This window comes from Lepidochelys kempii, chromosome 8 (genome assembly GCF_965140285.1).
Source record: "Lepidochelys kempii isolate rLepKem1 chromosome 8, rLepKem1.hap1, whole genome shotgun sequence".
Taxonomy (NCBI): Eukaryota; Metazoa; Chordata; order Testudines; family Cheloniidae; genus Lepidochelys; species Lepidochelys kempii.
This window is the reverse complement of record NC_136387.1, coordinates 1,501,153-1,772,994: the sequence shown is the minus strand read 5'-3', so window position 1 is coordinate 1,772,994 and position 271,842 is coordinate 1,501,153. Positions and strand designations below refer to the sequence as shown.

Genomic DNA, 271,842 nt, shown 5'->3' with positions numbered 1-271,842 from the left:
CCCGTGCCCTGGGGGTATCGCAGCTCACTCTCACCAGCCCCTGCCTTCCCCTGAGGGCACCAGGACAAGACACCAGAGACCTGGGGCTTGGCGTGTTTGCCAGGAGGTGGGGGAGGGGTGAGTCTGTTCTCTCTTTTCCAATCTGGGGCCAGCAAAGCAAACCAGGCTCTTGCTCCAAATTGGGAGCTCTCTGCGGAGGCCTGGCAAGCTGCGCTTTCTGCCTGGCTGTCACACTGGACGGGCCTCTCCTGGCTCGTGCACACACAGGGACGTGTCTTCATACCAGGGCCCCGCTCCGCTCGCTGGAGGCAGGTTGAGGGCGAAGTTCCTGAGAGTCGTGCTGCTCTGCGGAGGATCTACAGGGTCTGTGCAAGGCCCTGGCCTTTAAACAGGCTCCCAGGAGTAACCCCTTCAGTGTGCCAGACCCCAAAGGACCCCACTTTTTCACAAAGGTGACTCCCCCTCCTGCCCACTCCAAGACTGGACCTTCAGGCTGCCTTCTCGCAGCAGCTCTCTGGAGCGAGTCCAGGGGCTGGGGGTGGGGCTCTCGGCACGGGCCCGGGGCACAGGACCAGCAGCAGGGGTGTGGGGCCAGCGGCCAGGTCCCGAGCCCCACATGCAGGGTTGGGGAGCGGAGTGCGGGGCGCAGGACCAGTGGCCACGGAGCCCCAGGCAGAGGGCCAGGAGCAAAGATCCAGGTGCAGAGCCAGCAGCTGGGGTGCAGGGCCAGCCCCTGAGACCCAAGCCAGGGACTGGAGCCCAGGGCGCGGGGCCGGCAGCCCCATATAAAACCTGGTGTGGGCTGCAGCACCCCTGCACCCCTATGTCCCGCGCCTCTGCAGAGCGGCTGAGATGCAGCCCTCGTGTTCCTAGAGAAGCTGTGGCATTGAAAAGAGGGGAAACGGGGGAGGTAGTACGTTGCAGGTGACTTTCCAGGCGTGCTTGGCCTAGGTGATTTGGGTGCTTACAGGCTCCAGCGCCCCTGAGCACCTGTGCATGGGAGGGTCAGCAGCCCAGCCAAGTAAGTGCCCGACACTGCTGACCAAGCCCTCAGCCCCGGAGCATATAGACGCCTTCGTGCCCGTTAGCTCTTTCTCTGGGAAAGCTCCTGAATGGCCAGCGGAGCAGCGCTGATGAGTCAGTGACGGGGCCGTGCATGAGGCCGTGCATGAGGCCGTGCAGGCTGGAGACGAGGCAGAGGCTGCTGGTGCAGCCAGGGTGTAGGTTATCAGGGGCATGGTGCATCTGGGCATGCTACAGGACACAGTCCCTGGGCCGTCTGGCGAGGGAAGGCAGCTGCTGTGCAGGGTGAGGGGCAGAGGCTGTGCATGTTGGCATCTGACTTCATCTGCTTCTTCGTGCATGGAGGAGAAGGCGCCGTTCGTCTGGCCTGGGAAGTAGGAAGGGAGCTGTGAAGAGGGCTGGTGCCAGCCGCCCCCAGCCCGCCCCGGCTGCTGGCAGAGACAGGGTGTCACAGCACCAATCCTGCTCCCTCCACACTGTGACTTGCCTTGGAGGGGATGGAAAGGGCCCTTGGCATGCTCTGCCATCAAGTCTCCAGGGGCTCAGCAAGGGGACTTGTTTCAGAGTCCATTGCAGACGCCCCTGGAGCCAGCTCAGCCCCGCGCCCCGTGGCATCAGGGAAGGCTCCCCGGGGAGGTGTGTTCTGGGTTGGGTGCCAGGAGGAGCAAGCTGTGCTGTGCAGAGGACGTGGGATTGGCTCGTGCTCCGGGTCCTGCCCTGGCCTTGGAGCAGAACGGTCCAGAGGATCCCAAGAGATCCAGTGATCACACCGGCCTGTGCTGTGCTGCTGGCAATCCCAGCCATTGCCTTCCTGGGTAGGTTCTGCCCGATGCTGGGCAGCGGTTGTGGGTAGCTGGGACCAGGAGTCGTCCCCATTGTCCCCTCATGCTGATCTCCTGGTCAGGGCATTGCCCCTAGGCAGCAGGGTGCCCTGCGGGGGAGGTCCCCCAAATGCGTTGGGTATCGGGGCTCAGCCTGGGCCTGCAGATTCATGCTCCAGAGCATGATGCTCGGGTGGCAGGGGGGAGAGGCCAGGGCAAGGGAGCTGGCAGACAGGTGTATTCCAGGCAGGGGCTCAGGAAGGGGCTGGCAGGCAGGTGTATGCCAGGCGGGGGAAGGGGAGCTGGCAGAGAGGTGTATTGCAGGCAGGGGGTCAGGAAGGGGATGGCAGGCAGGTGTATGCCAGGCGGGGGAAGGGAAGTGGCAGACAGGTGTACTCCAGGCAGGGGCTCAGGAAGGGGCTGCCATTCACATATATGCCAGGCAAAGGGGGGCAGCGGACAGGTGTATGCCAGGTGAGGGGGGAATGAAGAAACCAAAATGCTTGACTCTTCCTTCATCCAGCCACCCAACCTGCCTTGTCGCTCTCCTTGCCCAGTGCCGGGATGTGGGGCTCCCATCCATCCTCAGCCAACGAGTCCTTAGTGCTGAGCCCAGGGCGATGAATGGCAAAGCCTCATCGCTCCCCTCCTGGCTCCTTTTCCAGCTGAGGCCCCTGCAACACCCTGCACCCCCACTTACCCCGCCACTCCTGGAGTGCTGGCTGCTGGAGCCCTCCTCTGCCCCCCGAGCACTCACACCTCGGTTCCCTGCCTCTGCCTTTGGAGCCCCATAAGTGCTGGGACCGGATCAGCACTGACTTAACCAGCTGTCTGCGCCCCGTGTCCCAGGAAGCGATGTGCTGGTCACGCGGGGGCCAAGCTCGCAGCAGGAGCGGGAGCCGCTGGGGAGCAGCAGAGTGCAGTGCAAGGGGCTGGGGTGTGCCCAGGGGGTAGGAGACTCTGCGAGCAGGGGGCTGGGAGCACACCTGTGTGTGCACTCGTAGGTGGGAGTGCCCGGGTCACGGGCGAGTGTCCGAGCGTCTGCTGGGAATAACCCAGCTGCTCTTGGGGGCAGCTGAAGGCCGGGCCGTGACTTCCCTGCTCTGGCTGGCCCCGGAGGGACCCATCCGTGGGCTCTGCCCTGCTCCTGTGCAGAGCTGAGCCTGGGGCTCTCTGGGGGCACGGCCGGTCCCTCCTGGGGGGCCCTTAGCTCTGCAGCCTGCGCCCCGCCCTGCCGCCCTGGGCACCGCATGGAGGAAGCACAGGCAGGCAAGCCAACGCCTCGTTCAGTTGCTAAGTGTCAGCACGGCGAATGGTGAGCAGCACGTGAGCGAGAAGCCAGCAGGCAGCGGGGGGGCAGGCAGCGCGGGGGAGGAGCCCCCAGGACCAGGGAGGGGTCCGGAGATGGATCCGTTTGAGGTGAAAGGGTGGGCGGGGCAGCTTTGTGCTGAAAGGATCTGGCAGCAGGAGCCAGCCCCAGGGGCACAGGAAGAGCCGGGCTGCCTCAGGCTGCCGAGCCCTATAGGTTGCCTGGGGCTGGGCCCTGGGGGTGGCTCCCACTGGGCAGCCGGGCGGGGTGGGGGGAGCCACGGAGCACGGGGTCTATGGGCTGGGTGCCCCTGCCACCCTCTGCTCCAGCCCCCTTGGCCCTTATCCCGTCTCGCAGGCTGAGCTGCTGCTCTCTCCCCCCACCCCATTACGGAGCCGGGGCTGAATTCCAGCTTCCTCCAACCACCCCAGGTTAGTCGGCTGTAGCCTTGTCAGACACGCGCATGCGGGAGAGGTGTGAGCACACTCGCTCACACATGCAAGGAGAGGCGTAGGCACACACACACCCAGGGAGAGGCGTGCACACGTGTGGGAGAGGTGTGCGCACACACACGTACAGGAGAGGCGTGCACACGCGTGGGAGAGGTGTGTGCACACGTGTGGGAGAGGCGTGTGCACACGTGTGGGAGAGGTGTGCGCACACACACGTACAGGAGAGGCGTGCACACGTGTGGGAGAGGCGTGTGCACACGTGTGGGAGAGGCGTGTGCACACGCAGGGAGAGGCGTGCACACGTGTGGGAGAGGCGTGTGCACACGCAGGGAGAGGCGTGCACACGTGTGGGAGAGGCGTGCGCACACGTGTGGGAGAGGCGTGCACACGTGGGAGAGGCGTGCGCACACACAAAGCCCTCACCACACAGCAGCACAAAGGCGGCCCCATGCACATCTGCCCAGCAAAGGCAGGTGGCTTTCAGGAGCTACCTGCCGATGTTGCGGAGGCCCCTCTCCAGCTGGCGTGCACACAGCTGCTACATGCCGATTAAATGGCCCCTTCTTTTAAATCCATTTCTCCTGCTGATTAGAATTAAAACAGGAACAGAACACTGGCTGCAGCAGGGAGCGGGGATGGCAATCAGTGGCGGCTGCTAATTGGAGCCATTGTCGAGGTAACTTCTAGCCAGGTACCCTTCAGCCCCAGGCAGGCTCTGTGCCCAGACCAAACTGGACAGTTTTCTCCTTTCAGCCCTGAAGAATCAGGAGGGGGTTGAAGCAAACCCCACCTAGACTCTAAACAGAGCCTGGCCTAATGCTGACCATGCTGGGAGGAAGTGTGGGGGGGTCACCTGGAGACAGTGGCGCTCCTCCAGCCATGTGCTTCCGAAGGGACTTAGCCATACCCCTGTCCGACTTGGGCCATGGAGGGCCACCTAATGCACTAGACCAGCCCCCGGCTATTACCTGTGGGAGCACTGGCTCCCAGATCCGCTCTGATCCAGTGTGGGTACACAGGGGCAGGGGGTTCCTTGACCCCCTTTCCTCCCGTTCTCCCACTCACAACAGACCTGAATTTCCCCCCTCAGCCAGAAGGGCTGCCATTGCTGAGAACAATACATTTGTGCGGGACCTACACAAAAACAGTGCATGGCACTCATGAGCTCCCTCTGCTGGCAGTGCCGTGTAAAGGAAGCAAACAAGCTGGTTCCGGAAAGGTGTTGGGGGTGGCTATCAGCGTCTGGCAACCAGAAACACAGGGAATCTAAGGGAACGCCAAGCTGCCAGGAGAGTAGAGTGAGCGGTGGGGAGGGGACACTCGAGCCATCTGTCTTGGGGCTTTATGTTGCTCCCACCCCCATGGTATCTGCGGGCCTTCCATGTACAATCAGTAACCTAGTGGACTTCCTGGAGTCTCTGGCACATCTCCCTTGTCAGCTTGGGCTAGGGTTGTTGGGTTTTTTCAGTTGGCTGGTTGGTGTTTTGTTTTGGGGGGGTGAGCGGGGTGTAGGATTCAAAGGGGGGTTCCTAGCGCCACTGTTATCCATGGTAGAAAGGCATTTCCAAAGGGGAAGGTTTTTGCAACATTTCCTGAAGCTGGCCAGCTTCTGGGTTCCCCTGGCCGCAGCTGGAAGATCGTCCCCCAGCCGGCTCCCCGGGGAGAGGCAGCTTTGTCCCCCGCTCTCGCGCTCCATCCTCCATTTGGGCTCTGCCCACTCTTAGAGGAGTGCAGGGATCCCTGTGGCCACATGCTCACCCAGGAGGAAGGGATGACCCTCCCTGGCGAGCTAGAGGCGAAAGACATTTTTGGAAACTGATGCAGCCTGGTCATCCAAGCTTAGCGAGGAGTCCAGCGGGCCCCCGCGGCTTCGTGCCACCTGATGACCGGGGCCGTGAGCCCTGATGGAAGGCAGAAACGCGCATGCCCCCTCTCCGACCAGCACGGCTTTGTCTTGGCTGGGTTCAGTGGGCGCCAGCTGCTCTCCCTCCAGGAGCTGCTCTCCTGCCGGCCGCCTGGCATTTGGTCAGGCCAGTGGTTGGGTTGGTTGAGACTGAGATGGGTGCGTGCCCTGGCAGCCAAGCCTGTGGTGTCTCCCTCTCCCCGCAGTGGTCTCGGGTAGCTATTGAGGGGAAGTAAGGAGAGTCTGGATCTCCGCGGGACCCCACTGGCAAGGGCCTTCAGGGAGGGGGAGCCGTTACTCATCACCAGAGAACGGGGGACCAGGACTCTCCGGCTCTACGCCTGGCCCTGGAAGGAGGCTCGACCTACTGCTCAGGGCAGTGGACTGGGGGTCAGGACTCCTGGGTCTTGTTACCTGCCCTACCACTGACTCCTCACTGCATGACCTTGAGAAAAAATCCCTCCTCCCTCGTGCCTCCGTTTCTTCATTTGTAAAATGGGGATGGTGATATCTCTCCACGTCTGGGGGGAGGGGACAGGGAGGTGCCCATGCCTGTCTGCCCATCGCTGAGATCCCTGCATGGCGGGGGGGGGGGGAAGCGGGGTGAGCAAAGTGCATTTTTCAGCAGAAAGGCAGGTAGCTGGGAATGGTGCCAGCAGCGGCAGCCTGGGGGGGTGGAGGGGACTGTGCTGCATGGGGCTGGCCCTGCCTTTGAAGCTCTGCACCACCTCACAGCCGGTAAGTTAGGGGGTGTCTGTCCCCTCCCCGCTCGTTGGCCCCCCGGGGAGAAGGGGAAGGAAGCGGTTGGTGCGGGAAGGGAGCCTCGCAGCGTCTCTGCTGCACCAGATGAGAAGAGGCCTGTAATTTCCCACCCAACAAGCAGCCGAGTGGAGAGAACAACAATAATCATCATAGCCAGGAAGCCTGGCCCCCGGCGCAGCCCTTGGCAGCGTGGCTGTGACACGGGGTGGGGGGCTGCCTGGCCGTGCCGGGGCGCCCCCTGCTGGGGAGACGGGCTGCCTGCCCCGGGGGGGGGGAGCTGCCTGGCCGTGCCGGGGCGCCCCCTGCTGGGGAGACGGGCTGCCTGCCCCAGGGGGTGGGGAAAGCACCAGGTGGGGGTGGCGCTGCTGCCCTGGGGGAAGCCACAGGCCGCTCTGCACAGAGGAAGGCGCCAGAATCCCCTGGGGGCCGTTTGGAATCCCTGGGCAAAGGGGCGGGCCGGGCCCCCTAACCCGGGGCAGGGCGGCTCAGGCCCCGAAACCAGAGAGCACAGGTGCCACCTGGTGTGACGGTGGCTGCTCCCGTGCAGGCCAGGCTGGCAGCTTCCCCCTGGCCAGCAGTGCCGCGGGGAGGGCTCCCTTCCCCCGCCGGAGGCCTGTGTCGCTCACGCTAGTGCGCAGAAGGGTGCCTGGGCACAGAGTGAGGCACGGCCCAGTTTTTAGCACCTTTAGAACACGTGACGGTGCTCTGTAGCTCCCATGCTCCAAGGGGGAGAGGGAAACCCCCGCCTGACTGCAGGGCACGGCCCCGGGGGCATGAGGGGGCAGGGCAGAGCTGGGGGGCAGGGCAGGGTAGAGCCAAGAGCAGGGCAGAGCTGGGGGGTAGGATGTAGAGCCAGGGGGCAGGGCACAGAGGCATGAGGGGGCAGGGCAGAGCTGGGGGGCAGGGCACAGAGGCATAGGGGATCTGCTGTTACGCTGGGTGCATGCGGGAAGGAGGCTGCAGCCCTGGCCCTGGACACCGGAAGCCCTGGGGCATCTCTCCTGGGCTTTCCCGCGGAGCTTGTCCATTCTGCCGGCCGCTGCATTGGAGTGAAACGTCCCAGGGCTTCTCCTCGGACTCCTCCAGGTGGAAGCAGCCGAACTCCACCCCTTGGGGCTGCCCCCTCCTCTGCCCCCCAGACTCAGGCTGTGTCCTTCCAGCCACAGTCACTGTGGAGCACGGCCATCCGCGGGGCACTCTCTGGGCGCCCTTCCCACCGGCACATCCCTGCCTTTCCTGCGCAGTCCGAGACAAATGCCCTACGCCCGTTGCTTGTTTCTGCCAGGCAGTGGGACAGCGTGGAGCCAGCAGAGCTGGAGGAGAAGATAGATGCGTAGCTGCCTTGGTGCACTGGGGTCCCTGGCACCTTGCAATCTCTCTGGGCATGTAACAGTGAGAAGCTGCTACTGGCTCAGCGGCATGGGGCTGTAACTGGCATACGGCTGAGTGGGCTCAGCACCCTCCCAGGCTGACTGGCACCTTGGTGCGGCTCAGGGCTTGGAGCCAGTGGATGTTGGTATTTCGATTATTCAGTGTGTGGACCACAGTCTTGCCTTGGAACCAGCGGGAGAGCACAGAGCCATGGGGCTGGGTGCGGTGAGACGTGGGCTGGGTAAACGGCAGTAGCCCTGCAGAGCCAGGCCCTGACATCTGCCTAGGCAGGACAGCTCCAGGGCTGGGCGGGCAGGCGGGGTCACCCGAGCACCGTGATTGGAGGGATGGGTTACAAGCATGGGGTGCCACCGTTGGAGTGGGTCGCTGTTGAGGGGTCCCCCCATGTGCTAGGAAAAGAAGGTTTTTAACCTTAAACTCCGTGCTCCTTCCGAAACCCCCGCCGGGGGAGCGCTTGTGGGGGGAGGAGGGGCATCGCCCCTCATTCCACGTCACGCTTCGCTCCCTGGCTTTGCTCTGCCTGTGGGAGACACCGTGCTACGGCACCCGGGCAGTAATAAAGCGATTGCATTCTCTCTTGGCAGCCCCGTGGCGCCTCACTAAAGCATGCAGCTGGCACCTGCAGCGCGCTCATGGCCCGTTAAATAATGGGGCTAGCCCCAGGGGCACCGCCCAGCTGGGCCTGAGCGCTGCACCACTGCCTGGCGAGCACCACGCATGGCACGGGGCAGAACGGAGCTGGGGAGGGGGCGTCCTCCGCCAGAGTCAATTAGCCGTTATGCTCCTCAGGAGGCCTGGCAGCTGGAATTAGTTCAGCATCTGAATTTACTTAATGGTATTTATTCTGTGTGTTTCTAATGAAACTGCTTCATGGGGCAGACGCTGCTGGCCCCCGAGGGGCCGTCACCCCGGCACAGGGCACTGAACCCAGAAAACCAGACAGGCAGTCTCTGCTGGCAGGCAGCTCTCTGCTCTGCAGCCGTCCGGGGCCCGGCACCGGATCCCTCCCTGGCCTCGTTCTGTGGACCGCAGGGATGAATGCGGCCCACTAGCGTCGAGTTTAGGGACTCCCCTGACAGGACAGCAGGCCGGGCTGTCTGCCGGACAGGTCAGCAATCGGCCAGGAAGCTCATCCTTAAAAGCTGTCCAAGCCTGATGCTCCAGCCCGGAGACCTTCAGACTTTGGGCCCCTAAAGGTCTGGAGCTGGGTGTGAAGGACTCTTGTACACCTGAATGAAAAACACACTCGGAACCAACTCAGGCCGTTTGCTGAAAAGAGAGCCCCAGAGGTCAGCTCCTGGAAGGTGCAGGCCAGAGGCCAGGTCGTGGCCTAGGCCTGCCAAGCCTCCCATGCACATGTACTGGGGGAGGGGTGTTTGCCACTGCACACAGCTGTATGTACACAGGGACACACCTTGCACACGTGTGTCGAGTCACTCAAGCCCCCACAATCCCAAGCCCTGGGAAAAAGCACTGGGGTCTGTGCCTGCTGCCGAGCACCGGGGGGAAAAATGCTCCTGCAGCTCTCGCTCGATTGCAGAAGTTTCTCGTGCGCCCATCACCCTCGTGTCCCGTCACTAAGATCGCCCTTCATGCACCAACAAGCCCAAAGGTGGGAACTTTGCTCCTTTTAGAAGCATTTGGGCTGAAACAAAAACTTGAGGCAGTGACTCGTCCGCCGGGCAGGAACAGGCCAACGGATGGTTGCCAAACGACTCCTGAAATGGTCACTCTTCAGCCCCTGCGCTGGTGAACAGTCTGTTCTGGAATCCCAGAGCGCCCCAGGATCTTCCACGGGGCCTCTCTGCAGACACTAGTGCACGCGTTCGTAGAGTCAAGGAAGTTAAAAACTATCTCCTGCTTGTGTTCTGAGCCTGTCTCAATAAGCCTCCTCCAGGCAAAATTCCGGTCTGAACACGACCTACCAAATCAAAATCCAGCCTGTTCTTCCCTAGGAACTTTATCAAAAGCACTTTTCATCCGATTCAAATGCTAATGTAGAACCCTTTTCCAAGTAGACAGGAGTGTCCCGCCTCTGCAATTGTCACAAATAACCTGGTCCCACTTTGCGGGGATTTTGCAGATAACTCCTCTTCTCTGCTCCTCAGGACAGATCTCCCTTTCCTAGACCATTCTGTACAATGTGCCATGTCATTCACAGCCCTTCCTCGGCATTTCAGCACCTCTCCTACCAGGGCCTGGTGGTCTACTACTCTTCAGTCGGTTTTGATGCCTCGAAGGTCATTGCTTCTCGTGATATGCGTAAATCCACTGTTTCGTCGCAACTCTCCCTGTGCGTTCGTGGTTCTGGCTGGCTGAGCACGGCTTAGAAATGTTCCCTCCAGCGGGCGCCCTGTCCGTCCTCTGGGGTTAAAATTGTACCAGCTCGAGCCGTCTCAATGGCGCAAGTAGATCAGAGGCAAACTGGGCTTTGGCCAGCCAAGGGCTCTGTTGGCAGCTTGCTATGCTTCTGCGGGCCACAGCTAGCTGGCAGAAACTGCAGGTCCCAGCATGCCATGCTCTGTCTTCACTTGAGCCACCTGGCCAAGTGGCCTCATGGGGCCTGAAAGTCCCCACAGGCAGTGGCTTTCTGTACCAGAGGATGGTGGGTCGGGGCCCCGTTGGCCTGGGTCCTGGGCACAGCCCCTGCCCTGGAGAGCACTGCAGCAACAGGCAAGGTAACACTCCCTGCTCCCTCCTGCCCTGGGCGACTGGCCTCCAGCTCGCCCCGGCATCTTCCCCGGGCAAAGCAATCGGCAGGAGGAGCCCGTGGCTGGGACAGAGGAGGGAGAGGAAGCAGCAAAGCTGGGATCCCTCCCCGCATTCACTCGTTCACAGGACCTGAGCCTTCATTACGCTGACGCTTTCCGACTGGTCAGCCGGGCTGTGCTGGGAGCCCAGGTACTTAGCCCCGGCTCAGTGAGGCTCGGAGGTGGCACCTCATGAAGTCCCTCCCCCACTTTTCCAATAGCTCCGGCTATTTCCAATAGCTCCGGCGGGTACAGCTCCAGCCCTCGCCTGGGGTTTCCTGGGTGCCCCTTGGGGGAGACGCTTGCACTGAGCTGTTGCTCGTGTGACTGCTGTGGGCATCGGGAGCTGAGCAAAAGGCCTGGCAGACTTACCCTCCTCCAGCCATCCTGCGGCCCGCACGGGGTACCGAGTAACTGCGTCAGCCCTTCCTCCCTCACCCTCATCCCCTGCCACTGGTCCTGGGCTGGGCACCTCTGGTCCTCACGCTAGCCATGGGCACGTGCATGCTGCCACGCCTGGCTGGCAGGGTGAGGAGGCAGTGGGTTGTGAGCAGTGTGTCTAGCCAAGCGTGGCAGCATGTCTGTGGTGTTGCAGTGAGGGAGGGGGGTTGGCCTGGCTTGCTGGGAGCGAGGGGGCCGCTGCACGGGAGCAGGTGCAGTTTAGATCCCTACAGTGACCTGGGACCCGCTGCTGGGACACAGACGTAGAGCTGCTGCACCAAGCCAGACCCCGTGGTGGGGGAGGGGGTCCACACCTCTGTTCGCCTCCTCTAAGAGGTGAAATGATGAGTAGCAGGCGCGCTGCAAGGGCCAAATGCAGCCTGGAAAAAGGGGGAGCAGGTCCCCGCAGAGTCTCCAGTGACCTAACAAGGGGAGGAAACCAGGTGTACGTGGTAGTGTGGTGTAACTGGCCTCGATCGGGGTGTGCTCTGGGTGTGTCAGAGCGTGTGACAGGCCACCAGTGTCTTCAGGGTTGACCCCACTGAAGGAAACTCCGCTGGGAGGGAATTCTCTCCCCATGGCGCGTTTGTGAGGCACCTAGCACGACAAGGCCCTGGTCTGATCATAATTGATCATAAGGGCTCTGTGGGGTCAGTGAGGCAGGTGGCTCAGAAAGAGGATGTTGGGTGTGGGCTGAGCAGTGCTGAGCGAGGAGCCCCAGGGACAGCCAAGCCAGGGGAAGAGTTCCTAGGTGAACTCTGCTCTGTCCTTCACGACTGTGTTGTTAACGCTGAACAAAGACAGTTCCGACTCTACGTTGTGTGTGGATTCCAGAGCAAGCGTGGGTAGGTCACTTCCACCCGGGGAGGCAGGGAGGGGAAGGGAAGTGTCACAGAAGAAGCACTTCCCAAGAGGGTATCAAAGAGGAGACACCACAGAGTGTCCATACAGCCCTTCGCTACCCCACCCTGGGAACTCCGGGAAAGGTGACTGCCGGGCTCTGGTCACCCACTTGCTGAGTCCGGACGTTTTTTCACGGGGGAGTGAAATATCTGTTTCCCCCCATTACCCTCAGTCATGACAAAGGGCGGGTGAGCAGATGCGGTGCTTGAGCGGATAAACGTTCATGCCCGTTTTGCAAGTCTGGGTCCCTGGGGTTTGAAAAAAGCATGTGAAGTTATTATCGTAGCAGGGAACAAACACACACGCACACGGCTGGGCCTGCACGCACATACAGATGCCTGCCAATATGCACAGATGCACACGGGGAGCCATGCGTTCTAACCCTGGGCACGCGGACTGTCACGGGGTCCCCGGGCGATGCTCGGGAGCTGCTCCCCAGGAAGCCAGGCAGGACTCTGGGGCAGTCTCCTCTCTGGGAGCAGCCTGTCTGCAGGACACACAGCTCACCCGGCTTCCACCTTCCTGGGCCTGACCTCGGAGCATTCAGCCTCCTCTGCCCCTCCGTGCGCTTCCCCCAGCGAGCCCGCCCAGGCGGGGCTCCTGGGAGAGCCAGGGGGTCCTGCCCCCCAACTCTGCAGTCAGACGTGACTCTCAGCCAGCCAGTAACACGGAAGGTCTATTAGATGACAGGAATATGGTCTAACACAGAGCTTGTAGGTGCAGAGAACAGGACCCCTCAGCCGGGTGCATTTTGCAGGGCAGTGAGCCAGATAACCCCGTCTGCCCTTCACTCCATGTCCCAGCCAGCCCCAACTGAAACTCCCTCCAGCCCCTCCTCCTCTGGGCTTTGTTCCTTTCCCGGGCCAGGAGGTCACCGGATTCCTTTGTTCTCCAACCCTTCAGTCTTCACCTTGCAGGGGGGGGGAAGGGCCCAGGCCATCAGTTGCCAGGAAACAGGGTGTTGGCCATTCTCTGTGTCCAGACCCCTGCACACACCTGCCCTCTAGGGCTCTGCAATGATCATGCACCCTTACCCCACCCCCTAGAGACTTAAGAACTGCCTAGGGGAAACTGAGGCACCCCCACACTATTCGGAGGGAATATTAAGAACAGTCCCGCTTCGTCACACGGACACACAGAGACATGCCCACACCCCCCAGGATACAGGCCCGTGCACAGAGACGTGCCCCCAAGGGACAGGCACAGGTGTGGAGGCGCCCACATGCCTGGCTATGGAAATGGAAACACAGCTACGCCCACGGCCAGGCCTTGCGCCACCGGGCCCCTGGCTTGCAGGGCCCACTTGCTTGCTCTTTGATACCAGGGCACAGGTCCCCCCCTCACCTTGGCTGCGTCCGGAAGCGTTTGATCTCTTTGGAGGATAGCACCTTAATTGGCAGATGGAGACACAGCCGGGAGTGTAAAGGAAATCCCCACTTGTCAACAAATTTGCATCCTTTGACATTTTAATTCTTTCCACGTTGTTTTTTCTCAGACCGGCGCACAAACCGCTGTCATTAGCTTCCCCGATGAGCTCTCAGGCCCAGCCAGGGCTCATTACAGGGGCAGAGGTAGGGGCCTCCCAGCCAGCCCTTACTTAGTTCCGCTAGCAAACACGCAGCAAAGGCGGGGATATTGACTATAAATCATTTCTAAGTACAGACCGTGGATCTGCCCTTGTCCGGACTCTCTGCGGGGTCGGGTGTGAGGCCGGCTTGCCGTGTAAACTCCAGCTGTGTGTTCTCAGTGGGATCAGCAGAGCTGGAAATGGAAAAGAAAAGGGGAAAGGCCAAGTGAAAGGAGGGGGGGACGGTTAATTCATGGGCTGGGGGGCGGGGAGGGGGTTGTCTGCTTCGGTTTGGAGCGGAAGAGAAGGGAGCCAGACCCGCTCTCCAAACCGGCAGCCCAGAATAATTACCCGGCTGCTATGTGTGTCTCTCCCTCGTGTTTACAGGGCGCTGCGCCGGGGTCAGCGCTAAAACGGGGAAACCGGCTGGTCCCGATCCTGCTGTCACCCCAGCGGTGACTTCCGTGGAGTTACTCCGGATTCACCAAGTCTGAGCTGGAGCAGTCAGACCCCTCCCCGCCCCTTCCATCCTGCAGCCCCGCCGGCCGGAGGCCGCGCAAGATCCAGCCCCGGCCCCCACCGCGGTGGTCAGGGCTCTGGCTGGCCGCTGGAGAAGGGCGCGGGGCCCCCCTGGCTACCAGCAGGCGCCGGATGACCCGGCTGGCGGGCAGGCAGGGCGCTAACCAGGGTGCTGAGGACGGAGCAGCCCCCTAGGGCTCCAGCCCCCTGCCCCCGGGCGGCCCCGTGGCCGCGCTGGGGCCGCTGGCAGGCGGGGCGCAGCGGAGCGAGCCGGCCCCGGGGCTGGGCAGAGGCGCCCCGAGATGGCGGGGGGAGCCGGCAGCTGCCCACTCGCTCGGGGAGGAGAGAGGCAGGCGCGTCAGGGGCTGGGGGGAGGCACCGGCAGGCTGCGGAGAGGAGGGAGGCGGGCTCTGCGCGCAGGGCTGGGGAGCGCTCACTCCCCGCCGGCCACGGGCTGCTGGAGCGTCCCGGGTGAGTGGGTCCCGCGGGCAGCCCCGGAGCGGGAGCGGGAGGGGACGGGGCTTGGCACCGCGGCCCGGGCGCATGGGTCTGGGCGCGCAGCGCACCCGCCCCGGGCCTGCTGGAAGATGGGGGCGCATGGGGACGGCCCCATCCAGGGCTCCGGGTCCGCGGGGCGAGACGCCAGGCGCGTCCCGCAGCCCCCCGCACCCGCCCGCCGGTCGCTGCTGGCAGGAGAAGGAACTTTTGCGCAGAGGAAGCGCAGGTTCGCGTCCCGGCGCGGGGGGAGCCAACCGGGGCGCTCCGATCCTCCCCCTTCCCTCCTCCCCGCAAAGCCAGAGGCTGCCCCGGGGGCCTCGTCTGTCCGGGCTCGGGCTCAGGCAGGAGCCGAGCGGCCGGTGCGGGGCTCCTCGGCCCGGCAGGTGCCCCCGGTGGTGGGGGTGGGGGTGCCGGGGTCCCTGCGTGCCCTGCTGGGTTGTGCACGGCGCTGGGCGCTGCCTCCGGGCACATGGACCCGCCGGCAGCGCCCCGGGCTAATGGTAAAGTGAGTCCGGGATCCCACTGATCCCCCTAGCCGCTCGCCCGCCTGGCGCACCCGGGTTACTCCGGGCCAGGCTGCGCCCGTGCAACTCCCGCTGTGTGTCCCCGCGGCGCTGCTCCGGCCCCTGCCCACTACAGCAGGGAAGCGACGCCGGCCCCTCACCGTCCCCTCGCGGCTGCGGCCAGCGGCCGGGACACACGCGAGGCACTGGGGGCCGAGCCGGGGAACGTGCCTCCCTGCGGGTGCGGGGCTGGGACAGGGCACGCGGGGCTCAGCCAGAACTAGGGAGCTGCAGAGCCCCTCGGGGAGCCCCCATCCTGGGCTGGCGACCCGCCCCCTCTCCCTGCAGCCAGCCGGGCTCAGCTCCCAGTGCCCGGAGCCCCGCACAGCCCAGCCCGCCTGCCCGGGCTGGAGACAGATCCGGGACACGTTCCCCAGTAGCTGCCCGCGGCCGAGCCCCGGCAGAAGGACGCCCCAGCTCCGCGGCGCGGGGGGCAGCTGGGCACAGCCTGTCCTGGGCTGGGCTGCGTCCCCGCTAGCTCCGCCTCACACACACCTGTGTTTGCACCCCGGAGCGGCGAGGGGAGCTGGGGCTCCGGGCTGCAGACCCGCTGCGCCAGGCGGCATTTGCCTTGGGGGTCTCCTGTCCTCTGCATGTGCCAGAATCACAAGAAAACCGCTGGGGGAGGGGGGCGGGCTGCCTGCTGGACCCTCTGCCCCGCTAATGCGTCCCTCCCTGGGCGGCTCAGGGCTCCCCCCGCCTGCCGCTTGCCTGCCCCTGGCCATGGCCGGGCGCTCCGGGCACATCCCCCGACACGGCACGTACACCCCAGGGCACATTGTAGACCCCGGGCACCTCGCCCACCCCCGACACAGCACGTACACCCCACGGCACATTGTACACCCCGGGCACCTCGCCCACCCCCAACACGGCACGTACACCCCAGGGCACATTGTAGACCCCGGGCACCTCGCCCACCCCCTGACACGGCACGTACACCCCGCGGCACATTGTACACCCCGGGCACCTCGCCCACCCCCGACACGGCACGTACACCCCACGGCACATTGTAGACCCCGAGCACCTCGCCCACCCCACGACACGACACGTACACCCCACGGCACATTGTACACCCCGGGCACCTCGTCCACCCCGCGACACGGCACGTACACCCCAGGGCACATTGTACACCCTGGGCACCTCGCCCACCCCCGACACGGCACGTACACCCCACGGCACATTGTAGACCCCGGGCACCTCGCCCACCCCCGACACGGCACGTACACCCCAGGACACATTGTAGACCCCGGGCACCTCGCCCACCCCTGACACGGCACGTACACCCCACGGCACATTGTACACCCCGGGCACCTCGCCCACCCGCCGACACGGCACGTACACCCCACGGCACATTGTACACCCCGGGCACCTCGCCCACCCCCGACACGGCACATACACCCCACGGCACATTGTAGACCCCGGGCACCTCGCCCACCCCCGACACGGCACGTACACCCCAGGGCACATTGTAGACCCCGGGCACCTCGCCCACCCACCGACACGGCATGTACACCCCGCGGTACATTGTACACCCCGGGCACCTCGCCTGTGCCTCCCTTCACACACACAGACGCCAGCCAGAATCGGCGTGAGACCTGTTCCTGGGGCAGTGCTGGGAAGGGGCCCTGGTGGGGCTGGACAGCGTGTCCATCTCTCCAGATCTGTCCAGCCTTGTGGGCTCACAACTCCTCACCCTCAGTAGCTGCGAACAAGGGAGACAATCAGGTGGAGCAGGTGCCCTGTCGTGCGGGGGGGAGAGGGGAGGGGCTCTATGAGACCATCATGATCCTGTTACACTGGGGGCTGTCTGTGTCTCAGAGCTCAGTGCCCACCCTGCACTCCAGGCCCCAGGCTCTCCTGCCACACTGCTCCATGGGAAGTCCCTGTGGCCAACTCCAGCTGGGCACTGGCCATAGGGAGAACATGGCCATGCCCATCCCCACCACCTCGGGCCTGGAGCAGTGATGCAGGCCCTGACTGGGCTGAGCAGAGTCTTCCTTGGTGACTTTTTTCTGCAGGAGCAATGGGGGGGGTCAGGGGCTCCCCAAGGGGCCCAGAGCTAGAAGGGACAGCCTGGAGGCTGTGGGTCGCCCCTGCAATCCAGCTCCTGCCCCGCACCCTGCTCCCCTTGTGATACACTGAGGCTCCAGAGCCAGGTTCCCTCCAAGCCCCAAGGTCCTGCAACAGCCGGTCCAGGCGCAAGGTGACTCTGTGAGCCCAGGGAGTGGGCAGAGCCCTCAGGGTTCGGGAAAGGTCGGGGACACAGTCCAGGCTGAGTGGATGGGTGTGCTTGCTGGGATTGTTCTGGGCTGGCTCTGATCCCAGACTAGGGGCTGCATGCACCAGACTGGAAATAAGGTGTAACTTTTTAATTGTGAGGGTGATGAATCAGTGGAAGAACTTCCCCAGGGTCCTGGTGGATCCTCCATCACTTAACATCGTTAAATCCAGAGGGGAGGTTTTTCTAACTGCTCTGCTCTAGGAATTAGCCTGCGGCAGGTCTTTGTCCTGTGTTATGCAGGAGGTCAGACTAGACAATCACAGGGATCCCTTCTGGCCTTGCAATCAGCGAGGAGCTGCAGCTTGTGTGGAAAAATCCGTGTTTGTCTGAAACCTCTTCCCTGCCCGGCCCCCCACATGGCACAGTGCTGACAGGGGGGCAGGGGCAGGGCTGGCTGAGTTCACAGCACTATATAAATACGCCACCGTCCCATTCTCCGCAGGCGGGTGCTGCTGGCACGGTGACTGGCAGCGCTGGGTTAGGCAACAGAATCGTTTCCTGGGGGCCGTGGCAGGTGTCCGATTGCCTGGGGGTTTTACACCTAGATTGGACCCTATTCCAGGAAATGGCGAGCCCAAATCAATCCTGCATTGGCAGGGAGACTGCCTGGGTGATGTCATAGGTCTTTCCCCTCTCTAGCAGCTGTGATTCTGTTATTTATGATTATTGCTAAGATTTCTCTTCCTTGTGACTCTGTGGCGACTTGCCAACAGCCTCACTTATCCAAACCTCGTTCGTTCAGAACCTCCTGCTTCCCCCAGGGAGCTGGCGTCCTGTCCCTGTCCCCCCATGTGTGGGCTTTACGGAGAACAGCCCTCCCAGGTGCCCCATCCCACCCCCAAATTATGCTAGTTAATTTTCTGATCCCCGATTCCACACCCAGAAGGCCGGGTTCGCCTGGGGGGGGTGGCATGAGACGTGAGGGGGGAGAGCCACTCTCCCAGATATTAGCCGCAGTGCTCGCAAAAGGAATCGTCTTCCTGATGATGATGCTGTATCAAAGCATTAAATCAAAGGGGAGGGGAGGATGCAAATTGACTACAAATGCTCCGTCAGCAGCCGGGCCCAGCCCGGCCTGGTGGGGAGGGACAGGCTGGTGCTAAGTGCTGAGTTGAGAGCCTGCCTGAATCCTGCTAACGAGCCATTAACTGCCACGACCTCGCCCGAGAAGCGTTCTCTGCCTTGCAAAAATGAACTTAATTATCAAGAACTTACAGTGGCTAATTCATATGAGGCAGGGCTAAAATCAATTGAGTGGGGAGGCTGCCTGCTTTCCCGGGAGCAGCAGGACCCTCATCCCCTCGACACGGGGCTTGCTGCGGTTTGTAGTGGCTGACCTGTGTTTGTGTTTGAAGCAATGTGGTTGACGGGGGTCTCCCCCTGCCCTCCAGCAGCGACAGGCCAGGACTGACGCTAGTGAATGATGATACAGGTGCAGGGGATCTAAGGCAGCCGTGCTCTGCTGGCAGGTGCCTGGCTTGGGAAGCAAGCTCTAATATAAACCCAGGCTGCGTCTCCACTAGAGATGTGAGCCGTTTGTAACTGACCGGTTTAAGCCATGCTGAGGTGGCTCACCGTCTGAATCCATTTCATTCGCACGGCCCTCTGGGTGCCAATCCCCACCTGCTCCACTCACTCCCAGAAGCAGGGCCGGCTGGGAGATCCTGCTGTCGGAGGGTGGGGACGGATCGAACTGTTTCTGCTTTAATCAATTACTAAATCGGCTGCCAGGCCAGCAGGACTAAGCAGGGAATCGGTGTGTGTAGACCCCAGGCGTTCCCCAAACCTTCCAGCGGCCAGGCCCCAGGGCCCAGGCCAGGCCATGGTAAGAGTGCAAATGTGTGACTGCAACCGTAACACCCGTTCCCTGGGCTGCTGGAAGCACCGCTTGAGACAAACCTCCATGGACACTCCCCAAAGCGGCAGGCTTCATTCCAGCTTCAGATGTTCCCGTGTAGAATAGAAATTGGGTGGAACTGCAAGAACCCCTACCCCAGAGCAGCAGGGCTAATGGGGCCGTGCTGCCCTCTAGTGTTTACCGCAGAGCTGGCCCTCCAGTTCAACAAGCAAGTGTAGGCATGGGGCTTGGTACCGAAGGGAGTCCCTCTGTTCTCCACGTGTGCTGGCCAGGACTGTACTCGGAGCACTCTGCCGGGTTAGCTATCCAGGCACATTACACCAGCAAAGCACTCCAGCCTGGATGCAGCTGATTCCATGGTTTGTGCGAGCAGGGCTTGTATCAGCCCCTCAAGCAAAATACTCTGTAGTGGCAAAAATGCCATTTTGCAGCTATAGCTGTGTCTACACAAGGAGCTTTTGCCAGCAGGGATCACACCTCATCACACACCCCTGGCTGACACGGCTAAGCTGGCAAAGGCTATCGGGGAGACTTGGCCTCTGTATCCAGGGGCTCACAGGGGGCACGAGGAAATGGAAAATGCTGAGCTGGCTTCCACATTACGATGGAAACAGCCTCCTGAGAACCCAGCTGAGGGCAGTCTCCTCTGCCGGCTGTCTCCTGCTGCAGAGCGGGAGGGATGAGGGGGCATCAATTCATACACTGGGGCAAATAAGGAGCTGGGCATAAGCAGGGGCACTCGCCACGGACTCTGATAGGAGTGGTCTCCATTTACGTGAGGGCTGAATTTGGCCCATTGTCTGGCCAGGGCATGCCGGGCTCCATCCCGTCCAGGCAGCCAGCAGAGTTCCCTGGCAGCTGTTCAGCCCTGGGAGGGAGCATGCGCAGTTGCTCCATGGGGACAGAGCGCGGGCAGTCCTGTTGGCATGTAGACGCTGCGAGGGGATGCAGCATGCTCAGTGCAGACGGACTCTGCAGAGAAGTTGGCTGCTGAACCCTAAAAAGGTTTTACCGAGCTCGTGTGAACAGCCGTTTCCAGCAGTTCCAAACTTGGGCAGATTTCCCTGGGGAAGACAAAAGGCACGTTCCTGACACCAGGGTGCTACCCCCAATCGCCTTGTGAGAAGTGGCTGAATCATTTTTGCTGAAACATTCAGAAAAGTCCCAAATGGTTAAACTTTGTCAAATTTACAAGCAGCTGAATACTGGGTCTTATGATGGGACACGTCAGGCAACCTTAAGTCTAGGAGCTGCCCATCATCACTGGATGGAATGGGCTGGAGCTCTTCCAGGGGTCTCCTGCATGGTTCTGGAGATATGCAAAGAGGAGTTAGGAACACGGAACCCTTCTGAAAGGGAAAGGAAGGCGCTGATCTGCATGTTAGATCGGTCGTGCGTGAGTCATTGGCATCACGGCCGTGCTGCCTGCCCTCACGTCAAATGGTTCTGGGCACATTCCGCTGGCCCGCGAAGGATCAAATCCCTGCTTGTTTCCAGTCACTTAACCCCACAGCCGAGAACGAGGTGCTCCCAGAGGGCGTCGCTCCAGAAAGTAGGCAGGGTGCAATGAGCAATCTCTGGATGGGCCTCCAGTCAAGCTTGTGCCTTTCACTGTTGTAAAGCCCCATCTGGAAATGCAGCCACTCGAATAGGCTGCAACCTGGTGTGCAGAAGCAGAGCCTCAAGAACTGTCTCCCAGGGACAGTGCAGCTGGTGCTTCAGTCAGCCTAGGGTTAAATGTCCCAAGCGATGGGACTTGCACCTATGCCCTGGGGAGACAGTGCAGCAGCCTAAAGCAGTGCTCAGAGTTCCCATTCTCACTCTGGGCCTGTGACTCCTAGCCACACCCTCCGTGGGGTTTGCACCCATCCAGTAGTTGCAGACTGTCGGGAATATTCTGCACGACTTCTGCAGTAGGGAGGCGTCGGAGGTTTATCAATGTCCTTGGGCCTTTGTTTGCACAGGTGGAGTTTTGGTTCAGATAGAGCAGGGACTCTGTGCTTGTACAGCACCTAGCACGATGGGGTCCTAGGCCATGACTAGGCTCCTAGGCGCTACAGCAAGGTACCCCAGGTAGTCCTGATGCAAAGAGCAATGTCAGGTTACTACAAGAAGAGGACAGGGGATTGACAGGAAGTGAGGATGCTCCAATGGAAACAGCGTAAGGAGAGGGGAAGCCACCTTTCAGCTGTTTGAGGGGAATCTGTCCCCAGCTGGGGTTTGAGGGGCAGGATGGCCTAGTGGTCAGGGCACTGGCCTAGGACCCAGGAGACCTGGGCTCAATAACCTGCCCTGCCACAGACTCCCCAACTGATTTGGGGCAAGGCACTTAGTGCCTCAGCTCCTCACCCATAAAAGGACCCTGACAGCACTGCCTTACCTCGCAGGGGCACCAGCGGCTCACTGTGATAATGGGGCCATGTAAATAACGAGGCAGACAGGTGTGAAGCAGGAAACCTCTGGGCTGAAAGCTGCAGCTTTGCTAAGTGGTAGCTGGGCTTGTCGCTTCTTTCCTGGCATCTAGCAAATCTCTTTAGCAGCACCAGAGCAGATCTGCTCCCCCGCCAGTTAGCAGAGGTGCCCACACAGTCCGGCCAGCTCATTGTACCATGAACCCACAGCAGCCAAACACAGGGTCACTCCAGTATCCATCCCGGACCCCACGTGGGTCCCTGAGGCAGAAAAACAGCCATACGTCTCTGTACAGCTGCCAACTGAAAAGAGCTTAGTTCCATCCAGGGCTCCATTGTATGCGGGGGGCTGGGTGGTGGCCACGGTGTGTCATGCGGCTATTCCAGCCAGGCTGGGGCGAGCTGCCAGCTGGCTTTGTCCCCTCTGGCTGTCTGGCCAGCAGTTGGCAGACAGGAGCCCTGGATCCTTCCAGCAAGTGGGAAGCAGGGTGGTTGTAAGTCTGTCTGAAGCTGCTGTGGTGTAAAGTGTGTGTGTGTGTGGACAATCGCACACTGAGCGTGGGGTGAGCGTGTGAGAGGTAGACTAGGTGTGCGGGAGGTGCATGAGAGAGAAAGAGCCGGCTTGTATTTATCAGTCTAATTATTTCCCTGAGTGGATCCATGACTAATCCTGCGAAGGCAGCTGGTGAGCGGGGGCCAGGAACACAGCCCTGGGCACCCACTTTCGGTTCTGGATGCCAGGGATTCTGCATGTGTTGGCCTGTATCCATCTGGGTCAAACTGGAGTGTCCCGCGCAGTCCCACGTGGCCTGCTGCACTTCATCCCTACAGTCACCTCCCTTTGGCCCCGGAGACAAGCTCACCCCGTCATCGTATGCGCCATAGGCTTCCGTGGGGATTGTGCAGGAAGATTGGGGCCTGAAAGTGATGTCAGTGGAGTTAATCCTGATTTACACCATTGCAAGTGAGAGCAGAATCTGGCCCACGATTTGCATCTCAATAGCAATTCCTTTCCCCCGCCCTATCACCGCCTCTGGTGAGTGTGACATGGTTCCCTTTGGGCCTGACTGCGCCAGCAAAGACTAGGGCTAATCACAAGAGCAAGGTTACCCCACCGCTCCTTGCCCCAGGCTCTGGAGTACTGGCTGTCAGGGGGTCCCCGGGCGATGCTCTGGAACTGCTCCCCATGAAGCCAGGCAGGACTCTGGGGAAGTCTCCTCTCTGGGAGCAGCCTGTCTTCCACCTTCCCGGGCCTGACCTCGGAGCATTCAGCATCCTCTGCCCCTCCGTGTACAGCGAGTCCGCCCAGGTGGGGATCCTGGGGAAGCCAGAGGGTCCTGCACCCCAACTCCGCAGTCAGTCGTGACTCTCAGCCAGCCAGTAAAACAGAAGGTTTATTAGACGACAGGAACATGGTCTAACACAGAGCTTGTAGGTACAGAGAACAGGACCCCTCAGCCGGGTCCATTTTGGGGGGCAGTGAGCCAGACAACCACGTCTGCCCTTCACTCCATGTCCCAGCCAGTCCCAAACTGAAACTCCCTCCAGCCCCTCCTCCTCTGGGCTTTGTCCCTTTCCCGGGCCAGGAGGTCACCGGATTCCTTTGTTCTCCAACCCTTTAGCTCTCACCTTGCAGGGGGGAAGGGCCCAGGCCGTCAGTTGCCAGGAAACAGGGTGTCGGCCATTCTCTGTGTCCAGCCCCCTGCACACACCTGCCCTCTAGGGCTCTGCAATGATCATACACCCTTACCCCACCACCTAGATATTTAAGAACTGCATAGGGTAAACTGAGGCACCCCCACACTATTCAGAGGAAACATTAAGAACAGTCCCACTTCGTCACAAAGGCCTCTGCACTGGCTCTCAGCCCATCTCACTGTGTCTCTCCTTCCCGGCCAGGTGGCACCTGATCCTAGGAGTCCGGCCCACAGCACTGGATGAGAATTCTGCTGTGGTCTAGAGCGCACTGATCCGGCCCAGCAGCATGGACTTTGTAATGAAACAAGCATTAGGGGGTAAGTCTGTTCTTCATATTTGGATCGTGCCCGCCTGCCTGCCCCACGCCCTCCTGGCTGGGTGTCTGAGAAAGGGTCCCACACTGAGGAGAGCTTGGCCTAGGACTGTCTCAAAGGCTGCTGCTAAAGGGGGAGACCCATGTGGATTGTTTCTCTCTGTCTACGTGCCACCTGGGTGCCAGGAGCCAGGTGTAGGGAGTTCTCCCAGGGGAGCCGAGTCCAGCTGTGGTCCCATGCACCAGCTCCCCGGTCTCTCTCTAACGGCCATGCTGCTATTCCCTCGCGTCCCATCCCGTGAAAGAGCCAGAAGCAGCAGGGATCCTGTACCCCTGGCATCAGGCTGGCGGGCCAGGAAGTGCCTGGAATACCTGGAGAGCTGACAAACCCTCCACCCCAGCCCGTCCCCGCTTCAGCAATAGCCCCCGCTCACTCACCCTGGGGGTCCGGCAGCTCGACTCTGCTGGGAATGGAGCCCGCAGCTTTGAGACCCTGGGAAGTCCCCGGTATAACTCACCGGCGAGCCCCAGGCAGGCAGACGGGGGTGGGTGCTAGCCACACGGAAGGGCTAGATAACGACAGGCTGAGAACAGCTGTAGCAGGACAGAGGTGGCAGCTGTTTTAATCCCTGAACTGTTTCATACTCAGAGCTCTGGCATCACACACTGAGGGGAACTTCCAGTGGGGTTTTGATTTTCCTGCTGCCAGGTGAGGCCGTTAGCCACAAGGGTTCCCAGGGCCACCAGCCTCGCTGACTGGCTGGCGTTTTCCCTTGTCACCCTGGCTAGTGGAGTTGGTTTGTGTTGGGGTCCTAGCGAAGGGACTTGCCTGGCCCCCGTGACTCTTGTATCTGAGCCCCTCCCAGTCTGTAATGGATTTACCCTCCCACCCCCCTGGGAAGACGGGCCAGGGCTTTGATTCCCATTGAACAGACTTGCCCACGGCAGCTCAGGGTGCTTGTGGGAGAGCTGAGACTTGACCTCAGTCCCACTGGGCTGCCCTCCCCTGAGCAGCCCCTGGCTGATCGGGAATCCCTGTCTGGTTGAGGTCATTGTAGCTTGACAGTGATGTGAAGGGCCCTGGGGAGGCAGCTCCCTTCCCCGTGGAGTCACAAGAGACACTAAACTGAGTGGTTTGCAGAGCCCAGGGGCCTGGCATGGTCAGCGACACGGGGACAGCCCAGCAGCTATGTAAGAATAAACCAACCCCCCTGGATTCTCCGGGGGAACAGCAGGGCACCTGGCACCGAAGGAGAGTGCAGTGACAGGGGAGGCCGGGGAGGGGCAGGACACAGCAGAGAGAGCAGCCAGTGGGGCTGGGGCTGCAAGCACGGCCCAGAGCGTCGGCCGAGGGGCAGAGCGGAGCCACAGGACATGACGGTGGGCCGCGGGTGTCTGAGAGGAGACGGTCACGCTGCTGCCCTGCCCCACGGGGAAAGCCCCCTGCCGGCAGTCCAGAGACCCAGCTCCCTAGGACAGGCAGAACTGGAACACCCGGAACCCAGCACCTTCCTCCATGGCATCTCTGCCGTTCTCCCCACAGCGAGCTCAGCCCCAGCCCAGCCCCCAGACCGCTGCCACGCGCTGCCCTCCTGGCTCTAGGCTGCAGCACTGGCCTCACTGGCCTGGGCGAGGGGCCAGCCTGGAGCAGCTCCAGCTGGGAGAGCTGGTCCCTGCATGGGGAGGCTGCTTGGCAGGGACCAGCACACTGCACCAGGGATCACTGGGCACCAGGCTGGGTGCTCAGGGTGCTCTGAGGGCTTGCCCTCTCTGCGGGGGGCGCCCCAGCTCCGCAATGTCTGCTCCCCAGCCCCAGGCCTGATGCTGGATGCGTGTGGGGCGGGGGCGGGGGGGCAGGGCAGCTCTGTATCAGCAGTGGGTGGCATGTTGCCAGGGCTGCCTAGCCTGATGGGGCCTCGCGAGACATGGTCACACCCCAGCCTTCTGCTGCTGCTTCCAGCCTGGTGCCCCCGGGCACTCCCCGGCACGGGCACCGGCTGCCCCACCTCCCGCTGGGCCCTGGGCCTGCCCTCTCCAAGGTACGCCTCATGCCACACTGTGGGTCTGCAGCACAGCCTCGCCCCCTTGCCCAGCACTGCGGGCAGTAGCCCCCCAGCAGTCTCTGTGCTGGTCCTCACTGGCTGGGTGCCAGGGGAGCCTGGCATCTGCAGCGGCTGGGCAGCTCCACTGTGGAAGGGGGAGCCCCTCAGCCTGGCCCTGGCACAGAAGGTGGCAGGAAAGGCCCCAGGGGGCCTGCTCTCTCTGAGGCCGTGCTGGGCCCAGGACAGGGATCTGGCTGCGCGTCCAGGGACCCTTCTCCTCGGCATCTCGCTAGCTCACGACTGGTCTGCTCAGGTTCTTGCCTTTGCATTCGTGGGGGACAAAACTTCACCACCAGCTCCGTGGGCTTTGCCGGGAGGGTCTGGCAGTGCACCTGGGCGCCCACCCAGAAGCGCCCGGGGGGGTCCAGGTTCCCACCCAGAGAGGTGTGGAGGGTCTCTCCCCATCTGGGGGGTCTCCACTCGTGACCTGCGGCTCCGGGGTTCCATGCTGAGTGACTTGCACAGCTCTGTGGCTCACGTCTCTGCCCAGCACCGGGCCAGACCTGCCGCGGCCCCTCCCGGGAGAAGGCACTTGAGCTGAGCCGTGGGTCGCCTGTTTGCTCGCTGCTCCCATTGCTAACCTGTAAACTCGCCGTCTCTGCTGTCAAAACACATCAATCTGCCTCCCATCGGAGCAGGGAGGGGCGAGGGGAGCCGCTCCTTGGGCCACAGCCTGGCTGCCCCCTCCCCTCTGGCTGTCCCCTGGCCCGGCTCCCTGCATCCCCGCTCCTTTGGCATTAGCTGCCACTGATGCTTGGCCACGTTGTCCCTTTGCCATCACCCACCTCTGGCTGCCTCCTTGCTGGCCCTGCCCAGCTCCGAGGCTGTGGGACGCACCCCAAGGGAGCCCCTCTAGCCCTGCCCAGGGTAAGACTGTTCCCTCCTGGACATTTCCTTACCGTTTGTCCAGGCTGGACTGCCTTTGCCAGGCCCTGAGGCTCCCCGCCCCCTGCCAAATGGGCTGTGTCTGCACATGGGGGCTGCTTTGCAATCGTGTCCCCCGTTCAGCTCCTCAAAGGGGAGCCCAACTAGGAAGGGGTGGTCCCAGCCGAGGCCTGCACACAGCCCCCCCTGCCCATGCAGCCCCCAAACTGCACCGGCTGGGTGCCCTGCCAGGGCTCATTGCAACCCGGGAGTCAGCGAACGTCCTGTCCACAATCGCCCCCAAGTCTTCTCTCCTGGCTACTGCTTCCCGGGGGAGGGGGTGTCTGTGTGGCAGGCTGCGGCCTTTGGGATGTCTCAGGGGCAGGTGCCTGTGCAGAATCTCCCACGGATCTTCCCGGCTTTTCCAGGCGCCATGTCACGCTTGCCTGCCCTCCTGCTCTTGGCGGAGCCTCCCTCCCTCCATTGAGGCGCCTGTAATTCCTCGGCTGAAGGGCACGGGCCAGACCCAGCCTGGCACAGAGCCCCGGCCGTCCCGCAGCCTGGCTCTGCTGCGGAGCAGGGCTCTTTGTTCAGAGCCATGCTGCAGCCAGTTTGAAAACGAATCAGCAGGCGCCGGGTGTGGACACTGCCCCCTGCGTAGCAGAGGGGGATTCCCCGAGACGCTGTCTTGGGAGCCTCGCTGGCACCCTGCCGCCCTGCAGCTGCGCCTCAATGACAGGAGAGAGCTGGGTTCCCAGCCCACCAGCCTGCGCTGCTGAATGCCTGGCTCCGGTGCTGGCAGCTGGCACTTCCCAGACTCACTCCAGGGTTACTCTGTGCCCCAAGCCCCTCGGCTGCCAGTTTACGGGGTCCCGGCAGTCCAGCTATGAGTCAGGGCTCCTGCTGGTCTCCAGGCCAGGCCCCGTGAGTGCTGGGAGACCCCGCCCCAGATGCCCTGGGTAGAGCCTGTTCTCCGGGCCTCCCTGCCCCAGCTGCCAGATGGGGTACAGCCCTGCCTGGCCCCCAGGGGCGTTATGGGATAAATACAGCGCGGCTGCTGGGCAGACAGGAATGAGGGACAGACAGGGAGATACGTCAGTCCCGCCTGTGACACGCTCATTCGCACTGGTGTAAATGACTGCACTGGAGGAGGGGCAGGGCAGCCCCAGGCCGCTGGTGAGCTGCAGCAGCGTCTCATTCCCTAGTCGCCTTCCTGCCTCTCCCAGTTCTGCCCCTCCTGGCTGCGGCCAGGCGGGGGCCGGCAGGGGATGGCGCCAGGCAGCTATTGGAGGGGGGCATCTGCTTGGGGAGCCCTGAGCCCCGGCCGCAGCCTTGCCCCCCTTCCCATGCTGCCTGGTGTGTCCTGTGCAGGGGCCACCAAGGACATGGGGAAGATGCTGGGCGGAGAGGAAGAGAAGGATCCCGACGCTCAGAAGAAGGAGGAGGAGCGGCAAGAAGCCCTTCGCCAGCAGGAAGAGGAGCGGAAGGCCAAGCACGCCAGGATGGAAGCCGAGAGGGAGAAGGTCCGGCAACAGATCCGGGATAAGGTGGGTGAGGCGGGGCAGCGGGGCTGGAGTGTGACTGTGTCACACAGACGGTGCCCAGCCACAGCCTGATGGGCCCATGCGGGAGTGGGGGGAGCCCTGTGCGGAGATGGCTCGGGGGCTGGCGCTGTGATCAAGCTGGGGCCATAGCAGGGCCAAGTAGAGAGGGACTCCCTGCTCTGGGCAGTCACGGGGCCACCCCGGCAGCTGCTGCTCCCTCCCGCCGCTGCAAACACCCCGGAGCTGGCTCAGCGCCCCTCTGCCCCCTCCCAGTGCCAGACTCTGGACAGCCCCATGGGGCGGGGCTCGAGTGACTCCGGCTCAGCCAGACATGCAGCAGTTCTGCAGGAACCTCCCATACGACACCCCTGAACGCCGCTCGCCTCCTTCGCCCCTCCTGGCCCTGTGCTGAGCATGCTGCCCACGCTGCTCCCCGTCCTGTTCTGATCCCCGTCCCGCCTGGGCTCTGAGACCGGTAGGCTTGTGATGTAGAGGGTGGTGGTTTAGGGCATCTGGGCTCCACCAGTGAGTAGAACTGAGCCTGGAGCCAGGCAGGGGAACTGACCAGGCTAGTTTTGAAGTGCAAAAGGCAAAGGAACTGCTCTCTGAGCTCTGTGGGGTGGGGCAGAACCGGCCCCCAGGCCCCTGGTGCTCTGCCCCGCCGGACGTGGTGGGAGCAATAGGGTTTTTCAGTGGGCACAGAGGGGAGGGCTTGTGGCTGCAGGGATTTCATCTGGCCGCTCTCTGACTGCGTAGCTCCCATGCAACCGCCAGCCCTCTGCGTCCCAAGGGCTGCGACTTCCACCTGTAACGAGAAGGGCGGCAGGTCCCATGTCAATGAAGGAGATGGTGCGTCCTGCACACACGGCGTCGGGGAGGCCGTGGGGTGCAGAGTTCTGTGCACTGGATCACTGACTCCCTGCCCGGGGGCCTGCCTGATCCCGGCTCATCTCTTCGCCAGTGTGCTGAGCTCCAAGGGGAAGTCAGTGTCCTGTCCTGTGCTCGCTGCCACGGATCCCTGTGCCGGGCACACTGCCCAGGTTTAGGGTTGGGGTCTCTGTGCCATGGCCAATGTCCAGGCCTAGGGATTCTTGCATGGTTTCTCAGCTGGCTGCAGCCAGGGCAGCTGCACTGGTGACAAGCCGCACATTCTCCAGCCTTGCTCCGGGCATGGGGGGGAACTCTGCACAGCTCCTCTTCTGGGAAGTCAGGAAGGGGAGGAGGCTGGGGACTCGGGCGGGGGAGGCCAAATGCGTCATTTCCCCTCTATGCTGTGGGATCCAACCTGCCCCAGGTGGGCAGGGAGTGTTACTCCCATGGGTGGCCCATGTATGCAATGAGCTTGGTGGGTCTTAGCCTGGTGCTTAGTAGGGCAGGGTCCCCATCACTAAAGAGCCACATCCCCATTGGCACTAAGTGGCAGCCTGAGCAAAGATGGGGAGGACAGACTGGGCCATGGAGACACAGTTCCCGTCTCGGGCTGGGAGAAGCGAGCCACTGCCCTCCCTGGGCCTGTTCTCTGCATGGCAGGGGAGGCCCTTGCTGAGCTCGCTGCGGGGAGCAGGGCGGAGCTGGGGCTCTGGTGTCCTAGAGCCCGTCAAACCCGGGCCCATGGGAGCCACAGGCAGAGCATGTCCCTGGCCCAAAGCACCTGAGCAGCAGTGAAATGCTGGTAAATTAACGACGGTTCCCTGGGGCCAGGCACAGTGCACGTGTTACCCGCCCTGGTGTAACACCCCTACCCTCCTCTGCATGGAGGGGGACCCTGCTCCAGCACACACACCCCTTGGCACATCCGGGGTCTCACACACCCCTCCGTACGCATCCCCAGAGTGCCCCCTGCACCTTCACACACCCACTGCTGCGCACACAGCTACACACTTGCTCCCACAGAGCCCCTCTGGCACACACAAAACCCACCTGCCTATGGCCCCCTCCCTGGCCTGGCCAGCCCTTGCAGCAGGAGCCCCGGGTGCTGCTGCCTTTGAGCCTGGGTTTGGACACAGCCGAGGCTTGGCCCCTTTCTCACTGGTGACACTGTGAGAGGCAGCAAGACCTGACTGGGGAAAAGCTGCCCCAGAGATTCTCCCCCTTCGCAACTGCTCCGAAACTCTGCCCCACCCTCGCTACGCGCCCCTCCTGCCACCGCAGCAGGGGATTAGCTTGGAACGGGGGTGGGCTGGGGGGGGGTCCTTATCTCCCCCGCCTGCTGCAAGCGGCCGCATGACAGCCTGGAATTGTCGCTCGCTATCTGCCATCTTTAATAACCCGCTGAGGAGCAGATAACATGGCCACATCGCGCCAGGAGCTGCCTCGGCCCAGACGCTGGGGAAGCCCGACTCTAATCACAGATGCCTCCAATATCCTGTGAGCCGAGACAGATGGGAACAGGCGATTTCAGGCAGCGGGGCTCTGCCAGCCGGTTCCTCCTTTAGCCCGTGCGGGAGTGGGGGGAGCTGCACCGTGTCCTTTGCGTGGCCGGAGGCGCCCCAGGGCAGCTGGGGACGGGGAGCCTGGTCGCTTTGCAAGCTGGGCCTGGCCGTCTGCCCCGTTCTCGCCTGTGGGAGGAAAATGAGGAAAGGATGAGTGGCTGTGATGGGCTTCGGCCCACACCTGCCCCGGGAGCCTGGCAGGCGGCCTGCACGGCCCGGGCAACGCTCTGGGCACCGCTGCTCACGGGCTTTTTTCTTATGGAGACAGCAGCACCTAGATGCCAGGGTGGTGGGCATTAGAAACATGACAGACCAAAGCGCATCCCCCAGCCCGCCCCGGAGAGGCAGGCAGGGTAGTTGGCTGGGTGGTGAAGGAACGTGGGCCTGGCCAGACACATGCCCAAGGCTGGCGTCATGGCAGTGCCAATCCCCCTTGCTGTGCTAGGCTCTGGCTGTTACCCGCCGCGGGCTCACAGGGAGGGGCTCACTGAGGGTATCAGCAATGGACGGGAAGGCTGCTCTCTGCTGGGCTGGCATGTGTTCAGACCCGCAGAGAGGTGTGTGTGCATTTGCACACCTGTCTGCACACTCACAGCACTGCACATGCTGGGGCAGGCCAGTGGCTGCAGACCTGGCCCCAGAGGAGAGGGGCTCCCCAGGCACTGAGAGGCCCGGTCTGTCTCTGCCCCACAGTACGGCCTGAAGAAGAAAGAGGAGAAGGAGGCAGAGGAGAAGGCGGCGATGGAGCAGCCGTGCGAGGGCAGCCTGACGCGCCCCAAGAAAGCCATCCCGGCGGGCTGCGGGGACGAGGAGGAGGAGGAGGAGGAGAGCATCCTGGACACGGTGCTCAAGTACCTGCCCGGGCCCCTCCAGGACATGTTCAAGAAGTAACAGCCCCGCGCCACCCCCCCGCCCGGGCCCACCCCCACACACTGGGGCGCACTGGACCGGGGGGGGGGATTTTCATTTCTTTTATTTCATTTGGTTTTTGTTCCAACTCAGTTTCGAAGGGAAGATCCCAGATGTGTCCCCTGTGCCCAGAACCCCTCGCTGCTCCAGTGGGGCGGACGAGGCAACCAGACCAAAACCCACCCCCCGCCTGCTGAGCTCCGGGCAGCCGGAGCCCCAGGCTGGGCACTGCCAGGAGCCCAGGGCTCCCCCTTCCTCCCTCGCCCCTCAGCCATACGGAGTCGGAGTTCTGTTGTGCCAAAGTGCCAGCCGGTTGCTTGGCAAATCCCCCCGGGCGTGGGGGGCGAACTGGGACCAAATTCACTGCAGTAACCTCATGTCGGCCGGAGGGTGGGGCAGACGGTAGGGAAAGGCACGGCTCTGCCCGCTCTCCATGCCCCGTCCCTGCCCTTCACTAACTTCAGACATTCCTCAGTCCCACACTGCCTGCCTACTGCCAGGGGTTAGGGATGTGCTGGCATCAGGAGAGCACCCGCAGGCTGGGGGCTGTGCCCCCCACAACCCCGGCCCTGCCTGGTCTCAGCCCATGGAGCAAAGCAACCCTGGCCCGTTCCAGCTCTGCAGCTGGTGGCTGTAGATGTCCTGCCGGGCCAGGTTCCAGGGGCCATCCTGGGGGCTGGCGCAGAGGGGACATGGTGGGCTACAGGCCTGGCTCCCAGCGGCGCCGCCCCACAGCTCTGCCCCCCGCCCCGCCCCCCAGCTGCTGTGCCCATTTCTGTTGCATTTTGTTTGGGCTTCAGGAAGGGGCTGTTGGGTCCAGCCCCTCCCCTGGTGCTGGGCAGCCACACGCTGCCCCTCGCCTGCCGCAGCAATCACCGGGGAGAGCCCTGGAGCAGGGGCTGCGGTACACAGGGGGACACGTGGACTCCCCAGATAACCCTGCCCCGGGGCAGCAGGGCAACTGGTGGGACTGGGGGGGCCGGAAGGAAAGATGAAGCCTTCCTCACCACTCTGCCTCTGCCCCCAACCCCTCCGCAGGCCCAGGCGCGACCCCAGCCATGCCTGTGCCCCGGGAGTCACGTCCCCCGCATGTCTCCAGCCAAGCCGAGCCCGTATGGGCGTCCCTGGCCGAGCTCGGCCCTTGGGGGGATCAAGCCGAGCACCTTTGCCATATTCAAGACCCTGCCCATTAGGGCAAATGGTTGGGGAGGAGATTTATAAAAAAAACAAGGGCCAGAGTTGGGCCCAAGGAACTGGGGGTTCCCGCCTCCGCTCCCAGCCCCGCTGCACAAGGAGTGTGTGGGGGGGGTCTTGGGTCTGGGGACGATCCTAGCATGTTGCAAGGCTGGAGCCCAGAGGGCGGACGCAGCAGTTAGCCCTCCGGGTGTCCCCTACCCAACGATTCCCATTATGGCAAGGCTGCCAGCACCTGTCTCCCCAGCGCTGCCCTGAGCTGGCTGCGGGCAGCCCGTGGCAAGGCTGAGCAGCCTCCAGGGGGGTCCCACTCAGCACACTTCACACCCTGGCCCTCGCCCACATTCCTGCTATGCCCATCGCTGTGGTATCTGGGCACCCGTGCCCACTGACATACACTGAGCCCTGGCTGGAGGGACCTGTCCTTCTGCCACGCTCGGCCCCTGCTGGTATCTCTGGCTCATGGCTCCTGCCTCTGGGCGCCAATCTGCCCCTGCATGGCTCCAGGGAGCTCCCCCCATCACCAGGGCAAACCAGCCCTGGCTCTTCCCTCCACGGCAGCACCAGCCCGCCCAAGGACACAGGCAGCCTCTCCTGCGCCTAGCCCGGGCTGCAAGCTCATTGCCCAGCTGCAGCAGTGCTGAGCCAGGCAGAGCGAAGCGGCCGAGAGCTGCCCGCCCGAGCTCTCACCAGCAGAGACAGTCCCACCCCATGCCCTGAGGCGGGTTCAGAGGCCCAGGACTTGTCTCCTGTTTCCCAAAGGGGTTTCTTTGCTTGGGGTGGGAGTTCCCGATTGCATCCCAGGGTTTCCCTTTTCCAGGGGTTTTGTTTTTGCCTGCGGGTTGAGTCTGAGAGAAGCCACAAAGTCTCGCTCGCGTCTGTGTCCTTCTCCGATAGTTAAAGCCATATCAGTTAGACTGCAATACATGCAACGCATGCCAGCGAGCCGCGCCGCCGTGCTCCAAGCCTGCGCAAAGGAGCAGAACCGGGCGGGAGCCCCCGGCCCCCAGCGTCCACGTCTCAGGCCACCCTTGGCCCATGTGTGTTTCCGCATTAGTGTTTGTGTAACAGGGTACACTCACCCCAACCCTCTCATCCTGTCTGCTAGTCACTGCACCAGATGGTCACCCCATGGCCCAAGGGACCCCAGTGCCAGGAGGGGCAACGGGGGGGGGCAGGGGCCCAGGACTAGGAGGGGGGGCACTGTGCGGGTCGATGGCACTGGCCCTTTGGCACCCGCAGCCAGGGCTGACAAGAGCAGGGGAATGGGGGGACAATGGGGCTGGGGGCCTGAGGCCAGGCGGGGGCGGGGGGAGACACACAATGTATGTAACATCTGTGTAAATAAAGTGAACCGGGAGGGGGTGGGGCTGCAGTGACCATGTGGTTCCAGGGCCCCCCTCATGTCGGGTGAGGGGCCTGCCCATCACCCGTTGGGCAGTGAAGCACCATGCACTGCGGCACCGCTGCTGTGTATTTTCCCCACGTGCCCGCAAGGAGGGAGAGTGGGGGTCACCTGCTGCGCTGCCCAGGGCTCCCCCCAGCTCGTTTCAGCTGCTTCCATTGTCTGACGCTCCCAGGGCTGAATGGCTGATGTCTGCAACCTGCAATAAACACAAACTCCACCATGGGGCAAAGGGCTGATCCGCCAGACCCGGGCTCCCCCTGGGGCGGCCTGCGTTTGGTTTATACTTTTACCACTAGACCGAGAGGCCTGCGACCCTCTGCGGAGGAGGGCGACTGGAGCCGACCGCACAGCTGGCTGCCCCGGGGTCGTGCGGGCCTGAGCAGCTGTACTTCACGGCTTGGTGAGATGAGGGGCCGGCCAGCAGCTCACAAGGCCAAGTCCCTGCAGCTAGGGTGGGTACGTGAGGACCCCCCCGCTCCCCAAAGGGGCTGCAGGCCCAGGACACAGCAGCAGGGTTTCTCCTGGCTGTGCCACAAGGGCGTTTCAAAGGGGCTCGATTCTTGTCACAGGCTTTTCCTCCCCACCTGGAAACTGACAGGAGAGAAGCCCCAATCTTGTGTGTGAGAGAGAGAGAGAGAGAGAGAGGGCTCGCGTGTTTGTGGCTTTGAGTGCGTGTGCAAATGAGTGTACAAATACGGCTGTCTGGCGCATGAGAGCATGCCTGCGCACCGAACCATGTGCCGTTTGCACCTGAGCAAGGGGACAGTAGGCGTGACAGGGAGCGTGCGTGTACACGGCTGGATGTGCGCCTGTGGGTGGGTGGACGCCTGCGCACGCTTTGCTTGTGTTCCCGCCCGTGCCCTGGGGCCGGCCGGCCGGCAGAGCGTCGCCAGAGCCTCCAGGGGCATCCCAGCGCCCCCTCTAGCTCTCACCTGCTGGCAGCGACACCAGCCCTGGGGCTGAGCCAAGCTCACTTGCTCGATGTGGGGAATGTAAAGTCCTGCACGTTAGCCCACCAGACTGCTGGATCCATTCTCCCCTGCCCAGCCCCCTGATAGTGCTGCCCAGCGCAGCCCCCCACCCACCCCGGGGGCTGGCTGACCACATAAGGAGGGGGACAGGCCCCCCCAGACGGGGAGAGCTCCGGGGAGCACACTAGAGCACCAGGGAGGAGGGTTCCTTCAGTTGCTGGATGTGTGACCCTGCACTGACCCCCCAACCCACAGAATACACCCCCTCCTGATCCACCAACCCCCTCTCAGCCACTAGCTTCTCTGCAGAAACTCATGGGGCACAGAAGGGCCCTAACCTTTCCCTGCCCCCTGATCTCCTGGTGCTCACACCCACCTGAGAAGTGCTCTTGGGACAGGGGCCGGCCCAGGCAGGGGTCCCTTGCCAGCCATGCGGTGACCATCCCACTCCAACTAGTCTTCGACGAAATAATAAAATAAAGGAATTTGTACGTTGCCCTACGTCTGACCTGAGTGCGCTGCGGCCCGCAAGCTGGGACAGCCCCCCCCACCCCCCAGGTGGGCCCAGAACGGATCAGTACGGCCAGTGTCTGCACTGCCGGGGGCGCCAAGGGCTCCCAGCGTTCCTGGGCCTGACCCGGATCCAGAGGGGAGCTGCCTTTCCGAAGGGGCCACAAGGTAGGGCAGCAGGACAGGGAGCAAAGCAGAGCTGGGGGGCAGGGAGAGACTCCAGCCTGAGCAGCTCCAGCACGGGCGGGACTGGAGGTGGGGGACCAAGGGCCGATTACAGGGCTGAGGCGGGAGGAGGCAGGTGGTGGCTGAGGCCTGCGCTCTCATCACAGGGCTCCACCTAGGGAGGCCCTGGGGAAGGAGACTGCATCCCCATGACACTCAGCTGGAGGGACTGGGACTGTGAGGCAGGGGCAGAGGGGCTGGCCAGAGAGGGAAAACTTTGCAGCCCTTTCTATCAGCACGACCTGCTCTTTCCTGGCATAAGCTGACAGTCTGGGGAAGTGGCAGGGGGCATTGGCACTGCTGCCCAGGGCTCTGGGACAGCCGCCCGCCGCGCCCTGCAGTGCACCCATCGGCTGACATGCAGTCCCATCGCCTTGAAACTGATGTCGTTAGAGCTGTGAGCTATTGGCCTGCACGGAGGGCAGGCAGCCAGGGACTCCGGAGCTGTGCTCCTGGCTCCGCAAACACCTCCCCCATGACCTTGAGCAAGTCACCTCCGGTCTCCCTTTCTCCATCTGCAATACAGGGCGACTCTACATGAGGTGCAAATCACCATTGTTAGGGCTGGAGCCTTAAAAAGCAGCCCCTTGGACTGCAGCTGGCAGCTGGTGCCCTGCAGCGAATGGACCCAGGTAGGCACAAAGGGACAGACTGTTAAAGGTGTTTAGGTGCCTAGCGGTGCAGGACAGCTAGTGCCCCAAGCTGGGTGCGTGACTCCCGGGATGGCAGCTAGGGGCTAGGCCCTTCTGAAAACTGTCACTAGATGCCCAGGAGCCCAACTCCCAGCGGGGGAAAGAGGATGGAGAGGAGAGGAGCTGGCAGAGTTTCCATTGGGAGTTAGGCACCCAGGCACTTCTGAAAATCCTGCCAGCTGCATCGTTAGGCACCTAAATACCGTTGCAGATCTGCCCCAAGCACTCTGCACACACCATCAGGTGCATGGACGTCAGCTGGCCTCTCCCGACTCGGTCATTGCCCCTAACTCCCAGAGCACGCAGTATTGCGACCCGCGACCCATGAGGCTCATGCCGGCCGAGTTTCACAGGCCCCAAATCTGCAGCCCAAGCCAAGCCAGCTGCAGGTGTTTAACTGCAGGGTAGACAGAGCCTGTGAGGGTGGGCCCCCAGGGGGATTCCCTCCTGCCCCCACCCCACCCCAGCACAGTCCCCCATTCGTACTCGCTCTGATGTACCCGGACCCGTTGCCAAGCAGCATGGTGGGGCTTGTAGCTCTGCCCAGGAGCTGCGACCTGCTGCCCCCGCAGGCTCTTCGAGAGCAGATGGTTCCCAGCATCCTGGGCTGCTCAGCTCAGTGAATTTGGCCAAGCGGAGCACAACCTGCCAGCGCTCAGCACCGGCCCGGCAACGTTGTGCCAACAAGCTGCTCCTGGCATTCTCCATCCCTGAGAGCCATTGCCCAGGAAGCTGTGTGGGAGCAGGACGTCGGGGTTCCCCGCTGCTGCCCTGCATCCAAAGGGACCCGCATTTCTGTGCCTCCTGGACTGGAGTCTGCCGGGGACAGCACTAGGTCCTCATTAAAACCATGTCACTCCAGCCACAGCGACATTCTGCACTGGGAAGCTTAGCCAGGCTCCAGGAGCACACCAGCCTGGCTCCAGGATTGTCATGGAGCTCCCAGGCAAGCAGCTCCCTTCAGCATCCTTCGCTTTGCCAGCACCTCCCCATGGAGCAGGTACCCGACCCGCGGGGGTGCTCCCCGTGAGCAGATGCTGCCTGCGGCACGGCCCCGGCCACCTCCCGGCCCTGTGCCCACTAACCCAGGGGGGGCCAGCCTGGGGCTCCGGAGCCCCACGCGGCTCCTCAGACGTTAACAGGTGGCTCCCTGTCGAGGCACCGACTCCGGGGCTGGAGTTACAGGCGCCAACTTTCCAGTGTGCTGGGGGGGTGCTCCCTGCTCAACCCCTGGCTCTGCCCCAGGCCCTGCCCCCCACTCCCTCCCTTCCCATGCCCTCCCCTGAGCCTGCCGTGCCCTCGCTCCTCCTCCCTCCCCAGCCTCCTGCACGCCATGAAACAGCTGATCGGGAGGTGCGGGGAGGGAAGGGGAGGTGCTGATCAGCGGGGCTGCCGGTGGGTAGGAGGCGCTGGGAGCAGGGGCAGGAGCTGATGGGGGGGGCTGCTGACCTATTACTGGGGCTCTTTAGCAATGTACATTGGTAAATTCTGGCTCCTTTCTCAGGCTCAGGTTGGCCATCCCTGCACTAACCCATCACCCGGGACTTGCCCCCCGGAGGATGGAGAAGGCTGGGGCTGGCATCCCCCCTTTATCACAATGCAGAGAGGTAAACAGCAGAGTCCCCCGAGGATCTGTACTGGGACCTGTGCAGTTCAATATATTCATAAATGATCTGGGAAAAGGGCTAAACAGGGAGGTGGCAAAGTTTGCAGATGATACAGAATTACTCAAGATAGTTCATCCCAATGCAGACTTCGAAGAGCTACAAGGGATCTCACAAAACTGGGTGACTGGGCAACAAAATGGCAGATGAAATTCAACGTTGATAAATGCAAAGCAATGCACATTGGAAAACATCATCCCAACTATGTATATAAAATGATGGGTCTGAATTAGCTGTTACCACTCAAGCAAGAGATCTTGGAGTCATTGTGGCTAGTTCTCTGAAAACATCCACTCAACTTGCAGCTGCAGTCAAAACAGCAAACAGAGTATTAGGAACCATTAGAAAAGGGATAGATAATAGGACAGAAAATATCATTCTGCCACAACGTGAATCCATGGTATGCCCACCCCTTGAATACTGCATGTAGTCGTCATTGCCCCATCTAAAAAAAGATAACATTCAAATTGGGAAAGCTGCAGACAAGAGCAACACAAATGATGAGGGGTGTGGAACGGCTTCCGTATGAGGAGAGATTAATAAGCCTGGGACTGTTCAGCTTGGAAAAGAGACGACTCAGGGGGAGATGAGAGAGGTCCATAAATCTTGGCTGATGTGGAGAGAGTGACTAGGGATGTGCTATTTACCACTTCCCATAACATAAGAACCAGGGGTCACCCAAGGAAATTAAGAGGCAGCAGGTTTAAAGCAAACCAAAGGAAGTGTTTCTTCACACAACACACAGTCAACCTGTGGAACTTGTTGCCAGGGGATGTTGTGAAGACCAAAAGTATAACTGGGTTTAAACAAGAACTAGGTAAGTTCCTGGAGGACAGGTCCATCAATGGTTGTTAGCCAGGATGGGCAGGGACACAACCCCATGTTCCAGGTTTCCCTAAGCCTCTGACTGCCAGAAACTTGGACCAGAGGTCAGGGGACGGATCACTCGATAACTGCTCTGTTCTGTTCACTCCCTCTGAAGCACCCGGCACTGGCCGCTGGCGGCAGACAGGACACTGGGCTGGGTGGGCCATTGGGCTGACCCAGTCTGGCGGTTCTCATGTTCTTCCGGAAGGCCCCTGCCTGCACTGTCAGCCTGGCCACCGTGGCCTCAGTTGGGTTGTTTGGACGCTGTTGTTTGCAGCACAGAGCTTGGGGGAGACTGAACTGTGGGAGCCCCAGGTTTTCCTGGCAGCATCGCAGCCCAGCCTGGCCAGACACTGAGACCTGCAGCCACGACAGGCATGAAGCATCCCCCAAACCCCAAGGGCAGGTTTGGAGCCAAGCGAGTGCACCTACCCCAGCTCCTCACACGGGTAGACCCCAGACAGCCAGGCCCTTTGCCTCAGGATCCGGAGGAGACACCCGAGACATCCTGCCTTAGCGCTTGGCTGCCCATCCCTGGGGCACGCTGGCACCAGCCGGAGACAATCGCTGCTGACTGCTGCGAAGGCGAGCAAGCCCAAGGCGGCAATTAGATGGGGGTGGGGATAATAGTAGCTCTCCAGGCCGGAGGGCCTAGTCCTTCACCTAATGAAATGAACATAATAGCCATAATCAGTAACACTGGCAGAGCTAGCCACAGAGCATCCCCGGCCTCGGCCCTTGGGAGCTGCTTGGATTCGACCACAGCCACACCCCTCGGGTCAGCCTGCCATTGCTGGGCAGCTGCCTTCAGCTCCCTCCACCCGCTGGGCCCTGGGGCGGGCGCTGCTCTGTGTCTGCCCACTTGGGGCAGAGACCGCGGCTCAGGCACTGGTCGTCTGCCTGCACCCCACGCGCACACAACGCAAGGAGCAAAGCCTTCCATCGCTCACAGTGAAATGTGCAGAGAGGCACCGGGCGTCAGACCCGGCTGGAGAATGGTGGCGCTAAGGAGATTTACTTGGGATGTTTTGACACGTGATGTTAACAGCTTGTGTTTTGGAGATGGATAGCTTAGTGGTTTGAGTGTTAGCCTCCTAAACCCAGGGTTGTGAGTTCAATCCTTGAGGGGGTCATTTAGGGATCAGCCCAAAAATTGGGGATTGGCCCTGCTTTGTGCAGGGGGTTGGGCTAGATGACCTTCTGAGGTCCCTTCCAACCCTGATATTCTATAAAGCTTTCACTTTTTGAATCTCAACATCTATTGTCATTTAATAATTATTGTCTGACCCCCCCCATCGTCCGACCTCTCCCTATAATCAGGGGCGACAGCTTCTTCTTAATAGTGGGGGGGGGTGCCACAGGGCTCCGCCCCCTCTGTGGCTCCACCCCTGCCCCTCCTCTGCCCCCAGGGCCCTGCCCCCTGGCCAAGCTCTGGAAGCCAGAGGCAGGCTGGGAGCTGTGGAACCTCCACCTGCTGGGATGGGGGGGTCAAGAGCAGCCCCCGGCCCGTGTCCCCACCCCTTGGGCCCCCTGTGCAGAGCCGGTGGAAGGTCCCCGGCTCCCCACAACGGCCTGCGTGGCTCTTACCTGGGCCAGGCTCCAGCTTCTGCCCTGGCCAGGGAGTGGGGCCTCAGGGGGAGAGGAGGGGTAGGGCCAGGCTGGGCCCATCCACTTTCAAAAGTGAGAGGGCCATGACCCCTCTTCCCCGCGCCCCACCCCTGCCCATAATTTCCCACAACTGTGAACATTTAAAACCGGAACTGGTTAAAACAATGCTGACAAACAAACAGTGCTTTTATCTGTCAAAATTACAAGAAAATAAAAATCGAATGTTCCCAAGTCCCGCCAGCCAGGCGGGTGGGACTGTAGGTGACCCGCACCGGCCCCAGGCCGTTGGCGTCTCTGCGGCCTCTCCCCCCGGATCCCTGCGTGGAGAGGGAAAAGGCCTGGGGGGCCTATTGGAGGGACGGCGATGCACTGGCTTTGGGGGGTGTCCAGAGAGCGAGTGCGGCCAGTCGGCATTGTGACTAGCACTGAGATGGGGCAAAGGGTCAGGCAGGGGTTCAATGAGGAGGGGCCAGGGCCCAGCCCCGTTCCTTGGCTATAGACAGGGAGGGAAGGGGTGAGAAGTCGCAGCAGTCAAGGTCTCTCTGGTGGGAGGGGAGATCGCAGCAATGCCAAGGGGGGGACCCATGCACCTCTCAGCCCCTCCTTTGGAAACCTCTGGTTGTGCCCCTGGGGCTGGGGCCAAGGAGCTGGGCAGATACACCAGGCAAGCCGTAGCGACCACTCCCCTTCCCCGACTCTTGCTGTGACCAGCTCCCGCGAGTTCGAGTTGGAGCCAGGCTGGGGCGGGCTCGGCCCCCCAAGATCTGAGCTGTCCTCCTGGGGAACCAGACCCTTAGCCCCGCCTGGGTAGCAGAGAGTCGGTCAAGCCCGCAGTGCACGGAGGAAGGCGAGAGCAGAGACCGTGCAGGACCGGAGAAATGGGAGCTAGCCATGACCTCTGCCCTGGGGCAGGATGAGGTGCCCAAGTCCAACCACACAGAAAGAGCCTGCTGCCCTCGTCTGGGCTCCAGGAGGGCGGCGGGCGGCCACGGGGCTGTCTGGCCTGTCGCTGGAAGGAGGGGGCAATCCTGAGACTAGGGACACTCCCAGACTTCCCCCTCCCACAAGCAGGCCCCCGTCTCTGAGTGCAGGGAATTCAGGCCCCTGCCCCGATCCTGGGGACCACTGGGCATAGCCCCCTTCCCGTGAGCCCCACCCACAGGGTGCTGGAGGGCAGGGGAGCACTGTCACTTTAACGGTGATTGGAGGCTGCCAGCCTCAAATGGGCTTCTCTGCCCTGAGCTGGCCTGAGACCTCCCATTGTTCCGCCCTCCTTTCGCTGCAGAGCTCGGCTTGACTGCCAGCCAAAATCCATGCAGTTATGGCAGAGCAATCACCAAGAAAAGCCATTTGTCGGGAGAAAATATCCAGCTGGGAATATGATAGAGATCCAGCCCGCGAGGTCTCCATCCAACGGCCAGGGATGTGCGCTCACCTGGCCCCTCCCTGCGCCTGCACTCCCCCCTGGGCAGAGGCTGCAGGCAAGCACGGAGCTGGCTCTGCACATGCCATGCAGCCCCCAGGAACTGGGGGCGTTCGCTGGGGCTCATGCCTGTCTGCTAGCTTCTGGGCACAGCTCAGCTTGGGCCCTGCCTCGCCAGCCCCTGGGGAAGAAACCGCACCAAATCCCACCGGGGCCCAGGGCCCAGTCGAGGGGAAAGCGGGGTGCAGCTGGATGCTGGCACAAATCCTGGCCCTTGCCTCGTGGATCTTGGCATGGCCCCTCTGGGAATTTCCTCATCACCTCCTCCCAGCCCCCACCCAGCTGGCTCGGTGGCTGACTCACCCTTGGTCTCCTCTCCAAAAGAGGTTGGGGCCCTGTGCAGAGGGGAGGCTGCGCCCAGCACCTGTCCTCCGCTGAGGGCTCTCAATAAAGCCATGAGCATCTGGGGGCCACGTGCACAGGTGAGTGGCGGAGGCCAGGACATGGTGCGCCCGAGTGTCCCACGCCAGGCTGCAGCACGCCCAGGCAAGGGCCCGGCTTGCAGCGTTTTCTCCCGTCCCTGCAGGAGCCAGAGCAGCTCATTTCCCCTTGTGACTCTCTATCTCCCTCGCCTTGGGGAGATCGTGCCCTGCCCAGTAGAGAGGTGGCGGAGCCCCATGCACAGGAGAGGGAAGGAGCCCGAGTTGCTCTGGCGGTGCCCAGCAGCGCGGCTGACAGGCGTGATACGAAGCTATTTAGTGCATTAAATTGGCTGCTGTGACCTCGGGGTGGGAGCTGTGATAAGGAGCCCGGGGCCTCTGTCAGCGTGTCTGGATGCAGCTTCACATGGCCGACAGCCGGGCAGGAGCCTTTCCAGGCACAAGACCCAGGGAGGGCTCCAGCAAGAACTTCCAGCCCGGTGAGTGCCAGGGAATGTCTCCAGCGGAGCTGAGGACACCCTCCCTCACCCCCCGGGGAACTCCCCCTCCAGCCAGGCCCCGGAGCCAACTCCTGCCCCAGGCACAGAGCGGGAGCACCCGGAGGGAATGGCCCCTGAACTAGGCACACAGGACTGGAAGGATCTCCTGGGTCAGCGTCCAGAGCCTGCTGTCATGGCACCCCCGCCCCTTCAGAAATCCAGCAAGCTCCAGCTTAACACCAGGCAGGTTTCTAGCCCCCGCTGCTCCTGTGGGGCGGCTGGTCCTGAGCCTCACCCCTCTGCTGGCTAGACCCCTTCTCCTCATTTCCAGCCTGACCTCGGGGCCACTTTACACCAATTTGGCCTGGGGCCTGCACGGACCTCTAGCTCCAACAGCTCTTTGCCCTCCCAGTGCTCAACCCCCTGCCAGCACTGACAAAACCCAGGGAAGGGAACTCAGCATCAATGTGGGAAAACACCACAGCAATGGCTCAAAAGCAACCACCCCCCCCCTCAATAGCTGGGCAGGGTCCCCTGCCTCAGTTTCCCACAGTCCAACAGACAAATGTCCTTTTAACACCCCCCCACACGCACCCTTTTCCTCCACAGCCCCCACTGCCCATGGTCAGCAAAGTCCCAGCATCCAGGGTGCACTCAGGGGGTTTCACCTCCAGCCCTCGGAGATGGGGGGTGGGCCTCAGGGAGGCGAGGGCTATCCTGCCAACACCTCTGCCACTTCTGGCCACCGCTCAGTGTTACGGCCACTCGTCCAGGCTCATCCCCTGGCTGGAACTGAGCCAAAACCGGATGTGGTTTTGTCCGGTATCAGATGGGGGGGGATGCTATTTTGAAAAGTGCAACGCTCCCCCCTGCTGGCACGACCTTGCACCATGCATGGGGGCGGGAGGGAGACGGGCAGGGCAGGGCTCTTCAAAATGTCACGCCCCTGTACGGCATGACCTCGCACACAGTCCCATCAGTGGGGCAGGGTCACGGCGTTCCTGGAAGTACTGGAACAGCTGGTGTTCCAGGAACACGCGTGGCCACCGCATGTGCCGCTGTCACGGCTGCCTCTGCAGCGCTCTGGGCCGGTACACACACGGCCGCAAGGGCACAGGCAGGTGTGACATGCACACGCACTGTATCTCACACGCAGGGACACGACACCCACGTGCAACACACGCAAATCCAGCCCAGCCCAGCTTCTAAAAACAAGCCAGCTGACACGCCGCTTGGCTAGCTGTTTCCAATTGCATTGTGCCCATCCCCACCCCCTCCATCCCAGGCAGCCAAAGCACTGTACAAATCTTCAGTGGCCCCTCAACCCAATGGGCAGAGGGGAAACTGAGGCACAGAGCAGCAAAGCCACTCTCCTGAGGTCACACACTAAGTGGCAGAGCCAGGACCAGACCCCTGGTTTCCTGGCTTGCAGATCCCACTCCTCTCCCCCGCCCCCGCAACCTCTAGGTCTGCTCCCTTCCAGTTTATTATTAACTGTATAGAGAGGCCCCAGAGGGCTGCAAGCCCCCCTCACCTGCTCCCCAGGCCTTTAAGCACGAACCGAATTACACTCCCCTCCCCGGGGTCCAGGACAGGTCCAGTGCAGTGAGATCCGTGCCCAGCAATCCTGCTCCCACTGCAATTACTGAGCCTGCCGGGGTGCAGGGCTGTTGGCTGCTCACCAGGCCTGGGACCAGGCCTAGCAGCTTCCCGCTGCTAGGGGCATGGCCGGGGGCAACTACAGACCTCAGTGGCCAGGCTGGGGGTAGATACAGAGCATTGCATGCTGGAAGCTGTGGTCTTCAGGGCTTGTACTTACCCCGAGGGCAGTGGCAGACTGCACTGTGATGGCACCATCCTACTCAGAGCCACGAGTTCCAGCCTGGCGCGGCCATGACTGCTGGGAGCATGCTGCCCCCTGCACTTGCAAATCCTGCGGGGGCCAGGGGAGCAGTGGGACCCCAACGAAGCGAGTGGTGCTGTGACCTGGTGCACAGGGGTTGCAGCTCCGCCCCAGGAGGGGCTGTGGGGGCCAAACCCTGGGTAGGCAGTAGGGTGGCCAGCGCTGCTGCTCCTCGCTCCTACACTGGGGCTTCCCCCCGGAGGCCTGCCTGGCCTCACCCCACTCCCAGCAGCCTGCGTCCCCTGGCAGGGGGCATTGTGGTGAGCGGGGCAGGAGTGCCGCCAGGGGGAGGTGTCCCAGCCTCTCTGTCCCTGCACTGCAAGCGTTCGCTGCCCCAGGCAGAAGCTCCTGCAGCCTCACTAGCTTCTGACTTTTCTCTGGGGCAGCTGCTGCAAACAGGCCCTGGGCAGAGGGCCCCACCGGCAGTGGCTGCTGGACTCCGGCCCACCCCAGCCACGCTCTCCTCACGGGTGGAGGGCCAGAGACAAGCCACCTTCCTTGGGAACCATGACAACCAGGCCGTGCTTGTTTCCAGGACGCAGGGTGGGGTAGGGACACTGTGGGAGCCGTGCTGCCACTCACTTGTCACTGCTGGCAGCAGGTGCCCGCTGCTGCAGAGGGCAGCGTGGGTGGGTGGAGGCGGCTGCCGGGTACGCGGGGCTCGGGGCCATTAGCATTCAGAGAAATGCAGCTGCTGTCACTCCTCGCAGGGGCTGCAGTTCCACTTACACTCAGCCCCGCTCAGCTCTAACAACAGCTGAGGCTCCAGATCATTTAACCCCCAAGGCTAGAGGGAAAGGCCCAGGGCATCCAGCAGGCTGCTGCGAGCTGCCAAGTGCCTGGGAGCTCCCGGCACTCCTGCCCCTGAGCCTGCGTGGTTCAAGTGACAGCAGCAGGGAGGGGTGCTGCAGATGGCAAGGGCGCTGGAGGGGGTATCATGGAGCTGGGCTGGAAGAACAGACCACATCCCCCAGAGGTGCTGCTTGTCTGGCCCGTGGCCAGCGGCCCAGCTCCTGCCCATTGGTAGCTCTGGGCACAGGGGGCCACAGAGATCGATGCCAGCGCTGCCCACCCAGGGCAGCTGACCACTCAGCCCGTGGGGAGGCCAGTCTGTAGGGGACAGGCCCCTGAACAAGGGTGGCGGCAGTAATGCCCCCTCCCCATTCCCACGGGGGTCCCCTGGGTGCTATGAACAGAGCTGCTGGCAGCCCTGGCCGGCGACGACCACAGTGCACACAGCCCAGCTGCTCCGAGCAGGGGAGCTGGGGAAGGGTGGCGGCGGAGGGGCCTGACTGGAGCGAAGGCCTGGAGAGTTTAAGCTCTAGCTTTGCTGATCAGATGCTGCAGGGGCCCACAGGGACAAGGCCCACGGCTCGTTAGCCTTCCAATAGCATTGCCATTAGCAGCTGTGTCTCTGCCCCCTGCCCCTGCCCCTGCAGGACACAGCCACCTGCGCTCCCGGCTCTGGCCCAAGGGAAAGGCGCTGCTCTGGAAGAGGGCCTGAAGCAGACGACCCGGGGACACGCTCCTCGTTAGGAGGGAACAAGGCTGGGGAGACTGGCCACCAGCTGGCCATGCAATAGGGACAGGGAGGCCAGCTGGCACAGAGAGCAAGGCTGGGGGCACACTGCCCTCTGGTGGAAACACGGCACCGGGACAGGCCTGTGCAAGGCACCAGGAAGCCAGACAGCCTGGGTTTTGACCTTTGGGGGCTTTCCCCCAGGGAGTGTTTATTCCTGGGGGGAGAAAGGGGCCAAGTTTGCTTTGGCCCAACCCAGACTCGGGCAGCCAGCTCTAGGCTCAGACTGTGCAGGCTGGGGGTACGGGGGAGCTGGAGATGGACCCATGAGCCAGCGCCCACACCCAGCTCCGGGACGGTGAGCGGTCCAGGCCTCTCTCTGGAGAAGGGGATAACGCTGACCTACCTCACGGCGGGGGGTAAGAGTCATGGCCAGGTTCTGAGCACACCCCTGCCCGCTGGCTCGGCACCTCTGATCAGCAGGTCCTTGCTGTTTGTGAAGTGCTTTGAGATTCACTGGGAGGCCACTGAGCAGAGTTAGGCCCGCAGTTCATGCAGCACTTGCTGGGGGGCTACAGAGGGCCCCACAGGCACCCGGGGCTGGCTCTCCCCCTCGTTTCCAGCTCCTCCACATCCATGCAGCACCACCTGCACAGAACTGCCCATGGAAGCCAGTGGGAGGCCGTCTGGTGAGGAGGCATGTCCAGGGCTGGTGAATGAGGTGGCGGGTGCACCGAGCAGGAGTGTGACAGCCCCTCCAGTCGGAGCCTGGCAGGCACGGGCTAGAAAGGAGCGAGGCCTTTGCCAGCTCTAGGAGCCCACACAGAGCATCCACCCGCCCCTGCGGTGCCGTGCAGCCGCCCTGCAGAGCAGTCAGCGTCTGCCTCCATGCGCTGCAGAGACTCCCCGACAACCAGGCCTTACTTCCTTTACTGACAGAGACTTATCAAAATTACAAAAAGTCATACAAAAAGAGGCCCCCCCAATTCACACCCCTGCCCAAGAAGGTGCACCTCTGCCCACTGGCACATGCAGCAAAGGGACAAGGGACAGCTGCCCACCTGGCCTGGGCAGGTGACAGCCTAACGCAAAACCCTTTTCCAAAGGGGAGGGATGTGCTGGGGCCTCCAGGCGATTCCCAGCCTGCCAGGGAGTTGGCCACACCACTGGGGGTGGGGGGTGAGGGGGACAACCATGCAGCTTATCAACAAACAGTTCTAGCAGCAGGAGGCTCGACAGCAGCCTCGAGCTGAGTCCTACTGGGATGGCCGCAGGGCAGGGCTCCTTCCCCCAGAGAGGCCATCCTGAGTGGTCAGATTCTGGTGACTGCTCCTCTCTGGCCACCAGACTTCTGAACACAGCCATCCGCCTCCTTGCAATGAGGGAGAGAGGCAGCCCTGAGATGGGTGGAGGGACTCCGGCGGCAGCCCCCGTGTTCTTGCTAGGCCAGCGGCTGCTGGGTACAAAAGCTCCCAAGGGCAGGGGCCGCTGGCAGCTGAGCTGAGGGTCACAGCACTGCCAGGAGCGAGGAAGCCCAGCCCAGGGAGTGGCCAGCAGGACGGAGCTTCCCTATCGCCAGAGGACAAGGGAAGTGCTTTGGCAGTGCAGAACATGGATGGGGAGGAGCCCCACCTCCCTGCCCCTTCCCAGGCCCTAGCCCAGGGCCCACTGGGAGCCCGTTATGCGTCATTGGGGAGGCCGAAGAGCTTGACGGTGCCTGCCTCCCGGCTGCTGTCATATTTGCCGTCTTTGTCATCACAGGCGAAGGCCAGCAAAGGTCTCTTTGGGTGCCAGGCCACCGTGAAGGTGGGGGACTCACACTGCACCTCCCACAGCTTCTCCCCTGCAGGAAAGACAGCATCAAATGAGCCAGGCCCAGGAGCAGCTGCAGGGGGAGAGACTGAGGGAATGCCCCCCTCCCTCCACCCTCCAGCTGCAGGAGGAGCGAGACCACCACCTTTCATGCTCCTTTCGTTCAGTGCTCCGAGACAAGGCGAGAGACACTGTACAGATTCCTAAAATAGATGCAATCGCCAGAATCTCTCCTGCGGCCCGCCCCTGCTGCTCCAGTCCTGCGCTCCCCGGCACACCGCTCACTACCCCTCCCTCCCAACCTACACCCCCCCACAGCCCTGCCACTGCCCTCCATCCAGAGCCACAGCCCACACCCACCATTCCTCCCCGGGCCACTGAACCCCTGAGCCATGGGCATGAGCAGTTACCTGTCTCCACCTCGGCAATGTCGATGAAGTGATCCTCAGACGCGGACGCCAGCATCTTCCCATCATGGCTAAAACTCAAGGTTCTCACGGGCCAGTCCAGCCTGCAGCACAGGGCGAGGAGACAGTGAGGGATTTCCCGTCTCAGTGCCGGGGGTGGGAACTGCACACGGGGCAGGGTCACCTACCTGGAGAAGCACCTCACACACACCAGCTCGTCCACATCCCACAGGCTGACCAGAGCATCTGCGCTTCCCGTGGCAAAGTACTTCCCCATGGGGTCAAACTTGATGCAGATGCAGTTCGAAGGGTGAGCATTGATAGACTGGATGGGCTTCAGCTCCGGGTAGCTGCAGACAGATGGGAGAGAGCAGAGCGGGTGAAAGAGCCAATTCACCAACACTGCAGGGTCCAAGTGCCCGCTACAGAGGGACGCCGCGTGCCCTGACCAAGACATCCGCATGCAGCTGGGCGGCAGAGATCCAAGACCTCATGCACCTAGCGTCAGTTTAAGTGGGCTACAGCAGCTGGATCGCTTCTGAGGGTGTCTGGCCCAGAACGGTGCGGCAATGTAAGAACGGCCAGACCGAGTCAGACCAAAGGTCCATCTAGCCCAGTATCCTATCTTCTGATGGTGGCCAATGCCAGGTGCTTCAGAGGGAATGAGCAGAACAGAGCAATTATTGAGTGATCCATCCTGTTGTCCAGTCCCAGCTTCTGGCAGTCAGAAGTTAGGGACACTCAGAGCACGGGATTGCATCCCTGACCACGTAACAGCCATTGATGGACCTATCCTCCAGGAACGTATCTAATTCTTTAAACATAGTTATAGTTTTGGCCTTCACAACATCCCCTGGCAGGGAGTTCCACAGGTTGACTGTGCGATCTATGAAGTACTTCCTTATGTTTGTTTCAAACCTGCTGCCAATTAATTTCCTTGGATGACCCCTGATTCTTGTGTTATGTGAAGGGGTAAATAACACGTCCCTAGTCACTTTCTTCGCACCAGCCATGATTTATAGACCTCTCTCATCTCCCCGAGTCCTCTCTTTTCCAAGCTGAGCAGTCCCAGGCTTATTAATCTCTGCTCATATGGACGTTCCAGAGCTCTCATCATTTTTGGTGCCTCTGTCTGTACCTTTCCCTAGCCTATTTTTTTTTTTTTTTTTTTGAGATAGGGCAACCACATCTGCACGCAGTATTCAAGATGTGGGCGTACTATGGATTTATATAGTGGCATTATGATATTTTCTGTCTTATTATCTACCCCAGTCCTAATATTTGCTAACCTTCCATTAGCTTTTTTGACTGCCCGGCACATTGAGCGGATGTTTCAGAGAACTATCCACAAGATCTCTTTCCTGAGTGGTAACAGCTAATTCAGACCCATCATTTTGTATGTATCGCTGGGATGCGTCCCAATGTGCATTACTTTGCCTTTATCAACATTGAATTTTATCTGCCATTTCGTTGCCCAGTCACCCAGTTTTGTGAGATCCCTTTGTAACTCTTCCCAGTCTGCTTTGGACTTAACTATCTTGAGTAATTTTGTATCACCTCCAAACTTCAATATCTTCATGAATGACTGGGGGAAAGGGGGTAAACAGTGAGGTGGTGAACAGCACAGGACCCAGTACAGATCCTTGGGGAACCCTGCCATTTACCACTTTCCATTGTAAAGTTGACCATTTATTCCTACCTTTTGTTTCCCATCTTTTAACCAGTTACTGATCCATGAGCGAACCTTCCCTCGTATCCCAAGACTGCTTACTTTGCTTAAGAGTCTTTGCTGAGGGACCTTGTCAAAGGCTTTCTGAAAGTTGAAGTACACTATATCCATTGGACCACCCCCTGTCCACATGCTTGTTAAAACCCTCAAAGAATTCTAATACATTGGCGAGGCATGATTTCCCTTTACAAAAGCCATGTTGATTCTTTCCCAACGTACCATGTTCATCTAGGTGTCTGATAATTCTGTTCTTTACTATTGTTTGCCTGGTACTGAAGTCAGGCTTACTGGCGTTTAGTTGCCAGGCTCATATCTGGAGCCTTTTAAAAAAATATTGGCTTTACAATAGCTGTCCGCCAGCCATCGGGTACAGAAGCTGATTTAAGCCATAGGTTACATACCACAGCTGGTAATTAAGCAATTTCACATTTGAGTTCCTTCAGAACTCTTGGGCGATACCTTCAGTCCTGATGACTTATTACTGTTTATCAGTTTGTTCCAAAACCTCCTCTAATGACACCTCAGTCTAGAACAGTTCCTCAGATTTGTCACCTAAAAAGAATGGCTCAAGTGTGGGAATCTCCCCCACATCTTCTGCAGTGAAGACTGATGCGAAGAATTAATTTAGCTTCTCTGCAATGGCCTTATCTTCGAGTGCTCCTTTAGCACCTTGATCATCCAGTGGCCCCACTGACTATTTTGCAGGCTTTCTGCTTCTGATATACTTAAAAACTAGTTTGTGTCTTTTGCTAGCTGCTCTTCAAATTCTTTGGCCTGCCTAACTATCCTTTTACACTTGACTCGCCAGAGTTTATGCTCCTTGCTATTTTCCTCAGCAGGAGTTGACTTCCAATTTTTAAGGAATGCCTTTTTGCTTCTAACCACCTCTTATACTCTGCTGTTTAGCCACAGTGGTATTTTTCTTTTTGGTCTTCTATTTTTTTTATTTGGGGTGCACATTTAGTTTGAGCCTCTGTTATGGTGTTTTTAAATATCTTCCATGCAGCTTGAGGCATTTCACTCTTGCGTTTCTTTTCATTTCTGTTTCACTAGCCTCCTCATTTTTGTGTAGTTCCCCTTTGTGAAGTTAAATGCTACTGCGGTGGGCTTCTTTGGCGTTTTCCCCCCTACAAGGATGTTGAATTTAATTACATCATGGTTGCTCGGGCATGTAGGAATTATATTGCTCGGGCATGTAGGAATGAAATCAGGAAGGCCAAATCGCACCTGGAGCTGCAGCTAGCAAGAGATGTCAAGAGTAACAAGAAGGGTTTCTTCAGGTATGTTGGCAACAAGAAGAAAGCCAAGGAAAGTGTGGGCCCCTTAATGAATGAGAGAGGCAACCTAGTGACAGAGGATGTGGAAAAAGCTAATGTACTCAATGCTTTTTTTGCCTCTGTCTTCACGAACAAGGTCAGCTCCCAGACTGCTGCGCTGGACATCACAGCATGGGGAGTAGATGGCCAGCCCTCTGTGGAGAAAGAGGTGGTTAGGGACTATTTAGAAAAGCTGGACGTGCACAAGTCCATGGGGCCGGACAAGTTGCATCCGAGAGTGCTAAAGGAATTGGCGGCTGTGATTGCAGAGCCACTGGCCATTATCTTTGAAAACTCGTGGTGAACGGGGGAAGTCCCAGATGACTGGAAAAAGGCTAATGTAGTGCCAATCTTTAAAAAAGGGAAGAAGGAGGATCCTGGGAACTACAGGCCAGTCAGCCTCACCTCAGTCCCCGGAAAAATCATGGAGCAGGTCCTCAAGGAATCAATCCTGAAGCACTTACATGAGAGGAAAGTGATCAGGAACAGTCAGCATGGATTCACCAAGGGAAGGTCATGCCTGACTAATCTAATTGCCTTCTATGATGAGATTACTGGTTCTGTGGATGAAGGGAAAGCAGTGGATGTATTGTTTCTTGACTTTAGCAAAGCTTTTGACATGGTCTCCCACAGTATTCTTGTCAGCAAGTTAAAGAAGTATGGGCTGAATGACTGCACTATAAGGTGGGTAGAAAGTTGGCTAGATTGTCGGGCTCAACGGGTAGTGATCAATGGCTCCATGTCTAGTTGGCAGCCGGTGTCAAGGGGAGTGCCCCAGGGGTCGGTTTTGTTCAATATCTTCATAAATGATCTGGAGGATGGTATGGATTGCACCCTCAGCAAATTTGCAGATGATACTAAACTGGGAGGAGTGGTAGATACGCTGGAGGGCAGGGATAGGATATTAGGAAAAACTTTTCCACTAAGAGGGTGGTGAAACACTGGAATGCGTTACCTAGGGAGGTGGTAGAATCTCCTTCCTTAATTAAGGTCAGACTTGACAAAGCCCTGGCTGGGATGATTTAATTGGGAATTGGTCCTGCTTTGAGCAGGGGGTTGTACTAGATGACCTCCTGAGGTCCCTTCCAACCCTGATATTCTATGATTCTATGCTATTACCAAGCGTTTACATTATATTCACCTCTTGGACCAAATCCTGTCCTCCACAGAGAACTAAATCAAGAATTGCCTCTCCTCTTGTGGGTTCCAGGACTAGCTGCTCCAAGAAGCAGTCACTAATGGTGTCTAGAAATGTTATCTCTGCATCCCATCCTGAGGGGACATGTACGCAGTCAATATAGGGACAGTCGAAATTCCCCATTATTTTCTGACTTTGTAGCCTCTCTACTCTCCCGGAGCATTTCACAATCATCATCACCACCCTGGTCAGTAGTATATCCTTGCTGCTATACTCGTCAGTCAAGCCTGGAATTTCTATCCAGAGAGATTCTATGGGACAGTTTGATTCATTTAAGAGTTGTTCTATATTTGACTCCACGCTTTCTTTCACAGACAGAGCCACTTCCCCCACCAGTGCGATCTACTCTGTCATTCCTATATAGTTCGTACCCTGGTATTACCGTGCCCCACTGATTATCGGCATTCCACCAAGTTTCTGTGATGCCGACTATGTCAATGTCCTCATTTAATACCAAGCACTCGAGTTCACGCATCTTAGTATTTACATTTCTAGCATGTCTATAGTTGTCAGTATTGAGTTGTCTGCTTCATGTGAGGTAACTGAATGGGACTCTTTCATTTGACTGTTTCTCCTCAGTTCCTACCTATACAGGCGAGTCTCATCTTACACTGCGGTTACATTCCACAGACAGCGTGTAAAGCAAAAATCACATATAGTCAAAATTACATTGAGTATAATGGCGGGAGGAATCGCCCACACTACAGGTACAGTATTTAAATTGTTACCTTTCTCTCTTTTGTTTTTGTTTTTGCCGACAGCACAAAGCTGAATTCACACATGTTAAATGCGCGTAAGATGAGAGTCACCTGTACTTTATCAACTTCTATCTTCTCCCCTTTACTAGGATATAGAGAATCCCTGTTCAGAGATCCTGCCCTAAGGGATGTCTCTGTCTGAACCATGTGCTCCTCCGTACCTGTCGGCTTCTCCCAGCCGTTAGTTTCAAAACTTCTCTACCACCTTTTAACACTACACAAGCAATCTGGTACCAGTTTGGTTTAGGTGGAGCCTAACCTTTCTGTATAGGTTCCTCCTTTCCCAAACCCCACCTCCCTACACCATCGTCTCATCCACGCATTGAGACCCTGCAGTTCTGCCAATCTCCCTGGCCTGGAGCGTGGAACTGGAAGCATTTCAGAGAATGCTACCATGGAGGTCCTGGACTTTAATCTCTTACCTAGCAGCCTAAATTTGGCTTCCAGGACCTCTCTCCTACCCTTCCTATGTCATTGGTACCTACCTGTACCATGTCCACCGGCTCCTCCCCAGCACTGCACATAAGTCTAGAGAGATCTGCAACCTTTGTACCTGGCAGGCAATTCACCATGTGGTTCTCCTGATCATCACAAACCCAACTAGCTATATTTCTAATGATCAAATCCCCCATTACTGTTACCTGTCTCTTCCTAATAACTGGGGCCCTGGAGGAGCACCACATCATCATCTGGAGGGAAGGTCCCAACTATGGGAATGTTTCCCTCTGGTCGAGCTTGATGTTCCTCTTCCCCGAGACTTTCCTCCTCCTCAGCAGCACAGAGGCGGTCAGACCGGGGGTGAGACCACTCTACTGTATCCCTGAAAGTCTCCTCTGGGTACCTCATTGTCCCCCTTAGCTCCTCCAGTTCAGCCACCCTGCTCTTAAGAGCCCGTAGTTGGTCTCTGAGGGCCCTGAGTTGCTTGCACTCAGTGCGCGCACACACCCCTGCCCACAAGGCCAGTAAGCATACATGGTGCAGTCAGTGCAATAAACTGGACAGCCCCCACTCGACTGCTGGACTTTGCCTGCATTATTTTTACTCTTGCGGGGTTTTCGGTTTAGGAGTACTGTTAGGTATATCTGCCTCTCTAAACTCCCCTGTTCGCCAGCTCTTCTAGTCACTTTGGAGCTGGCTTTTAAGTCCCTGTTCTCCCGAGTTAGCCCCTTCCCCTCATCAAGGGACCCTAAAGGGGTTAGGGATCACAGGACAGCAGAATAGAGCGTCATTAGGAAGCTCTCAGCCTCGCCTACCAGGAAACTTGTCTCAGCACACAGCTCCAAAACAGACCACACTATAACCTCAGCTACTGGCAAGGCTCTCAGTCTGTCACAAGAGCCATGCGAAGGAAACACAGCTGAGTGCAGAGAGTCAGAGCGAGGGTGCAGGGCAGGAGATGTAAGAGGCAGCCAGCCTGCCCATCCCATCCCTGCCACTGGAGACCATGCCGGGACATACCTGAGGATGTTGATGCAGCCGTTGCCATTGGTGAGGAAGAACATGTTGTTATCATTGTTCCAGGAAATCTCATTAACCTCAAATTTAAACTGCTCCTCGGCTTTGGAGCGATGTGTTTTGGCATCAATGAAGGTGACCACATCATCCTTATTCCCCACCGCAATGGTCTGGCCATCAGGACTCCAGCAGATATTAATGTTCTCTCCTGGAAGGGACGAGAATGCATCAGGTCCTACCATCACTCAGCACCATTACCAGGGGCAAGAGAACCACTCAGGTGCCAAAGATGGACTTTTGTATTTTTAACCCAAGCCCCAGGTCTGCTCTGCTAACCCTCTGCCTTAAGTGGCGAAGGCCAATGACATGACCAAGTTTAAATTTTAACAGCCTAGCTTTGCTTGACCAGCTGTGCCACAACTATGCAAGTTTTAAGGGAAATTAACTCCAACAGAACTGTGGCCTCAAAACAGAGAATCACAATTACTCCTGTTGCATGTCTCTTCCCCGTGCAAATCTCTCTGCAAAGCCATTGCTCCATGCTACATAGGTCATTCAACAAATCTTTTCATAGTACTGACACGGGGTGCTGGAAAAGTGTGTGTGGGGGAGACAGGGGGGTGCTGAGAGCCATTGAACCAAACTGTAAACCTTGTATATGATAAAAAACACTTCAAGCCAGGTTCCTGCACCTGTGTACTGACAACTAAACCTGGGAAGAAAAGGTGCATCAAAAACAGAAATGGGTGATGGAGACTCAACTTCTCTCCCTAACCTCTATCCCTTCTCCCTACAGCCACGCATGCTAGTGAGAGTTTCTACAGTGCCAGTGCTAACATAGACGGGTTCAGGTGTTTAACACTGTTTCACCTAACACTGCTCAGAGCTTGGCTGATGCCAGGCACAGATACAAATTCTCGCTGGAGGTAGTGTCATGTATGTTTACAATTGGCTAGCAAAAGCCAGAAAGATGCAATTGTCACAAAAACATCACGTAGAGGTCTCAGGGTTTCCTGAATTTGCTTCCAGTCCATGTTGGGAGCAGGATGCGTGTGCAAAGCGAGCAGTGTTTACAGCTGTCCTGAGACACTCTGGTCCCTCCTATCGCCTCATGTTATCACCCACCTTTGGTGTTCACGGTAGCAATGCACTTAGTGGTGCGGACGTCCCAAATACGGATGGTCTTGTCTCCAGACGCAGTAACAAAGAGGTCTGGGTTACTCGGGTGCCAGCACAGTTGATCCACGCTGTCCCCGTGGCCGCGGTAATTGTTCTCCTTCACCTAGAGGGAGACGACCGCCCAAGCCATCAGACAACCAGGCTCCGACGGATGCTGCCCCACTCACTCAGGAAACTGCCCCCGTGAGCTAAACAAAGACTACGGCCCCCATTTTACAGAGGGGGACCCGAGACCGAGGGAAACTAAGCGACTTGCCCAAGATCGCACACAAGTCTATGTGGGGGGGGGGGGGATCAGGAAAGCCAACGCCCCCCCTCCCGCGCCCCGGACTAAGACTTGAACCCCGGGGGGCCTTTCTTTGAGGGGTGCTCGGCGGCTCGCAGACCTGTCCCAGGCGCAGCAAATGGGATCCCCCCACTCCCAGGGCCCGAGCCCCGGCCTGGGCTCGCCGGGCCGAGCCTGGGGGGCGGCTTCCCCTGTGCTGCCCGGGGGGCGGGGGGGGCGGGGCGGCTTCCCCTGGGACGTGACCCCGCCCCGCCGCTGGCAGCCCCGCATGGCGGATGGACGGGGACGGGGACCCCCCCCGCGGCGCTGTGCCCAGCCCGATTGAACGCCCCGGCCCCGGCCCCGGCCCGCTCACCAGCCGGTCCTTCTCCAGCACGAAGACGCTCGCCGTCTTGTCGAAGGAGCCCGAGGCGAGCCGGCGGCCGCAGCAGCTCCAGGCCACCGAGTGCACCTTGGCCCCGTGCGCCGGGAACTCGCGGCTGCGCGTGTTGGCCCGGAACAGCTCCTGCATGGCGAGCACGTACGGGGAGAGCGCCATGGCAACCGGGCGCCCGGCAACCGCTTCCGGGGCAGCGGCCGCGGGGCCACGCCTTCCGCTTCCGGGGCGCCTCTGGCGCTGCGCGCGTCGGGGGCCAGGGTCACGGGCCGGAAGGGACGGAGGCGGCGGCGCGCTCCCGGCGCGGGGGCGGGGCCGGCGGAGGTGCCCGCGGCCCCCGCCCGTCTCCGGCGCTAGGCCCCGCCCCAGCCCCGTGCTGTGCTGGCCCCTGCGCCCCGGGGGTCCCCGGGGGCGGCCGCAGCTCCGCGCGGGGCGCTCCGCACCGGGACCGACTCCGGCCTGGGGGTCAGGCTCCGGCCCCCGGCTCCGGGACCGGGACCGGCCGAAGCGCCGCACGGCATTCAGCCCCCTCTTCAAGCGCAGGGAGCGGCTGGTGCCTGCCCAGACCCGCGTGGGCAGCCCCTCGGAGGGGTGCAGGTCCCCATCCCGGAGTTTCTGCCACCAGCCTGCAGCCCCCGATTTCCCGCTGCAGCCTCCCGGTGCCCAGGGGCGTCTGGGGGGCACCAGGAAGAAACCGAGGAGTCACCGGACTCGCTGTTAATTGAATACACCTGAGAAGTAGCCACAGAAAACGTCACACAGCTGCAGAGACCAACAGCCCGGGTAGCCAAAGGAGATTCGGGATGGTGCCCGCACATGGTGTGCTGCCTGGCCTGAGTCTCCAGGTCAGAAAGCTGGTTTGTTTTTACCAAGACTAGTTGCTCCTAACCAGAGGAGTAGTTCGTCTGCTCTGATTAGGCCTCAGCTGGCGTAGTGTGTCCAGATCTGGACGCAACATTTCAGGAAGGATGTGGACAAATTGGAGAGCGAGTCCAGAGAAGAGCAATAAAAATGATAAAAGGTCTAGAAAACAGGACCTTCTGGGGGAAGATTAAAAAGACTGGGTTTCTTTAGTCTGGAAAAGAGAAGACTGAGAGGGGACATAACAGTTTTCAAGTATGTAAAAGGTTGCTACAAGGAGGAGGAAGAAAAATTGTTTTGCTTAAACTCTGAGGGCAGGACAAGAAGCAACGGTCTAAAACTGCAGCAAGGGAGGTTTAGGTTGGAGATTAGGAAAAATTTCCTAACTGTCAGGGTGGTTAAGCACTGGAATAAATTGCCTAGGGAGGTGGTGGAATCTCCATCGTTGGAGATTTTTAAGAGCAGGTTGGACAAACACCTGCCAGGGACGGCCTAGATAATCAGTCCTGCCAGGAGTGCAGGGGACTGTAATAGAAGACCTCTTACGGTCCCTTCCAGTCCCTGTGAGTCTATATAGGATGATCAGCTGGAAGGAGGGGGCTGCTGGACTGGAGAGAGAGAGCAGCCTGAGCCCATGGGGACTGGGACAGTCCAGGCTTGAGGGCCCTACGGCCTTCCTGTGCTAGGATCAGACACTCAGTAAACCCTCCTGTTTGACGCTGGCTGAGAGTCAGTGCAGTCCGTAGAGGGGCTTTGCATTGTTCCCTCTGGTTGGGGTGGTCCCGGGGGGCCAGCGAGCGCGGGGACGCCCTGAGGGGGCCCTCGGTGAAAGGCAGGCAGGCGGAAGGCTCCGAGGTGCAACCCGAAGAGCTGGGGGGACAAGAGCGCAACCTTCGCGGAAGGCCCTGACGCTCAAGGGGCTTGCTCCCCGGGGCCGTATGAGACGGGGATGCGGAGAAGCATTAGGCGGCCGGCCACCCACGCCTCACTGGTGCGGCTCTGGGGGAGTGGGTTAGCGTTGCTGGGCTGGTAGGGGTACCCGGTCTGCCCCAGCCAGGGAGCCGCGGTGGTCAGCAGAGGAAAGGAGGAAGAGGGCCTGGCCGGGGTGTCCCAGCCCTGTCTCCACCCCCGCGCACGCCCCTCCGGCCTTGCGGGGCTGAAGCCCCAGGCGCGGTGTGTGTTTGGGGGGGGGGACCCCAAAGTGCCCCCCTGCAAACAGCCGAGCGTGGTGCCCCCACCCCCCCCGGTCCAGGAACCCCGGGGTCTCCCTCGCACAACCCTGGGCCGCGCGCCCGCGGCTCGCTGCCGGGGCAGGCGCGTGCCCGAGGGGCCCCAGCCGCCGGGGGCGCGCGCGGAGGGAGGAGCGAGCGCGGGCCCCGCCCATCGTCCCGGCGGGGGCGGAGCCCGGGGAGCAGGCAATGGCCGAGGGCGTCATCCTCGTCCGCGACTCGGGCTCGGAGGGCGGCTGCTCCCCGCCCCGCCGGAAGAGGCGGCGGCCCCGGCCCCGGCCCCGGCCCCGGCCCCGGCGCGGCCGGCCGGGACTCGCGGTGAGTCACCGCGGGCCCCGTTACCCGGCCGGCCGGGCGGGCGCGAAGATGGCGGCGCTTCCGGCCGCGGGCTGGGCGAGGGGATGGCGGCCGGGAGGGGTCAGCTCCGGACCCCCCGCCTCGGGGGACCCCGCCCCCGTCCGAGCGCCCCGGCGGCCCGGCCACGCAGCGCGGGCAGCGGCTCTCCGTGGGGATGCGCTCGGCCCGGTGCGCTGCGCATGCGCACAGGAACTGAGCATGCTCAGTAGCATCTGTTGAAGCCACTGCCCTTCGCCCTGCCACGGGGGGCAGTCTCCTCCCCTCCCCCCCGCCGGGGCCACGTTCCCACGGGGGGCAGTCTCCTCCATTCCCCCCCCGCGCCGGGGCCACGCTCCCACGGGGGGCAGTCTCCTCCCCTCCCCCCTGCCGGGGCCACGCTCCCACGGGGGGCAGTCTCCTCCCCTCCCCCCGCGCCGGGGCCACGCTCCCACGGGGGGCAGTCTCCTCCCCTCCCCCCTGCCGGGGCCACGCTCCCACGGGGGGCAGTCTCCTCCCCTCCCCCCTGCCGGGGCCACGTTCCCACGGGGGGCAGTCTCCTCCATTCCCCCCCCGCGCCGGGGCCACGCTCCCACGGGGGGCAGTCTCCTCCATTCCCCCCCCGCGCCGGGGCCACGCTCCCACGGGGGGCAGTCTCCTCCCCTCCCCCCGCGCCGGGGCCACGCTCCCACGGGGGGCAGTCTCCTCCCCTCCCCCCCGCCGGGGCCACGCTCCCACGGGGGCAGTCTCCTCCCCTCCCCCCTGCCGGGGCCACGCTCCCACGGGGGCAGTCTCCTCCCCTCCCCCCGCGCCGGGGCCACGCTCCCACGGGGGGCAGTCTCCTCCCCTCCCCCCTGCCGGGGCCACGCTCCCACGGGGGGCAGTCTCCTCCCCTCCCCCCTGCCGGGGCCACGTTCCCACGGGGGGCAGTCTCCTCCATTCCCCCCCCGCGCCGGGGCCACGCTCCCACGGGGGGCAGTCTCCTCCATTCCCCCCCCGCGCCGGGGCCACGCTCCCACGGGGGGCAGTCTCCTCCCCTCCCCCCGCGCCGGGGCCACGCTCCCACGGGGGGCAGTCTCCTCCCCTCCCCCCGCGCCGGGGCCACGCTCCCACGGGGGGCAGTCTCCTCCCCTCCCCCCGCGCCGGGGCCACGCTCCCACGGGGGGCAGTCTCCTCCCCTCCCTCCCGCCGGGGCCACGCTCCCACGGGGGGCAGTCTCCTCCATTCCCCCCCCGCGCCGGGGCCACGCTCCCACGGGGGGCAGTCTCCTCCCCTCCCCCCCGCCGGGGCCACGCTCCCACGGGGGGCAGTCTCCTCCCCTCCCCCCCCCCGCCGGGGCCACGCTCCCACGGGGGGCAGTCTCCTCCCCTCCCCCCCCCGCCGGGGCCACGCTCCCACGGGGGGCAGTCTCCTCCCCTCCCCCCCCCCGCCGGGGCCACGTTCCCACGGGGGGCAGTCTCCTCCCCTCCCCCCCCCCGCCGGGGCCACGTTCCCACGGGGGGCAGTCTCCTCCATTCCCCCCCCGCGCCGGGGCCACGTTCCCACGGGGGGCAGTCTCCTCCCCTCCCTCCCGCCGGGGCCACGCTCCCACGGGGGGCAGTCTCCTCCCCTCCCCCCTGCCGGGGCCACGCTCCCACGGGGGGCAGTCTCCTCCATTCCCCCCCGCGCCGGGGCCACGCTCCCACGGGGGGCAGTCTCCTCCCCTCCCCCCTGCCGGGGCCACGCTCCCACGGGGGGCAGTCTCCTCCATTCCCCCCCCCGCGCTGGGGCCACGCTCCCACGGGGGGCAGTCTCCTCCATTCCCCCCCCCGCGCCGGGGCCACGCTCCCACGGGGGGCAGTCTCCTCCATTCCCCCCCCGCGCCGGGGCCACGTTCCCACGGGGGGCAGTCTCCTCCATTCCCCCCCCGCGCCGGGGCCACGCTCCCACGGGGGGCAGTCTCCTCCCCTCCCCCCTGCCGGGGCCACGCTCCCACGGGGGGCAGTCTCCTCCATTCCCCGCCCACGCCGGGGCCACGCTCCCACGGGGGGCAGTCTCCTCCATTCCCCGCCCGCGCCGGGGCCACGCTCCCACGGGGGGCAGTCTCCTCCATTCCCCCCCCGCGCCGGGGCCACGTTCCCACGGGGGGCAGTCTCCTCCATTCCCCCCCCGCGCCGGGGCCACGTTCCCACGGGGGGCAGTCTCCTCCATTCCCCCCCCGCGCCGGGGCCACGTTCCCACGGGGGGCAGTCTCCTCCATTCCCCCCCCCGCCGGGGCCACGCTCCCACGGGGGGCAGTCTCCTCCATTCCCCCCCGCCGGGGCCACGCTCCCACGGGGGGCAGTCTCCTCCATTCCCCCCCCGCCGGGGCCACGCTCCCACGGGGGGCAGTCTCCTCCATTCCCCCCCCGCGCCGGGGCCACGCTCCCACGGGGGGCAGTCTCCTCCATTCCCCCCCCGCGCCGGGGCCACGCTCCCACGGGGGGCAGTCTCCTCCATTCCCCCCCCGCGCCGGGGCCACGCTCCCACGGGGGGCAGTCTCCTCCATTCCCCCCCCGCGCCGGGGCCACGTTCCCACGGGGGGCAGTCTCCTCCATTCCCCCCCCGCGCCGGGGCCACGTTCCCACGGGGGGCAGTCTCCTCCATTCCCCCCCCGCGCCGGGGCCACGTTCCCACGGGGGGCAGTCTCCTCCATTCCCCCCCCGCGCCGGGGCCACGCTCCCACGGGGGGCAGTCTCCTCCCCTCCCCCCCGCCGGGGCCACGCTCCCACGGGGAGCAGTCTCCTCCCCTCCCCCCCGCCGGGGCCACGTTCCCACGGGGGGCAGTCTCCTCCACAGGGCCATGTTCCCACGGGGAGCAGTCTCCTCCATTCCCTTCCCCCGGGGCCACACTCCCACGGGGGGCAGTCTCCTACACTCCCCGCTGGGGCCACATTCCCACGGGGAGCAGTCTCCTCCATTCCCTTCCCCCGGGGCCACATTCCCACAGGGGGCAGTCTCCTCCGCGGGGCCACGTTCCCACGGGGAGCAGTCTCCTCCCCTCCCCCCCGCCAGGGCCACGCTCCCACGGGAACTGTCTCCTCCACTCCTCCCCCCCCCCCGCCAGGGCCATGTTCCCACAGGGAGCAGTCTCCTCCATGGGGCCATGTTCCCATGGGGAGCAGTCTCCTACACTCCCCCCCCCCCCCGGGGCCACGTTACTGTCCCTGCAGCCAGGCCCCAGGCCCAGCGGGCAGCCTGTGCTGCATCTGACTCGAGTTGCCAACTTTCCAATTCCACAAAAATCAGACCATGCCGCCTGAGGGACTCAGGCCTGGATTCGCAGGCGGTGTCCTTCGGGGCTATGGGGTGCTGGGAGAGACAGCGTCTCTTGCCAGTGGTACAGGAGGGAGCAGATAAGTGATGAGCTAAGCACTTACCTCTGATCTTCAGAACAACTCTGCTGGGTAAAGTCCTACCAGCTGACAGGGGAGAGGGAGAGGGCAGAGTTACCCAGCCCCCCTGGGTTCCGGGGGATCCTTTGTCTGTTCCAGAGAGCTCAGAGGCTGAGCATCCAAGGCTTGTCTGATTGTGTAAAGAAAGCCGGAGCAGATGGTTGCTGAGTGGACAACACATCTCATCTGGAAGGCTGGCTGCCGTGGCCCAGCTGCCATCTCAGCTTGAATCCTCTGAAATTCTCGCCTCCCATGCCCAAGCAGCTCAGGGATCAAATCAATGCTCTTTAGCCCAAGGGATTTCTCTTGCCATCTCTGCAGTGCTCCCAGTGGAGCTCACAGGGCTTCCCTGGGGGCCGCTGTATCAGTCACAGAAGAGAAGGCAGAATATCTGCTCCTGCTGGAAGGGTCCTGGAGGTTGCACACAGTGAAATCCACTGTGCTGGGAGCTGGAGTGATCTGGGCCCCAGGTTAAGAGTCCTGCCCTTTCCTCCAAGGGTAGAAAGGGACGGGAGCAGGTCGGGCAGGCGGGAATGATCTGCTCCCGGAACTCAGGTGCCGCACGGCCGCCTCCAGAAGGAAGAGCCCAGGAATGAGAGTTCATTGTTCTGCAGCCAAACCTGCCACCAATGGTCGCTTCAGTCACTGCTTAGGACAGAGCCCTGGTGAACAGCTTGCAGGAAACAAGGCACCCAGACCCCCAGGGTGGATGTCACCCACTGGGGCTTTTCCAGCTCGAATAGCGTCAGTCCCCTGCCTCGCGGGGTGGCTTTTCTGGCAGGCTGATTAGCACTCAGCAGCTCCCCTGCCACCGTCTTACTGCAGCAGCCGTGGGTGCAACACAGACAGCAGCAGGCAGGCCCCTCAGCCTAGCACAGCAGCAGCCTGAGCTGCAGCCGTGTGGCGTCAAAGCTCCTTGTGTCCACTAGCAGGGAACCCACCCGCTCCACTGGCCACGCCTCGCCCCGTGTTTGTGGGTGCCGCGTGCAGATGTGTGCTCGCCCTCTGGACCAGTGCTGACACTCCCTGGACCTGGCCCTGGCTCGGAGGGCCTGCAAGGCATTGACAGACACTGCCCCACGGGAGCTGGCATGCTGTCTGAAGTAGAGCCCGGGCTTCTGCAAAGCGCTCTGGGGTCCTGGGGCCGCCCCTTGCCGGGGCAGTGGGAGGGATGAAGGGGGTCTGTGCTGATGCTGCAGGGGGAGGGAGGCACCACTGCTGGAATCCAGCCTCTGCCCCGTGTGCCCAGGTGGGGGCTGCAGGGCTTGGCTCGTGTCTGTTCTCAGGTGAGCTGCCGTCACTTTGTGAGGATTGGGGAAAACCCAGCCTCCAGCACCCTGCCCTGTCCCCTCAGCCATTCTGGCAGTGCTGATGGGGACATATGCAAAGCTCCAGCTGCCACGACCTCAGAGCTCCTGAGCCAGGGCACTGGGCCCCGCGTCCCATGTCCTAGTGCAGCCCTTGTGGCACTGCTTCTCCACTGCAGGAGGGGGCCCTGACCCCAAACTCTGCAGTGGCTGATAGCAGCAAAGAGCCGGCCGCCATCTTGGGTTTGGGGCAGGGGCTTGTTCACTGCTCGGACGCTGCCTGACAGCCAGTTTGCCCATCAGGGAGGGGCAGGGTTTGCCCCAGGGATTAGGACAAGGAAGCCCCCCCGGCTAGGCTTTTCCGAGCACAATTCAGACCGTTGCTTCACGCTGCTAGAGGCCGGGCGGGGGGGTTGCAATCTGAGCAGGGGATGGGCATTGCTTGCCACTAGCGTTCTGTGCGACCATGGGGAAGTCCTGTGCGCATGCCTCTTGCGATCCCGTGGGGCTGATGGGCATGCCCCATCTCCCCAAGGCCCTGCACCCGGGGATCGGGGGAGCCCAGCCCTTGTGCCCCCCTTTGCCGGCAGCACTAACCGCTGTCTGTCTGTCCCCAGGAGGTCATTGATCTGACCGGGGAGGACGAGTGTTCAGAAGCAGCAGTGCAGGATGACTTCGCTGTGATCGACCTGACCGAAGTGGAGGAGGAGCGTCCGGCCGACTTCCCCCTGGCTGATGCTGGCACTGCTGCCGGCATGGCATGCGCGTCGCCTCCCAGCCTCCCGGCCCTCGTGGACATAAAGCGTGAAAGGAAAGAGGTGGCAGACCAAGGCCTTGGGGACCCGTGGGATGGAGCACAGGAAGAGACGAAAGGCACCCACTTGGAAGGCTGCATCTCCCCCGTCTCCAGCTGCACGCACTCCGTCTGCGGCCCTGAGCTCAGCAGCACCACCATTAACAGCGACCTGGGCTCCTTGGCCAGCCTCCCACTGGACTCGGACGTGTTCTCCTTCTCTCCAGCCAGCAGCAGCAGCAGGAGGGCATCCTGGGACTGCTCCGCCGCAGAATCTCACAGTAGCAGCCAGCAAAAGGAAGACCCAGAACGCCTACCCACCGCCCCTACTCAGAGACAGTCCCCAGGCCTCTCCAGCTGCCCCCCAGCAAGCACCCCCAGGTCTCCAGAGCAGCCTTTGCTGGAGACAAGTAACCCAGTGCTGACTGCCGTGAAGCAGGAGCCCCCCGAGCCAGCCAAACTGCGGCCTGTCAATAAGGCTTGGCTTCATAAGCTGCGGTACTTCAGGAGGACTCCGGTGCATCACCTCTTCCTCCAGGGCATAGTGCAGGATGAGGAAAGCCGCCAGGTAACCTAGTGAGATCGCCCCGCCTCCGTGCCCAGGGCCAGTCATGGGCTCAAGCACAGGGGTGCTGAGAAGGTGCCACCCCTTCTCAAAGCGGGGCCTCTATCCTACATGGAGGTTGATGCTCTGGGCGCGCCCTCGGCATTTCCCTTCAGCCAGGCATACTGGGGTTGAGGAACGCTGCTCAAACATCCCATCCAGCGGCAAGGAGGAACCCAGGGGATTGCAAGCATTCTTGGGGGGCTACTAATGACTCGAGGGTTTGGGTCCCCTCGGCAATTCAGCCTGGAGGGAGCTCTGCTCTGGTTCCTCTTCTGCCTTTCAGTTACGCCTTTGTTTTTCCCTGTCCATTCCTCTGGCTGCCTTCTTCCCTCTCTCTGGATTCCCGCACTTAGCTCTGCTCTATGCTCAGCCCTTGCTCTGGCTTTGTTCAGACAATGGTCTTCGTCTGGCGGGAGGGCCCAGCCTGCTCTCCTCTGCTCCCGTATGCGGACACGGGGACCTCTCAGCAGAGTGGTCTGTGTGGTGAGAGAATGGGCCCGGGCAGCCCTAGCGAGCGCCAATCCCATTGCTGGAGCACTGCGTGCCGAGCAGACCGGCCCCCATCACCCCCTGCTGGGCCAGCCTGTGAAATCCGCCCTCCTAATTGGGTTTCAGCCCAGTTAGGGAAGTGCCTGGCTAGCCAGGAACCGAGCATCATGTTACCACAGGCCAGCAGAGGCCTGTTAAGGTGGCCCCTTGTGCCTGTGTGGCAGAGCAGTGCCGCTCCTGCAGGCTTGGAGGGGAGGAGGCTCATGCAGGCCAAGCCGTTCCATGGTCCTCGGGGCCTGGCAGACCCAGAGCCATGAGGCACTTGTGCTACCCAAGGGCCCTGGATGCGTTTTTTTCAGCTCCTAGAGATGGTTTGTTCAGCGTTTTCACTGCATGGAGACTGCGGGTTTGTGTGCTCGTAACCCTGGGGACAGCCCGGCCATGCACAACTGCCTTTGTGAGCTCCCCAAGGCCCACTGCAGGGTGTGACATGCCTGCAGCTGCGCCATTCGTTAGTCTTGATGCTGCTACGACACACTGAACAGAGAGGGCACAACGCTGCTCCTTGGTCTGGGTAGTTGTCCAAAGCTAGCCCCACCTCGGTGACTGGCACAGCCGCTTGCTACGGATCCTTCGCTTTCTCGTGCAGCCGAGAGCCCTGGTTATGGCGATTTCCTGGATAAGAGACCCCTTTAACAGCAACGGTTCTAGACCAGCCCCCCGAGTCCTAAATCAATTGTAACTTTAGGGTAAGGCTAAAACTGATTGACGCCTAAGGCACGTTTTAGTGCTGGTAAACTCCACCACCACCAGCCCTGCTCATCAGCAGGGACAAAGCACAACAACCGTGCATCTGTTCGTAAATGTAAAGGCAATCCAAATTAGTCCCAGCCTTGACTCCTGGCAAGCGGTGTATGGGGTTCCTAGTTTCACAAATGGGCTCTCCAGCCGAGGCTTCTTTGTCCCTTCACATGCCTTGCAAACCCGGTTCTAATATCTTATCGTCTTGACAGATCGCACAACGGAAGGCGCAGCCCATCCCCAGCAGAAAATTGAGCATGGTGTCCACCACCATGGAGGAGAACTTCCCCAAGGGGACCCTGCAGTTCCTAATGGACTTCGTGTCCTGCCACCATTACCCTCCAAAGGAGATTGTGTCCCATGTGATCAGGAACATCCTGCTGAGCTCAGAGGCTGGGGAGATGCTGAAGGATGCCTACATGCTGCTGATGAAAATTCAAATGTATGTGTTGCGTTTGCCTGGGTACCACCTGACCTGTGCTGCCTGGCTGGGGAGCAAGCTTCCCCCTTATAGTGCTGGCCCACCTGGTCTCCATGGCAGGGAAAGGTCTCCTTTTCAGCACTGTGGATAAGATGTCCTGTTAGAGACTAATGCCCCTCCTCTGTGGCTGGTACACAGATAGCCCTGCTGTGCATGCCCTTGGAGGATTGGAGGCTGCTGGCTGGTTCTACATACTAAATAGCTAGAAATGCAGGTGGGGGGGTGGGACACAGCGTGACCAGCAGGACGTGCTGGGTAAAATGGGCTTTGGGAACGTGGTTCTAACTACTTCGCATCTTAACTTTTTAAATCAGATGTGGCCCATTCTAACGCTGGCTTGTCTGACACAGAGGTGAGGGGGTTAAAACTCTTTGCTTCAAGGTGGAGAGGACCAGGCCATGCAAGTCAGTGCAGTGAGTCCGTATGGGAAGGTACCTTCCCTGAACTCCAAGCTAGTCCATTGTTCTGGACTGGACACTGCAGGTTCCTCTTTCTCCACAACGAGTTGAGAAGTCCTTAGAGGTCTTCAGCCTGTAGAATCTGTAGCCCAAGGGATGAGTAGTGTCCATGACCTCCAGAGCATGCAAGCTCCCTGGTCAGGCTGTTCTACACAGCCACAGGGGGGCACAGGGAGGAGGAGAAAGGAAATAAGGGAAATCAGAGCTGGAGGACACTGCAATACTAGGGTGACCAGCAGAGTGTAAAAACCTGGGGCAACAGGGTTACAACAAGTGACCTGGCAGAAGGGCTGCTGAGTTCTTGGGGTTGCTTTGCCTTTTTCCCAGGCTCCAGTTGTCCCACTGAAGAGTCAAGCAATTCAGTAACCGACTGCAAATACCTGTGTCATTTCAGGCTTCATCCGGCTACCGCCACAATGGTGGGATGGGACTGGGAGCTGCTACGGTATGTCATGGAAGAACAGGTACAGTCACGGTGTCCCGTGTGGGCGTGTATGTGCGGGGAGGGCAGTGGCCATGTATTTTTCTTGTGCAGAAGGTGGGCTCACACTGAATTTCACAAGCCCTCACAGTGCAGCAGGGGTACGTTGCTGGAGCGCCCTGCCTCCTTGCAGCTGGCGTGGGCCATTTCAACCAGCAAAGAGCAGCCTTTGGCTCTCAGCATCTCCAGCAAGGCCCTGTCAGAGAGACCCCTGCCTCCTCCAGCACCTGTAGGAAATCCAGCAATGAGCCCCAAGTAGGCTAGCCACACAAGCCCTACCAAGCACCACATTGGCAACTTGCCCAGAGCCTCAGGCTTCCCCTAATTTACATTAAAAACTCAGAGCGCAGCCATCCTTAATTCCTTCACTGAGGCAAAGCCCATGGTGACTGTGGGTCCTGGCAACACTTTATCTTCCTCCCACGTGCCTGCTGGCTCAGACGGCTGTGGAGCAATGCCAGGTGGGACCAGGCACAGAATGCTGCAGCCCACACTTTGACGACCCATGGACAGGTGGGTTGAGCAGGGCCAGAGTCTAGTCTCCCAGCTTCTGGTCACAGCTCTGCCAGTGACTTGCTGAGTGAGCTCAGGCAAGGCCCTGTACTCTCTGGGACAGTTTCCCTATCTGGTGAAGAGGGTAATGGATCTACAGAGCTCCCAGGGGCTGTGTTTGGAGATCCTCAGCAAGGTGATGGAACCTTCTCCGCTCAACCACGTCGCCCTTGGGGTTGCCCCTTGGGCTAGCCAGGCAAGGCACGTCCTACTTGAGGAAAAACTACCTTGGCCTTCTTGCTTGAGCATATGTACTTGTCCCCATCCATCTCCCCCCTGGCCTCTGCCCCCCTAACCTTTGAGGCACCTAGAGTTCCCCTCGCCCGCTGAGCCCATCATATTGGCAGCCCTGACACGCCCAGGCGCCAGCTCTGAATCGCTCTGGGCCCACAGGAGGAGACGCTCCCCGGGCGCTTTCTGTTCCTGCAGTATGTGGTGCAGACCCTGGAGGACGACTTCCAGCTGAACCTGAAGCTGCGCTTCCTGCAAAAATCCATTGCCAAGGAGGTGCTTTCCTGTGACCGGTGCTTCAGCAACGTCACGTAAGGCGCGCCCCCCGCGGCCCAGCCACGTGCCCCCCGCGGCCCAGCCACGTGCCCCCCGCGGCCCAGCCACGTGCCCCCCGCGGCCCAGCCACGTGCCCCCCGCGGCCCAGCCACGTGCCCCCCGCGGCCCAGCCACGTGCCTCGGCTGTAAGGCAGGGGCACTAAGAACCCTGATCTCCCAGGACTCACTGCAGAGAGCTTGGGGGCCAGAGATCATGTACCTGGCCCATGGGGGAGGTTCGTATCAACAGCTGCTGGGAGGAGACTGGGGATGCCTTGCACTCAGGCTGGCCTGCTTTTTCCCAAGGACTGGGAAACAAACAGCCCTGAGAACAGGAGGAATTCGTACTGCTCCGCTGGTGGCACAGGGTTTATAAATCGTCATGTGGGTCCCACCCCTGGGAGCATCTCAAATGTGTCCTGCCCCATGTCCCACACTTGGTCTGTCCTTCTGTTCCAAGTGGACCTCGGGGTCTGAATGTGCAGATGGAAAGCCAGGCCCTTGTCCTAACTAACATTCACATTTCCATCCCAGGGAGGTGATTGAGTGGCTGGTTGCTGCGGTTACTGGACTTGGATTTTCCCAGCCCCGAAAGCAGCAGCTGAAAGCACCATGTCCCTCATCAGAAGCTGACGGTAGCATCTCCTCACGTGGGCCAGACTCTGCACAGAATGACAGTGAAACTGGGCAGGCAGAGGCCGTCCTACCAGCTTTCCTTTCCCAAAAGTGAGCCAAGGAGGCATTAACTCTGTCACTAAAGGCTACAGAGCTGGGCTCCTCTCAGACTAGGAAAGACACAAGCTAGCAAGTATCTCTAGTCAAGAAAGAAAAGTGGTGCTTGCAACCTGGGTGCCCTGCTTGCCAGCAGCTTAGGTTCAACCTGACCATGTTTAGGCCCCACTGTAACTGATCCTACCACCTGACTGGAAGGGAGCCACTTATGCAGCAGGGAGCCTGCCCTGCCTCAGAATGGCCCCAGGAGATCATCTGACAATCATACATTGGGGCAGGAAGCCCTTTGCTAGAGCAAACAGGCTGGCAGGAGCAGCAGCTATGCAGGCTTCACCTTGCTGCCCTGCCACTGTGCCTCCCGCCTGACCTTGAGGAACCTCAGCCCTTACCTCTGCTTCCAAGGATGCTAGGCAGAGCGGTGCTTTTGTGCAAGATAACCAGTGTCCCCTAGAAACTGGACTGAGCCCACCTACTCAATCCCCATAGGCCCTTGACAGTCCAGTGGTACCACGTTTACACTGTCTGCTGGGGGCACATTTGAAGCAGAGCTCAACTCTTGGTCCTCTGGATTCTCTGAATGGGGGAGGCGGCCTATGCTGTTATGCTTCAGACACAGGCAGACGCCTTGGGAAGAAGCCCCACCTGTCGCCTAACTCTTGTTCTCTGGCCTAGGGTGGTGCTGCTTCTCCAGAGGATGCTGTCCATAGCCGTAGAGGTGGACAGGTCTCCCAATTGTAGCACCAATAAGATTGCCAATGTGATATTTCTATACTTAGTGAACATTCCTCTGAGGAGCCAAAGGTGAGAGAGACCGATCCATTGTTCCTTCTTGCTGGGGCTGGTTTGATTCCTGTGCTTACCCCCAAACCCATCTGCAGCTAACAGCTTAGCTAATTGGAACACACGTGGAGAGGCAGAATAGCCCCTAACAAGTGAAGCGGTGGCCAGCATGGGGGACTTAGAAAGACTGGGATGGACAGACCAGAGCTGATTTTGATAATCACATCAAGGATCTGAGACAGCCCTACTGTGATTGGCTCCATCTTCCCCGGTTCTGTTGCGGGGAGGGGATACCCACCCTGACTGCACCAAGAAGAGAGAGTACACTGGTGTTCAGACAATCAGGGTCATGTACTTGGGCAGGTGAGGCCTGCATAGTAGTGGCAACTGGGGGCAGAGATCAGTGCAGCACCTAAAGCTTTAGGGCGACCCATTTCAGTTTCCCTCTGTAAAAGAGCTGTAAAGCCTAGGCTCCAGGTCCTGTCTACCTGATGGTTTCAGCCAGCCAATCAACTCTTACTTTCCTGACCCGCCATGGACAGAGCTGGGTCCTGAGAACCAGGCTAGCCAGACTCCATGTCTTCCACAGACTAGAGCCCAGATGTGCTCCCAGTGAGTGTTAGAAGCAGCCCTGCTGAGGAACACTCTTGGTGCTGCCCGTGGGTCCCCATCGATCCCACACGTGAAAGCACGTTAGGGACTCGCTCAGAGCAGGGCTAAACCTCATTTCCATCATGCATTGAGAGGACTTAAGCACGTGTTAACACTGGACATCTGACCAACCCTCTTCCCCCTTGTTCTCCTGGGACTTTAAGGGTGCTGCCCACCCCTCAGCAGCTCTTCCCCTCCTTTCAGTCATCCGTGCAGAGGCAGCCTCCAGCTGGCTTTCTTGGGGGAGGAGTGACTAGCCAGGAAAGCTGTTGGCACTTCCCTCTCACCTTTGCTGCTCCAGCAGGGTAGCATGGGGGCCGAGCAGAATGCCCCAGGCACTTAGTTCTGTCTAAAAGCCTCCCCTCTTCTGGTGCTAACCCCCCATTAAAATAAATTTAAAAACCACTTGGTTGTGGCATAGACTGCAGCGAGAGCAACGGGCAGCATGGTCCGGGCAGCCCCTTCCTTGCTACAGCAGACCCAGCACGGTCCTGCAATCTTTCATCCTGCTTGGGGCACCAGTGGTCCCAGCGCTGGTCTGGCCGAGGTGAACACAGTCCAGGCTTACCGGTACTGCTGGGGGCTCGTCCCCGCAGGACCTGCTGGGGGCTCGTCCCCGCAGGACCTGCTGGCTGGTACGTCACCCAGTCTCAAGGCAGTCCGGCTGTGCTGCGCTCGGCAAGGGCAGACTCTCCTGCCCAGCCTGCTTTCCTGGCTGAAGGGACTGTCTTGACCTGGAGTAAACACGGGTGGATCCTAATGAAGTGAACAGCTGGGGCAGGCTGACGGGCTAACGAGCGTCTTGGTAACTAGGCTGGCTGCCGGGCTTGTGCTCAGCACTCCAGAAGCCCTGAAAATGGAGTTCCATTGTTGCACGCTCCTTCCCTATCGTCGCCATGCCAGTATCCCCTCAGCATGCTTGGCCTTGGGCTGGGGCAGGTGCTGGTGGCTCACAGGCTGCCCTAGCCTCTGCTTCCCTCTCCATTCCCTTGTTACTCTCGCTCCTTTCTTCCAGGGAGGCCTTCTTAAACAGCATGGAGAGCCAACTCCTGCGCTGCAAAGTGCTGGAGCTCCTGTTCCACCACAGCTGTGCCATACCAGCCTCCTTGCCCTTGTCTCTGAGCAAGATCCTGCATTTCCTGAGCTGCCATTCTCTGCTGCTGCAGTATCAGGTATCGCCCTCCTCCTCCTTCCCTGCCCTGGTCTTTCTTAGAGACCCCTCCTGGTAATCAAAGCTCTGCTCTTTGCACAGGACCACGAAGTAACGTGGCAAAGATGGGATGAGATGCTTCAGGACTTGATTTTACTGTTGACAAGTTACCGCAACGTTTTGCTGGGTAAGCAGCCTCTGTTAATGGCCTAGCAGCCTAGCCCAGCCTTAGTGTGTATGCTCTGACCCAGAGGAGCCAGACCACCCACGGCCCCCTTCACACCAAAGCAGCTGCAACCTCACTTTTCAGTTCCAGAAAGCTGCAGCATCTCCTGCTGGGAGCGGCTTGGAGTACAGTACATGAGAAACCAGGCAGGCTCATCTCCAAAGGAACAATTCTACCCCATGCCACCAAAGTCAAACTCCCAAGAATTAGCCTGTTCCCAAAGGGTTTGCAGCACAATGCGTTCCTAGTTATTCTGTAAAGGGCTCAACCTGCAGTGCCCTCCCTGGGCAACCCTCTGGGTGGTATGCAAGCCAGCTCTGCAGAAAGACAGGGCTGATAGGTGAAAGCCCTGGCTCAGGTGGGGAAGGGAAAGAAGGGGAAGACACTAGATTAATCTGGAAACAATAGAGGCTTAAGGTCTAAAATCTGATTTTTGGGACAGTTACAAAGGCCTCTTCCCTGCTAGGAAACTACTTTAATGTACTTCTCCACACTGGTGGGCTCTGCATTCACACCCCCATGTGCATTTAGTAACTATTAAACCTGACACCACCTACACACACACACCCCTCCTCCTCGGTCCTAGCCTCCCAGAGCAGAGACTTTTCCAGGCATGTTAGGCAGCTGGCAAGCAGGAGAGTCTTCTGACAGTGAAAGAGGGGTGTTGTAAATCTCTGTGGGGCTGGAACTCTCTCCTACTTTGCAGAACACGGGGCTGCTCAGAGTTGGGGGATGACACATTGCAACGGAAAGTCAGCTCCAAGCGTAACCCTGGGATGCATGCCACTTTTCCTACTGGTTCTGTGCGATCACTCTTCACCATGGGGCATGTACTGACTTCAACTGGAGCGGGGTCAGACACTGCCCCATAACTGCCTTGTACTAACAAGTTGACCTTACCAGCATTTCCTTTTGCAGGACACTTAAGAAGTTCACTCAGTGAGCGGATGGATTTAATCATTTCAAATGCCAAACCCCAGCTACAGGATAATGACAGTATCACCACAGTGGACATTGAGCTGCATGTCAAGGACTTCAGCAGCTGGCTGCTGCAGATCCTGGGGAAGCCCCTTCCCCCGCAGATCAAAGACAAGGTGTGCGTGCTTCAAGCACTGCTGCTCACCGCTGCTGCCACCACCTGACAGGAAAAGGATGCTCGCGAGGGAGCTGTGGACCTGGCTTTCAGTGCCAGGCAGCAGCCTGGTCAAACATCAGTTGCCCCACTATTCAGTTCTGGTCATATAGTTTGTGGACCTAGGAGTCTCCTACCCTCCTCTGAAATCTGCTTCTCCTTGTGCAATCTGTGTATAGAGTTTTTTCAATTAAATTATTTTCCTGCTTGATGAGGTTCTTTCCTCAAGCTACCAGTAACAATCTAGCCCATGCTCAACTTCTGAGCCCTGCAGCTGCATTCAAAAGCTGGCACCACCTCAGAAAGTGCTGGCTGTCCTACTCTGACGGGGGAAGTACTTGAAGAAGCTTGCCTCGTTTGGTTTTAGCTGGCTACCCAAGACAGGCAAGAGCTCAGCACGGGCAGCGTATGGAAGTAGCACAAGAATGGTAGATGCTGCAGCCCGAAAGTCTTTCAGCAGCAGCTATATTTGGATTCCTGGGCTGCACTCAGCACTGCGGTATCTGACCACGTACGCTCTGACTGAACAAGCTGATTGCAAGAGTGACGGCACCTCCTCTGGTGGAGCCATTCCTTTAGCTGGCTACTGCTATCCAGCCATGTCCTGGATCACTGTGTCCTGGATAGCTGCTTCACTCTATAGACCAAGGGTGGCCAAACTTACTGACCCTCAAAGTCACAGACTATAATCTTCAGACGTTCGAGAGCCAGGCACACCTGCCAGGGCTCAGAGCTTCTCCCCGTGGCAGCAGGGGGGGCTAGGGGCTGAAGCCCTGAGCCCCCGCAGGCACCTCCACCAGGGCGGTAACCCCTAGACCCACCCCCTCCCCACAGGGCAGAAGCCCCTAGCACTCCCCTGTGGAGGGTGGAGAATGTTAGTTAAGTAGCATCTTCTGAGTGGAAGCTTTTCCTATCAACCCTCTATCCCCACATAGTACAGCAGAGTTCTCAAAACAGGCCAGACCAGTCTACATGTCCTGCCCACTAGAGGACTAAGCCACGCCTCCCTCAGGGTCACCTCTGCTTCACAGCATCTATTCCTCAAGGGAGCTAGTTCTGGGTTGCAGTATTCAAAGATAGCTAGCTGTCTTGTATCCACAAGTCCTGCCCTGCCAGTAACCGCTGAGCACAGGATGCAAGTTTGTATTAGGCAGATGGACTAAAGCTGTAGGTAAAGCAAAATGATGACAAACTAGTTACAATATACTTCCTCTAGAGATGAGCTGACCTAGAAAGCAATGCTAAGACTGGAAAATTCTCTCTTCCTTCCCCCATCCCCTTTCACAGTGGCTTTATTCCTTGCAGTCAAGGAGTCAGGAAGCACACCTTGCTCTGAAGTGGTTGAGGCAGACCCAGGAACTAGGAAGAGAGACTGGACAGTTTAGTGTTTCAGAACAATCTGCGTGCCTCTCTCACACTTATATAGCACCACTATCCTATCCGAACACTGCCCCTCTAAGGGATTTACCCTCGTAAGTCCCCTGTGATGCAGTGTACAAACCCCACACTGGGAGAGAAGGGGTTAAAAGACTATACTGGGCCCAGCTAGCCCTGCCCCTCCAACCCTACTGAGCATGCTCCAGCTGGAGACAGGATTGAAAAGGGGCCCAGCTCAGAGGGGGCAGGCTGGGGAGGAGTGCAGACCTACAGTGCAGGCTCCTGCCAAAGGAGATGGGTTGTGTGTTCAGCCCAGCTGGGGCTAACTGTTTGCGCTTCTGGTCCCAATGAGGAAAAAGGAAACTAGAGAGCAGTGCTGGGAAGTGACTCAGGAAGGGTAACACAGAAGGTCCACATTCCCCACCCCAGAGGTCAACACTGCTGACCCTCCCAGGGCCATGGGGCAAAGTCCAGTGGAGGGGCAGGCCCATGCTCCCTTACCACTGCCCCAGCCCCTGGCTGAGTGGACACTAACCACTAAACCACCCAGCTCAGCAAGGACCTTACTACAAACCCTCTACAGCAGGTGACACGGGTGCCATTTGCTTTTCGTACCACAATCCTGGTCAACAGTGCAGCTCTACCAGTCACTTTTCACTTCCCATTTCATGCATACTAAAAGGACAGCAAGCAGAAGCTGAGTTTTCCTACCTACTGTGCAGTGACTAGGTCTGTAGACACGGTCACTCTCGCCCCTCTGAAAGCCAGGGCACTTAGTTTAGTAACCTAACAAGGGGTCTATGAGCCTGCCTTTTAGGGACCCAACCTTGCCAGTTTTGAAGGGTAAGTTAAGGGCAGGAGTGGTACCTGAAGCCCTGTGATGCTCTTACAATAGAAATGTATGGTTTTTTACATTCGTCTGTGTTGAAGGATCTGCAGAAATAACCCCCTGCACCAGAGACAATGAATGTGTCAACAGTACTAGGAAATAAACATAGGGGAGAGGGGGTAGAGTTCTGCTCTTCCAGGAGAGTACACCGAAAGCATTTTCTAATGATGAGTACATGGTTACTCCAGGTGGGAGGCACATTTGTTTAAGAGCAACAGCAAGCACACGCATGCCCCTTCTCCAGAACTTGGAAGTTGGTCTTTTAGGTGACATTTCCCAGCTTTGGTCTCTGCCTAGAGGCGATGAGCTGGAGGAAGCGAGCACAAACGGCTCAACTATTTGAGTAGAAGAAAAGCGGTTTCTTTTTGCAATTCTTTCTTTGCTCCCTGCTCCCAGATTAAAAATACCTTGGGAATCCAACAGCCACAGCAGCAAAGCTATTGGGAGTAGAGTTCACATCAACAGCATGCAAGAGCTATAGCAAAGACCCTGCTGAAAACAGGGTTTGATTTCATCAAGTTCTAACTGTTCAATTACAATTATAAACTTCATTGTACCTCTTCAAAGTGTAATATTCAGTTCAAAGTGAGTGCTACTCAAGGAATGTTGTTTATGCACACAGCTAACTGCATACTGAACAATGCAGGGAAAAGACACCCTTTTGTGTACCCTGTTAGCTGTGGAGGGCAGGGTACTGCAGTGGCATCAAGCCACATGCTTCAGTGTTTCCTTTTTAAAAGAAAAAAAGTCAAAGCTAGATGAGAGAGGCATGGTTACCTGTGTACCGCACTGCTGCCACACAAACTGTTTTATAGCCTTAGATAACCATCTAGCATATTTCCCAGGAGGTTGGCTACACTTACTGAAATTGAGAGGGCCACATTATTCCCCAGGCATGGGGAAAATGACCATTTACCTGCCTGGGAGCTGCACATTATCCAAGTACAGCTTAAGAACGTGAGGAAATCCCCCACCAATGGCTTTCCATTGGCTCTGGTTTCATGAGCACTTCTATTCAGTAAGTTCTGAAATAGCAGCACCCCCTCCCTTCGGGCCCAGACTACACACCACTATCTTCCTTCCAAGAAAGGATAGTACACAGCAATGGACTTTGCAATGCAAAAAAAGAAAAAAAAATGATGCCTCTGTGACCGAACTTGTGCCTACATGTCACAGATCAGACACAGACAAGTTAATGAGTTACTCAGCAAAGAGCAGAGCGCCCGGTTGGGGTTCAGGTGTGTTCTTATTTCCTTCCGGCACTTTACCTGCTGTGCTGCTGCAAGACCCACCACAGGTCTCCATTCACAAGGGCTTTTATTCTCATGTAACAGTTAGGCACATTTAAAAGAAAAAAAAAAGAAAAAAAAAAAAAGGACTGAGCACAAACTGCACAAATAAATTAATGGAAGCCAAAGTCATCCGATTACCACTGATCACACACACTTCCAATCCATAATGACAACTGATTACTAGGGAAGGAGTCCTTGGTGCTATCAATGCAACACATGTGACAGGTGTTGCCATTAGTGAGGAAGTTTGAAATGAAGCTGTGCTACAAACCACGTTTCTTCAAAGAGGGGGACATGAGCTAACCACTGCAGTGTGGTCAGGACATAGCCTCTCTGTGGAGCTCCAAGGAAAGACATTTCACTATAAGAGGCTTTTAACACTGGCTGCAACAAGACTGGGCCTTACATGCCATCTGACTGCTACAGTGACCACTACGGAAAGGATAGTTCAGGCCAGTACCTGTCAAGGAATGTAAAGACTCTGGAGTGACCAGTTTGCCACAGGGCAAGTATGGAGATTTCACACTAAGCCTCCTTCCATTGCTTGGTGAATTAGAGGCTGCTTAGAAGTTTCTTCCCCACTTCTGTGGAGGAAGAGACATGAAGGTGCGTGTTGACTGTTCCCCATGAATGTGTATAAATCTAGGCTAAGAAAAATATTAAGTCTTACCAGAGCACAGGAGGAATGTTGAAGATTAAATTCTCCCTTAGTCCCCCTCAATGCCTGCAAGCATGAATCTGATGTTGAGAAATAAAGATCCTACATAAGAGGGACTGTCCACGTCCCTTTCTCTAACTGCTACATCCCCTCCACACGTACCTCTTACAAGATACAACTAGATCTCCAAAACAAAGCCCTAGAGACAAAGTGTAGTTCCATTGCTCCCCACTGAAAGCAGCAGAATGGTGTCACCATGCAAAGATCTGAGAAGAAAATGAAGGGTTTAGTTCAAGCCACACTAGCTCTGGCCATTTCCTTCTCTGGGCCCACTGGAAAATGAAGCCCTTTGACAGCAGAAGTAAAAGTTTCCCTGCTGCCACCAAGCACCAGTACAGAACTGCACAACAGAGTTTAACACTAAGGGCCGATCTTTAGAATGGTCACTGTTCATGGATCAATTACCCTTTAAACAAAGAAACCCAAAAAGAAACAAACACTAGATGTGGAACTACTATAAGCAGACATTACAAAGCAGGGGAGCTAGACAGTTATGTAAGGGAATCTTGATAGAGAACCTCAGTGAATGCTCCAGTTCTTGACAGGCTTGGCTGGAGATGTTTGGTCTCTAGCACAAGGCCACCAGCTGCTGGTGTCGTCTAGATCCTAGAGAGAAGCATGTTGTCCTTCTGGCGACTTGACCAGGGCACTGAGCAGAGGAGAAGTAGAAGCCTAGAACATAGCTGGGCAGGACAGCCCTCAGCACAGCATGATGCTGAGGAAGAGGCCTCCCAACAAGGTGGGGATTTTCAGGTTCTAGAGCAGTGCACATCTCCCAGTGGAATCTTGCTGTACAGATAGATAGGACTGCAACTGATACAGGACGGTTTATATGGACTTGGTGCTATTACAGAAACTTTCTAAAAAAACCAGGAAACTCAGGCTGCACTACAGAAGCAGTGACAGTTGTTTTCCAGATCTTGTTTCTGTCTCATTGGTGCTCTGACGTGGAAGAAAGATGGACTTTCGAAGGTAACTGTGCAGGAGAGTGGGTTTGGGAAGCATACCCTAAAACCATCTTTTAATCCATTATGAAGACACCAAGAACATCCTTCCTTGGAGGCAACGATATTCCTAGAATCCCGTGGGAGTGAGCACATTCATATCCCGGGGTTTGAGGTTATGGGACCGTGCCGACTGTTTCTTTCCCTCCATAACAGGAATGTCCATCTTGGGTGGTTTGAAGGTAGCTGGGTCCTCTGCCATCCTGGTGGCCTGGGAACGGATCAGCTCCATTGGGGATGGCTTCTGGGCACCCTTATAGGACTGGATGGTAAAGGCCGCTGAGGGAAGAAGTTGTTACAGCAGATAAGCAACAGGAAAAAGAGTCAAATACTGAACAGTTCACTCAGGTTTTACAGAACATTCACATATCAAGGTCTGCAACATAAGGAAGCTGCTCTTAAAACTGAAGGTTAACGTCTTGCCTTGATGTATGTAAGGCACACACAGAAGAATCATTTCACTTTGTTCTCCCTCCCAGCTCCCCTGGAGTGTAGCTAGTGCCCTACAGTGCATGTTCCTCACAGATCCATGCAGAAGTGTACCAAACCTCTGGGAGGGCAGCACAGACAGTCACACCTATAGATAGCTTCTTCCTGGTATGTAAGAAGCAGAGATGACAATTTCAAAACTAGCTGCCGACAGGCGTGGTGCCATATATTTGGCAGGCTACCATCCACGCAGCTCTTAAGCGCAGCCCCTGCCATCAGGGAGAGGCTGCAGAAGTGTCAATACTGTTACTAAAGAGAACAGTGGCCACCTGCCAGTCATCTGTTTCCACTGGCACATCCACAAGATGCTCTAGCTTGAGACACTGAGACAAGACGTGGGCAACACAAGGTGCAGTTACCAATAAAGGCTGTGAGGCCATTACATAACACAGCCGAGTGTGTATGGAAGTCTATTTATGGCCACTTCGCGCTAGTTTCCACTGAATAGTCAGAGTTGGGGGTAGTGACGACGGCGACACTGGTCCACAGTTACAAGTCATCCCTGTGACCCGCTCTCTGAATTAAGTGTTTGCACTGTCATCTCCCGCTACCTCTGGCGGCTTTTGAGAAGGTTTCTCCTCCTAGAGGGCACATACCTGGGTCATTAGTGGATTTCTGGACAGCTCTGGGTCCAAAAAGGCTCCATTTTTCAGAGGATATTCTGTCTCTGTCCCCACCATCTGAATCCATGGGGACCAAGTCTGAGCCAGTGATAGAACTGGAGGATCCCTGACTAAACCAACCCCTGGAGGAAAAGAATAATTTTGGAGTATTAACAACTGGAAGGAGAAACATGAGTTTAGTCTTTCTCAGCATGGGACCACCAGAAGCAACCATTCCCAAAGCAAGCATGAATAGGCCTTTTGCTTGAAAGTCATTTCCCTATATCCATGGACATGTACATGTCTGCCCACCCCCAGTAGAAAGAATTTACACCCACAAGGAGTTCTAGAAGCTCTCATACTAATCTAGTCAGTCTGAACATTCAGAGCTGAATATTCCTACAGAGAATCCAGGGAGGCTCTGAACTCCACCCCTTCAATAAGATTTGAGTTCTCCAGTGCTGGCCAGGAAAGTTATTTGTTGCAACTCTGATTTTAAGTGGCCTGAAGGAAACCAACTCCTCCTGGGAGGCAAGGGACTGCCCTGTGTGGGAGTGTACCTGTGTTTCTGTTTGGGAGAAGAGTGGGGGGTGCTGCTTGGAGTGGATTGAGTGGAAGATGTCTGTTTGTCGTCTTTGGCCATCTCTCCACTTTGCATCTTTAACTTCTGTTAGAAAGGGCAAGAGGAAAACAAAATCAATATAAACCTTTCAACAAGAGGGTTAGGAGTAAAGAATAGCCGGTTTCAGCATAAGCATGCCACTTCCCCTTTAATTGATGGAATAGTATAACAGGAGTTATAGCTTAGTGTGTTACAAGGTCTGCATGCAAGAGTGCCTGTTAAAGTGTATTCAACAGAGTAAGAGCTCCCCATTTCAGACTGTCATAGTTTTGCTACCAGAGCATTTCTGGAATAAGGTCTTGAGTTATCTACTCCAGCCTAAAGGCAGCCAATGGTAACAGTTCAAAGTCATACACTCTTTGGATTCATACTGTCCTCTGTTAGTGCATTGTTAGGATCGTGATTGGCATTTACAAGGAAGAGGTAGTCTGAATCTGCAGTGAAGCTAGTTCATCCAGAGAACTATTAACATCTGTATCCTAATAGCACTGTCATGGCTAGATGCCACAAGACCCAGGTGGCCTCACGCATTTAACTCATCTAGTTACTACCTCTAAATGGGTTATCATGGTTTAATATTTGTAAGCCATGTCAGCATTAGGATTCTAAATGCTTTCCTGCCTATACAAACAAGAGACATGTCAATGACCCTGTGCACACCAACCAGATTATTTCAAGTCCTTCCAGACAGCACAAAGCGATCTTTGAGGGCAGTCATGGTTTGAAGAGGGACTCAGGAATTTTCCCCTCATCTGATTCTATGACACCTTGGATACCACAGGGAGACAGACTGCTACTGCTTTACTCTTATGAGCACCGTAGAGTCAATACATCTAAGAGAGTTACCTGTGTTCTATTCTGGCATGTATAAAACAGACAATTCTACAGTTGGAATATACCACAATATTAATGGTGACTGACAGTTTGATTGGATTTCCCAGGTTGTTTAATTGCCGTGGCAGCAAACATATCTTTATTTGTAAGCTGAGCAGGCTTCATATGGAAGTGGAAAATGAGATCACAGTGGTTTGTTTTTGAAGAGTCACTTCTCAGAGAAAAGCTGCACTCACATCTATTGCATTCTTGACTTTTGGTGTAATGAAGTTTGATAGTTCAGTCTAACAGTCAAACACACTGAAGCCAAGACTACGGGAGAGGAGTCAATTCAGTGCTTCGTAAGAGAAGCAGAAATGCATTCAGCCCAGAATGACTACACAGTTACGCAAGTTTCATCTGCCAGCCTCTGCATCCCTGAGGCAGAGTGTGACATTCCACGTTAGTAACTGTGAAGGAGAACTATCAGTCACTACAGACATCTCTAACCCTATATTGGGGAGGGGAGTATTTTCTACTCTATTTGCCCATGATATCTGAAGAAAAATATTACAGGAGAAGTTCAAGATTACTAAAGTGAACTGCTGCAGGAAGGAGTTCTGCAAATCATGCACTTCAGCTGATGAAACTGCTCACCTTTTACACATTTCAACATTAACAAGCATCTCAGTAATGTAATAAACCAATGATCTGTTCCCTTACAAAGTAGAGGCTGCCTAGGGGAATGGAGCCTGCTGGCTTCTTTTCTGGAGGGGACGGGGAAGCGAGCAACAAAGTAGTTAGAGCAGCTAAAACTCATGTTTTCAGAAGGAGAGAGGCAGGAAGCGGAGCAGCCCTGAGTTACTGCTGGAAGACAGCTTGTCTCTTACAAGCCCAGGAGAGCAACAGAAATGGAGGTAGCTGAGGAGTCTGTACAAAGGCAGGAAGCAGAACTGAGTTATCGTGGAAAGCCAGAATTGGTGATAGTTGTATTCCCACCCTGAAGCTTTATTCATGTATTTTAAGAAGTATTAACATCCCTTTGAACACATGCAGTGCCATGGCAGGATGGCATGTCCAGCCTCAGACAGGTTCACAGAAATTTACAATTTTAAAGGGTAATTTATCTTCAGGGTGGATCGCGGCACTGAAAAGAAGGATTCACAATTGATTGTGATTTGAGTGATACTGAAACAGACAGTTACATCTATTTACATACTAAAGACTCACCTACTAGAATCGGAGAGTTAAATTTTGGGGAAACCACAGATTGTCCCTAGTCATTGCAACACTAGTGAAATGCATGACTTACGAAACAAAGCCAAGACGGGCTATTTAAATAGAAAAATCCAGCCATTGTTACCAATACAGAGTTCTACGAACAGTGAGAGTAAGCCCCAACACAGTTCCATGAACGCTTCCCGAATTCTAGGGGCTATTTGAGTCCCGCAGAGGTAAAGCAGCACACAAACTACAAGAAAGCCAAAGCAGAGGACGAGACAAATGTCTTACATGGAGTGCCTCAGCCACACGGTGGTACTTTGTCTCCTCAGCCGTGAGGCCCTTGTGGGGAGTGTATCCAGCATCTCTTAGCCCTGCCTGCTGTTCAAAGCGCTGAATGCTCTCCTGAGTCTGCTCTAGAATGAACGAGATGAGACATTCACACAAACCAGAGGAAAACACAGATGCCTGTATGCAGTTCTGGGAAACACAGAGGCAGCATGAGAAACTGAGTTTCCATGATCCAGAATTTAGCATTGTGATGAGTCAGCAGAGATCGAATGTGACAAACACATTAGAGGGATACAATTTCTAATTCAACAGATCAGAAAGACATGTTAGTCATTAGGGTTCTAAGTAAACAGAACAACAACTTGGAACTCTGCAATAAGACTGCTCCCAAATCACGGGGCTTGTCACAAGCACATCTCAGCCAGAAGGGTGAAAGCTAGCATTGCTCCTGAATTAGAATATTTCTAAAACCCCAGGCAGTTAAAATAACCACTTAGAATAATCCCAATGCATCCAAACTCCATATACACAAGTATTGCTGCCAGTTCTTTACTTCAGACTCAAGTGTTCTGAACAGCTAATGTAGCAGTCTTTCAGAAAAGTTTGTCAAAAATGTTAGTGGTTTTTGAAGGTTTTAATTCTTATTTATAACTACTGGTAAAGTCTTAAGCGATGGAAAGAACTGTTTGAGAACCTGATAGTTTCCTACAGAATGCCAGTCCATCATTAAAGTAGTACAGAAGCTACACTTCAGCTAGAACTAGGTTCCTCACTGCTGACGTTTTCGTAAGACTTGCTTTTAGCAAGATGCTCAGGTCTGCCAGCTTTCTATAAAAGAGCTTCAAAGACAACTACAACGTGCTCTTTGTGAACTTCCAGAACGCTGTGCTAAGACAAACCCAACAGGGCTGGAAGTACTGCTTGAATATTAACATTTGAGCTTTAGCTAGCCAGGCAGCAATAAAGTAAGATCCAGTGACAGTTACACCCTAGTGGTTAGCATCTACTCATAAGGATGGAACAGATCTTGCTGCACTACAGACCCAGTCTCATTCTAAAGCCTCATTGTTAAAAGCACAAAGTTCTCTTCATGTTCAAGACAGCCACACTGCTGACCATGAATGCATGAAGCCAGTGAGTTATACTTAAGTACTTATCAGTTTGATGGGTCAATCCTCCCCTTCGCTCTGGTACAACTGAAGATCACTTACTGGTTAAACAGAATGAGCTAATAAGCAAACAAGTGACAGCTGGCAGCACCTGCTCTCATGATCCTTGTAACAAAAATAAGACTATAAAACACTGCAGCAGACATTAATTGGAAAAAAACAATTTCTCCACACCTCCATCACCAACCCAGTTCCAACACTAGAAAGAAAGTTTACAGAGTTTCAGATTTATTCATCCAGCACTTGATTTAGGGCAGAGTTTCCTGCATTTTTCCATTAGTGCACCTACAAAGCTTGTGAGGCCCCCTCAAGTGCACAAAAATTGTTTTAGCCTACACATATTAGGTCTATATGGTTTTGAGGCTGGCTGAAGAATTAGGCCATGAAATCTGGTCAAATGGACCATAGACTTGCATGTGATCTCAGCACATACCCCACTCCCATATCTATTAAGTAGCCTAATACAAATACATCAGAGTTCTTACTTGTAATGAGAGAATTCATGATGATATGAGTGGCCTTGGCCTTCACCACTGGGACCTTGTTCACACTTTCAGTGGAAGATGAGGGGGTTATGACAGGTGGATACATGCTAGTCTCCCCTTCCTCAACCTGTGCAGAGGAAGTGGGGTACAGTTTAAGACAAAGGGGAGAAAGTTACCTCTTGAGCATTACACCCCTTCCCTGAATTCTCATCACAACAGGGCTTTAACCAACACATAACTAGTTAAGCAAAAAAGTCAACTTGCACTGCTTAAGAGTTAAGACTAATCATAATTGGCACTTCAATGTTCTTAAGGAAATGGACATTTTCGTGTCCTTCATGATAGGACATTCCTGTTATCTATTGACAACAGGCACTCATTCTCATATGGATTTGGAAAGCACTGGGCTCACAGCCAGCAGATTGTTAGTCTGAATGGTAAAGGTCACTGGGGACGAAACTAGAACCAACCACTTCTCTTTCCACTCAGGGCCCAATCTGACCAAAACATGTGGCAGGTCTTTCTCCATGAAAGGAGATTCTTTGATAGATGGCACTCAAGTTGCTAGCCAACATCCTAGTTAGAGAGATCAGATCCACTTATAAGTCATGGAGCTCAAACTTTAATGTTATTATTCTAGGCCCTACTCCAATACTTTATACTGGTTTTAAGACATTCTAAACTTAGTCAGGTAGCTTACACCCAAAGTTTTGCCATTCTTAACTAGACTCTGGGGACTGTGTCTGCTGGATTCTAATTTGTTACTTTATAAAATGAAAGCACCTTTTGAAATGACAAACAATTCTTGCAGCTTGAACAGAAGGTAATAGCCTTCAGTGCTGGGCACTGATTTTTACACACCATGCTCCAGCTTAAGACAACTTCACAAGGAAGTTCCACTGGCAGAATAAAAACCAGTTTAAGCAGATACAGTTAAGCCAGTTCAAATGACTGCATGGACACGAATTTCAGTATAAGTGTGACTTGCTTCAGCTTAATTAAACCTGATCCTAATGGAGCTAGTTAACCAAATAAGCTGCTCTTATACGCAAAGAGCAGACACATGCCATTTGCACTGATTTAACTGTATCAGTTTAAATTTACATCTTAACACCCACACAAGTTTCTCATTTAGACAAGTTCTTGGAGCATATTCATTCTATGGTCACCAGACACTATGCATTTGCTTAAGTGGACAGAATCACAGAGGACATACTGACAGGTTTCAGAGTAACAGCCATGTTAGTCTGTATTCGCAAAAAGAAAAGGAGTACTTGTGGCACCTTAGAGACTAACCAATTTATTTGAGCATAAGCTTTCGTGAGCTACAGCTCACTTCATCGGATGAACCGATGAAGTGAGCTGTAGCTCACGAAAGCTTATGCTCAAATAAATTGGTTAGTCTCTAAGGTGCCACAAGTACTCCTTTTCTTTTAGAGGACATACTCATACTCTTCAGAGTTTGCAGGATGCCTTTAAAAAATGTAAGCAATTGGAGTTATGCCTTTGTTTCTTTCTGATGAAAGAAAGCCTGAAAAGTTATTTCCCTACCAGCACGCAAAGAAAAGGAGGGGGGGGGGGGCAGGAATGTCAGCTCTGGCTTTGCTGGAGGTTTCAGAAGATATGTATTGAGTTTAAGGAGGAGGCTTGTTGAAGTTGACGTTTCAGAGAAAGAAGGTCTGTGTTAGTCCTTAGTGTGAAGTCAGTGTTGGCCAAGATTTATCGTAGCACTCTGACCAAAGGTCCCTCCTTCTCAGTTGGAGAGCTCTCTCTTGTGATATTTAACCACTCCTCCAGTCAGACTCACAAGCTGCACAAGAACTACATTTCTAATGGCAAAGTGTCAGGAAGTTGTCCTTGATCAAAACACTCCCAGTTTTGATCCACCTCTGCAGGTCACCTTAAAGTAGTAGTCACTTGCTTAATCCAGAAGAGTTCCTGGTTTTCATCCAGTTAGAATCTAGCAGACACCTCCCTGCCATCTCCTCACCCATTCTAGAGTGCATACCTTTGAAAGCTCCTGGTACTTGCGCTCTGGGATGACTGGCTGTTTCCACAGGACATTGGAGCACATATCTGAAGGGGGAGGAGTCATCGGTGCTGGATTCTCCAGGGCATCATCATAACTGAATGCCCGACGATGCATTCCAATAGGCAAGGACATCTTTCCTAGAAGCCCTCCAGAGCCATGCTCAATAGCTAAGAACAAAGATGGCAGCTTTCACAGTGGGATGCATCTTGGACATATCAAACGGGATTATCTCTGTACTGGTTAAAAACACTGATTCTTTAAGAATCTATTAACTTTTCAGAGACAAGGTACAGCTCACAACAGTAAAACCCACTACCAAAATGAGACTGGTGCTGGAAGCACCTGTTATGAAGTTTGTCTTAAGCAGCTACCCAAACGACCGGTAAAGTCTGTAGTCTAAAAAGGGGCTTTTAATGGGCAGTTACCTTGGGGATATTTTGATGTGGTTGCTAAAGCAGTTCATCCTTAGTACAAGTTTCACTATTTTGGAAGAACAGGTTTCTACGTGGGAAAAAAACAACCCTATTTTTAGAACTTGTTGGAGAAGTGCCTGTGCTTGCAAGACTGAGGAGACATAAGCTGCAATACTCCTCTATAAGACACTCGTGACGAAGCAGGACTGTTCTTAATGTTTCCTCTGAATAGTGTGGGGGTGCCTCAGTTTCCCCTAGGCAGTTCTTAAGTCTCTAGGGGGTGGGATGAGGGTGTATGATCGTTGCAGAGCCCTAGGGGGCAGGTGTGGGCAGGGGTCTGGACACAGAGAATGGCCGATACCCTGTTTCCTGGCAACTGATGGCCTGGCCCTTCCCCCCCTGCAAGGTGAGAGCTAAAGGGTTGGAGAACAAAGGAATCCGGTGACCTCCTGGCCCACAAAGCCCAGAGGAGGAGGGGCTAGAGAGACTTTTAGTTTGGGGCTGGCTGAGGACATGGAGTGAAGTGCAGATGGGGTTGTCTGGCTCACTGCCCCCCAAAATGGACCCAGCTGAGGGGTCCTGTTCTCTTCACCTACAAGCTCTGTGTTAGACCATGTTCCTGTCATCTAATAAACCTTCTGTTTTACTGGCTGGCTGAGAGTCATGTCTGACTGCGGCGTTGGGGGGCAGGACCCTCTGGCTTCCCCAGGAGCCCCGCCTGGGCACCTGGGCGGACTCGCTGTGGGAAGCACAGGGAGGGGCAGAGGATGCTGAATGCTCCGAGGTCAGACCCAGGAAGGTGGAAGCTGTGTGTCCTGCAGACAATCTGCTCCCAGAAAGGAGACTTCCTCAGAGTCCTGACTGGCTTTGTAGGGAGCAGTTCCAGAACATCGCCCTGGGACTCCGTGACAACACTCTAGTCAGAATTATGCAGCCTTTGCAAAATTCTAGGAGCTGTTTTTGGTTTTACTAGCCTCACTCCAAACTATCAGATTTGATGTGACACTTTAATCACAAATTTCAGAGGAACAGCCGTGTTAGTCTGTATTCGCAAAAAGAAAAGGAGTACTTGTGGCACCTTAGAGACTAACCAATTTATTTGAGCATGAGCTTTCGTGAGCTACAGCTCACTTCATCAGATGTTTACCGTGGAAACTGCAGCAGACTTTATATACACACAGAAATCATGAAACAATACCTCCTCCCACCCCACTGTCCTGCTGGTAATAGCTTATCTAAAGTGATCAACAGGTGGGCCATTTCCAGCACAAATCCAGGTTTTCTCACCCTCCACCCCCCCACACAAATTCACTCTCCTGCTGGTGCTAGCCCATCCAAAGTGACAACTCTTTACATAATCAAGTCGGGCTATTTCCTGCATAGATCAAGGTTTTCTCACATCCCCCCCACCCCCATACACACACAAACTCACTCTCCTGATGGGGGTGGGGGGGGATGTGAGAAAACCTTGATCTATGCAGGAAATAGCCCGACTTGATTATGTAAAGAGTTGTCACTTTGGATGGGCTAGCACCAGCAGGAGAGTGAATTTGTGTGGGGGGGTGGAGGGTGAGAAAACCTGGATTTGTGCTGGAAATGGCCCACCTGTTGATCACTTTAGATAAGCTATTACCAGCAGGACAGTGGGGTGGGAGGAGGTATTGTTTCATGATTTCTGTGTGTATATAAAGTCTGCTGCAGTTTCCACGGTAAACATCTGATGAAGTGAGCTGTAGCTCACGAAAGCTCATGCTCAAATAAATTGGTTAGTCTCTAAGGTGCCACAAGTACTCCTTTTCTTTTAATCACAAAGTAAGTTACCCATAACTACTGCTTCGCATCTGTCAGTCACAGTTAACAGCAGTACTTCAAGCCACATCACCCTACATAGCAATCTGTTAAGCAGTTACATATATTGTGGGCTAAAACGCAAAGTTCACCAATGACTAAAGAAAATCTATGTGGTAAGACTGCCATTGAACAGGAGCACAAAGTCTGATTTGGGTAAAAAAGCAGCTCAATTTTCTAAACAATCCAGGAGTTGAGAGATTAAGACTGACAACTTTTTATGTGGCTAAACCAATAATGGTTCTAAAGTGAGAGGTTTCCGAGTGGTAGCCGTGTTAGTCTGTATCAGCAAAAACAATGAGGAGTCCTTGTGGCACCTTATAGACTAACAAATTTATTTGATCATAAGCTTTTGTAGGCTAAAATCCACTTCATCAGATGCATACAGTTAGGAGTTTATTTGTGCAATCCAACAGCACTGCTGAAGTTCAGGATCTGATTTTATTTACATATTTTGGAAGGTTGTTCTACCAAAAAAGAGCTTGCAAGTAGCATGCATTCTTACAAGATCTATTTATGTGATCAGGTATTCCCATAAATTAGTGCCAAACAATCAAGCTGCTATTTTCAGACCCTCAGGTGAAGCGAAAACATACAACACTTTGTCAGGTCTCCACAAATCTACTCACAAATCTTCCCTGATTAAACAGTGGTGGGATGGGGAAGGAACATTAACATCAGTCTCTGGATGGCTTTAAGGGATAGGGCCACTGGCAGGGTCTATGGAAAGCACTGAATATAAGTTCCAGCAGCTGTGGGGTGAGAGAGAGGCTGCACCAGACCTAGATATCCCAGCTTGGAGAGCACAAAAGGCACATACTAGGGAGGACATCACTCCTAACACCTCCCCACTTCATCTTTCATACCCTCTTCTGCATCGCAGGAGTATGACAAATTCTCTAGACTTTGCTAATGAATTGTCATGTCATATTAACAGCAGCCAACTCTGACAAAAGCAGTCATGTGACTATCAGTAGTGTCATGACTGAGGCAATCACTAACCAGAATAGTTTAAATCAGTGGTTCTCAACCCACAGCTGCGGCCCAAGTGACATCCTCAGGGCCATACTGGTAGCATACATATTGTGTGGATTTGGCCCACATAACACAGAGAGCTGCATATGCAGCCCACAACAGTAAATAGGCTGAAAACCACTGGTTTAGACCCTAAGGTCTTTCAGAGGTATTTGTACAGCACCTGCATCGTGAGGCCCTGACACAATAGAAATAATTCACTGGGAGGAGCACTGATACAGTGGCACTATTTAAAAGCTGACACACTAGCCTCAACTGGACACCAAATACCCTAACCAGGCTATACACCTGATCCAGACTAGAGAGCCTACATAAAACCATGTCTTCTCACAACTAACAATCACGTAGGTGACTAGACTAAAATTTACCGGAAAGAATTAGTTTTACCAGGAATATCTGGTTGTCTTGAAGCCATGACTGTAATCCAGATGTTCCTCTATATGGAAATCCAGAACCGATTCCCGTTACCTGATAAATCAACAGAGAATGTTTTTATCTGCAAAAGGCACCAAGGCTACAGTAAATATGACCAAGACCATCTTATGAAACACGAACTCGAAGTGCCCACGGGAAGGCTGGACTGGGGGGCTGCAGGATGACAACGGGTCTCCTCGCAACCCCCCTGGGGGAGGCGTGTGACCCGCCCTGCGCCCACGGCCACCCGCCTGCCCGGAAAGCCGAGAGGCCGCGCCCGCCAGCAGCGCCACCGCCCCACAGCTCCCGCCGGACACAAGGCGGCCCCGGGCGGGGGGGGGGGAGCGTGAAGCGGGCCGCACCCCCCGGGGCAACTCAGCCGTGGCCCCCGGGGAGCAGGGCGCGGAGCAGAGGGGCCCGGCCGCAGCCCACGCGTGACAGGCTGGGGCCCAGAGACCCCGGGTCTGCTCGGGCAGGCCCGCCCGCCGGGCCCCGGCAACCCCTCCCCACCCGCCGGCCCCCCGGCAACCCCCCCTCCCCCCCTCCCCCCCTCCCCTCCCGCCGGCCCCCCCAAAACCCCTCCCTCCCCGCCGCGGCCCCCCCTCCCGCCGGCCCCCCGGCAACCCCTCCCTCCCCGCCCGCGGCCCCCCGCCCGCCGGCCCCCCGGCAACCCCTCCCTCCCCTCCCGCCGGCCCCCCCAAAACCCCTCCCTCCCGCCCACGGCCCCCCCTCCCGCCGGCCCCCCGGCAACCCCTCCCTCCCTCCCTCCCCGCCCGCGGCCCCCCCCGCCGGCCCCCCGGCAACCCCTCCCTCCCCTCCCGCCGGCCCCCCCAAAACCCCTCCCTCCCCGCCCGCGGCCCCCCTCCCGCCGGCCCCCCGGCAACCCCTCCCTCCCTCCCTCCCCGCCCGCGGCCCCCCCTCCCGCCGGCCCCCCGGCAACCCCTCCCTCCCCGCCCGCGGCCCCCCCGCCCGCCGGCCCCCCGGCAACCCCTCCCTCCCCGCCCGCCAGCCCCCCAAAACCCCTCCCTCCCTCCCCGCCCGCCGGCCCCCCGGCAACCCCTCCCTCCCCTCCCGCCGGCCCCCCCAAAACCCCTCCCTCCCCGCCCGCGGCCCCCCGCCCGCGGCCCCCCCGGCAACCCCTCCCGCCCCGCCGCGGCCCCCCCGGCAACCCCTCCCGCCCCGCCCGCGGCCCCCCCGCAACCCCCCCTCCCTCCCCGCCCGCGGCCCCCACAGCCCCCCTCCCCGACCCCACAGCCCCCGGGCCCCCTCCCCAGCCAGCCCCACAGCTCCCTCCCTCCCGCAGCCCCCAGTACCTGGGCCCCCACGCCCGCCCGCTAACAGGCCGGCCGGGGCCGCGGCCCGCACTGCAGCCGGAGGAGGCGGAGGCCGCCCGCGGCGGGGCGCGGGGCAGGGCGGCCCGCAGGCTCCATGGCGCGGGCCCGGCCGAGCCTCCCCTTCGCCCCAGCGCAGCAGCGACGGCGATGGGGGGGAGGGGGCGGAGCGTGTAGAGGGCTACGGTCCCGCGATACTTCGGTGACGCAGGTTGCAAGATGGAGGCCGCGGGCCGCCGTGAGGCGCGCCGGGAATTGTAGTTCTCGCCCTGTGGCCGAGGGGCTGTGCGCTGCGTGCCCACGCACGTTTCTTGAGGGCTCCGCAGCAGCAGACTCCGCTCGCCGCGGGCCGCCTGAGCCCGCCCCTCGCTCCAATGCCCGGGCTAAGGGCCCACGGGCGAGGGACGGGAGCCTAGCGCTCCGCTCCGGGCAGCCCTGGGGGGCTCCGCTTTCCAAAGGGCCCCGCGCCCCCCCGTGAATGGGTTTCGCGGGCTGCCGCTGCCAAAAGGCTAAGAACCGCGGAGCGAGGGGAAGGAAGAGCTTGGGGGCCGTCCCTAAGGCCGCGCCGTTTGGGAACGTGGGGCCGCCCACGCGTGACCCAGCACGTGTCAGACCCGCGCTCCGTCTCCTCCCCCAGCCGGGCTCCGCCCGGGGCCGACGCTGCCGCAGAAGCGGCCCCGGCCCCGAGGAAGGGCAGGTCCTGCCCGAGCCGGTCCGCTCGTGGCTGGCTCGCCGGCGGCGCTGGGTGAGCCCCGGCGTGGCGTGAGCAGGGCGAAGCGCAGCGCCGGGGGGAGCTGAGGAGCAGCGCCCCGCCCGCAGCCGCCGCCAGCACGCGTGGGGGGGGGGAGCCCCCCTGAGCACGTCCGAGCGTGGCCGCCGCCAGCCCGCGTGGGCAGCCCGAGGCTCCTAGCGGCGCCGACCCGCCCGTGGCAGCCGCGGCACGGCGAGCACCCCCCGCGTGGGCGAGCCCCACTCGCGGCCGGCGGCCCTGCCCACGGCGGCCGCCCCGCCTGGCCTCCGAACAGGAAGAGGAAGCGCCTCGCTCGCCGCCTCCCCTCGCCTCCCACGCGCGGCGCGGGCGGAGCGGCGCGGCCCCTGTCAGAGCCGGGCGGGCGGGCAGCCGGCCCCGCCCGGGCCCCCATGGCTCCTCCCGGCGCCTTCGGACACCTGAGCCTGGCGCTGGGCGCCGCCGTGGCCGCCCTGGGCTCGCTCCTCTTCATCGCCTGGAGGACGTACTTCCCCGGCGGCGGCCGCTGGGGGCCGCCGCCGGCCGCGGGGCAGGTAAAGCCGGGGGCGCTCCGCGGCCGGACCGGGGCGGCGGCGGCGGGGGGGGCGCTGGGTCCCGGGCCGCGCACGTGGCTGGAGACCCCCCCCCGCCCCGTTCCCTGCCAGAAGCACCGGCAGGTCTCTGCCCCCCCCCTCCCGCCCCCCGTTTCCTGCCCGGGGGGCAGCGGGGTGCCAAGCCCTGCGCCTTGTTGCCAGGGCTGGGGGCACCTCCCTTCTCCCCCAGGAGCCAGCAGCTCCGGCTGGGCCTGGTCAGGGACTGCGCCCCCCGGGGCTGGGTGAGGCCGCACTAGCCACGCGGTGGGAGCCCAGGGGGGCCCTGCCCTCCACACGGAGTTCTCCATGTAGCCCCCCCGCCCGGCCCCGCAGCCAGCCCTATCTGCAGCCAACAGAGCCCCCCCCCCCCGGCATTTTAGCTCTGGGGCAAGCAAGCTTATGTGTGCCCCCTTCCAGTTGTTTCTGTCATTTTTGCCTCCAGAGATGATGCGGGCGGGGGGGGGGGGTCATGTGCCCCCCAATTTTTTGTATTGTACCCCCCCAACCCAGACAAGCTGGGTGGCCAGCTAAGGTGAGTCAGGGAGTGGATGGGGTGTCCCCTCTTCAAGCCCCACCATGCAGGGCTTTACACGGCACCTGTTTCCACCCGGGTTTCCCGCCCCCTGGGTGCCTGCCCTGCTCCCCACACGCTGGCGTTTTGGTCCTGGCATTCAAAAGGCTAACTACAGAGCAGCCTGGGATACCTCCTCCCCTGGAGAGTTGGGCTGCTTCCTGGATGTGGCAGCCGGATGTTGCTATAGGCTGGCATCAGCCCGCCTCTGCCTGCCCCACTGCAGCAACTCCCCTCCTCCCAGTCCCCGCCCCTCCAGTTATGGAAACGGCATAGAGCCCCCAGGTTGTGCCAGGTCAGGGCAAGCCCACAAGGCACATACTGGGGCAGGGAGAGGAAGGCGCTTCACCTGGAGACTGCAATTTGAAGTTGTGGGTATACCTCCTTGCTCTCCACCTCTTCAGTGAGGGACCTGGGTCAGGAAGTCCTTTGCTAGACCCCAGGCATAAAGCTGGTTGTCCTCCCCTGCCAGAACCTGTGGCCCCCAGGGGTTACAACTGCAGGGCTGCAAGCGGGCAGCACTGGGCCCTGCGCAGGGAGATGCGGGCAGGGGCTGGGCTGACGTTGAATTGTGGTTCTTGCAGGGGACATGGGGCACCGTGTGGCCACTTGCTTTGCTTGTGCTTGGCCCAGGCAGCACCCCCTCCAGTAGCTGAGGGAACGCCCTTCCCTTTCCAGGGTCCCTGCATCAGCCGCTCCACTGCTCTAATTCCAGTCCCTTGCTCTCCTGGCAGCTGGATTTCTCCATGCGGCAGGTCCTGGTGCTGGGCCTGGAGGGAGCTGGGAAGAGCAGCGTTCTCCACTACATCTCCAGTGAGGCAGCCAAGGACCGCACAGCACCCACCCAGGGCTTCAACTCAGTCCAAGTGTACGCAGAAGGCTTCCAGATCGACCTGCTGGAGCGTAAGTCTGGCCCTGGGCTCCCTTGTTGGGGGCAGGGCCGACCTCTTGCCACAGAGCAGGGAGCTTTTAAAACTAGTCCGCAGGGCTGGCCCACCTGGAGAATCCATGCTCAGAGCTAGCCTGCCCAGGAATTACCTTCGACTCCATGCGTGTCTGGTCACCAGCGGCTAGAGCACTTGTGTAAGTAAGTGCCTCTCAGTTTGGTTAGAGGTGCCTAGGCCCCTCTGCACTGCTTCTCCCCCACTGCAAGAGGGAGTTTTGTCTCCTTCCTGATGCCCCCAGGAAACACATTTAAGAAATCTTCACACCCACACACCCCCGTTTCCCATGTCTTCTTCCCAGTTTAAGCCTGGGGTGCAGAGCTTCGGAAATGCACCCCTGACCCCCCCACCCCCCGTTCCTGGGCTGGCTGCATAGATGACTTCTGGCTCCTTATATCTCAGTCGGCGGCAGCCAGAACTTGCGATTTTACTGGAACCAGTACCTGAGTCAGGCCCACGTGCTGGTGTTCGTAGTGGACTCTTCAGACGGGCCACGCCTCCCTACAGCTCGACAGGAGCTGCATTGGCTGCTGGCTGAGGATCCTCGGTTGCCCTTGGTCGTCCTGGCCAACAAACAGGTCAGAATCTCAGCATCTCATCCCTCTGGGCACTTGTAAGGCTCTGGCTGGCCAGGGACAAGGCAGTTGTAGCAAAGAATTTTCAGACCCCTAAGGCAGGGCTGCTTGGGCCCAAAAGGGGACACATGAAGAACCCTCACAAACCTCCTCCTCTCTGCTCAGACAGCACTCCAGTACTGCAGCGACGAGGGGTATAAAAACCCAATGTAGAATAGAAAGTGAAGGGCACCTTTCTTTGGCCTCGGCTTTGCTAACGCGTGTGTGTGTGCGGCACGCACTGCATATAGAAAATCCTCAACAACCCCTTCTCCTGCATACACTCTGCCCCTTGGGCGAGGATGAGAGACGCCCAGGACAGAGGAAATCCCGGTGCTCAGCATCATATAAGAACATGTATAGAACAGAATTTAGTTCAAGCATATAACTCAGATCTCCAGCGTTCTAGCTGGCACCACTGTTAAATTGTGGTTTCCAGGGGAAGAACAACAATGTAAATGACCTCAATGCAAAAAGGGGGGCTGAGGCTCACCTAATTGCAGCCCTCTGAGCATCACAGTCCGCTCCCCCTACGCTGCAGGGATCCCTTCCAGTTCTTGGGCTCTGAAGCTACGCCCAAGTGCAGACTCATCGCTTTCTGGGGCCACAATGAATGGGCATGAGCCCTGGCAGCTCCATCCATGCAGGGCCCTGCTCTGCCCCACCCTGCCGTGGCTGAGCCCTGTTGGAAGGGGAGCTGCATAGGTTAAGGCAGATGGTGGCTTTGCAGGTTGGTTAAGGAGCTGAGTGACACCACTCAAACCCAGCTGCTCCTGGTTTCTCCTAGGACAAGGGTGATGCCCTGAGCACGGCTGAGCTGCACCAGGAGCTGGCCCTGCACACGCTGAATGGACAGAGGGAATTCTTCCTGCTGCCCACGAGCGCCACTCACGCTGCGCTGGCCAGTGCCACCAGCATCCGGCGTGTGAAGAGTCTACTGGTGGAACTGCTCTCCCAGCTCTGAAGTGCTCTTCACGCTCTAGAGACGGGCAGGCTGGACTGACCCTGCTGCTGCTCGTCTTTGCCTGGAACTGAGGTGCTGGACTGGAGACTGCTGGCTCTGCACTGTCAGGGGCCAGAGCCACTCTACTCCCATGCTGCTATCCCCAATCGGCTTCTCTATGCTCCCTTGGGGAGATGCTGTGCAGTTACACCCCCCTTGGGATCTATACATGCTGCTCTCAGGACACAGCGGCCCAGCCCAGTCATGGATCTCTGGCGAGATGGGAGAACAGCCTTTGTCCCCATGCAGCTCACGGGCGGAGTCTCCCATCTCTAGCTGGGGCACAGTGATGTTTACACACAATATCCCCAAGCCCCCCAGTGACAAATTGACAAACCTAAATGAAGGATGTGTAGGCAGGACCCCTGGGTGCTTCTTGGCACAGGAAGGGCAGGAGATGGGGCAGAGGAGGGGCTATAGGAGCTCCTGCAGCGAGGCTCTTCTGTGGCAGGCAGCAATTCATAGAATCATAGAATATCAGGATTGGTAGGGACCTCAGGAGGTCATCTAGTCCAACCCCCTGCTCAAAGCAGGACCAATCCCCAATTAAATCATCCCAGCCAGGGCTTTGTCAAGCCTGACCTTAAAAACTTCTAAGGAAGGAGATTCTACCACCTCCCTAGGTAACGCATTCCAGTGTTTCACCACCCTCCTAGGGAAAAAGTTTTTCCTAATATCCAACCTAAACCTCCCCCACTGCAACTTGAGACCATTACTCCTTGTCCTGTCCTCTTCTACCACTGAGAATAGCCTAGAACCATCTTCTCTGGAACCACCTCTCAGGCAGTTGAAAGCAGCTATCAAATCCCCCCTCATTCTTCTCTTCTGCAGACTAAACAATCCCAGTTCCCTCAGCCTCTCCTCATAAGTCATGTGTTCCAGCCCCCTAATCATTTTTGTTGCCCTTCGCTGGACTCTCCCCAATTTATCCACATCCTTCTTGTAGCGTGGGGCCCAAAACTGGACACAGTACTCCAGATGAGGCCTCACCAATGTCGAATAGAGGGGAGCGATCACATCCCTCGATCTGCTCGCTATGCCCCTACTTATACATCCCAAAATGCCATTGGCCTTCTTGGCAACAAGGGCACACTGCTGACTCATATTCAGCTTCTCGTCCACTGTCACCCTTAGGTCCTTTTCCGCAGAACTGCTGCCTAGCCATTCGGTCCCTAGTCTGTAGCGGTGCATGGGATTCTTCCGTCCTAAGTGCAGGACCCTGCACTTATCCTTATTGAACCTCATCAGATTTCTTTTGGCCCAATCCTCCAATTTGTCTAGGTCCCTCTGTATCCTATCCCTGCCCTCCAGCGTATCTACCACTCCTCCCAGTTTAGTATCATCTGCAAATTTGCTGAGAGTGCAATCCACACCATCCTCCAGATCATTTATGAAGATATTGAACAAAACCGGCCCCAGGACCGACCCCTGGGGCACTCCACTTGACACCGGCTGCTAACTAGACATGGAGCCATTCATCACTACCCGTTGAGCCTGACAATCTAGCCAACTTTCTACCCACCTTATAGTGCATTCATCCAGCCCATACTTCTTTAAACTTGCTGACAAGAATACTGTGGGAGACCATGTCAAAAGCTTTGCTAAAGTCAAGAAACAATACATCCACTGCTTTCCCTTCATCCACAGAACCAGTAATCTCATCATAGAAGGCAATTAGATTAGTCAGGCATGACCTTCCCTTGGTGAATCCATGCTGACTGTTCCTGATCACTTTCCTCTCATGTAAGTGCTTCAGGATTGATTCTTTGAGGACCTGCTCCATGATTTTTCTGGGGACTGAGGTGAGGCTGACTGGCCTGTAGTTCCCAGGATCCTCCTTCTTCCCTTTTTTAAAGATTGGCACTACATTAGCCTTTTTCCAGTCATCTGGGACTTCCCCCGTTCACCACGAGTTTTCAAAGATAATGGCCAATGGCTCTGCAATCACAGCCGCCAATTCCTTTAGCACTCTCGGATGCAACTCGTCCGGCCCCATGGACTTGTGTACATCCAGCTTTTCTAAATAGTCCCTATCCACCTCTTTCTCCACAGAGGGCTGGCCATGTATTCCCCATGTTGTGATGCCCAGCGCAGCAGTCTGGGAGCTGACCTTGTTAGTGAAGACAGAGGCAAAAAAAGCATTGAGTACATTAGCTTTTTCCACATCCTCTGTCACTAGGTTGCCTCCCTCATTCATTAAGGGGCCCACACTTTCCTTGGCTTTCTTCTTGTTGCCAACATACCTGAAGAAACCCTTCTTGTTACTCTTGACATCTCTCGCTAGCTGCAGCTCCAGGTGCGATTTGGCCCTCCTGATTTCATTCCTACATGCCTGAGCAATATTTTTATACTCTTCCCGGGGTCATATGTCCAACCTTCCACTTCTTGTAAGCTTCTTTTTTATGTTTAAGATCCGCTAGGATTTCACCGTTAAGCCAAGCTGGTCGCCTGCCATATTTACTATTCTTTCGACTCATCGGGATGGTTTGTCCCTGTAACCTCAATAGGGATTCCTTGAAATACAGCCAGCTCTCCTGGACTCCTTTCCCCTTCATGTTAGCCCCCCAGGGGATCCTACCCATCCGTTCCCTGAGGGAGTCGAAGTCTGTTTTCCTGAAGTCCAGGGTCCGTATCCTTCTGCTTACCTTTCTTCCCTGTGTCAGGATCCTGAACTCTACTAACTCATGGTCACTGCCTCCCAGATTCCCATCCTCTGATGCTTCCCCCACTAATTCTTCCCGGTTTGTGAGCAGCAGGTCAAGAAAAGTTCTGCCCCTAGTTGGAGCTATTGCTAATTGTCTTTCCATGGTGCGAAGGGAGCAGAATCCCTCATGCGGCCAGGGCTCCTGCAGTGGGATTAATGGGGCTGCTGGTACCACGCTGTCCCATGGCCAGTTACTGCCCTCTGCTAGGGAGGAGTCTCCCGGGCCCCGCTCCTGTCTGCTCACAGTTGCAAAGAGACAGCAGCTCTTTACATGTACTGCTGCTGGGAATGGGCCAGTCTGGCCATGCTGGGGAGCCCACGTTCTCGGGGTTAGACTGGCCCCTCTGCTGGCAGCGGGAGGAGGTGGCGTTTTTGTCTTGCTCTGCTCATTGGAGGTGGCTAGCCAGGGTAGCTTCTGGGACAGTTTGGAGGGACAGTTTGGTGGGGCGGCGAGCTGGGGAGAGCCCAGTTGGGGCAGCTTTTCTCCCCTGCCTCCCAGGGACTCTTCCCTTCCCTTTAAAAAGCTTTGCAGGCAGGTGTCTCCCATGGCTGTGAACCACGACAGGTACGGGAGCCACAGTGAGGGGACACCTGTGCTGCTAACCCCCAGGAAAGGGGGAAGCTCCTGGAGTCAGTCGCTGCCCAAGCCGTCCGCCCTGCAGGGACAGATGGGGTAGGTGCCTAACAGACAGAGGCACTGGTGCCAGTCCAGCCTCCAAGCAAAAGTCTGCAGTTGGTACAGGTACATCCCTGCACTCACCCCCTCCCCCCCCCCACACGGTGAGGAAAGGCAGTTGAGGCTCCTACAGGCCTGTACTGGGCCCATATGCTGTGTCTGGAACAAAGCTCCACTGGGAGAGTAAACCACCCCCAGCAGCAGTGGCTGAAACATTCCTGAGCAGCCCCAGGTGTGGGGCAGAGAGCCCTGCCAGAAGCAAGTGGGAGTGAGACGTGCCTTGCTGGGAGACAAAGGAGGGGCACGTGCCTGCTGTTACACAGGAAGGGTGCACCTGCCCATTCCTGTCTCCAGCTGCCTAAGGACCAGGTGCTTCCCTGGCTTGTAATCACAGCCTGAGTGTGGAAGAGGCCAAGGGTAGGTTGGTCTGCCTGCCCCATGTTCAGCAGGAGATGGGTGTAGAAGGGGAGAGGGGTGTTTTCTAGAGCTCTTTAGGTGCTCCTTGGGGAGCAACTCTTCCCCAAGCCACGTAGTTGCTCTGCTTCCTGCTACCCCCCTTCCTTCCCCTCTCCTTGTGTTAGGGGACGAGGCAGGGTGCAGGCAGAGGAGCTACAGGGCCCCCCAGCACTGGTGCAGCGCTACTTTAATGCATTCAGGCCATTTGCTGCTGCCAACCCCAGGGCTGGCATTGCAGAAGGGCACAGGCAGGGGGATCTTGTGCAGGCTGAGTGAGCAGAGCCTTCAGGGTCAGTAGCACTCAAGGCTGGCAGCTGCTCTCAGTTACCAAGGGGATAAGCCTGAGCCTTGTGCAGTAAGTCCCTCCGTGCAGTACCACAGAAAAGCCCCTGGGAGGGGCAGGTGTTCTCTAGGGCCAGTGACATTCAGCCTGAGGCAGGGGAACAACAAGTGGCTCTTTGCAGCTCCTGCTATGAAAACACTGATTTCATTAACCAGTCAGGCTGCTTTTACTATATTAACCAATTGCAGTTGATAAAAATACTTGGTCAGCCATTTTGCTGTGAGAATAATCTATACAAACTAAATATTTCCCCGTCACACTGTTTAAATATGACTAGTACAATAGTAAATGGAACGATGAATTCACACGACTGTGGCTCTTTTGGGTGCCCCACTCACTAATCTGGCTCCTCACCCACTGAGGCCTGGGTAGCACTCTGGTAGAGATAAGGGCAAGCGTGAGTCCCTGCTGGTAAACATGTAGCGCTGGGGAAAGGCAGCACCCTGCCAGCCTCTCCTCCCAGTCCCAGGGCTGCTGTTCTGAAGCAGCCAGCAGCAAAACCCTGTGGACTTTTTGTGGGGACTGAACAATCCAGCCCCATGGCTGCATTGGGCAGGGGGCCACAGCACCTCCCAGCCAGGTGACTTGCACCACCCCTGAAGAGCCAGAGCAGTTCCCAGAATGAAGACTTCCTTGGGTCAGTGCCGGGGCCACCCCAGCTCTGCACAGTGCAGGGAGGAGCTGAAGCCCTTGAGCGAGCTGCACTCGGGTGTATTCATGCTGGTTTGGAAGAGTCTGATTTATTGTAACTAAGAGCTGCAGGACACAAGAGATGGTCTCTTCCCTTCGCCCCCACTATGGTGAGGCAGTGGCCTTCTCCCCAGTGGCCTTAGGGCCTGCAGAGCCACACGGAGGAGCCCGTTCTCGCACATGCTCAGTCCCACCATCTCCCCCTGGAGGGCGGATCCTTCCTGGCCCACCAGAACCTACATCTAGTTCAGCGGGCCCCAGCCTGCGCATGGTGAAAGGGCACCAGCAGGCAGAGTCAATCTTCCCTGGTTTGCCTGGGGAGTGGCGGCACGAGACCTGCCATTGCAGGTGAGTCCAACAGGGCAGGGTGGGGGCAGTTACTGTTGGTCTATCTTGACCTGCTGCAGGGATGCAGTGAAAGCCTGGAACTCCTCAGGGTAGAAGCGCTTATACACACTGATCTTCCTCTTGATCTGCTTGGGCGTGTCCTGGTAGTAGTTCTTCTCATCACGAGCCATGTCCTGGGGGTGGGGAGAGGGGACAGAGTCAGGGAAGCTGCCTCGCTGGGGGCTGGATGGAGCAGATATCCAGGAGACCCCCACAGCCCAAGAACAAGCACCTCTGCGGCTGGCTGCATGCAGCACAGGGTTGGCACCTTGAGCCGCCCACTCAACTCCACTCACAGGCAGGTGTGGTTAGAGGCTGGGTGAGGTTTCATGCACCCTAAAGGTGACTCAGATGCAAACCAGGAAATTCAAAGAGCCACTTCCCTGACAGAGCAGCCAGACAGGAGGAGGCAGGCTCCAGGCACGGAACACCTCTGGCTGCTTCTTGGTGCCCCCCCAATGGCTAGGAAGATGCTGTAACAGGATTGCGCTGTCGCTCTCCCAGTGGCCACAAGCACTGAGGCAGAGGCTCCCAGACATGTCCTCCGACCCTCACCGGGCAAAGCCAGGGACCACCCACCTTGTAGTTCTCGCCATGGTTCCGTATCATGTACTGCACATAGTCGATAAGGTCTCTGGAGAGTGTCTCCGACTTCTTCTCCGGGAGGCTGGCCTCATACTCCAGCTCTAGGCACCGCAAGACAAAGAGATAGAACCATGCAGTGTTTCTAAGGAGCCCTGATGCTTCCAGAGATTGAACCTGGTATCTGTGGAAATGAGACTGAGCCATGCATCACTGGCAATGGCTGGTCCCTCTCAGGGACACGTCCAGCATTAATGACCACTCCCCAGTCGTGGGGGTAGACACACCAACACCTGCTCAGTGGGTTAGCGCAGAGAACACACATTGGAAGTTCCCAGACTCAAGGCCTTCTACCACATGTGACATGTGTCTGTCTCATCAGTGCAATGGCCAGCTACAGTGCTCAGATGAGAGAGCAGGCGGGAGTGGGGCTGTCATGAAGAGACAACATTGGAGATATGCCCTGGCTGGGGGATCAGATAGAGCAATTAAATCCCAAGCCCGGGACAGAAGCTGGCAGTGCAAACTAAGGGCCTTTGACACTTTTGCCAGACCAGACACTTCGAGGGCTTAAGATGGTGATGTTCAGGGGCTAATGAATCCTGAAACCCAGCAGGGCCAATGTTCAGCTCACACATCAGTATGGGACAGAGTCTCCTTAATAGTCTGCATTACACTAGGCACAACTGTTACCTCCCAACTCATAGCCACACGCTACTAAGTCTCCTGCTCGGAGGGGAGGAGCTGCTGCTGCAGGCAGCTTTCCAGGATGCTCCTGTGGGCTTGTAGTCCTGCTACAGAAACCAGCTTTCACCCACCCCCTTTTTGATATGACAACAAGCCAACGGGCTTTGCCTCTTAGTTTCCTAGTTGCAAAAAGCACCAGAGATCAATGGATCTCTAAAAACAATCAGAGGAGCAGAGCTCTCTCTGGTGAGAAGGAACCAAGCCAGGGCACAGAGGAGCGGGGAGAGGAAGTGGAATCCATCAGACAGATCCTCACCTAGGGCACAAAGCAGAGAACATGAACCAGTGGTAGCTCAGCTCTAGGACAGGGGTTATTGGCTACATGAACTCCCTCTGCTGGCTGCCCCCACAAGAAGAGAGTTCTAAAGCCATTTCCGACATCTGTGGCAAAGCAGCAGCACCATAAGAATAAATACCAGAGTCATGGCATAGTAGGGATCCGTAATACTTGGCTGAAGGGTGCATACTGCAACAACAAATACCCAAGCTTTACCCAATTGAGGGCAAGTTACCAACCCACCCAGGAGCCTAAGAGCTGCACCTCGTTCACATGAAATGAGCACAGTGGGAACTGCAGTGCCCAGAGGCTGCAGTGGCCAGCAAAGCAAGCACTCTTAGAGCCAGAGGAGGGTGGTACCAACCGTCCAGGACGTAAGGCTTCTGCACAACTCTCTTCCCTTTGTCTTGGCCATCAACCTCCATTTCCATCACCTGCATTGAATGGGAGATGAGACCACTCAAGAAAACTCCATTCACCTGGGGCTCATGCATTCACACATGGCTTTGGAGGCTGTTCCTTCCCCATCCAGCCCTTGCACCACTGACTGGCTTAAACAGATTTCTTAGTCCATGTAACTACGACCACCTCGAAGTTCAAAAAGCCTCATTTACCATTCACTTCTTATGCTGGCTGGCCGGCCTAGAGTCACTGTCCATGTTGAGAGAAATGCCTTGTGAACATGGTTGCTTTCAGGTTCTTGATCACAAGCCCACTGTGACAATATTTGCTAAGGCCAAGTTTGGCCTGACAGCATGTGCTTTAACAAAGAGGGGGACTGTTCACTGCTTTCTTTCCCTCTGATCCAAGTGAAGTGTCTCCAGGCTAACCCCACTGCCCCGGCTAATGAATCCCCAAGTAAAAGACTCAACAGCTCCTTGCACATGCGCGTAAGCTCTCCCTGCATTGCCACTCCTGGCCCTTCACACACACACACTCTCACTCGAGAAAGAATCAAGATGGCAGACCACACTGGGTCCACACCCCAGAGACCAAGGCAGGACACATTTTCTAGTACCTTGTCCAGTCTAGTTAGGGGTCTCCTATTGCGAGTGGGCATCCATCAGTGCCCCTGGAGAATTGTCACCCATCCAGGTTGGGGAGTGTTGCCAGACAACCCAGCTGATTTTTCCCTTATGTTCATTTCCACCCCTTGGGCCCCCTCTTGGTCCCTGGGGTTTAGCCTCTTGGGAGAAATGTGTTGCTCGTATGCTGTACTTACCGGTAGCTGCCTTTTCCGGATGGGAATCGCCTTGTTGGGGTCCGCAGCCAGCCCCATTTCAGCCAGGTTCCGAGACACGGATTTGGTTCTGTCCCACGCATGTCTGATGTGGGAGCTGGCCAGAGACAAAAGAGGGAGGAAAGTGGCCATTTCACACGCAACACCACACCAGTTGATGGCCCATCCCTGCCGCAAGAGCCCTGTTCCCACTACCTGTGTCTGGCCTCAGGAACCCCCCCACTTCCACCCCCCACAGCAGCCAGAGCAGACCCCCCCGGCGCAGGGTCTTTAATACTCCTGCAGTAGCTGTAACCCCTTTATGGGGTGGCTCGCACCCTAGTAGGGGGGCTGTCCTGAGCGGCCCAGCCTCCCCGCGACCCACTGCACGGCCTAACCAATGATGGAGCCCAGGATACTGCCCACTCTGCCCCACTGCATGGGCCCACCCCCTCCCCTCGGTCCAGATCCCCCCGCTCCCACCCCACAGCCCGCTCCCTCCCCTCAACCCGGCCTGGCCCAGCCCGCTCCCCGCGACCCCCCCCCCCCCGGCCCGCTCCCTCCTCCTCCCCTCGGCCCGGCCCGCTCCGCTGCCCTCCAGCCCCCCCGCCCGGCCCGCTCCCCTCCCCCTCCCTCCTCCGCCCCAGCCCGCTCCCCTCCCCCTCCCTCCTCCGCCCCGGCCCGCTCCCCTCCAGCCCGCCCCCCCCCCCCGGCCCGCTCCCTCCTCCTCCCCTCAGCCCGGCCCGCTCCGCTCCCCTCCAGCCCCCCCCCCCGGCCCGCTCCCTCCTCCTCCCCTCAGCCCGGCCCGCTCCGCTGCCCTCCAGCCCCCCCGCCCGGCCCGCTCCCCTCCCCCTCCCTCCTCCGCCCCTCGGCCCGGCCCGCTCCCCTCCCCTCCAGCCCCCCCCCCACCCGGCCCGCTCCCCTCCCCTCCAGCCCCCCCCCCACCCGGCCCGCTCCCCTCCCCTCCAGCCCCCCCCCCCGCCCGCTCCCTCCTCCTCCCCTCAGCCCGGCCCGCTCCGCTGCCCTCCAGCCCCCCCGCCCGGCCCGCTCCCCTCCCCCTCCCTCCTCCGCCCCTCGGCCCGGCCCGCCCCCCCCCTCCGCGGCCCCCCGGCCCAGCCCGCTCCGCTCCCCCTCCCCTCCGCCCGGCCCGCTCCCCTCCCCCCCGCCCCTCGGCCCGCTCCCTCCTCCGCCCCTCGGCCCGGCCCGCTCCCCCCTCCGCGGCCCCCCGGCCCAGCCCGGCCCGCTCCCCTCCCCCCCGCCCGGCCCCCCGGCCCGCTCCGCTCCCCTCCCCCCCGCCCGGCCCGCTCCGCTCCCTCCTCCGCCCCTCGGCCCGGCCCGCTCCCCCCTCCGCGGCCCCCCGGCCCAGCCCGGCCCGCTCCCCTCCCCCCCGCCCGGCCCCCCGGCCCGCTCCGCTCCCCTCCCCCCCGCCCGGCCCGCTCCGCTCCCTCCTCCACCCCTCGGCTCGGCCCGCTCCGCTCCCCCCCGGCCCCCGGCCCGCTCCGCTCCCTCCTCCACCCCTCGGCTCGGCCCGCTCCGCTCCCCCCCGCCCCCCGGCCCGCTCCGCTCCCTCCTCCGCCCCTCGGCTCGGCCCGCTCCGCTCCCCCCCGCCCCCCGGCCCGGCCCGGCCCGCTCCGCTCCCCTCCCCCCCGCCCGGCCCGGCCCGGCCCGCTCCGCTCCCTCCTCCACCCCTCGGCCCGGCCCGGCCCGCTCCCCCTCCCCGGCCCCTCCTCCACCCCTCGGCCCGGCCCGCTCCCCCCTCCGCGGCCCCGCCCGGCCCGCTCCCTCCTCCACCCCTCGGCTCGGCCCGGCCCGCTCCGCTCCCCTGCGGCCCCCTCGGCCCGGCCCGGCCCGCTCACCATTCGATACGGGGCGCCGCCCGCTTGCGGCTCTGCCGGTTCAGCCGCTTGCGGTTGACGCTGTAGCCGAACTTTTGGCGCCGGTTTTTCCCTTTGGCTTTCGGCATCGCGGCGGCTGCGAGCTCACGCGGCCGCAGTCAGAGACCCCTGGGCCGCCGCCGGGGCGGGGCGGGCGCTGGGCGCGATGGGAAATGTAGTTCGACTGTCAGGGCTTCCCTCAGACCTTCGCTAGGGCCCGGTCCGCTGTGGACTATATATCCCAGCAGGCCTTGCGCTAACACGAACGGCTGGAGCCGCAAGGCCTGCTGGGATGTGTAGTCCCACGGCAGCCATTGACTTCCGTTCTAAGTACGGTGGCTGAGGAGGGTCCCGGGCAGTCACCTTCCTGCGCTGCTCGCGGGAGTGGTGACTATGGCTCAGAGCTCCCCGCCACCCTTTGACCCCAGCAGCCCCCCCCTTATCGAGGGCTTCGTCCCCACCCCCCTGCATCGGGAGGGGTTCCGGGACAAGTTCCTGCGCAAGACTCGCGAGAACCCGCTGGTGCCTATCGGTGAGTGGGGGCCCGGGGGGGGCGGGGAGCTGGGGGCCCGGGGGGGGCGGGGAGCTGGGGCTTTGGGGGCAGTGGGGAGCTGGGGCTTTGGGGGGTGGTCTGGGGGGCACAGTGGGAGTTAGTGGTCGGGGGGAGGGTGTGGCATGGGGGGAGTTAGGGGCCTGGGTGCCTGTTGGGGTGTGGGGGCATGTCTGTGGGGATGGGGGAGTTAGGGGCCTGGGGGGGCAGGGATAATGTGGGAAGCAATTGGGACACGTAGGAGGAACTGGAAGGGTTTGGGGATGCTCAGGAAATGGGACATAACCCAGGGAGAGCCCTTGGGGTGTCCCCCTCCTGCCTACTAACCACGCGGGCAGGGAGAGGGAGGTGAAGCAGGGGAAATGGGCTGGGGAGGGAGGAGACATTGAGGTTTGGGGAAAGGGGTGGAGAGAGTTAGGGGTGACCCACAGGGCGGGCCCTGAACCCTGCCCCTCAGATCTCAGCCTACCACCCCCCACTAACCTCCCAGCATTGTCCCTCTCTGCAGGCTGCCTCTCCACTGCAGGGGCTCTGACCTATGGACTCATTTGCTTCCAGAAAGGCAATACCCGCCAGTCCCAGCTGATGATGCGGGCCCGTATCCTGGCTCAGGGCTTCACCATTGCTGCCATCATGGTGGGGGTGGTGGCCACAGCAATGAAAGCTCAGAAGTAAGGTCAGGCTGGCGATGAGCTGCAGCCTCCAGGAGTGGACAGGCAACCTGTGCTTCGTGTTGTAGAAATGGACCCTTTGGCCCTGGAGAGAGTGAGTGCAGCTCTCATCTTGCTGGGGGACCAGCTCAATGGTGGTGGTGGAGCAATTATTAAAGATCCTACGGGGTTCTAGAGTTCTGGAAATGCAGCTAATACACCTGAGTGATTCAACCTAAAACCTGACCTGCGAGATTTCTTGACTCCATGGGCACTCATCCTTTCCTGGGGGACCCACAGGCAGCATCAGTCTCTAGCACCCAGCATTATTAATGGCCGTTGGATCCATTGCCTTGGTGACCCCCCTGGGGAACGGGCTGTGCTGACCCTTAGGCACGATCAAGTGATGAATCTTTCCGGGCAGGGAGTGGGACCGAAATACTGTGGATGGGAGAGAACAGTCCCCCTCTCTGGGGCTAGATCCTGTCTAGAGAGATCATGTCCCATGACCAGGGCTTGTCTGGAAAGAATGTGAGATCTATTAGGTTACCAACCATAAGCCAACTGCACCCATGCTTTGTAAAGAGAGAATTGCAGTGAGATTCTGATCAGGACATTGAATTCCAAAGCAGAGGGAAATTGTGAAGGGTCCTTATATACAATGGGGAAAAAACCAGGTAGAGAACTGCTGCTGTAGTGATGGAGATTAGGACACAGGAAATGCAGCTCTCTGTTGGAATGTGTGAAATTGGAGAGTTTCAAAGGTGGGGTCACATCAGGTCTGTGGGTTTTTTAATATTAATGGTTGGAGTTTAACTACTGTGAAACTAATCAATCTTTGTCAAGAACTAGAAGTTCCTGCATTCTGAGTCTCCGATGCCCAAGGGGAGCAGTATTTTCTCCTGTCTTAAACTTCCCAGCAGGAGGCTCTGTCTAAAAGCTCTCCATGCATTAACTGGAATGTGTTTAGTATTAACATTGAAAGATGGGAAAAAATCTCAATGAATAAGGATCCTCCTTTAGCAGGTACTTTGGAGCTACATCAATATTATAAAGAATGTTTGCTCTTCCTAGGTCAAACATGCAGAGCTGGGGTGGGAGGATTTAATGAGAGGGAGGGAAATAGTCTGTTGACTCTAATCATATCTGCAGGGTGTAGTTCTCCTGTCCTTCCTTTTGGCAGCTGCATAGTGCAGGACTCTGAAGGAGAAAGGCAGAAAGCAGATGGTATTGACAGCACCAGACTGGTGGCTGCGGTCCTGCATTGAGTGGCTGACAAAAGGAAGAACGTAAGGAGCTACACACAGCAGACATGAAGATCTATGCAGAAGATTTGTGCCATGAGGGGGTCTCCATGCCATATTGTGTCCAGGGAATCTTTGTGACTGGGGAGGGTCCCAGCTTGCCTCTCAGATCCCAGGAGGTTTGCTGCCCTGTACTTGTAAACAGAGCCAAATGGCCTCGAGTCTTTGAGACAGTGAATGTGGAAGCCTGTAAGGGCAGCGTCTCTGAGTAGAATAAAGCTACTTGGAGGCAAGGCTGGACAGAATGAAGTCAGAGAACAAAGACTTAATAACATACCTCTTGCTGCCTCCCACCACCCTTCCCCTGGCCAGAGCCCAGTGACTTGCATTGGCCATTTGGATGGACAGGGTATTTCGTTTCAGCCAAAGGTGCTGTGGCTTTGAATCTTGGCACAGGAGGAAGGGATTGCAGGGTTAGCCTGGCAAGCACCTTGTTCATTTGCAATCTGGCAGGGCTCAGAGTGGTGGGGTTGGCTCATCTCACCCAGCCAGGATCTGCTTCACAAGGGGCAGTTTGGATTTAAGGTAATGGGACGTTTCATGATAGCTGACACCCCAGTGTCAGGCATGCTGACGTCCTTGTCTCTGCTGGGAATAAATACAGCCAGGTCCTGTGAACCTCCGCTTTGGAAGTAGCATGTTCTGCCCTGGTCCTGGGAGGTGGCCTGCAGGAGGCCGGTGCATTGTATCTGATTGTGTTGACAGGTGAAACTGTTTCTCTTCAGTTGGGTGGAGGCTGCTGCTTAATAAACCTTCCTTTGGATGAACCTTCCTTTCCATGTCTTGGCTCCATCACTGAGGCTACCTCCAAAGAGGATTCTGCGTTGGACAACTGGAGTTGACTTGTTTCAGGCCAGGGGGTAGCTGCTTCTACCATCTAATCCAGAAAGGCTCGGAGCACCCCTCCCCTGGAGCCTGAGGGTCTGCACAATGAAAGCTACCCCAGAGGCTGAAGTCTGAATGGAGCGAGACTGGCAATGTCTGCTCAGGAGAAACCCCAGCTGTGTGCGGGAAGCTCAACTCCAAACAAGATCATGATTAGCTCTCTGCTTCCTCGAGGCTCAGAATTCATCAATAACCCTGACCTGCCAGCCCTGAGCTGAGCCCACAGCAACTGCTGGTAGTAAAGCTGCAGCGCTAACTCAGCGGTCCTGCCCTGACCAGGTCACTCCTGCTTTTCTTTAGGGTGGCTCCACCCTAAGGTCTCCTTTTAGCCCTACCCCAGTCTGCTGTGCCCAGTTTGTGGGCTCAGCACAGCAGCTGCAGTGGATTCCCCCATGCCCGCTCAGAGAAGCATCAGCCTAGAAAGAAAGCAAGCGAGAAACTGCTCCTTGGGCTGGGGTGGAGTCATGTCAGTTTATTTGTACAAGGTCACATATACCAAAGCAGGGGGGACATACAACAGGCATAGTGCTCCCCAGAGCCGTCACCGGGCAGGAGGAGGAACAGGAGCCGGGCCCTTGTCTGTAAAGCAGCAGTACCAGCTATCCCCTTGGGGTCCTGCTCCCCACTGGGAATGAGGGGGGGATGCCCAAGCCATGCTTCCTGCCCCCTATTCATGCAGGAGCTAGGCCCAGTTCCAGGCTGCTGCTCTGCCACGATCAGAGTCCTGGAGCAGGAAATCCCAGCCTGGCGTCTCGGAGCACCTGCCAAGAGCTGCAGCCCTAAACCGGGCCTAATCCACCTGAGCAGCAGGGCTAACGCCCAGCAGAACTAAGCTGGAGCAGAGTCAGACAGGGCCCTATGACAGCCATGTCCAATTAGCTCATGGGCAGGGCTAGGTCTGCAGAGGAGAGAGGTTCCCCGGTGCCTCACCCCATTGGCTGGAGGGGGCTCCTGGCTTTATGGACTTCGCCCTGAGCTCCCTGCCAGTGTCTCCTCCCAGCCTGCTCTCCCCACCCAGCACCAGGCAGCATGCCCTGTGTGAGGTCCCCGTAAGCCATGCTGCATTACACCTGACCCAGTCCCTGCCCGAGGTGCATGCGGCCAGGACAGAGAGCACAAGAACATGGCAGGAGACAGAGCCCAAGGGCGAAGGGGGTCCAGCGTGCCTGTCTGCTCCTGAGTGCAGAGCTGGTTTCTAGCCTCCAGGCTCCCTGTGCTGGGAGCTAGATGGGGCTGCCCTGGCCCCACCAAGACCCTATTGACAGATAAGGTGCTTGGGGAGGAAGCTGAGCCCCCTCCTCAAAGGGCATCGCTCAGGGGAGGACAGTGGAGTCCCTTTAGCTGGCAGGCCAGGGGTGGGACAGAAGAAACAGCAGCGAGAGAACGTGAAGCCACTAGGCCAGGCTGCCTCAGCCGGTACCTGTCCCCACCCCAGGCACTCCCCTTACTTTTTGAGGGCTCATCGGTTGCTCAGAGGCAGGGCAGAGTCCAAACACCAGAGCTAGAGTTTTTCCTCTGGAATATCAAGTCCACGCGCGGGCCGGTGGGCGTTTTCTCTCCCTGGCCAAGCACAAACAGGGATCTCAGCCCGTGTCCCCTGCAGCAGGGCAGGGGCAGCTCTGCTTGAGCTCAGCACTCCCATCCCAGCCACCTTCACTTAGGAGCAGAGGAAGTGCCGGAGCAGCTCAGCCCAGGGGCTCATCGAGCCTGGTATTCGGTCTCCATGAGAGGTGCTCCAGAGGGAGGAACAAGAAGTTCCCTAAGGAGCAGTGGTGGAATAAGTTCCCCTAGGGGAGGTTTCTCCTGAGTCCGAACTTGACTTGTCAAACCCATTGATGTGTCCTTAGCCAGCCACATACCCAATCCTGGGAGCTCAGCCTCAGCACTATCCTGTGGCAGAGAGTTCCCCAGGGCAGGGTTAGCCACTGCCATTGCCTCTCCGGTACTGCTATGCCAGAGACTCACGCTAACACTGGAGGAGGAGCTGGGGGTTGCTACCTCCCAGACCCAGATGCTCCTGCATGCTCCCAGCTCTGCTCCGCCTGGAGCGCCCATGACTGGGATTCTCCTTTTTCCCTGGCAGCTTGTGTGCACCTAGCCACTGCCTCTGGCTGATGTCACACCTGTGCAGCCAGGAACCGGCCCTGCCCCTCCCAGTGTCACAGCCATCCCCTGTTACAGGTGGACACAGGAGAGCCAGGGTCCCACGAGGAACTGGGAGTAGAACCCAGGCGTCCTGGCTCCCAGCCCCATGCTAGGATACTAGACAATGTTGCCTCTCATCCCACTGTCACCCAGTGCTGTGGCCCAGCATCTCAGGCAGGAAGCGGCAGGGTTTGCTCCCACCGAACTGGCTCAGCTCTCTGTCCCGGGGGAAGAAGCTGGATGGGTTTGAGGCAGAGAAGGGAGAGTCGGTGTGAGGGACAGCAAGGAGACCCCGGGATCTCTCACAGTGTCAGAGGCCTGTGCCTGGCCTACCGGCATCGAGCTCTCCTCCCCAGAAGCAGTGGGGGAGGGAGCCCAGCCCTGCTGCCCAGGGAACCACCATGGTAATAAATAAGTGTAAAAAGAGACCAATGCACCCTTTAAGCAAAGGAAAATCAGGGGGACAGTTACAACCAGCGACCCAACCAAATTAGCCACGCGCACCGGAGAGCAAAGGGGGCGGGGGACTGGGGGCGGGGGACTGGGGGCGGGGGCAGCAGCGCCCCTTGCTGGCGTCCAACTGAACCTGATGTGCTGGTCCAGGCGAGCCCGCTGGCGGAAGAGTGGCCCATGTCCGCCCCGTCCCCCCCACTCTTTGGTCGTGCTGGGCGGGCGGCTAGCGGGACAGGGGTGTCTGTTTGAGGGAGATGAGCACCGAGCGCATCCTCGACACATCCTTCCATTGCTTGCTGCTCTTGGGGTTGAAGTCACACAGCTGGGCCACCTTCTCCCACTCTGTGCCGGGGTTTTCTTCCTTGGACTCCTTCAGGAAGGCTTCCTCCGAGGCCCTGGGGGAGACAGGTGGGAGAGATGTGGGGGTCAGTCTCTGAAGGAGAGGGGGCTGCTGGATCTCCCCTCCTGAGACCAGGGAGGTTCCTGTTTCCCAGTGGGTAGGACCCAGGGGCTGCTAGGCACCACACCTGCACTCCCACCTGGTTCACCCCCATCTCCTCTCCCACGATCAGGCAACACCCCCTCCTTCTGGGACACAGAGTCCTGGCTGGGCCATTCCAGAGCAAGCGCTTGGGGCTGCAGAACTAGGAGAGACAGAGAACAGGAGATCCGGGGGCCCCAGCCAGCTGCTCCCAAGAGAAACTAGCCACCCGCCCCTTTGCTTTGGGGATATGGGGGATGTTGGTAGCCCAGTGTCACAAACAACAGCATCAGGAATGGCCTGGCCATTGTTATCCTACTGTCCTAGAGCCGCTGGGCTCAGCACAGCCAGCCTGCCTGTCTGAGCCTGAGGCCAGCCCAGCCCCAGTAAGAGGGAACGTCTGCTCTCTGGGCTGGGGAAACACCCCCCCACTCCCCCAGCCTGCAAACTATCCTCCCCCTCCAGCTGCTGGACTCATGCTCCCAGATCTCCAGGCCTGAGACAGCTGGTTCCTGGACCCTGGCTCCCAGCAGTGAGCGAGGCTCTTACACATCCAGACAGAGCCGTCTGCCTCACGTGAAGGGTGCCCCAGGTGCTGACCCTCGCTGCGCTCAGACTCCTTGGGCCCTGTGCTCACCTGGGACGTTGCCCAGCCGGCCCTGGGGAGGCAGGTGCAGCAATCTCCTCCCAGGGGCGTGAGCCTGGGGGGCAGATTCTTGATGGGTCATCTCCCCTCTTTCTATCTGCCTTAACAAGCATGATCCAGAGCCCCACTCATCTCTTGTGAATCTGCCAGTAGGACGTGCTCAGCTGGGTGCCGCCACCCTTGAGGCCGAGGGCCCCTGGGAACCCCTATTTGGGCAGCGAGTGTCTCTGGGGTTTGAAATCCCCACGCCCGCCTGGCTCCCCCAGGGCCCTCTAGGGAAAGGACACAGAGACAGCAAGAGGCACATACACATAGCCGATCACGTCGGCGTCCGGCTGCTGGTAAAATGCTTTGTCAGCAATCCTAGCGCGTGAGCAGGAGACAGAGCAGCCAGGCAGGCAAAGGGTTAGAGAGAGAGAGAGAGAGACAGGGTTAGTGTCCTTCCCCAGCGCGACGGGCAGGGAACCAGTTCCGATTCGCGAGTGACCCCGGAGCTGAGCAGACACCCGGCAGCAATGCAGGTACGCAGAAACCCCTCGGCGCGAGGCAGGCGGGAAATCGGACTGACTCAGTGCTGAGATGCCACAGCATCAGCACCACGGAAACCAGCATCTGGCAGCATCTGGCCAGGATGAGACCTTCTGGAGCAAGGCAGACAGAACACCTCTCAGAGGAGTAGGGGTCTGACCCTATTTTCTGACAAAGTTCCCCACCACCCCTCTGCTGAGCTCCAGCCCACGGGTGGCTGCATTTCACCAGGAGACTGTGAGCTATTATTGACAGTGACTGTTGCTGGCATGGGGCACTGTGGATCTGGCTTTAGGGGGACTCTGGGTGGACCAATCCCCAGCACCTCCTCTGGCTGCACACAGCTCAGCTGAGCGACAGGCTCCCTGCATCACCGGCCGGCCCCGCCACGCCATCCCCCGCAATACCTGTTGTTAACTCGGTTCTTCTCCATCTGCTCGTTCTGACGCACGTTCCACTCCTCCAGGTCCTTCTTGGCCTTTTCGCGCCATTCCTGCTCCGTCACCTTCGAAGCAGCATCTAGAGCACAGCAGGACAGACGGTCAGCAGGCAGCCAGACACACAGCAGGCTCTGCTGCAGGGGGAGCCCCACCCAGGCTGGGTCAGCTCACTCCCTTGGTAGGAGAACAGAGGCAGACAGGGCTGTATAGGCAGCAGGGTCCTGTCAGAGACTCTGTCCAGGGGGAATCCCCACATCCCAAGGGGGCAGATGCTCCTGTCACAAGACCACCCTGCTCCTCCAGCACAAGGTGGCAGGAGCTTCCCATCCTCCCAGCTAAATCGCATGCCCGCGGGGCTCTGCAGCCCCCAAGAACTAGGGCCCTTCCAGCCATGGCCACTGACCTGGCTTTCAGCGCCTGCGTGTGGCCCACTCTCTCCGTGCCCTCCCGCTGCAGAAGCCGAGTGGAGCGCGCAAGAGGAGGCTTCAGTGAGAGAGGTGTGCAGGCAGCATAGGAGCTGCGGCACCTACCCACACTTCCTGCTGGGGAAGCCTGAGCCTGCAGGGAGCCTGGCCTTTGGGTCGGCGCCCCAGCCAGGGTCAGGGAACTTGAGCCAGGGGCATTTGCTGGCGGGGAGGGGTAGACTGTCTCCCGGGATGCCTGGGAGCGTGGCAGTGGGTGTATGATCAATGCAGCAGGTAGATGAGGGCTGAAAGTGCCAGGAGCCCAGGCTCTCCGCAGCTGCTAGGGACAGAGGCAGGCAGGGTCTCTGTGCTGTGTGGAGGAGCCTCCCGCCCTGCCCACCCCACTCACCCAGCTCCTGCAACCGTTTCTTTTGCTCCTCCCGCCATTTGCGGATGCTCTCGGGCTCCTGGGTCAGCCTGTCAGCCCGGGCGATGGCTGCGTAGCCGTCCGTGGGGCCGTTGGATTCCTGCGGGACATAAGCACTCCCCCATGAAAAGCAGCCCTCTCCAGCACTCCCTGCCTGCCCTCAGGCCCTCCGCAAGCAGGGCGCAGCAAGGGCATGTGGTGGGGAGGAACCTCAGCGGGTGAACCCCTGCAGAGGGGTGAAGTGTGATGCCCCCCTCTGGACTGATAGTGATCAAACCTCCTCCCCACCAGTGCACACTGAGGAGCCCAGGAGGAAGAACTGAGGGGCTCAGTCTGTTCCCATATCCACAGCAAGGAGCCCACCCCCACGGCTGACCCCAAGCACCCCCTCAGCACAGAGCCAGGGGCCACTGAGGCCAGACGCCCTCCTCTCCAACAAGCCAGCTTGCCTGCACTAAGCTAGGTACCTAGCTGCCAGCCTGGCACCTTCTAACAGCATCAAACCTGTCCCACTGCCCAGCTCCTCAGGGCCCAGCATCTCCCACCCGCCTCCTGCCAAGTAGTCACTCACCGGCGCAACCCGATAGAACTTGCCATTCGCTGCCAACACGACTTTCATGTCTGTCCCCGTCACGCCCCCATCAGCTGCTGCTGCTCTGGGGAGGGGCTACGGGCTGCACCTTTGTGACATCATCCTAACAACTGACATCACGGGGCAGACGCAGCCGCCTGGCTAATGCGCCTGTGATGTCACAGTCATTCTGATAGGGCACCGTCCTGCTACTGATCCCTCCACTGCTTGGAGCCGGACGCCCCCCTACTTCTGGGTCCTAGTGTCATATTGCTGGCATCACCCCTGGTGTCCCGCCCTCACCGCCGAGTCCCCGGAGGGAGGGGCTGGGCCCAGTCACCGATAACGAGGGGTGTGATAGCTCTGGCCAGGGGAGTTGGGAAGAGCTGGTGCCTAAGGCTCAGTCCCACAGGGCCCGCAAGGTGGTGCTGTTCTGCCTCTAGATAGCATCAACCCCACCTTCCCCTCTCAGCGACTGCACAGAGATCAGGGGCAGATCCCTCTGCCAGCCCCACACACTGCAGGGCCCAGCGAGGGCCGTTCCTATAGAGGTCACGGGCAGATCCCTCTGCCAGCCCCACACACTGCAGGGCTCAGCGAGGGCCGTTCCTATAGAGGTCACGGGCAGATCCCTCTGCCAGCCCCACACACCTGCAGGGCCCAGCGAGGGCCGTTCCCCATCGCTGCTGGGTCAAAGGGGCTACACTTGGAAGGCAGCTACAGCTGGAGGGGAGGCTGCAGCTCCCTGTCCTGGAGCAGAGATGATTCTTTGGGCCCTGGAGCCTGTTGCTCATCCCTGAGCCCATCCTGGTGTGAGGAGGGGCCACTCGGACATCTGAGCAGAGCTCCGATTCAAAGCTCTCCCCTGTGAGGGCCAAGCACCGAAATCACTGGGCGATGCAGGTACTTAGCCCTGCTCAGGAGCAGGCCATGACATAGCACAGCCAGTCGAAGGTGCTCTCTGCCCCAACCCCTCCACGCCCCCAGCCCCTCCTTCCACTGAGCAAGGCTATTAGGGTGCAGCTCTCCTCTGAAATGCCCTGATCTAATTAAGTCCCTCCCTGTCTGATGGGATCATCCTTCCATGAAGCAAGCCCAGCGAACCCACGCACCCCACTGGCTAGCTACGTGGAGGGGTGAAATATTCCTCCCTGCCAGGAGCCACTACTCTCCCTCCACCCCACACAGCCAGGTCTGGGGAGGGGGCTGAGCACTCTGCCCGTGCAGACAGTGACTGAGACCTGGAGAGGGAGTCCTGGGAGGCATGTCCCTAGCAGATGCAAAGGGAGATGCTGCACATGCCCATGCCCCTGGGTGGGGATTGGCATTGTGACCGGAGGCCCCATGAGTCCAACACCAGTGGAACGTACTGTAGCGACAGGACCCCAGAGAGTGGCTGGGGCCCCTAAATCTCTGCGTTCGGGTCTCCTCTCGCTGGGATCTGTGGGGCTTGCCCTGACTTGTGCCAGCTGAAGTACGAGGAAAACCAGGCTGATAAACCAGCTGGGCTGCTCCAACTTGGAAAGGAGGTGTCACACGTCCCTCCCGGGTGCCATCATTTTCTACGAGCAGGAGCAAGAGGCTGGACCCCACTGCTGTCCCACTACCCTCCTCATCGCCTCTCGGCTCCAGCCTCTGCCGAGAGAGGCCATCCAGCTGCCCCGGGACAGCCGCAGCCCATTTAACGAAGAGACTGGGTGGGCTGGAGAAACACAAGGCCTTTGGGGAGGGTCTCTCTGGGTTTTCTGTCTCCCAATTCAGCTCCAACAGGCTGCCCCCAGCTTTAGACCCTTTGGTTGCTGCAGCTCCCCAGCTGGGGGACATCCCTCACTTGAGCACAGATCCAACAGGGGGAATAGGTGGGACTTTAATCCAGTCAGGAACCCACAGGACCCTGCTGCTCAGTCCAGTTCCGTCACCTCTAATGCCCTGGCACAGACAGACGGGCTGGCATGTCAAGGAAACAGGGCAGAGATGGAGCACCGGGCTCCCCCTTGCTCAGATACAGATGTGGGATGTTTCCATGAGCAGCACAGCAGCACCCGGGTGCAGAGGCAGGATGCCAGGGTCCAAGCAAACCCACTGGCTGACCGTCCCTAAGTGCAGGGCAGGGCGAAGGATCTGGCTCTCACCTGAAAGACATCTCCATTCACAGTGGCCCCCACGTCCTCAAAGTCAGCTGCATGGGAGGCAAGAGAGAAACATGTTACCCGGCTGTTAGCAGCACACGAGGGACCCACGATTGCTGCTTTCAGCTTGGCACAGAGAGCTGTGTGTGTTGGGGTGAGAGGGGAGTGAAGAGCTCATGGCTGGAAGAGCAGGGGGTCATGACTGAATGGCACTGGGAGAGCTATGGGGGGGAGCCCAGGGCCAGGATAGACGGGGGGCTGTGGGTCAGAAGTGAAGGGCATTGGCAGAACTGTGTGGGTGGAGCGCACAGGGCTAGGACAGCGGGGGGCTGTGGGTCAGAGCTGTGCAAAGGGAAGCTTGTGCAGCACCATCTCCCTGGCTCTAGTCCATGTTGGGGTCCCTCACTTTGCTGACAGTAATTCCCCTGGCTTCACTTCAGCTCATGCAAAAGGCAGCAGCCCCCTGCTCCCAGCACTGTGATCACATAATGCCCACCCGCCCTGCATCCTCCGGGCTGCCTAGGGAGAGGTGGCAGGATTTTAAGCTGCCACGTTGGGATTTAAAGACCTTGTAGCTGAGGGACCCGGCTCCAGCAGAGACATCCCTGAACCTCCTGCTGGTGGGAATCTGGAATCTCCAACCCCCTCGTTTGGGGGGCTCAGTGTTAGCCCCAGGGTGTGAGACTCCCCCTCTGTGGAGCATCCCCCTCCGCCTCTCCCCCCAGACATGTGTTTGAGGGGGTTCGGCTCAGGTCCTTAGGACACTTTTCCTGGTGCTTTATCTTATCCAGTGATCAGAGCAATTGCAGGGTTCTGCTCCCAAGCCGGGAGGCTGGCCAGGTTGAAGCACACTGATTGTTATTAAGACTATTATTAGTAACGACAAATATGCCCCCATCTTTCAAACATTCCAACCAAAGGCAAGGCCCCTCAGCTGCGAGGTCACACATGGGCACATGTGATTGGTCATTCAGAGGGGCAATCAGCTGAATCCCTCCAACCAGCTGCTGGGAATCCCAAACAGAGGCTGGACCATTTTGACTCCACTTTGTGGGTGCCGTGCCATCCCCAGGCAGGCAGGACAGAGCTTCCAAGAGAGGGGTCCCGGAGCCTTTGGCGGGGCCACCAGGGAGTCGGGACCACCAGGGAGTCAGCTGCTGAGGCTCCCAATGCCACATCTGGGGAAATGCTCCAACGGGGCAGAGCTGGGAGGAGCTCAGTTGGACCCCCATGTCCTGGATTCACACGGCCAATGCAGTCAGGCAAGGACCAGACCAGCCTTGGAGCTCACAGCTTCAGAGCTGGGAGGAGGGACATTGCTTACAGGCTGGGAACTGGAAGTTCTGGGTTCTACTCCAGCACAAGCATTGACGCCCTGTGACTGGGCAGGCCGCCTCCCTCTCTCCCTCTATAAAATGGGCAGAATTATCCACCCCCGCCCTCGCCCCTTCAGAGATCGGTCCCTGAGATGAGCGTGTTGGGCATGTTTGCCAGGCTTCCGGCTGTTAGGTTGTGGAATAAATATTACAGTAAAGAACTAAAGTTAGCTTTGGTTAAGAAAACATACACATTGTGAAGCAAGGCCCTGACTAGTTAGTAGAAAGAAGGCCTTGAAAATCACGAGTTATGAGGCCAGAAGGAATGGAGGAGGAAGGATGTCTAGTTCAAAAAGTAATTAATGAGATAAGGGACAGTTTCTACAAAGAAGGCCTCTGATCGGTAGGGGTGACTGCAGATGGTTTCAAATAAGACAACAAGAATCTGTCTTAAAAGGAGCCAACATGGACCTGCTCACCCCACATACCCGTGCTATCTTAAAAATAAAGGCTAGGTGAGTCCAGGTGGCATGCAAAAGCTGTTGGACAGCAGGTCGGAGGGGACGAGAGGAGGAGGAAAGACCTGGGGAGAAAGGAGGTTGTACATCCCATCTGGATTCAGTTTGAAAATTAGGGTGAAGTGTGAAGTATTTGTTGGCTCAAGTGGCAATGGCAGCACTGGTATAAAAAGAGTGATGAGTTTGAGGGTTCTTTGTCAGACCCTCACTCATTACGCTGGAGCACACCAGGATAAGGCCGCTTTCCCGAGGTCTGGCCCATCCATAAGTACACTGATGACGTGCTTCTGATCACATTGTGCTGTCTCGGCTACGACTGCTTATTTTTAGGCAGTCAGGCATGTTCTGAGCAACTTGTGTCTGGTAGTCTCCCATATTAATTATTTCTAATATTACTAATAATTCCAACAGAGGTGAAGGCTATTTGGGGCACAGGAGAGCCAGACTCCAGCCACTTTGAAGGCCTTAGAGGGGTAGTGGAGCACCGAGAAGAGTTCCCTGCCTCCACCTAGAGTGAGCTCTGGGTTCTCCCCAACGACATGCAGGCAGGCAGGGGCCTGCAGCTCAGTTGGACCCCCATGTCCTGGATTCACACAGCCAATGCAGTCAGGCAAGGACCAGACCAGCCTTGGAGCTCACAGCTTCAGCCCAGCTGAGCTAATGGCCTTAGGGGAGGCTACCCCAGGGAGAGACAGCATGACACAGGGGCCTGAGGAAGCAGACTTCAACCTTCCACCCTGCCAGCTGCTCCAGCCCCAGCAGGGCCTTAGATCCCTCTCTGTTGCTGTTTCCCACCCCTGCACAGCCGCACCCTCCCTTCTCCTCCACCCCCTCACACTCTTGCACACACACACACACACTAAGTAGGTGGCTACACCCAATCCCGTGGCTTGCTGGGTCTTGTCTGGCAGCATTTCCAGCTGCTACTCCCAATGCCTCCCTGGGCCCTGAATCTGGCTCTGCTGTGAACTCCACGGACCTGTCCCTACACTGGGCTAGAGGAGAGCCAGGCCTGCGACCTTCCAAGCCCTGATGTGCTCATGTCGCATGTGACAAGCCAACCGCCCCCTTCACAAGCCCACCCCGCAGCCAGCATGAGGGACCCCTTATTGCCTGAATGAGCCACAGAGACTTAGCCTCCTCTCCTTTGTAGAGGGATCATGGCAGGGCAGAGCTGGGGCAGCTCGCCTTTGGCCTGCTGCTGCCTGAGATCAGCCCAGCCCTATAGGGCAGGAGTTCCCGGGGCACGTCACACTGAGAAGTGGCCGCTGTGTCCTGATCTTTAGTAAGCAGCACTGGGAAAGGAAAGCCCAAAGTGAGCAGCACCAGCCCTTCCCAGGGATCCCTGATCCAGGGGCAGCCATGCTGACCATTGAACTCCAGGGTAACAACATCTGTGCTCAGCCCCTGCTAGACGTATAGAAGGGACCTGGGAACCCTACTCCTCGGGCAGGCGGTGAGCCCATTCCACCCACTGCAGAGCGGGGAACGGAACCACTGGGGCCACACGCCGTGCCCAGCCCCAGGGGGGGGAGCATTCCCCACCCCCAGCGGGGTCACACGCCATGCCCAGCCCCACGGGGGGAGGGAGCATTGTCCAGCCCCACTGGGGCCACACGCCGTGCCCAGCCCCACGGGGGGAGGGAGCATTCCCCACCCCCACTGGGGTCACACGCCGTGCCCAGCCCCACGGGGGGAGGGAGCATTCCCCACCCCCACTGGGGTCACACGCCGTGCCCAGCCCCACGGGGGGAGGGAGCATTCCCCACCCCCACTGGGGCCACACGCCGTGTCCAGCCCCACGGGGGGAGGGAGCATTCCCCACCCCCGCTGGGGTCACACGCCGTGTCCAGCCCCACGGGGGGAGGGAGCATTCCCCACCCCCGCTGGGGTCACACGCCGTGTCCAGCCCCACGGGGGGAGGGAGCATTCCCCACCCCCGCTGGGGTCACACGCCGTGTCCAGCCCCACGGGGGGAGGGAGCATTCCCCACCCCCGCTGGGGTCACACGCCGTGTCCAGCCCCACGGGGGGAGGGAGCATTCCCCACCCCCGCTGGGGTCACACGCCGTGTCCAGCCCCATGGGGAGGGAGCATTCCCCACCCCCGCTGGGGCCACACGCCGTGCCCAGCCCCACGGGGGGAGGGAGCATTCCCCACCCCACTGGGGTCACACGCCGTGTCCAGCCCCACGGGGGGAGGGAGCATTCCCCACCCCCGCTGGGGTCACACGCCGTGTCCAGCCCCACGGGGGGAGGGAGCATTCCCCACCCCCGCTGGGGTCACACGCCGTGTCCAGCCCCACGGGGGGAGGGAGCATTCCCCACCCCCGCTGGGGTCACACGCCGTGTCCAGCCCCATGGGGAGGGAGCATTCCCCACCCCCGCTGGGGCCACACGCCTGCCCAGCCCCACGGGGGGAGGGAGCATTCCCCACCCCCGCTGGGGTCACACTCCTGCCCAGCCCCATGGGGAGGGAGCATTCCCCACCCCCGCTGGGGCCACACGCCTGCCCAGCCCCACGGGGGGAGGGAGCATTCCCCACCCCCGCTGGGGTCACACGCCGTGCCCAGCCCCACGGGGGGAGGGAGCATTCCCCACCCCCGCTGGGGCCACACGCCGTGTCCAGCCCCACGGGGGGAGGGAGCATTCCCCACCCCCGCTGGGGTCACACGCCTGCCCAGCCCCACGGGGGTAGGGAGCATTCCCCACCCCCGCTGGGGCCACACGCCTGCCCAGCCCCACGGGGGGAGGGAGCATTCCCCACCCCCGCTGGGGCCACACGCCTGCCCAGCCCCACGGGGGTAGGGAGCATTCCCCACCCCCGCTGGGGTCACACTCCTGCCCAGCCCCACGGGGGGAGGGAGCATTCCCCACCCCCGCTGGGGTCACACTCCTGCCCAGCCCCATGGGGAGGGAGCATTCCCCACCCCCAGCGGGGGGCCCAGGCCGGACCCAGCCCGCCCCGTCCCCGCACTCACCCCCCACGTCCGGGGCCTGCCCCGGGCCCCCGTCGGCCGCCCCGAAGCCCTCGTCGTTCTCGATGCCGGCGATCTCGCTCTCCTGCTGGGCCAGGAAGGCGGCGGCGGGGTCCTCCTCCGGGGCGCCGCTCTCCGACGACGAGAAGAAGCCGAAGTCGTCGGCCATGGTGGCCCCGCCGCGCAGCGCACGGAGCCGGGGACGGACGGGGCGGTCACTGCGGGCGGAGCCTGGCGGCGGGCGGGGCGGGGCCCCCCGGGGGGGGGGCGCGGGGCTCCCCGGGGGGGGGGCGCGGGGCCCCCCGGGGGGGGGCCCGGGCGGCTCCGGGGCGGAGCAGAGGGGAGCGGGGGGCCGGGCTCGCCCCCTAAGGCGGGACCCTTCGCGGCGCGGGGCCGCGGCGAGCCCAGGCGGGCGCGAAGGGGGTGCTGCCGGGCTCCGAGCCCCGAGCCCGGGGGTCCCCGAGCCCCGAGCCCGGGGGTCCCCGGCTACCTGCCGCTGCCCCCCGCGGGTGCCCCAGCTCCCCAGGGCGAGCAGCCTCGCACACCCCTGCCTGCCCCCCCGGCGGGGCGGGGCGCTGCTCCCTGAACCCGCACCCGGGGCGGAGGGGGGAGGAAGAGGCACCCATCCAGCGGTGGCACTTAGCAGCCCCCCCGCCGAGCGCCCCCAGGCCCTGGGCTTTCCTTGAGCCCCGGGCTTGTCCCCGTGTAAGCTCCTTGGGGCAGGGCCCTTCTCTGCAAAGCCCTGGACACAGCCGGGGCGCTGTACACATGATGAACAAGCCGGTATTCCTGCAGGGAGCCCCGTGGCTGGGCACATTTGGAAATAGAATAAGGGGCCCAGCAGAGCATGTGCAGCAAGAAACAGACCTGCGTTTACCTGCTCAGACCTGCACAGGGGTCAGTTTGTTCCCTTATTCTAAATTTGGCCCAGCACCTTTTAAATTTCTTGGGACAGTATTGACCCCTCTCAGGATTTCTATGGGAAGTGCTCACCTTGAGCCACAGCTGGTCAGTGCAGAGACAAGCAGGCACCATGAGGCATTATAGTTACCAAACATGGAAACCCTGCCCTTCTCCCCCTTTGGGTACCCAGAAAGTGCGTGTGTGTAGGATACCCCCGTCCACATCAGCCCTGCCAGTCCAGAATGGCTCTGGGATGTTTCTGGAGTGTGCAGCCAGGGTTGTTCTTGGGAGTCTGCCCATAATCTCAGTTTCTCCCAAGCCCCCTGCTTTGAAAATTCCTCACATTTGCTAACCCTGAGGCTGCAAAGAGTCCAGCCGAGGACACCAGTTTGCAGAGCTGTAAGGGAGTGTAGTGGAGGGGGACAATTGCCCACCATCTGGTGCCTTTTGTTACTGGTGTGAAGGGGAGGTGATATGTGTATGTACGGGGGGGTCTGTGCCATTAGGGTGGCGGGAGATGGTGTGGGGACGTGAATTCAGGGTTCTGACATCTCCCTCTGCAGCCCCTGGTGCTGAGCACAGTCAGGCCTGGGGCCTGGGGCCTGACCGATGTATGTCTCAGGAGGTGGGAGGAGGGCTGCCCAGGCCCAGGAGAATGCAGCCCAGGGTGCAGAGAGCTGGCCCATCCGTGGCCCGTGCAGCCCAGCAGCCCAGCCCGTTGTGCCCGCATGGGGCTGAGGCTGAAGGCCCGGGGCCAGGCTGTGGCCGGAGGCCAGATTCGAACCCGGCGGTCCCCGCCGCGACCGCGGCCTTCGGGCATCTCCGGACAGCTTCGTGCCAAGTTCGGGAACGGCCGCTGGTTGGTCACGTGGCACCTGTGCCAGGGTTCGGGTATTTCCGGACAATCCCGAGTGAGGTTCGGGCATCTCCGGATGGCGCTCGGCCGTTTCCGGCTGGGCCAGGGAAGCGGCCGTTGGCAAGGGGTCCGGCTCTCCCCGGAGCGGCTGCCCGCCGCGCCAGGGCGGAAGTGCGGCGGCGTGGCACGTCAGTTCCGGAGAGTGACGGAGCGGCGGGTCAGAGGCGGCGGCAAAATGGCGGCGCCTGAGGAGCGGGAGCTGACGGCGGAGCAGACCGAGCGGCTGCTGCAGTTCCAGGTGCCGGCCCGGGGGGAGCCGGGCCCGGGGCCCCGCAGCGGCCCGGCGCGGGAGCGGTGTGAGGGGGCCGGGCCAAGCCGGCCTCGACTTCCCCGGCGGGGCCTCGGGGGCCCCGGGCGCTCGCGGAGCCGGGCCCCGCCCCAGAGCGCCCGCGCCGGCCGCGGGGCTGAGCAGGACCCGGGGCGGGGACCGTACGGACCCGGGGCCCCCGCCGCTGTGCGGCCCTCGGGACGGGGCCGTCGGCTGCGCCCGCGCCGAGCCCCGCAGCGAGCAGGTGCATTGCTCGCCCCGCCCCCGCCCCCCGGTGCTCTGGCCGGTTCGCCACGCGGCGGGCGCCGTGGACCCTCCTGGGGGCTTACAGGCGCTGGGGGCTCTGAGTAGCAGCGTTCGTGCACACGGGACGTGAGCTGTGAGCGAGTCAGTGCACCTGCCCGCGGGGCGGTCTTCACAGACTGCCCCAGCCTCTTGAATTACACGCCCTGGGAAATTCCTTGCGTGCTTGCCAGTGCGGAGTGGGAAGCTTTCAGTGCGGGGGGGGGGGGACGAAGCGGGCAGTTTCTCATTCTCTTTGTCAAATAAGTTTCCAACCTCCTAGTTTTGAAGGTCCGTAGATTTTTAAGGCTAGAAGGGACCCCTGTGATAATTTTCAGAGTAGCAGCCGCGTTAGTCTGTCTTCGCAAAAAGAACAGGAGGACTTGTGGCACCTTAGAGACGAACCAATTTATTTGAGCATGAGCTTTCGCGAGCTACAGCTCACTTCATCGGATGCATCCATGATACATTCATGCAGCCGATGAAGTGAGCTGTAGCTCGCGAAAGTTTATGCTTCAGATAAATTGGTTCGTCTCTAAGGTGCCACTAATACTCCTTTTCTCCTTGTGATAATGTCATCTGACCTGGATAACATAGGCCATAGAACTTCAGCCAGTAATCAACCACAAATTTTGTTTGTGGATGTTGAGTACAACTATTTAGATGTTAGCTGTGGTTTTTCCACATACCTCATAACATTTGCGTGGCTAAAAAGCATATATTGGAGATGTGACCCCATGAGTGCTTTGCAAAGCAAGCATGACCCAGATGTAGGTGAACATGATGGGGGAAGTGGTGGTCAGGAAACCACATTGGCAAACATGCATCCGATGAAGTGAGCGGTAGCTCATGAAAGCTTATGCTCAAATAAATTAGTTAGTCTCTAAGGTGCCACAAGTCCTCCTTTTCTTTTTGAGGAAAGAGACAGTCAAACAGCAGAGGCAGGAGACTATCTTGGAAAGAATTGAGCCCATCCCTGTGTAGCTTGCAAGGTCCACATGGACTCTTGTCATTGATCAGTTCTTAAATGTTTATAAAAACCTAAGGAAGTTCTTAATTAAAAAAAAAATTAACCTGAAGTTAAGGTTAAAAGGATCTATTATACATGGACTGTTTGTTACTTTAAATAAGACTGCGGTCTGCATAACAGCTGTATAAATTAAAAAGGTAATTAAAGTCTTTAAGGTCAGTGATGAAATGAAACCAGGTGATGGAGGGATAATGTTTTTCAACTTTTGGTTGTTTTCATGATTCCCTTATGAAAGGAGGGCAGAGTTAAGGTGGTTTGAGTTAACTCTGAATTTGTGTACTTACAAGTATCTGGGATTTTTTTTTTTTAAAGGGGGAACTTTAACTTGGAATTTCCAGGCTCATTAACGTGTTTGTTAAGAAAATTCATAGTTCTTTTCAAGGGTTTGTTTTTTCAAGAAGTGATTCTTACAACTTTAATTTCAGTTTGTTATGGAAAAATAGCTTCTATTTTAAGTCAAACATAAATATTAAGTCCTTTTGTATCCTTGAATTGTCCTGTCCAATACTGTGTGAGCAAACAAAAGGTTCTTAATTTGGTTTTGGTCAATGGCTGTCTTTAGGGACATCTGTAGAAAGAAGCTGGATATGAGTAGGTTTGGGAAATCCAGACAGAGATGCAGTCCTGTTTGTTAGGAGCCAGAACAAAGTGAGGCTGCTTTTGTAGGATTTCATTGTTGATCCATGTTCATTATAAAAAGAAAAGGAGTACTTGTGGCACCTTAGAGACTAACCAATTTATTTGAGCATAAGCTTTTGTGAGCTACAGCTCACTTCATCGGATGCATACTGTGGAAAGTGTACACTTTCCACTTTCTTCTACACTTTCCACAGTATGCATCCGATGAAGTGAGCTGTAGCTCACAAAAGCTTATGCTCAAATAAATTGGTTAGTCTCTAAGGTGCCACAAGTACTCCTTTTCTTTTTGCGAATACAGACTAACACGGCTGTTACTCTGAAACCTGTCATGTTCATTATGGCATTTCTGGCCTGATTCTCAAGGTTCTGACTGTGTTCTAATGTAGTGATGGCTGAGCGTTGGCTTTCCTCTGCAGACACAGAATGGGATAGTGTCTGTTGTGATGAGAAGAAATTTGCTTTCAAAACTGTAGTGTCATTCAAAAAAAGGCAATGAACCTACCTTTCATCTAAATTTATTAACAAAAGTAAAATAGTGGCATGCGGCTGAAAGGAGCCAAACATCTCTCTAGTTTGAGGAGTGGAGAGATAGGAAACTTGTTAGCAAAATGCCTCTACTTTGGGCATCACAATACATATCAAAACCCTTGATAAACACACTTGCAAAGAAATTCTCTTCTAAAAAAGATTTGGGAAAGGCTTTTGTGTTGCTAGACGTCAGATGCTCTTTGCCCTTGGAAACATAATTCTCTGGAATTTGGCAGTGGGTTGGGAATTAACAGTAGTGCCAGTCATGAGGGTGTGAGGACTTGCATCTTTTATGTGATGTTTCAACATATGAGTCTTCCAAAGAAAGAGAAACTTCCTAAAAGTCTAATATACAAACCCCCACAATCTTATGCTTGTTAGTATTGACCTCTTGAGCAAATATGCTACTAAAACATTGAATTCCACTTTTCACTGCTTTGATCTGAGAAGCTTTCAGGGATTTTAATCTGCATCTCAAAACTGTAGGGAATGGACTGCCTCACAAAACAGCTTCAACCTTTTTTCTTAGGGTTCTGTATCTTATATGAGAAGTTGAAGTGGTATATGGGAGACAAATGTTGAACTTTCTAGATGCTTGTTTTTATGGGGCTTTTGTGGTTCTTGATATTGTAGTTTTTGAAAGTTCCTGTTATGTCATGCATTCAGCATTCATGCATTCTGAGCCCCCATGTTAGGTTACATTGTTCTGCTTGAGAGCCTGTTTGTGACTGCTGGTTTGCTGGGATTAGCTTTTTTGTTATCTCTTTATATTTGTCTAAAGGTATAGTAAGAAGTAAAGTGAATTGAGTAAAAGGACAAGGCCTGTGAATTCAGAGAGAGAGACAGTATGTAGATACTCTAGTGATGGAAGGCTTCTGACACTCGGGCTGCCAGGGGTCTCTGGGCTTCTGCCCCACAGGAGCACTGGGGCTCAAGGCTTTAGACCTGGGGGAGCACTGGGACTCAGGGCTTTAGCTACAGGGGGAGTGCTGGGGCTGAAACAGGCACTCCCCTTATAGCTAAAGCCTCAGCACCCCATGAGTAGCTGAAGCTGGGAGCGGAGCTGCAGGGCTGAAGCCCTGAGGCCCAGCACCCCACATGAGGCTGAAACTGGGAGTGGAGCCGCAGGGCTGAAGCCCTGACCACCCCTCCACCCTGCGGCTGCAGTTCCAACCCCTGTGGCTCAAGCCCCGAGCCCCAGGGCTAGAGCCCCAAAGCAGTGCAGTATTTGCTTTTTGTTTGGGTTTTTTTTGTCTGTGCTGCTGCCTGATTGATTGACTTCCAGTTCCACAGGTTGTCTAGTTGACCAGCAAGTCCGTAACTCTGATGCTCATACCTTTGAGGGTCTACTGGATAGCAGTAAAGAGGAAAATTATGGTTAAGTGGAATTGTTTGAAAATGTCATTTAGGCATTTGAAACTAAAGACTAGTAAAATGTGCTACTTTTTCTGGCGGGAAAACCTTTACATGATTATCTGACAAATTCACATAAGATACTGGAAATTAAAGCTGACTGCAATTGAAGTGTGGTATTTACTTTAGATTTCTAACATGGTCTTGCTGGCTAGTGTATTAAAAAAAAAGGGGGGGGGTGGTTTGCTGTTAATACAAAGGTCCCTACAAGCTATAGGGAAACTGCATTAATATTTTGCCAGCAAGAATGGTCTAAACATGGTTCTTGACTGACAGTTTGAACTATAGTCATACCAGGCTTTAACATGCAGTGGAAAACTATTTTCAGCGTCAGTGAGATGATTTATAAACATCTCTGAACTATGCTGCCTCTACACTGGAACATGGTAGCAAGAGTGCTGTTTAACAAGCTGATGCTGGTCCTGAGGTTGCATCTACACAGGCAGTTTTGGGGGAAACTTCCTATCACCAGTACATCTCCATTGGTTATAACAGTTGTGGGAGTACTAATGCAAATTGTGGTAAAACTGTTGTAGGCTGATCTACACTAATGCTCCCAATCTTGGGAGGTTTTATGAAAATTGCCATTGTGGATAAAGCCTGGAATGTTACCAAGAACACAACTGCAATATTACAGGGATGGTCAGTGAATAGTGTTGTGAATTAGTACTCATCAAAACATACACCTAGCTAACCAGCTCTGTAAGCCCTCCTGCAAATAAGATCAACACTCTTTAAAACTAATGGAACTTACGTAAATTAAGTTGTCATGGGATAAGAGAGAAGATTCTTTCATGGATTGAGAACTGGTTAAAACACTGGGAACAAAGGGTAGGAATAAATGGTAAATTTTCAGAATGGAGGAGAGGGGTAACTAGTGGTGTTCCCCAAGGGTCAGTCCTAGGACTAATCCTATTCAACTTATTCATAAATGATCTGGAGAAAGGGGTAAACAGTGAGGTGGCAAAGTTTGTAGATGATACTAAACTGCTCAAGATAAGACCAAAGCAGACTGTGAAGAACTTCAAAAAGATCTCAGAAAACTAAGTGATTGGGCAACAAAATGGCAAATGAAATTTAATGTGGATAAATGTAAAGTAATGCACATTAGAAAAAATAACCCCAAGTATACATACGATATGATGGGGGCTAATTTAGCTACAACCGATCAGGAGAAAAATCTTGGAGTCATTGTTGATAGTTCTGTGAAGACGTCCACGCAGTGCACAGCGGCTGTCAAAAAAGCAAATGGGATGTTAGGACTCTTTTAAAAAGGGATAGAGAATAAGATGGAGAATATCTTATTGCCCTTATATAAATCCATGGTACGCCCATATCTTGAATACTGTGTACAGATGTGGTCCCCTCATCTCAAAAAAGATATACTGGCATTAGAAAAGGTTCAGAAAAGGGAACTAAAATGATTAGGGGTTTGGAACAGGTCCTATATGAGGAGAGATTAAAGAGGCTAGGACTTTTCAGCTTGGAAGAGAGAAGACTAAGGGGGGATATGATAGAGGTCTATAAAATCATGAGTGGTGTGGAGAAAGTGAATAAGGAAAAGTTATTTACTTGTTCCCATAATATAAAACTAGGGGCCACCAAATGAAATTAATGGGTAGCAGGCTTAAAACAAATAAAAGGAAGTTCTTCTTCACTCAGCGCACAGTCAACCTGTAGAACTCCTTGCCTGAGGAGGTTGTGAAGGCTAGGACTATAACAGGGTTTAAAAGGGAACTGCATAAATTCATGGAGGCTGTGTCCATTAATGGCTATTAGCCAGGATGGGGAAGGAATGGTGTCCCTAGTCTCTGTCAGAGGGTGGAGATGGATGGCAGGAGAGAGATCACTAGATCATTACCTGTTAGGTTCACTCCCTCTGAGGCACTTGGCATTGGTCACTGTCAGCAGAAAGGATACTGGGCTGGATGGACCTTTGGCCTGACCCAGTATGGCCGTTCTTATGTAACAAACTGTGATGTATATTTGCTTTTCATCCAAAAACTGCTACTGTATTTTGCGTAACTTAAAAAGGAGAGAATGTTCTGTTAGGACAGGCAGTCCTGTTAACGGTGCCCAGCCGTAATCCTGATCTGTAAAAACAAAGGTGTGAACAAGTTTCTGAATCTTGTAAATATGCAATCGCTAGCGGCATTTCAGGGTTATTAAAAGAGATGGTGATGAGGAGCTTTACAACACATGCTATTCAAAGGCTTAGATGCTCCATTGTAAAAACTCAAATGCCTGAACAAATAGCAGGCAGTGGGATAAAGTATGTGCTTGTGTCCACTCAGGTCCAGTGCTTTGAAAAGGCATCCAGAATGTACATTCATTGATGTCTAGGCTACGCTACAAAGTTAGGTCAATGTAAGCCACCTTGTGATAACCTAGTTGTGCATGTGTCTACACTTAAATTTGTCTCCTACCTGAGTAGGCATGCTGTTACCGTAATGCAGTAACATCGTCTCCCCGAGTGGCACTGGGCCATGGTCAATATACTGAGGCCGACACAGTACAAGTGTAGATACTGCATTTCCTATGTTAACCTTAACAGACCTCCTGCAGCTGTCTCACAATGCGCGAAACCAACCACTCTGGTCAAAATTGTGAATTTCACTGTCCAGGGGTCACAGAGACCAGATGCCTCCCCCCTACACACCAACCTGTTAAAGCACTGCAGATTGTTGAAATGCATTTTCCTGATTGTCCAGTTTGGCGAGCACACCTAGCAGCTCTCCATTGTTGTGTGCAACTGCCCAGCTGACCATGCGAGCTACACGCTCCAGATCCATTCTGGCTTGGAATGGACAGAAGATATTGGATTTCCTGGGCCTGTGGGGAAAAGAGGACATCTACGAGCAGATTGCATGGGGCATGCAGGAGAAGGGATATATGAGAGAGCAGCGGCAATGCTATCTGAAAGCAAAGGAACTGCAGCAGGCATATCAGAAGGCCAGGGAGGCCAACAGTCGATCCAGTCTGAGCTGCAGACTTGCTGCTTTTACAAAGCGCTGCATGCCTACTTCGCAGAGACCCCACCACCACCCTGCACACGATCATGGATATCTCCGAGAAGCCCAAGTCACAGGCCCCTAGTTTGAACAGTGAGGAAGAGGAGGAGGATGGGGGACATGTGACTGATGGGTTTGGCTGCACTGCAAGCCAGGACCTGTTTGAGACTCCACTGCGATCCAGTCAGTCCTGGCAGTAGATCATGGACAAGCCCAGTGCAGGGGAAGGAATCTCAGGTAAGTTTGTAAATATATTTCCTGTTGGTGATTAGTGATGTACTGATGGCATCCCCAGCTTCACAGGACGCAGCTATCGACTTTTCATTCACTCACTAATACTAGAAGTGGTAGCAGTTCAACAAAGAGAGGCAGAGACGTTGTTTGCTTTTCATTCCCCTGTACAGTTAGGCAAGAGGGCGTGCAGAGCAGTTGGATGTCACTTGAATCTTCCTGAGAGATCTCGATGAAACTTTCCTGGAGGTACTCTGCAGTCCTCACCCAAAGGGTTCTGAGGGTGGCAGCCTTATTTCTTCCTTTTCCATGCCAGTTGTCAATAACTTCAGCAGGCACCACTGCAGTAAACAGGCTGGCAGCAGATGGGCCCAGGTGCTTTTGGGACCAGCAGCAGCTGTGCTCTCTGTGCCTGTCAGGAGTGAGATCTGCTAAAACCACTACCGCATGTGGAAAATGGTTGCAATGTTCAGTTCCCTTGATCTATACTGATAGCTTAATATCGGAGGGGTATCTGTGTTAGTCTGTATCCACAAAAACAACAAGGAGTACGGTGGCACCTTCAAGATTAACCAATTTATTAGGGCATAAGCTTTCGTGGGTAAAAAACCCACTTCAGATTCATGGATCAATAAATCTGTTAATCTCTAAGGTGCCACCCAACTCCTCATTGTTTTTGTGATAGTTTAATGTAACTGAGCCATTCCCCCCTCATTTTCTGCACCATGGCTAGTTCTGTGAGTGTTGCCATGCACAAGTGCTCCGAAGCAGAAGTGTCAATAAGCATGTCTTGTTTAAAACTTGGAGGGGATCAAGGGAAGGGAGTTCTGAATGTTAACTTTTACTTTCCATTGTGACTGTACTGACAATGGTATGTTTGTGTGTTTTATCTGTAGCTGCTGCTATTGTGGCCATGAGAGATTCCTCTTCCACACCTGCCAAATGCTGAGCCAGGCAAAGAGGAGAAAGAAGAGAACTCAGGATGACATGTTCAGCGAGATCATGTAAGAAGCCAGTGCTGCATCAGACTGGGAGCAGAGGGCCTGGAGGGTGAATATTGCAGACTGTAAGAAGAAGGACAGAGCAGACAGAAGAAAGGTACAGAAAAAGGAGAGGGAGATGCACCAGGACACAATGGAGCATCTCCGGCAGCGCACACAGATGTTGCAGACTCTTGTGGACCTACAGGTTCAACAGTCACAGGCTCGCTTCCCTTTGCAGTCCATGGAGAACTCATTGCAGTACGTCCTTCTCAACATTCCATGTGGCATCAGGGGCCCACATCCCTACTCTGACCACTCCATGCCAGGGGACGTTAAAAACAGCTACACCTTCACATGCACTGACCTGTGAAAGCCATGGTTGCTGTATGTGTAGCTAAAATGGACATGAATGTTCTTTTCCCTTGTAAAGTTCTATTCCATAAATTTATTCAGTTGTTAATGTTTTTGCTTTTAAATTGCAGTTTTCTTTGCACTGGTTTTGTTACTCAGTTTTCTGTTGGGAAAATTAATTAACATATGCTGCAGAGTGGCTAGTGGTACTGAAAGTACCTGCTTGCTGCTTGTTGTACAGTGTGACACAACTCAGGATCAGTGACAAACACAGTGTAATAATCATAAATGCACAGGAAGCACCACAAAATTAATAGTTACTTTGACAATGTTATATTCCTAGATGTACACTAAGCACCACACAATTCCTAAGAGGCCTCAAAACAGCAGGTCCAGGTATAGCCCAGTACACCACAATGCGTTACTGTGATTCGCTGTTCAAGTGCTCTTCCAAAGCTTCCCTAAGCTGTAGGGTTCCTTGTTGAGCTCATCTGATAGCCCTTGTGTCTCACTGTTCCAAGTCAGCAGACAGCCACTCTACCTCCACCCCAGTGGCAACTTTCCCCCTTCCCTTCACAGATATTATGCAGGACAAGCAGGCAGCTGTAATGGCTGGGATATTTTTTTCACTGAGATTCAATCTTGTGGCCAAACAGGATCAGCGTCCCTTCAATCTACCGAAAGTACATTCAACTGTCATTCTGCACCTGCTGAGCTGATAGCTCTTGAGGTGGCTGGTGTTTGACTTCATGAGCTGGAGGCTGGAGCCCCCAGGATCACTAGTGTAATTTCAACATTGCAACTGGTAATCAGCTGGTTGGGAAAGAGAGCACCTGCTTGTAGCTTTCTACAAAACTGCCTTCTTAAAGATGCAAGCGTCATGCACCTTCCCTGACCAGCCAGCGTTGATGTGGATGACTCATCCCCGGTGATCCAGCAAGGCTTGCACAACCATAGAAAAGTAGCCCTTTCTGATGACATGCTTGGTGGCAAGGTGATCTAGTGCCAAAATAGGGATATGCATGCCGTCTCTTACTCCATTGCCGTTTGAGAACCTCACTGCTGCAGATCCACTCACCAGGTCCTGCATGTTGCTGAGAGTCAGTCCTGCATAGCTGGAGACAGTTCATGGCCTGCACACTTGTAGGACAATGGCTCCCACCCTGGATTTTCCAGCTCTAAAATGACTTCCCACTGACTGGTAGCAATCCAGCATTGCAAATTACCACAAGGCGATTGCTACTCACTTCTCTGCTGTCAATGCAGCTTTCATTCTGGTGTCCCTATGCTGGAGGCCTGGGGCACGCTCGGCGCATGGATCTGGAAATGCGACCTTGTGCATCCAAAAGTTTTGCAGTCACTGTTCATCATCCTAAGCCTGCATTATGGTGCAATCTCACCAGTCAGTGCTCATTTCTCAGGCCCAGAAGCAGCACTCCACCATTTGCAGCTGCTTCGTGAATGCCACCAACGACCTTGAATTGGTTCTCGCTTGTCTCTCAGCAATCTGCCCTCCTGCAAATCATCATGTTCCCCATGGCTCTTCTTGCAGCTATGCCAATACTGAAGGATTGTGTGTCTTGTGCTTGCAACACTTATGGCAGTGGTTAAGAGCTGTTCAGGCTCCATGATTATGTCACGGAAGGTGGACAGCAAGGAGGGCTGCATGGGATTTTTAAACAGGTGAAAATTGTGGACTATAGATGACATGGAATGGAAACAGTTGTAATCTGGTAAACTGACCTCTTGCACCCAGTCACTCCTGCATGACTAGTTTCTGCCTCATCATGAAGTGCCAAAAACTTACTAAAAGACAGCGTGCTGGATGGTGGCGGGTTGCGTACTGGAATACCTACCCATGGTGCACTGTGCTGTGCAGTGCATCAACACAGCCACTCCTGGTGAGTACGCACAGCACAGATGCAAGGAGCCAAATAGGAAGGTACACAAGCAATATACTAACTGCAGTGGCTTAATGCCAACATAACTTGTGGAGGCAAAAGTTCGTATTGTAGACATGCCCTTAGGAACGTAGTTTGTTATCCAAGTCCTTGTTTCAGAAGGATACTTCATAATAGCAGACAGTGAAGTGTGGCTGGAGTTAAAAGCATGGAATTTAGTTGAATGACAGCAAATTTTGTAAAAGATCCTTAAAGCTGAGACTTAATGGCCATGAAACTCGCTGATAAGTAAGGATAAGATTGTCACGGAAGTCAGATTCCATGACTTTCAGAAACCTCCATAACACTTTCCCTTCAGCCCTGGGGCAGCGGGACTGGAACTGTCAGCCAGTGACGGAGCCCCAGATCTCCCAGATGCCGCGGGTGGCACGGGGGGCCTCAAAGTTCCCAGTCACACACAGGTCATGGCTTCTGTGACTTTTTGTTTGTTTCCCACAACCTGTCTGTGACTTTCACTAAAAATAACCATGACAAAATCGTAACTTTACGGATAAGATATTTCAGCAACAAAAGCAGGTGTCATTGAATTGGAGATCTCAAATGAACGAGAATACCAGGCTAGAAATACCTGATTTAAGTGACTGAGGGCTTGTCTACACTTGAAATCATACTGCAGCTGCGCCATTGTAACGCTTCAGTGTAGACGCTACCTATGTTGACGGGAGGGCCTCTCCTGTCAGCGTAGTTAATTCATCTCCCCAAAAGGCGGTAACTAGGTCAATGGAATAATTCTTCCGTCCTGGCACAGTCTATGTCGGGGGTTAGATTGGCTTCACTGTGTCACTCAGGTGTGTGACTTAGTTGGGTCGACATAACTTTTTAGTACAGACCAGGCCTGACTTAAATGCTACAGTTGGAGGCCTGTGAATATATTTTTGTATGTACGCTGTCACTGAGTGGTGTCAGGCTAACAAGGAAAGCTGATCATTCTAATGACCGTGAAGTCTCTTAGGGGAAAGAGAAGCTGAACTGCTGTACTCTTCTAACTCTAGAAAAGGTCCAGTCTTGTAGCTGTGGCAAAGAGTAGATCGGCAAAGTCAGAGTGCTCAGGAGCAACAGAATCCTGATTTAGTCCAAGTGCTAAATCTCAAGCACTGCTCTTGTTTACAAGGTGAATTAATAGTTGAGGGAGAATCCAAAATGTTTGTGTGTGGGGAGAAAAATCTCAGATTCCTAAAACAGATGAGCCATCCATCTTCAGTATGGCAACTGAAGTCCCTTGATCCTCAAAACATTCTCACCTGGACAGCCAAAGGTTTTCAAGAGGACCTGGATATCTGTTCTAAAAGAGCCAAGTAACTTGGGGAGGTAGCAAGCAAAATTTAACAGGAATAGCAAAAGTGGACAGGAGTGAAAGGTGCACAGATTTAGAAAATGGATGGGTATAATTGGAGACTGCCCAAAGGAATTTATATCAGATTATCACTCCACCTTCACAGCCAGAGCATGCTGTCTCTTGCAGTAAAGCAAACCTGTATTGTGGCAGGTTGGATCTTGCCAAGTTTCTGTAAGGCTCAAAATTAAAATAGGAAACCGAACTTAGCCCAAAATATTCTCAAGTATTGAATGAGAACTGACTTAGTGAGAGCTTGTCTCACTATTTTACAGAATTGGGAGTCCAAGTGGTAGACATGATACTTGTTGCATTTTGCTAAGGAACAGATCCTCTGTACCTCAGAATGCTTCATCTGTGATGAGTAATGTGCAGTTTAGGCATTGGGAGCTATAGCACCAAGCAGCCCTAACCTCTATGCTATAGGGCACCTTCAAATTTCAGACACCTGACAGCTCCTCATTAGATATCCCAGCACCCCCAATACCTCAACATCTTGGGGTAGAAATGGAGAGCCTGGGCTTTTCACCAGGTTATTTTCCCTGGACCTCACAGTGTAGGCCTACCCTATTAATATATTTTGCTTTCCACAACCAACTCTCTGTACAACTTTTCCATTAGTGATGTACCCGAGTATTCGGATTCTAATATCTAAACTGATATTTAAATTTAAATTTATTCACCTAAATTTGGGTTATTGCTGATTATGCACTATATGTATCTTATGACTTTTCAAACTTTTTATTTATGAATAATCTAAGAACTATACCCAGATCATAAAATATCACAGTTGGAAGGGACCTAAGGAGGTCATCTAGTCCAACCCCTTGCTCAAAGCAGGACCAATCCCCAACTAAATCATCCCAGCCAGGGCTTTGTCAAGCCTGACCTTAAAAACCTCAAAGGAAGGAGATTCCACCACCTCCCTAGGTAACTCATTCCAGTGCTTCACCATCCTCCTAGTGAAAGTTTTTCCTAATATCTAAACCTCCCTCACTGCAACTTGAGACCATTACTCCTTGTTCTGTCATCTGCTACCACTGAGTCTAGCTCCATCCTCTTTTGAACCCCCTTACAGGGAGTTGACGGCTGCTATCAAATCCCCCCTCATTCTTCTCTTCTGCAGACTAAACAATCACAGTGCCCTCAGCCTCTCCTCATAAGTCATGTGTTCCAGTCCACTCTCACAGATCTTGGGAGACAGGCCAGTCCTTGCTTACAGACAGCGCCCCCTACTCACCAGCAACCACACACCACACAAGAGAACCACTAACCCAGGAACCTATCCTTGCAACAAAGCCCATTGCCAACTGTGTCCACATATCTATTCAGGGGACATCATCGTAGGGCCTAATCACATCAGCCACACTATCAGAGGCTCGTTCACCTGCGCATCTACCAATGTGATATGTGCCAGCAGTGCTCCTCTGCCATGTACATTGGTCAGACTGGACAGTCTCTATGTAAAAGAATAAATGGACACATCAGACATCAAGAATTGTAACATTCAAAAACCAGTTGGAGAACACTTCAATCTCTTTGGTCACTCAATTACAGACCTAAAAGTTGCAATTCTTCAACCAAAAAAACTTCAAAAACAGACTCCAATGAGAGACTGCTGAATTGGAATTAATTTGCAAACTGGATACAATTAACTTAGGCTTGAATAAAGACTGGGAGTGGATGGGTCATTACACAAAGTAAAACTATTTCCCCATGTTTATCCCCCCTCCCCCCACCGACTGTTCCTCAGATGTTCTTGTCAACTGCTGGAAAATGTGTCGTCCGTCCGTCCCCCTTCCCGTCCCGTCCCCCGCTCTCCTCCTGGTAATAGCTCACCTTACCTGATCACTCTCATTACAGTGTGTATGGTAACACCCATTGTTACATGTTCTCTATGTATATAAATCTTCCCACTGTATTTTCCACTGAATGCATCCGATGAAGTGAGCTGTAGCTCACGAAAGCTTATGCTCAGATAAATTTGTTAGTCTCTAAGGTGCCACAAGTACTCCTTTTCTTTTTGCTAATCATTTTTGTTGCCCTCCGCTGGACGCTTTCCAGTTTTTCCACATCCTTCTTGTCATGTGGAGCCCTAAACTGAACACAGTACTCCAGATGAGGCCTCACCAATGTTGAATAGAGGGGAACGATCACGTCCCTCGATCTGCTCGCTATGCCCCTACTTATATAGCCCAAAATGCCATTAGCCTTCTCAGCAACAAGGGCACACTGTTGACTCATATCCAGCTTGTCGTCCACTGTAACCCCTAGGTCCTTTTCTGCAGAACTGCTGCCTAGCCATTCGGTCCCTAGTCTGTAGCAGTGCATGGGATGCGTCCATCCTAAGTGCAGGACTCCGCACTTGTCCTTGTTGCACCTCATCAGATTTCTTTTGGCCCAATCCTCCAATTTGTCTAGGTCCTTCTGTATCCTATCCGTACCCTCCAGCATATCTACCACTCCTCCCAGTTTAGTGTCATCTGCAGACTTGCTGAGGGTGTAGTCCACGCCATTCTCCAGATCATTAATGAAGATACTGAACAAAACCGGCTCCAGGACGCACCCTTGGGGCACTCCGCTAGATACCGGCTGCCAACTAGACATGGAGCCATTGATCACTACCGGTTGAGCCCGACAATCTAGCCAGCTTTCTGTCCACCTTATAGTCCATTCATCCAGCCCATACTTCTTTTACTTGCTGGCAAGAATACTGTGGGAGACTGTATCAAAAGCTTTCCTAAAGTCAAGGAATAACACATCCACTGCTTTCCTCTTATCCACAGAGCCAGTTATCTCATCATAGAAGGCAATTAGATTAGTCAGGCATGACTTGCCCTTGGTGAATCCATGCTGACTGTTCCTGATCATTTTCCTCTCCTCTAAGTGCTTCAGAATTGATTTCTTGAGGCGCTGCTCCATGATTTTTCTGGGGACTGAGGTGAGGCTGACTGGCCTGTAGTTCCCCGGATCCTCCTCCTCCCCTTTTTTAAAGATGGGCAGTACATTAGCCTTTTTCCAGTCGTTCGGGACCTCCCTCGATCACCATGAGTTTTCAAAGATAATGGCCAATGGCTCTGCAATCACATCCACCAACTCCTTTAGCACTCTTGGATGCAGCGCATCCGGCCCCATGGATTTGTGCTCGTCCAGTTTTTCTAAATAGCCTGAACCACTTCTTTCTCCACAGAGGGCTGGTCACCTACTCCCCATGCTGTGCTGCCCAGTGCAGTAGTCTGGGAGCTGACCTTGTTCGTGAAGACAGAGGCAAAAAGAGCATTGAGTACATTAGCTTTTTCCACATCCTCTTGTCACTAAGTTGCCTCCCTCATTCAGTAAGGGGCCCACACTTTCCTTGACTTTCTTCTTGTTGCTAACATACCTGAAGGAAACCCTTCTTGTTACTCTTAACATCTCTTGCGAGCTGCAACTCCAAGTGTGATTTGGCCTTCCTGATTTCACTCCTGCATGCCTGAGCAATATTTTTATATTCCCCCCTGGTCATTTGTCCAATCTTCCACGTCTTGTAAGCTTCTTTTTTGTGTTTAAGATCAGCAAGGATTTCACTATTAAGCCAAGCTGGTCGCCTGCCATATTTACTATTCTTTCTACACATCAGGATGGTTTGTTCTTGTAACCTCAATAAGGATTCTTTAAAATACAGCCAGCTCTCCTGGACTCCTTTCCCCCTCATGTTGTTCTCCCAGGGGATCTTGCCCATCAGTTCCCTGAGGGAGTCAAAGTCTGCTTTTCTGATGTCCAGGGTCCATATTCTGCAGCTCTCCTTTCTTCCTTGTGTCAGGATCCTGAACTTGACCATCTCGTGGTCACTGCCTTCCAGGTTCCCATCCACTTTTGCTTCCCCTACAAATTCTTCCCGGTTTGTGAGCAGCAGGTCAAGAAGAGCTCTGCCCCTAGTTGGTTCCTCTAGCACTTGCACCAGGAAATTGTCCCCTGTGCTTTCCAAAAACTTCTTGGATTGTCTGTGCACCGTTGTATTGCTCTCCCAGCAGATATCAGGGTGACTGAAGTCTCCCATGAGAACCAGGGCCTGCAATCTAGTCACTTCCGTGAGTTGCCAGAAAAAAGTCTCGTCCACCTCATCCCCCTGGTCCAGTGGTCTTTAGCAGAGTCCCACCATGACATCGCCCTTGTTGCTTACACTTCTAAACTTAATCCAGAGACTCTCAGGTTTTTCTGCAGTTTCATACTTGAGCTCTGAGCAGTCATACTGCTCTCTTACATACAGTGCAACTCCCCCACCTTTACTGCCCTGCCTGTCCTTCCTGAACAGTTTATATCCATCCATGACAGTACTCCAGTCATGTGAGTTATCCCACCAAGTCTCTGTTATTCCAATTGCATCATAATTCCTTGACTGTGCCAGGACTTCCAGTTCTCCCTGCTTGTTTCCCAGGCTTCTTGCCTTTGTGTATAGGCACTTAAGATAACTCGCTGATCGTCTGGCTTTCTCAGTATGAGGCAGGAGCCCTCCCCTCTTTGCGCTCTCCTGCTCGTACTTCCTCCCGGTATCCCACTTTCCCACTTACCTCGGGGCTTTGGTCTCCTTCCCTGGGTGAACCTAGTTTAAAGCCCTCCTCACTAGGTTAGCCAGCCTGCTTGCAAAGATGCTCTTCCCTCTCTTTGTTAGATGTACAGACACTCTTTTCTTAACTTGTGTACTATATAATTTTTTAACGTTAGCATTGTTAAAAATTTTTAAATCTCGCTCTGGCCATCAGGTTTAATCCCAAAGCTAGATGTTCACTAAATTTTTCAAGCCACTAATAGGAAAGAAAGTGAAACAGTCTATGCAAACAGTGAGTCAGTCCAGAACATGAGCTACTTAATCTTAATCAATAAAGCTTGGCCTTACAAGAGATCTTGCTGAGAGGGTTGATACAAGAAATGAGGCAGAATGGGAAACAGTGGACTCTGGCTTAAAAGGGTCAATGCGCATTGGAAGGTGCAACAACTAAAATGAATCGTGTCTTCCCTTGCCACTCACTTCCCTGTAAAATAATTACTACTACAAATATAAGCTCTCCCAGGGGTTTTCAGTTTACCAAATGGAACAGGATTTCCCTACTGGTTTGTTTTTTAATGGAGCGGAAGCCAATGTGGCTTTCTTTCATTTACCTTTAGGTTTGTGCACCAACATCACTTAATGATATCTCCCATAATATGCCTAACTTTCACTGACTGCTTCAAGCAGTTGCTTCTACAGGGCTAGCAGCAGAATGGTTTTCCATAAATATATATATGTGCTCAGATACCATGGTGATGGGCACAGTATAAAATAAAACCCTATTATGTATTTTAGAGGATGTTTTTAGTGGGTGGTGTGGGGAGAGATTTATTTCTCTGGTATGGTGACAGGAATGTTAACTTTTGCATGAGGAAAAAAATCTTTGATTAAAGTGATGTTAGCTTGCTATCTTATCATGTCAGATGTCCATGGGCAACTTGTGCAGAAGTTTTGATTAGCAAGGACTTGAATTGTGCTTACCTGCTGTTGAATGAGTACTGAGAGCCCCGGTGGCTGTGAGGTCTGTAGGTGGTGGTTTGGTATTTTTTGCACAATCGCTGAGTTTCAGATCACATTGTAATGTGTTCAGAGTGCTGTATCTGTGTAAACTGGATGACATTGTACACTACAGCATATAGTGTAAAGCTGAACAATGCTACATCTTCAATAATATCACTCATTTCACCTGAATCACTTTACAGTTGCAATGAATTGTGCCTGAAGTGATGGGCTGGAAGGCTTGCCAATGGCTTCCCTCACTCCCTGCTAGGCAGGAGCTTGGGGGTGGGGGGTGACCTTTATGTGTATTGATTTTTAGGAGTAGCGTCCCATTCCTTCTGGAGTGGAGGGGAAGGCTCCCAGGCAGTAAGGCTGATTGGATTTCTCAGTCTGGCTAGAAGCCGGTAATGGGTAAGATACTTACCTACCTTGCAGAAGTGCTGGGGATTACTTAGTATTGGGAGAATGTAAAGTCCTGTCTGAGAGCGCACCGTTTCACAGAAGAAATAAGAATACCTACAGAAGTTGCATGATTTTCATGAGCAATGGCCAGAAGCAATCAGTGCTGAATTGGGAGGGGAAGCTTTTTAAACCAAAGGGTCTGGTTATTAATTTTGTATTATGGTAACACTCCTCTGTTCAAATACAGCAATGAACTATAGAAATATCTCACTTCCTTAGCATTCATCCTTTGGTTTTTTTTTCCTTCCTTCACCAGGACTTGACTGGCATAGAGTCTATGGACCAGTGTCGTCATACCCTGGAGCAACACAACTGGAACATAGAGGTACCAATTAGAATTATAGTTGGGACACTTTTCTTTCCAGCAACTTAGATTAATAGTCTGAATGACTGTGGGTCTCTCAAAGCAGAATTCTCTTTCTTAAGGGATCCTTGTAGTGGCCTGAGTAATTATAATCAAGGTCATATTATAAAATCATCGTGCTTACACTTCAAAAGTAATCTGCCAAGCTCCCAATCAGCCTCCCCCCCAGCAAGCTTTATTCCCTTGCTTATTGTTAAGAATCTTAGGTGGTCTCATTTAATTGTTTGTTCACAATTTCCATTCATATTGAGTTGCTCATTGAACTGAGATTGTACCCTCCACTCTCTAAACTGCAGTTCTTTATCTCGTATTCCTTTTCTCTCGGGCTCCAAGTGTAAATCGGAAAACACGTACCTAGTGGATGTATTCAGACCTTGCTAACGTTGGGAAACATAATGGAAGCTGTCACCGACCCCAGGGTCTGGTCTATGCCCCAGCCTGTACCCAGTCCCTTGGAAGTGACCACTTTAGTGTGCCAGCCCCCAAGAACCCGCATGGTTCTACGGGGACAAGCTCATGGACTCCGAAACTGGACCTTCAGGCATCAGCGATCCCTGTCTGTCTTCATGGCTCCCTGCAGCGAATCCAGCCCAGCCAGACTCCTGTGGGAGGCTTGTACTGTATCCCTTCAGGGTGCAATACTCTCAGTGAGTGTTTGCAACTACCCAGGTGACCTTTTCCACACAGTCACCTGGTGTACAGAATCTGAAAGTCCTTAAGCTAGCAAAGAGAGGCAAAGGTTAAGAGAGAGTTCAACCAAATGCCAGGCATGGGAGCCCTTCAGCAATGCTGCTATCAAAGCCATTTTGGCTCTCTTCCTGACTCTGTCCCTTTGTCCTTCCTCCCAGCCAGGTGAGTGTCACTCCAAAGGCCAGCTCTTAACCCAGCCACATGACAGCTTTCCCCTGTGTTCTTCACCTGGGGCCTTTGCTCTGCTCTCCTGCAGAGGGGTTGAGGAAAATCTCTTTCCTCTTGGCTGCTGGTTGCTAGGAGTGAACATGCTGGTGATTGGGAGTTTCCATTGTCTTTCCACATGCTCTATTGCTATGGGTTGGTTTCAGCCAGTCCTTTAACAACCAGACCCGTATGTGAGGCACTCACCTCATGTCCACTACTCTCCCCCAAGAGCTTTTTAACCCTTCACACACAGCACAGAGGGACACCGAGGCCCACAATGGAATCAGAAAAATATTACCAAAATTCCCACTTCACAACAGCTATGAACGGAATTCAGCCCAATCACACTTGCTGTAAAGCTGCTTGTTATTGTTACCACTTCAATCCATTTAGAATGAAGCTGCCAAAATTGTTGTTCTGCCATATTGAATCTCTGTACTGGCCTCTTCTGTGGCTAGACTCTCATTTACCTCTACTCCTCTTGCACACTTTACAAGCACCCCTCTAAACCACTCTGAGTCTTAGCGTCTTCAACCATGCAGTCCCCTACACCTCTACAAGCCTTCCAGCCAACATGCACGCAGTTCTGTCACGCCTTTTAAAACATTCTTAACACCTGCTTAGATCATGACCCACAAGAATGGCCACACTGGGTCAGACCAATGGTCCATCTAGCCCAGTATCCTGTCTCTGACAATGGCTGTTGCCAAATGCTTCAGAAGGGATGAACAGAACAGGGCAATTATCGTGTGATTCACCCCTGTCATCTAGTCCCAGCTTCTGGCAGTCAGAGGTTTAGGGATTCCCAGAGCGTGAGGGTGCATCCCTGACCATCTTGGCTAATAGCCATTGATGGACCTGTCCTCCAGGAACTTATCTAGTTCTTTTAGAAACCCAGTTATACTTCTGGCCTTCACAACATCCCCTGAAAATGAGGTCCACAGGCTAACTGTGCATTGTGTGAAGAAGTACTTCCTTATATTTGTTTTAAACCATCTGCCTTTTAATTTCTTTGGGTGACCCCTGGTTCTTGTGTTATGGGAAGGGGTAAATAAGACGTCCCGACTTGCTTTCTCCACACCAGTCACGATTTTATAGACCCCTCTCATCTCCCCCTTCACCGTCTCTCTTCTAGGATGAACAGGCCCAGTCTTTGTAATCTCTCCTCACATGGAATCTGTTCCATCCCCCCTCATCATTTTTGGTGCCCTTTTTCTGAATTCAGTTCATCTTTTTTTTGAGAAGGAACTACCAGAATTGCATTCAGTATTCAAGTGCAGGTGTACCATGGATTTATATAATGGTATTATGATATTTTCTCTCTTAATCTATCCCTTTCCTAATGGTGCCTAACATGCCATTTATGGCCTCCTGCCCTGTGCCTGCATTTTTTCCTGTACTACCACTTTGAGCCCCTAGACTGGGAGGCAGGGCTATGAACAGGTCACTTGTTTGGCACAGCTCTCCAGCGGAACAGTACCGTGTAAGCTCAGGGTTGTACAAGTATGAGACACCTTGGAAACACCTAGTCTGGAAGCTGGCAGCAGTTACTTTATTTTGATGTGTTAAGTTGCACATGTCCGGTGCTCCAGGGACAGGGACAACTCACACCTACCCCAAACTTCAGAATGGAACTAGTGTATTTTCTCTAACCTGCCTGTATCCATTGCAACTTCTGATGGGCCCCTTTTGCTGCTCCTCCTATGCTAGGCAGCTGTACAGGACCGGTTGAATGAGCAAGAGGGCGTCCCAAGTGTCTTCAATCCACCTCCATCCCGGCCGTTGCAGGTCAATACAGCCGACCACAGGATCTACAGCTATGTTGTTTCAAGGCCGCAACCAAGGGCAAGTTATTTACTAGTTTGGGTTTGTCTCTTTGTGTGGAATGGGTGTACAGATATCTCTGAAGAGGGAAAGAAGTGCATCAACAGGGAAAGGAACTCTATTTCCTTAGCGCATCTGCTTTCTTGTTTCTAAATATTTTCTCTTGAAAGCTCCAAACAGTACAGCTCCCTGGGCAGAACTATTCTTACCTTCTCCATTACTACTTTGGATGTTTTCCTTTCTGGTATTTTTCATAGTACCCAGCAAACTCCTTCTTCCCCATACAGCTTGAAGTGAGGGCAGAGCAGAATTGCAACTCAGCTGTCCCAACTCAACTAAAATGAAAGTCTGTTCCTGCTGTCTTGCTGTAGGATGATCTATTTGTATGACGGCCTGCTGAACCGATGTGGTCTGCTTTATGTGCTAGTGTAAGATGTCCATTAACCTGACTGCAGATGGTTAATATGTAGCAGTTGTATAACACTTCAGTCTTCACAGAACCCCTGTAAGATGAGTAAGTGCTGTTATCCCTGTTTCACAGGTAGGGAAAGTGAGATAAAAGATTAAAGCCCAATTTTTGAAAGTGGTCACTGGCTTTGTATGCCTAAAATGTCTCCGGTTGGGCTCTCAAAGTGAGGTACCTGTTGGTGACTACTCAGAAAATTTGACGAGCCTGAGGTCATTCAGCAAGTCACTAGCTTACAGGCCTGAGTTCAGAGCACTAGACCACGCTGTCTGTTTCACATATATTGCAGCGTGTTTGATGCTTGATAGAGGGATAACTGCACTACTGTGTCTCAAGGGGCAGGGATAACCCTAACACTCTGTTTGTAATTTCAGGGCCTGTTGGGATGGGGTTACTACTTGATAATGGTTCCATTCCGATTTACGTATTACACGTTACTTGATATATTTAGGTAAGTACTTTTTTGTGCAGGTTTGTTTGTTGATTGCAGCAAAGCAAAATCTAACTCCCAAGTATGGGTGTGCTGCTTTTGGCTGGAATTTTCCATTAAGTCTAATCAAACGTCGGGTTTTGTATTAATCAGATACTCACACATCAAAGTTCTCTGTAGCGTCACAAGGTTTCTGTGTTTTGGAGACCTAGAACATAGACATTAGTAACAAATGAATGTTGTATAGTAGAAAATAGATTTCAGATAAGTATTATCTCCGAGAACTCATGGAGGATGGGTGACGTCACAGAGGACTAGAGAAGGGGAACAAAGAGGACCCAGGGAATTATAGACCAGTCGGCCTAACTTCAATACCTGGAAAGATACTGGAACAAATTCTGAAACTATCATTTTGTGAGCACCTAGGGGATAAGGATTATAAGGAATAGCCAGCATGCCAAACCAACCTGATTTCTTCCTTCGGCAGGGTTACGGCTTAGTGGATGGGGGGGAAACAGTAGGTATGATGTATCTTGATTTTAATAAGGCTTTTGACACAGTCCCATGTCACATTCTCATAAGCAAACTAGAGAAATGTGTCTAGATTAAATTAGTATAAGGGGGTGCACAACTGGTTGAAAGACCATACTCAGAGTAGTTAACAAGGGTTCGCTATCAAACTAGGAAGGATTCCCTAGTTGGATCCCACAGGGGTCAGTCCTGGATCCAATACTATTCAATATTTTCATTAATGTCTTGGATAATGGAGTGGGAGAGTATGCTTATAAAATTTGCAGATGACAATACGCTGGGAGGGGTTTCAAGCACTTAGGAGGACAGGATTAGAGTTGAAAATGACCTTGACAAACTGGAGAATTGGTCTGAATTCAGCAAGATGAAATTCAGGAAAGATAAGTGCAAAGTACTTAGGAAGGAAAAATCAAATGCACAACTACAAAATGAGGAATAATGCCTAGGTGATGGCGTTGCTGAAAAGTACCTGGGGTTAGAGTGGATCGCAAGTTGAATATGAGTCAACTGTGTGAGGCAGCTGTGAAAAAAGTTATCATTCTGGGGTGTATTCACAGAAATGTCATATGGACAACAAAGGAGGTAATTGTCCTGCTCTGCTCAGCACTGGTGAGGCCTCAGCTGGAGTCCTGTACCCAGTTCTGTGTGCCAAACTTTAAAGGGAAGATGTGGACAACTGGAGCAAGTCTAGAGGAGAGCAATAGAAATGATAAAAGGTTTAGAAAACCTGACCTATGTGGAAAGATTTTAAAAAACGGCCTGTTTAGACTTGAGAAAAGAAGACCAAGTGGGGGACCTGATAAGTCTTCAAATATGTGAAAGGCTGTTATAAATAGGACGATGATTAGTTAGTTGCTCTCCATGGCCACTGAAGGTAGGACCACAAGTATTGGGCTTAATCGGCAGCCAGAAAGGTTTAGGTTAGAAATTAGGAAAATCTTTTTAACTCTAAAGCCTGGTCTACACTAGGGTGGGGGATCGATCTAAGGTATGCAACTTCAGCTACTAGAATAGCGTAGCTGAAGTAGACTTAACTTAGATAGACTTAGAATCACTTACTTCGCGTCCTCGTGGCGCGGGATCGACGGCCACCGCTCCGCTTTCGCCTCTCGCTGTGGAGGAGTTCTGGAGTCAACGGCAGAGCAATCGGGGATCGATTTATCGTGTCTACATTAGATGCGATAAATCGATCCCCGATAGATCGATCACTACCCTCCGAGGTGGGTAGCATAGACATGGCCTAAGGGTAGTTAAGATCTGGAATAGGCGATGGAGGTTTTTAAGAATGGGTTGGAAAAACTCTTATCAGGGATGGTCCAGCCCGCTGTGCTGAGGCAGGACTTGATGACCTCTTGAGGTCCCTTCTAGCCCTACGATTTTATTCTATTCCTAGCAGTGTCTTATGAATCTGTAAAGGAAACTAATGTATTTAATCCTAATTCAAAATCAGGCTGACACTAGCAGTTCCTAAATATTAAACAATGGAGACCAAACAAGGAATGGGCACACTTATATCTATTGAGGCACGGCCCAAAGGTTCCCTTCGGGAACAAGCATGTAGGGTAACCCAGTTCTTGCCTTAGAGTTTACAGTCTAAAGAGCCAAGACACAGACAACAGGCTGCAATTATTTGCTCCCTGGTGTAATCGCCTCTTCCAGCAGCTGCCTAAAATAAACACTCGTGCTTTAAACCCTCTGTGCAACAAAACTGCAGTTCTGGAAGAGACTTGTCCTGATCAACTTCATATGAATTGCCAGCCAATATAAGACCAATGATCCCTTAGATCTGGTATCCTGTCTGTGGCTGGGGCTTATGCCTGATGTTTCAGAGGATGTTGAACCTTACACACACACAATAGAGCTGGCCAGTTATGCAGTGCCGTTCGTGGAGGGAGCGCAGGTGAGGAAATCCATCATAACCTCTGGCAATCAGCTGATGCCTTGGAGTACGGAACTTTACCTGGCTTAGGTTTTTCTATAGGGGGCTCATATTGTGGTCTCAAGATGGAGTGGTCAGTGTATTAGCAGATAGCTGTAAATGTTGACCAGAAAAAGCTCTTCAGAAAGTCAGTAAGCTGAATTTCCAGTGTCCTATGCTTTTCTCGTAGGTTTGCTGTGCGTTTTATACGCCCTGACCCTCGCAGTAGGGTCACGGACCCAGTGGGTGACATTGTTTCATTTATTCATATGTTTGAGGAAAAATATGGGAGGATACACCCTGTCTTCTACCAGGGAACATACAGCCAGGTCAGTACAGCATGTTGGTGCAAAGGTACGTGGGACTATCTTCCTGGTATTGCCTGGCACACTGGCCCTAAAGAGGAATGACAAAAGCCATTTTGCATTTTAAAAGTCCAGTACTAATGTTCAGACTCAGTAACGAGGTAATGGAGATCTCGATTATAAGCGTATTAGGAACCTGAGTCCATCCCACTGTAGGCATTTGCCATGGTGGGGTCTCTGCCAGGCTCAGGGACTTGCCAAACAACTGAAGTTGGGAAGGGAAAGCTGATCTGGCAGTTCCTCAGCTGTCTCTGTGGTTCGGAAGCCTACTTCATTCTGCTAGTACCAGTTCTATAAGCTGACATAGTGGCCCAAAGTCTGTCCTGATGTACACCCCATTGGAAGTGACTGGGGCTGCACCAAGTCTGAGCAGAATTTAGCCCAGTAACTTGAGAAACTTGGGGAAATGGCTCCTTTGAGCCAAGGAGGTAAAAGGAGAGAACAGCTCCCTCTTTTGTCAGATTTGGGTGATGATTCTTCCCAGAAGAAGAGGAGCTCCCTAGCATGTGTCTGTCTCCTTCCCCTGCCCCCTTTCAGTCCCAGCCCCAATTCACGCACACGCCGCTGTTGTGGAGTCCATCCCAGCAGGTAGAGTGCCAGAGAGCACTGCTGAGCCAATATCCCTTAGCACTACTCAAGTATTTAGGTCATTCCCTCCAGCAGTCCCTGCCCCCAGGAACAAGGGGCCATACTTAGAACCCAAACTTAGATTGATATGGGGCTGTTGGGCTATCAGCAACTCAGCGCCAGTTAAACAGAGTCCATCGAACACTTACGCTGCTGGGCTTGTGGGTAAGTGAAATGTTTCAGCTGAGAAGTGGGGGGTTACAGAAATCAGCTTAATAACTTGTTTCAATGGATGTGGTTGGAAGGTTGGATCCTACATCTTCCAAATTGGAAAATGGAGAAAAAACTGCACATGATTCTGGGCCATGGGAATCCTCCTGGAGGCTGAGCCAGAGAAATCCTCCTGGGTCACTAGGTGTGCAGTGCTTTGCTTGGCATTCTCCCAAGGCCCTGCCTGCCAGGGAACAGTGAAGAAAGCACAGTCAAGGGCTCTTTTCTCCTGCATGCAGAGAATGCGCTGGGCACATTGGTGTGGAGGGAGGTCTGGCATGTTCCTCCTCTGTTGCATGCTCTTCAATTAATACCACATTAGATTGAAAAACTGCTTCCCCTGGCAGTTTTCCACTGGCACACCTATCCCGCTGCAATACCAAGGGGGCAGCAGTCCCAGTGCTCCAGCCCCTCTGACTCTAGCTTTTCTGTGCTCCCTCCCCAGGCGCTGAATGACGCTAAGCGGGAGCTGCGCTTCCTGTTGGTTTATCTTCACGGTGACGACCACCAAGATTCAGACGAATTCTGTCGGTAGGTTGAAGAGAGTTTTCTTAAATAACTGGCCATGTGTTTGGGACCCAGCTCTGTCTGCCATCTCTTCTCTTCCCCCAGCAACACACTGTGTGCACCGGAGGTGATCACCCTCATCAACACTAGGATGCTTTTCTGGGCATGCTCCACAAACAAACCAGAGGGATACAGAGGTGAGTGTCTTCCCTCGCTGAACTCTTCCTGATTCTTGTTAAATCTGGAATAAACAGATTAGTACTGCAGACAGTCTGCATCTGTTCTGCATGCTTGATAATTTCCCTGTGCAGGTGAGTAAGTGATCGCCCCCAGAGACCAGCCTGTGATTCCTTACTACACTGAGTGGAATGGGGCTAATCCATACCACATTCTGCATAACAGAGGACAGACCATATCTGAAACTAATATTGTAGCCCAAGGAGCCCTCTGCTCTTAATACTGGCTGCTTCACTGTCCTGTCTCAGCAGAGCTAGCTGCTGCTCCTTCAGTGCCCTTGTCATAGGGGTGTTAGGCTGAGTGGGGAAGCAGGTGTCTAATGACAGTGGTTTGTGTGGTGCCTAGGGACAAAATGGCCACAGGAGATTTCCTTGGTTTTTTTCCCCCCTCATATCTCAGGGTCCTTCTTAGGACTGGATGGGGGGCAAGAATATCCACATACTAGTCCACAACTAGGCTTTGCAGCATGCCGTTAACTGTAACCTAAAAATCCTTTCCGAGCAATTGATACCTGTCCTTGCAAGTGCCTGGTGGGGGTTGTGCTGAACAATGCGTGTCGTCCTCCAAAGACTGAAAGAGTGGCTTGTGTGGTAGTCTAGATCCTTTGTGGCCCACAGAGCGAGCAGCTGGGTCCAAGAATTGAACCTGGGACTGCCAGGCTACTGAGCCCTTGGAGGTGTCACTGTCTCCGGAAGAACACCTCTGACGTCTGTCTTGGTTGTCTCAGCTTTGCTGATTCACAGGTCACTTCTAAAAAGTGAATGGACTAGTGGGTTGGCAGCCATGGAGTCTGAAGCTGTGTCTCTATGCCGAGCAAGGGGACTGTCAGGACAGCGGGAGCGGCCCACCTCTAGAGGCTTGGGGAGGGAGGCAATTCTAGTCTTATGACCCCTTGGCCTCTCTGTTGGGACTGCCAGTGGTGATGGTGGTTTCTGTGCCCATCTCCCAGTGTCCCAGGCTCTGCGTGAGAACACATACCCATTCCTCGCCATGATTATGTTGAAAGATCGCAGAATGACGGTGGTGGGGCGGCTAGAAGGCCTCATCCAGCCTGATGACCTCATTAACCAGCTGACATTCATCATGGATGCCAACCAGACATACTTGGTGTCTGAGCGCCTGGAAAGGTACTAGGCTGGGAACTGGAAGCCCCAGTAATACTTGTCTTGTGGAGCTGGGAATTCTCAGTTGAGTGGGTCAGATCTAATTCGGGGGGGCTCAGTGTGGGCTGCACTTGGTTCTGCAATGCATTCAGTGGCCAGTGGAAATGCTGGTGCATGCAGTGCTCCCCCCCGATGTGTACATTCAGACTACACTGCATTCTGGGAATCGAGGTCTCCATAGGCAACATTCCTGCTCAAAGACGAGTAACCACAATCTGCTCCATTTTTCTGGACATTTGGGGCAGCCAGGAGCTGCTGGCACCTTTCACGGAAAGTCTGGATGTAGCTGGACTGTGACTGTGGCTAAGAGCGTAACTGGGATCCAGGCATTTCGGCCAGAGTCACGCTGATATCTTCAGCCAGTCCTGTATGGGAGTCGCCTGCTTTGGACCTCCAGCCCCGGGTGGCTGTGTTACTGGGTTACGGCTGCATTTGTGATGTCCTGTGGCTGTCTCCTTGACACATGCCCCCTCCAAGTATTGATGTGGGCTCCATTCAGACTGAGAGCCGATAGGACGCCAGCTCAGTGTCTCATTCCCTTTAGTCCTTCCTGCTTCCCAGTCAGAGTGTGTGCCTAGCTGATGGTCAGACCTGTGGGTTTCTAAAGTGAGTCAGGAACAGGCTAAAGAAACAAGGGAGTAGCTGTCTGCAGCAGAGGGCTGCAGAGCAGAGCTTTTGGGTGCAGTGTGCATGGCACTTGCCCACACTACAGCCCTTGTTTGTGCATTTATCCTAAAATGGATGCCATCTATGCCAGGGACTAGTCACCATAGAGAGCCCAGCCTCCTTCAGGAGTGGGAAACCTTCTGCATCGTCTGTGTGCGCCTCATCTGAGAAGTGTTAGTGCTGTGGAGGCTACTGTCCTCCTCTTGCCCTGCCCTGCCCAGGTTTCTGGTCTGTTGATGTTAACCACCCTCACTCCCTGATGTTTGCAGGGAGGAGAGAAACCAAACGCAGGTCCTGAGGCAGCAGCAGGATGAGGCGTACCTGGCTTCTCTGCGGGCGGATCAGGAAAAAGAACGCAAAAAAAAGGAGGAACGGGAGAGGAAGAAGAGAAAGGAGGAAGAGGTACAGCAGCAGAAGCTAGCGGAGGAGAGACGGCGCCAGGTGAGACAGAAGTGAGCCTGGGAAGCACAGCAGCAACGCTGGCTCCCAGCTCTCGCTGCTGCTTCCTGCCAGGTTCCCACTCCAGGGCTTCCTCCCTTCGTGGTCGGCCTGCTCGCTGGTTTCCAATCAGGTGCTGAGTTTGTATAATCCTGCATCTGCCTCGTACGTCTTCTCTGGGGCTTTGTGGGGCACGTTGTCTCCCGGGCAGGACATGCTATGCCTTGGCATTGAGACCAGCTCCATGCCAGCGTGGTGTTCTGATCTTCTTCGTTGCTTTTCAGACTCTGCAGGAGGAGAAGGTGCGCAAATCGGAATGCCTTCCCCCAGAGCCGCATCCCGATGACCCAGGGAGCGTGAAGATCATTTTCAAGCTGCCCAATGATTCCAGAGTGGAGAGGCGATTCCATTTCACACAGTCGTTAACGGTGAGGGGGGTCAGATGTCTAGAGCAGCAGCAGAATCCCAAATTCTCAAGCTGGCTGGACGGGCTGGGGGTGGCCACACTCACTGTTGTCACGAGGGCACCCTTGCTAGAGCCACAGTAGGCAGACGTGATATGCTTGCATGGGGGAGGGTAACCACGCTTGTCACTGCTGGGCAGGATCCAGCTGGCAGGGAAGCAAGAGAAGAGTCAAAGACCAGATGTAAAGCTGAAATACTGCTTTTTCCTCTCCTAAACGTGGGCTTCCTGCTGCTTCTCAGTCCATGGGTGTGCGAGGGACTGAGCCTGTGCTCTGGATTTCCCAGCAAAACCGAGACCAGCCTCTGGCATGCTTCAAGCAGGGTCTTGAGAAAACAGCTGTCCCTAGTGGGCAGTCTGGTTCTGTGTCCTCGTGCAGGGTTCAGGTTGTCTTAAGTGTTTGACAGACGAAATGCTCTGACTGCTAAGAGACTAGCAGCCCGGCCCCCACACCAGGTGGGCATTGTAGTACCTCGCCCAGGACTGCAGGAATTACTGTGTGCTGCCTGTCCGTTAGCAAATGCCTCTGCGCTTCCCTTCCAGGTGATCCATGACTTCCTATTCTCCTTGAAGGAGAGCCCAGAGAAGTTCCAGATTGAGGCCAACTTCCCTCGCCGTGTCCTGCCCTGCCTCCCTACAGAGGAGTGGCCCAACCCCCCCACGCTGCAGGAGGCTGGACTCAGCCACACGGAAGTTCTCTTTGTTCAGGACCTCACGGACGATTGACACTTTTCCAAAACACGATGGAAGGAGAAATTCAGATTATTATTATAATACAATATTTTTTTTAAAGACTGCTGCGTACAAATGAGGGATCAGAGACCACGTCACCTGCGCCAGCCACTCTGTGTCTGCACTGGCACGAGATCCATGGCTCACCTACTCCCACGCACAGTCATCCCCTTACACTTGATGGCAGAGAGGGAGGGGGGCCACCATTGCCCTCCCCAGGGAAGGGCAGAAATGGCAGCTCTTGGTAAATATTGCTTCTATTGAAAATACTAGAGCCTCAAGGCCTGCCGTCTTGTGAAGATTTGATACTTTGCTGCTCCTGGTGGCCAAAGGACACTGCACCTGTGCAATGGGTTGGGGGCCTGCCTGTGTTGGGGAGGGGAGGGATGGACAGAATTTCTTCGGCTTCCCCCTGTGTATAAAAACCTTCCTTTTACTAGTTCTCTTGCTTTGTAATGACCAAAGGAGACTGGAGTTGACAATGGTATTAATTTTTTGATAAAGAGCTGGTTGAAGTTCTTAACGCCATGGGATCTTGCCCAGGGTTCTTAGCCTGCGTAGTGTAATAAACTCTGCCTCTAGCGTGCCTGTGCGAATGCTTCCTGGTGTCAGTCTTTCCTCTCCACACGGACTGCTCCCGTTCCATTCACAGGGGAGCCAGTCAGCTACGAGGCACCCACTGTAGAGGGTGGAGGGCATGTGTAGGGGGCATTCTGAGCTGGTTCTAATGACCTACCTGCACACACCGGGAATGGATCTTGTCTTAGGCTCCGTGTTGCAAGGTTAATCTACCTCTGTACTTGTCTTCATTCAGCCTTCTTGGCTCCAGGTGCTGTGGAGCAGCCATTGCCTGTGTCATGTCCAGGGTGACCAGACAGCAAATGTGAAAAATCGGGACAGGGGTGGGGGGTAATAGGAGCCTATATAAGAAAATGACCCAAAAATCAGGACTGTTCCTATAAAATCGGGACATCTGGTCTCCCTAGTCATGCCCAGTAGAATTGCAGAAGTCAGCACCTACTAACATGCCCTTTAAGAGATGAGCCAATCTAGGAACTCCTGCTGAGTGGGGCCCCATGAAGTGCAAGTGCTCTCCCTTGGGGTGCAGGGGAAGGCAGGTTGCCTTTGCTTTGCTGGCGGTCCAAAAATTCATTGGGTTTGCGTAGGGGTGAGTCTCAGGACTGACTAACCAGGGCTGGCCAGATACTGTTGTGCAGAAAGACAACATTGCCAGCTGTGGGGAGGCCTCATTTTAGTCACTCTGCTCGTACCTGGTGCGGGGAATCCTTGCTGTATGGTACCAGCCCTAGAGAAGTAGATCCATTCAAGCACCTTCCTTGTTCTGCAGCCTCATTCCAGCTAGTACAGGGCTGCACAGAGGAGAGGATTGGTTTGCCGCGGTTATTAAGGTCTCTGACCTGGCTCCTGAGTCAGGCTGCAGAATTCCCCCCTTCCTGTCATGCTGCCTTGCGGCTGCACGGAAAAGTTGTAGACTAAGGGAGGGAGGTGACCTTGAGGTCTCTCGGAGCCAAACAGTTGGAGTGTTTGTTACACTGGTGCTAACTGGAGTCGCTGCAGCTTACCTTCCTCATGTTGGCTGTTGCTCCTTTCCCAAAGGTGCTAGGCCCAGGGAGTCACAACCCTTCCCTGGCAGGTGCCCCTACCGCTGTTTGGGTTCCCAGCACTGCCAGGGAAAGTACAGCTTGCACCCCCATGTTTCTCCAGGGTAAGAGTTGAGAGGCAGACACCAAGTTCTAGTGGCTAAAGCCAGAGGCCATATATTTGTGGTGGCAGCTGGGGGACTTATCACAGCTATGCTTTTGAGTTCTGTAGAAGGGTAAGAGCAGAGAAAAGGAGCGTTAATTAGTCCTTTTAAAGAAGCCTAACCCATTTGTCCTGTTGATTTGTAGGTATTGATGGCTGAGTGCCCTCTCCCTTGACAGCCCACTGCTCATAGTCTGCTGCTTTCCCCAGGAAGGACCCAGGTATCATGTAAGGGAAGGCAGCAGGAGCCCTGCAAGGGAATCTATTGGTCCCCTTTCCTTTCTTTGGCTGCATCTCAGCCAGGCAGCCTGAAAAGACTCTTGCATCTTAAGTACGGGCCTTTTTGCTGACCGAGTGTAGAGACAGCGCTCTGGGCCACCTGAACAGAAGAACTCTCTGCTGAAGAAGTGCAGTCCTGGGTCTCTGCAGCCTGAGGTACTATCGGTGTGGTAACAACCACTGATCTCCCCCCCCGCCGCTTTGTCCTGTCCGACTCCCTGGCCAGAATGAGATTCCAGCAGGTCCCCTCACACCCCCTGGTTCCTCAAGCGAGCAGCAAGGATTAAAGGAAGAGGTGCAGCTGCCCCTATGCGGGCACAGAGCTCAAGGATGCCACAATCCCAGCACAGCTCTCTGCACAGAAAGCCCAGCTGCAGCCAGCCTGGGCTGGGTCACCTGAGGGAGCTGCAGAACAGGTGCTTCCCCCTTGTAGCCATGGAAGAGCCAACCTGTAGCATTTCACAACAGGATGCTGCCATCTGGCAGGTGCTAGCCCCTTGCACCTCCAGCAGCTGCTGGATCCCACCTTGGCACAAGCTGCATTTCAGGGTGGGTGATGTGATCCCTGTGTTGAAGGGGCGGGCATGCATGCTGGGTCTCTCCAGGCAGTCCCTTGGAGCTTGAGCTCCACCTGGGGAGAACATCTCCCTGCTCTCAAACAGGACCCAGGGCTGGACTGACAGTGGAAGCTGCAAGTGGGGGTACGCTAGCCGGCCTCTCTGAAGGAGTAGCTGACTTCCTGTCAGGGAGCAGCCAGGGAATCACCAGCTGGGAAGTGGGGGAAGGTAGGGGAGGAGGCTAAGGAACTGGTTAACAAACTGGGAGGGTGCTAATAAAATTTGCAGATGACACAGCTGGGAGCGAGTGCCAGTCTGGAGGAGGACGGGAATATCATACACAAAGATCTGGATGGCCAGTGGCATAAAAATGGGATGAAATTTAATAGTGCACAGTACAAGGTCATGCACTTAGGCTAGCAACAAGAATTTTTGCTATAACGGGGATGTATCAGATGGAAGTACCTGAGGAGAAAGATCTGTGTGTATGGGCTGATCACAGGCTGGCAATGTGATATGGGATGTGAAAAAGGCTGATGCAGCAGGCAAGGTATTTCCAGTAGAGACAGGGAAGTGTTAGCATCAGTCTACAAGGCATCGGTGAGACCTCATCTGGAATAGTGTGTGGAGTTCTGGGCTCCCTGGTTAAGAAAGATGAATTCACACTGGAACAGATGCAGAGAAGGGCACCTAGGATGATCCAAGGAATGGAAAACCTACCTTTTGAGAGGAGATTCAGAGAGCTTGGCCTAACCGAACAAAGGCTGAGGGGAGACACAATTGCTCTCTATAAATACAGCAGAGGGATAAACAGCAGGGAGGGAGAGGAAGAGTTTAAGTTAAGGGCCAATGCTGGCCCAAGAACAAATGGCTCTAAACTGACCCTCAAGTTTAGGCTTGAAATTAGGTGAAGGTTTCTAACCCTCAGAGGAGTGAAATTCTCAAACAGCCACCCAAGGGGACCAGTGGGGAAAAAACCCAGTATCTCCTGTGGCCAGTTATGGGACACTAGAGGGTGAGGGCTCTGAGTTACTACAAGGAATTGTCACTCTACTACCCTCAGATAAGGGCCCAAAGCCAGTTCCCACACCAGGCTGCCCAGCACCTCACTTCTCCCCCCTCACCTGTGACTCCTGCTCCCCCAGTGACAGTCCGAGGCGGATTGCACTGCCCCTGCTCAGCATGAGGGAAGCCTGGCTCCAGGGCCATGGAGCCTGTGCTCAAGCGCTGAGCCCCTCAGAGGGAAGTTGCTACCTCTGCTCTAGATTTATTACCATTGACTCACCAGGGTGCTGCTTGCAGCCTGGCCCCCCGAGTTTCTCCAGGTGTGGAATCCCCCCAGGGAATGAGTTTCCTGTGAGAAGCCTCATTTCTGACATGCAGCTGCGCTGGTTTCTCCTTCCAGAATCGTGCTGACAGGAACGTGGGCCAGGCAGGGATAAGGTGGCACAGCCAGCCAGGACCCTGGCTTCCACCACCCAGCCTAGGAGGAGCGAAGCTGTACTCGCCTGCAGCACCTGAGCTGCACCTGGTGCTCGGAGCAGCCAGCAGCTTCAGTCCATTTCTGCCCCGTGGCTCCTGGTTACCGCTGCAGCAGGAAGACGGAATCCACAGCAAGCTGCTGTGGAGGGGGACTGCAGGTCCCACACAGCCGCAGGGGCAGGTGCCCCTGACAGCATGGAGCAGAGCCCAGGACTGTTTTGCCTGCTTGTGCAAACCTCATTTATCACTGGACACCGAGCGGGTCAGGAGCAAGGGGCTGCTTCCCCCCAGGGCCTGGCCCCCTGCTCCCATCAGTCACCAGGGTACAGCCGCGACTCTCACTTGCGGGCAGGGGTGGCCAGGCTCCTGCCCCCGTGCAAGGGCAACACGGACCCCTCCCCTCTTCGATCCCATAGGGAGGTGCAGCACCTGGAAGCTGCAGGCCCAGCATGCAATGCAGAAGGGAAGTGTGACTCAAGCTAGAGCATTGCATGCTGGGCCCTGCAGGCTCCAGGACATGGTGCCCGCTGTGCTGGGTGTAGACTTGGGGCCAGCCCCAGGCTGCCGGGAAGCTGACGACGTGATTGGCAGCTGGGGGAGCAGGCGTTGAGCCCCACGCTAAGCGGGCGAGCACCCGTGGCGCTCCATGGGCCAGCAGTAGCCAGAGGCAACGAGGAGAGAGAGGCTGGGTGCGGCGCATTGGTATACATCATACATTTATTAGTGAGTATCCCTCTCAAAATCAGCCACAACATTAAAAAAAATAATGATTGCACTACTTGATCAAGCCGAACTAGCAACTTCCATTTTAAAAAAAGTACAAATCTGTTAAAAATTTCAATCCGTATAATACACATGTATATAATACAACGGCCTAGGTGTGTGAAATGCTACAAACCCAATACGAGTCCAATGGAATGGAAAACCCACACACGTTTAGAGCTTTCAGAACCGTTTTCTCTATATATTAGCCTTTTCTCAAATACATACATGGGAAAATGAGGTAACTGTAAAATGTGCAAGTAACAGAGCAAAAAAATTATATATATATTTATATATATATATAGATAGAAACCTTTCTAACACAGAACACACGTCCTAGCACCGTCCAGGGGGGCCGCCGAGCTTTCCCTCTGGAGGGCCCGGGGACTGGAATAATAGAACAGTAAACAGTCCACTACCCCACCACAGGAACTCACTGGGAACAGTGGTATCTACAGCGCAATCAGCAATCACAAACATCCTAAATAACTGGGGGGCTGTTTTTAAATGAGACTTTAGCTGCTCATTGGAATAAATTCTGCAGCACACGAGCTGTGAGCTTTCGAGTCACCATCAAAAGAACCGTAAGGCTTTTCACGGGGCACCTGTAAAGGGGCTTGCTTTAAAACAGGGGGTGCTAACGCTGCTCCGAGTGGCTCTACACAGAGCCACGTCGCTGCGGCTATGTACAGAAGAGACCTTTGGTTATTTGTGTGGGTTGAAAGGGGGGGAGGGGGTGCTGGGTCTGAGCGGGTTGCCTGAGCTCAGGAGTGGGCGCTGGCCTGGCAGGCAGGAGAGGCCAGGGGGGCTGCTGGCTGGCCCCAGAGCAAACCCCAGCCCGATGCCTCAGCCGGCCGGAAGGGCAGCTCTCCCGGGACAGCGTAAAAGCTTCCGCCACAAACGGGATTGTGCATAATGGAGCAGCTGGGCCCCGTCTGGAGAATACCACGATTCCGCTGGCCACGAGAGCAGGAAGGGCCTTCGCTGCGGCCACGTGGAAGTGGCTGTTTTGCCACAGCCCGGCCTCCTGTGCCTGTGCCCCAGGCACAGGGTGCAAGAGGCCCGAAGAGGCCAGGCCGGGAGGCTCCCAGCTCTGCCTTGAGCTAACTTGGGGGGGCGGCTGGGGGACCATCCTCCTGGGACAGAGCCCCCCACCCACACGCTGCCAGCTGGATTCTGAACACCAGTCCCCCAACACCGACCACTGGGGGTCTGGCTTCCCGGGACCCCCCACCCCCAGCCAGGAACTCCGGTGAGCAGCCCGGCTCCTGCTGCCCGACCCCAAACCCTGCATGGCTGCGGAGATCCGGCCCAGTCCCCCTGGCCACGTCCCCAGACGTCCCCCCCTGCTCCAGAGCACAGTACTGCTGAGCCAGCGCATGGCACTGACCCGCTGTTTTAGAAAGGGGAGCCCCCACCGCCCCCCATCCACAAAACCCCTCACCCCACCCGCTTCCTGTCCTAGCTACGGCCACCATGGCCCAGCCAGGGCTTCCCAGCAGCAGAGCAGTCCCACCTCCCTGCCCCGCTCCACCCTGGGGGAGGGGGGCAAAGCCCCAGTCCGCCTGTGGGAAGCTCAGAGCACCGGGGGCCATTCTGGTGGCCAACCCTCGCCCCAGGTGCAAGTGAGCTGGGGGAGGGGTGGGGCACAGCAAACAGGAAGGGGGTGCTGCTCTCTCTGACCCCTCCCTCCCCCCCAACTTCTCACCTCTGGCCGGTGGAGAGGGAACATCAGCATGCGTCTGCTGGTTAAGCTGGCTCCTCCTCCCCGGGCTCCTCCTGACTCAGTTTACCTTGGGGGGAGGGGGGAAATGTCCTGAAAATCTTACGGTCCTCCTGAGGTGCTGGCCACGTGCAGCCCGGTGCCTGGCAGTAATCAGCTGAGCACAGAGCCCCTCGCCCCCGCTGGCCAGTGAGTCAATACCACGTTCCAAGCCGCCCAGACACGCATGCATATAGTGAACACCGACCCGGGGCTGGCGTCCGTCTCCCCCGCCCCAGGAAGAGAGTTCTTCTCGTTACGTCATGCAACACGACTTCCACGACAAACACTTCAGGCACCGGGCTGGCCGCTCCCGGGAGGCGTCTGGGCAGCACAGTGTGTGCACCCACAGGACCAGACCCAGGGCACAAGCAACAGATCATGCAGAGGCATTACCAGGGCACCTTCTCCTGGGGCTGGGGTGGAGGCAGAGGGAGGGGGGAGGGGGAGCACCAGCTCGGCTTCTCCATGATACAAGCTGGGGGAAGGGAAGATCCATAAATCAGTGCCCACCTGCTGCCCCCCAGCCCCCCACCGCTCAGCGCAGGGCCCTGCTGGGAGCCTCGTGGCTGCCCGACAGCTCAGCACAGAGCAGCTATAGCGGGGCTGGAGGTACAGGGGGGCTCCTCCGTCACCCTCTGCACAGGGCAGTTACAATTCACCTCGAGAATATCTAAAAATGGGGCCGGAGCCCGCTCCGGGGCCGCCTGCCCGGCAAGCCGGGACGTGTGGCATGCAGAGTCCTCACTCGGGCTCCAGCCACGGCGCAGGGGGCTCGCGCCGGGCACACAGGCAGGGATGGGTCAGCGAGGCGCGGGAAGGGTATAGCTGGAGCTCAGCCTGCTTCCCCACCCCCGTCCCTCACTCCTGGCAGAGCGGCCGGCCAGCCCAGGGGAAGGGAAGGACAGCGGAACTGGGGATCCTCCTGTCCGGGCTCCTGCGGGACAGTGCCAGGCCCCAGCCCGACCCGCTCTCCACGGGAGGCTGGACTAGGGGGTGGGAGAGGGCTGGCCCCCGGTAATGCCTCGGGTTGCTGGGCCTGGTGCACCACTGACCCTTTCCTCCTGCTGCCCGCCAGGGCTCCGTCCATCCCGGGCAGCTCGCCTGGCCCTCCTGCCTCGGGCTGCTGGTGCGATCAAACCTGCCAGGCTTCCTGCAGTGCCGTCCTCGCCGCGCCCGGGTCACGCAGCCACAAACCCAAACTCAAGAGAAAACCCAAACCCAACAGATAGAAAGAGCGGAAAGTGATGGCGCGAGGCCGGCGTCTTTGGGGTGCGCGGAGCACGGGGGGGCGCCTCCGCCCACACCCCCAGCACCATTCCGGGGCCAGCTCCGGCGCCGCGGGGAGCGCACCAGGCCCAGGGGGAGGAGGAGGGGTGTCCGGGATCCTAGATTGCTTCTATTCTCACCACAGCCGAGGAGAGCCTTGGGGCTAAGCGCACGGCCGGGCCCAGGGGGCGGGCTGGTGGCCCGGGCCCCTTGCCCAAGGTCCTCTTCCTCTAGTGAATTGTGCGGCAAAGTGTCTGTGAGCCTCACTCGGCCTCCCGGTGCACCTCGGACGCGTCCGCCCGGCAGATCGGGCATGTGCGGTTCGCCTGGGGGGGAAGGAGAGGAGGGTGAGACCAGCAGCCCTATCTCCTGGGGCCAGAGCACCACGTCCCCAGGGCGCCCCAGCCAAGAGACAGCCGCATTCGTCACCAGAGAACAGGGCTGTTCCCTGTGGTAGCTGGCTCTTCGGGTGCCGCCGTCAGCCAGGAACCCACGACACCGGGGGGCTGTTTAGAGAGCAGGGGCTGTGCACATAGACACGATATGCCCCTGTGCCAGCCAGCTGCCACCCTGCCCAGCTCCCACCCTGTGCAGCCGAGGGCTCTGAAAGCGGGCTGGGGGCAGGTGGTAGGGTAAGGAAACGCAGCACGTCCCTGCCCTCCCTGGGCATGGGAGCGTCCGGCACACAGGGCTGGCAGCACGGTGCTCCCAAGCCTGGCACCTGCCCCAGCTGCCAAGGGCGGCAGGTTACCCCACGGGCAGCCTCCCCGATCTCAGAGGCCTCTGGAGCAGGAGGTGGGACGTTGCCTGTGCCCTGGCAGAGAGTGGCTTGACCATCACATGGGGGCACTCGGCTGCCAACTGGCAGCAGGTGGAGATACTGGGACCAGGCAGTGTCTCTGCCCTCTGAGCCAGGCACACATGGGCCAGCAGCTTCTCCAGTGCTTTGCCCAGCATGTCCAAGGGGGCTCCCACCCCTTCCCCGCACATCTGCCCCACCCGGCCACAGCCCCTGCTGACAACAAGATCCTCCAGCAGGGAGCCAAGGTGCCGGCGTTGCTCTGCCCCTGGACCTCGGTCGTGGCTTTCCAGCATCCATCTAGCCACCGGAGGGGCGGATCTCGTCCCTCCCCTCAGTGGTGGGCCCCACACCCCAACAGGGCCACGGCTGCATGTCGCAGGAGTATCACTGAGTCATGGGTGCCAACAGGCCAGTGGATGCTGGGCTCTGCAGCAGAAGCCCACGGCCGAGCTCAGGAGTAACCCTGCACAGGGGCAGCACAGATGCGTCGGGCCCTGTGCCGGACCAGGCTGGGCCCTACCCAGAGCTGGGCTCAGCACCCCGGAGACTGCTCCTCCCCAGCCCAGGATGCAGGGCTTGTGGGCCTCCTCTTGGGGGACTTTGCCGTATCTCACTGCGGGAGTGCACAGCTCTGCAAGGCACCCTGCGTGGGCCTGGCTTTGGCGTCTGCCAGGGCGCAGCCTCAGCCCCCCGTTCTCCATGCCAGCCTGCTCGGCGGGCGCAGACAACGGCTGCTCGTCCCCCACCAAGACTCAGGAGCTCGTTTGCCCCGTGGGCTGTCGCAGGGGAGCGGCATGTGCGACCCCCGAGTCCAGCCGGGCAGGGCGGGGAGCAGCCGGGTTAGGGGCTGTCTGACCAGGCTGAAGGCTCTGGCAGGGTTTGAAGACGTCTAGCCTGAGCTAAGAAGTAGCGGGTTGCACGTGCGCCCGGTCCCGGCTCACGGCACGGGCAGCAGCAGGAGCTGGGTGGGGGGAGAGCACCCGACCCGCCCTTCGTGCCCTCACACGGGCGTGTGCATGGCCCCGAGGGACAGGGCAGTTCAAACACGCCCCGTTTCACACACGTGCGCTGCGGGGGATCCCCACTGACACACTCCAAGAACATCGGGTTTACCCAGAGGAATCAAGGGGGGTGGGGCAGCAAGACCAGCGATTCACCCCACCACTCCGCGGCCCCAGAAGCGGCCACCACCACCAGAGGGAGCTGCTGAAACCCGCTCCGGGCTCGGATTCACAGAGGCACCAGGCCCAGCGGCTCGGACACCCCCGAGCCCTCCCCGGGCTGGGCGCCCAGCCCCCGCCCCTGCGTATCCAGGCGGAAGCAGCCCCCAGCGCAGGTACCTTTAACCATTTGTCGACACACTTGGCGTGGAACTCGTGGTTGCAGGGCAGAACCCGGAGCAGCTGCCTTGCTTCGAAGTCGCTGAAGCACACGACGCACCTGGGGGGAGGGAACCGTCACCAGCCGCCAGCTCCACCAGAGCCGGAGGGGACATGCCGGGTCAGTGCAGTGCCCCGAGCCTGGCCCCTGCCCCGGCCCTGCCCCCGGGAGCTGAGGTACAGCCCGCATGCTCCAAGCCTGGCCCCCCGGGAGCTCAGATACACCCCCAATGCCCCGAGCCTGGCCCCTGCCCCCCAGGAGCTCAGGCACACTCCCCACGCCCAGCGTCACTCACAGGCTCTGCTCCGACTGGTGGCTCTCGGGGTTGAAGCGGTACGATGGGAGGTGTTCGATGTCTGCTTTGGTGAGGCCCCGCGGCTTGGCCTCGCCCAGCCGCTCAGCCAGGTTCAGCAACGCCTGGGGGCGGAACGGGGACACAGAGCTCAGCTCCCTCTTGAAACCCCATGCACAGGTCCCCAAGCCCCCCTGTCCAGGGGCCAGCAGCCCCTTCCCCAGCCCTCATCTGAGGGGTCCCAGCAGAGCGCCTACCCCTTCCCTGAGCGTCTGCCCCACACCCCCACGGCAAGATTCCTCCCCAGCGAGCGGCTGAAGTTCCAGCAGGAGAGGCGGGCGCACCTCGTAATTCTCCATCTCCACATCGTCCACATCCAGGTCGAGGCTGAGCGTGGGCCCCACGGCCGACGGCGACACGGGGAGCATCGAGCTGGGGAGAGAGGGGGCGGGGCAGTTATCCAAGAGCAGCGGGACCCTGCAGGATGTGTCGCACTGGGGAGGGGAGAGGGGCTTTTCCAAGGAACCACAACCCACCCCCCCACCCCCACAGCCCCCGGCGCAGCAGGCAACCCCTGGCGGGGCAGAGGCCTGACACCTGCCCCTGGGGGTGCGAGGGGACCCAGCCCCGCAGACGCCCCCCGCGGGTACTCACAGGAAGTACGGCAGGAAGCTGGGGTAGTAGGGGGGCGGCGGCGGCGGGGGGGGGGGCGGCAGGGGCTGCTGCAGTCGGTATCGCTGGGTACTCAGTCGTCGTGGCATCATGGGCGGGTATGGCTGCAGGGAGAGAGCACGGGGCCAGGTGAGCGGCCCCTAGCCGGGAGGGGCACACCCGGCCCGTACCCCACCACACAGACTGGGCAGAGGGGGAGCAGCTGCCCCAGGCAGCCAGCGCAGGGGATCCGGGGCCCCAACTCCACCGAGGACACCCCTGCTTCCCACCAGCACGGCCCTGTCCCAGCTCCTCTCTGGGGGTGCGGCTGCGTTCCCCGAGCTCAGAGCCCTGGGGGGGAGGCTTCCCCCACCCCAGCCGCCCCACTCCCCACGCGGGGACTTACCACGCCAAATGGCAGATCTTGGTGCAGCGGGTCGTGGGGGAGGTAATGCAGCGGGACGGAGGGGGACAGCGCTGGGGCGTGGGGAGAGGGCGGGTAGGCGAAGCCTCCAATGGGATGCTGCTCCCCTCGCAACTCCACTTCATTGTCTATCCTCTGCAGAGGCTGGCGGGGGTGGGGAGAGAGAGCGTGAGTCAGTTACAGGGGTCCCTGCTGTGCACATGGGGCCGGGAGGAGCGGGGCTCGGTGACAGGGGACCCTGCTGTGCACACGGGGCCAGGGGCCGCTCTGCCCTGCCAGCGAAGCCCCCATGGGGATCGGCAGCTCACACAGACACCACCCTGCAGGAAACCTTGCCCTCCCTCCCACCTGCTCCAGACGCGAGTCCATCCCAGGAACACGGCTGCAGCGTGGGCACTGGCCTGGCAACACGAGCCCCAGAGGTCACCGTGCCCGCCCTGCCCTGCCGAGCTTGCCAGGGCCAGGCAGAGCCAGAAGTGCCCCTGCCCAGCGAGGCTGCACGCCAGGCAGGGACCCCGGGGGGCAGACTCACCCCAGCCCATTCCATAGCCACAGGGTCTGCTCCATGGCCAGGAGCCCAGCCCATCCCCCGGCAGTACGCGGACACTGCCCCGTCCCCACACTCACCATGCGCGGGTGCTGGGCCTGCAGCGGCAGGAACTGGCCGAGGGGGGCCATGTGTGGGGGCTGGTGAGGCGGCACTGGTGGGGGTGGGTGCAGGATGTAATGGTCGCTGGAGAGGATGGGCGGGAAGGTCTGGTAGGAGACGGGCAGCTGCTGCATGGCACATGCCTGGATGAGCTGGGAAGGAAGGGAGAGCGCACGGGGAGGGGGGTGTCAGTCTCCCAGCACCCCACCCTCGCAGAGCCCCCTGGCTGCCCCATCCCCTGATCACCCAGCTGGGGAGGGGGCGGGGGCCAAGAGCCACAGGGTTTTGTGGCTGACAAAGGTGTCACAGGTCCAAGCAGATGTATCCCCGCCAGGCCACTCCCCCAATCTTTCCTTTTCAGGGCTCCGTCCAGAGCTCCTCTTGCCGGTTACCGGCCCCGCTCCCTCTCCCGCGGCACTTCCCCGCTTGGCGTGCCCAGAGCTCCCGCGCTGGGCCCAGGATGCCGGCTCCCCACAAGCCCCAGGCGGCAGGGGGTGGGCGCCCCGGACTCACCGGGGGCGGGAGGCAGCAGAGTGGGTAATGCTGCCCGCTGAACATCACGGAGCATGCGGGGAGCTGCTGCGTGCTGCACCCGGGGATGTGCTGGCCTGCGTGGATAGGAAAGCCCTGCGTGGTCACCGTGGTCACCGTGTAGGAGAGGGGGACAGGGCCCTGGTGCACCTGCAAAGGGAGACACATGAAGCACCATCAGAGGGGGCTCCTGGCACCAGCCTGCCCCAGCCACAGCTGAGCCCACATCCCCGTGGGGCCCTCGCAGCAGGCCGTGCGCTCCCGGGCCCAGCCCTGTGGCTCCCAGCACCTTGCCAGCGCAGCCCTTGGCTGGGCAGAGACCAGGCACGGCCCCTGGCAGGAGCAGCTCGAGGTGGGGCGAGGGGCTCCCCCTAAAAACAGCCTCTCTGGGCACCCAACCCTTTGGCACTGGGCATCTGCATGAGCAGAGGGGGACACGCCACAGGGCATCAGAGGACATCGCCCCATGGGTCATTCACCCAACAGCCCCGGGACCCTGGAGCTCAGCCCTTCCTGCAGGGGACGGGAGGCTGCCGAGCCGATTCTGGGCGAGCCAGGCAGGCACGGGGTCTCCAAGCGTGTGCACACGCAGCAGCGCCAGGCACGGCCACAGCGCACATCTGGGGGGGTCGGAAGGAGGCCTCCTGCCGCGGCACCCTGGCGGCTCTGGGCACAGATGGCCGCAGGAATTCAGAGTCTGGCTGCGGTTAGCTCTTGCTGAATAGCAGCTGGTGCGTGGCCAAGCTGGGCCGGCAAAGGCCCATACTCCGGACTCCATGGCCACGCACAATCTCCAGGGAGGAGACACACCCACCGCCTGCGGGGCTGCGGCTGGCCAGGCCAGCGGGCGCTCGGTGCCCCTTTGAGAGGGGGCGTCAGTCACACCGGATCGGGGGGCTGGGAGGCCTGCACTTTGCAGTAACAGCCTATCGGTTGGGCCCAGGACTCCCCTAGGGCTCTACACCAGCGGGCAAGTCAAGGGCTCAGCCTCTGCCCAGTTGGGTCCTTGGGCCCCGGCAGGCACCCCAGGAACCTGCGCAGGGCTGGACAAAGCTGCCACAGCAGCATGTCAAAACTTGTCTGCTACCCCCCTGGCTCCAGCCCCAGGGACACCCATTGGCACCTGGGTGATAACTGCTGACCTCTGGGACATGGGCCTGTGGGGAGGGGGCTCCGCAGGGACGTCACCCTGGCCCCCTCCCTGCTGGGGAGCTCCAAACCCCTGCCCCCCCTGCCTCCTGGGCCAGCGCAGTCCCCATCCCTGCCCTACCTGGTCGTGGAGATCCACCATGAATGGGCTCTGGTGGGGCGGGTGAGCGGCTGGGTGAAGCATTCGTGGCGGCGTGCTGGCGAGAGCGTGCGCTCGGGGCTCGTCTACAGGGAGGCGCTGCTGCGGGGGGAAGGCAGGGTGCAGGTAGTTCTCATCCTGGGCCAGCAGGGTTTGCAGAGGTCGGTCGCGTCGTCCCCACAGACGCCTGGACGCGGGGCTGTGCGGCCGCCATGGGGAAGAAACAGACCAGGAATGACCTCAGGGCCCTGCAGCTGGCACAGACTGGGCAGTGCCTGGGCCAGCCCCACGCAGACATTACACCCCGGGACAGCAGGGGGAGGGGCTGGCAGGTCTCAGACCACAGCAGCACTGACCATGCGGGGCTGGTGCTGCGTGGGACACGTGGGGTCGGAGCAAACCCGGCTAGGAGAGCACCCTGGGTGTGCAGAGAGCTGGGACATGAGGTCCCCCTCAGCATCCCCCGAGGCGCGGCTCCTGCGGGGCTCAGTTGTGAGTCTGCCCGTGAGTGCCAAGTTCAGACCAACACACCTCTAGCCCACCCCATTCCCAGGCAGGGTGAGCCTTGCCTGCCTGGCTGGAGTCGGATACACTGGGGCCGGGGGCGCCCGGCCGTGCTTGGCTTTGCCCCAGCAGGTGAGGTCGGCCAGGCCCCCGAGCTGACAAGCCCCCCGAGCTGACAAGCCCCCACGCTCTGAGTTCCGGATGCACTGCCGTCTGTCCCGCCAGGCTGCTCGGAGGAAACGGGCACAGCCTCAGGCGTGGGCCGTTAGCGTTCCAGGGGTGTCCCCGGGGAACCAGAGCCCGGGGCCATGCTGGTCACGCGGCCAGGGGGGCGCCCGGGACGTTATGAATCACTCCTCCTACCTGCCCACTAAGATCCCAAGCAGCTGCTGGGCGGGCAGGGGAGATCCCCTTCCTCCCACTGCAATGGCCCCAGAGCTCTCCCGGTGAGCCATGGCTGTCCCAGCCCTGCCCATGGAGGAAGCTGAAGGAAAGGCGCTCCTTTGGCGACAGCCAGCAGGCGGTGGCAGGGGCACTCCCGGGCAAGGGAGGGACTGTACCTTCGCCTGAGGTGCTCGGGGCTGCTGCAGGGTCCCCCCGAGAAACGCCGCGGGTTGAAGGGGGCAGAGGGAGGCCGCCTATTGACTGCCAGTTCCCATGGTCGCATTGGTGACGACGGGGAGGCAGAAGGGCGCGCTGGGCCTCAGGCTCCGAGCGGGATGAGACACCAGCACCTCACAGCCTGCCAAGAACGAGAAGGCAGTGAATCCCCAGCCCTGCGGGCCGCCCGGCGCACCCTGCCCAGGGCTCTCCCACCCATAGGCAACAGCACCAGGGGCCTCTGCCCTGGTGGGACCCCTACTTCACGCCCCTCCCGCACACAGACCGTCTGTCTCCATCTCGCTCTCTCCTCTGATCCCCAAGTCCCTGCCCGGCGCCTCCCCCGTGCGCTCCGCTCCACCTGCCCCCCAGGGCTGCCGAGAAACCGACACGCTCCCATTGCTGCTCCCCTCCTGGGGCAGGAGAAGGCGGGGAGTGCAGGGCACAGGCCGTGAGTGCCAGGCCAGCGGTCTACACACGCAGGGGCCCCCCAGCAGGGCGGGGCAGACAAGGGAGAAACGGGAGCGAAGGAGGAGAGGAGGGCACGAAAGCAGCCGTGCCAAGGAGAACCCGGGGGGAAGGGGGCTGACCCCCGGCTCACACCCCTGCTCCAGGCCAGCTGACAGTTCAGCAGCACAAGGGCCTGGGCATATTCTATTCAACGTGGTAATGAGGCAGTTAACAGCTGGCCCCGCAGCGCGGGTGCCCCCAGCGGTGACCCCGACGGCCTCCTGCGAGGGGCTGGGCAGCTCTCACTCCATGCCAGCATCTAAACCCCTGGGATTAACATTTTTGTAATGCTTTCCCACAATGCCCAGGGCTTGGCGAGGCCAGGCACCCGCCGTACCAGGTTCCCATAGCGTCTGCACCGCTGACAGTCCCAACGGCACAACGAAGCTGAGCGCCGGGAGGGGCCAGCCCCCACCCCCAGCCGTGCCATCTTGCGGGACGTGGCTGGGTTGGGGCAGCACAGGATGGGCGTGTGGCTGGGCTGCTGCTCACAGCGGGAGGGACGTCACTCGACTAGACAAGCCTCCGGGCGCCACCGGGGACAGGAGCCGACCTGCTGCCACCGGGTCCTGCTGGGCTCCGGGCCGCGCGCAGGGGGCTGCTCTCCCTGGGGACCCGTGCATCTCGCAGCTAGCGCCAGGGCTCCTGGGTTCTCCTCCCACTTCTGCTACTGCTGGGCCACGCCTCTCCCCCGCCGTGGCCCTGAGCCGCCTGCCCAAGCGTGAGAGACTCCGGGCTCTGGCGTCTATAAAGCCCTTGGGTTCAAACCGCAGGGCGGCGCCTGCCCTGTAGCTGTGAGCAGGGGCAGTTAGCGGGCCCTGGCCCCTCCTGGCTGCAATGGTAGAGAGAACCGGAATGCTACGCCTTCCCCCGCCCATCCAGTGCTGCTCCCCAGCCTGTCAGCACCAAGGGGCTCCCCCATTCTGCCAGCTTGCCCGCTCCACGCTCAGGTGTCACACTGTGGGCCGAGGAGCCTCAGGGAGGCCCCCAGGGAGCTGGGTTCGGGTTTTCTCCACATGGCCGAGCGCACCTGGCCCAAGCTCCGCAGTAAAGCCTCAGCCGGGCACGGGGCGCTGGCCCGGCTCACACAGCTGCTGGCTCCGCACTGGGGCACACACCTGCTGGGCAGGTGGCTCTCATGGGGCTGAGCCCGCGGCAGGGAGAGAAGGGGGCTCAGCCAGCCACAGCCTCAGCCTCCCCATCCCTGCAAGCACCACAGCTCTGCACCAGCCAGCGCCCCAGGAACGTCCTGGGCCCCTCGCTACGCCAGGCCTGCTGTCGTCACCAGCCCCCTCCACTCCACAGCACCTTCAAGGGCCCCCTATGCAGGCTGCTGCCCGGGACCTGCCCTCCTGCCGCTCAGGTCAGCCAGCTCCCAGGGCTCCACCCCCCTCCCCGGGGACACAGGCACTGTCAGCGTCCCTCCTGGGGGCACCCGGCCCGCCCCATCTCGGGCATCAGCGCAGGGGGGGGGATGAGCCTCCACCCTCCCTGCGGCTCCCCAAGAAGAGCAGAGCCCGAGGGGTGCCGTGGGGCAGTCACACCGGGGCTAGGCACTGGTGCGATGCTCCTCCCGGAGAGCCCATTGCGAGAGGGCAGGGACCACGTTCTCCACAAGGGTCTGGAGATCGGGAAGTGTTGACGCCCCCAGGGTGCCACCTTCCCCTTTTACTCCTATCCAGGAGCTTCATTCGTTCCTTAGCTGGCCAGCCGCTCTTTGGGGCAGGGAGCAGCTCTCTCTGCTCTGCATCTGCACAGCACCAAGGGGCCCGTGGGCAATACAGTGATACACACAATCAACACAAAGGTGAAACAGCATCCCACGATAGGGAGGTGGGATTACTGAAAAACCCGCCCTGCTCCCCCAGAGATCACAGGCAGATGTAATCACGCAGGCCCTGTCACTGCTGGCCAAGTGAGCGGGGTCCGAAGGCTGCGGACCCCCCCACTGCCAGCTCACACCCTTGGCCGCACTAGAGCTCAGTACCGTGTCAGCACATGCATTTCCCAACAGTTCCCAGGGCAGGAAACGCCCCCTAAGAACTTCGACTGAAACCCACCTGCTGGGCGAGGCTCTGCTAGGGCAGCTGGCCCCCTGCAGCTGTCGCTCAGCCAGCCGCCCTCACTGGGCAGGCGTGGACCCCTGACCCAGACCAACCTCTGAAATGTCACACAGAGGCTGGCCTTCCCCCACAGGGGCACCACCCCAGTGCTTCCACGGGGAATCCAGCTCCTGCTCCAGATTCTTAGCTTTAATTATACATTAGCCCTTCTGGGTGCAAAGATAACCATCCCACTGTGACTCAAGCTTGACCCAGGAATGATGTCTGGCTGAGTCCGCAGACAGCCTGAAGCAAGAGCTGTGAGGGGCATGAGCTGCTCATACACCTCAACCAGCTGTTAACTCTGGAACCTAATAATGGTGATTTAAGTGTCAGTCTCAACTATTTCACTGCTGATCAAAGCACACTGGAAAGGAGAGGGAGGCGCTCAGATGCCTAAATAAAGCAAGGCCACCAATCCAATAGCCCCACTGCCACTCAGGCTTTGGGGAGGAGTCTCATTTTGCCATAACTTTTCCTACCCGCCCTCGATTACAGAGCACTTTCAAGCCCTGCCTAGAAACACCAAGTTCCCTGAACTGTAGGGGCATCCTGAGAAACACATTATACACCAACGAGAGACGAGACGCAGACATGGCACTATCTGAAAGGACTGAGTTTTAGAAGAGGCAGAAAACTATAAAGCGAAGCCCTTTGTAGCTTCAGCAGCGCTGGGCCGCCCAGAACGCCCCGTCCTGACTGCAGAGATTCAAGAACAAAAGGCAGCACTTCCAAGGAGGGAGCGTAATGTTCCCCACCCCCGGGACAGTGCTCCGCGAATAACTTCTGCTCTCTGTGCACCCAAAGAGTCACAGGTGGCAAAGCGTTAGCAATGCAGAGGCAGGCTGGCCAGCGGTTAGTGCACTAGGACCCAGGAGACCCGGGTTCAGGTCCCTGCTCCACCAGTCACCCAGCTTAAGGCCTGAACTCCTGTACATCTCAGGCCACCCCACGCCAGGCCCAACCACCGGGAAAGCGCCATAGTCCTCCAGAGACTGAACTGCTGGCTGCATGCCATGGGCAGAGAACGGGAGCGCTGAGATGCACCAATGCCCGAGGCTCCTGCAACGGCAGGGAAGCGACTTAATGTGAGATAGCCAGACAATCCCAGCAAGCGACCTGAGCCCCACGCTGCAGAGGGGGACAAAACTCCCCAAGGTCCCTGCCAGTCTGAGCTGGGGCAAAACCCCTTCCCGACCCCACACATGGTGATCAGTCAGATCCTGACCATGTGAGCAAGAACCAGGCAGCTGAGAGACAGACTTCCTGGTGCCACCTCAGAGCCCCCGAGGTCCCCTTATCTGAGAGGGCTCCGCGAGGCTTCAGAGAAAGGAGACAAAAACCCAAACCAGAATACACCGGGCGGGGAGTGGGTTTCCTTCCTGACCCTACAGGTGACCAATGGAAGCCCTAAAACATGAGCTGTTAGAAAGAGAAGACGTAAAATGGCCCCCCAGGCTGCTGACCCCTGCCCCCCCTCCCCACCACAGGTAACCCCGCCATACAATCCCACTCATACATCTGTATGAAAGATAATTATGTTGCTCTCCCTCCACTGTTCCTGTGGGGCAGCTGGTCCAGAGCCTCACCCCTCTGCTGGTTAGACCCCTTCTCATTTCCAGCCTGACCCCACTCCTGGCCATTTGGCCTGGGACCAGCACTGACCTCTAGCTCCACCAGCCCTGGGCCCTCCCGTTGTTCACCCCCGACCTGCATCTCTGGACAGCAACCAGATCCCTGCTCAGCCCCGGCTTTGCTAGGCTAAACGCATGAAGTGCTTTTTGCTTGTCTCGGAGGACCGGCCCTCCACATCCCAATCACCACCACAGCCCTTCTCTGCACCAGTTCCTGTCTGAATTCATCTTTCCTGGACACGGGTGACAAGAACAGTGCACAGTATTCCAGAGGAGGACTCCCCAGGGCCTTGTACAACGGCGTTAACGCTCCTCTCTTTCTACTGGAAACATCGCCTGACCCAGCCTAGGATAACACATGCCTTTCTCACAGCCCCATCACACCGGCAGCTCACGGTCACCCTGTGATCGGCCTACACACCCAGGTCCCCCTCTGTCAGTTCCAACTGAGGAGCCCCGAGCTTAGAGCGCAAAGTCTTGTTACTAGTCTCCAAGAGCATGACCTTGCCCTTGATGCTATTAAACGTCATCCCTTTTCTATTACTCCAGTCCTCAAAGGCATCCCATTCTTCCTGAAGAATATTCCGATCCTCCTCTGTACTGACGATCCCTCCCACCTTTGTGTCACTGTCCTCACTTGGGCTGTCCCTGCACCAGTTCCCCACCTGTGAAATGGGGATCACACTGTTACCCTGCCTCAGATACTACACAAATGGAGGCCCTGTAAGTCCCATACACCGACAGAAAACAGCACCCTACATAGACACATTTCATCTGAGCTATCGGGGGGTAGCTATGTTAGTCTGTATCCACAAAAACAATACATCTGTTAGTCTTTAAGGTGCCACCAGTCTCCTTGTTGTTTTCATTTTAGCTGAACATTTCAGGGGGTTCTGAGCCGACAGCTGACCAGCCAGGAACTTCTCCCCAGACCATTCAGAGCTGAAGGTCGGGGCATGTGCTAGTCAACAGCCATTAACTCAAAGATGCACCAACAGCCTGTGTGGTGGCAGAGAGGCCAGAAGTCCCAAGTAATCTCTGCTAGAAACTGCCAATTTATCGGACTCAGTTATATTTGCCAACCTCCATCTTCCTTTTAGATCAGACCATGGGCCTCTCTCCACAGCAGCAAGACGCGCAATCGGAGAAAAAACCCCAAGGAACTAGCACAACTCAGCAAGAGAGGCTGCCACGGCTCTGCACAAAATGTGGCCAAACCTCGGCCCGGCTCAGGCACCGAGCTACGAAGCACGTGTCCCACACAAGGGCTCACAGAGGCACTGTTGGGAGAGACTCTCAGGAGACCCAAGGAAGTGCCTTAGCAAGCAAAGAGAACTCGCAGCATTAGAAGCAGCACCGATCAGGCTTTGGGGGATCCAGACTCGCTACTTGCAGGGGGGCCCCTTTACAGAGGTGCGGGGAGCCATGCACACCCTGAGAGACAGCACAACCAGAGCAGGCGCGCAGGAGACCCCAGCAGCCCTGAGTCACCACTCCTGAGGGTGGGTCATAGGAAAGAAAGCAGCCCAGGCGGCCAGTCGCCTTCAGTTCACAGGAAGGCCCTCCGACAGCTTCGAGCAGGCCCCAGGGGTCGGGGGATCTCTACGCCCCCAATGAAGGCTGTCCCCTTCCTTCCTCCTTCCCACTTAATGGTGCAGGCCTCTCCACTCCACCCCCATGGCTAGGCAGGTGTCTCTGCTCCCCTCCCAGCAGAGAGGGCAGTGGGGAGAGCTCCAGGACCACTCCCTACCTGGAGTCCTGGGGGCTCACGCTCAGCCCTCAGTTTGTCGCCCTTCCAGTCCCGTTACTGCTGCCCTTTGCCTTCGCTAACGTGCTTATACAACATCCAGCTGCCCACACCCCAGCATCTTCCTGGTGCAGCTGCGCCGGACAGCGGGGGCAGAGGCTTACCACCCTGTCACTTAACCTGCAGGATGGTAAAAGCCTCTGTCTACACTACAGGGAGAACCAGGGGCCTATATTCCATTCTTAGCGGCCCCTCCCTCTTTGCCTTGACCACGCCCCCTCCTCCTCCTGCCGTGCCGCAGGGCCGCTCTTTGAGACAGAACTGTACTGTGTGGGAAAACCGCTGCCACAAACAGAGCCAGACAAGAGCATTCACACCCCCCATCTGGTAGCACAGACCAGCCCTCCAAGCCTCTCTTGGCTAAGGGGAGCCTCCTCCAGCACATACATGCCCTCTGGACCAGCCCCCTAATATCCATCATCACCCCAAATTCTCCACACCCCCCCTTGCATTCCAGAGCCTGCCCACCCCGAGGACGTCACCCCAGTACACCCCTGCTGAAATCCTCACCCCATCTCCACAGGCCAAAGGCCCAGCAACTCCCTTCTCGACAGCCTCCCCAAATCCCAGCCCCTGGGCTGCCACCTTCTCACAACCATTTCACCAGCCCTCTTCCCAGACACACCCTCTGCCTCCCCGTTCCCCCCCCACCTCGCACTGGGCTCCTCCATTCTTTCACACCGTCTCAAGGTTGTTGTTCCAAGGACCTTCTCCTCCGCCACTCCCACCATCTGGAGAAACCTCCCGCCTATTTATTTACTCTGCTCCATCTGTTTGCCAGTGCCAGCTGTAACCTCTTCACTCCTGGGTAACTCCCCTTCGCTTCTCTCTGCCCCACCGCGGCTGGCTCACAGACACTGGGGGACGCTGTTTGCAGGAGAGATGATACACAAAGGGGCCAGGGCCAGACTGTCCCTTTCATTGCTCAGGGAGGAGACTAGAAAAAACCAGGAACTCTCCGGGCTGGAGCTCTGCGGTCACTGCCCAGGGCAGATGCGCACACACCCCGCACCCTTGGGCGCACAGGGGCTGGGGGCGAAGGGGAGTAGAACTGGGGCGGGGAGGGACAGCTCAGTGGGTTGAGCACTGGCCTGCTAAACCCAGGGTTGTGCGTTCAATCCCCGAGGGGGCCATTTAGGGACTTGGGGCAAAAACTGGGGATTGGCCCTGCTTTGAGCAGGGGGTGGGACTAGATGACCTCCTGAGGTCCCCTCCGACCCTGATAGTCTATGGTTAACTGCACAAGCGCCAAATATCCAAGGGAACACTCCACGGGGGTCTTGCCTCCTGCCCCCTACAGCTAGAAACTCCCCAGCCTGGGTCTGGGGGCACCCCACCACCACCCCACCCCACCCTGCAGGCGCCCCAGGAAAGGGCCCAGGCGGCCGAGGAAGCAGCAGGAGAAAGTCAAACTAAGTTTGGGGGTCACCAGGTGCTGCACTTCGCCACCTCCCCCCCCCGGGCACCCCTGGACCCAGCCTCTCCGGCAGCGCCCCCAAATCCACGCCCCCCCCCGGGGCAGGGGGCAGGGCCAGGCCCCCCCCCGCGCTGGGCCGGCCCGCGCGTGCCCGACCCCGGGCCATGTGCTCGGGGCCACACAAAAGCAACAACAAAGGGAGCGGGGCCGCGCCGCGCCGAGCCGAGCCGAGCCGCACGCGGGAGCCCCCCCCCCCCGCGGCACGTGTCGCCTCCGCCGCCCCGGGGCCGGGGGGGGGCAAGGGGGGGCAGGCGCCGCGGCCGCCGGTGCAAGGACCCCGGGGAGCCCCCGCCCGGCCCTACCTGGGGTCCCGCGGCTCCGTGTGGGGGGCGCCCGGCCCCGCCCCGCCCGCGGGCCCCGCCCCGGCCTCTGGCCCTTTAAGACCCGACGGGGAGCGGCGGCGGCCGGGGCGTTTGATTCACAACATTTGGGGCCGGGGGCGCGCGCGGGGGGGGGGCGCGCGCGGCAGGGCACGTGACCGGGCGCGTCACACTCCACCGCCATCTTGCACCGGGGTGGGGGGCGGGCCGAACCCCTCCCCCCCGCCGTGCGGGGCACCCGGGCACGGCGTAACCAGGGGCAGCGGGTATCCTAGCAACCGTCGCCGCGCAGCGCGGGAGGGGAGGGGACGGGGCGGGGGCCTAGCAACCAGGGGCGCCGCGGGACCGGCCAGAGCCCGCGAGAGGCTGCACCGGGCCCAGCCCGCCCAGCGCACAAGGCCGGCCCCGATCCTGAGCCCCCAGGCCCCGCTCCTGAGCCCCCAGGCCCCGATCCTGAGCCCCCAGGCCCCGAGCCGGCCCCGATCCTGAGCCCCCAGGCCCCGATCCTGAGCCCCCAGGCCCCGATCCTGAGCCCCGGCCCAGAGCCGGCCCCGATCCTGAGCCCCCAGGCCCCGATCCTGAGCCCCCAGGCCCCGATCCTGAGCCCCGGCCCAGAGCCGGCCCCGCTCCTGAGCCCCCAGGCCCCGCTCCTGAGCCCCCAGGCCCCGATCCTGAGCCCCGGCCCAGAGCGCCCCCCCCCGCCCGCTCCTGAGCCCCCAGGCCCCGATCCTGAGCCCCGGCCCAGAGCCGGCCCCGCTCCTGAGCCCCCAGGCCCCGCTCCTGAGCCCCGGCCCAGAGCCCACCCCGCCCCCTCCTGAGCCCCCAGGCCCCGCTCCTGAGCCCCCAGGCCCAGAGCCGGCCCCGCTCCTGAGCCCCAGCCCAGAGCCCCCCCCCCGCCCCCTCCTGAGCCCCCAGGCCCCGCTCCTGAGCCCCAGCCCAGAGCCCCCCCCCGCCCCCTCCTGAGCCCCCAGGCCCCGCTCCTGAGCCCCAGCCCAGAGCCCCCCCCCCCGCCCCCTCCTGAGCCCCCAGGCCCCGCTCCTGAGCCCCGGCCCAGAGCCGGCCCCGCTCCTGAGCCCCCAGGCCCCGATCCTGAGCCCCGGCCCAGAGCGCCCCCCCCCGCCCGCTCCTGAGCCCCCAGGCCCCGCTCCTGAGCCCCAGCCCAGAGCCCCCCCCGCCCCCTCCTGAGCCCCCAGGCCCCAATCCTGAGCCCCGGCCCAGAGCCCCCCCCCGGCCGCTCCTGAGCCCCCAGGCCCCGATCCTGAGCCCCAGCCCAGAGCGCCCCCCCCCGCCCGCTCCTGAGCCCCCAGGCCCCGATCCTGAGCCCCGGCCCAGAGCCGGCCCCGATCCTGAGCCCCGGCCCAGAGCGCCCCCCCCCCGCCCGCTCCTGAGCCCCCAGGCCCCGATCCTGAGCCCCGGCCCAGAGCCGGCCCCGATCCTGAGCCCCCCAGGCCCTGCTCCTGAGGAGCCAGCCCCCCGAGCCCCACTCCTGATCCCCCCAGCCCAGGCTGGGGGCCGGCTTCTCCCCGGGCGATTCTGTCGCTGTGTGGGGCGGAAGGGTTGGACCCTCTCCCTGCAGCCCCAGGACCCGAGCCCCACGGCGCCCCGGTGAGCGGCCCCACGGAGAGCCCCTGGGACGGCGGGTTACCCAAGGCCAGGGAGCTGCGAGGAGGAGGAGGAGGAGGGATACTGTCCTTCGGCACTGGACCGTGAGCGTGTCCCAGCGTGACCCCAGCCGCCCTCGGCCAGGCCTCTCTCCCCTGCACGATTTGCACGGCCTGGGCCTTGCACGATGACACGCGGCCCTGGCAGGACTGAGCGGCCCGCTGTCTGGGGACCGAGATGGAGGCAGTTCAGTTTATGGGCTAAATTTGACATCACCTAATCATGTGTTTTCCTCAAAGGTGAGTCCCAAATAAATACTAAAAAAAGAAAAGGAGGACTTGTGGCACCTTAAAGACGAACAAATTTCGTGCCACAAGTCCTCCTTTTCTTTTTGCGGATACAGACTAACACGGCTGCCACTCTGAAATAAATACTAGGCATTTTACAGTCCTTCCTGGTGAAAGCCAGAGACTGCACAATTGCTCCAACTCCTGCTTAACTTCAAGAATCTCCCCATCTCACACCAGCACAAACAACCAAGGGCAAGAGTGAAAAATACCAAGATCCTGGCTAAGGCCGACACGGCCCTTTTCTTGCACTGCACTAGTATTTCGGGAGCCAGTAATGGAGCTTCAGCTTTCACTGACGTTTTAAGGATGGCTTTAACCAGAATCTTAGACTTTTTTTTTAATGTAGATATTCATTGTTTCTGCATCAGGCTTTTCAGCCAAAGCCAGCAAGTTCTCATTTTAACCAGTCTGTCAGCTTCTTCGAATATAGTCATTTCTAGAGTTCAGAGTACCTTGAGGACATACACATGCCCCTAAGTCCCGCTGCCAATCTGCAGTTTCACAACCATCTTTTCCTTTTCAGTTGTGTGAAAAAACCACAAAAGGGGACCCGAGTGCAATGGAACTCATTACGCACCAAGTGCTTTTAAACACAGAGTAAACAAACTGTAAAAAAATAAAATAAATCCCCCCTCTACTCTGGTATCTCAGATGCAGACAGAAGTGTTTGAACTGATGGTATCACGAACACTGACTGTTTACATTTTTTCGGCAACAGAAAAGTCCAGTTGGCATTTGGAAAGGCTTGTGGCTTTATACTGGAACAATGAGGGAGCACCGAACCCTACAAATATACAGGAGTTGCACCAGAAGCAAACTGAGGAAGGCCTGCAGTTTGTGCCTCGAGGCCAGGGGAGCATGCCAAGAGACTGTGCTACTGACTGTCCACTGATCCTCTGGAAACTCACTCAGCTGCTCTGAGTCACACCAGGTACATAGTTAAATACCAGATGCGGTGTCCAAACTAAACCTCCCTACTAATATAGAAGCATTTAATGGACACACTGAAAGCCCCAGTGAAGAGAGAGAGCCAGCTTACAGCTATGATGTAATGGGAGGACTGTTCTACAGTCATGAAATCATCCCTGTAAAGTATGAACAAGGCAAAGGATTTGTGGAGCTAGTGAATGTGTAGTGCCATCACTCTAAAAGAAACACTCCAAATGGTTACAAGATTTTAACCAGTCAGGAAGGCAGCAAGCAAACCAACAAAGGTGGCCAGGTCACTCCTGACATCACAATCCCATCTTATACCGCACAGTCCAGAGTTCACTCGAGACAAGCTAGGTTTCAAAAACAGCCAAAATATTTTAGTGGTTCCAATTCCAGATCGAAAACATGATGGACTCCACGTACCTGAGACACCCCGGCAGTTCTACTGAGCAACACTGGGCCCTCTGTCATCAGGTCCCTGTCCGAGTCCCCTAAGGCAGATAGCCTCATTGCTCAGCATCCCCACCGTCTTCAAGTGTCATTCACACCAAACGGAACCCCAGCAAATAGCATTCATGATAGACAGAGAGCTGGGAAGGGTCAGGGGACAGTTCAAGTCCCCTGCAGCAGGCAGATCTGTAGAACTGTAGCAAAGATTTAACCATTACTCTTGGGGTAGGCACCCCACTAAATATAATGGTGTCCGCTGCCAGCCATGCGACCTTCCAATTGGCAGTTTCTGTCTAAACTGGGTACATACTTGCGGAGCCAGAGAACATATGTTCCCACCCCTCCCATGGGAGCTTCATTACTGAAGTGAATTTAGTGCTGATGAAAGGTACCCGAGTGGCAACCACAGGGAGCAAAGGCCTCTAACCGACCTCCAGGGCAGGTGCAAACAGCAGGCATGTAAGTGTCACACGTATTCACCAACATACCGCACCCTGCCCTGGAGGTCAAGGGAGTTCAGCCTCTGTGCTCCCATTCTACCCTTGGCCTCTGTGCCGAGGCGGCCAACAAGTACCAGCGACTTTGCAACATGGAGATTGGATCAGCAGGTAGTGGGGCCCTCAGCCTCTCTCACCTCCGCCCCAGCAGATGATCAGAGGGCGGCAACTTTTGGTCAGTACTGAGCTGGGCTGGGAGAAATTCCAACACCAATCACAAGGGCCCCAGTCTCCTTCCCCAGCCTTCTTTATTTAATCTGACCCACACCTTGCTTGTAAGTCTGTGACTTGCCTCAAGACCCACCATTCCCAAAGGCTGTGCTCACGACAGCACACCACAGCCTGTGGGAGCTCACCAGGCAACTCTTACCATGCTGCGGCTGTGCATGCCAACACTTCCTCCAAGGAGACGTCACAGGCCCTCACCGGCTGCTTTGCAGCGTGAGTAAAGATACAGCCCGTCCTCTCCCTGGTCGCCTAAATCCAAACCTCCTGGAGTCCAACCTCTTTAAGACACCATCTGCTGCTGCAGACATGTACCGCTTCCCTTGACCTAGATATAGGTCAGGTCTGTAGTAGGATTAGATTGGGTGGGTTCAGTGCATCTCCCTTAAGAATTCTCTTCCCTGATCCTCCCCAAAACCTCCTGGCTGCTAACAATTTTTGCTCAGGCTCATTTTGGTTTCTTCTCCAGGAGCAGAGAGCGGGGAAAAAACCCTCAGCAGCCAACAGCCAAGCTCAGAAACTGCCTGTCCAGAAAGCAAACAAAGCGGTTGGCTACCCAAGCCCATAAATCCTTCCACGTATGTCTACACTGCACTTAAATACCCATGGCTGGCCCGTGTCAACTGACTCGGGATTGTGGGGCTTGGGCTAAGGGGTTGCTTAACTGTGGTGTAGACATTCAAGCTCTCAGTCCCTCCCGGGGTCCCTGAGCCCAAATGTCTACACTGCAGTTGAACAGCTCCAAGCCCCATGAGCCCAAGTCAGCTGACAAGGGCCAGCCACGAGTTCTTATCTGCAGTGTAGACATACTCCTAGAGCGCGCAGGGCAGAGACGCTCTTCCTATCCCAAGACCTGTCACAAGCTCCAGGGGCTGCACCAACGCAGCCTTGCTTAGCTGCCCCAGGATAAGCCACTTCCCCCACAGTGCTCCCTCTCCACTCAACTTGGTGCAGTGATCTTCCCTGACAGTACAGGCAGGACAGCTCGGCTTTGACTGCCCACCTCCCACTCACCCCCAAACTGACAGCTGCAGCAATACTCACAGGACAGATATTAATACGAAAGAAAAAACCCACAAGCTCCCCCCCCACACACACACACACACAGACACCTTCTCTTTCTTCACTTGTCCCAAGGTCACCATATCCCTGTGGCCTGGGACTTCGTGTCCCCAGCAAGTCAGACGCTGCAGCAGCCAGCTCTCACCTGGGTACTTGAACAGCAAGGGGAACCCCTCGTTCTCTGAAGCCCCCCCCAGCCGTGTTTCAGGAGGGTCCATGCATGCAGAGCCACAGAGCCAGTCTGCTTGTGCCGATATATTTTTATTCGATTTGAACATACCATGGACCATGCTGCCTCGAGGTCGCTCCAGCAAACAACTCCCCATCCCAGTGTCTGCAAAGGGCTGGGAGAGGTCTCCTCCCCCCTTGCCACGCCACGTCATAGCAATCCTCTTTCTAGGCAATTCCCTATGCCATGCGGCCCCTGAGGCTGTTCTCATTTACACTAGGGGCCAACACCAGCCTCTGAAACAGCCTGGCACCTCACAAGGTGGCATAACACCCCCTTTGTTACCCTCCCCCTGCCAAGGAGGCACAGCACAGAATCGGGACCCACTGCCATGTTCTAGAGCAGTGGTTTTCAAACTGCAGGTCGCAACCCAGGAATGGGAGACACTGGGTTGCGGCGGATCTGGTCAGCACTGCCAACTGGGCCATTAAAAGTCACGTTGGTGGTGCTGCCTGGCTAAGGCAGGCTAGTGCTTACCTGTTCTGACACCACGCTGCACCCCCTGAAGCGGCCAGCAGCAGGTCTGGCTCCTAGGCAGGGGGACCATGGGGCTCCACACACTGCCCCTGCCCCGAGCACCGGCTCTGGACTCCAATTGGCCAGTAACCAGCCAATGGGAACTGCGGGGGGCGGTGCCTGTGGGCAAGAGTTGCGTGGAGCCACTTGTACGCCTCCGCCTAGGAGCCGGACCTGCTGCTGGCCGCTTCCGGGGTGCAGCGTGGTCCGCAGTGCCAGGACAGGCTGGAAGCCTGCCTCTGCACCCCCGCTGCCCCACTCACCGGAAGCCTCCCAAGGTAAGCCCACGCCCCAATCCCCTGCCCCAGCCCCCGCAAAACCCAGAGCCCCTTCCTGCACCCCAAACCGCTCATCCCCAGCCCCACCCCAGAGCCTGCACCCCCAGCCCTGACCCCCTCCCACACCCCAACCCTCCTGAGCCAGCCCAGAGCTCCCTCCCACACCCTGAACCTCTCATTCCTGGCCCCACCCCAGAGCCCTCACCCCCATACCCCAACCTTCTGCCCCAGCCCTGAGCCCCTCCCACACCCAAATCACTCATCCCCAGCTCCATTGGGTCACAGGCATCAACAATTTTCTTCAACTGGGTCACCAGAAAAAAAAAGTTTGAAAAACTCTAGAGTGCTGTGTGTCCATGTACCCGCCCTTTGACTCTAGCCTGAACATTACCCCCCAGGTGTCAGAAAGGACAGAATGCTTTTCCCTATCACCCTCTCCTTGGCGCTTCAGAGTGAGCGGCTCTGGGGCAAAGAGCTGGATCTCAGACCCCGCTCACAACAGAGTCCCCAAGACAGTTCACTGTACACATCTGTCTGGCTCTCACAGCATTTGCAAGGCAGCCTTGGGCTAGTGCCTAGGAAGTAAAGTGAGGCTGTGAAGCCTAGTCTCACTGCTCAAGCCCAGAAACCCCAAGAGCGAGAACCGCATCCGTGGTGAAAAGTAATTTTGTTACAAGTGGAAACACTATGTAGCCACCTAGGGCGCTAGAAACAAAGTGAGGAAGCTGGTTTGGGGGGTTTTTTGAGCATCAAGCCTTTCCTTTGACTCTGTCCCTTTAAAGGGACGTGGACAACTGGAAATCTAATAGTTTCCAAAAATGAGCTGACAGTAGCTCCACTGGAGACACCTGCTCCAACGGGATCTGGGATTTTCAGAGCCTGCTTCTCCTTCTGCCCCAAATTTTCATTTGCACTTTGCTGAGAGCACGCGGCACGCAGACAGCCAGCTCGAAGGGCCACGGGATAATCCGACGCACGAAGGGCTGTCACATGCACCCAGGAACCTCACAGACACAGCGGAGAAGTAGGGTGGTTCCTCGGTTACAGCCCCCTCAGGTATTGCCAGGGCACACGTGCAGTGCTCCCAGCGCCCCTTTAGCCAGCGCTGCTGCACCGCTGGCAACAGACACGCGCAGGGCGCAGGAGCTGTCCAGCCCCAGGGACAGCTCCTGCCAAAGGACCTCGATGGTTAGCCACGTTCCCCGCAGCGCTGCCAGCAAGAGCAAAGCACCTCAGACACTCCGAGCCAACAGCAAACATGGACAGCCGGCCAGATCCCGGATGGCAGGGAAAATGTATGTGCTGGGGGCAGGGCGCAGAGATGGGCTGGCACAGAGGTCCTGGCTGCAATGTTAAGCAGGGATCAGGGTCTGGTTCCTCATTTCCCTCAGCTGGTTGGGTCTCGGTCTCATCCAGGGCTTCAAGCAGCGCTCCTCTGCGATGAGCAACTAAAAGCAGCCCTTTCTCACTCGCAGATTGGGCCCGCCCCCCATGATACACATGTGTCCGAGTCAAAAGTTCACACAGCTTTTTACTGCTGTGAGCCCTGCTTTGCTCAGAGAGAGTCTGTCCCTCCTTGCTGGTCACTGAGCTCCAGGAAATGACACCTGTGCAAAGCCACTCAGGGCCCCAGGTGCGAGAGGGAGGCAGGGCTTGGACTGTAGGTGCTTTATTCATCGGGACAGCACACAGTGGAAAGAGTGCGGACTGAGTTTGCAGGGCTGGCAGTTCCCAGAATTTGCCCTGGTCAGCTGAGCACATTTGCTTTAGAAATCATGGGAACCCAACCGTGGAACCCCACTCCCGTCCTCCCTCCATCTGAGACAGACGCTTTGCAGAGCAGGACCACGCCATGAGGAGAGCCCTACCAAGCACCTCTCCAGCCACTCTGAGCTGCCATGGCTGGGCCAATGCTGTAGAACAGTGACTGAGTGGCAGACGTCACCCTGGGTCTGCGCGGGGCAAATACCCTACGCATTGAGAGCACGACGCAGATGTGGGCGTTTTCTTTAGGAAAAAACTGGAAATTCCAAGTTAGAGCAACACCTAACCCTTCCCCGCCCCATGCGCACACACACATTTTTCAAAGCACAGACATGCCAAGACAGGGTGCCTTGGGTGACCCCCTAACTCCCCGCCATGGCCCTTCCCTGAGGGGAGCCAGCAATTCGCAACTAGCCTCATTCCCCAAACACAAGGCAGTTGCAGATTCCTACTGCCCAGCGCATACTCCAGCCCACGAGGCCCTCGAGATTCAGGCCTTTGCCAGCTCCGGAACCACAGGCAACAATTCACCTCTCCTCAGAGAAATACTGCATGCCAATTGGCACACAGCTTGTGGGTCTCTGGGCAAAGCGGAGGTCCCGTGATCGTGACTGGTGACAGCGCTAACAGTTTGTATTGGACAGCCGTGTCTAAAAGCAGCTGCTCCCGTGTGCAAGACTCCACCCAAACAGCACAGGGACAGTGGCTTCTCCACGCTTGCAGGACGCCCTGAGGCCAGATCAGCAGCAGAGACTGGGCGTTTGAGTCCAGCCAGCCAAGGTGTGGAGGGGGCGAAAACCGTAGTTTTAGGAGACCCCTTTCTTCCCCTTTATTGGAAAAGTCAGAACCCCACTTTTCTAGAGCCCGCCTAGCTCACTGCACGGGGCTGCTTTTCCTTCCCACCCTAATCCAGCCCCCGTGGGCCAAGGTTTTGGGCAGATCAGTCACATCCTAGCTGAATTAGGGGAACGTCCCGTATTGGCTTTTTAACAACAGGTGATTCTGCTTTAATCACAGAACCACTCGCACAGCCACCAAGCGCTGCCCAGAACAGCCCACCAGGGCCAGGCACCTGCAGGAAGAGCCCTCAGCCCCCCTGGTAATCACTGCTGCATTCCTCTAACAGGGGTAATTCAATTCCCTATGAACTCTCTTCCATTTCAAACAAAACTCCATCACCCCAATTTCATTAGCTGTCTCTGGGCTCCCAGCCCAACCAGTTCCCCAGCACAGAGCCCATGGCCCACACAGGCAAAGCCACAGACACACTCCTGTCACAGCAGTAGCAACTTCCACTGCACAAATCAATGGGGATTTTAAAAGTCTCTTTCCTCTTTATTTATTCCATGTGCTCCATGAATGGGAGCCATAAACCAGGGCAGTCCGAGGCAGCAGGTTTTACTGCTCCAGCCAGGGACCGCCATCTACGCGCTGCTTTACAAGGCAGATGTAGTGGTGGCCATGAGCAGAGGACACACCATTCACACTCCAGCGCAGGGAGTGCTAACACACACATGTGACGAAGTGGGCCTGTTCTTAATGTTTCCTCCGAATATTGTGGGGGTGCCTCAGTTTCCCCTATGCAGTTCTTAAGTATCTAGGGGGTGGGGTAAGGGTGTATGATCATTGCAGAGCCCTAGAGGGCCGGTGTGTGCAGGAGTCTGGACACAGAGAATGGCCGACACCCTGTTTCCTGGCAACTGATGGCCTGGGCCCTTCCCCCCTGCGAGGTGAGAGCTAAAGGGTTGGAGAACAAAGGAATCAGGTGACCACCTGGCCCGGGAAAGGAACAAAGCCCAGAGGAGGAGGGGCTGGAGGGAGTTTCAGTTTGGGGCTGGCTGGGACATGGAGTGAAGGGCAGACGTGGTTGTCTGGCTCACTGCCCCCCCAGAATGGACCCAGCTGAGGGGTCCCGTTCTCTGCACCTGCAAGCTCTGTTTTAGACCATGTTCCTGTCGTCTAATATACCTTCTGTTTTACTGGCTGGCTGAGAGTCACGTCTGACTGCGAAGTTGGGGTGCAGGACCCTCTGGCTTCCCCAGGAGCCCTGCCTGAGCGGACTCGCTGGGGGGAAGCACACGGAGGGGCAGAGGATGCTGAATGCTCCGAGGTCAGACCCAGGAAGGTGGAAGCTGTGTGAGCTGTGTGTCCTGAAGACAGGCTGCTCACAGAAAGGCGACTACCCCAGAGTCCTGACTGGCTTCATGGGGAGCAGTTCCAGAGCATCGCCCGGGGACTCCGTGACAACTGGTGGCAGCGGTGGGATGTACTGCACCCCGTGGATGGCACTTCCTGCAGTAAGTGACTGGGGAGCAGTAACACGAAGGGGGATTGCCGAGGACCAGGCCTGCTGAAGGCTCGGAGAGGAGCGGTTTCGGGGGGCGGTTAACCCCTGGGAGTGTGTGACCAGCGAGAAGGACTGTGCAGTAACAGGGTTCCCCTGGGGATTGCAGCGAGCAGTCCAAGGGGCGGAGGAGTCTGCAGCTCGACCCTGGCAAAGAGGTGGTGACCTCGAGAAGGGCTGGCACACTAGGGGTTCTCCCTGGAAACCGTGGGGAGCTGAGAACACACGGGCCTGTGAGTCCACAACACCTTGGGAGGAGCGGAGTGATGGTCTGTCCCCGTCTCCTTAAGAAGGACATTGTAACCCTGTGCAAAAAGAGAGGGTTGAGCGTTGGAAAGTTCACCAAAGCACAGTTCATCGTGCGGCTGGAGGAGGATGACCGCTCTAAGGAACAGATTCCTGACCCCCAATGGGGCTATAGCAGGATCTGGGAGCAGCTGGAGTGGTAGCCAGGCATCGCCAAGACTCCTGTCCCCGACCAGACGGGGGTCTTCACGATCGGGTTCCCCATCGGGGGATCGGAGATGGACGGGATTGGAGCTGAGTCCGAGAGAGCAAGAGGACTGTGGGAGACAGCGAGAGCCCGAGAAAGAGCTGCAGAAGCAGCAGCAGCATGAACTGGCGGTGGTGGGGTGGAGAGGCCTAGGGGACCTCCCCGGGGTGAGTGGGGATAGACCCCGGGGAGCCAGTTCCGCAGGGAACCTCGAGACTAAATTGCTGCCCCTAGTTAAGGAGGGGGGGGTGTGGATGCCCACCTCACTGCCTTTGAGCAGGCTGGCGATTTGAACCAGGGGGACCCTGCGGAAAAGCCCCGGTGTCTAGCTCCCTTGCTGGGTCCCAAGGCCACAGACTCCATCAGCCAGATGGGTGGGGAGGTGGACACGCTCCCACTCCTGACCCCAACCTATATGTCTGTGTGGAGTTTCCTGGGGCCAGGCCCCTCGGACCCCCAGTGGGAGCAGAAGGTGATGGTCAATGGGGAGACATTCCTGGGGTGGCGAGATCCTGGGACAGAGAGAACTGGTGTCAGACCCTGGGTGGTGCAGCCTCAGATGCTGAGGGGCGCTGTGAGCTGGGTGAGGGTCCCAGGGACGAAGCCCCTCGCCTTCCCTATGGTTCCAGATCCCTGTGCAGACCCAGGAGGGGTGGGGCTGGCTGGTCGTTGGGGTGCCCCAGGACACCAGCTGCGAGACCCTGTTGTGGGGTGACTGTGTCTCTTTGGGACAGGATCCAGGCCCTGTTCCTGTAACTGCCAAGGGTTTGAATTTGAATCCAGGGAACCAATCGGCGGAGAGGGAAATGGTCAGTGAAAATGCAGATGACCTGGCTGGCAGCAGGGAGGAGCCGCTAGGCTCAGGATACCTGCCTGCCTGTAACCAGACCCCTGGGGCTGGGTGGGACAGAGAGATGCTCCCTGCCCCCTTGCACACCAGAGTGGGGACTCTCGCTGGCTCTGATGCATTGAGGAAAGCAGTGGCCTGCCCCCACTGGGACAGCAAGGGCAGCGCTGAGCACAGTGGGAGCTGAGACCCCAGCAGAGTGGGGGGAGACACAGGCAGGGCAGGGGATCTGTGGGGAGTGGCAAGGTGCTTGGTAAGGAAAGTTTGGATGAGCCTAGGCAGCCTTGTGATCTGATGGCTGTGTCCAGTCAGCAGGGTGGGAAGGCGAGGAGAGTGGAAGATGAGTGTCCCTGGACCTTACCTGTTAGCTGGGTGGAGAATTGGGACAGTGAAGGAAATGGGTCTCTGTCTGTCAGGGGTATTGACTTGCCTATGGAGGGAGCTACCCTGATCTCCAAGCAGTTGTCTGTGACCAGCCTTGTGTGCTGGGACAAAGGGAATGAGATCCCAACCTGTGTGTCTGGTAAAGGAGAAAGTGTGTCCGGCTCTTCTTTGTCTGTGGAGCAGACAGAAGGGGCCTTTCAGCCTGTGATGGTTGAGGGTCGTGCAGTTGTCTCAGAGCTGGTTCTGGATTCAGCTAAAGCCCAGGAAGGGAAGGGTCCTAAGTTTCTGTTTGCTCGGGAGAATGGCCCTGTAACTAGGTCGCATCCAGTTAGGGTCTATGTAAAATCCCAGAGACCAGACAATTCTGGTGCTTGTATTTTGCCTGTTGCTAGTGTGTTGTTGGAAAGGGTGGAGCAACTCTGTCTAATCAGGGTGAGATCCTAGCCAGGGCACAAGGAGAGCATGAAGGTGTGTGATTGTGTTACCTACTGAGGGTGTGGAAACCTGTAGCAAGAAGGAAAAGATTCCTGAACTTGTGTGTGGCAAAGGGAAGGAGAATGCTTCTAACCTTTTATCTAGGAAGTCTGTAAGTTTGCCTCAAAGGGGATTATGTAGGAATCCACCGGATGGGCCAGAGGTGATTCTGGATGTAAGGGAGACCCAGAAAGAGTCTGTTGTTGCTCAGGAAAGTGTTCCCCTAGAGCAAGCCCTAGGTAAAGAGGGTAAGAGCAGAATTTCTGGGAGGGGTGAATTGTTGCATAGAAAAGCCCTTGGGAAAGGAATCCTCATGGAGTCTTTGCAAGCAGTTTACTGCAACTGAAGGGTGTGAAAATGATTTAATCAAGAAAGTTTCAGTTCCTAACAGCCAGAAATTTTCTGTTGTGAATGGATCCACTGACTTTCCTGTTGAAAGATCCAGTGTGGATAGCTTTGAGAAGGTCTCAGATGGAGTGAAAGCTGTTAAGAAAGGTACACCGTCCTATAACCAAGTGGCTGTGTTTGGCCAGCTTGTTGGGGAGACAAGGTTGTGGAGAAAGGGATGTCTCCATGCTAGTTCTGTAAGTGAACAGTATGTGGCCCAGGTCAAGATGGGGGCCCTTAACCAAGAGAGCCCGAATTGCAGCCCTCCAGACTGGAGCACTCGGAGAAAACCCAATCCCAGTTTGACCCCCTGGGGTTTTGGGGTGGCCAAAGGGCATGGGCTGCAGAAACCTTACCACATGCAGCCTGCTAGTGCTATCGACCACCCCCGACCTAAGGGAGGGCGTGAAACTGGAAGGGCCTGGTGTAACTCCTACCAAGGAATGGGAGAGATGCTGGGGCATCCATGGGAACATTGGTGGCTTCGAACTTCCCCAGGTCACCGGGTAAAGTGACCCCGCTCAGTTCGATCTCGAAGGGGGGAGAGATGTGACGAAGTGGGCCTGTTCTTAATGTTTCCTCCGAATATTGTGGGGGTGCCTCAGTTTCCCCTATGCAGTTCTTAAGTATCTAGGGGGTGGGGTAAGGGTGTATGATCATTGCAGAGCCCTAGAGGGCCGGTGTGTGCAGGAGTCTGGACACAGAGAATGGCCGACACCCTGTTTCCTGGCAACTGATGGCCTGGGCCCTTCCCCCCTGCGAGGTGAGAGCTAAAGGGTTGGAGAACAAAGGAATCAGGTGACCACCTGGCCCGGGAAAGGAACAAAGCCCAGAGGAGGAGGGGCTGGAGGGAGTTTCAGTTTGGGGCTGGCTGGGACATGGAGTGAAGGGCAGACGTGGTTGTCTGGCTCACTGCCCCCCCAGAATGGACCCAGCTGAGGGGTCCCGTTCTCTGCACCTGCAAGCTCTGTTTTAGACCATGTTCCTGTCGTCTAATAAACCTTCTGTTTTACTGGCTGGCTGAGAGTCACGTCTGACTGCGAAGTTGGGGTGCAGGACCCTCTGGCTTCCCCAGGAGCCCTGCCTGAGCGGACTCGCTGGGGGGAAGCACACGGAGGGGCAGAGGATGCTGAATGCTCCGAGGTCAGACCCAGGAAGGTGGAAGCTGTGTGAGCTGTGTGTCCTGAAGACAGGCTGCTCACAGAAAGGCGACTACCCCAGAGTCCTGACTGGCTTCATGGGGAGCAGTTCCAGAGCATCGCCCGGGGACTCCGTGACAACACACCACCCGGCACTCGCATGGGGCCAGCCAGCCTGGCCCTGGAGTGCTGAAGGGCACTGCTGGGGAATGCTTATTCCCACCAGGCGACCAGGTCTGCAAACACCAGGCGGGGAATCTAGGCATCAGCAAACACTGCACTGGGTAGGAAAGGCGCTGGCCTCAGCTGGATGCTGCTCTAACCTCATTGTGCAAGAACCGGAAGGTGCTCAGCTTGCAAACCGGAGAGCACAGCAGCACCGTTTCCTGCTGTTCCCCAGAGCTCTGCATCTGCCCTGCCGTGTGAGGCCTCTCCCTGTGAGAGCATGCCGCTCAGGTCACCAGACCTGCCGGGGGCTCCAGATGGCACTCACCGCTCCCTGGCAATCTCTCCTTTATTACAGCGTGGGAGTTCCCGACTCCCGCCAGCAGGTGGAAGGACCCTGCGGAGCAGCAGAGACCGGTGTGGAGACAGCCCCGACCTCAAGCGTTCAGCTCTGCTGGACTTGAGCGCGAGCGCTCTCAATGGCCAAGAACAGCCCAGAGCTTCACGCTGTCCACGGGCCTTAGCGACAGCAGGCTCAGAGCACACCTGGGGGGCCGGCACTGTCCTGCCCCCTCCTCTGGGACCCCAGGGCAGCTGCCCAGCTGCCCAGGGGCCCGGGTACTGCCTCCTCTTTTTCAGGCTGAGAGGCCTTTCCCCTCACAATCCCAGAGCCACCAGGACTGACGAGATGGCCCAGAGGAAACCATGCCTCTCCCACCACGCACTTCCCACCCAGCTCCAAGCACTTCGAGCAGCGCCAGCCCCCAGAGAGGCAGATTCCACTCAGCCCACACGACTTGGTTCTCTCTACTCCCTTGGCTCCCGACCGACTCCACTTCCCCAGCCCAGCAGCCCTTTCATTAAGTCGGTTTCAACAGAAGACCTTTGTGGTTTTGCTCAGCCCTGCTGAGCACGAGCTCCGAGTTCTCCGTGTGGCCGTACAGATACCAGCCCCAGCCACCACACAGCGCCAACTCCAAGATCAGGGCACACGCTCCTGGGGAAGCAAAAGTGCCTCATCAGTAGTCAGAGGCAGCCCATGTGCAGGGTTGCCAACCCTCCAGGATTGTCCTGGCGTCTCCTGGAATTAAAAGTTAATCTTTAATTAAGGATTATGTCATGTAACAAAACCTCCAGGAATACGTCCAACCAAAACTGACAACCCTACCCATGTGCTTTGGGGCAGTAACAAAATAAGAGATGCAGGGGTTTCTGCCTTGGGGTTGGCCCAGCCCGGCAGTTTCTAGCTCCCTGCCCTGGTGCTTTGCTCTGACCGGATGCAGAATGTCCAAAACAGGGAATCGGGTGGGGCCAGGTGCCCTTAAGCCAAACTACAGCTGCCAGCCACCTAAGCCCCAAAGAGCTCGCTGGCCAGCATCACCTTCACGCTCCATTCAAACATTGCCAGAGGGCCAATCGGAGCCAGTCCTGGCCATGGTCTGTGCCAGGTGGGCACCCAGCCACTAGGATCCTACTCATCTCATATAGGTTCCCAAACAGATGGGGATCACCACTGGTCACTGCTGCTCTGGGCTGGATTCAGGTTGGGGAAGAAAGGCTCCCTATCCCGTCACCAGCTCCCCCAGGAGGGGAACAAGTCGCTCACAAGAATCTCCCGCCCTCACCACGCTCTCCTGGACTCACCCCAGGAGAGACTCCTGCACCGATCCCACCGGAAGTGCCACCTGAGGGCCTCTGCTGCCCCTTGGAAACAAGATTCGAAGCGGGGCCAGAATTCATCTAAAAGCCCAAATCCCACCCCAAGAGACTCAGCTGCACAGAGGGCAGCTTCCCACGGCGAGGCTGGCTGCAAAGCAAACACCCAAAGGTGACAAACAAAGGCACCTCAACCAGCTTGCTGCATTAGTCGTATTTTTAGACACCGCTATGAAGCCAGCCTTATTATTTTCATAGCAATGTGCATAATTACCCACAAAGCACTGCAGTGGCATAAGAAACCAGCTCGCTCTCCCTCTGACAAGAGCTAGTAAAGGGCAGGCCTGCATCAATTCTGTACTCCTATTATCCTGAGAAGGAGGGGCTGGGGAAACGGAGGGGTGCAGAGCTAGTGCAGAGTGTGAATCACAGGGACCAAGAGTTGGTCCTCTCGAGCTCATCCTCATCCAGGAAGCCTGGGCGGGATGGTGTCCAGAAACCAGGCTGCATGCCTCCCCAGGATGAGGTGCCCCAGTTCAGCCTGAGAGACGGACACCCTGGGGCGACTCAGAGGACAGTGGCAGTTTGACCTCCTCCTCTTCTCTTGGGTCAGTGCTTGTGGGCGGCCCAGGAGGAGTCTGTCTGCAGGGCGGGCTGGGAGGGGGAGCTCCGTGCATGGCAGCAGCAGGCACACAGATAGGAGTGAGAGTCAGGCAGCGAGGCTGGCATCATTACCACAGCAACGTGGGACACCACTAGAGACAGGACCCAGGAGGTGGCCATGGGGGTGCGGACAATGGGTCAAAGGGGCTATGGGAATCACCCCAGCCTGTCGCATTAGCAGCTCTGGGTTTGGGCAGACTGCGGGGAGAGCCAGGAGGCCAGAGAGCGCAGCGATTATGGCAAGCAGGTCCAACAAGCATTTCAGCTGCCAGAGTGGAGAGGAAGAGTCGGGTTTTCAGGATGTGGCGGAGAAAGGAGCCGGGGGAGCGTGACGATTCCTTCAGCCTGGGGATGGCAGCGCTGCCCACAACAGAGGGGACAGGGCAGAGCAGTTGGCAAGAACAACACAGCGCTTCTGCTTTGGCACCGTTTAGCTCACACTGGCGACCAGGTTTAGCCAGTGGAATTTCCACTTCTAGAAAAAAACAGCCAGAATGATTTACTCTGCACGTGGCCTGGGCCGGGCTCGCTAGAATCCACTGCTCATTGACTAGGCCTTTAAACACTGTATTTAATAAGCTAATGACCTACACTTCTCTCCCCTCACCCCCCATGAGTCCCTAGGTGCGAACCCCCCCCCCCATACACCGCATACAAGTAATCAGAGAACTACGGATGGATGCTGGCTGCAAAGTGCGTTATATGCCCTGGCAGGCTAGAGAACAATTGCCCGGCAGTTTTTCTGTTGCGTTCCATGTATTTCTTTGTAAGCCTCACTGCTAGTGGCAATGCTTGCCAGGTGCTTAGAACCAAGATTCCCACCCCAACCCCCCCGTCACGTCTGCTCCTTCGCCATTTGACAAAACATTTTCCTGGGGTTTGAGTGGAGCTGAAAATTAGTAACTTCAGTAGAGAAAGCAAGTTCCCCCCAGCTCTGGGGTAAGAACTCTTAGCGGACTGCTCCTGTTGAACCAGAAGAGGGAGCTCTGTGTTTCACCAGGTCTTGCACAAAGTGTCCTTTAAATTCCTCAGGGACTGAAGGGGGGGGCGGGCGGCAAGTAAAGTTTGGAGACCCTTCCATCAGATGAGAACCAGTTTTAAAAGCTGGAGCTGAACTGGGGGTGTCACCCTAACCAACCTGCCTCCATAGGGAAAGGCCAGGCTGCCTTGAGCCTACAGAATGGGGGAGTCCGAGGGGCGGGGAGTCCTGTCGCCTCGCAGGGTAACCAGGTGAATAAGCGAACCCGGCTGAGCCATTTTTCAAGAACAGCCAGCCACAGCCAGGCTCAGCAGCCTGACAGAGGCTGTCTGAGAACAGATCTGCAACTGGAAACGCAAGCCCTCCCTCAGTCATTTCTCTTGCAGAACCCTTTCAAGTAAAACAATTCTGGAGTGTGCATCCTATTCAACTCTGCTACCCGGGCTGGCAGCTCTGCAGCTTCCGGCCTGCCCAGGGTCCATCGTACAGCCCCCACCCCCTCAGGGAGCTGCCCACTCACAGGGGTGGACCCAGCCTGGGAGAAAGGTGATCTCAGGTGCAGGGTTTACAGTGGCCCGTTCACGGCACCCTGTTCTAGCACAGGGTTTGTCAGGAGCTGCAAGGAGCATCGTAGCTACTTCCCCCAGCAGCACGGCTTAAGAGATGACGTCACACTGGAGTGAATAAAGTCCAACTTAGGTCTACAATGCAGAACTTCCGCCTGACGAGACTAAATCCCCACATGCAACGTGCCTATGGAGATGCAAGCCAGTCCCCTCAGAGCAAGGTCTAGGACCTGGGACCAGCACGTTACGTTAAACTCAGAGACCGCGCACCATGCAAGCTGCCAACACAGCCCCTGGCTGGGCAGAGTTTGGGACCCCTGTGCAGTATTCAACACCCCCCCAAAATGACCCCACACAAAGCCTCCTGTATGCAGGGCAGCACTGAGAGCCAAAGATGCCTTGAAACCCACTAGGGACCTCGTGATGCCCGGCTGGTAATGGGGACATGCTCCGATACCACGGTGATGGGTGCCAGGAGAAAACCTGAAGTCCCCTGCAGCACTCAGAATCTCCAAGCTGCAGCCCGGCAGCAACACCCGAGAACTCGTGAGCCAGGCTGACTGGTCCCAATGTCTAAGCGGAGCGAAAGGCAAGGGCCAAACAAGCAGCTGAACTGGGCAGCCCGTCCCCAGGGGAGAGTGACACGAGAGGAAATGTGTTTAAAGAGGCAAGCCAGGGCTGTGCGGGCCCCCGGTGCCAAGCCAGCAATCCAGGGCAAGGGCCATCTGTCACTAGACACTTGTGCAGCACCAGTGCACTGGGGCTGCGACCTGGGTCAGGCCCTTTGGGGCTGCCGCCGTAGGAACACCTGATGATGATAATTCCACCTGCTTCGATCCCAGGACTCCAGCTCCAGCTGCCAGCCCCAGAATCACCAGCAGGCCATAGTGGCCAGGGTCAGAATCCCTGCCCCAGGAGCCACTGGCTAGCAGCCCTGGTCCGACAGCCTGCAGCAGGGGCATGCAGCAAGAGTCAGCAGACTGTCCAAGCTGAGCTACGCTAGTACATGGCAACAAGAGCCCTTGGCCTAGCTCAGCCTGCCATGTGGCTAGTTACCACCTCCCATCCGCCAGCCCGAGGCTTTTCCCCTTTTACAGGGGCTCAGGTAACCAGCCTCTACAGAGAGACAGAGTAACCTCAATGCACCCCCAGCCGCAGGCACTGCCTCCCCCTGGTCCCCTTCCCTGCTGCCCCGGGCGCTGCCTACACCTGGACCCCTCCCCCTGCAGCCCCTTTGCGCTATACCCTGATCCGAACAAAGTCACCAGCAGGGACCCTGCCCAGCAGGGACCTTCCCTGCGACGCCAGCCCCCTGCCCGGGAGCACCTGTCCCCGCATCCCAGACAGCAGGAGAGAGATAAACCACTGACCCACCCCCTTCCTGCCCTCCACACCCACGACCACGGGCTCTGCCTGTCGGCCGGAACCTGGCACTGGACGACGGGAGGGATCGCTCGGTAATCGCCCCGTTCCCTTCGCTCCCTCGGAAGCGCCTGGCACTGCCCGCTGTCAGAGACAGGACGCAGGGTTGATAGGACCGCTGGGCTGACCTAGTGTGGCCGCTCTTTCGGTCTGCCTCCCCCCGCCCCGGGCTGTGTGTGCGTGTGTGTGTGATTGTGTGTGTGTGTGATTGTGTGTGCGCGCACCTCCCCCCCGCCGGGCTCTGTGTGTGTGTGTCTGTGTGTGTGTGTGTGTGTGTGTGTGCGCCTCCCCCCGCCCCGGGCTGTGTGTGTGTGTGTGTGATTGTGTGTGTGTGTGATTGTGTGCACCTCCCCCCGCCCGCCCCCCCGCCCCGGGCTGTGTGTGCGTGTGTGTGTGATTGTGTGTGTGTGTGTGTGTGTGTGTGTGTGTGATTGTGTGTGTGTGTGATTGTGTGCACCTCCCCCCCGCCCCGGGCTGTGCCTGCACCTACCCCCCGGTGCGCGTGTGCGCGTGCGCGCACCCCCACCCACCCACCCACCCACCCCCCCCGCCGCCCCGGGCTCCCCCCTCCAGAGCCCGCAGGCCCCTGGCCAAGCCGCCCCACGGCGGGCAGGGAGCGAGGCCGCCGCCCGGGGTCCCTACCTGCCGCCGGCCGGCCGGGCTCAGCCCACTCGCATGGCCCGGGCGCTGGAGGCCGCGGGCGCGGTGCAGCTGCCTGGCGCTGGCTCCTCGGGCCCAGCGCTCAGCCCCGCCCCATGGTGCCGCGGCCCCCCCGGGCCGCCGCCGATGGAACCGGCCGCGCCGCACGCAGGAGCAGCCTCCCCCCCGCGGCACGAATGGACCAGTCCGCGGCCCGCTCCACCAGGGCAAGGAGAGGGGGAGCTCGGGGCAAACCAGGGCGGGGCCGTAGTGCGCCTAAAGGCTGCGCCTCACAACCTCCTGGGGCCGGGGCCGGGGCCGTAACGTGCCTAAAGGCTGCCCCCCAAATCCTGCTCGGCGGAGCCCTGCGCTCGGGAGGACAGGCTGCACCCACAGCCGGCGCCTCTCAGCCCCCACGGGGCAAGCGGGCAGCCAGAGCTGGGGCCCTAATGCACCCAAACGTGGTGCCCTTTAACCCACGCCGTGGTGAAGCACAGACCCTCCCAGGGGAGGGGGCCCCCCAGAACCAAAGCAGGGGCCACAATTCACCTAAGCACTATGCCCCTTGAGCCCAAAGGGGGGGTTCACAGCATGCCCAGCGCAGGGCGTCCCCATTGCACTGGGTACCCCACTGCACTGCCCTGCCAAGGAGACACAGCTGGTAATGGGCCAAGGGCAGGAGGGCAAACCCCAAAGTCACCAAAGCTACCCTCGCTGGGAGCCAGGCTCTGCAAGGGGGACGCTGCCTGGGGTAGCACCGGACCAGCCTGGAGACGCCTGGCACAAACATCAGCGGAGCCAGGTGCCAGGAAAGCTGTCTGTTCAGCAAGGTGCCCATGGCAATATGTGAGCAATCGGAGAGTCCCAGCCTCCAGGCTGCCCAAGAAGGGCTTGATGTGGCTGCTGCTTCACCTCACACCAAGTTACCTTAGCCTGCAGGAAGAAACATGTTATCTTGGATCTTGGGCTGGTCAGGACCTTTATGCCCATTTCCCAGATGGAGAAACTGAGGCACGGAGACAGGGATGGGCTCTGTCCCAGGTCCCACAATGAGTCTGTGGTGGAGGCCTGATTTCCAGCCATGCCTGTGACCACTACATTGTACTCTCCTCCCAGAACTGGACCTAGAACCCAGGTGTCCTGATGCCCTGTACTAATGTAACAAATGCTTTTTAAAGTTAAATATGTAGCAAGAGCAGCAGGGATTTTGCAGAGTGGGAGCCCCTCACATGGCTCAGCCCTGCGACCAGCCTCCCAGGGCAGCCTGGAGCACCTCCAGGCAGGCCAAGGTGCCAAGCACAGGGGTCTCCATGGGCAAAGGGGAATGAAGATGGGGAGGAGGGGCTCACTGGAGGTCACTCTTAGGCGCACCCAGCAGAGAGGGGCAGCTCTGCTTTGACCCCCATAGATTACCAGGCCAGGTGGGACCAATGTGATTGTGTAGTTTGACTCCCTGTATAGTGCAGTCCAGGGAACTGCCACAATACCTCCTTTCCCTGCCCCCAGTGGGCTCCCCAGGCCCCCAAGCTAGGTTCCGGAAGGGACCCAGATTCTCAGCTCTCTGCTGCCCGGAAGCAACGGCTTTCCCCAGTGCCCTGGCGTGCGGCTCAGGGGGCCCCTCGCCCCAGAGAGCAGCCTTTGGTGTGAACGTTCCCTGCTTTTCAGAGCAGGCAGGGACAGAGGGTGAGGGAGGGAGTTCCATAGTATCCCCAATAGGGGTGCTGCCAGGGGGTGCCAGGATCTGTGGGTTCCAGGAAGCACCTCCAAGCCACCTGGCGTAATATCCACAGCTGCATGTTAGCCTGGTGTCTGCCCTCCCTGGGGGCTGCACAGCCCACTGCAGTGCCTGCTCCCCCAGCTAGGTACCCCCCTTGGCACCCGACTACCCGACTACTCAGGCAGAGCAGAGCTGTAACTGGACTCAGGGCAAGACTCCTGCCCATGGCCCAGCCCTCTATGCCAGGGGTGAGTAAGAGCCCAGCCCAGCACATGGGCACGAGCCCCCCCCAGGTGTGTGGGGCTCCAGGCAGGTGAGAGCAGCACCCTGCAGGGCGGCACTCCAGCCACCCAGAGCCTCCAGCACACCGGAGCAGGCAATCCTGCGAGGCTGGGGGACGCAGCCTGGCATGCGAGGCCTGACGCCCAGCATGGCAGCAGGCACTGGGGAGGGGGCAGTTGTTCTGTTCACAGTGCGGGACATTTGTTAGTAACTAGCTGTGACTGCCTGCCAGCCCCCAACACACTGCTGGAGCACATGGGCAACCAGCTGCTGCTGGGTCCCTGGGGACACCCTTGCCCTGGGCACAGCTGCAAGGTGTCGGGCTGGAGCGGCGGGGCAGGCTGTCGGTCCAAGCCCTGCCCTTTCGGCATCTCCCTGCTAGGGGTGGGGCTGCTCACCCTGAGTCCCGTGGGCAAACCCCACAGAGCAACCAGCCAAGCTGTCCAGGCTGGCGCAGCCCCACAGTCTGCTGGCACCTGGTGCCAGGGGAAGACATGGCAGATGCACCTTCCAGCAGCATGCTGGGCCGCACCTGGGGCCAGGGAAATGCTCTTGGTGGCACCCACAGCCCTCGAATGGGGTGGCCGCTTCCCATGTTATGGGCTGCGGATCCCCAAGGAATGTGGCCTGGCCTGGCCCCAGGACCCTGCAGCAAGTCAGAGGGGGCTCTTGGTGCTGAAGTCAGACACCGACTCTGGCCCACAGCCTCTGTTGGCCGCCCTGCCCTTCCTGGGGCAGCCTATTGCCCAGGGTGGGGATTCCTTCTGCATCCCCGTGCCCTTTGGACACCCTGACGTCTCCACTCTCTTGTTTATTGATTGGCTAGTTGGTTGGTTTCCAAACTATGGTGATAACGTCAGAAAATAACCTGGGATGGCACAGGGCGGGCCGGGCTCTGAAGGGGCAGAGTGCATGCCCTCCTCCCCAGCAGCAGAGCCCAGGGAGGACGCTAGGTGGGTCCATGCCAGGTCCACAAGGTGTGGTGCTCTCAGGTGCATCCATCAGTGTCACAGCAGAGCTGGGCACGCGGGGAAATCTCGCTCTTAATATGGTGCCCAAATGAGAGCGGAGGCCTTCTGGCTGCATTTGGGTCATTCCCTCTGATATCTTCCCCCTGGGAGCTGAGGGGGGGCTGGAAGAGCCTGTGCCAGGATGCCCAGAGACGTGGTGGGGGAGGGGGAAGGAAAGGGGTCAGGCCAGCACCTGGCAATGACCATTCCCAGAGGCGGGACTCAGGGGCAGGTGTGAGTGACTGGGGCTGGCCCGGGGGGAGGGGTGGGGGCTCCCTAGCACGCCTCTGGAGGGTGCTGGCTGCTCCTGGCTTCCTGGTCTGTTGTCAGAGGTGGGGGAGCCTGGGGAAGCTGCCCCGGCCTGTTTCTGGCTGGGAAGCAGGAGGGACGGGGGTGCTGGAGGCTCCATGGGGCTGCCATGGGGAGTTATCACCAAGGCCCCGTGTATGCTGTGGCCAGGTGGCTGGGCTGGGGCACAGTCAGCCTTTGGGGGTGGTATCGCTCACCCCAAACCTGCGACATCCCTGGGGTCCCCAGCCTCTGGGGGTCACTTGGCTCTTGCACTGCCAGTGTGCTGCACGGGGTTGTCTTGAAAACCCCTAACGGGGCCTTTGAAGCTGTCGGGGCGCTGGAGGCTGCGGCACTGGGAACGGGGCTGTCAGGGATGTGGGCTGGGGCTGGAGGGGAGGCAACCCCCTGGGAGAATATGGGGTGCAATAGGTAACCACTGCCATGGGCCGTCGTCATGTGGGCTCAGAGTGACCGTCCCATTGAGGTAAAGGGAGCAGCTCCCTCCTCTCAGAGCCTGGGCCCCAGGCTAGGGGTTGGCTGCCCCCAGAGGGGCTAGCAATGGGATTTCCCTGAGCTCTCAGGGCCCTGGCCAGAGCTGCCGAGCCCACAAACAGGCGCTGCCATGCCGGGGAACCTGGCTGCCAGGCATTGCCACCCTCCAGCATGCCTGGAGGGGCCCTGTTGATCTGGGTGGCTCTGAACTTCCTGCTTCCAGACTGTCCCATTCCCACCCGTCAGGGTGCCCCATTCCAGCCAGGCTGGGTGGCGGCACAGGGCTCTCTGCGCTCGCTGCCCCCCAACAACACTGCACCCCACAGGTGGCTGGCCCCATTTCCGGCCCCGCTCGCTCCCCGTGCCTTTACGCCAACCCATCTTCCGCTTGAGAGGAGCCACACAATCCCCCCTTGTCCCTGCGACCTGGAAGTAGGCCACGTGACTCCCTGGAGCGGTTCAGTGCTGTGGTGCGGGGTGAGCTCTGGGGCCCTGCTGCGCCAGGGGAGGGGCTCCTTAGCCCCTGCCAAGGGGCAGGATGGGGGGCAGGGGCCCCGAGCTCTGCAGGGCTCCCAGACAGCAGGATGTGAGTGTGGACGGGCCAGGATCCTGGGGTAAGACACGAAACTGGGGGCAGAACCGCCTCTTATTCCACTCCCACCCATCGGCTGCTTCCTTCCATCCCCCTCGGGAGACCAGCGTCTCTCCATGGGGCTCCATGCCTGGAAGGGCTGCAGTGGACTCTCGAGAAGCTGTGCCCGCCCAGGAATGAATTTACCCCGGGGGACGGGGCAGAATCACCACCCCACCATACAGACGATGACTGAGGGGCAGGGACTCACCCAAGGCCGCGTAGCCAGTCAGAGCCGGGAAGAGGACCCTGGCATCCTGGCTCCCAGACCCATGCTTTAGCTGCTGTATCCTGATTCCTAGAGGTCAAGGCCAGAGGGGGGGCATGAGATCAAGTAGTCTGACCTCCTGGCACTCATCCCGCTTCGCTCAGGCTCCCTCGGACTCCTGGGTCCTGGGCTCTGCGCAGTGCAGCCGTCCAGTGTCATGCTGCATGGGCCCAGCGGCTCCTTGTGAGTGTAGGGTCACCCCCCTCCACTCATGGGCAGGGCCTGAATGTGGCCAGAGTGCCAATCTGCCCACCCCCTGGCAACCCTGGCACTGCCTGCTGCCCGGCCCTGCTCAGAGGGCCCTGGGAGTCAAAGCTGGATGGCAGGGCAGTGGGGCAGCTCTTGGGCACCCGGCAGGGTGGGAGGAGTTGGGACGACCGGGCAGCAGGGGCCCAGCACGACAGAGCTGTGGGCAGATGCTCCCGAGCCCAACAGGGGGAGTAGCGGGAGCTCCTAACGCCCCAGCTGGCAGCACCAAGGAGCCACCCCTGCCTAGGTCTCCCCCCAGCTCCAAGCAGAGCCCACGGGCCTGCTACTGGCACCCTGCCCCAGAGCAGTGGGGAGGAGGGGCTCAAGGAAGCAGGAAGGCGAGAGATGGTTTTGTGACCAACTAATTGCAGTTAATGATTGATCAGCCCAATTACAGCAGGAGACAAAGGTCTGTTGTGGTCTCAGAGCCGCAGCACCAGCGGGGAGCATCCCCGAGCGAGCCCCAGGGTGCAGGTAGGGGGCACAGGGCAGGGCCGCGCTTGAGGTCCTGCCAGCGGCAGGGTTGTGCGCTGGGATGGGGGAGCCGAGACGGCTGGGCCGGGCCTGGTCACGTCACAAAGCAGCACCCCGGGAAGCAGGGATGCAGGGGTCCTTGGGGTCCGGGACAGGATTGCCCCTTGCTGTGGATTCTGCAGGGCGCCGTCTAGGCCCGAGCGACGGGGCGCCCAACCTTCCCAGGGGGACAGCCTGGTGGGCCCCGCACAGAGTCTGGATCTTCAGCATGATTCCTCTCTGCTGTCGTCCCACCCTAGACCCCCCGGGCCAGCCAGGCCCCTGGGAGCCCCTCCTAAGCCCCCCACAGACAGGCTGGGTGTGTCCTCCCCGTCCTATGCACCCGCCCTGCGTGAGCAGCTGGGGCTGGAGCTCATCGCCCTGCGGGAGGGGCAGCGGGAGCCTCTGGGCGTGGTGGGGCCGGTGCTTGGACTGACCAAGTGGAGCTGCGGGATCTCCTCTCACCCGCCTCCTCCACGGGCTCAAACGTCCCAGCCTGGGAGTGAGGGCAGGATCGGGCCCCGGCCTGCTCGCTCTGGGGGATGGGCCCTCTCTCCCCAGCGCCGTGAGTGCCGCCTGGGGTCCCGGAGGCGCGGGGTGTGCTGGGCATTGGAGACCCAGCTGCCTTGGGGTCCCCCCCCATCCACTGCCCTGCCCCCTCCAGGTGCCCTCCCCTGGCCACACTCTGCCCCTGCCAGCGGGACCCACCCAAGCGCACGCGGCCCCGGGGCTCTGGCGTGTGAACTGCTGGGAGGTCTGGCTGGGGGGCAGCGGGGGGCGGGTCATGTCCCAGGAGCTCCAGTTCAGCCCTTGGGGCCAGGAGATGCTGTTCCAGGAGGGGCAAGAGGAGCAGGGAGCCTCTCGCTGAAGCTCTGTGTTCCCCCTCCCGACATGCCAGCAGGTCCCCTTGGCAGGATGGCCTGGCGCCCGCTGCTGCTGCTGCCCTTGCTCTCGGTGGCGGGTAAGGATTTCACTCCCTGGCTGGCGGGAGGGGGGCACGGCACACATGGGGGGCGAGGACGGAGTGGGGTGGGGTAGGGGGCTGTGATCCCCCTGGGGCTGGGCACTGAGGGTCAGGTTCCCCAGGGCAGGTGCCTACCCCTGTGGCAGGCAACCTAGGAGACCTGGAGCAGCTGCCAGCACTGGGAACTGAGTGCTCTGCTCTGGGCAGGGGGCCAAGCAGTAACCCCCAAGGACCGCCCAGCGGCCTGGGGAGCAGCTCAGAGCCAGCTGCTCAGGGAGAGCCATGGCAGGGGCTGGGCTGGCACCCCCGGGCGGGCAGTACCCTGGAAGCAGGGCAAGGGGAGCTCTGAACAGCTCAACGCAGGGGTTAACGCAGGGCCAACGTCTCCCTTGCAGTCTCAGGGAACACGGCCCCGAGGTTCAACATGAGCATCGTCTCTGTGCCCGAGGACCTGCCCGTGGGTGAGTGCGGTGCGGAGGCGGGAGGGCCAGGCCGGGGTGGTGCAAAGAACCAGTCACAGGGTTCGGGCCAGACAGCACCACTGATGCCCACGCTGAGCTCCTGACAGCCCCACCCGCTTCCTGTACGGCGCCCAGTCTCCGGCTTGGCCCCCGGTGGGCTGTCAGGAGATGGAGAACCCACCCCCGCCCGGGGGGTGAATCACCCGCACTGGGGACAGCTGCCTTATGTCTCATTGGAACAAGTCAGGGGTCCTAGTGCTACCCCCCAGTTTGGAACAGCCTCTGGAGGACCCCTGCAGTGGGCCAGACCCCCGAGGGGGCTCAGGCTTCCTCCAGGGTGGGCCCCGCGGCCTCACCGCCTCCTCGGACTCCACCGCCTCCTCTGGGCTCCAGCCCCCGGCTCCCCCCGGGAGCTCTGCCCAGCGAGTCCAGCTGAGCCAGACGCCGCCGGGAGAGACGTGTCCCCTCCGCGGGGGCAATGCCCCTCGCCCAGCGTTTGCAGCGACACTCACCCAGCGCTGGGGTTGGGCAGGCAGCGGGCACAGCACAGGGAGTCCTTAGGGGAGCCCAGAGACTTGGCGACTGGGTTTGCCATTGTCTTCTTGGATGCTCCATTGATATGGGGTTGGCCTTTTCAATGCCCCACCCTGGCTCAGACAGCAGGTGACATGCCCACCTATGTCTCTTAGCCTCCCTGAGAACAAACTGTCCTCCTTCCCCCCCCACCCCGCCCGTAGCCATGCACAATATATGGGAAACTGAGGCACACACAGGATTCATAAAACATGACAGAAAATTCCCACTTCATCTGGCTTCAGCTTCCCGCCGCTGGATCTTGCACAGCCTTTCTCTGCTCGATCCAAGAGCCCTTTAGGCCCCGGGATTTTCTCCCTGGGAAGGGCCTTACGGCCTGCACTGATCTCTCCATCTCCACTTGGATGAGCTGCCCAGGCTGTGACGAGCTTCTGGTCAGAGCTGGGGCTGCAGCAGCTGGCCCTCGGAGGCGCCGGCCCTGCCCCAGCCAAGACGTCTCCCCCTCCCCCCCACAGGAGCCAGTGCCTTCCGGCTGACGGCTGTGGACGCCGATGGCGACCAGTTACACTATGGCATGAGCGGGCAGGACGCTTTCTATTTCAAGGTCAACAGCACGACGGGCGAGGTGCTGCTGGTGGCCTCTCTGGACCGTGAGGTGAGGGGGGAGCCGGGGCTGCTGGGCACGGAGACAATAGAGACCAGAGCCAGGGCAGCAGGTGATCGTCGCAGCCACTCTGCCCTTGTGCAGCCCAGATGGCACCAGGCCTGCTCCCTGAAGCCCCTCTCCCAAGCAGGGCCAGGCAGCAGCCGTAGGACTCCCATCCCCGTGGGGCCTGGCGCTCTTGGATCCCATGGGGGAGAGGGCGTCCTTGGCAGGTCCTTGGCAGCAGCACCAGGAGCCTCCCTGGGGAAGGGCAGCTCCCTGGTGGAGCTCCAGGCCACTCCCCAGCCTCTGCCCTCTGAGCGGGGTGCTGGAGGGAGCCCCAGAGCAGCTCCCCTGGGGAGCACTGGGACGGGGGGCAGGGCCTGGCAGGGGCTGGGGAGCTGATTCTGCAGCCCCTCCACAGCAACGGGAGCAGACGAGAAAGGAGTCCCAGGCTGGGGTAGCTGGGGGCTGTAGGTCGGGAGTGAGGGGCACTGCTGTTTCCCCCATGTTTGCAGGGAGGGGATCTCTGGGGAGCGCAGCTCACTTTGGTCCCAATGAGTTGCCCTGGGAGGCGTTGAAGTGAAATATGGGGCAAGTCAATGGGAACGGGGAAGGGGGGCTGGGGGGGGGGCTGGGCATCCCTTGAGCAAAGCACCCCCCCTTTATGTTTCCTTACAGGAGAAAGCCAAACTCAGCGTCATTATCACAGTGACAGACCAGATCAACACCGAGGTGAGGGAGCGGGCAGGGGGCTGGCAGGGGCCGTGCCTGGGGGGACTGGGGCAGGGCGGGGTGCTGGCAGGGGCCAGGCCTGGGGGGGACTGGGGCACGGTGGGGGGCTGGCAGTGGGGCAGGGCAGGAGGCTGGCAGGGGCCAGGCCTGGGGGGGGATTGGGGCAGGGCTGGGGGCTGGCAGTGGGGCAGGGCGGGGGGCTGGCAGGGGCTGTGCCTGGGGGGGACTGGGGCAGAGCGGGGGGCTGGCAGTGGGGCAGGGCAGGGGGCTGGCAGGGGCCGTGCCTGGGGGGACTGGGGCAGGGCAGGGGGCTGGCAGGGGCTGTGCCTGGGGGGACTGGGGCAGGGCAGGGGGCTGGCAGTGGGGCAGGGCGGGGGGCTGGCAGGGGCCAGGCCTGGGGCAGGGCGGGGGGCTGGCAGTGGGGCAGGGCAGGGGGCTGGCAGGGGCCGTGCCTGGGGGCAGTGGGGCAGCAGGTATGCGGCTGGGCCCGTGGGGTGTGGGCAGGTTATGCACCCATGGGCGGGTGCGTTGTGTTGGCAGCTCTTTGGGGACGGACGTGGCAGCAGCTGGTCTGGACGGGTCTCGTCCAGCCCTGGCATAAGCCAGTGGTTCCTGGTGGCATCTGCGGGGGCTGGTTGGACCCGCGCTGTGCCTGGAGCCTGAGACACTGCGTCCCCAGCGTGCCTGGAGCAGCGCCCGTCGCGGCTGGGCCGGGGCCCCCAGCCCCTGGCCCTGAGCAGGCACCTCTGCTCCTGCAGGTCTCCGGGAAGCTGGCCATCATTGTGGAGGACCGGAACGACAACCCCCCCATCTTCCAGAACCAGCCCTACATCACCGACCTCTCAGAGGTACCGAGCCCAGCCAGGCCTTCCCTGACCCTCGCTGCAACCCCGCAGGCTCCCCACGCGGCCCGGCTCTGCTCCCCCGCCGGCCAGGCAACCTCCCGTGGGGCAGCGCGGCAGAGCCTGTGTCACGGAGTCCCTGGGCGATGCTCTGGAACTGCTCCCCATGAAGCCAGTCAGGACTCTGGGGCAGTCGCCTTTCTGTGAGCAGCCTGTCTTCAGGACACACAGCTCACACAGCTTCCACCTTCCTGGGCCTGACCTCGGAGCATTCAGCATCCTCTGCCCCTCCGTGCGCTTCCCCCAGCCAGTCCGCTCAGGCGGGGCTCCTGAGGAAGCCAGAGGGTCCGGCACCCCAACTTTGCAGTCAGACGGGACTCTCAGCCAGCCAGTAAAACAGAAGGTTTGTTAGACGACAGGAACATGGTCTAAAACAGAGCTTGCAGGTGCAGAGAACGGGACCCCTCAGCTGGGTCCATTTTGGGGCCAGTGAGCCAGACAACCCCGTCTGCCCTTCACTCCATGTCCCAGCCAGCCCCAAAACTGAAACTCCCTCCAGCCCCTCCTCCTCTGGGCTTTGTCCCTTTCCCAGGCCAGGAGGTCACCTGATTCCTTTGTTCTCCAACCCTTCAGCTTTCACCTTGCAGGGGGGGAAGGGCCCAGGCCATCAGTTGCCAGGAAACAGGGTGTCGGCCATTCTCTGTGTCCAGACCCCTGCACACACCTGCCCTCTAGGGCTGTGCAATGATCATACACCCTTACCCCACCCCCTAGATACTTAAGAACTGCATAGGGGAAACTGAGGCACCCCCACAATATTCAGAGGAAACATTAAGAACAGGCCCACTTCGTCACATCTCTCCCCCCTTCGAGATCGAACTGAGCGGGGTCACTTTACCCGGTGACCTGGGGAAGTTCGAAGCCACCAATGTTCCCATGGATGCCCCAGCATCTCTCCCATTCCTTGGTAGGAGTTACACCAGGTCCTTCCAGTTTCACGCCCTCCCTTAGGTCGGGGGTGGTCGATAGCACTAGCAGGCTGCATGTGGGAAGGTTTCTGCAGCCCATGCCCTTTGGCCACCCCAAAACCCCAGGGGGTCAAACTGGGATTGGGTTTTCTCCAAGAGCTCCAGTCTGGAGGGCTGCAATTCGGGCTCTCTTGGTTAAGGGCCCCCATCTTGACCTGGGCCACATACTGTTCACTTACAGAACTAGCATGGAGACATCCCTTTCTCCACAACCTTGGCTCCCCAACAAGCTGGCCAAACACAGCCACTTGGTTATAGGACGGTATACCTTTCTTAACAGCTTTCACTCCATCTGAGACCTTCTCAAAGCTATCCACACTGGATCTTTCAACAGGAAAGTCAGTGGATCCATTCACAACAGAACATTTCTGGCTGTTAGGAACTGAAACTTTCTTGATTAAATCACTTTCACACCCTTCAGTTGCAGTAAACTGCTTGCAAAGACTCCATGAGGATTCCTTTCCCAAGGGCTTTTCTATGCAACAGTTCACCCCTCCAGAAATTCTGCTCTTACCCTCTTTACCTAGGGCTTGCTCTAGGGGAACACTTTCCTGAGCAACAACAGACTCTTTCTGGGTCTCCCTTACATCCAGAATCACCTCTGGCCCATCAGGCGGATTCCTACACAATCCCCTTTCAGGCAAACTTACAGACTTCCTAGATAAAAGGTTAGAAGCATTCTCCTTCCCTTTGCCACACACAAGTTCAGGAATCTTTTCCTTCTTGCTACAGGTTTCCACACCCTCAGTAGGTAACACAATCACACACCTTCATGCTCTCCTTGTGCCCTGGCTAGGATCTCACCCTGATTAGACAGAGTTGCTCCACCCTTTCCAACAACACACTAGCAACAGGCAAAATACAAGCACCAGAATTGTCTGGTCTCGGGATTTTACATAGACCCTAACTGGATGCGACCTAGTTACAGGGCCATTCTCCCGAGCAGACAGAAACTTAGGACCCTTCCCTTCCTGGGCTTTAGCTGAGTCCAGAACCAGCTCTGAGACAACTGCAGGACCCTCAACCATCACAGGCTGAAAGGCCCCTTCTGTCTGCTCCACAGACCAAGAAGAGCCGGACACACTTTCTCCTTTACCAGACACACAGGTTGGGATCTCATTCCTTTGTCCCAGCACACAAGGCTGGTCACAGACAACTGCTTGGAGACCAGGGTAGCTCCCTCCATAGGCAAGTCAATACCCCTGACAGACAGAGACCCATTTCCTTCACTGTCCCAATTCTCCACCCAGCTAACAGGTAAGGTCCCGGGACTCTCATCTTCCACTCCCCTCGCCTTTGCACCCTGCTGACTGGACACAGCCATCAGATCACAAGGCTGCCTAGGCTCATCCAAACTTTCCTTACCAAGCACCTTGCCACTCCCCACAGATCCCTGCCCTGCCTGTGTCTCCCCCACTCAGCTGGGGTCTCAGCTCAGCACTGCCCTTGCTGTCCCAGTGGGGGCAGGCCACTGCTTTCCTCAATGCATCAGAGCCAGCGAGAGTCCCCACTCTTGTGTGCAAGGGGGCAGGGAGCATCTCTCTGTCCCACCCAGCCCCAGGGGTCTGGTTACAGGCAGGCAGGTAGCCTGAGCCTAACGGCTCCTCCCTGCTGCCAGCCAGGTCATCTGCATTTTCACTGACCATTTCCCTCTCCGCCGATTGGTTCCCTGGATTCAAATTCAAGCCCTTGGCAGTTACAGGAACAGGGCCTGGATCCTGTCCCAAAGAGACACAGTCACCCCACAACAGGGTCTCGCAGCTGGTGTCCTGGGGCACCCCAACGACCAGCCAGCCCCACTCCTCCTGGGTCTGCACAGGGATCTGGGCCATAGGGAAGGCGAGGGGCTTCGTCCCTGGGACCCTCACCCAGCTCACAGCGCCCCTCAGCATCTGAGGCTGCACCACCCAGGGTCTGACACCAGTTCTCTCTGTCCCAGGATCTCGCCACCCCAGGAATGTCTCCCCATTGACCATCACCTTCCGCTCCCACTGGGGGTCCGAGGGGCCTGGCCCCAGGCAACTCCACACAGACATATAGGTTGGGGTCAGGAGTGGGAGCCTGTCCACCTCCCCACCCATCTGGCTGATGGAGTCTGTGGCCTTGGGACCCAGCAAGGGAGCTAGACACCGGGGCTTTTCCGCAGGGTCCCCTTGGTTCAAATCGCCAGCCTGCTCAAAGGCAGTGAGGTGGGCATCCACCCCGCCCCCCTTAACTAGGGGCAGCAATTTACTCTCGAGGTTCCCTGCGGAACTGGCCCCCCGGGGTCTATCCCCACTCACCCCGGGGAGGTCCCCTAGGCCTCTCCGCTCCCCCACTGCCAGTTCATGCTGCTGCTGCTTCTGCAGCTCTTTCTCGGGCTCTCGCTGTCTCTCACAGTCCTCTTGCTCTCTCGGACTCAGCTCCAATCCCGTCCGTCTCGATCCCCCGATGGGGAACCCGATCGTGAAGACCCCCGTCTGGTCGGGGACAGGAGTCTTGGCGATGCCTGGCTCCCACTCCAGCTGCTCCCAGATCCTGCTATAGCCCCATTTGGGGTCAGGAATCTGTTCCTTAGAGCGGTCATCCTCCTCCAGCTGCACGATTAACTGTGCTTTGGTGAACTTTCCAACGCTCAACCCTCTCTTTCTGCACAGGGTTACAATGTCCTTCTTAAGGAGACGGGGACAGGCCGTCACTCCGCTCTTCCCAAGTTGTTGTGGACTCAGAGGCCCGTGTGTTCTCAGCTCCCCACGGTTTCCAGGGAGAACCCTAGTGTGCCAGCCCTTCTCGAGGTCACCACCTCTTTGCCAGGGTCGAGCTGCAGACTCCTCCGCCCCTTGGACTGCTTGCTGCAATCCCCAGGGGAACCCTGTTACTGCAAAAGTCCTTCTCTCTCCCCGCGCCAAGCTGCAGGCTCCTCCGCCCCTGAGACTGCTCACTGCAGTCCCCAGGGGGACCCCATTACTGCACAGTCCTTCTCGCTGGTCACACACTCCCAGGGGTTAACCGCCCCCCGAAACCGCTCCTCTCTGAGCCTTCAGCAGGCCTGGTCCTCGGCGATCCCCCTTCGTGTTACTGCTCCCCAGTCACTTACTGCAGGAAGCGCCATCCACGGGGTGCAGTACATCCCACCGCTGCCACCAGTTGTCACGGAGTCCCTGGGCGATGCTCTGGAACTGCTCCCCATGAAGCCAGTCAGGACTCTGGGGCAGTCGCCTTTCTGTGAGCAGCCTGTCTTCAGGACACACAGCTCACACAGCTTCCACCTTCCTGGGCCTGACCTCGGAGCATTCAGCATCCTCTGCCCCTCCGTGCGCTTCCCCCAGCCAGTCCGCTCAGGCGGGGCTCCTGAGGAAGCCAGAGGGTCCGGCACCCCAACTTTGCAGTCAGACGGGACTCTCAGCCAGCCAGTAAAACAGAAGGTTTGTTAGACGACAGGAACATGGTCTAAAACAGAGCTTGCAGGTGCAGAGAACGGGACCCCTCAGCTGGGTCCATTTTGGGGCCAGTGAGCCAGACAACCACGTCTGCCCTTCACTCCATGTCCCAGCCAGCCCCAAAACTGAAACTCCCTCCAGCCCCTCCTCCTCTGGGCTTTGTCCCTTTCCCAGGCCAGGAGGTCACCTGATTCCTTTGTTCTCCAACCCTTCAGCTTTCACCTTGCAGGGGGGGAAGGGCCCAGGCCATCAGTTGCCAGGAAACAGGGTGTCGGCCATTCTCTGTGTCCAGACCCCTGCACACACCTGCCCTCTAGGGCTGTGCAATGATCATACACCCTTACCCCACCCCCTAGATACTTAAGAACTGCATAGGGGAAACTGAGGCACCCCCACAATATTCAGAGGAAACATTAAGAACAGGCCCACTTCGTCACATCCTGGCCCTGCTTTTCCTCAGCCACCCGGCCTCCCATGGGACGGAGCCGCGGCTCTCGGAGCCAGCCCCCGCCCTGAGGAGCCGGCCCCCGCCCCGAGGAGCCTGCCCCCGCCCTGAGAAGCTGCTCCCACCAGGATCCAGCCCCCCCAGGGAGCAGGCCCCACCAGGGAGCCAGCGACTGCCCCAAAGAGCCAGCACACCTGGCATTGGCTGCCCCATGCCGGCCAGAACAGGATGGGCAGCCGCTCTCCTCTGCAGGGCGCTGGGCGGGTGCCAGCAGGCAGCCTGGCATGGCGTCTGGCATGGCGATGGAGCAGTGAATGCTAGGAGGGACCTGCGGGCTCGCTGGGCTGGCGACCTCGGGGCGAAGTGAGGGCAGTGGGGCCCTCGGTGCGTTGGCGTCAGGCCAGACGCCTTGGCTGCTCTGGGGCTGCCCCGGGGCCGGCAGGGCTGCCAGCGTGCTCCGAATGGGGGGCTCCTGAGCCAGGCTGGGGGGGCTGTCACTGTCCCGCCTCCCCAGGTCAGGCACAGTGGGGAAACGCCAGGGCTGCGGTACGCAGGGCGATGGGTCCCCAGTGTCTCGGGTTCCCCCAGACCTGCCAGCTCCGGGCACCGCACCCTGATCCCCTGGGTGGTGCATCCGGCTCCAGAGCTGCTGCTGCGAGCGACCCAGCTCTGTCCGCTGGGAGTGCCCAGGGCTGGGCGCCAACTTCCTGGCTGCCAGGCGCTGCCCCAGACCTACAGGCCCCTCCCGGGCCAGTCCCACCCATGTCCTGTGTTTCAGACCTGGCCGATAGGCAGCTCCATCTACAGAGTGCTGGCCACGGATGCCGACTCGGGCAACGCCGGCAGGGTGCGGTATGAGATCGTGTCGGTGAGTGCTGGGGCGGGGAGCCGGCTTTGCGGGGCCCAGGGCGGGTGGGCTGGTTTTGCGGCCGGGGACCCCTGCGGCTGGTGGCTGATAACAGCCTGCTGCAGGCTGGGGGCGGGGGGGGTGCCCAAGGCTCCTCAGCCCGGCGCTGGGCCCCGGGCCCCAGCTGAGCCGCACGCCGGGGAGCCAGCAGCCTGGGGAGGGCTGGCCTCAGGAGCTGCATGGGGGGCCCACTGCGAGCCCCCCACGCCCGAGGAGAGGGCAATGGTGGCACTTGAGTGGGGCGAGAGGGGGCAGGGACAGGACCCTGCTTGTGGCTGCCCAGCGTGGGGTGGGTCTCAGAGAGGGACAAGGGTCTGGCCCGAGGCCTCTCCCCAGGGAGACGCTGCCAGCAGATGTGACAGGCAGCTCTCGCCACCTGCCCCGTCCTCGGGCAGCAGCGGGGCCTGGCACCCCCCAGGGCGGATGTCTGCCCCAGTCCGCCAGCCCCCAGGCCAGGTCCAGGCTGCTCTGGCAACCCACACCAGGGAGACTCGCCAGCCGGGCACTGCCAACTCCGCCGGCAGCCGCTAGAGAGCAGCATCGACCCGTGCTGGCCTCCACCACGCTTGGGGGCAGCTGGTGCAAAAGAGCAGGTGGCCTGTGGGGCCCGAGAGGTGGGGCATGTGTGGAGGGCAGGGGGTGGGGGCAGCAGCCTGCGGTGGAGACGCGGAGGCGTGAAGGGGGTTCTGGGAAATGTGCTGCAGCAGCGCTGGGGCAGGGGCTGGGGGCCTACGGCTGGAAGGGGTGTGGGGGGCCTACGGCTGGAGGGGTGTGGGGGGCCTACGGCTGGAGGGGCTGGCGGGGGCTGTGGCTGGAGGGGCTGGCGGGGGCTATGGCTGGAGGGGGGTGTGGGGGGCCTACGGCTGGAGGGGGTGAGGGGGGTTATGGCTGGAAGGGCTGGCGGGGGCTATGGCTGGAGGGGGTGTGGGGGGCCTACGGCTGGAGGGGGTGTGGGGGGCCTACGGCTGGAGGGGGTGCGGGGGTTATGGCTGGAAGGGCTGGAGGGGGCTAAGGCAGGAGGGGGTGCGGGGGGTTGGGGCTGGAGGGGGCTGTGGCTGGAGGGGGTGCGGGGGTTATGGCTGGAGGGGGTGCTGGGGGGCCTATGGCTGGAGGGGCTGGCGGGGGCTGTGGCTGGAGGGGCTGGCGGGGGCTATGGCTGGAGGGGGTGTGGGGGGCCTACGGCTGGAGGGGGTGAGGGGGGTTATGGCTGGAAGGGCTGGCGGGGGCTATGGCTGGAGGGGGTGTGGGGGGCCTACGGCTGGAGGGGGTGAGGGGGGTTATGGCTGGAGGGGCTGGCGGGGGCTGTGGCTGGAGGGGGTGCGGGGGTTATGGCTGGAGGGGGTGCTGGGGGGCCTATGGCTGGAGGGGCTGGCGGGGGCTGTGGCTGGAGGGGCTGGCGGGGGCTGTGGCTGGAGGGGGGTGTGGGGGGCCTACGGCTGGAGGGGGTGAGGGGCAGGACTCCCACTGAGGAGGTGTCCAGCGCCCTGGAAAGCCCAGGAGTGTGGGGAACACGTGGGTTAGCTCTGCCCCAGCCCCACCTTGGCCGGGGGCAGGCAGCTGGCACTCACTGCCTGGCAGAGGCTGTTGGCAGAGCTTGGGGGGCAGCCCGGGAGCTGCTGGGAACAGCACGGGGTGCAGGGGGCTCCGGCTGGCTGCTCCCTGGTGGCCGCGGCAGGGCGTGGGCTCTCTGTGGATAGGGAGCGACTCCCCTCCTTTCGAGGGTCCCCCATCTCTGTCCTCCCTCAGCGAGTCCCACGGCGCTCTGCACGGGGGGGGGTTAAAATGCAGCCCCTGGCGCAGTGTCGTCCCAGGCTCACGCACGGCCACTCTCCTGCTCCCCCTCCCCCAGGTGACCCCCGACGACGCCAAGAATCACCAGCTGTTCTACGTCCTGCAGAACGGGACCGTGGTGCTGAACGGCTCCCTCAGCTACAACAACCAGAGCACCTACTACCAGCTCCGCATCCACGCCACGGTGGGCCAGCCCGGGGGCAGGGGGGCGCTGGGATCTCACAGGGTCTCTGCTGCCCAGGACGGCGGGGCAGCCGTGGGGGGCTGGAGGGAATGGGGGGGCGCAGGGTGGCAGGGGACATGGGGGGCTGGAGGGAATAGGAGTGGGGCACAGGGTGGCAGGGGGCATGGCGGGGCTGGAGGGAATAGGAGTGGGGCACAGGGTGGCAGGGGGCATGGCGGGGCTGGAGGGAATAGGGCTGGGTGGCAGGGGGCACCGGGGGGCTGTGGGCGCTGGGATCTCACAGGGTCTCTGCTGCCCAGGACGGCGGGGCCAGCCGTGGGGGGGCTGGAGGGAATGGGGGTTGCAGGGTGGCAGGGGGCATGGGGGGGCTGGAGGGAATAGGGGGGGCGCAGGGTGGCAGTGGGCCCAGGGGGGCTGGAGGGAATAGGGGGTGGTACAGGGTGGCTAGAGGGAATGGGGGTTGCAGGGTGGCAGGGGACATGGGGGGGCTGGAGGGAATAGGGGGGGCGCAGGGTGGCAGGGGGCATGGCGGGGCTGGAGGGAATAGGGGTGGGGCACAGGGTGGCAGTGGGCCCAGGGGGGCTGGAGGGAATAGGGGGTGGTACAGGGTGGCTGGAGGGAATGGGGGGGCACAGGGTGGCAGGGGGCATGGCGGGGCTGGAGGGAATAGGACTGGGGCGCAGAGTGGCAGGGGGCACCGGGGGGCTGTGGGCGCTGGGATCTCACAGGGTCTCTACTCCCCAGGACGGCGTGGGCTGCGTGGAGAACTGCACCTATCTGAGCTCTGTCGCCTACCTGTCTGTGAACGTGGTGGACGAGCCGGACCTGGCCCCGCAGTTCCTGAACGAGCCCTACGTGGGGTCGGTGCCCGAGAACTGCCCCCTGGTAAGGGGCGACTGCCGCCTGCTCCGCCCCAAGGCCCTCCCCCCCCAGCCAGAGCCTGGGTGCTCCTGACATCACCGCGTGTTACCACGGAGCACAGTGAGGTCAGGGGGTCCCCCGGCTGACACCCAGAGCCCCCCGTGGGGCTGCCCTTGATTGGCAGGTGTCAGCGATGCTTGTCTGCCCTAGGCAGACGGGGCCCATGGAGACTACAGCCCCCATCATGCCTTGGGCCCGAGCACGCTGTGGGGAGCAGGGGGTGTCTGCCATGGGCAGCGAGGCGGGGCAGGGGCCTGGGGTCTCACGCTGGCCCCCCTTGGGGGGGTCCTGTGCTGAGCAGGGACACCCTGAAACCCCCATTCGATGCCCTGGGGCGCAGGGAGGGAGAGGCTGAGACCCGCTCCCCGGTACGATCCAGCCCTGCGCTCCGTGCCAGGAACCTGCCCCGCCGAGCACAGCCCTGGCTGTGGGGAGTGGGTGAGCTGGGCAGAGGAGGATGGTGGTAGCAAAGCCGGCATGGGGTGCTGCAGCGGGCCCCGCCCTCACCAGGCTCCTCGTTCCAGGGGACCCCGGTGCTGACTGTGTCCGCCATCGACAGAGACAAGGGTGTGAACTACGCCCTCAACTACAGCCTCCTAAGTGAGTGATGCTGAGGGGCAGGGAGTGGGGCAGGCCAGGGCCATGTGGGGCTCCATTCAGCTCCCTCCCCGGGGTGCTCATGCCAACACGTGTGGGAATTTGGGGTGCATGGGGAGAGTTGGAGCACTGGGGCAGTCACCCCACGAGGCTGAGTTTGAGGGGGCAGGTTGGGGGGGCTGGGGCAGTCACCCGAGGGGCTGAGGTGAGAGGCAGGTTGGGGGGCTGGGGCAGTGTCCCGGAGTCCCCGGGCGATGCTCTGGAACTGCTCCTCACGAAGCCAGGCAGGACTCTGGGGAAGTCTCCTCTCGGGGGCAGCCTGTCTGCAGGACACACAGCTCCCCCGGCTTCCACCTTCCTGGGTCTGACCTCGGAGCCTTCAGCCTCCTCTGCCCCTCCGTGCGCTTCCCACAGCGAGTCTGCCCAGGCGGGGTCCTGGGGGGGGCAGAGGGTCCTGCCCCCCAACTCCGCAGTCAGACGTGACTCTCAGCCAGCCAGTAAAACAGAAGGTTTATTAGCCGACAGGAACATGGTCTAAAACAGAGCTTGTAGGTGCAGAGAACAGGACCCCTCAGCCGGGTCCATTTTGGGGGGCAGGGAGCCAGACAACCCCGTCTGCCCTTCACTCCTCGTCCCCAGCCAGCCCCAAACTGAAACTCCCTCCAGCCCCCCCTCCTCTGGGCTTTGTCCCTTTCCCGGGCCAGGAGGTCACCGGATTCCTTTGTTCTCCAACCCTTTAGCTCTCACCTTGCAGGGGGGAAGGGCCCAGGCCACCAGTGGCCAGGAAACAGGGTGTCGGCCATTCTCTGTGTCCAGACCCCTGCCCACACCTGCCCTCTAGGGCTCTGCAGTGATCATACACCCTTACCCCACCCCCTAGATACTTACGAACTGCCTAGGGGAAACTGAGGCACCCCCCACACTATTCAGAGGAAACATTAAGAACAGTCCCACTTTGTCACACCCCAAGAGGCTGAGTTTGCGGGGGCACGTTGTGGGGGCTAGGGCAGTCACCCAAGGAGCTGAGGTGGGGGGCAGGTTGGGGAGCTGGGGAAGTCACTCTGAGGGGCTGAGTTTGGGGGGCAGGTTGGGGGGTTGGGGCAGTCACGCCAAGAGGCTGAGTTTGGGGGGGCAGGTTGGGGGGGCTGAGACATTCACCTGAGGGGCTGAGGTGGGGGGCAGGTTGGGGGGCTGGGGCAGTCACCCGAGGGGCTGAGGTGGGGGGCAGGTTGGGGGGCTGGGGGAGTCACTCCGAGGGGCTGAGTTTGGGGTGAGGGCAGGATGGCCGTTGGGGCATGAGCTGGGGCCCAGCCCTGTGCAGCAGCAAAGGGCCCCGTCCCCTCTCCATGCCAGGGGCTGGGTGGCTCCGGAGCGGTGGGAGAGCTGCCATGCCGGGGCACTGGGGAGCTCAGGGCGCCGTTCGCCTGGGGGCCTAGTTCGGCTGCACTCACAGGAATCACGGACCCAAGGGTGCACAATCAGGCCAACCTACCTGTTTCCTGGGCTGGTGCGAGGGGAGGCCCTGGCGGGAGAGGTGGGGGATTTGGAGGCCCAGCGAACCCGCCCTGCGGCGTCTCCTGCCCCCGGGGCTGGGCCTGGCTTCCCGCTCCGGGTGTCGCGCCCTGGCACACGGGGTAACGGCATCCCGCTCTCCGTCACGGCAGGGGCAGCTCAGCCAAACCCCAGCGGCACTGGGACCCACGCGCCAGGTCACAGCTGCGGGAGCGGGGAGCCGAGGCGGGGCTCAAACCGGGCTGGGATCAGGGCTACGGGGCTGGGGCGGCGGGTGCTGAGGCCCCCACGGACTCAGTGGGGCGCCATCCCCCGGGGGAAGGTCCCTGAGTGCTGGGGCCGTGTCTCGCAAGGGGCGCTGGCCAGGGCCCCATGCCGGCGCCCGCTGGCTCTTCCCCATTCCCCGCCCTCAGCCCTCCTCTGCCCTCGTCCTCAGATGCCAGCGTGCCGTTTGCCATCCACCTCGCCCTGGGCACCATCACGGTGCGCAGCGCCCTGGACCGAGAGCGGCTGCCCAGCGAGGAGATGCTCCTGGAGGTGCTGGTGAGTAGCAGGCAGCTGTGAGAGCCCTGCCCCCCCCCGCCCCATCCCCTCCCCCTCTCCCCGGTCCCCCCCCCCCCCCGCCCCATCCCCTCCCCCTCTCCCCCCCCCCCGCTCCTCTCCTCGGTACCCCTGCCTGACCCGTCCCCTCCCGCTTCCCCTGGTGCCCCTGGCCTCCCATCTGACCCATTCCCCTCCGGTACCCCTGGCCCCCGGCCTGACCCGTCCCCCCCGGTGCCCTTGGCCCCCCACCTGACCCATCTCGGCCGGTGCCCCGGCCCCCACCTGACGCATCCGATCCTCCCTTCCCCTGACCCCTCACCCCTCTGCTGCCCCCACCTGACCCATCCCCTCCCCTTCTCCCCAGTGCCCCTGCCCCCCCCGCCTGACCCATCCCATCCTCCCTTCCCCCGACCCCTCACCCCTCTGCTGCCCCCACCTGACCCATCCCCTCCCCTTCTCCCCAGTGCCCCTGCCCCCCCGTCTGACCCATCCCATCCTCCCTTCCCCAACCCCTCACCCCTCTGCTGCCCCCACCTGACCCATCCCCTCCCCTTCTCCCCAGTGCCCCTGCCCCCCCGCCTGACCCATCCCATCCTCCCTTCCCCCAACCCCTCACCCCTCTGCTGCCCCCACCTGACCCATCCCCTCCCCTTCTCCCCAGTGCCCCTGCCCCCCCATCTGACCCATCCCATCCTCCCTTCCCCCAACCCCTCACCCCTCTGCTGCCCCCACCTGACCCATCCCCTCCCCTTCTCCCCAGTGCCCCTGCCCCCCCACCTGACCCATCCCATCCTCCCTTCCCCCGACCCCTCACCCCTCTGCTGCCCCCACCTGACCCATCCCCTTCCCTTCTCCCCAGTGCCCCTGCCCCCCTGCCTGACCCATCCCATCCTCCCTTCCCCCGACCCCTCACCCCTCTGCTGCCCCCACCTGACCCATCCCCTTCCCTTCTCCCCAGTGCCCCTGCCCCCCACCGTCTGATCCATCCCATCCTCCCTTCCCCCGACCCCTCACCCCTCTGCTGCCCCAGCCTGACCCATCCCCTCCCCTTCTCCCCAGTGCTCCTGCCCCCCCGCCTGACCCATCCCATCCTCCCTTCCCCCAACCCCTCACCCCTCTGCTGCCCCCACCTGACCCATCCCCTCCCCTTCTCCCCAGTGCCCCTGCCCCCCCGTCTGATCCATCCCATCCTCCCTTCCCCCAACCCCTCACCCCTCTGCTGCCCCCACCTGACCCATCCCCTCCCCTTCTCCCCAGTGCCCCTGCCCCCCCCCGTCTGATCCATCCCATCCTCCCTTCCCCCAACCCCTCACCCCTCTGCTGCCCCAGCCTGACCTGGCCTGTCCTCTCCGCCCCCAGGTGCAGGAGGAGAAGCTGGACGTCTACGGGCAGGTGGCTCAGGCCAGTGCCACGGTGACCATCCAGGTGACCGATGTAAACGACAACACGCCCCAGTTCTACGAGTGCGAGCTCCCCGCCTGCGACTTCACAGCCAGCCCCCAGAGCAGCTTCAGGGGCTCCCTCCAAGAGCATTCCTCCACCAGGGTGCCCGTGGATGGTCTCCGCATTGTGGCCCACGACCCTGACAAGGTGGGCACTGCTGGGCTGCCCCCTGCCCCAGGCATCCACCACCCTGTGCAGTGGGATAGAGGGGCATCGGCCAGGCTCGTAGAGCGGGGACTGGGGGTCAGGATTGGGGCCACCAGCAGGACTGGGGTCAGGATTGGGGGGATCAGCAGGGCTGGGATAGCGGGGACTGGGGCTCAGGATCAGGGCCATCGGCAGGGCTGGGGTCAGGATCAGGAGGATAGAGGGGATCGGCAGGGCTAGAGTCAGGATTGGGAGGATTGGCAGGGCTGGGGTCAGAATCGGGGGGATTGGTAGGGCTGGGGTCAGGATTGGGGGGATCAGCAGGGCTGGGATAGCGGGGATTGGGGCTCAGGATTGGGGCCATCGGCAGGGCTGGGTTCAGGATCGGGAGGATCAAGGGGATTGGCAGGGCTGGGGTCAGGATCGGGGGGATCAGCAGGGCTGGAATAGTGGGGCCTGGGGCTCAGGAGCAGGGCTGGGATAGTGGGGCCTGGGGCTCAGGATCAGGGCCGTCGGCAGGGCTGGGGGTCAGGACTGGGAGGATCGAGGGGATCAGCAGGGCTGGGGTAGTGGGGGCCACAGGTCAGGATCGGGACCAGTGCCCCACCCAGTTGCTGCCCCGTGGGGTCTGGCCGGTGTGGAGCAGGCCCCCAGCTGCCGGGTTTCTCGCCCTCCTCTCTCCCGGGCAGGGCTCCAATGGTGCCTTTGAGCTGCGGCTGCAGGGCCCGGACGCCGCCTCCTTCTCCGTCTCCCCCTCGAGGCTCACGGGCACGGGGGCGGTGCAGGTCCTGGTGAAGGACCCCAGCACCGTGGATTACGAGCGGGCTCACGTGATGACTGTGGAGGTGAGAGCCCCGGAGGGTGCAAGGGGACAGGCCCCGGAGCCAGGCTGGGCCAGCGTTGGGCCCAGCCAGCTGCCGATCCGGGGGGCAGGCTGTCTCCAGCGTGCCAAGGGAGCTGGGTCCCGTGGGGCTGGGGAGGTGGGGAGATGCCGCCCCACTCCCTCGGGGCTGCCCGACGATCCTCCTTTGTGCCTGGCAACATTCGACCGAATTGCCGTCCCGCCTGGGCTCTGAGCCCGGCGCCCGCTCGCATCAACCGGCCTGGCTCCGAGCCCAGAGCCCCAGGGGGCTGGGACCTGCCATCCCCGCTCCTTGGGTCGGGCGGGCACCCGGCGTGGGCAGGGCAGCTCCAGCCTCATGCCCCTGAGCTCAGTGACAGGCAGCCCCAAGGATGGCTCATGGGGTCAGCAGGGTGAGGAGTGGGGATGGGCAGACGCGGTCCCTTCCACTGAGTATGGGGGGTGCTCGGCAGGTTTTGCAGGGGACGCAGTCCTTCCCCAGGGGAGGGGGACTCGGCAGGTTTTGGGGGGACGCAGTCCCTTCCCCAGGGGAGGGGGGGCTCAGTGGGTTGGGGGGGACGCAGCCCCTTCCCCGGGGTAGGGGGCTCGGTGGGTTTGGGGGTGACGTGGTCCCTTCCCTGTCCCACAGATCATTGCCAACGACACCGGGAACCCCGGGAACTGCTGCTCCATTGCCACAGTGACCATCCAGCTGCTCGACATCAACGACCACAGCCCCAGGTTCGGGCAGAGCACGTACAGGCTGCAAGTGCTGGAGAACAGCCCGGCGGGCACCGTCATCTCCAGCAACATCACGGTGAGGGAGCCCGCGGGGGCCGTGGCACTCAGGGGTTGGGGCAGGCACTGGGGGCTCTGGCTGGGGTCCAGCCCCCCGATGGCCCCCCAGGGGTTGAGCCCCGCTGCTGCTGTGATCAGTGCGCCCTTCTGGCTTTTGCAGGCCACTGACCCGGACAGCGCCGACTTTGGCAGGATCACCTACAGGCTGCTGCCCGAGACCATGTACGTACCCTGCCGTGCCCCTCACTGCCATGGGGAGGTCCTGGCCGGGCTCCAGAGGGGCTGGTGGGACTGTGCCTGGCGGTCTCCAGGGACCCCGCCTGCCTCCAGCCTGGCGTGCCGAGAACGGACAGGTCTGTCTGTCCATCCGTCCCGCTAGGGTTGCCAACTTTCTAATCACACAAAACCAAACATCCTAGCCCCTCCTCTTCCTCGAGGCCCTGCCCCGCTCACTACATTCCCCCTCCCTCGGTGCCTCGCTCTCCCCAAACCCTCACTCACTTTCACAGGGCTGGGGCAGGGGGTTGGGGTGCGGGAGGGGGCTCTAAGCTGGGGCAGAGGGTTGGAAGGGGGGGTGTGCTCTAACTGGGGGTGCAGGCTCCAGGGTGGGGCCAGAAATGAGGGGTTCAGAGTGCTGGAGGGGGCTCTAGGTTGGGGCAGGGGGTTGAGGCGCAGGTGGGTGATGGCTCTGGCTGGGGGTGCAGGCTCTGGGGTGGGGCTGGGGATGAGGGGTGTGGGGTGCAGGAGGGGGCTCCAGGCTGGGGGTGGGGCAGAGGGGTTCAGGGTGTGGGAGGGGGCTCCGGGATGGGGCAGAGGGTTAGGGCTCGGGGTTGGGGCATGGGCTTCCCTCTGGCAGCTCCTGGTCAGCGGTGCAGCGGGGTAAGGCTGCCTGCCTATCCTGGCACCGCGCTGCACCCCAGAAGCAGCCAGCAGGTCCGGCTCCTCGGTGAAGTCACAGCAGGCGGCTCTGCACGCTGCTCTCGCCCTCAGGCACTGCCCTCGCAGCTCCCATTGTCCGCGGTTCCTGGCCAGGGTGAGTGCGGAGCCGGTGCTTGGGGTGGGGCAGCGTGCGGAGCCCTGTGGCCCTCCCCGCCTAGGAGCTGGACCCGCTTCCGGGGTACAGCGCGGAGCCACGACAGGTAGGGTCTAGCCTGGCTTAGCCCTGCAGCGCTGCCGACTGGACGTTTAACGGCCCGGTCGGCGGTGCTGGCCAGACCCGCCAGGGTCCCTCTTGGAGCAGGTGTTCTGGTCGAAAACCAGAGACCTGGTCACCCTGTGTCCCGCAGCCTGGACATCTTTGCGGTGAATGCCAGCAGCGGGGAGGTGCTGGTGCACAACGGCAGCTTGCTGGACCGCGAGACCCGCTCGGTCTATTACGCCACCCTGCAGGCCCTGGACGGGGGGGGCATGACCGGCTCCACCTACCTCGAGATCACCCTGCAGGACGCCAACGACAACGCCCCGGTCGTCAGCGGTTCCTACAACGTCTTCGTCAACGAGGGGCAGGAGAACATCAGCGTCCAGATCCAGGTGGCGCTGAGCCCTGGGGGCCGATGCCCTTGCCCCACTTCTCCAGGGGACCAGCCGGCCCTTGGCACCTTCCAGCCGGCCCCTTCAGCTGGGCCGTCTAATGAGGCTCCTTTAACCGGCGCTGGGGCTTTCCAGGGGCTGTGGGGAGCCCCTGCCCCCTCTCGCCTGCAGTGCTGCCTGCCCGCTGGAGGCCAAGGGTCAGGGCTCCCTGGCTCCGTAACGGCGCCAGGGCGGGGTGGGCAGGATGGTGACAGGTTCCTGGGCATGAGGCACCATGAGCTGCTGGGCTTGTGGGGTGGGCGGGGGGAGCTCTGTGATGGGGGGCCCTGAGTCCGGCCCTGATCCCTCCGGCGGCCTTGTTTCCAGGCCTTTGACAACGACGAGCCCGGCACCGGCAACAGCCACCTGCGCTTCCAGCTGGAACCCGGGGCCTTCAGCGCCAACTTCACCATCGACCCCGCCACGGGGGTGCTGCGCAGCCTGGGGGTGCTGGACCGCGAGGCCCTAGGGCGGGCGCTGCAGGGGAAGGTGGTGGTGACCGTGCGGGTGCATGACCTGGGCGAGCCACAGCTCAGCTCCCTCGTCAACGTCACCATCACCGTGGAGGTAACCGGCCCCGGCAGGGCTCCCGGCTGTGTGGGGAGGGATGAGGGTGCGGTGCTGGGGGGGGGCAGGCTGGGGTGGGCAGGGCTCCTGGCTGTGCTGGGGGGGGCCAGGCTGGGCTGGGCAGGGCTCCTGGCTGTGCTGGGATGGGGTGCAGAGGGCTCCTGTCCCGAATCTTTCTCCTGGGGCAGGGGAGCCATGAGAATATTCCTGGTGTCCTCGCTGGGCAGGAAGCTGTGCTCCCCCTTCCCAGCCCCAGGGCTGAGTGCGGGCACACGTCTGCCTCCTCCACGTCTGGTCTGCCCCTCGCCCAGCTGGGCACCGTGCAGGGCCCAGAGTAGTGGCCTGCGTTTCTCTCCGCAGGACGTGAACGACAACGCGCCCGTGTTCCTCAACAAACCGTATGCGTTCTCTGTGCGGGAGGGCCGGGCAGGTACGGGGCCACCTGGCCGGGTGCGGAGTTGTGGGGAGCATTGAATCCCAACAACAGGCCAATGGGGTCTGGGCAGGGCTGACAGAGTGGAGAGGCATTGGACACTGTCAGTCCAGTGGCGGGGTGGGGAGAGGTGGGGGGCGGGCAGGGGGCAGTGTGGGGCACAGGCAGAACAGCGGCAGGGCAGGAGCGGGCAGGGGGCAGCAGGGGTTTGGGCAGGGCAGGGGGCAGCGTGGGGCACGGGCAGAACAGCGGCAGGGCAGGGGTGGGCAGGGGGCAGCGTGGGCGTGGGCAGTCCAGCAGCAGGGCGGGGCAGGCAGGGGGCAGCAAGGGTTTGGGCACAGCAGGGGCAGGCAGAGGGCAGCGTGGGCGTGGGCAGTCCAGTGGCAGGGCAGGGGCGGGCAGGGGGCAGCGGGGGTTTGGGCAGGGCAGGGGCGGGCAGGGGGCAGCGTGGGGCACGGGCAGTCCAGCAGCAGGGCGGGGCGGGCAGGGAGCAGCAAGGGTTTGGGCACGGCAGGGGCAGGCAGAGGGCAGCGTGGGCGTGGGCAGTCCAGTGGCAGGGCAGGGGCAGGCAGGGGGCAGCGGGGGTTTGGGCAGGGCAGGGGCGGGCAGGGGGCAGCGTGGGGCACGGGCAGTCCAGCAGCAGGGCGGGGCGGGCAGGGAGCAGCAAGGGTTTGGGCACGGCAGGGGCAGGCAGAGAGCAGCGTGGGCGTGGGCAGTCCAGTGGCAGGGCAGGGGCGGGCAGGGGGCAGCGTGGGGCACGGGCAGTCCAGCAGCAGGGCGGGGCGGGCAGGGAGCAGCAAGGGTTTGGGCACGGCAGGGGCAGGCAGAGGGCAGCGTGGGCGTGGGCAGTCCAGCGGCAGGGCAGGGGCGGGCAGGGGGTAGTGGGGGTTTGGCCAGGGCAGGGGTGGGCAGGGGGCAGCGGGGGTTTGGCCAGGGCAGGGGCGGGCAGGGGGCAGCGGGGGTTTGGGCACGGCAGGGGCAGACAGAGGGCAGCGTGGGTGTGGGCGGTCCAGCGGCAGGGCAGGGGCGGGCAGGGGGCAGCAAGGGTTTGGGCACGGCAGGGGCAGACAGAGGGCAGCGTGCGTGTGGGCGGTCCAGCGGCAGGGCAGGGGCGGGCAGGGGGCAGCAAGGGTTTGGGCACGGCAGGGGCAGGCAGAGGGCAGCGTGGGCAGTCCAGCGGCAGGGCAGGGGCGGGCAGGGGGTAGTGGGGGTTTGGCCAGGGCAGGGGCGGGCAGAGGGCAGCGTGGGCGTGGGCAGTCCAGCGGCAGGGCAGGGGCGGGCAGGGGGTAGTGGGGGTTTGGCCAGGGCAGGGGCGGGCAGGGGGCAGCAGGGGTTTGGCCAGGGCAGGGGTGGGCAGGGGGCAGCGGGGGTTTGGCCAGGGCAGGGGCGGGCAGGGGGCAGCGGGGGTTTGGGCATGGCAGGGGCAGGCAGAGGGCAGCGTGGGCATGGGCAGTCCAGCGGCAGGGCAGGGGCGGGCAGGGGGTAGTGGGGATTTGGCCAGGACAGGGGTGGGCAGGGGGCAGCGGGGGTTTGGCCAGGGCAGGGGCGGGCAGGGGGCAGCGGGGGTTTGGGCAGGGCAGGGCAGGGGTGGCGCTCACCGGTTTCCCCGTCCCCAGGCACCTTCGTGGGCAGCGTGGAGGCGGAGGACGCGGACCATACCGAGGTCCATCACCGAATCTCCTTCCAGTTGGGCAGCAGCTCCAGCAGCTTCCTGCTGCGCTCTATCCGCCTGGGCCCGGGGCACTACCAGGGCAACCTGTCCCTGGACCCGGACGTGGCGCTGGACTATGACCGGCTGGGTCCGGCACACTTCAACCTGACTGTGCGGGCGGAGAACACGGGCACCGGCGACGCCCTCAACGTGGTGTCCACCACGGTGTACGTGCAGGTGCTGGACGTGAACGACGAGCCGCCCACCCTGGAGCCAGCCTCGCTGCAGGACGTGAGCGTGGCCGAGGACGCCCAGCCGGGGCTGCTCACCACGCTGCAGGCCTCCGACCTGGACACCAACCACTCCCTGCACTTCCAGGAGCTGGGCCTGGCCTGTTACAAGGGCGCGGGGAGCGCGGGCCACGTGTGCCAGTACTGGTTCTACCTGGCGCCCAATGGCTCCGTGTTCCTCAACAGTTCGCAGATCGACTACGAGGTGTGCGACCTGGTGACCATCACCCTGCGTGTGGAGGACACGCGCACCGAGGAGGGCAACCCCTACAGCAACAACGGTGGGGCTGGCCCCGCGACCTCGCCTCCCACTGCCCCCGCGCGACACTGGCTGTCCCGGCCTCTCCCAGCAGGGGCGCCGTGGGGAGCGGGGCGGGGTGCTGGCTGAGGGGGGTGATCCCGAATACTCTGGCCCCAGCCTCTCCGAATAGGGGGCGCTGTGGCGGGGGGGCGGGAGCCGGCTGTGCAGGGTGATCCTGGCTGCCCTGGCCCCAGCAGCAGGGATCGGTGCACATGGACGGAGGAAGGTTTTGAAGGTCCTGTGGGGAGGGGCTGGGAGAGGCGCCTGGTGACTGGGGGAGGGCGGGGTGCTGCAGAGACCCCTGATCTGTGACGGGGGCTCTCACTTCCGTGTCCTTCACAGCAACGCTGAGGATCCTGATCAGTGACGTGAACGACAACCGCCCGGAGTTCCTGCGTATCAACGACACCTTCGGTGAGACCCCGCCCCGGGTGCGTGGGACCCCAGGCTGGAGCGGCCCTGCGGGGGTGCGAGGCCAGGTCACTGCGCCCAGCGAGCGGGGCATCTCCTGAGCGCGCTGGCAGGGCCCTGAGCCTTGGGAGCAGGGTCAGGGCTGGGAGCCTGGGGTGTGGAGCAGGACGCGGGTGCTGCCCTGGTGCCCGGTTGTGCCCAGCTCAGGGCTGCCCAGGCGGCTTGCGGGAGCGGGGTGGGCTCCAGCAGAGGGGCGGCTGCAGCTGGCAGCCTGCCATGGGCCGTTGGGAGCCGAGCTGCACGCTGGCCGTGTCTGAGCCGTCTCCCCGTCTCCTTCGCAGTTGTGGTCCCTGAGGTCTCCCCCGTGGATCTGCCGGTGGCTGTGGTCAAGGTGAGGAGGCTGCGGGTCCGGGGGAGCTGCCCTTGGGGGCATTGTGGGGGTGCAGCCCGGCGCATGGGGCTGTGCCGGTGGGGCTGTGACATGCCCGGTCTCCTGCCGCAGGCCAGGGACGCCGACACGGAGTCACGGGGAGCCATCACCTTCACCATCTCCAAAGTTGTGTTCCTCCAGGACAACGGGCCCAACCACACCCTCAGCAGCGTCTTCAAGGTGGTGACGGCGGCCGAGGGGGACCTCTACGTCGGCAGCATCCAGTAACGCTGGGGCGGCGCTGGGGCGGGCGGAGCAGGCAGCCCTGGGCAGGACGCGGGGCGCGGCTCATGCTGCTCCTGCCCCCGGGGCGGGGGGCCAGCAGAGGGCTGGCACAAGTGGCACTCAGCCTGGGGGTGGGATACCTGGTAGCTGGGCCTGGGGGCAGTGGGGCAGGGAGAGAGCTGGGTTGGGGGGGCAGTGGGGCAGGGAGAAAGCTGGGTTGGGGGGGCAGTGGGGCAGGGGTAGCTGGGCCTGGAGGCAGTGGGGCGGGGAGAAAGCTGGGTTGGGGGGGCAGTGGGGCAGGGGTAGCTGGGCCTGGAGGCAGTGGGGCGGGGAGAGAGCTGGGTTGGGGGGGCAGTGGGGCAGGGGTAGCTGGGCCTGGAGGCAGTGGGGCGGGGAGAGAGCTGGGTTGGGGGGGCAGTGGGGCAGGGAGAAAGCTGGGTTGGGGGGCAGTGGGGCAGGGGTAGCTGGGCCTGGGGGGAAGTGGGGCGGGGAGAGAGCTGGGTTGGGGGGGCAGTGGGGCAGGGGTAGCTGGGCCTGGAGGCAGTGGGGCGGGGAGAGAGCTGGGTTGGGGGGGCAGTGGGGCAGGGGTAGCTGGGCCTGGGGGCAGTGGGGCGGGGAGAGAGCTGGGTTGGGGGGGCAGTGGGGCAGGGAGAAAGCTGGGTTGGGGGGGCAGTGGGGCAGGGGTAGCTGGGCCTGGGGGGCAGTGGGGCGGGGAGAGAGCTGGGTTGGGGTGGCAGTGGGGCAGGGGTAGCTGGGCCTGGGGGGCAGTGGGGCGGGGAGAGAGCTGGGTTGGGGGGGCAGTGGGGCAGGGGTAGCTGGGCCTGGAGGCAGTGGGGCGGGGAGAGAGCTGGGTTGGGGGGGCAGTGGGGCAGGGGTAGCTGGGCCTGGAGGCAGTGGGGCGGGGAGAGAGCTGGGTTGGGGGGGCAGTGGGGCAGGGGTAGCTGGGCCTGGGGGGCAGTGGGGCAGGGAGAGAGCTGGGTTGGGGGGGCAGTGGGGCAGGGGTAGCTGGGCCTGGAGGCAGTGGGGCGGGGAGAGAGTTGGGTTGGGGGGGCAGTGGGGCAGGGAGAAAGCTGGGTTGGGGGGGCAGTGGGGCAGGGGTAGCTGGGCCTGGGGGGCAGTGGGGCGGGGAGAGAGCTGGGTTGGGGGGGCAGTGGGGCAGGGGTAGCTGGGCCTGGGGGGCAGTGGGGCGGGGAGAGAGCTGGGTTGGGGGGGCAGTGGGGCAGGGGTAGCTGGGCCTGGGGGGCAGTGGGGCGGGGAGAGAGCTGGGTTGGGGGGGCAGTGGGGCAGGGGTAGCTGGGCCTGGGGGGCAGTGGGGCGGGGAGAGAGCTGGGTTGGGGGGGCAGTGGGGCAGGGAGAAAGCTGGGTTGGGGGGGCAGTGGGGCGGGGAGAGAGCTGGGTTGGGGGGGCAGTGGGGCGGGGAGAGAGCTGGGTTGGGGGGGCAGTGGGGCAGGGAGAAAGCTGGGTTGGGGGGGCAGTGGGGCAGGGGTAGCTGGGCCTGTGGGGCAGTGGGGCGGGGAGAGAGCTGGGTTGGGGGGGCAGTGGGGCAGGGGTAGCTAGGCCTGGAGGCAGTGGGGCGGGGAGAGAGCTGGGTTGGGGGGGCAGTGGGGCAGGGGTAGCTGGGCCTGGGGGGCAGTGGGGCGGGGAGAGAGCTGGGTTGGGGGGGCAGTGGGGCAGGGGTAGCTAGGCCTGGAGGCAGTGGGGCGGGGAGAGAGCTGGGTTGGGGGGGCAGTGGGGCAGGGGTAGCTGGGCCTGTGGGGCAGTGGGGCGGGGAGAGAGCTGGGTTGGGGGGGCAGTGGGGCAGGGGTAGCTAGGCCTGGAGGCAGTGGGGCGGGGAGAGAGCTGGGTTGGGGGGGCAGTGGGGCAGGGGTAGCTGGGCTGGGGGGCAGTGGGGCGGGGGAGAGAGCTGGGTTGGGGGGGCAGTGGGGCAGGGGTAGCTGGGTTGGGGGGGCAGTGGGGCAGGGGTAGCTGGGCTGGGGGGCAGTGGGGCGGGGAGAGAGCTGGGTTGGGGGGGCAGTGGGGCAGGGAGAAAGCTGGGTTGGGGGGGCAGTGGGGCAGGGGTAGCTAGGCCTGGAGGCAGTGGGGCGGGGAGAGAGCTGGGTTGGGGGGGCAGTGGGGCAGGGGTAGCTGGGCTGGGGGGCAGTGGGGCGGGGAGAGAGCTGGGTTGGGGGGGCAGTGGGGCGGGGAGAGAGCTGGGTTGGGGGGGCAGTGGGGCAGGGGTAGCTGGGCTGGGGGGCAGTGGGGCGGGGAGAGAGCTGGGTTGGGGGGGCAGTGGGGCAGGGAGAAAGCTGGGTTGGGGGGGCAGTGGGGCAGGGGTAGCTAGGCCTGGAGGCAGTGGGGCGGGGAGAGAGCTGGGTTGGGGGGGCAGTGGGGCAGGGAGAAAGCTGGGTTGGGGGGGCAGTGGGGCAGGGGTAGCTGGGCCTGTGGGGCAGTGGGGCGGGGAGAGAGCTGGGTTGGGGGGGCAGTGGGGCAGGGGTAGCTGGGCCTGGAGGCAGTGGGGCGGGGAGAGAGCTGGGTTGGGGGGGCAGTGGGGCAGGGGTAGCTGGGCTGGGGGGCAGTGGGGCGGGGAGAGAGCTGGGTTGGGGGGGCAGTGGGGCAGGGGTAGCTAGGCCTGGAGGCAGTGGGGCGGGGAGAGAGCTGGGTTGGGGGGGCAGTGGGGCAGGGAGAAAGCTGGGTTGGGGGGGCAGTGGGGCAGGGGTAGCTGGGCCTGTGGGGCAGTGGGGCGGGGAGAGAGCTGGGTTGGGGGGGCAGTGGGGCAGGGGTAGCTAGGCCTGGAGGCAGTGGGGCGGGGAGAGAGCTGGGTTGGGGGGGCAGTGGGGCAGGGGTAGCTGGGCCTGGGGGGCAGTGGGGCGGGGAGAGAGCTGGGTTGGGGGGGCAGTGGGGCAGGGGTAGCTAGGCCTGGAGGCAGTGGGGCGGGGAGAGAGCTGGGTTGGGGGGGCAGTGGGGCAGGGGTAGCTGGGCCTGTGGGGCAGTGGGGCGGGGAGAGAGCTGGGTTGGGGGGGCAGTGGGGCAGGGGTAGCTAGGCCTGGAGGCAGTGGGGCGGGGAGAGAGCTGGGTTGGGGGGGCAGTGGGGCAGGGGTAGCTGGGCTGGGGGGCAGTGGGGCGGGGAGAGAGCTGGGTTGGGGGGGCAGTGGGGCAGGGGTAGCTGGGCTGGGGGGCAGTGGGGCGGGGAGAGAGCTGGGTTGGGGGGGCAGTGGGGCAGGGGTAGCTGGGTTGGGGGGGCAGTGGGGCAGGGGTAGCTGGGCTGGGGGGCAGTGGGGCGGGGAGAGAGCTGGGTTGGGGGGGCAGTGGGGCAGGGAGAAAGCTGGGTTGGGGGGGCAGTGGGGCAGGGGTAGCTAGGCCTGGAGGCAGTGGGGCGGGGAGAGAGCTGGGTTGGGGGGGCAGTGGGGCAGGGGTAGCTGGGCTGGGGGGCAGTGGGGCGGGGAGAGAGCTGGGTTGGGGGGGCAGTGGGGCGGGGAGAGAGCTGGGTTGGGGGGGGCAGTGGGGCAGGGGTAGCTGGGCTGGGGGGCAGTGGGGCGGGGAGAGAGCTGGGTTGGGGGGGCAGTGGGGCAGGGGTAGCTAGGCCTGGAGGCAGTGGGGCGGGGAGAGAGCTGGGTTGGGGGGGCAGTGGGGCAGGGGTAGCTGGGCTGGGGGGCAGTGGGGCGGGGAGAGAGCTGGGTTGGGGGGGCAGTGGGGCAGGGGTAGCTAGGCCTGGAGGCAGTGGGGCGGGGAGAGAGCTGGGTTGGGGGGGCAGTGGGGCAGGGAGAGAGCTGGGTTGGGGGGGCAGTGGGGCGGGGAGAGAGCTGGGTTGGGGAGGCAGTGGGGCGGGGAGAGAGCTGGGTTGGGGGGGCAGTGGGGCAGGGGTAGCTGGGCCTGTGGGGCAGTGGGGCGGGGAGAGAGCTGGGCCTGTGGGGCAGTGGGGCGGGGAGAGAGCTGGGTTGGGGGGGCAGTGGGGCAGGGGTAGCTGGGCTGGGGGGCAGTGGGGCAGGGGTAGCTGGGCTGGGGGGCAGTGGGGCGGGGAGAGAGCTGGGTTGGGGGGGCAGTGGGGCAGGGGTAGCTGGGCCTGTGGGGCAGTGGGGCGGGGAGAGAGCTGGGTTGCGGGGAGCATCTAACACCCTGCTGTCCTGACAGAGTTGCAAGCAACCTGGATGGGTCGTTAAAGGGCCGGTACCAGGTGACGGTGGAGGCCCAGGACGGCGGGACACAGTCACTCAGCTCCTTGGCTGTGCTGGACGTGAGTACCCTCCCGGCCACGTCTCTGCGGCCAGCACTGGGCACGGCACCGTGCCCACGCCCAGCCTGGCTCACCCACCGGCGCTCTCCCCCCCGTCCCCATTGCAGATCTTCACCGTGGACCAGAGCTACCGGGTCAGGCTGGTGTTCTCGACCTCCGTGAATGAAGTGCAGGACAACTCGGACAAGATCAAAGCGTGAGAGGGGCACGGGGCACAGACGGGGTGTGGCAGCCTGCAGGGCTGGGATGTCCTGCCCTGCGTCTGCCCAGTCACCTGGCCGGCCATTTGCACCTACGCGTGTGCAAATGACACAGCGGTGTGCCCCCCTGTGACAAAGGGAACTGTTGGTACCCAGGACCATGTGGCACGCTCAGTGCCCACCTCCCACACAGCCCTCCCCCCGCTAGTCCAGTGCCACCTTCCCATCAGCCCTGATCTGCAGCTCCCCGCCCCCTTGCTGCATGGGCCACGGGCCGCACCGGCGGGGCCCTGAATGCCCAAGCCACCTGGTGCTGCTGGCTAGTGGAGAAGGCTCCCCGGGGCACCCGCTCGGGCCAGCTTTGACCCGTGACATCGGAGGAGAGAAGCGGATGCACCCACCTGGCTCTGGCAAGTGGCATGTGTTTACCTGCCCCCAGGCCCGTGAGGCAGCTAGACTGGGGCTCCCTGGGGCTGCGGGCGTGGGGCACGGCTCATGTACCAGGCTCCCTCCTGCTTGCTCCAGGGCTCTGACGGTGGCGACAAGGGCAACGGTCTACGTGGCAGTGATCCAGTCCGCGGCGGATGCATCGCAGTCCAGATCGTCCAGGTGCCCAAGGCGTGGGAAGGGGGCAGGGCACAGGCTGGGTAGGGGTGGCCAAGGCCGTGGGGCCGGGGCAGGATCCTGGGGGAGGGGTGGGGTGGGGCGCAGGCTGATGGGGAGGGGGAGGTAGGTGGGGGTAGCTCTGGCAGGGGATGACGACAAGGCAGGCAAAGGCCAGGTCCTTGGTGGCGGCTGGCCCTGGGTTGTGTGTCTGCAGTCGGGACATGCGGGGAGCCGGGACAAGGGCTAAAGCAGGGGCCAGGGGCCCTGGGCTTGGGATGGCACCGCTGGGCTGTGGCAGAGCCGTACTCTGAGGTTGGCATCGACATGTTCCCAGCTCATATGATGGCCTCTCGCATCCTGCAGGGCCCAGGAGAAGTCCGTGATGGAGGCGTACTTTGTGTACAGCAACGGGACGGCCCTGGGGGTGAACGAGCTCAGCATGTGAGTGGGGTTAGCTGGCAGGGGGGCAGGCAGAGGGCAGTCTGGGGGGGTGCCGTGGGCGGGCCAGGCAGAGTGCCGTCTGGGGGCGCAGTGTGGGAAGGGGGCCGGGCAGAGGGCTGTCTGTGGGGATGGTGTGGGCAGGAGCCTGGGGGCACCGTGGGGGGGGGGCCCAGGCAGAGGGCCATCTGGGGGGTACTGTGAGTGGGTGGCTGTCACAGAGTCCCTGGGCGATGCTCGGGAACTGCTCCCCGGGAAGCCAGGCAGGACTCTGGGGCAGTCGCCTTCCTGCGAGCAGCCTGTCTGCAGGACACACAGCTCACCCAGCTTCCACCTTCCTGGGTCTGACCTCGGAGCATTCAGCCTCCTCTGCCCCTCCGTGCGCTTCCCACAGCGAGTCTGCCCAGGCGGGGTCCTGGGGCAGCCAGAGGGTCCTGCCCCCCAACTCTGCAGTCAGACGGGACTCTCAGCCAGCCAGTAACACAGAAGGTTTATTAGACGACAGGAACATGGTCTAACACAGAGCTTGTAGGTGCAGAGAACAGGACCCCTCAGCTGGGTCCATTTTGGGGGGCTGTGATCCAGACACCCCGTCTGCCCTTCACTCCTCGTCCCCAGCCAGCCCCAAACTGAAACTCCCTCCAGCCCCCCCTCCTCTGGGCTTTGTCCCTTTCCCGGGCCAGGAGGTCACCGGATTCCTTTGTTCTCCAGCCCTTTAGCTCTCACCTTGCAGGGGGGAAGGGCCAGGCCACCAGTTGCCAGGAGACAGAGTGTCGGCCATTTATGTACCCTGGCCCTTTGCTCTTGAACAATTACACCCCCTTATCCCACCACCTAGAGATTTAAGAACTGCCTAGGGGGAACTGAGCCACCCCTAGAGTATTCAGAGGAAACATTAAGAACAGTCCCACTTCGTTACAGGGGCCCAGGCAGAGGGGGTTGGCTGGGGGGCTCTATAGGCTGGAGCCTGGGGGGCATCATGGGTGGGGTACCCGAGCAAGGGCCATCTGGGGCAGCACGAGTGGGGTTCGTGTCTGGGTTGTGTCCCCAACAGACTGGTCCAGAGCAACCAGCAGGCCCTGAGCGAGCTGATCCAGCTGGGACTGACCATTATCGTGAGTGTGGTGGAGCGGCCCAGCTCTGGGGCAGAGCCCCGCTGCCTCGGCCAGCGGGCGGACAGGGGCCGGGGAGCCAGCCGGGCTGGGGACGTGCTGTCTCCTCTCGGAGGAAGGGCAGGGCAGGGCGTGTGGGAACCTGCCCCCTTAGGGCCATGGCTGCTCGCCTGAAAGCAGCATGTCACATCAGCCGGCTCCTCGCTGGGTTTGGAGGGGGCACCGGGGCTGCGTGTCCCTAGGGGAGTCTGGCGACAGCCTGGGTCAGCTGGAGCTACCGGGGCCTGGGACACTGCCGGGCAGAGAGGCTCTCGGGGGAAGGCTGAAGGCGGGGAGCAGCGAGAGGTTTGATGGCTGACCCCCCGGAGCAGACGGCCCGAGGGGGCTGATGGCAGGGGAGACTGCGTGTTGGACAGGACCGGGGGAACGGGGCTGGGGACGAGGGATGCTCCCCCCCGGGAGGACGAGCTCCCAGCAGAGAGGTGGGGGTCCGGCTGGGAGGAGTGGGGGTGCACTGTGCCGAAAGGGCTGGGATGGCTGACCTGGCAGTGGCATAGGACAGGGCTGGGGTGGAGGATGCTGGCACGTGGTGCATGCCATGTCGACGGGGTAAGGGCAGTGCCCTGGGGGGGAGGAAGGGGCTGGGATGGGCTATTTGCACTGGGGTTTTGCAGCTAACTGACCCCAGGGAGCGTATCGCAGAGTCTGTGCAGCTGGCATGGATTCCTGGGGACACTCACGGAGGGGGATGGAGGCACCCCAGGCAGGACTGCCCTGTGACACAAGGGTCCCTCTAACACAGCGACCCCCCAGCACCTCGGCAATGACCAGGCTGCTGGCTGGAGAGGGGCTGGATCCCCCTCTGGGGGGTGCTGGGGTGGCCCAGCCCATGCAGCGGGGGGTGACGTGTCTCTGTGCCCAGGGCCCCGGGACCGTGGTGGAGCCCAGTAAGGAGAAAGAGCTGATTGGCGTCATCGTGGGGCTGGCTGCGGGCCTGGTGCTGCTGCTTCTCGTCATGACGCTGGCCTTGCTGGCCACCAGCCGGAGGTATGAGACCCCCACCTGCCCAGCCCCTGCCCCATGCCTCCTTCTGCTGCCCCTGCCCATGCATGTCCTCTGCCTCTCCTGTGCCTTCGCCATACCAGCCAGTGCTGCCCACCCTGTGCCAGGTGCCAGCCTGTCCCCGTGTCCCGCACCAGCCAGCACTGCCCTTTGCTCCACGCCCCGTCACCCACCCCGCCCGCTGTTCGTTTTTGCAGCTACAGGAGGAAGGTGAAGGCCATGAAGGCGCTGAAGATGGCATCCACACTGACAGCCAACGTGGCACAGCAGGGGCCGGCCATCCCCGGGACAAACAAATACAACGCTGAGGGGTGAGCACGGGCCCTGGGCCTGCCCTGCCGGCCTGCAGGAGGGGCGCTGAGTACGCCCCCAGAGCTGCCTGGGCACCCATCTCTGGGAGCTGGGGCTGCAGCCTGGCTATAGGAGCTCCAAGAGGGTGGAGCAGGGATGTGACATGCCCCAGCACTGTGCCAGCCGGGGTGCCCACACAGAGGTCACTGGGAAGCAGAGAGGGGATGGCAGTGGGTATGGGTATGGGTCTATGGGTATGTTTGCGGTGGATGTTCCTGGGCCCAGAGCTGCTTCCACCCCATGTGCTGCACCCGACGGGGCACCGAGGGCCACGTGCCCAAAGGGCAAAGGCCCCCTGCATGGCCCGAGAGCATGTGAATGGCCTCTGGCTGCGTGTGCCCCATCCGTGCCCCGGCTGCACACCACTCCACCCCGCTGTGCGCCGTGTCTGCCGATCCGAGCCCAGCGCCTCGGGGTGCGTCAGGCTGCGTGCTGGGCTGCTGCGTTGCAGTGATGCTGTGGCTTTGTGGCTGGGCAAGGATGTTGCTGAGCTGTGCCGGCTGTGGTTGTGTTATGGTTGTGGTGATTGTGGCTGTGCTGGTGTGACGAAGTGGGACTGTTCTTAATGTTTCCTCCGAATTGTGTGGGGGTGCCTCAGTTTCCCCTACGCAGTTCTTAAGTCTCTAGGGGGTGGGGTAAGGGTGTATGATCATTGCAGAGCCCTAGAGGGCAGGTGTGTGCAGGGGTCTGGACACAGACAATGGCCGACACCCTGTTTCAAGGCCACTGATGGCCTGGGCCCTTCCCCCCTGCAAGGTGAGAGCTAAAGGGCTGGAGAACAAAGGAATCCGGTGACCTCCTGGCCCAGGAAAGGGACAAAGCCCAGAGGAGGGGGGGCTGGAGGGAGTTTCAGTTTGGGGCTGGCTGGGGACGAGGAGTGAAGTGCAGATGGGGTTGTCTGGCTCCCTGCCCCCCAAAATGGACCCAGCTGAGGGGTCCTGTTCTCTGCACCTACAAGCTCTGTGTTAGACCATGTCCCTGTCGTCTAATAAACCTTCTGTGTTACTGGCTGGCTGAGAGTCCCGTCTGACTGCGGAGTTGGGGGGCAGGACCCTCTGGCTTCCCCAGGACCCCGCCTGGGCGGACTCGCTGTGGGAAGTGCACGGAGGGGCAGAGGAGGCTGAATGCTCCGAGGTCAGACCCAGGAAGGTGGAAGCCGGGGGAGCTGTGTCCTGCAGACAGGCTGCCCCCGAGAGGAGACTTCCCCAGAGTCCTGCCTGGCTTCGTGGGGAGCAGTTCCAGAGCATCGCCCGGGGACGCCGGGACAGCTGGCTGTGGTTGTGATGACTGTACTGTTGTTGTGCTGTGCGGGCTGTGACTGTGTCGTGGTTGTGGTGAGGGTGGCTGTGTGTCGTGGGTGTGCGGGCTGTGGGTGTGGTGAGGGTGGCTGTGTGCCGTGGGTGTGCGGGCTGTGGGTGTGTCGTGGGTGTGGTGAGGGTGGCTGTGTGTCGTGGGTGTGCGGGCTGTGGGTGTGGTGAGGGTGGCTGTGTGTCGTGGGTGTGCGGGCTGTGGGTGTGTCGTGGGTGTGGTGAGGGTGGCTGTGCATCGTGGTTGTGCGGGCTGTGGGTGTGTTGTGGTTGTGGTGAGGGTGGCTGTGTGTCGTGGTTGTGGTGAGGGTGGCTGTGTGTCGTGGTTGAGCGGGCTGTGGGTGTGTCGTGGTTGTGGTGAGGGTGGCTGTGCGTCGTTGTGCTGTGCGGGCTGTGGGTGTGTCGTGGTTGTGGTGAGGGTGGCTGTGTGTCGTGGTTGTGGTGAGGGTGGCTGTGTGTCGTGGTTGAGCGGGCTGTGGGTGTGTCGTGGTTGTGGTGAGTGTGGCTTGCGTCGTTGTGTTGTGCGGGCTGTGGGTGTGTCGTGGTTGTGGTGAGGGTGGCTGTGTGTCGTGGTTGTGGTGAGGGTGGCTGTGTGTCGTGGTTGAGCGGGCTGTGGGTGTGTCGTGGTTGTGGTGAGGGTGGCTGTGCGTCGTTGTGCTGTGCGGGCTGTGGGCGTGTCGTGGTTGTGCGGGCTGTGGGTGTGTCGTGGGTGTGGTGAGGGTGGCTGTGCGTCGTGGTTGTGCGGGCTGTGGGTGTGTCGTGGTTGTGGTGAGGGTGGCTGTGCGTCGTGGTTGTGCGGGCTGTGGGTGTGTCGTGGTTGTGGTTAGGGTGGCTGTGTGTCGTGGTTGTGCGGGCTGTGGGTGTGTCGTGGTTGTGGTGAGGGTGGCTGTGCATCGTGGTTGTGCGGGCTGTGGGTGTGTTGTGGTTGTGGTGAGGGTGGCTGTGTGTCGTGGTTGTGCGGGCTGTGGGTGTGTCGTGGTTGTGGTGAGGGTGGCTGTGCGTCGTTGTGCTGTGCGGGCTGTGGGCGTGTCGTGGGTGTGCGGGCTGTGGGTGTGTCGTGGTTGTGAGGGTGGCTGTGTGTCGTGGTTGTGCGGGCTGTGGGTGTGTCGTGGTTGTGGTGAGGGTGGCTGTGTGTCGTGTTGTGTGGGCTGTGGGCGTGTCGTGGTTGTGAGGGTGGCTGTGCGTCGTTGTGCTGTGCGGGCTGTGGGTGTGTCGTGGTTGAGGTGAGGGTGGCTGTGTGTCGTTGTGTTGTGCGGGCTGTGGGTGTGTCGTGGTTGTGGTGAGGGTGGCTGTGCGTCGTTGTGTTGTGCGGGCTGTGGGTGTGTCGTGGTTGTGGTGAGGGTGGCTGTGTGTCGTGGTTGTGCGGGCTGTGGGTGTGTTGTGGTTGTGGTGAGGGTGGCTGTGCGTCGTTGTGCTGTGCGGGCTGTGGGCGTGTCGTGGGTGTGCGGGCTGTGGGTGTGGTGAGGGTGGCTGTGTGTCGTGGTTGTGCGGGCTGTGGGTGTGTCGTGGTTGTGGTGAGGGTGGCTGTGTGTCGTGTTGTGCGGGCTGTGGGTGTGTCGTGGTTGTGGTGAGGGTGGCTGTGTGTCGTGGTTGTGGTGAGGGTGGCTGTGCGTCGTTGTGCTGTGCGGGCTATGGGCGTGTCGTGGGTGTGCGGGCTGTGGGTGTGGTGAGGGTGGCTGTGTGTCGTGGTTGTGCGGGCTGTGGGTGTGTCGTGGTTGTGGTGAGGGTGGCTGTGCGTCGTTGTGCTGTGCGGGCTGTGGGCGTGTCGTGGGTGTGCGGGCTGTGGGTGTGGTGAGGGTGGCTGTGTGTCGTGGGTGTGCGGGCTGTAGGTGTGTCGTGGGTGTGGTGAGGGTGGCTGTGTGTCGTGGTTGTGCGGGCTGTGGGTGTGTCGTGGTTGTGGTGAGGGTGGCTGTGTGTCGTGGTTGTGGTGAGGGTGGCTGTGTGTCATGGTTGTGCGGGCTGTGGGTGTGTCGTGGTTGTGGTGAGGGTGGCTGTGCGTCGTTGTGCTGTGCGGGCTGTGGGCGTGTCGTGGGTGTGCGGGCTGTGGGTGTGGTGAGGGTGGCTGTGTGTCGTGGGTGTGCGGGCTGTGGGTGTGTCGTGGGTGTGGTGAGGGTGGCTGTGTGTCGTGGTTGTGCGGGCTGTGGGTGTGTCGTGGTTGTGGTGAGGGTGGCTGTGTGTCGTGGTTGTGGTGAGGGTGGCTGTGTGTCGTGGTTGTGCGGGCTGTGGGTGTGTCGTGGTTGTGGTGAGGGTGGCTGTGCGTCATTGTGCTGTGCGGGCTGTGGGCGTGTCGTGGGTGTGCGGGCTGTGGGTGTGGTGAGGGTGGCTGTGTGTCGTGGGTGTGCGGGCTGTGGGTGTGTCGTGGGTGTGGTGAGGGTGGCTGTGTGTCGTGGTTGTGCGGGCTGTGGGTGTGTCGTGGTTGTGGTGAGGGTGGCTGTGTGTCGTGGTTGTGGTGAGGGTGGCTGTGTGTCGTGGTTGTGCAGGCTGTGGGTGTGTCGTGGTTGTGGTGAGGGTGGCTGTGTGTCGTGGTTGTGGTGAGGGTGGCTGTGTGTCGTGGTTGTGCGGGCTGTGGGTGTGTCGTGGTTGTGGTGAGGGTGGCTGTGCGTCGTTGTGCTCTGCGGGCTGTGGGCGTGTCGTGGGTGTGCGGGCTGTGGGTGTGGTGAGGGTGGCTGTGTGTCGTGGGTGTGCGGGCTGTGGGTGTGTCGTGGGTGTGGTGAGGGTGGCTGTGTGTCGTGGTTGTGCGGGCTGTGGGTGTGTCGTGGTTGTGGTGAGGGTGGCTGTGTGTCGTGGTTGTGGTGAGGGTGGCTGTGTGTCGTGGTTGTGCGGGCTGTGGGTGTGTCGTGGTTGTGGTGAGGGTGGCTGTGCGTCGTTGTGCTGTGCGGGCTGTGGGCGTGTCGTGGGTGTGCGGGCTGTGGGTGTGGTGAGGGTGGCTGTGTGCCGTGGGTGTGCGGGCTGTGGGTGTGTCGTGGGTGTGGTGAGGGTGGCTGTGTGTCGTGGTTGTGCGGGCTGTGGGTGTGTCGTGGTTGTGGTGAGGGTGGCTGTGTGTCGTGGTTGTGGTGAGGGTGTCTGTGTGTCGTGGTTGTGCGGGCTGTGGGTGTGTCGTGGTTGTGGTGAGGGTGGCTGTGTGTCGTGGTTGTGCGGGCTGTGGGTGTGTCGTGGTTGTGGTGAGGGTGGCTGTGCGTCGTTGTGCTGTGCGGGCTGTGGGCGTGTCGTGGGTGTGCGGGCTGTGGGTGTGGTGAGGGTGGCTGTGTGTCGTGGGTGTGCGGGCTGTGGGTGTGTCGTGGGTGTGGTGAGGGTGGCTGTGTGTCGTGGTTGTGCGGGCTGTGGGTGTGTCGTGGTTGTGGTGAGGGTGGCTGTGTGTCGTGTTGTGTGGGCTGTGGGCGTGTCGTGGTTGTGAGGGTGGCTGTGCGTCGTTGTGCTGTGCGGGCTGTGGGTGTGTCGTGGTTGAGGTGAGGGTGGCTGTGTGTCGTGGTTGTGCGGGCTGTGGGTTTGTCGTGGTTGTGGTGAGGGTGGCTGTGTGTCGTGGTTGTGGTGAGGGTGGCTGTGTGTCGTGGTTGTGCGGGCTGTGGGTGTGTCATGGTTGTGGTGAGGGTGGCTGTGCGTCGTTGTGCTGTGCGGGCTGTGGGCGTGTCGTGGGTGTGCGGGCTGTGGGTGTGGTGAGGGTGGCTGTGTGTCGTGGTTGTGCGGGCTGTGGGTGTGTCGTGGTTGTGGTGAGGGTGGCTGTGTGTCGTGGTTGTGCGGGCTGTGGGTGTGTCGTGGTTGTGGTGAGGGTGGCTGTGTGTCGTGTTGTGCGGGCTGTGGGTGTGTCGTGGTTGTGGTGAGGGTGGCTGTGTGTCGTGGTTGTGGTGAGGGTGGCTGTGCGTCGTTGTGCTGTGCGGGCTGTGGGCGTGTCGTGGGTGTGCGGGCTGTGGGTGTGGTGAGGGTGGCTGTGTGTCGTGGTTGTGCGGGCTGTGGGTGTGTCGTGGTTGTGGTGAGGGTGGCTGTGTGTCGTGTTGTGCGGGCTGTGGGTGTGTCGTGGTTGTGGTGAGGGTGGCTGTGTGTCGTGGTTGTGGTGAGGGTGGCTGTGCGTCGTTGTGCTGTGCGGGCTATGGGCGTGTCGTGGGTGTGCGGGCTGTGGGTGTGGTGAGGGTGGCTGTGTGTCGTGGTTGTGCGGGCTGTGGGTGTGTCGTGGTTGTGGTGAGGGTGGCTGTGCGTCGTTGTGCTGTGCGGGCTGTGGGCGTGTCGTGGGTGTGCGGGCTGTGGGTGTGGTGAGGGTGGCTGTGTGTCGTGGGTGTGCGGGCTGTGGGTGTGTCGTGGGTGTGGTGAGGGTGGCTGTGTGTCGTGGTTGTGCGGGCTGTGGGTGTGTCGTGGTTGTGGTGAGGGTGGCTGTGTGTCGTGGTTGTGGTGAGGGTGGCTGTGTGTCGTGGTTGTGCGGGCTGTGGGTGTGTCGTGGTTGTGGTGAGGGTGGCTGTGTGTCGTGGTTGTGGTGAGGGTGGCTGTGTGTCGTGGTTGTGCGGGCTGTGGGTGTGTCGTGGTTGTGGTGAGGGTGGCTGTGCGTCGTTGTGCTGTGCGGGCTGTGGGCGTGTCGTGGTTGTGCGGGCTGTGGGTGTGTCGTGGTTGTGGTGAGGGTGGCTGTGTGTCTTGTTGTGTGGGCTGTGGGTGTGTCGTGGTTGTGGTGAGGGTGGCTGTGTGTCGTGGTTGTGCGGGCTGTGGGTTTGTCGTGGTTGTGGTGAGGGTGGCTGTGTGTCGTGGTTGTGCGGGCTGTGGGTGTGTCGTGGTTGTGGTGAGGGTGGCTGTGTGTCGTGGTTGTGCGGGCTGTGGGTGTGTCGTGGTTGTGGTGAGGGTGGCTGTGCGTCGTTGTGCTGTGCGGGCTGTGGGCGTGTCGTGGTTGTGCGGGCTGTGGGTGTGTCGTGGTTGTGGTGAGGGTGGCTGTGTGTCGTGTTGTGCGGGCTGTGGGTGTGTCGTGGTTGTGGTGAGGGTGGCTGTGTGTCGTGGTTGTGGTGAGGGTGGCTGTGCGTCGTTGTGCTGTGCGGGCTGTGGGCGTGTCGTGGGTGTGCGGGCTGTGGGTGTGGTGAGGGTGGCTGTGTGTCGTGGTTGTGCGGGCTGTGGGTGTGTCGTGGTTGTGGTGAGGGTGGCTGTGTGTCGTGTTGTGCGGGCTGTGGGTGTGTCGTGGTTGTGGTGAGGGTGGCTGTGCGTCGTTGTGCTGTGCGGGCTGTGGGCGTGTCGTGGGTGTGCGGGCTGTGGGTGTGTCGTGGTTGTGGTGAGGGTGGCTGTGTGTCGTGTTGTGCGGGCTGTGGGTGTGTCGTGGTTGTGGTGAGGGTGGCTGTGCGTCGTTGTGCTGTGCGGGCTGTGGGCGTGTCGTGGGTGTGTGGGCTGTGGGTGTGTCGTGGTTGTGGTGAGGGTGGCTGTGCGTCGTTGTGCTGTGCGGGCTGTGGGCATGTCGTGGGTGTGCGGGCTGTGGGTGTGGTGAGGGTGGCTGTGTGTCGTGGGTGTGCGGGCTGTGGGTGTGTCGTGGGTGTGGTGAGGGTGGCTGTGTGTCGTGGTTGTGGTGAGGGTGGCTGTGCGTCGTTGTGCTGTGCGGGCTGTGGGCGTGTCGTGGGTGTGCGGGCTGTGGGTGTGGTGAGGGTGGCTGTGTGTCGTGGTTGTGCGGGCTGTGGATGTGTCGTGGTTGTGGTGAGGGTGGCTGTGTGTCGTGGTTGTGGTGAGGGTGGCTGTGTGTCGTGGTTGTGCGGGCTGTGGGTGTGTCGTGGTTGTGGTGAGGGTGGCTGTGTGTCGTGGTTGTGCGGGCTGTGGGTGTGTCGTGGTTGTGGTGAGGGTGGCTGTGCGTCGTTGTGCTGTGCGGGCTGTGGGCGTGTCGTGGGTGTGCGGGCTGTGGGTGTGTCGTGGTTGTGGTGAGGGTGGCTGTGTGTCGTGGTTGTGGTGAGGGTGGCTGTGTGTCGTGGTTGTGCGGGCTGTGGGTGTGTCGTGGTTGTGGTGAGGGTGGCTGTGCGTCGTTGTGCTGTGCGGGCTGTGGGCGTGTCGTGGGTGTGCGGGCTGTGGGTGTGGTGAGGGTGGCTGTGTGTCGTGGGTGTGCGGGCTGTGGATGTGTCGTGGTTGTGGTGAGGGTGGCTGTGTGTCGTGGTTGTGGTGAGGGTGGCTGTGTGTCGTGGTTGTGCGGGCTGTGGGTGTGTCGTGGTTGTGGTGAGGGTGGCTGTGCGTCGTTGTGCTGTGCGGGCTGTGGGCGTGTCGTGGGTGTGCGGGCTGTGGGTGTGTCGTGGTTGTGGTGAGGGTGGCTGTGTGTCGTGGTTGTGGTGAGGGTGGCTGTGTGTCGTGGTTGTGCGGGCTGTGGGTGTGTCGTGGTTGTGGTGAGGGTGGCTGTGCGTCGTTGTGCTGTGCGGGCTGTGGGCGTGTCGTGGGTGTGCGGGCTGTGGGTGTGGTGAGGGTGGCTGTGTGTCGTGGGTGTGCGGGCTGTGGATGTGTCGTGGTTGTGGTGAGGGTGGCTGTGTGTCGTGGTTGTGGTGAGGGTGGCTGTGTGTCGTGGTTGTGCGGGCTGTGGGTGTGTCGTGGTTGTGGTGAGGGTGGCTGTGTGTCGTGGTTGTGCGGGCTGTGGGTGTGTCGTGGTTGTGGTGAGGGTGGCTGTGCGTCGTTGTGCTGTGCGGGCTGTGGGCGTGTCGTGGGTGTGCGGGCTGTGGGTGTGGTGAGGGTGGCTGTGTGTCGTGGGTGTGCGGGCTGTGGATGTGTCGTGGTTGTGGTGAGGGTGGCTGTGTGTCGTGGTTGTGGTGAGGGTGGCTGTGTGTCGTGGTTGTGCGGGCTGTGGGTGTGTCGTGGTTGTGGTGAGGGTGGCTGTGTGTCGTGGTTGTGCGGGCTGTGGGTGTGTCGTGGTTGTGGTGAGGGTGGCTGTGCGTCGTTGTGCTGTGCGGGCTGTGGGCGTGTCGTGGGTGTGCGGGCTGTGGGTGTGGTGAGGGTGGCTGTGTTGTTGTGTTGCTCACCCTGGCCGGTCTCTCCCCAGGGCTAACCCCGTGCTCAATCTCACGCTGGACCCGCCTGCGGACCTGGGCTTTGACGAGGACTCAGACGCCGATGACGCCAGGTGGGACGGGAACGCGTCCTTGGGGGGCTGGGCTCCGGTGCCCCGGCCCCCATGGGGACAAGCCGGGGGAGTCCGCCCTGTGCCCCCGGTGTCCCCCCAGCCCCGCGAACGGGCACTGCCCGGCCTGACGTCACCCTGGCTAATTTGTGCTGCTCCCTCCCCCACAGCCTGAACTCGCTGGATGAAAACATGGTGGAGAACCCGGCGGAGGGGGGCAGCCCCGGGCCCCCGGTGCTGCAGGTGAGGGAGCAGCCCCCCCACGTTCGCCGTGCCCTGCCTGGCAGCGCGTTCTGCCCTGTGGGACGCCCGCTCTGGCTGTGCGTTAGCTCTGCCTCCCCCATGCTGGGTGCCCACCTGAGGGCAATGGCCATGGCAGCTCCCTGCTTTGGTGCCCACATTGGTTCCTGGCCTAGCGGCACCGTTGCTCTTTGCTGCGGGTGCGCCTGGCACATCTGGGGGTGGAGGTTGAGGGGGAGGTGGGGACAGGCGCCCAGGAGTGGGGGGCGGCTGGCACCATGTGCAAACAGCCGCCGTGGGGTGATTAACGGTGCCCAGCAGCCGTGGGTGGAGCCAGGACCGCAGCTGACTAGAGAGGGCAGCCATGCTGGGGGGAGAGGCAGGGTACCCCCGGGGGCGGGCACTTCCGTGCACTCAGAGCCTGGCTCCCCACAGTGCAGCCGCTGAGGACGCCAACCAGGCTGGCTCATTGCTGGGCCGTAGCCATGGGTCCAGCTGGCGGCTGGCGTGGGCAGCTGGGTGGCACGGGGCAGTTCTGCTGGGTGCACTGTGGCCCATGCCCTAAGGCATCCCTGTTGCTCTCCTTCCCCAGCTGGGCCGGGCAGGGGCTCCAGCGCACCTGGACAGCCGTGAGGAGCCCCTGACAGCCGCCCTGCAGGCCCACCGCACGAATCCGGCTAGCCAGCCGGCTCGGCCACCGGGAGACCCCAACAGGACCTTCACCTTCAGCAACCCCTGCCTGGACACCACAGACCTGTGAGAGCCCCCGGCTGGCGCAGCGGGACTCGTGTGGCACCTCCCAGTGTAGAGCTGGAGCTATCTGCTGGCTCTGTAATGGCCCCGTCCCAGCCAATAAACCTGCCCAGCCTGGGGCTGGCAGTCCCGCTTCCCGTGTGTGTGTGGGGGGGCCCACACAGCGCCCCAGGACTGTCTGAATGCCCTCAGCCTGGCTCAGTGGTGTCTGGGCCCTTGCTTGCATGGCTGGCAGCTCTTAGCAGGGCTGTGAGGAGCGGGACTTTGGGAAGCAGGGCAGGGCTGTGGGGCAGGGGCTGTGCAGGGCTGGCCATGGGGTCGGGGCCAGCATGGGCAGTGGGGTATGTGCAGCTGCCTCTCCCTGCTCGAGACAGCACCTGGGGGTCAGCCTGGGGCAAGGGAGGACAAGGCACAGGCCAGGAACAGGAGCCTGCTGGGCCCTGGCTTGAGGCATCCTCCTGGGCTGTGGTACAGCATGGAGTGACTGGGGTGTGGAGGTGGCAGCCCTGGCACCACTGGGCCGGCTCTTCCCTCTGCGCTTGGCACAGCCTGATGCCCGGCCCAGGGCTGTGTGACCTCCGCCTGGCTGGTGCAGTGGCCCCCTGCGGCGCTCAGACCCTGCAGCCCATGCCCCTGGCAGTACCTGCCACGACCGCAGGGCTCCCCGGTGCCATTTCCGGCACAGAGGCCGGGTAGCCTGGCCCAAGTGCAACACATGGGATTGCTGCCCTGCTCCCCCACACCACACTGCAGGGAAAGGGCTGCTGAGGGAGGAGGGAGACGCACACAGGAGTGCCCATTGGGGTGGGCGAGGCAGGGCTCACAGGGGTGAGGGCACACTGGGGCTGGGCATGCAGAGGGCGTGTGGTCACACAGGGCTGGCCAAGGGGTGCACCGGGGGCCCTGGGCCGTTTGCAAAGCTGGCTAAGAGACTTTCCAGTGTCAGCCAAACGGGCCCTGCCCACGCGCTGCGCCCCAGGGTGGCGGGAAGTGTTTCTCTCGGGGCTGCTGGGGATGAGGCAACCCCAAGCCAAGCTCCACTGCAGGGCAATGGCCCCCTGGAGCAGTTCCTGACGCCCCCCAGCCACAGGAAAGACAGAGCTCCCCGTCCCCCCTGGGGGGGAAGGAAGCCCCCAGAGCAGGTTTTCCAGGTTTTATTACCCAACATCCAAGTTCACAAGTTTTACCCAAAAAACGAGGAAAAAGAAGTAAATGGCAAAGTCCCGGCAGCTGCCTGGGCTGGCTCAGTCCTTGTGATCGGTGCAGCACGCCAACGCCTCTGGATCTGCAGGCAGCTTGTGGGGGACCCCCCCCACTGGGAGTGCACATCCCCCCTCCCCTCTAGCCCTGAGCGGGGGCTGTTATGCCAGGTGTGTGTCATACACCTGCCCACGCAGCTGCAAGGCACTCGGGGGCGAGCGGGTGGTGTTCTGCCAAGGGGGGCACAGGTCGGGCGTGGGACTGGGTGCAAAGGCCCAGTGCCTGCATGCCACCAGCACTGGCTCCCTTCCAGCCGGCTGAGACACCACGGAGCAGGTGGCAATGTATGCCTGCCCCCTTGGCAGGGGGCCTTAACAGGAGCCAAGAGCTTTGAGAGCCCCCTGTGCCAGGCACAGCCCATGGGGCTGCCCCTGAATGCCCCTGCCCGTGGCATGATGAGCAGTGCCAGGCCATGGCATAGGCTGGAGGCAGCAGGACAGCGAGGGCTGGCGGAGCAAGGAGGGCACATGGCTGGGGGAAGGCGCCCGGCACGGGGCTCTAATGGCTTGGGCCAGCTCTGACCCGTGCTCCCCCCACCTCTGACCCATTCTAGTGCCCCACTGCCAGCTCTGCCATCACCTAACCCACCCTGTGCTGCCCCCCAGCAGGGCCACAAGGCACCTGTGCGCTGGCCAGGCTAGGTGCAGGGCGGCAATGTCTGCTCCCCCCTTGCACTTGGGGGGAGTTATGTGCTCATAACGGGCTGGACACTGCCCCGAGCAGCTGCGCCTGGCAGCCTGGGGGCAAGCCTGGATCACTGAGAGCTGGGGCACCATGGGGCGCGCCAGGGCCCAGGGGGGCATCCCCCTCCCCCCGCCAGCTGTTTGAGCCAACGCTGCAGCCAGTGGGAGCTATAATATGCCTCTCCCCAGCCAATCAGGACTGTTCTGTGGGGATCAGATGCTTCCTCACTGCCTGGGAATCCTGTACACTGATTGGCCGAAAAGGTGCACTTCAGCCCAGTGAGTGATCCCTGCGTGCTGATTGGCTGGAGAGGCAGGAAAGTGATGGGCTCTCCCCTGGGGCACATGGCTCCCCCGCCCCCCAAGCCAGAGCCCAAGGGCCCAGGGACACACCCATTACCGGGGCTGGGGCAGGCCAGGGTATCCTGCAGGCTGAGTGGCCAGGAAAGCCACGTGATTGACACTGACTTCCATTGCTACCACCTGGCTTTGCAGCATGGCCTGGGCAGCGCTGCTGGGGGCACCTCGGGCACAGGGGCCCCGTGCTGGGCTATGGCCTGGGCAGGTGCCGTCCAATGGGGCAGGTGGGCCCCTGCCTGAGAGACACAGCAGGGTAAGGGAGGCATGTGAGTAGAGCCCCCCATTGCACCACTTGCTTCCCGGTGTGGGGATGCTCCCAGCCCCGGTGCCAGCCACAGCAGGCACCCGCCTCCAAGCCACCCTGCAGCTGCACCCCAGTGCCCAGGAGCCTCCTGCAGGGCAAAGCAGTGCCCTCTGTCCCCCTTTCCCCCCAGGCAGGGCCTTCATTAGGACACATTGGAGGGGTGAGCTCCAAGGCGTCTGCCATGCAAACTGGGCACCTAGCACCCGCTGCCCTTTGGGCCCCAGGGTTCATAGGGCCAGGTCCCCCGCCAGCTGGCCCGTCACCCTCCAGGGCACTAGGGAGAGGCAGCAGCAGGACTGCGGGGATGTGACTCTCAGAACAAGCAGGGGGGCAGACACTCCTGCCATGCCCACCTGCACCAGGCCACGCCCCACGCTGGGCCTGAGCCCTGCTCACTCCCACCCGGGCAGGGCCCGCTGGCTCAGCAGGGCGCGTCCTGAGGGGCACCCAGCCCAGAGAGAGAAGCAGCCTGGGTCCTTGTTACCACAGCCCACCCTGGCTCTGCGTCTTTCTCTGGCCCCCTCCTGCCTGGGCCAGTCCCCAGCCGTTCCTGCATCACGGGGGGGGGGGGGGGGGGATATGGTGCCATGGAGCCAGGCACCTCTCTGCTCCTTTCCCACAGACAGCCAGTGGCCCCCAGCTGTATGGACCTGGGCAGGTGCCAGGGGGCTGGTGCTGAGGTTCCCTGTGTGGAGCAGGCTCAGGGCACCGATCCCCACCAGCCCCAGGATCAGCTCCCCCGGGGCAGCCTGTGCTCCCGCGCCCGCCCGCACTCCCGCTCAGCAGATCTGGCTCAGGCCGCTTCCATGAGCTGCACCAGGGAGGGCAAGAGGTCCAAGCAGCCTGTGCTGGGGGCTCGCTCTGCCGGGGCAGGCGGGGGCGGGAGGGCTTGACACAGGAACCCCCAGCAGGCTCTGCGGCGTGGGCTTCGCCAGGGGGAATGTCGGAGCAGCAGGGGTGGGTGGTGCCCCCAGCTCCGGCCAGGGTGTGGCCGAGAAGCTGTGACTTTCCACACACACCACCACACTGACGCTCAGCTGGGCTCGGCCTGCCTGGGTTGTTTCCAGAGAAAAACCACAAAATCCCACCACGAAGGCAGTTTGTAGAAGAGGAAAGAAAAGGGAACGGCTCCTCACGCCACCGGGGCGAGCGGCTCCGGAGGGAAATGCCGCCGCATGAGTCCTTTAAAAAGCCCGAAAAGTCAAACACAGTTCAATAATATCTCCCCCTGAAAAACCCCAAACATGAAACGTGCCAACAAACCCCTTTGTGGCTGAAAACCACATGGACTTCAGGGATGCACAGCTGCGCCCCCACGCAGGGACACCCAGACACGCACACGCAGAGACACACATACACGCAGGGACCCCATATCCCACACAGGGACACGCACACGCAGGGACACGCATACACGCAGGGACCCCATATCCCACACAGGGACACGCACACACAGGGACACCCAGACACGCACACGCAGAGACACGCATACACGCAGGGACCCCATATCCCACACAGGGACACGCACACGCAGGGACACCCAGACACGCACACGCAGAGACACGCATACATGCAGGGACCCCATATCCCACACCGGGACACGCATACACGCAGGGACACGCATACACGCAGGGACACCCAGACACACGCACACGCAGAGACACCCAGACACGCAGGGACCCCATATCCCACACAGGGACACGCACATGCAGGGACACCCAGACACGCACACGCAGAGACACGCATACACGCAGGGACCCCATATCCCACACAGGGACACGCACACGCAGGGACACACACGCAGGGACCCACATTTGCCCACGCACACACACAGGGACGCACACACAGGGACACACATACACGCAGGGACCCCATATGCCCACGCCGCGACACGCACAGGCAGGACGTGAACATTGCCCAGTGGCCTGGGTTTCTCAGGCAATTGGCTTGGTTTGTGGCCTGGACTCCAAGACCTCCCCAGCCCCCACGCTCTGTGGAGCCCGCTGGGCACCTGGCTCCTGGTGCGGGACGAGCTGGGATCCCGCCGAGAACGGAGCACACGAGCCAGGGCCTGTCTACCAGGTCACTGCTGAGCCAAGGGGGAGCGGGAGGAACCCGCCTTGACTGACTGGCAACATGAGAACAAAGGCCCCCACGGGCGCCGTCCCGCTGGGCCCTGCCCTCACCCAGCTGCTCCCTGGGTGCAGCGTCCACTCCCAGCTCTGGGCCGGTGGGTCGCTATGTCCAGGCAGCAAGCAGAGCCTGGGGGGTCCGTTATTGGGCCTGGCAGCGCTAGCCCCTCCGGCCACACAGGCCTGGCCCAGCCCCACTGGCCCCTCCAGCTGCTTGGCTGTAAGCCATGAGTTCAGTTTGGGCTGGACTCCCAGGGGCCTCCTGAAACTGCCCCCAGGAAACCCAGCGGCTGGGACCCTGCACCTCCTGGTCTGGCGGTGGCAGACGCCGCTCCGTGCACAGAGCAGGGGCTGGCAGGTGCCATTTCACATGGCCCAAGGCCTGCAGCCGAGCTGCTCTCCTCTCCGCGGCTCTCGCTGGGGGCTCAGGGCTCGGCGCTTCCCCACTCACGAGCCCTTTGGTAGGAGACAGTTGGGCGGCCTGAACCCTGCCGCCGGGGCCCGTGCCGTCGGCAGGCGAGGCTACACGGTGTGCACCTGCTGCCCCGTAGCCCTGGCACCGCCCCGGCACGCCCTGAGCGTCTGGCAGCGGGCGGGAGTGGCCAGTGGGCCGGGCTGAGCCAGGGCGGTTCCAGGGGCTGTTAAACCTGCAGCAGGGACACACCATGCCTGAGCCTGTGAGCAGCCCTGTGCCACGTGGGGAGGACACCCGCCTGCAAAGATTTGAGCTCTGTCGAGGGTGGGAGTCGGTGAGAGCGGCTGGGCTGCACTGCAGGGCCGGGGGCCTCTCAGGAACCGGAGTGAGGCTGGAGTTTGTCTCTCCAAACCACAGTCCAATACATGAGCGCTGGCAAAGCCGTCCCAGGCCAGCCCAGCTCGCCCCTGCCTCCAGGCAGGGCACAGCCTGACTGCCAAGCTTCCACCACCTCCCCGGGGAGCCTGGCGCAGCAGGCGTGTGGCTCGGGGGCTGGGCGGGGGAGGCAGGACTGCAGCTTTGCAGGGCAGCAGAGCATGGCTGGTTCCAGCTGCCCAGGCTGACGGGAAGCTGGAGTCTCCCCGGAAAGCACAAGGGGCAGCGGGACTCTCAGCCCCGGGCACTGGGTGCTGTCCGGGGAGTCAGACCTTAGGACCTGGGCTGTAGGCCTTTAAGGTAGCCAGTGCTGTTCTGTGCTTTGGGAAATGCAGCTCGTGACCCAGGGGGAAGGCGGGGAGCCGGCCCCCTGCCAGACATGCTCCCGAGGGCTGGCCCGCAACCACCCCCACCCCTTCCACATTTTGTCTGGCCGTCCCATCACGAGCTTCACTGTACAAATCCCAGCCTCCACCCAGGGGTGCCCAGACATTGCCCAGCATCAGCCGCACCCTGGGCCCAGATCACAGCCAACCCCTCCTGCAGACCAAGGTGCAGCTTGTGGGGACTACGTGTCCCAGCATGCAGTGCTCCATCTCAATGGAAGCAGGCATTGTTGGGGGGAGCATTGCATGCTGGGGCCTGAAGTCTCTGCAGGCCGCACCCTACCCAGGCGTGCAGCTCGGGGAGGGGCAGTCTGGCCAGTGTCCGGCCTGGGTGAGCAGGAGACCGTGGGGTCCAAGTGCCTGGAGCTGCTGAGCCCGGGGCCAGAGGGGCAAGACCCCAGCCCCCGGGATTGCCTGAGAAACCACAGGGCGTGGGCTGCGCTGCCGTTCCCAGCCCGCCAGGGCGCGAGTGGTGGCCTCACTCCGCGGCGGGACCAGGCCGGGAGCAGCAGCGGGGCCGGCGCATGCTCTGCAGAAGCGCCCGGAGCATGCTGGGCTGCCGCTTGACTTCCCCCTTCTGTGGGGCCCCCTTGATGGAGCTGGCCCGGGTGCTCTGCGGCGTCATCACCACCTGCCGGCCGTGCTCCTCGATCTGCTTCTCCAGGTGCTTCTGGATGGCCATGCCCAGCACCTCCACCTCCATGGTGGCACCGTACACCTCCCACGTCATCCCCTTCTCGTCCCAGCTGACTTCCCGGATGGGCTCGGACGGCTCTTCCTGCGCCCCTTTCACGTGCACCTCGGGGTAGGGTGCCTGGGGAGACTTGGCCACCGGCGTCATGGGCCCCGTGGCCACAGACCTGGTCTCCACTGGGATCGAGACCTGCATCTCCGCATCCTTCTTGGAGGGCTTCAGCTCCGGGCCCGGGCTCTTCAGGCCCAAGGGGCCTTGGCCCCGGCTGTGGAAGGTGAAGGCCGAGGACCCGTCCGGGGGGTTTATGGGGCTGATGGCCACAGACACCAGCGACACTCGGCTGCCGACCTGCGTCCCAGCGTCCTGAGTCCCGGCATCCTGCGGGGGAGGAGTGACCTCAAACGAGTAGGTCTTGGAGAGCAGCTCCACAGTCCGGGGCTCCTGAGTGGCCTCCTCCCCAGGCCCTACCTCCATCCCCATTGCTCCCCACTGCTCCTGAGCTGGGCTTCCCTCCGCAGTGCCCTGGGGCGGACCGGCTCCCCCTCTGGCCTCAGCTGGAGCCACCCGGCTTGCTCCTGATTTGATGGGAGCAGCAGCAGAGGGGGCCTCTGGCCCGGCTTTCTGGATGGAGAGAGGGGCAAGGGGACTGGTCTCCTTGGCTTGGCCTGACGGGGTCGTGCCTGCATCCAGCCTTGCTCCCGGGCCTGATGCTGCTTCTGTTCCCGGGGTGGAGTCCTTGGTACCTTCCGGAGCAGAAGGAAGTGCCATGTCCCCGTTGCCCCCTGCCCCTGGGGCAGCCGAGGGTCCCAGCTGGGCCTTGGGCTCTGCCAGAGATGCGGGTGCTTTCCCACCGGCGTCTCCACAGGGCGCGCCCAGGCCGCCATCGGACAGTGGCGCTGTGCCGGGGGCTCCCACGCTCCAACGGGACACGGCTCCCTCGGAGGCCCCGGGCTGCTCTTGGCTTCGGTCCTGCGGGCACATGGGAGGCACCGGGCCCAGCTCAGGACTGACCGCAGTGGCTCCGGCACCGTCTGCCTCAGGGTCTGTGTTGTCTGGTTCAAGAAATACAACGTGTTTCAGAGCGGCCGGGGCACTCTCCGGGTCCCTGCTGTGCCCCTTGAGGCACGGCTCCGGCAGAAGGCGCGGAGACAGCGGCCCAGGGCTGGCCACGGCAGCGCCCACCTCCGCTGGAGGGCCCTGGGGGATGACAGAGCCATCAGGCAGCGCCAAGGGGCCCGAGCTCCGCTCGCCGTTCTGTCCCAAGCAGCTCCCAGCCACAGGCGTTGGCTCGTCCCCCTTTTCCAATGGCCCCGCTCCCGCGCCGGGGCCCTTGAGAGCCAAGGCCCGGCCACCAGCCGCCGGCTCCGGCTCAGACTGCTGGGCCATGGCGGGGGCCTCAGCTCGGCTCTCTGTGCTGCCTTGGCTGCTGGACTCGGGGCCGCCGGGCTCAGTGCCGCAGCAGTTCCTCATGGCCAGCGCGCCGGCCCCACAGCGGGAGTTGCGGAGGTAGCCGCTCGTCTGCTGGCGGCCCGGAGAGCACCCGTCCTCAGCCGGCCCCTCCTGTGCGAGCAGCTGCAGGCTCCCTGGCTCCTTAGCGCTGCCCATGCCTCGGCCAGGGCTCGCCCATGCTATGCCACCGCCTGGCGTGCCAGGGTCTGAAACAGAGACAAGAGGAGGGTTACACTGCAGCACTGGGCCGTGCTCCGTCCTGCACCAGCTCCTCCGGCCGTCTGCAGCCCAGCCACCTGGCCCAGAGCCCACGGGCCTCCCACAGCCCGGCTGCCTCCTCCAGCTCTGGGGCCTCTTCGCTGCTAAGGAGACCCCGGCTGCCGGTCAAAGCAGGAGCCGGGCTCTGGCCCAGAAAAGCAGGAGCTGCCTGTGCCCTGCAGGAGAAGGGTGGGGTGTGACAATGTGACTCAGCAGGGAGGGGGGAGTGTTGACCTGGGGACAGGAGACCTGAGACCTGGGAATGTGCCCTGGGGATGGGAGACCTGAGAGCCTGTCACCTGAGCCGGGAGGGGGAGGTGACACCTCTGCCCAGGAATGTGAACAGAGGCTACAGGAGAGAGCCTGCTGGGGGGGTTTAGTTCAGTTTGGGGCTGGGGAGAGGAACGCAGGGAACCCCAGGGCTGGGGTCTAAGCTCCCTGCCCCCCAGAAGGACTTGACTGAGGGATCCTGGTTGTACCCACAAGCTCTGTTTTGGACTGTGTTCCTGTTGTCCAATAAACCTTCTGTTTTACTGGCTGGCTGAGAGTCTCAGTGGATGCCAGGAAGAGGGGTGCAGGGCCTGGACTCCCCCACACTCCGTGACAACTGGTGGCAGCGGTGGGATGTACTGCACCCCGTGAACGGCGCTTCCTGCAGTAAGTGACTGGGGAACAGTAAAAGGAAGGGGAATTGATGGGGACCGGGTGTGCTGAAGATTCAGAGAGAGACGGTTTCGGGGGGCGGTTAACCCCTGGGAGTGTGTGACCAGAGAGAAGGACTTTTGCAGTAACAGGGTCCCCCGGGGGATCGCAGCGAGCGGTCCCAGGGGCGGAGGAGTCTGCAGCTCGACCCTGCCAAAGAGGTGGTGACCTCAAGAAGGGCTGGCACACTAAGGGCTTTTCCTGGAAACCGTGGGAAGCTGCCCGGCCTGCGAGTGGCCAGCACGGAGATGTACGCTAAACGCCTGAAGAGCGACCTGGTGGAGCTGTGCAGGCAGAGGGGGCTGCGCATCGGGAGGTCCACCAAGGAACAGCTGATTGCCCAGTTGGAGGAGAGGGATCGCTTGGATGACCCGATCCCTGTCCCTGAGGGAAGCCGCCCGGCAGACGCAGCGTGGGCCCTGGGGCCTGACCGGGCTGGGAGGGGTCAGACTGCTGCCGAGGACATCCCGAGACCCTTCCTACCTGTGCCTGGGGAAGGGGTTGGGGGAAGCCCAGCGAATACTGAGGGCACCCTGACCCCGGCAGCCAGCAGGGGATCCTCCCGGCGGAGCTCCCCATCCCTGGAGCGGAGGCGGCTGGAATGGGAGAGGGAGATGAACATGAGGGAGCTGGAGGATCATGAAAAACAACATCAACATGAGGAGAAACAACATCAGCATGAGCAGGAGGAGAAGGAGAGGGAGCGTCAGGAGAAGGAGAAACAAAGACAGCATGAACTGGAGCTGGCCAGGCTGAGGAGCAGTGGGGCCCCGGCTGCGGTGAGTGCGGGGGGACCCAAGACGGCAAGGAACTTTGATAAGTGCTTCCTGGCCCAGCGGAAGGAGGGGGAGGACATGGATAGCTTCCTGACGGCCTTTGAGTATGCCTGCGAGCTGCACAGGGTTGACCCTGCAGACAGGCTCCAGTTCCTCACCCCCTTACTGGACCCCAAAGCCGTGGAGGTGTACAGCCGGATGACAGGGCCGGAGGCAGGGGACTATGAACTGTTCAAACAGGCCCTGCTCCGTGAGTTTGGGCTGACCCCCGAGATGTACCGGAGAAGGTTCCGGAGTCAGCGTAAAACGCCTGAGGTCACCTACCTACAACGGGTCAACCAGATGCAGGGGTATGCCCGCAAGTGGACAGCTGGGGCCCGAGCTAAAGAGGACCTGCTGGACCTAATCGTACTGGAGCAACTGTATGATCAGTGCCCTTCCGACCTGAGGCTGTGGCTGGTGGACAAACAGCTCGAGAACCCCCAGCACGCAGGGCAGCTGGCCGACGAGTTTGTGAACAGTCGGTCAGGGGGTAGCCGGGAGGAGCCCCAAAAGAACAGGCCCCCCCCGAGGCAGAGAGAGAGTCACCGGGGGCCTCCCAGGGGGGAAATAGGGAGAACCCCCTCCCAAGGGGAACGCCTGGCGTCGGGCCCCTCCGACCCGCTCGAGGGGACCAACGTGACCTGAGCTGCTATCACTGTGGCCAGAGAGGCCACGTACGGACCCAGTGCCCCGGGCTCAGGGACAGACTGAGCAGACCCAACCTACCCAGGGTTAACTGGGTAGGGACTCAGCTGGACGAGGGGCAGACGACCCAGGAAAGGGGGGCTACCAGTTTACCACCTGCGCAGGAGGGAAGAGTACCCCAGGCCAGCTCCGCCAGAGGACTGGAGGCTCTGGACTCAGGGTGCTCGGTTTACAGGGTGGGCGTGGGGCTGTCCTTCCGGAGAGAGTGCCTTGTTCCCCTGGAGATGGATGGGAGGAAGGTCAATGGATACTGGGACACGGGCGCGGAGGTGATGGTGGCCCGGCCTGAGGTGGTGGCCCCAGATCGGGTGGTGCCCAACACCTACCTGACCCTGACAGGGGTGGGCGGGACCCCATTTAAGGTGCCCGTGGCAAGGGTACACCGGAAATGGGGGGCCAAGGAGGGCCCCAAGGATGTGGGGGTACACCACCGTTTGCCCACTGAAGTTTTGATGGGGGTGACCTAGAGGACTGGCCAAGCAAGCCCCAGACCGCCCTGGTTGTGACCCGTAGCCAGAGCTGGCGAGGGGCACTGCACCCTGACCTTAGGGAGGGTACCACACCGGAGGCGCAGGACCCTACCCTGGTGGGGAGGGAGCGCCGAGGGGCACGGCTCAGAGAGGCGGAGGCCTCAGACCTGGCCACTGAGGGGGAACCGGGCCCCATCCCTTCCCCAGCCGCTGAGTTCCAGGCCGAGTTGAGGAAAGATCCCTCCTTGCGGAAGCTCAGGGACCTGGCCAACCTCAGTGTGGGACGGACCATGAGGAGAGGCTGCCAGGAGAGGTTCCTGTGGGAGAAGGGGTTCCTGTACCGAGAATGGGCTCCCACAAGGGAAGTAGAGTCCTGTGGGATCAGGAGGCAGCTGGGGGTCCCCCAGAAGTATCGCCGCAGGCTCCTGTACCTGGCCCATGACATCCCCCTCGCAGGGCACCAGGGAATCCGGCGCACCCGGCAGAGGTCGCTACAGAACTTTTACTGGCCTGGGGTCTTTACCACGGTCCGGCAGTATTGCCGATCCTGTGACCCCTGTCAGAGGGTGGGGAAGGTCCGGGACAAGGGGAAAGCGGCTTTGAGACCTTTGCCCATCATAGAGGAGCCTTTCCAGAAGGTGGCCATGGACATCGTGGGGCCTCTCAGCAGGACGACCCGGTCGGGGAAGAAATACATTCTGGTGGTGGTAGATTTTGCCACCCGCTACCCCGAGGCAGTGCCCTTAGCTTCCATTGAAGCAGACACCGTGGCCGACGCGCTCCTGACCATTTTCAGCCGAGTGGGGTTCCCCAAGGAAGTCTTGACAGACCAAGGATCCAACTACATGTCGGCCCTGCTCCGGTGCTTGTGGGAGAAATGTGGGGTCCGGCACGACTGGGCCTCAGCTTATCACCCCCAGTCCAACGGGCTGGTGGAGAGGTTTAACGGGACGCTAAAGATGATGCTGAGAACCTTTATGGACCAGCACCCGCAGGACTGGGACAAGTACTTACCTCACCTGCTGTTCGCGTACAGGGAGGTGCCCCAGGAGTCGACCGGATTTTCGCCTTTCGAACTGTTATATGGCAGGAGGGTGAGGGGCCCCTGGACCTGATGAGAGACGAGTGGGAGGGGAAGGCCACTCCCGATGGAGAGTCAGTGGTGGAGTATGTCCTGATCTTCCGAGAGAGACGGGCTGAACTCATGGGCCTGGCCAGGGAGAATCTGGCCAGAGCCCAGAGGAAGCAGAAGGTCTGGTATGACCGCACGGCGCGGGCCCGTGCCTACGCCACCGGGGATCAGGTGATGGTTCTCATCCCCGTGAGAAAGAACAAACTACAGGCCGCCTGGGAGGGCCCTTTCAAGGTCGTCAAGCAGCTCAGTGAGGTAAACTATGTGGTGGAGCTGTCGAACCGGGCGCACCACCGCCGGGTGTACCATGTGAATATGATGAAGCCATATTATGCCAGGGGGAATGTGGTGTTGGCCGTGTGTGGACAGTGGGAAGAGCAGGGAGATGACCCTTTAGTAGATCTATTCCCTGGGACCGGAGCTGGTTCCCCGCTGGAAACAATTCCCCTCTCGGATCAGCTAACCCCTGCCCAGCAAGCTGAGGTCAGGGAGGTGCTGCATCCGTACCGACAGCTGTTTTCCAACCAGCCTGGATGCACTAATCTGACTGTCCACCGGGTGCAGACAGGGTCGCACCCTCCGATAAGATGCTCCCCCTTCCGAGTCACGGGGAAAACTGCTCAGGACCTGGAAAGAGAGGTCCGGGACATGCTGGCTTTGGGGGTGATCAAGCCATCGGCCAGCCCTTGGGCCTCGCCGGTGGTGCTGGTCCCCAAAAAGGACAGGTCGGTCCGGTTCTGTGTGGACTATCGGAAGCTCAATGCCATCACTGTATCTGATGCCTACCCCATGCCCAGGCCGGACGAGCTCCTAGACAAGCTGGGAGGAGCTCGGTACCTTACCACCATGGACCTTACAAAGGGCTACTGGCAAGTGCCGCTGGATGCAGATGCCCGGCTGAAATCGGCCTTTATCACCCCTCTGGGGCTCTATGAGTTCCTGACCCTGCCTTTCGGCCTCAAGGGAGCGCCGGCCACCTTCCAGCGCCTAGTGGACCAGCTCCTGAGGGGAATGGAGAGTTTTGCCGTGGCGTATATTGATGACATCTGTGTCTTTAGCCAGACCTGGGAGGACCACGTGTCCCGGGTTAGACAAGTGCTGGACCGACTCCAGGGGGCTGGGCTGACTGTAAAAGCGGAGAAGTGCAAGGTGGGGATGGCGGAAGTATCTTACCTGGGCCATCGGGTGGGGAGCGGCCGCCTAAAGCCGGAACCAACCAAGGTGGAGGTGATCAGAGACTGGCAGGCTCCCCACACCAAAAAGCAGGTCCAAGCCTTTATTGGGATGGCAGGATACTACCGAAGATTTGTGCCCCACTTTAGCGCCATAGCCACCCCCATCACTGAGCTATGCAAGAAGGGGAAGCCAGACAAGGTGGTCTGGACCGAGCAGTGCCAGGCGGCTTTCCGGGCGCTGAAGGAGGCTCTGGTCAGTGGCCCAGTTCTGGCAAACCCAGACTTTGACTAGCCCTTTGTGGTGTTCACCGATGCCTCCGACACGGGACTGGGGGCGGTGTTAATGCAGGAGGATGAAAAGGGGGAGAGACACCCCATCGTGTACCTGAGCAAGAAGTTGCTACCCCGGGAGCAACACTACGCGGCCATCGAGAAGGAGTGCCTGGCCATGGTGTGGGCCCTCCAGAAACTAGAGCCCTATCTCTTCGGGCGACACTTCACCGTCTACACCGACCACTCTCCCCTGACCTGGCTGCACCAGATGAAAGGAGCCAACGCCAAGCTCCTGAGATGGAGCCTGCTCCTGCAGGATTACGACATGGACGTGGTCCACGTGAAGGGAAGGGCCAACCTGATAGCGGATGCGCTGTCCCGGAGAGGGGGCCCCGAACTTCCCCAGGTCACTGGTCAGCGTGACCCCGCTCAGTTCAGTCTTGAAGGGGGGAGAGATGTGACGATGTGACTCAGCAGGGAGGGGGGAGTGTTGACCTGGGGATGGGAGACCTGAGAGCCTGTCACCTGAGCCAGGAGGGGGAGGGGGAGGTGACACCTCTGCCCAGGAATGTGAACAGGGGCTGCAGGAGAGAGCCTGCTGGGGGGGTTTAGTTTCAGTTTGGGGCTGGGTGGAGGAATGCAGGGAACTCCAGGGCTGGGGTCAAAGCTCCCTGCTCCCCCAGAAGGACGTGATTGAGGGGTCCTGGTTGTACCCACAAGCTCTGTTGTGGACTGTGTTCCTGTTGTCCAATAAACCTTCTGTTTTACTGGCTGGCTGAGAGTCTCAGTGAATCCCAGGAAGAGGGGTGCAGGGCCTGGACTCCCCCACACTCCATGACATGGGGCCAGGCTCCAGGCTCCCCCTTCCTCCTCACTCCACCCCCCCCCGCCACTCCAGGCTCCCCCCGAGGGCCAATCTTCAGCCTCTATGGGGCCCAAGACCAACCCAACAGGACTCTCGTCTCCAAGTCTCCTGACGCTTCCAGCCCATCTGTCCCGGTACAGACAGAGCCTCGGTGCCAGACCCTGTGTGCACAAAATGCCTGGCCAGCTCCAGGCCCGCGCCAGTCACAGCCGCATGCTGCTTCCAGCCCCAGTGCGCGTGCAAGCCAGGCGCGCTCTTGTGCACACACATTTCCTAACGCCAGGTCCACAGCGGCGATGCGCTGGGCTGGGGTGGGAGTCGGTGGCCATGGCACGAGTGTGGGATGGTGCAATGGTCACATGAAACAGCAGCTCCAACAGACCGTAGGGGGGCGAGTCCTGTTCCTCCACCCTGCGGGGCCACCTCCATCACACCCTTTGCTATTGGGATGTTTGGTCTCCCCCTGCCGCTCCCCAGCTGGCGCCTTGGTGCCCGTGGGCAGCTCTGCCAACGGCGAAGGGCGGAGATGCAAGGACATCACCACCCCTGATTCCAGCTTTTCTCTATGCGGCAATGCAGAGCTGAGGCCTGGGCTCTCGGGGCTAGGCAGGGCTCGTGGTGCCTGTGATGAAGCAGGACTGTTCTTAATGTTTTCTCTGAATAGCATGGGGTGCCTCAGTTTCCCCTGGGCAGTTCTTAAGTATCTAGGGGGTGGGGTAAGGGTGTATGATCACTGCAGAGCCCTAGAGGGCAGGTGTGTGCAGGGATCTGGACACAGAGAATGGCCGACACTCTGTTTCCTGGCCACTGGTGGCCTGGCCCTTCCCCCCTGCAAGGTGAGAGCTAAAGGGTTGCAGAACAAAGGAATCAGGTGACCTCCTGGCCCGGGAAAGGGACAAAGCCCAGAGGAGGAGAGGCTGGAGGGAGTTTCAGTTTGGGACTGGCTGGGACATGGAGTGAAGGGCAGACGGGGTTGTCTGGCTCACTGTCCCCCAAAATGGACCCAGCTGAGGGGTCCGGTTCTCTGCACCTACAAGCTCTGTGTTAGACCATGTTCCTGTCGTCTAATAAACCTTCTGTGTTACTGGCTGGCTGAGAGTCACGTCTGACTGCAGAGTTGAGGGGCAGGACCCTCTGGCTTCCCCAGGACCCCGCCTGGGCGGACTCGCTGTGGGAAGTGCACGGAGGGGCAGAGGATGCTGAATGCTCCGAGGTCAGACCCAGGAAGGTGGAAGCCGGGTGAGCTGTGTGTCCTGCAGACAGGCTGCTCCCAGAGAGGAGACTTCCCCAGAGTCCTGCCTGGCTTCATGGGGAGCAGTTCCAGAGCATCGCCCGGGGACTCCGTGACACTGCCCGCGGCAGAGCAGGGAACGCTGGCCAGGCCTCCGCGAGCCCCATGGCCCCAGACCGAGCCGTGCCCAGGGGAGGAAGGCAGGAAAAGGAATCTCAGCGGCAGTCCAGCACTCACACTGCAGTGGGCACAGCTCGGTCTGGGAGCCAGGACCCGGTGCTGCCACGTGCTGCCTGGCGACCCTGGGCCGCCGCCCTCTCTCTGTGCCCATTGGTGCAATACCCAGCTGTGGGCAGCCCAGGCTCTGAGGGGCCAAGCAGCCGTGAGCCCCTGTAGGGCATGGCCCTGTCCAGGCATCTCACGGGGGGCTGGTTGCATGCACCTCACTGTGTGTGTGAAAGGGGGTGACACCATGTGTGGCTAGGGGAATGGGGCACGGCTGGTGCAGGAGATGCAGGCAGCTGGGGAATGGGCAGGCGGCAGGTACAGGGCTCTGTGTCGGGGAATGTGGGGGTTGGGGGCAGGTACAGGGGTCTGAACTGAGGGCAGCAGTGGGGCTGGGTCGGGGAGGCAGCGGGTTAGGGGCAGGCGTAGGGATCTAGGCAGGGAGCACAGGGGTCAGGTTGTTGGAGCAGGTAAAGGGGTCAGGTACAGGGAGATGTAGGAGTTGGGCTTGTAGGGCCGGTAAGGGGATCTGGGTTGGGGGCAGGAATGACGGTCTGGGTCAGAGAGTGCAGGGGGCAGGTATGGGGGTCTGGATCAGGGAGATGTGGGAGTTGGGCTGGTAGGGAAGGTACAGGAATCTGGGTTGGGGGGCAGGTACAGGGGTCTGGGTTGGGGGCAAGTAATGGGGGCTAGGTCAGAGAGTGCAGGGGGCAGGTCCGAGGGTCTGGGTTGCGGGGCAGGTGGATCTTAACCAGGAAGATGTAGGGGATAGGCTGGGCTGGGGGGCAGGTATGGGGGTCTGGATCAGGGAAATGTAGGAGTTGGGCTGGTAAGGCAGGTATGGGATCTGGGCTGGGGGGCGGGCGTGGGGGTCTGGTCAGGGAGACGTAGGGGTCAGGCCAGCCTGGGGGGCGGGCGTGGGGGTCTGGGTCAGGGAGACATAGGGGTCAGGCCGGGCTGGGGGGCGGGTGCGGGGGTCTGGGTCAGGGAGACATAGGGGTTGGGCTGGGCTGGGGGGTGGGTGTGGGGGTCTGGTCAGGGAGACGTAGGGGTCAGGCCGGGCTGGGGGGCGGGCGTGGGGGTCTGGGCAGGGAGACGTAGGGGTCAGGCCGGGCTGGGGGGCGGGTGCGGGGGTCTGGGTCAGGGAGACATAGGGGTTGGGCTGGGCTGGGGGATGGGCGTCTGGTCAGGGAGTCGTAGGGGTCGGGCCGGGCTGGGGAGCGGGCGTGGGGGTCTGGGCAGGGAGACGTAGGGGTCACGCCGGGCTGGGGGGCGGGCGTGGGGGTCTGGGCAGGGAGACGTAGGGGTCACGCCGGGCTGGGGGGCGGGCGTGGGGGTCTGGGCAGGGAGACGTAGGGGTCACGCCGGGCTGGGGGGCGGGCGTGGGGGTCTGGTCAGGGAGACGTAGGGGTCAGGCCGGGCTGGGGGGCGGGCGTGGGGGTCTGGGCAGGGAGACGTAGGGGTCACGCCGGGCTGGGGGGCGGGCGTGGGGGTCTGGGCAGGGAGACGTAGGGGTCGGGCCAGGCTGGGGGGCGGGCGTGGGGGTCTGGGCAGGGAGACGTAGGGGTCGGGCCAGGCTGGGGCGCGCGTGGGGGTCTGGGCAGGGAGACGTAGGGGTCGGGCCGGGCTGGGGGGCGGGCGTGGGGGTCTGGGCAGGGAGACGTAGGGGTCGGGCCGGGCTGGGGGGCGGGCGTGGGGGTCTGGGCAGGGAGACGTAGGGGTCGGGCCGGGCTGGGGGGCGGGCGTGGGGGTCTGGGCAGGGAGACGTAGGGGTCACGCCGGGCTGGGGGGCGGGCGTGGGGGTCTGGGCAGGGAGACGTAGGGGTCACGCCGGGCTGCGGGGCGGGCGTGGGGGTCTGGGCAGGGAGATGTAGGGGTTCGCAGCTGTTGCTGTCCCCTCCTCATCGATGTTCCTGGGCCCAGGGGCAAGAGAGGCCCAGCCCCAGCCCTGCCCTTCTGCCAGCGCCTGGCACAGAGGGGGACGCCTGGCACGCACCCCTGGGACTCCGCCGGTTGCATCACAGGCTCCTGTCGGCCAATGTGGCCTGGGCCCCACGTCGCCCGCCAGCAGCCCCGCGGTGGGAGGAGCGCAGGGCTGGCCAGTGGGCACAGAGGATGGTGCCAGACCCTCTGACCTCTCCTTGGGGACAGCACCAGCGCAGGGAAGTGGCAGGCTGTGCCCCGAAGCCTGGGACACCGGGCTGCCCATGGCAGAATCCACCCCTCCTGCCAAGGAACGCCGGGGCAGGGGACAGCGTCTGCCCAGCCAGCTGGGAAGCCGGATCAGAGGTGGGCGGGGGAAGCTGGGCTCCCCGGGCCCTCGTGGGGTGCACATCAGCCGGTGCTGGCCCCAGCCCCGGAGAGCGGCCCAGGCTCAGCGTCTGTGCAGTCTCCAGGGAGAACGGGACACAGCTGATCCCTGGGATGGCGGCCGAGCTGAGGCCAGCTGTGTGGCACGGTGCCCATCAACGTCCAGCTGTGTCTTCATCACACCCTCTGCCATGCCACTGCCTCTGTCCTGAGGGCCGTAACCAATCCCTGCCGCCGCCCGTCGCTACGCCAAGCCCAGAGCCGCATGGCACCAATGCCCAGGCTCCGAGATCCACCCTCTCACCCCGGTGCAATCCACGGACATCCCTCAGGCTGCTCCCGAGTCCACCAGCGCAAGAGCAGACTCAGCCCCGGGCTCGAGAGTCCGGTCACCGGACAGCAACGGAACGGGGGCAGCTTCCTGACCCAGCTGGTTACACTGAAGTCAGTTCCACCAGAGCGGTGTTTGGCCCAGCTCCCAAAGCCCTTTCAGTTCTTGGCAGGCAGGTCCCTGTGCTGAGGATCCGCTGCTCCCCCAGTGCCCCAGCCAGACTCTGTTACTGTTGGGACAAGTTCTCCAAGAGCCTCTGAACCTGCCCCTGCAAAAGCAGAGGCCAAGCCGTGCACGCCCCAAGCCCCTGTCTTTGCACACCCAGCTGGGCATTGTGCTCACGACCAAGATATTCCTGCATGTGCACAAGGGCGTTTCCACACCCGAGCCTGCGAGGATCCCATGCCGCAGCGCCAAGCGAGGGGGCACTGAGCTGACTTTGAGCAGACAGATAGCACCACGCTCCCGGGGACCCGTGGTCACTCGATCACCCAGCGCCCCTTGCAAGGGTAGGATCCTTAGCCCTGCTGTCCTGGCCAAACTCCTGCTGGAGGTGGGCATTTCCCTACCTCCATTTCCCCCGCAGCGCCATGCCGGGTACAGGATTCCTCCCCCACTCCTGCCCCTTGCTGCTGGGCAGCACTGCTCTGTGCTGTCAGACAGCTGCAGGCTTCACCCCAGAGGTGACCACAGTGGCGGCCCTGTCAAGTACGGCTGGAAGCCTGCAGGCTCCACGGACCTCAGAGCAGAGTCTGCTGAGCACTGGCTGCTTCTCCCCATCTCCAGCTGCTCCACAGCATTGAAAGAAGCTAAGCATGCATGGCTTTCCTGCCGCGACTTCTGGTGCTGACACATGGGAGGAGAAAGGGGAGTGACGGGAGAACACGGAGCAGAGGGGTCGGAGCGGGGCGAGTGAGAACGGGGAGAGGGCAATGCAAAGGGGAGGTGGGGGTCTTGGGTGAGCGGGAGGGGGGCAGACCAGGTGAGGAGGTATTCACAAGACACCGCATGAGAAGGTTCCCGGCCCAGTGAGTGAGGGTGATCCCTGCTCTCTGCGCCACCCTGCCAGCCCCTCCTCCAGGCAGTGCCCAGCCGCGCCGCATACGAGGAGTGATGGCCACACTTGTTTGTGGTGCATGGGGTCAGTTTTCAGCTCTGAACCTGTGCACCCCAGAGCCGTGCAAAGCCGCACCCCAGAGCCGTGCAAAGCCGCACCCCAGAGCCGTGCAAAGTCGGTGCAGTGCAGGCAGACAGGCCCTGTTCCGATGGGTGCCTGGGGCGTAGCCCAGGTACTTGGGGCCAGCTTTCCTGCTTGGTGCAGGGCGGGAGGGGGGGGTGCCGATGGTACATGCAATGGGACCCCATTCATCCCAGCTACGCTGGTGTTGCACAGCTCTGAGTGAGTGAAACCGGTCACTGCCAGCGCAGTGCCAGGCAGAACCCGCCCTCTTGTGCGAGTCCAGCTCTTCCGCCCAGGGCCAAGAGCAGCCTGTCCCGCCTGGGGGAAGGGGGCGTGACACACTGCCAGAGCAGAGCGGTTCACCCCCGCTGTGTTGGGGGCACAGGGAATCCGGCTGCAAGCGGGTGTGGGGGTCAGCATATGCGGTGACGGAGCACAGCAGGGAAAGCCGCTCTCAGAGGGATAAGATCTGGGTGCGAGACAGCAGGGGCCTGCTGTGCGTCACGATCGCCTGCAACTCCGGTGCCTGCTACTCTCCTTCGGCGTCTGGGCAAATCCGGCGTCACCCACGCGCCGAACGAACGGCGGCTCGCTGGGAACGACAAAAGCAGCTCACGCCCCAGCCCCACCATTCGCACCGGGGCCCTGATCTCCCCAGGGAAGGACCCCGGTACGAGGAAGTCAGAGCCACCGGCAGAGCACCGCATTCTGCTGAGCGAGGGAGCGACTGGACGGGAGGGACGCCGGAGTGAGCAGGGCAGAGAGCCGTCCCCCAGCGCCGAGGTCGCCGGGCTCCTAGTTACCATCCTTGCAGGAATGGAGGAGCAGCCAGGCGGTAACAGCAAGGTTGCTATGGGACAAACACTCTGGGTTTAGACTATCTCCCAGCCTGTTTGCTGTGTCCCCCACGCCTCCCTCTCCAGGCCTGTCCCACAGCGGGATCTCAGCTGCTCTGCTTAGCCACAGGGCTGGAGCAGGAGCGCGGTTGGTATTGGAGCTCTGGATCCTCGCCAGAGCAACGGGAGCATCAGTGGAAGGCACTTTGCAAAGGCAGATCGCATGGCCCTGGCTGGGTAGGAGGCCCCGGGGGAGAAGGACGTGTCCCAGCACAGACCAGTGACCACGAGAGCAGCCGCACAAGGTGCCCACGTGCACCCCGGAACCAGCACGCAACCGCACCTACGTTCCCACTCCCCTTCTCCGCCTTGCTCTGGCGGGCGATTAGGGCCCCCCCAAGGGGTCAGCAGACCCCAGGACAGTGAGCGCCTCAGCACAGGGACCTTGGACCCACTGCCCTACGACCCTCGGTGTCAAGGGGCCTTAAAGGCAGCAGATTTCAGCATCCCCAGCTGGTGAAAGAGCTGCATCCCCCACCACAGAGCACAGGCCCAGAGCCTCCCACGCTCTCGCCAGTGGCCACGGGCAACCTGAGCGTCCATCAGAGCAGACCCGAGGCTGCTCTAACGCATGCCCCAAGTCAGGCAGGGCCCCAGCCAGGCCCGGAATACCAGGGGATGCAAAGGTGCCCACCCTCCTCATTTCCAGGTTGCGTTCACCTCAGCCAGGGCTCAGGATCAGGCCCCTCACCTTCCCCAGGGTCCGTAAAGTGCCCCCTGGATCCCTGCCCCAACGGAATCACGGGCGCAGCCTGCCCTGGGGTTTGGGGATAGCAGTGGGGGCCGTGTATTCGCTGGTACGTGTTGTGTTTAAAGCCAACTTCGCTTGGGGCAGGGAGGCAGCAGCTGTGTAGAAAAAGCAGCATCTCACATCCCCCCGTGAAGTGCTTTCCAGCATATTCAAGGTCTAGTTCGGTTCAATGGCTCCCAGCGTCCCCACTCTAAAAACCGTTCCCGCGCCCCTGACCCAGTGCACCACCTGGTACCACTGTCCCTGCTGTAACCCCCATTCTCCACACACCACTGCCAGGGCCCCCGGGGACCCCGGGCAAGGGGCCTGCGAAAGCCACAGCCCAGCACTGAACGACTCCTTGGGGCGCTCAGCCCCACCTAACCCGCTGCCCAGGCTGCTGCTGGCAGGGGATGGGAACCGGTCTGATCCAAGAGTCTCTCTCTGGTCGGTGCCTGTCCCCGGGAGGTGTTTGCTGGGCCTGGCCTTGCCAAGCACAGACCCAGAGGAGCAATTGCCTTAAATATTCGCCAGGTCCCGCATCGCAGGCGCACCGGCGCTTTCCCCCAGGGCTGATCCGTTCCTCTCTCGCCTTCCCAGGCGCAGGAATCTGCCGTCGGCGAGGGGCCCCCTCCACACGCCCTGAGCAAATCCTCCCCCAAGCCCCCCGGCCTCAGCCCAGAGCCCGCTCGCCCCGAACAGGCCAGTCGAGAGAGCCGGGGCCGGGGCCAGGCCCTGGCCCAGGCAGGGCAGGCGCCAATGGGGGAGGCTGCGATCCGGGCCCGGAGAACGCTAAGAAACGCGGCGCGGGGGCGCGGGGATCTGCGGGATACAAACTGCACCCAGCGCCCCTGCGGCGGGAGAGGAAGCCCTGCGGGAGGGGGCCGGGGCCGGGGCCGGTCTCCTCGGAAACCGACATCCCGGTGCCTCAGGGCTGGATCCCCCGGGCCGCAAACCGGAGCACGCGCCCCACGACACGCACCCAGCCCCGTGTAGACACGGCACCGGCAGCGCGCGCGCACACACCTCACCCCCGGCCGGCACGTGGGCACCGCCTCGCCCCGCTCCGCGCCCCGGGGTCCCGCACCCAGGCGGGGGGCGCTTCGCCAGCCCCCCCCCCGCGGCTCTGTCCCGGCAGCGGGCTGAGCCCGGCCGGCCGGGGGCGCAGCCGGGTCCCCGCGCCCGGCACGAGGCGGCCCTGCCCGGGGACCCCCCGCCCGGCGCGCACTGACCTGCGGGAGCCCCGGGGAGCCCCGGCCCCGCGTCCGGCTGGGGAGACGCGCCGCCCCGCACCGCTGTTCCCGGCGCTGCCGGCTCGTGCAGCTGGGAGCATGCGTGGGGGAGGCGGCGGGTTTCGGGGAGAGGGGGCGGGCGCCGGCTCCCAGCAAAGCAGCGAGGGGAGGAGGGGCCGCGGCGGACAGGGGGCAGCAGCCTGGGCACAGGCGGGGGCACCTGCCCTGGGCTCGCCCGGCCCCTGCGGGCACCGAGCCAGGGGGCCCCCTGCGGGGCTTGGTGCCAGGGGGCCCCCTGCGGGCACCGAGCCAGGGGGCCCCCTGCGGGGCTTGGTGCCAGGGGGCCCCCTGCGGGGCTTGGTGCCAGTGGGCATCGCGAATCCAGGCTCCCTTGAAAGATCCCGCGCCCCCGCCACAGGCCGGTGGGGATGTGCCCAGGTACTCGGCAGTCGGAGTCAGCGCCCAGTGCTGTGCCCGGCCCGTGGGACTCCAGGCCTAGGCAGGCGGCTTCCGCGTCCAAGCCAGCGAGCGGTCAGCAGCCATCCCCACCCCACACGTCCCCAGGCGACGCTGGAGCTAGGCCGGACAGAGAGACAGGGGCCCGCGCCGGCCCCAGGCTTTGGTGCCCGATACCAGTGGGAGCTGGGGATCCCAGGCTCTCCGCCCTGGCACTGGGGAAGCCCGGTGCCGGGAGATCGGGGTGGTTCCCAGCTCCCCCCCAGAAGGAGGCGAGTGGGCGCAGTGGTCAGCCTGGCACGAAGACTCTGGCGCTCCCCCTCCGCAGGGCACAGCTGGCTACCTCGCTGCCTGGGCAGAAATGGAGCGTGCTGCCAGTGAGAAGTGCCCGCTGACAGCTCTGGCGATCGGAGGCCTCCACCCAAGCAGGGCCAGCGGGCAGGATGCCCCACCTCGTCCTGCCAGTGCCCCTCCAGGCCAGCCTGAGCAACCCTCTGGGGACAAAGGGGAGCTCGGCCTCGCTGGCCCATGCAGCTCCAGGGGGTCGTGGCTGAGGCTTTGTGATTCACCACTGCCCCGAGACCCCCGGCTTCTTTCCCCCAGAGCACCAGCAGCTGACGGGGGACAACTTGATCAGATAGAGTCCTGTGCTCCGCTCCCCAGAGCTAGCCATCCCTGGCACGGGCACTGGGCGTCTCTGGCCACTCGGACAGGGTGGGGCTGAGTTGGCCAGTGGACTCTGCCCATCCAGCCCCCTCCTGCCCCACCCCCCGCCCAGTTCTCTTGGCTGCTGGGAGCTGGGCTCTGCAGACGGTGACACCATGTTACTCAACCTGGTAATTTTCCAGTTTGTGTGGGGGGAAGATCAGCCTTTCCCATCTTCCCCTCTCAGCAGCAGTCGGCTCTCTCCCCTCCCTGGGTGCTGCAGCTGAGCTGGTGCCCCTCCGCCCTGCCTGGATCAGCAACGTCAGGGGGAGAAGGGGGCAGTGTGCAAATGCACCCACGGCCCGCACCTACAACCCCCCACCCCGGCCAACTCCCTCCTGACCCCCACACTGGAGCAGCCTGGATCCTGGAGGGCGGGGAAGGGCCGTGCCCCTGCCCTCTCCACCCCATGGCCCGGGAGGCCCCCCAGGAAAGACCTTGTCCGTCCAGGAAGGGAGCGGCTGGGTGGCCAGGGGAGGGGAGGACATGCTCCCCAGGTCGTGCTGGAAGGGAAGGCAATGGCTCCACAGAGAGGGTCAGTGCATCCCTCCAGCCTTTGCCTCTCTTCTGCTGTGTGCTTACAGGCTCAGCACCGATTGGGGTGAGGAAACCTCTTCTCTTCAGGCCACAGGTTCTTGCATCTCCCTGCCTCCCCTGATTGCTCGGGGGGTTCCCCCGTCTCTCCCCGCTGCCATCTCAGCTCTGCCTTGGATGGGCTGGTTCCGGCCCAGCAGGGCCAGCGTCTCCCTTTCCCCAAGGTAGCCTGACTGCGTTGGAGCTGGTGCTTAGCAGAGCCAGGCTGATGCCTGGAAATGCTGTTGGCGTGTGCCATGGGCTGTGGGGGATGATGCCTTTCCCATGCCCCCTGGCACTGGCAACCCATGCTCCCTTGTGGGTCCAGGGCAGGGATCTGCACCATGTCCCCTGCTGCAGTGACATTGCAGGTGTGAGCTCTGGCTTCCCTTTCACTGCCTGGCTGGCAGCAGGATTTGCCCCCTGGGAAGAAACACAAAGCTCCTGGTGCCAGCGAGCTCCCTGGCTGTGACCTCTGCCAGAACCTGGACCCTGGTGGGGGCATTGGCAGCTTCTGGAACACAAATACTAAACACATTGGAAAGGAGCAAGTGGGCTTGGCTCACCCATTGGCTCCCCAGCCACCCAGAGAACCCAGCCCCCTGCTGGGGACAGCACCTCCGCCAGCAGGCTCAGGAACACTCCCTAGCCGTGAGCTGCCTGTTGGGGGTGGGGGGAAAGGGGGTGACCCCACCCTCTGTACAGCAGAGAAAGCTTCAGCAGAGCCAGCATGGGGGGAGGGTGGTGCTGGGTTGGGTGCCCTGTAATTTCCTTGTTGCCACCTCTGCTCTGTGGCTGTGAGTCATGCATGAATCACCCTCCAGTTGCTAATTCGCACCATCTTTTATTCCTCAAAACAAGGAACTGTAACCAGCACTGCTTTCTGCTGCGGGGGGAGGAGAGGGAGTGAACAGGATGCCAGTTCCCCAGAGGGATGGCGGCTGCAGGAGCCCGTCACAGTGACCCTGCCATGACTCTGTCCTGGAGACGGCATAGCCAGAGCATCCAATGCCTCGTGCATCTCCACCAGCCTCGTGCGTCTCGCCCCACGTCCCAGTGGGGGCGTGGCCGTGGCACGGGGCCGCGCAGCGACCCTGCGCCGTCGAGGTGAACACCAGCGCTCAGCCGCCACTAGAGCCCAGGCCCTGCCCAGGTGGGGGGTCTCAGGCCCCCACGCACCTGGACACACTGGGGAGTTCATTATGGGAAGGTTTGTTGGATGGTCCCGGCAGAAGGTCCGGCTGGCAGCTCCCCCCAGCCAGGGGAGCGATTCACAGCGGTTCTGCTGGGGAAAGCGCAGCCAGTCAGGAGATGCAGGGCTCGTACACCGGGCCTTGGCCGCAGCCGAGCTGGGCTAGGGGTAGCCTGGAGGCCCGTGCAATGGCGGTGTCGTTCCTAATGCAGGGCAGGCTGGGTCTCCCTGCCCTCTCTCACTCTGCCCCTGCCATGCTAGCCACGCTGCCCTGGTCTGACGCCAAGCACTCAGGCTGCAGCTCCAACCTGTCACTCTCCCCACACCCAGGCTGCCTGCAGAAGGGACAGCTCAGGGCTCGCTCCTCGCCCAAGAAGGGCTGGGCCCATGGTGCTTTGGGGTGAAAGTCCAACCCTGATACGGTTCTGTGGGACCCCTCTGCCCTGCCCCCTTTTCGCCCCCCAAACCAGCGGGGAGTTTAGCGTTCAGTAAAGTCCTGTAAAGATCGAAAGCAGCAAAGGTCAGAGCTGACTAGATTCACGCTCCCCACAGCTGATCTGGACTGGAGATCATCTGTCTGCCCCACCCCCGGCCTTCCTTCGCACTGCAGGTGGGTGGAGTGCCCACAGCGAGGCGGTGCTCCGAGGGCGTGCAAGGAGGGGGCTCAGGAGGTCTGACACCATTGGGCAGCTAGGGCGGCTGGCCTGCTGCATCCCATGGCCCAAGGAAGGCCTCAGACAAGGGGGTTGCTCCAGGGGAGAGTGCCCTAGGCTCCCAGAGCTAGAAACAGCGACAAGACTCTATGCAGACCCAGCGAGAGGCAAGTGGGACCCAGCGACTGGGTCTGCAAACAACGGGTGAGCCTCAGGACTCCAGCTGTGACATGCTGGCCAAGCTGCAGCCACGCGTTTACCAACATGAATGCCTCCAGCACACGGACGGAAATGACCCCTTTGTGCTGCGGTTTTCAGCTGCTACTTCTGTGACGGGCTCCTAACGGACAGGCCCATGTTTATGTGCCAGCTCCTGGTGGGGGCGAAGGGACGCTACCCCTACGAACAGATCCCCAGCATGGCCTGGGAGTGGGAACTCCAACGACCGACTCTTCTCTTGGGAACTTCAGCAAATGCAGGACAGCCGGAGGGCTCCTGGGGCTGGGAGCAGCCACCTCGCTGGGAGTGGTGGATCAGCACCTGCTATTTGGTTATTTGTATAGCCCCCAGGTGGAGCAGGTGTTACGTAGAGAGAGGGATCTCTTTGTGCACCAAGGAGCAACCACCTCCATGCAGCAGCCAAAGAGGTGTTCTGACCTCCAGCCCCTGCCCCAGGGCGAGGTGAGCAGGAGTATCGCACAGAGAGCTGGGGCTGGCAAGAGAGAAAGGGGAGGCACCTGCCTTGCGCAGAATGGGAAGGAATTGGAAACCCTGGGACATGGGGCCATTTGCTGTAGAATCGCAGGGCAGCCAGGGCTACGCATCTAACATTTGTGGAAAGATCTCCCCACCCCACCCCACCCCGCCCTGCCCTGCCCCGCCCCTGTAACAGGCCCTGTGCTGATTCCCCGCCCCATGTGTTACGAATTATACCTGATAGGACATGCACACAAATGCTGTGAATTACACCTGGTAAGACACGCACACAAATG

At 59.8% G+C, this 271,842-nt stretch overlaps 12 protein-coding genes and 1 long non-coding RNA gene across 36 annotated transcripts in view; 7 read left to right on the top strand and 6 right to left on the bottom strand.

Moving 5' to 3' along the window:
- The window catches only part of CPLX2 (complexin 2), a 72,634-nt gene extending 37,250 nt beyond the window's left edge, over window positions 1–35,384 (top strand). For 2 of the 4 annotated variants that reach the window (XM_073355175.2, XM_073355176.2), the window contains 3 exons: window positions 23,353–23,468; window positions 27,802–27,977; window positions 31,100–35,384. In XM_073355175.2, the coding sequence (XP_073211276.1) occupies window positions 23,438–23,468; window positions 27,802–27,977; window positions 31,100–31,297 (405 nt within the window). In that variant the 5' untranslated portion in view covers window positions 23,353–23,437 and the 3' untranslated portion in view covers window positions 31,298–35,384. Of the gene's footprint in view, window positions 1–14,224; window positions 14,314–23,352; window positions 23,469–27,801; window positions 27,978–31,099 lie in introns of those variants that run through there. The other 2 variants (XM_073355177.2, XM_073355178.2) reach the window with 2 other exon arrangements.
- An 11,646-nt stretch (window positions 35,385–47,030) lies between these two features.
- Window positions 47,031–57,048, bottom strand: THOC3 (THO complex subunit 3). The gene is made up of 6 exons (XM_073355164.2): window positions 56,714–57,048; window positions 56,019–56,175; window positions 54,897–55,101; window positions 48,626–48,787; window positions 48,441–48,541; window positions 47,031–48,061 (listed from the first exon to the last, which is right to left on the bottom strand). The coding sequence occupies exons 1-6, from the start codon at window positions 56,894–56,896 to the stop codon at window positions 47,898–47,900; spliced, it is 972 nt and encodes a 323-aa protein (XP_073211265.1). The 5' UTR covers window positions 56,897–57,048; the 3' UTR covers window positions 47,031–47,897.
- Window positions 56,953–73,965, top strand: SIMC1 (SUMO interacting motifs containing 1). 4 transcript variants are annotated; one of them, XM_073355160.2, is made up of 10 exons: window positions 56,953–57,579; window positions 64,495–65,238; window positions 66,780–67,009; window positions 67,901–67,970; window positions 68,933–69,081; window positions 69,620–69,811; window positions 70,490–70,618; window positions 72,264–72,420; window positions 72,501–72,585; window positions 73,543–73,965. In XM_073355160.2, the coding sequence occupies exons 1-10, from the start codon at window positions 57,538–57,540 to the stop codon at window positions 73,764–73,766; spliced, it is 2,022 nt and encodes a 673-aa protein (XP_073211261.2). In that variant the 5' UTR covers window positions 56,953–57,537; the 3' UTR covers window positions 73,767–73,965. The 4 variants fall into 4 exon arrangements, with proteins under 4 accessions (XP_073211261.2, XP_073211264.2, XP_073211260.2 ...); XM_073355163.2 differs by having other exon boundaries at window positions 56,953–57,850; XM_073355159.2 differs by lacking the exon at window positions 56,953–57,579 and adding an exon at window positions 58,955–59,142.
- Window positions 73,966–77,322: 3,357 nt separating this feature from the next.
- KIAA1191 (KIAA1191 ortholog) lies at window positions 77,323–92,301 on the bottom strand. 5 transcript variants are annotated; one of them, XM_073355165.2, is made up of 8 exons: window positions 91,784–92,301; window positions 90,444–90,524; window positions 86,737–86,927; window positions 84,729–84,855; window positions 83,075–83,199; window positions 80,688–80,794; window positions 80,122–80,270; window positions 77,323–79,315 (listed from the first exon to the last, which is right to left on the bottom strand). In XM_073355165.2, exons 2-8 carry the CDS (start codon window positions 90,469–90,471, stop codon window positions 79,107–79,109), a joined length of 936 nt encoding a protein of 311 aa, XP_073211266.1. In that variant the 5' UTR covers window positions 90,472–90,524; window positions 91,784–92,301; the 3' UTR covers window positions 77,323–79,106. The 5 variants fall into 5 exon arrangements, with proteins under 5 accessions (XP_073211266.1, XP_073211267.1, XP_073211268.1 ...); XM_073355166.2 differs by lacking the exon at window positions 91,784–92,301 and having other exon boundaries at window positions 86,737–86,996; window positions 90,444–90,528; XM_073355167.2 differs by lacking the exon at window positions 91,784–92,301 and having other exon boundaries at window positions 86,737–86,991; window positions 90,444–90,527.
- On the top strand, window positions 92,063–100,737 carry ARL10 (ARF like GTPase 10). Of its 2 annotated transcripts, none has more exons than XM_078853970.1 (4): window positions 92,063–92,546; window positions 94,427–94,595; window positions 95,039–95,214; window positions 96,038–100,737. In XM_078853970.1, exons 1-4 carry the CDS (start codon window positions 92,280–92,282, stop codon window positions 96,212–96,214), a joined length of 789 nt encoding a protein of 262 aa, XP_078710096.1. In that variant the 5' UTR covers window positions 92,063–92,279; the 3' UTR covers window positions 96,215–100,737. The 2 variants fall into 2 exon arrangements, with proteins under 2 accessions (XP_078710096.1, XP_073211270.2); XM_073355169.2 differs by having other exon boundaries at window positions 92,460–93,082.
- A 415-nt stretch (window positions 100,738–101,152) lies between these two features.
- On the bottom strand, window positions 101,153–106,372 carry NOP16 (NOP16 nucleolar protein). The gene is made up of 5 exons (XM_073355172.1): window positions 106,191–106,372; window positions 104,338–104,452; window positions 103,480–103,549; window positions 102,089–102,195; window positions 101,153–101,643 (listed from the first exon to the last, which is right to left on the bottom strand). Exons 1-5 carry the CDS (start codon window positions 106,295–106,297, stop codon window positions 101,500–101,502), a joined length of 543 nt encoding a protein of 180 aa, XP_073211273.1. The 5' UTR covers window positions 106,298–106,372; the 3' UTR covers window positions 101,153–101,499.
- A 143-nt stretch (window positions 106,373–106,515) lies between these two features.
- Window positions 106,516–107,649, top strand: HIGD2A (HIG1 hypoxia inducible domain family member 2A). The gene is made up of 2 exons (XM_073355173.1): window positions 106,516–106,740; window positions 107,267–107,649. The coding sequence occupies exons 1-2, from the start codon at window positions 106,602–106,604 to the stop codon at window positions 107,431–107,433; spliced, it is 306 nt and encodes a 101-aa protein (XP_073211274.1). The 5' UTR covers window positions 106,516–106,601; the 3' UTR covers window positions 107,434–107,649.
- A 2,394-nt stretch (window positions 107,650–110,043) lies between these two features.
- CLTB (clathrin light chain B) lies at window positions 110,044–122,864 on the bottom strand. Of its 2 annotated transcripts, XM_073355170.2 has the most exons (6): window positions 122,635–122,862; window positions 117,825–117,871; window positions 115,104–115,221; window positions 114,258–114,369; window positions 113,632–113,685; window positions 110,044–112,590 (listed from the first exon to the last, which is right to left on the bottom strand). In XM_073355170.2, exons 1-6 carry the CDS (start codon window positions 122,798–122,800, stop codon window positions 112,419–112,421), a joined length of 669 nt encoding a protein of 222 aa, XP_073211271.1. In that variant the 5' UTR covers window positions 122,801–122,862; the 3' UTR covers window positions 110,044–112,418. The 2 variants fall into 2 exon arrangements, with proteins under 2 accessions (XP_073211271.1, XP_073211272.1); XM_073355171.2 differs by lacking the exon at window positions 113,632–113,685 and having other exon boundaries at window positions 122,635–122,864.
- A 355-nt stretch (window positions 122,865–123,219) lies between these two features.
- FAF2 (Fas associated factor family member 2) lies at window positions 123,220–154,899 on the top strand. Of its 6 annotated transcripts, none has more exons than XM_073355146.2 (13): window positions 124,609–124,688; window positions 131,322–131,858; window positions 132,749–135,087; window positions 142,726–142,794; window positions 145,441–145,575; window positions 146,395–146,471; window positions 149,090–149,228; window positions 150,547–150,632; window positions 150,714–150,805; window positions 151,795–151,972; window positions 152,944–153,115; window positions 153,397–153,540; window positions 154,119–154,899. In XM_073355146.2, the coding sequence occupies exons 3-13, from the start codon at window positions 134,953–134,955 to the stop codon at window positions 154,299–154,301; spliced, it is 1,410 nt and encodes a 469-aa protein (XP_073211247.1). In that variant the 5' UTR covers window positions 124,609–124,688; window positions 131,322–131,858; window positions 132,749–134,952; the 3' UTR covers window positions 154,302–154,899. The 6 variants fall into 6 exon arrangements, with proteins under 6 accessions (XP_073211249.1, XP_073211244.1, XP_073211248.1 ...); XM_073355145.1 differs by lacking the exon at window positions 124,609–124,688 and adding an exon at window positions 126,952–127,732 and having other exon boundaries at window positions 131,176–131,858; XM_073355147.1 differs by lacking the exon at window positions 131,322–131,858 and having other exon boundaries at window positions 124,602–124,688.
- Window positions 154,900–155,955: 1,056 nt separating this feature from the next.
- Window positions 155,956–159,259, top strand: LOC140915491 (uncharacterized). The gene is made up of 2 exons (XR_012160182.1): window positions 155,956–156,506; window positions 158,313–159,259. It is a non-coding gene; the product is annotated as an uncharacterized LOC140915491 (long non-coding RNA).
- On the bottom strand, window positions 159,087–197,391 carry RNF44 (ring finger protein 44). Of its 3 annotated transcripts, none has more exons than XM_073355150.2 (11): window positions 197,221–197,391; window positions 169,264–169,445; window positions 168,182–168,398; window positions 166,894–167,061; window positions 166,359–166,532; window positions 165,714–165,875; window positions 165,311–165,432; window positions 165,001–165,088; window positions 164,660–164,781; window positions 164,325–164,424; window positions 159,087–162,508 (listed from the first exon to the last, which is right to left on the bottom strand). In XM_073355150.2, exons 2-11 carry the CDS (start codon window positions 169,368–169,370, stop codon window positions 162,446–162,448), a joined length of 1,323 nt encoding a protein of 440 aa, XP_073211251.2. In that variant the 5' UTR covers window positions 169,371–169,445; window positions 197,221–197,391; the 3' UTR covers window positions 159,087–162,445. The 3 variants fall into 3 exon arrangements, with proteins under 3 accessions (XP_073211251.2, XP_078710093.1, XP_078710094.1); XM_078853967.1 differs by lacking the exon at window positions 197,221–197,391 and adding an exon at window positions 177,136–177,280; XM_078853968.1 differs by lacking the exons at window positions 169,264–169,445; window positions 197,221–197,391 and adding an exon at window positions 177,136–177,245.
- Window positions 167,878–244,749, top strand: CDHR2 (cadherin related family member 2). 5 transcript variants are annotated; one of them, XM_078853965.1, is made up of 33 exons: window positions 167,878–167,882; window positions 202,612–202,631; window positions 203,572–203,631; window positions 204,030–204,095; window positions 205,145–205,284; window positions 205,954–206,007; window positions 206,766–206,855; window positions 212,520–212,609; window positions 214,498–214,623; window positions 215,368–215,508; window positions 216,069–216,144; window positions 218,090–218,196; window positions 219,556–219,786; window positions 220,476–220,631; window positions 221,277–221,444; window positions 221,586–221,647; window positions 222,712–222,955; window positions 223,322–223,561; window positions 223,922–223,991; window positions 225,611–226,216; window positions 226,579–226,650; window positions 226,989–227,038; window positions 227,150–227,301; window positions 231,410–231,512; window positions 231,620–231,708; window positions 232,238–232,321; window positions 232,682–232,759; window positions 233,811–233,871; window positions 234,791–234,915; window positions 235,128–235,241; window positions 243,553–243,633; window positions 243,801–243,873; window positions 244,463–244,749. In XM_078853965.1, exons 3-33 carry the CDS (start codon window positions 203,586–203,588, stop codon window positions 244,628–244,630), a joined length of 3,963 nt encoding a protein of 1,320 aa, XP_078710091.1. In that variant the 5' UTR covers window positions 167,878–167,882; window positions 202,612–202,631; window positions 203,572–203,585; the 3' UTR covers window positions 244,631–244,749. The 5 variants fall into 5 exon arrangements, with proteins under 5 accessions (XP_078710091.1, XP_078710090.1, XP_078710089.1 ...); XM_078853964.1 differs by having other exon boundaries at window positions 203,569–203,631; XM_078853963.1 differs by lacking the exon at window positions 167,878–167,882 and having other exon boundaries at window positions 202,517–202,631.
- Window positions 244,750–245,762: 1,013 nt separating this feature from the next.
- Window positions 245,763–267,645, bottom strand: GPRIN1 (G protein regulated inducer of neurite outgrowth 1). The gene is made up of 3 exons (XM_073355141.2): window positions 267,272–267,645; window positions 254,182–254,294; window positions 245,763–252,944 (listed from the first exon to the last, which is right to left on the bottom strand). The coding sequence occupies exons 1-3, from the start codon at window positions 267,643–267,645 to the stop codon at window positions 251,074–251,076; spliced, it is 2,358 nt and encodes a 785-aa protein (XP_073211242.2). The 3' UTR covers window positions 245,763–251,073.
- Between the last annotated feature and the right edge of the window lie 4,197 nt (window positions 267,646–271,842).

What these genes read in the sequence shown, in the direction of transcription:
- THOC3 (XM_073355164.2), bottom strand. Translation starts at nt 56,896, where the DNA reads ATGGCGCTCTCCCCGTACGTGCTCGCCATGCAGGAGCTGTTCCGGGCC. An exon ending in TGCTGGAGAAGGACCGGCTG is followed by an intron (nt 56,176 to 56,713) that starts GTGAGCGGGCCG and finishes GTCTCCCTCTAG; the next exon opens with GTGAAGGAGAACAATTACCG. An exon ending in CATTGCCGAGGTGGAGACAG is followed by an intron (nt 48,062 to 48,440) that starts GTAACTGCTCAT and finishes TCTTTCCTGCAG; the next exon opens with GGGAGAAGCTGTGGGAGGTG.
- SIMC1 (XM_073355159.2), top strand. Translation starts at nt 59,014, where the DNA reads ATGGCCGAGGGCGTCATCCTCGTCCGCGACTCGGGCTCGGAGGGCGGC. An exon ending in AGGATGAGGAAAGCCGCCAG is followed by an intron (nt 65,239 to 66,779) that starts GTAACCTAGTGA and finishes TCGTCTTGACAG; the next exon opens with ATCGCACAACGGAAGGCGCA. An exon ending in CCAGCTTTCCTTTCCCAAAA is followed by an intron (nt 69,812 to 70,489) that starts GTGAGCCAAGGA and finishes TCTCTGGCCTAG; the next exon opens with GGTGGTGCTGCTTCTCCAGA.
- KIAA1191 (XM_073355165.2), bottom strand. Translation starts at nt 90,471, where the DNA reads ATGGCTTCAAGACAACCAGATATTCCTG. An exon ending in CATGAATTCTCTCATTACAA is followed by an intron (nt 83,200 to 84,728) that starts GTAAGAACTCTG and finishes CGTTCATTCTAG; the next exon opens with AGCAGACTCAGGAGAGCATT. An exon ending in GTGTGGCTGAGGCACTCCAT is followed by an intron (nt 80,795 to 83,074) that starts GTAAGACATTTG and finishes CCTTTCTAACAG; the next exon opens with AAGTTAAAGATGCAAAGTGG.
- ARL10 (XM_078853970.1), top strand. Translation starts at nt 92,280, where the DNA reads ATGGGTTTCGCGGGCTGCCGCTGCCAAAAGGCTAAGAACCGCGGAGCG. An exon ending in TGGCTCGCCGGCGGCGCTGG is followed by an intron (nt 92,547 to 94,426) that starts GTGAGCCCCGGC and finishes CTCTCCTGGCAG; the next exon opens with CTGGATTTCTCCATGCGGCA. An exon ending in CCAGATCGACCTGCTGGAGC is followed by an intron (nt 94,596 to 95,038) that starts GTAAGTCTGGCC and finishes CTTATATCTCAG; the next exon opens with TCGGCGGCAGCCAGAACTTG.
- NOP16 (XM_073355172.1), bottom strand. Translation starts at nt 106,297, where the DNA reads ATGCCGAAAGCCAAAGGGAAAAACCGGCGCCAAAAGTTCGGCTACAGC. An exon ending in GAAGCCTTACGTCCTGGACG is followed by an intron (nt 102,196 to 103,479) that starts GTTGGTACCACC and finishes TGCGGTGCCTAG; the next exon opens with AGCTGGAGTATGAGGCCAGC. An exon ending in ACCATGGCGAGAACTACAAG is followed by an intron (nt 101,644 to 102,088) that starts GTGGGTGGTCCC and finishes CCCCACCCCCAG; the next exon opens with GACATGGCTCGTGATGAGAA.
- HIGD2A (XM_073355173.1), top strand. Translation starts at nt 106,602, where the DNA reads ATGGCTCAGAGCTCCCCGCCACCCTTTGACCCCAGCAGCCCCCCCCTT. An exon ending in GAACCCGCTGGTGCCTATCG is followed by an intron (nt 106,741 to 107,266) that starts GTGAGTGGGGGC and finishes CCCTCTCTGCAG; the next exon opens with GCTGCCTCTCCACTGCAGGG.
- CLTB (XM_073355170.2), bottom strand. Translation starts at nt 122,800, where the DNA reads ATGGCCGACGACTTCGGCTTCTTCTCGTCGTCGGAGAGCGGCGCCCCG. An exon ending in GCAGGCCCCGGACGTGGGGG is followed by an intron (nt 117,872 to 122,634) that starts GTGAGTGCGGGG and finishes CCTCCCATGCAG; the next exon opens with CTGACTTTGAGGACGTGGGG. An exon ending in AAGAACCGAGTTAACAACAG is followed by an intron (nt 113,686 to 114,257) that starts GTATTGCGGGGG and finishes CTCACGCGCTAG; the next exon opens with GATTGCTGACAAAGCATTTT.
- FAF2 (XM_073355143.1), top strand. Translation starts at nt 124,263, where the DNA reads ATGGGGCTGAGGCTGAAGGCCCGGGGCCAGGCTGTGGCCGGAGGCCAG. An exon ending in AACACAACTGGAACATAGAG is followed by an intron (nt 142,795 to 145,440) that starts GTACCAATTAGA and finishes CTCCTATGCTAG; the next exon opens with GCAGCTGTACAGGACCGGTT. An exon ending in CAAACCAGAGGGATACAGAG is followed by an intron (nt 150,806 to 151,794) that starts GTGAGTGTCTTC and finishes CCCATCTCCCAG; the next exon opens with TGTCCCAGGCTCTGCGTGAG.
- RNF44 (XM_073355150.2), bottom strand. Translation starts at nt 169,370, where the DNA reads ATGCGACCATGGGAACTGGCAGTCAATAGGCGGCCTCCCTCTGCCCCC. An exon ending in TGGAGATGGAGAATTACGAG is followed by an intron (nt 164,782 to 165,000) that starts GTGCGCCCGCCT and finishes TTCCGCCCCCAG; the next exon opens with GCGTTGCTGAACCTGGCTGA. An exon ending in CACCAGTCGGAGCAGAGCCT is followed by an intron (nt 164,425 to 164,659) that starts GTGAGTGACGCT and finishes CCCTCCCCCCAG; the next exon opens with GTGCGTCGTGTGCTTCAGCG.
- CDHR2 (XM_078853962.1), top strand. Translation starts at nt 202,532, where the DNA reads ATGATTGATCAGCCCAATTACAGCAGGAGACAAAGGTCTGTTGTGGTC. An exon ending in ACATCACCGACCTCTCAGAG is followed by an intron (nt 206,856 to 212,519) that starts GTACCGAGCCCA and finishes CCTGTGTTTCAG; the next exon opens with ACCTGGCCGATAGGCAGCTC. An exon ending in CTCACGTGATGACTGTGGAG is followed by an intron (nt 220,632 to 221,276) that starts GTGAGAGCCCCG and finishes CCTGTCCCACAG; the next exon opens with ATCATTGCCAACGACACCGG.
- GPRIN1 (XM_073355141.2), bottom strand. Translation starts at nt 267,645, where the DNA reads ATGCCCACTGGCACCAAGCCCCGCAGGGGGCCCCCTGGCACCAAGCCC. An exon ending in GCTCCCCGGGGCTCCCGCAG is followed by an intron (nt 254,295 to 267,271) that starts GTCAGTGCGCGC and finishes CTCCCATTCCAG; the next exon opens with CCGCCTCCGCTCCAGGGATG. An exon ending in AACCCCTTCCCCAGGCACAG is followed by an intron (nt 252,945 to 254,181) that starts GTAGGAAGGGTC and finishes TCTCTGTTTCAG; the next exon opens with ACCCTGGCACGCCAGGCGGT.